This window comes from Anthonomus grandis, chromosome 17, assembly GCF_022605725.1.
Source record: "Anthonomus grandis grandis chromosome 17, icAntGran1.3, whole genome shotgun sequence".
NCBI classification, from domain to species: domain Eukaryota; kingdom Metazoa; phylum Arthropoda; class Insecta; order Coleoptera; family Curculionidae; genus Anthonomus; species Anthonomus grandis.
This window is the reverse complement of record NC_065562.1, coordinates 10624582-10912939: the sequence shown is the minus strand read 5'-3', so window position 1 is coordinate 10912939 and position 288358 is coordinate 10624582. Positions and strand designations below refer to the sequence as shown.

At 32.5% G+C, this 288358-nt stretch overlaps 12 protein-coding genes across 17 annotated transcripts in view; 6 read left to right on the top strand and 6 right to left on the bottom strand.

Moving 5' to 3' along the window:
* The window catches only part of LOC126746648 (metabotropic glutamate receptor 2-like), a 593383-nt gene extending 582484 nt beyond the window's left edge, over positions 1–10899 (top strand). The window contains exons 14-17 of the mRNA XM_050454987.1: positions 3516–3729; positions 5495–5646; positions 9390–9576; positions 9627–10899. Of these exons, the coding sequence (XP_050310944.1) occupies positions 3516–3729; positions 5495–5646; positions 9390–9576; positions 9627–9808 (735 nt within the window). The 3' untranslated portion in view covers positions 9809–10899. The remainder of the gene's footprint in view (positions 1–3515; positions 3730–5494; positions 5647–9389; positions 9577–9626) is intronic.
* A 9846-nt stretch (positions 10900–20745) lies between these two features.
* On the bottom strand, positions 20746–28211 carry LOC126746649 (COP9 signalosome complex subunit 7b). 2 transcript variants are annotated; one of them, XM_050454989.1, is made up of 6 exons: positions 27933–28209; positions 27091–27252; positions 21524–21611; positions 21244–21464; positions 21053–21188; positions 20746–20877 (listed from the first exon to the last, which is right to left on the bottom strand). In XM_050454989.1, exons 1-6 carry the CDS (start codon positions 28092–28094, stop codon positions 20858–20860), a joined length of 789 nt encoding a protein of 262 aa, XP_050310946.1. In that variant the 5' UTR covers positions 28095–28209; the 3' UTR covers positions 20746–20857. The 2 variants fall into 2 exon arrangements, with proteins under 2 accessions (XP_050310946.1, XP_050310945.1); XM_050454988.1 differs by lacking the exon at positions 20746–20877 and having other exon boundaries at positions 20937–21188; positions 27933–28211.
* LOC126746653 (uncharacterized) lies at positions 25019–25885 on the top strand. The gene has a single exon (XM_050454992.1). It carries the CDS (start codon positions 25173–25175, stop codon positions 25842–25844), a length of 672 nt encoding a protein of 223 aa, XP_050310949.1. The 5' UTR covers positions 25019–25172; the 3' UTR covers positions 25845–25885.
* A 6551-nt stretch (positions 28212–34762) lies between the features above and the next one.
* LOC126746655 (palmitoyltransferase ZDHHC23) lies at positions 34763–39555 on the top strand. Its single transcript, XM_050454995.1, is given in 5 exon segments — positions 34763–34919; positions 34921–35000; positions 35053–35592; positions 38820–38996; positions 39059–39555. Coding segments are annotated over 5 exon segments (1089 nt in total). The 5' UTR covers positions 34763–34883; the 3' UTR covers positions 39315–39555.
* Positions 39556–41787: 2232 nt separating this feature from the next.
* On the top strand, positions 41788–42918 carry LOC126746585 (52 kDa repressor of the inhibitor of the protein kinase-like). The gene has a single exon (XM_050454893.1). The coding sequence runs from the start codon at positions 41788–41790 to the stop codon at positions 42916–42918; it is 1131 nt and encodes a 376-aa protein (XP_050310850.1).
* A 1710-nt stretch (positions 42919–44628) lies between these two features.
* Positions 44629–59947, bottom strand: LOC126746650 (NECAP-like protein CG9132). Its single transcript, XM_050454990.1, has 4 exons — positions 59776–59947; positions 59309–59517; positions 55926–56310; positions 44629–45328 (listed from the first exon to the last, which is right to left on the bottom strand). Exons 1-4 carry the CDS (start codon positions 59859–59861, stop codon positions 45280–45282), a joined length of 729 nt encoding a protein of 242 aa, XP_050310947.1. The 5' UTR covers positions 59862–59947; the 3' UTR covers positions 44629–45279.
* Positions 59948–69060: 9113 nt separating this feature from the next.
* On the top strand, positions 69061–86404 carry LOC126746236 (serine/threonine-protein kinase pelle-like). Its single transcript, XM_050454391.1, has 4 exons — positions 69061–69878; positions 82176–83573; positions 85804–86016; positions 86070–86404. The coding sequence occupies exons 1-4, from the start codon at positions 69288–69290 to the stop codon at positions 86274–86276; spliced, it is 2409 nt and encodes an 802-aa protein (XP_050310348.1). The 5' UTR covers positions 69061–69287; the 3' UTR covers positions 86277–86404.
* Positions 76174–76958, bottom strand: LOC126746237 (tigger transposable element-derived protein 6-like). Its single transcript, XM_050454392.1, has one exon. It carries the CDS (start codon positions 76956–76958, stop codon positions 76401–76403), a length of 558 nt encoding a protein of 185 aa, XP_050310349.1. The 3' UTR covers positions 76174–76400.
* A 7363-nt stretch (positions 86405–93767) lies between the features above and the next one.
* On the bottom strand, positions 93768–110970 carry LOC126746278 (solute carrier family 2, facilitated glucose transporter member 1-like). 2 transcript variants are annotated; one of them, XM_050454444.1, is made up of 8 exons: positions 110569–110970; positions 100178–100297; positions 99833–100118; positions 99495–99773; positions 99246–99442; positions 98978–99190; positions 94243–94511; positions 93768–94187 (listed from the first exon to the last, which is right to left on the bottom strand). In XM_050454444.1, the coding sequence occupies exons 1-8, from the start codon at positions 110647–110649 to the stop codon at positions 94040–94042; spliced, it is 1593 nt and encodes a 530-aa protein (XP_050310401.1). In that variant the 5' UTR covers positions 110650–110970; the 3' UTR covers positions 93768–94039. The 2 variants fall into 2 exon arrangements, with proteins under 2 accessions (XP_050310401.1, XP_050310402.1); XM_050454445.1 differs by having other exon boundaries at positions 99633–99773.
* A 4971-nt stretch (positions 110971–115941) lies between these two features.
* LOC126746081 (sodium- and chloride-dependent GABA transporter ine-like) lies at positions 115942–191528 on the bottom strand. 2 transcript variants are annotated; one of them, XM_050454183.1, is made up of 15 exons: positions 191194–191528; positions 182660–183046; positions 176675–177007; positions 176416–176611; positions 126972–127162; positions 120788–120922; positions 120508–120730; positions 120183–120450; positions 119902–120130; positions 117406–117518; positions 117203–117343; positions 116966–117142; positions 116707–116907; positions 116504–116653; positions 115942–116447 (listed from the first exon to the last, which is right to left on the bottom strand). In XM_050454183.1, the coding sequence occupies exons 2-15, from the start codon at positions 182865–182867 to the stop codon at positions 116247–116249; spliced, it is 2766 nt and encodes a 921-aa protein (XP_050310140.1). In that variant the 5' UTR covers positions 182868–183046; positions 191194–191528; the 3' UTR covers positions 115942–116246. The 2 variants fall into 2 exon arrangements, with proteins under 2 accessions (XP_050310140.1, XP_050310141.1); XM_050454184.1 differs by lacking the exons at positions 176416–176611; positions 176675–177007; positions 182660–183046; positions 191194–191528 and adding an exon at positions 137599–137750.
* Positions 191529–191572: 44 nt separating this feature from the next.
* LOC126746079 (uncharacterized) lies at positions 191573–251725 on the top strand. 3 transcript variants are annotated; one of them, XM_050454181.1, is made up of 14 exons: positions 191573–191786; positions 202544–202873; positions 241685–241879; positions 241938–242030; positions 242088–242259; positions 242315–242400; positions 248649–248840; positions 248926–249720; positions 249779–250058; positions 250111–250256; positions 250306–250413; positions 250464–250655; positions 250707–250868; positions 250918–251725. In XM_050454181.1, exons 2-14 carry the CDS (start codon positions 202792–202794, stop codon positions 251385–251387), a joined length of 2973 nt encoding a protein of 990 aa, XP_050310138.1. In that variant the 5' UTR covers positions 191573–191786; positions 202544–202791; the 3' UTR covers positions 251388–251725. The 3 variants fall into 3 exon arrangements, with proteins under 3 accessions (XP_050310138.1, XP_050310137.1, XP_050310139.1); XM_050454180.1 differs by having other exon boundaries at positions 191575–191786; positions 248914–249720; positions 250918–251722; XM_050454182.1 differs by lacking the exon at positions 202544–202873 and having other exon boundaries at positions 191587–191786; positions 248914–249720; positions 250918–251722.
* Positions 251726–260637: 8912 nt separating this feature from the next.
* LOC126746380 (uncharacterized) lies at positions 260638–272843 on the bottom strand. The gene is made up of 3 exons (XM_050454613.1): positions 272690–272843; positions 272170–272316; positions 260638–261004 (listed from the first exon to the last, which is right to left on the bottom strand). Exons 2-3 carry the CDS (start codon positions 272308–272310, stop codon positions 260861–260863), a joined length of 285 nt encoding a protein of 94 aa, XP_050310570.1. The 5' UTR covers positions 272311–272316; positions 272690–272843; the 3' UTR covers positions 260638–260860.
* Between the last annotated feature and the right edge of the window lie 15515 nt (positions 272844–288358).

The window sequence follows — 288358 nt, the reverse complement described above, 5'->3', positions numbered from 1 at the left end:
TTTTTTTTATCTGGTTAACGCTAAAACTCGTCTAATATCATTACATTATGAAATGTATGCTTTGTGGATTCTCTTTATGATATGAGACTTCAAATTTAGTTGAAAGGCGTTAATAACTGATAGTTTAGTGCCGGTGGAGATGTTAGTTTTCTCTTTTTAGTGAATAGCAGCAGCTGAGTCTTTTTGGGATAAATGAATAAAGAGCATACCATTTTTCTATTAAATAAAAAGCTGCTTGAATAAATTAATACAAACGCCTTCATTTCAAACTCGGAGAAGGTCATCTATGCTCATCCGTTCATCTAGAAAGACAAAAATTATAAATGCACAAACTTATACTTCACAGAAGTAGTTCTTTTATTTTACGTTTAAACATTTTAAGACACTTTGATTCTTCAGAAGTTATTTAAAGTATAGGAAAATGATTTTTCAATCATGGCTTTAGTTATTTTAGGTATTTCATCAAAGAGTAAATTGAATCGTATTCCACGAGAGTGAACCAGATTTCTCCGAGATATTAGGCCACCTACTCATGCAAGAAAAAGTACAATTTACTACAACTAATAATTGAGGTTAAGATGGAAGGAAAAAGTGGGCTTGGGAAAAAGGCGACTGTCCTGGATGCAGACATGAACTACCAGAAACTGGATCGGCCTGAACTTCGAGCAAGTCCTTGTGAGCGTCGAGCCAATGTGATCGACAACCTTTATTGAGAAAGAGAAGAATTTATTAAGACAGAAAGCAAAGTGTAGCTTTTCTCGATTGGAAATATTTAAACATTCCAGTTCGGAAAGTTTATCACTGGCAATACTGACATGATCTTAGTGTCCAAGCTGGAAAATCTAACGTATGCAAGAATTTAGCACTTTTTGAAGTTTATTCTTAGTAAATACATTTATGCCTGGAAAATATACCAAATTGCAATAGTTAGGGTGACACAAATCCAGTGTTTCACAGAGAACTTTTTTTAGCTTGACGTTAAGAACATCTTTACTCTTGTAAATGTTTTAAAGGTTATAATAGGCTTTTTGAAGAGGCCTGTTCAAATTACTTCGGAATCAAAGCTTGTTATCAAAGGTCATATCCAAATTTTTAGATTCCTCAACAACCGGTATTGCCACACCGTCCATTACTATGACCAAGTTTTGAGACGCCCAATCTTTAAATGGTCCAGAATAGATTATGGCTGATTTTTTTGGTATTTAATTCCAAACCCATGAATACAAGGGTATTTAAAAACTCCAAAGATTCATTAGATCTTCTATCCCCCTCAAATGCAACCGTAAAAGAAAGCTGATACTGCGTATCATCAGCTTATATATAACTGTTTATATTATAAAAGCACTTTAACATATCAGCGATAAAAATTATAAAAAAGACCCAAAAGTGATCCTTGAGAAACTCCTTTATCCATATTCAATGGCTTGAATTTAAGTCCTTAACTATTATATTTAATATACTATAATAACTAATTAAATGTAATTATATGATAATTAACTGTAACCGACTGAAATCTGATGACACATTTTGGATGACCAAATAACTGCGAAGGAGTTGAATAGTTTCAAGTTTAAAACCATAGTAAAAAAATTTTGCGTACAGCAGTGCATGATTTAAGGTATCGAAGGCCTTGCTAAAGTGCAACAACACTAATCCCAAAGTTTCACCCCTGATCCAAACCCTCATCTAAAACTTCATTCACAATCCTGTTAATTTGTAGTACTTTTATTATCAGAGAAAAGATAGTCAGGGTGATTTCTCATCATGCGCAACATATCTGGTAACCACCAGAAACGTGTCCTGGTGACTTTATTTTCACATATTGGCACATGAGAATCAAACAGACCCAATATCTCATTTGAGAGCATTTCAGTTTTTTGGTCTATATTATCTCGGTCAACAACCTGCCACCAAGGAAAGTTTATAAGATCTTGGTTAATGTTATGAATGTCAAAGTGCTTAAAGATACCATATTTAAAAACTCTAAGTCTAATGGCGGAGATTTCGAATAATTATCGTACGGTGTATGAGCTGATGATCGTAATGCTAATGCAAATCTTGGTGATGGATATTGCCACTCAAGAGATGATAATCGGAAAGAATGACGATATCAATTAAACTGGTCTCGAGAGTACCTAGTTGGATTAATTACAACTTGCTGGAAGTTAAAAGTCTCAAGCAAGTTATTAAATTGATTGGTTATGTTAGTATGTCGTAATAGATTAATATTAATATCCTCAATTAGAATCACTTCATCAGTCAATGGAATCAAATTAGCTATGGATTCTTCTAGTTGGAGCAAAGGGTAATTATTGATGCCCAATCCCTATTTTGTTTTAGTTTTGAGAATTATCCGTTGCTGCTCAAAAATTGCAAGTTAGTTTTCAATTACTGTTGTCAGTGTAGTATACTTTTATCACTGTAATATCAGACTAAATGTAAACCCCCATTTCCGTCTCCCCGAGATCCCCAATCAACATGATAAAACTTAGAATTTTTTATTTTAATTTCATATTCACTAACGCTTTCAATTAACCATGTTTCAGTTATCCCTAATAGGTCCAATTTTAATTGGCACCAATTAATCGTACATTAAAGCCATCCTATTTTTAACATAATTTAAAGATTCGTAATAAAATTCACCTCTTACTCTTTTTCAACCCTTATGACAGACAAAGAGGATTTAATTGAATACCAATTCAATAAATTTCTCTTTGTCTGTTCATTAGAAAGCCATATATCTTACAACTTGATTTTGAATAATCATTACTGGATAGTTAAAAAGGCAACATGAATCAATGGAAGTCGTTAAGCTTATTAAATTTATTATTCTCCTAGAAGAAGATTACCTGTTTAACCTTTTAACCTTACAACAAAGTATTGTAACGATCTTAGCAGCAGAATAATCTCGTCCATCTCATAAATCCGAAAGTGCGACAAAATGGAGCGGCGGGCATAACTCGCGACAACTCGGGACAAACGTAGAAAGTTGGGAAATTTCCGAAACAGTAGTTTATCTAATATATAAGTAACCCTTGCTGCTCTTAGAAGGCCAATCTAAGTCTGAATATTGGCTTTAAAATCAAATAAATAGTAGGAAATAAACACAGTGTAAATAAATGGTTCTAGTAGTCTTTGCGTTTAATGGGTACAAGTGTAATAATTATGTCATAAGTGTGTAATAAATCAGTTAACTATTTTTGTGTATTGACTGTTTTAATTCACACCTAAATGAAAAAGCTGCAGTATCAAAAAAGTGTCATAGAGTCAATCTGGATCATATCTGGAAGGAAGTAAAACATTTATTCCAGGCCTTCCTTAGAGAGATGTTTGACGCAATTCGGCAAATTGGTTAAGATGGAAGAAGTGCGAATTTGTACATATAAAAGTATAATATAAAATGTAGTGATAGTAGTAATAAAACAGCTGATGATCAACCAAGAGACACCGTTAACATTTCTTATGTATAGATTTGGTTTTAACCAACTTTAGTAAAATATTTGTACATCTTACAGGTCTTGATAAATGGTGTATGGATGATCATCTCACCTCCAAGAGCCATTTACCATTATCCAACAAGGGAGGACAACCTTCTAGTATGTTCGTCCTACATAGACGCGTCTTACATGATCGCGTTCACATATCCAATCTTCTTAATTGTAATATGTACCGTTTACGCCGTGCTTACCAGGAAAATTCCTGAGGCGTTCAACGAATCTAAACATATAGGTAAGATAATCAGTTTATTCAACATTTAGGTAAGTTACTATGTTTGAAAACCTGTTTTGTATTAACACAAATTGCTCTAACCCAAATGACAAAGTGGTCTCAGATAAACCGCATGGATGACAAGTTTTCTGCCTTGAACTGGTTAAAGCTGCTGACTGCAAACAAATCATAGAATGTTGGGTTTTGTTTTTATTTAAATTCAACAAACATAACCTACATTAAGTAAACTCGTGTAATAATACAAAAGCGTTTAATTAACTTTATAATAAACCGAAACATGCGCGCGATCGTAAACATAAAAGGAATAATGGGATGCTCTGATACCTAATTATAGTACAGACGCAAGGAAGAAATAAAATACATATTAAGTTGCAAGTTTCCTCTTTGGGTTGGAATATTTACGCTGTTGATGAATCATGGTGTACAATACAGTAATAAAAATTACTCTATTATACAAAAACTACAATCCCCTTTTTAAATAGAGTTTGCCTTCGGGTACTTTATTGCACTAAAATATGAAGAAATAAAGGTTTTCCTAACTTTAATTAATCCTACGATAAGTAAAGGCTTTAACTAGGGCAACACACAATGCCGAGTTCATTTTCTAATTAAACAATACATCAAGTAAATCGAGATATCCTCATTAATTTCTATAGACAATAAGGGGCGACTAATTAAGCAGCATAGCAAAACAACTCAGTTGAATAACGTATTGTATTAACAATCTTATTAATTATGTAAGGTATCCGGTAACTTTATTTAAAATTATAAGCTAAGTGGTAGCTGCATAGACAAATATCCATAACCTAACCTGTTGGTTACGCATTAAAGTTCTATAAAAGATAATTCTCGTCGCTTCAGTTATCGTTAGTCGTCTACTTTAGTGCCGTATTTATTTTAAAATTCGTGCTCATTTAAGTTATGCATTAATGCATAATTTAAATGGATACGACTCCTACTTCAGCTTTATCGTTCAAAAAGTGCTCATTTAAATAAAACGAAAAAGAAAAAACGATTTCGTTCGCTTTGGACGTTTTTCGTATGAATATTCGCCAATTTGTTTTGACTGTGGATCTTGCATTAAGTTTTCTTTTTTTTTATTAAATTTATAATTTATAACAGAAAATTACTTGGAACTTAAAAGCAACCATAAGTAATTATCTGAATTTTATTGTCAAGGTACGTTAAGTAAGTATGAATGTCGGTATTACAGAGGTCGTTTAGTTTCAAGGTTAAAATATGGAAATTGTGAAAAGAAGAAAAGTCTGAAACTAGATTTTTGATCAAGTGGTGAAAACCAAATGACTTAAGAATATAAGTTCCTAACAAATTAAAGAAATAAAAGAAATTAAAGAAATAAACATGATGCATGGCTAAAAACATGGCAGAAATGAGAGGTGTAATATTAAGGAACTTAAAATTCAATGATAAGTGATAATCCCATTTAGAAACTGGGCTGTAAAAGTTGGCATATTTTCCAGACGAAAAAAGATCTATAGAAATTGAAAAATCTGTAACTTCTTTGAAAATCAATTAATATATACCTGATTTACTGGCATTAGACTTTTTGTAAGGAAAAAGCCTTTTGATCCCAGCCTTCATGACCATTTGATCTTTTATCTTCCCTCACCTAGCAGGTTAAATTAGATTTTCCTAAAACTAATATCTACCTCGAAAGACTTGCCTCTAGAACCCTTACTTTTGCTATAGCTTATAATTTTGTAAGTCACCCGTAAAATTTATTAAAAATTGTGTTTTTTTTTAGGTTTTACTATGTATACCACCTGCGTTATATGGTTAGCATTCGTACCTTTATATTTTGGTACAGCCAATCACGTAGCTTTAAGGATAACTAGTATGTCCGTTACCATAAGCTTATCAGCTACGGTAACCTTAGTTTGCTTATTTTCGCCAAAGGTAAGTAATTTATATTTCCTTTACGTGTTTTCTTCTCTCCTGGGTCAAAATCCTTCAAATTGGATCCAACTAAGCAATCTGTCATCAGATAGAGAATTCACAGCAGCAATTTTCTAAGACTATACGCTTATTATTCTTTTTTCAAATTAGAATATAATACTCTTGCCTTTTAATGTTCGGTTCAGTAGACTCTATCTGTTACAGTGGCCAAAGTATGGCTTTAAAAACATCCCTTTACCAGCTTTTGCAATAGAATAACTTTCCTAGGAATCTCCGGGTGTATTCCTGAAGCCTAAATAGAAGCTTTCTAATAAACCCTATTCTATAGCAACCTTTCCAACTCTAAATCTGATAAACTATAGCCAAAACCTTATCTGCTCTAATGGTTTTAAGAGTCGGTACTGCAATGTTCTATTCTCCTTTACAAATTCATCTATTTTAGACATTCCTCATCCAATATCCTTACCATTAAAACCATTCTCAAAGTAAGTAAATGTATAACCTTATATTATAACCTTTGGTCCTAATGATCTTTCAGTCCTGTATCCTGTAAAAGGGAAGCATCTACAATTATATTTTTTGCAAATTTTCTGTATGCATAGAATATATTGTATCATTGGGGGTATTTTTAAGCGACAACAAAAAAAGTTGTAAAACTTTTCCGTCTTTTTTTCATTATGGAAAAAAGAGAGTAGATAAGTATGATTGGCATATGATTATGTTGTTTCCTAATAAACTATAATGTTAAGAACATACATAATATTGAACATTTTGATATTTATATGCGTACAAGGTGTAATCACTATACTACCTACGGCTCAAAAAATTACGCCTAAAAGAGTCAAAATTTATTTAAAATAAATGGGATTAATCTAGAATGAAAATTTTTAAGAAACAATAAGAAAAACTTTCTTAAAAAGTCCCTATATCTTTCTGGATTGGATGAGATTAGGCCATACTAGGCTAGTTCAAGATTGCTTCTATAATAGCCAATTTTGCTCTTAAATCAGCGATAAAAGTGATGACAGCATCACTTCCTTCCCAAATTTAATTTCCTGTATTAACAAAGTGCAGAAGCCAACTTATTTTAAACATGCACATTTTTCTAATATTTTTAATTTAGTTTCTAATGAAATAAAAGATATTATATTGCAGATTTTAATAAATTTCAACCGTAACGATGTAATTTTTAAATTGAAATTTATTTCTTCAAATATCAAACATTATTTTTATTTAAATTTGTAAAAAAAATCAAATAAATAAAAAACATAACAAAAAAACATTTGTTTATGATTCCGTTATTACCTAATTAACATTCTCTTTAAGCCATACATAATTGATAAGTTAGATATTCAAAGATGTACGATAAAGGTGTCGTGTTAAAAGATCCGATCACTATACTATGGGTTAGAAATAATCCTTAAACAGAAATAGGAAGAAAGTATGAAATATCAAAAAGTTATTTCATATAATGATATTGTTCTTAACTTTTCTCTATTAAGAAGAGTTTTGCAATTTGTGTCTTTTTATAAAATCATAAAAAAAACGAATAAATACATGTGATTCCGTGGTTACCTGATAAACTTTATTGCTAAGAAGGTATATTATTAAATATTTAAAGATCTACAGGGTATGATCACTATACTATGGGTCGGAAAATAATACTTAAATATAAATGCGAAGAAGTATTATATTTAAAAGGATGCATCTAAAATGATATATATTCGTAAATTTTCTGTAGGGGCATTTTTAAATCACAAGAAAAACTAATTTATAAAATTTTTCCTAATTAATTTTTTTTTGTCAATTCTAGAAAAAACAGTAAATTAATAAAAACATAGTACTTCATTATTACCTGATAATCTTTATTGTTAAATATTTAGAGATGTACAGGGTCTGATCACTATGCTATGGGTCAGAAAATTACGCCTAAATAGAAAATCAAAGATTTATTAAATCTAAAAGGGACGTATTTAAAATGCTTTCTATGTACAGAAAATATGTGAGAATAGAACTTCAACTCACTTTTCAATAAATTCTACTCTTCAACCAACAATAAAATCGATAACATTCTTAAATGCCTATTCCCAATACTCTTTCCGGTTATATCCGGAGGTAGATTACTAAATTATCTATTTTAAATAGAACACCAGTATATTTTTTAATTTTTTAAATTAACATAAATAAATAAAATAAAATTGCAGATTTTTAATATATTTCAAATATGACTAACCGACATTTTAATAAAATTGTAGAAAAAAAGGAGTAAATACATGGGATTTCGTTTTTACCAGATAAACTTTACTGTATGGAACGTATATTATTAAATATTTAAATATTTAGTTAGTCTTCATATCCTTAACTATGGATCAGAAAATGACATCTAGACAAAAAAGTAGATAGATAGATATTTGTGTTATTAAGGACATTTCTGAACCACATCAAGAAAAACTATCTCAGAAAGTCTCTTATTAATCCGTTGATTGAAGCAGTACGTCTAAAACTTATTAGTACTGTAATAAGTTTCGTCTCTTTAAATTCATTTATTTGTAAAACGTTAGGTTTTGTTAAACAACCGCAGTTCAAATTTAAGTTTGATACACGTAAGGAATTTATCTTCAATTTTACCCAGGAATCTATACCACGTTCATATAGGTCTATAGATCCCAAGTTTTAGCAGTGGTTTACCAATTAACAACAAAGACCAATCCTGTAATCAATCATTAAGGACTTATAATATGCAAGAATGAATCAAACCTTAGATGAAAAAATCTAACCAAGGCGAATTGTTTCTTTACAACTCTGAGCGAATGTGGTTATACTAGTGATTTTAAAGAAAAACAATGAAAAATCCATAATTCAGTTTCTCCTTAAATATATGGCTTAGAAAAAACATCACAACAATTACTTTAGTCCAATACCGGTTGTAAGTTTTGTAGGTTCACCTTGTTATAATTTAACGAAACTCTGAAAAATTAAAATTAAAATTTGAAATTTGGCACCTGCGGCAACAACTTTTAATTATTATGTTTGGAATTGCTATGAATTTGTGAAGTCTCTTGAAGGTATAAAGTGCCACAAAATCATGTCTTATAGAATCCCTCATTGTAGACATAGTAAATATGTAATGGCGGTACATTTCTTTATTTATTGATGAGGAAGGAGGTTACTGAACAAAATACCTTCTATTAAATATTATGTTGAATATTAGCTCTTGTGATGTTTTTCCATGTATTGTTTGATTACCACTGATCCTTAAGTACCTAAATTCATTAATTTGTTTTTAATCATTTATTTTTTAATTTGCAATTTTTTTTTTTTAAACTCGGTATTTTTCATTATTAAGTTTCTAGTTCTTTCAACTTTTCCTATATCTACGTATATTTGAACAAAGACTGTAATTTTTGTATATTTTTTAAGAAAGCGACTTCTCCTCTTCTCTATTGTGTAAGTCGTCTTTATTTTAGTGCTTGAGAAGCTGGAATTAAACTGGCGAAACATCGCACTAAACTAATATTGTTCTACTTGTCCTAAATTGTTCCTACTCCGAAGTTCCGCCGAATCCTAATGTTTTACAAAGAAAACTTTTTAGTACTCTTTAATCAATGATCACACCCTTAATTCCTCTCCCAAATAATCTCACATTTTAACTAGTTCTAACATCAATGCTTTTCTTTAAAAAAAAAATCCCTAACTGTGATCTCTTGAGCTTATTCTGTAAATAATAAATAAATTGTTTACAGCTCTACATAATATTGATAAGACCAGAACGTAACGTAAGACAAAGCATGATGCCAATGCGATATAGCGCAATTAACAAAAACTCTGTCAACACCGGCCCCGGAAGCATGATGGCCGCTGTTGTAGTCACTGCGGCAACATGCGACCAGAACCAAAAAATCCAAAAAGCTGTCACTCCTGTTGAAAACCGTAAGTAAGCGCTTCTTTTTCATAAATTTATAAAAACAGAATTATTGTAGGAGAGTTGATAATGGAAAAAATCCAAGCGAAAGACAACAGCACCCAAACTAGTCCGGCGAGCAGCATCAACAATTTAAACGGCTGCTCCGTAGATCCGATAGCAAAAATCAACAATAATTGCAACATAAATGGACCAGTGCCCCAAGTGGTACCGCACCAGATAAAAGAGCTGAATTTATAGCATCAGCCTGTTAGTAGGTCTTCCAGTTTAAGGGCGAAAAGTAGGAACCCTATACAGGTTTAAAGGGATGGGTCCAGGAATGATGAGGATTTATTTGTTCTAACAAATTTTTGCTAGAAATATTTTAAGATTAGGTATATAGGTACTGAATTAATTTTATAAAGTCACTACAGTTCATTGTATTCAACGATTTTGTTTTGCCATGTTAATACTAAGTTTGAAATTTAAGAAATTAGTGCTTACTTGAAAATGTGATTTCCTTATTTTGAATCGAACATTTTGTACTTATATTTTTCCAAGATTCAATTACCAACTATATTTTTTAACTTTGCAGAAAAAGCAAATAAATACATGATTCCATTGTCACCTGATAAACTTTAATGATAAGAACATAAATTATTGAAAATTTGAATATTTAAAGATGTACAGGGTCGGCTCATTATACTGTGGGTCAAAAAATGGCACCTAAATAGAAAAGTAAAGAAAGACAGGCATCTAAAATTATATTCTCTCAAATTTTACCTATTATACTTATTCAGAGTGTCTTAATTATGGATTTGTTAGTTTATATTATTTTAATTTAGTTGTGAGGATATTTTGAGGCATTGGATGTAGGAAGTGCTAAATGAATTAATCACAAGTGCCACTTTTTTGCTATTAAAGCAATAAAAATGTTAAGTTAGCAAAATTGTTCATTTTTTAACGATCTAGCGCCGTTAATTACATCCTAGACAGAGCGGTCCAAAATCCAACGTTTTAATTACTTTTCCAACCGATTTTAACCTTAAATTCTCAATCAATTTTTCCAAATTTAAAACTATTTTTTTTTAACTTGCAGAACAAAGGGAACAAATAAATACATACGACCCCTCGATAAACTTTAGTACTAAGAACAATAAAGTTTATTAAAGGTAAAAGGCAGACATCTTACATAATATTTTGAATATTATTTATGTATATACAGAGTATCTCAAATTTTATTTTTTTTAAGAAAAAATTTAAAAAAGATTTTTCTATGGAAATAAATATAAGTAAGATGCTAATACGCCCATCTCTGTTAAGCATATGATGTCCGTCATAAATTTACGTCTATCCGGTTCACAGTGATATGAATTCCAAGTTTATTGAATTAATGCCTTCTAAATGCTGAATACGATATATATGTTGAGATTGGTGATTACGTGCATAAGCTTATATGGCAAAGTGCTCTCCATAATCGATTTTTACTCTTATTTTTTCTTCAATTTCTTTCTTTTGACCGTCTTGTACATACCTGTGAGTATTTCAGCACTTTTTGCTCGTTGCTTTCTTCTAAATTTATATAAACCATATTTAACATAATAACCACAATACATAATTAATAGCACATACATATGAGTGTAAAAGACGGGGAGGGCCCCCAAGCCCCCCCCCCAAAAGGATTACAGCTGAATATCTGAAGGTGGATACAGGACCATTCCTGGTGATGATTGAAAGCAAAGAGAAAGAGAGGAACATACAGAATATTCACCCAATGAGATTGGGTAGAGAATTAAAAAAAGCCAATATTCAAGGTATCTTCAGAATTTCAAGGAAAGGAAAATATAGACTTGGTATCGAATTCAACACCGCTCAGTCAGCAAACAACTTCATGGCCCAAGATGAATTCTGTAGCAAGCATAAGATAATAGCATTTATACCATTAAGCTTAGTTACATGCAAAGGAGTTATAAGAGGAATATCCACGGAGGTCACAGAAGAGGAACTTATAGAATCAGCATCTACAAACCTGCTCAAAAGATTCTCACTATAAATTCTAGGTGCGAGAAGGCTCAATAGAAGAACAGAAAAAAAGGCCAAATGGAATATGTACCAAGCCAAACAATGGTTCTCACCTTTACAGGCAAAAAACTCCCAATAGAGGTGGATATTGACTACTACAGAGCGAAGGTTAACGTATATGTTGCTCCAGTACTTATATGCAGAAATTGCTTAAGATATGGGCAAGTTAAAAACACATGTCGCAGTAAGAAAAGATGCGGAAAATACTTGTTAGACCATAACGAGAAAGATTGTACCGAAGTAAAGGACTACTTATACTGCCACAAGGACCATCTACCAACTGATAGAGTATGCCCCGAGTACCAGAGGCAGAAGGAAATTCAGCAGCTGATGGCATTTGAAAACCTTTCCTATTATGAAGCAAGAATAAGGGTCCCGAAAAAATATGAAACGACTGCCCCAACCAAGAAGACAACAAATAAAGTGGCGAAAGTAACCTACACATGTAATAGCGAAAACTACCCAAACTCTCGAGAAAAGCAGAGACGGTGCAGGCAACAGAAACGATGATAGAGGTTCACCAAAGAAGAAATGTAGAACAAAACAGATTCACACAAAGATCATACTCTAATGTGACCCAAACCCAATCTACAAAAAGGAGACCAACCACTGATTTGTCCCCCCTATAAAGAAAAAAGCCTACAAGGAAGCGACTTACCCAGAAGGTGGCCGTGCTCCATCAACATCTGAAAACATGTTAAGTTTTATGAAGAATCGTTCAAAAGAACTCAGGGGAATCATCAAGACCCAGGCATCCTTGCCTCAACTAATAAAAAATATTTTAAGCCAATCTAAAGTCATTAAGGAAACTATAGGGCTCGAAACACTGTTTAAAGAAATTGACAGCATAACCAGAGGATATAAGGTGGAAAGCGAGGAAGAGCTAATCTCAGTCCCAAGTCCTCCAACAAATGAGGAGAACTACTACACACCAGCAGAAGATGACAACCTCTACTCCCAATGGAACTCAGAATTCTAGTTAAAAAGTAAACAACAGGACATAAAACATATAATAAATGAACAAAAAATAGATTTAGCATTAATAAATGAAACTCACCTAAAAAATGAAGACAAAATCATAATCAACAACTACACAATTGAAAGACTAGATAGAGATGATGGCTATGGAGGAGTTGCCTTCCTGAACAACAAACAAACCATGTATAGTAAAGTAGATATCCCACTAACACTACCGGAGAACTTCCAAATACAAGCAATAAAGGTTGGAGACCTAACCATACTAAATGCATACTGCCCACCAAATGTAATACCAACAAAGGAAAATTACAAAGAAATTTTAAATCTAATGGAAAACCACACAATATTGTCAGGTTACTTAAACACACAAAACCAGCTATGGGGATCAACCAGAACAGACCAGAGAGGAAGAAATTCAGTACACCACCACAAGAATAGCCTTAGGCTTTATGAAGTCTACACCAATAAGAACTTTACTATCGGAAGCAGGGTAAATGCCCTTGGACCTAAGAAGAGCATGGTTGTCCTTAAAATTTATTGCCAAACACATAAACATGTTAGATGACACCATTTTTAACAACTTACTTAACGTATATGCAAGTGTTAACATGGATTCCCAATATTGGCGTAAACACCAAACTACAGCCTTAATTGAAGTCTTGGACTTTATGCTGTATGACATTGAAAAAATCCACAAATCCGAACTACTGCCATGCTATGAGTCATCATATCAACATCAAATGAGTTCAGTTCAGCTAATAAAGTCAGAATTAGGTAAAAAAGAATCAAACAACAAAAAATTCTTAGGTATTGTACCAAGTTTCCCAGAGTATACCCCAGTCTAGTACCAAAACATGTGGGATAGGAATTTTTTGTGAAAATCCACACATAGAAATCCATAGGAGGTTAAACGACTATACACCAATTTCTACAGCAGAAACGCTAGCAATAAGGGAAGCTGTTAAATGCCTGGCTGAAATAAACAAAAAACTACTTTTTTGCTCGGATTCACTCAGTGGACTGCAAGCAATTTCCAAACCTGGAATTAATAAGGAAAGGGACTATATAACTCTAATAAGACAAGAAATAATTAATAGAGAGGTTAATAACATAAAATTAATGTGGATACCAAGTCATACAGGTATAAGGAGCAATGACAGGGATGATGAACTCGCCCAAGCAGAAAGACAACTGAAACGAGTAAGCGAACCAAATCTTATCAACGCAAAACGTTTCATTAATGATAGCAAAACAGCAATATGGAAAAAGTGGGAAAGCCTGTACACCAACTGGCCAATGGGAAAAGGAGCAGAATATGCAAAAATGGAACCAAAACCACTAAAAAAACCCTGGTTCTCTGATATTCCCTATATTAAAAGAAAATCAATTATACTCCTTAATAGAATGAGATCTAGTCACTGTTTAACACCAATGCATCTACACAAAATGGGAATTAACGAAAACCCAAACTGTGTATGTGGACAGCCAGGAACACTAAACCATATCCTGTTCGACTATGTAATGGACGAAATGAACAGCCAAAGAAGATACCAATCGGCTTTGAAAGAACAAATGGGACCAGTTAATGAAAAGTCTGTATGTACAAAACCAAAATCTAAGCAGAAGATTTAGAAGAAGCCTTCTAAATCCTTCGAATATACACGCTTAACAATTTGTCCTTGTGCCAAAATCAGGATGTTTTGTTGGTTTTCTTTATTATAATTTGTGCAAACATTCAACAAATATTAGTGTAATATTCTTTTTTTAAGAAAATGTCTTAAAGATTTGGTAAAAAACCGTAATAGAACTAACTGCATTATTTGTATAAAGGGCTGCAAATAGTTTAAAATTTTATGTTATTTAGTTCACATACAGTAGTATAAATTGGGAATAAATTAAAAGGGGAAAATTTTGGGTAAATTTTTTTTTGTAACCTACCGTATAACCTATAAAGCTTTTTTTCCTAAACATAAATAAAAGCCGATGTTAAAAATTGTAAACTTACGATAACCAGATAGGATAAATGTAGCTGAAATACCTGTCATAAATACTTACCTGTTTTTGAGTTGTGTTCAAATGATTTTAAAAATTTTAAAAAATAAAAATAGCAAAATAAAACAAATTTAAGTACTTAATCAATTGTGCACTGACCTTACCCATCTTCAATTACCTCACCTAAATATTGAGCATCACTTTCAACCCGGTTTTTCCAAAAGGATAATTTGTCATGAGGGCCATAATATCGGCCAAATGTTGTTAAATTTTGATTTTATCAATTCCATGATTTTGTGAGTAATTTTCAGGATTTTTTAAGTTTTTTTTTGGGAGTATTTTAAATTTTTAATAATCAGTATCTTAAGATTATTTTTCCTAGTACAGGCATTTGGAACGTCTTTTCATTCCAAAACGAAGATATCTGTTAAAAATGCTCGATTTTTATTCGGCCCTTGTAGTTGGTAGCTTGTTGTCAAATTGGGCCACTGTTTAAAACAAGAAGATTATATTTCTTGAGCATAACTGTTTTGAGTACTGATTTGCACAGCAATTAGAAAAGCTTGAATATCATTGATTTCAGGATTCCATGCTTTTTCAATCCAGTGGTAAAACTTGTAAAAGTATTGTATGTAATCAGAAATAATCAAATAATTTAAATAGCTCAAGAAACACCAGTTTTTATATTGTGCGCAAATAAACATATTTTTCATCCCCAGCGTAACCCGCCAAAATCTATTGTGAGCGTTACTATATATCTTATTTTCTACGTCTAGATATGCATTCATGCTTATATTTTTTTTTTCGTAAATGAGGTCAAGGAAAGAAACGACTGATTAAAAACGATAACTCTCGGAGTAAAGAAACATTCATTGTTGGATTTGAATTATTTCTCAATTTGGTTTTGCGTCCAGAAGATCCACGCCTGTACTTACATAGACTGCTAAGATTTCTTAGAATGGAATCAATTATTTCCAACGTACCCAAGTGATATTAGAAAGAAAACCTTGCAAACTTTAATGCGGTCACTATTCTAATTTTTGAGGAAATATGTTTTTTATTTCTGTTTTGTAGAGCCACCTAAGTCATTTTATGTACTAATATATAAAATGACTTAGGAAAGCTTTTTAAAATGTAAAGTTCTTTTTCTATTTCCAGTTAATTTCTGAGCGCAGTGCTACTCCAATTTGGTCTGAGCAATATTTTCTAAACATCAAGGAAACTTCATGTTGCTTACCTAAGAGAAAGTTAGAAAAAAAAACAAAAAGTTTCTTTCTTTTTTCGGAACAAGAAATTTCTTTGCTTTTCTAGTTTCTTAAGTGATTAATCTATATCCAAACGTTTCAAAAATATACATACAAGCTTAGTATAGGGGAAAGGCGGGCAAAATGGGGTAGTTTGTCTCCAAATAAAGATAACTTTAGTATTAATGGACACAGAAACTTTAATTAATATAATTTCATTTCGAAAAAATAATTTCTACATATCATGCCTAAGTTATAGTAATTTTAGCAAAACAATGCTAATTGCCATGCATGTTTTGCCCGCACGGTCGGGCAAAATGGGAACACATCTCGTGAGAGTGCATAACTCACAAACTAAAACGGCTTCGTCATCTTCGTCTTCAAATCCTGCGCATAACTATGGGCCCAGTAGTGACACATTTAGCATGCTATCCATCCTTCCGTTGACGACGAAGAGTAAAAATCTCCACAGTAGAGGCACTCCGCATCACTAACTTCACTGTCACAGAATAGTGGAGGCTTTAGTAATTTTTTTCTTTTTTGGTGATGGTGCAAGGTTTTTCTTCACAAGAGTTTTCCCTTTAGAATTTTTATTCTTTTTTTGCTCAGCTTCCTCTAGCTCGTTTTTGTAAGGCGAAGACGATAAAATAGCAGTCTTTCCTCTTTTACGAGAAACTCTTGTTTGAGAAGACAGTTTGAACAGCTTCAAATAGTTTGTTTTATTTTAGGGATTGGAATTATACCCTCAGGACTAACAATCTTAAAGCTTACCTCTGAATCTTTTGATGTACCTGGTTTGGAAATATCAATTGGTTTTGGAGTTTTTTTTTTTAACTAAATTAATTTCCGATAGTTGTGTTTCATTCATAGTTTCACTATTATTGTTTTTAGGTGGTAAGTTTTCATTTTGTTCAATATTTGTTGTTTCGGAAGGCAAAAAGTCTGCATCAGTGAAAACATCCTTATTAACTGACCAAACTCCAGTTTTCAAAAATCCATTCATGGCAGTAAGCGGTGTAGCTGCTCTGAGGTAAGCTACACAAAATAATGAAATGAAAATAGCTACAAAATAAACATTTATTTTTATTAAAAAAACATGTAATTGTCTGTAACAAAAGAAAACAAAAATAAAATTCTAACAAAATTTCAATAATATAATCTTCTTATATCAATAGCTTTTTAACGTAATAAGAAAAAACATAACTCAAATAAAGATAAAGTTCAAAATATGCATTTGTAGAACCAACAAACATTTTATTCGTCGTCTGAGTCACAGTGATGACATATATAGAATCCGAGATCACCGGGAGTGCACTCATCGTGTGCCCACTGCTTACATGTTTTGCATTGAATCCATCCTTCTCCTGGTTTGCTATTAGAAAATTTCTCGTAGCAAACAATGCAAATTGTATCGTCTTCATCAGATTCATCGTCAGAAGACTGAAGAACCTTTCTTTTGGCTGCTTTAACCTTTGGCGCTTTCCCTTTTTTTACAAGCTTTGCTTTAGTTTCCGACTTTAAAGCCTCCAGTTCGGGCGTATCAGTTAAAACAGACTTTCGTTTTTTCCGACCTCTAGTTGTTTGTTTTTTTTTAGCGCAGATTTTGGAAATGGTCTCACTGCTGCTGGAGAAAAACTCAGCATCGAAGTAATTTCACAGGAAACGTGATTAGATGGTACAGCATGAGAGGTAGAAAGCAAGTCTTCAATTGCAGGTGTTAAACCAGCCAGATGAAGAGCTTCATTCGGAGGATTAGTGGGTAAAGAACTTTGATTTCCTAAGGCACGATGATGTTGGTTATCAGGTACGGGCGGGACATTAGGTGTTACTTCTTCATGTTGACGGTCATCTTGTACGTACGGTCGATCAGTTACACTGGATGGCAAAAAATCATCTTCCCCAAAAATGTTCCTGTTAAATGGTTCAATTCCAGTACATTGAAAGCCTTTGGTAATGTTATTTTGTGAAAGTGCTAAAGGAAGTGCCTCACGAGCAAGTCCTGGAATATCATATATTGTCATAGATTTTCCAGGATGATTACGCATCCAGGAGTCTTGTTGGGACGTCATATATATTTTTTAAGGGACCATAAACTGACCGGTCAAGAGGGTGGAGGCGATGGGAACAATGAGGTGGAAATGATAATAACACAACTCCATTTTCTCTGGCAAATTTAACAGTTTTATATGCGACGTGAGATTCATGGTTATCCAGTAGTAGTAGGATGGGTTTTTCGATAGAAGGCCGAACATGTGAAATAAAGTGTTGAATAAATATAAAAAAGTCATCCAACCTGATCCATTGCTAGCTCTAATGCACCCTGGCGGACCATCTCGAATAAAGTGATCCTGAAAGCGCTTTCGAGGAAATAGAAACATCGGCGGGATGTGATTACCAATAGCGCTTACTGCTTAATGCATAGAGTTACTAGAACCCCTCTTTCACTGGATGTTATACCCCCAACTTGTTTTGTGCCTTTTTCGGCTATAACTTTTCCCTAGCCTTTGAACTGTAGTCAGCCCAGTTTCATCCAGATTCCATATGTCAGATGGAGTAAATTGAAATCTGTCCCGGACATTAGCAAGTTTGTCATCAAACAAATCAACATTTGTCTTATTAAAGTTTGTCACACGTCCAATACTGGTTGCCTCGGGAACTCGAATGGATAAATTAGGATGTTTTTTAAGAAAATTCGTTAGCCAATCTTCGCCCGCTGTCTTATTTTTAGACCATGACTCAGGCACTTTAACTTTAAATGCCGTAGCACAATCATAAGTTAATTTTCTTACCTCTTTTGGAGAGAGACCAACTAATTTTTTGCCCACCGCTTAATATAAAGCTCAAGTTCATTCATTAATCTGTAAATATTTGTTAATATCTGGGCATCTGTAAATATTTGTTAATGTTTACTATATGTCGTTATATGTGTTTAACAACATATAGTGACCATATATGTTATTTATGTGTTGTATATCATGTTAATATATGTTTACTATACCCAAAATTTTCTAATGAGACATGTGTAATATTATTATTATCGTTTTTCTCTTTAATTTTCTTAACATATCTGCTAAGTGTTACATGACAACTTTTAAGATCTCTTGCTACTGATCGAATGGATTCATTATTTAAAACTCTGGTTATAGCTTCCTCCATATGTTCTTTGGATGTTTCGCCCCTACTTGTTTTCTTCTTATAGTTTCTCATGCTAAAATTAAACAATAAAAAACTATTATCTTAACCGATGCAATTTTTGGGGTAAGTTGTAACACGTTACAATTTGCCCCGAGCTAAGTGTTTCAACTTACCCCAGCAGACATGTGTCCACTATTTTATTTCAAAAAACTAAAAGCTGTAAAAATGCAACTATATACCCTAACAAACAGCACCCCAACTTAAGTTGAACAAATGGGAATACATGCAAGAAGATATTCAAATTATATTCCTACCTTCAAATTTTACTTAGACGTCACAATTTTCCTAAACTGCACTTAAATTTCAAACGGAACGTACGCACTCTTCGAAAGTTGGTGGTTGACTGAGAGGCCCCAAGGCCTGCTTGTATACGCAATACGAAATTTGCCGAGTAGCGCCGACTTAAAATTCCGCTACTGTTTCAACTTACCCCGTGTTGCAACGTACCCCGGTCTCCCCTAAAATGAAAATCCTGCAGTCTCCCTCCACTTATTTATTAAACATTATTCAGCTTATTAAAATCCCCGACATGTTTCGGACACAGGTGTCCATCATCAGGGGATAAAAGGTTTAAAAGTATGAGTTATACGTCTCTGATTCCATATAAAATAACCCTGTATTTATTTTTCTTTAATTTTATTTGTTTACATTGTATAATATATCGGTACAATGTACAGTAAGTCATACATTCTTACTTTAAATATAAAATATATTATAAAATTGATATATCTAAGTTCCTGTGCATTTTTTAATGATTAATAATTTATATGGACTGTTACTGAAGAAATACTTTTACAAAAGACATTTTTTTATTTTGGCTGTAGTGACTTAATAACATTAACTTTTTTTTTAATTAATGTTTGAAAACTTTGCCATAAAATTGTTAAGAACTGAAAGGAAAACGAGAATACATTTCAATTAGGCATATAAGTTTATTATAAGCATATTAAACGAAAAATATATAGTATAAAACATAATGTACAGTGTAAATAAATTGTAAATAATTATATGTAAAATATTTATACCCCATTAATATTTTTCTTATGCTACCATCGAATTGGTATATGAGCAGGTTTAGGTGCTAAAATATATAAAACAAACATACGTTATAAATGTATACAACGTAATTCGTAACCATCCGATGTGTTACGGACATATTAACCATAATATATAGGAGACAAATTCTACAGGGTGTAAAGTTTTGTAACTTTTTTCAAAAACTGTTAGCTCAAAAATAGTTATAACTTTAAAAACCCATGTATAACATTTCAAATAAAATACATCAGGTTGTATGTACTGTGTTGTGAATACTATTAGACCATATAGAATATTTATAAGATAACAAACATGCCATTTTATCCATCTGTTATTGAGCCCCAAGATGTGAAATGGCATGTTAAAAACTAAACAAAGTTGCCAAAAACTCAATTATTTTATACCGTGATAACTTTGTTTAGATAAGTAAGTGTTAATAGGAAATGTTGTATATAAAGTACTTCCAGTAAATGAAAGGTGTACCTGTTTTGTTAAATGTTAAAAAATACTCAATTACTTACTCAATGAATAAACAATGAGGCAGTTTAAAAAAAAGTGGTTTTATTTCTGCATTAACTAAAAATAAATTATAATAAAACCGAAACTAAAACTAAGAAGCCAAACAGTGGTCAAACGAAAGGAAACAAGTGGAATTAAGAATGAAAATCGCTATTCTACAATGCGTGATTTATTTAGTGAAAACTAATTTATAAAAAGTACAGCATACTAAAATTAAAAACAAAAACATAGCGTGGGTGATCTCATGAATGATAGTCGTCTAATTTTAACGAAGAATCTTTAAACCTAAAAAAGAATAAATAATTTTTAACAATTTATGGTAAAATATAAAAGAAACACCACAATAAAGAACTGTATTTTATTCAAACAAGATTGCTACTTACAACTCTCAGTAAATAACACAATAAAATGTTTTAATTTTTTTTTTAAGATTTCGACCAAAATTTGCTAGTATGTTTACCTTTGGCAACTTTCTGTCCCTTTTTCCCTTTATCACCACTAGAAGCCGCTTCTCTACTATCAACCACCATAAGTTCATCTGTCCCGTCTGACCTTTCCTGAAGTTGTGTTTTTAATGTTTTCTTTATATTGACTATCTAAAATAACCACAAATTATTAAAAAAAGGTTTCTATTATAATGTAAAATAATACTTCTTGCTCAATCTCCAACTGCCTTAACATAGCGGAACTCTTCTCAGAATTGGCCCTACAGATCTGACTTTCCACACAGTGTAAAACCTTGTCACAAGCAGAAGACCAATCTTGCAAACAATTAACAATAGTATTTATATCTTCTGGCCTTATATCTCGGCCAATGGCATAGTCCACTTCTAGTTGACTGTTTTTTTGGTCTAGCTTTCCATGGATTATATCTGGAGAACACTCTAATATGTAAGAATTTTGTAAATATTTTGTAAAAAAAAACACTAACCTGCATAAATTGCCTCTATTATTAAGTCTTCTAAATCTCTTACATTTTTTATTTCTAATTCCTTAAGCAGAACGTCATAGGGAATGCACTAAAACATAACAGAACAAAAATTATTTAAAGAACAAAGATTTTAGGTGGAACAGTTGTTAAGATCATCTAGTGGTGGTTGCCTCCAAAAAATCCTTAAAATATTCAGAATGACTTTTCCCTTATCGACTTACCAATTTACAGTTATTTGATTAGAATAGTATGGTAACCTTATAAATTTCTTAGGGTACTGTAGCAATTTGTCCATAATAAGGAGTAGCTAATTTAATTAACCGCAGTGATTCAAGAAACCAGATAACCAAAAAGCAGAGGCTAAGAAAACTATTTTTGTCTCAAGAAATTGTTAATCACCGCATAACAGTCCTTAATACATATAAGTGTTTCAATCAAAAACAAGTGAATACTCCTCTCTTTGGAAAATTGTCAATGAGTACAGGATGTTTACAAACATGTTCAGAGCAAAGCCTTTTAGCTTCAGTCGAACTAGTTCGACGAAATGTTCCCAGCTTTAGGTCATAATTATGAGAACACCTATTTATACTAGCCCAGATAAATATAAAATACAATAATTTTAAAGGTTTATAATTAAAATGTGTGCCACATTTATGAAAATAAAATGTGGTGATGAAAACAAAGAAAAAGCCAAGTCATAGTCAAAATGACCCCATCAACAATATTAAAATAAATTAAATTAGAAGGAAATAGAAGTAAATTATTACCTTCACAGACAGACAAATAGAGCATTTGGTAGTACTCATCAGAAGAAGATAATCAGCTTGCAATTTGGCTGATCATCTTCTCCAAAGTCTAGTAGAGAGGACTCTATTTCTGATGTCACAATGTCAGAGTCCATCTAGCCCAAAGAGTCAAGCTACTCACATGAGAAAGTTGAATAATCAATAATATGACTAGCGAATTTCTTTCTTGGGTACAAAATCACCCATTTATTATTGAACAGAAATTCAGAGGTCATGTCTTAAGTTAAAGAGAGAATGACAAAGTTTGATCGATTCAGTACTTGCGCTGAGAGGGGAAATGCTAGACGCTGCATATCTGGACCATGCTATCGCTCTCTTTTTAACTTATGACCTACATTTGTTATTGTAAGCTAATACATTTATTTCCACACTCAAGACCTGAGTTGGCCTAAGTGTGTATATTATAACTTTATAATTTTGTATAATGTCTCCTGATTTAAAACTTGATTTATTGTTCCATATAAAACAAAGAAAAAAGTTAAATACATCAGGTCCAGACTATATTGTACCACTGAACCACTTCCCATGTCGACATCTAAATAGTTAATATGTGTGCATCTCATTCTGATTCTAGTATTCTCTTTAGTACTAAATTTTTATTAGTACAAGCTTAAATAAAAAAACAATCAAAAACATATTTATTATTGGCAATAGTAATAAAATAAATTTGTAATAAAGCAATGGCACAATGAAAAAATAGAGGGTACTCTCATAAGTCAAAGAATTTAAAAAAAAATTAAGTTAAAATTTATTATATAGAAAATGTATAAGTTTTCAATTTAATTTCAATTTATGTTCCTAACTTTATCATAAAGGTATTTAAATTAATATTTATTAGAATAGTTAAAAACATTTTAAAATTTGTATATGTTTATGGATAATTTTTGAGATAGTTTTTTATATTATTTGTTTTTAAATATATCATTTTAAAAGGTAAAGAATAAATAAAATAAAGCATACCAAATAATCAAAACTAGTGATGTAAAGGGCAATATTACCGAGGTAACATTACCGGTAATTTTGGTAATATTACGTAATATTACTGCAAGACCGGTAACATTGGTAATATTGGGTTTTTTTTCACTCTGTATACTCTCATTTATTCGCTATTCGCCCAGCTCTACTTGGCTTTACTGGCGCGAGGCGCAAGGACGAAAGACGATCGTGCCGTACTGAGTGGGCTAACGCTGCGCCGCGCCGCCGCTTTCTTGATGTATAGATCGGGGTCGGGGAATAACCAAAATATGAGTAATAAAAATTCTGTGATTCCCCGGCGTCCGTGGCAAGCGATATTTTGTAAACAGTCTCTCTGTATTGATCATAATTAGTGGCATTATTGGTACAAAAGGGTTGTTTATAGCCATTATAACTATCAGTGCAATTTTTATTAAATAACTGTAATTATTGTAGGTGATATTTAAACTGGTGAGTAAATATTTTTTAAGTTGACCTCTTCTCGAAATGCATGATGTTTATTTTGTAGTTGTGATAATATGGTTAAGCCAAAGAGTGATGTTTGGAGATACTACGATCTTAAAGATAAAGACAACTATTCCTTTAAAATAAATGCTACCAGACAGTTCCAACATTTGCTTAAATGTGTCAAAATACCTGAAAATATAGTACACATTCTTAAAAAAAGGGAAATTGCCTGTTAAAAATGTTTTCGGTAGTAACAATAATACCAATACCTCGCGAGGGTCACCCATAGTATTAGAAGATAGTGATACTGAAATTGCTGATTACGAAACCTCTCAGCAGGGACACGCATTTGAGTCTTTAGACTCAGAAATAGCTTCACTAGTTCAGCCTGTGCCTTCCTCAGCTAGTTCTTCTTTTTCAAGTACATCTAAAGCATCACAGGGTACAATTGCTTTGTATATTGATAACATGTCCTCTCAAGAACACAACAAGATGGATGAAATACTGGCAAGGGCTATTTATGTCTCAGGAGCCCCATTAGATATGACAACAAAAAAAGTATGGTTAGATGTATTCAAAACAATGAGATGCGCATATAAACCGCCTTCTCGTTACCAGTTGTCAAATCCACTACTCGAATCCGAGTAGACTAGAGTACAAGCTGCAGTTTCTTCAAAAATTAGTGAAGCACCTATCTTAAGCTTACAAATGACTCTATATTCAATTTTGGTATTAATACACCTCTTCCGGTATTTTATAAATCAATCCATACCGAAGATAACAGACATTTAGCAACATTTCTGGCCTCAGAAATTGAAAAAGTATTGGAAGAATTGGGAGCTTCAAATTTTTTGGCTATTGTCACTGATAACGGAGCTAACATAAAAAAGGCTCGTGAAATAGTTAGCAGCAAGTACAATTACATAACTATTTATGGTTGTATTTGTCACGGTCTAAACCTTCTGGTTGAAGACTTCTTGAAATTAGACCATTTTTCCAATTTTAAAAAGAACATAATTTCAATTGTATCAGAGTTGAAAAATTCGCAGATTTTACATGCAAGGTTTGAAAAAATCCAGTTAAACAAAACAGGGCGATACATCTCTTTAAAATTGCCAGTAAAAACAAGATGGGGTTTCTTTGTTTCTTGTTTGAAAAGCTTTTTGGACACTAAACATTCATTGAAAAGTTTAGCAGTTGATGATAACCCAGATATTTCTGATGTTCTTTCATCAAATATAGTAAGACTTCTTCAAAACGAATTTTGGTTACAAATAGAAGCAACTTATGACTTGTTCCAGCCAATCTCTGAGTGGATAACGTTTTTTGAAGCTAACGGGCCAACAATCTCAAAAGTGTTTATCTGCTTTTTTGAAATAAGATCTATATTACGTGACAAAGTATCAAATTTATCCGCTACTATGATGGAATCCCAGAAAATATGTTCAATTCTTGAAAAACGAGAAAATAAATGTTTAAAACCCGTTCATCTGGCTGCTTACCTATTAGAACCAAACCAACGTGGCAACAATTTAACTGAAGCTGAAAATTTAGTTGCGACGGAGTTCATCTATGAAACTGCAAGGCGTCATCCAAAATATTCTTCAGAAGTAGGTCTTATTATGGAAGCACTTGCACAGTACAAAATTAGAGATGGTAATCTTTTTGCTAAGGAATTTGTTATTTCCAGCGAAAAATCTATGTCTGAGCATATTTGGTGGGCAGGAATTTGCGCCAGTTCTAAAATAAGTAGATTGGCTATAGACATTCTAAATTTACCATCGTCAACAGCCGCATCCGAAAGAACGTTTAGTACTTATGGATTTATTCATCGGCAAAGAAGAAACAGGCTTACCGTGGAAAGAGCCAAAAAACTAACCTATGTTGCCCATAATTATAATTCACTAAATGAAGATCATTCAAGAAGAGAAAAAGCTACTGAGGATTCTGAGGAAGAAATTGAAAAAGAAGATCTCGGTTTCGAAATTATAGACTTGACTGAATTAACCAAGGAGAAAGAAGAATCAGATGATAAGGTTGGGGATGATGAGGATGATTTACCATTATCCACTCTATTATGTAGTTCATTCTGACTCGTTTTTTTTGTGTTTCCTAATGTTTTTACAGTTTTGAATTAAAAAAACTAGTATTAGTTAAAAAGCTGTTTTTTTTAATAAATTACCAATATTACCGATTTTTAAATTACCGGTAATTGTACATCTATAATCAAAACATTAAAATCAAATAGACTTAAAATAGACCATAGGAATCCAAGGAATGTCATTTTATGAAAGGAGCAGTAACCAAAATATGATTGAAATATATATATTTCTTATAGAGGGTAAATCTTGAAATAAAATGCTTCACCTATGATTTTGAATTAAAGTTTTTTAAATCTATATTTTATCTATTATATACTGAATTCATGAATATTAAAATTTGTCTTCAATTTTCACTATTAATGTGTTTACTCTTGGATAACACAATTAGCGCTGCAACCACTACATGATGATAAGTATGTGAATAAATGTATGAATTATAATATATGATTAATAATATTATTAAATAGGTAAAATGAAAATCCTGCAGTCTCTCTCCACTTATTTATTAAATATTTAGTTATTTAAAATTCCCGAGATGTTTCGGACACAGTGGTGTCCATCATCAGGGTATAAAGGGTTTAAAATTGGTGTTAGATATATGCACCAGGATTTGATTCCATGTTGAGGGAGACTGCAGGATTTTCATTTTACCTTAACCTATGACTTCACTGCAAATATGGACTATTTCTTCACCAATATTATTATACTTATTATTGCAAGTTATAAAAAGTACAGTTCCAGTAAACAAAATAGATTTGTCCCATTTGTCATCATATTTTTTACCATAATAGCAAATTCTTCTCAATTAAATTTATTTGTCATTTGTTTAAACTGCTCCTCTCTAAAAACACTGCTGTTGCATAAAGATTTTTATCATTTTAATTTTTCTAGGGTAAGGCAATAGTCTAAAATTTGCATAGTCTAAAACATTATCTATTCTGGATAGGTATTGCAACAAATTTTAGATATCCTGTTGTTTTTGAAATTTCACTATTATGAAGTTAAAGAAAGCAGGGAAAATTTACCTGCAGATTTATTGCATGACAATGTAGTAGGAAGATGACATAACAGTTTTAACAAGAAGAATAAATACACTGCATATTAACATCATTAAAATCCAATGAGCAGAACCTTATTGAATATCTTAACTCATTTAACATTTCTTGTTTCCTTTAGACACTTTACACACTTAAGTTAAGTCTTAGTGGAGATATAATATTAATTTAGTAAGACTTACCTTAGACTTGGTGGCAAGGGTAACAATGGTAAGATGTTGCAACTTCTTTTTCTGAGCAGGGGATAGCTGCATAAAATCCTGGGGATTTGCCAAATAGTCTTTGTATGTACCATAGGCAAACAAATTCAAAGTACTTAAATAAATTTTGTGTGTGTTTAACAGCTGGAAAAGGATAAAAATTGCTGAATCATCAGGTCAAATACATGAAATTAAACAGGTCCAGTGGAATCATTACATTAATAATTAACATCATCAATTCATTCAAAAGTCTTTTGTGCAATATAGTCTTAGATTAAACAAATACCTCTTAGTACCTGTTGTAAAGCCTTTAGTGTGCAGCCACATATAAAGCTGGTAGCAGAGAAGGCGTACTTTCAGAGTACTTTCGATGCTGGCTACACTTGTCATTGGAAAGCTTATTATTTGTTATTTATTATTATTTGCGTCTTTCTGCCATGAGCTCCATGGTATGTGTGGCCATGCATATTTAATTTAAGGCAATGAAACGCTCCGCCATCCTCTCCTATCCGCTTTCCGCCTTATGTGTGGCCGCACACTTAGTTAGTATTTGTAATCTGGGTTTGTAGAGAATTAAGTGCCTAATAAGGTGATTTTTGGTACTTAAAGTTTATGTGTGTGTTTGTGGTACAACTATGTTCGATTTTTTAAGTCAAAAAAATGTTTTTTCAAGAAGAGAAACCTTAAACATTCTTAAATGAATACTGCATATTTACTCTCATAGTGTTTGACTATGCAGTGAATACAGAGTATTATAGAATCGAGGCCATTTTACCAAAATTATAGGTGATATTGTTATATTATTTATGAAATAAGCAACTTACATCTGCAACATTGGGACTGTCCAAAAGCTCTCCAAAAACATAAACTCCTGGGGCTTCTAGGGCTTGTTTGACTAATTCGACACAGGCAGCCCCTTTTGCCGATTTAGCTAAAACGACAAACTGCTCTAAGGCATTAGTGGTGGTAGATTTGTCTACTACCATGTTTCTAAATGATTTTCAAATCTTCAACAATCAATAACTGATTACTTATATATTCTTAACAGGATTGAGTATCAAAACAAAACTGCTTCGAATTTTTCATATAAATAAATAAAGATTTCATAAATGTCAACTGTCAAAATGGATTTTTTTGAGGTTAGTAGAGTTAGGCCTCGTCTAAATGTTGCGGCGACTGTTGCTATTGTGTGTGTTGCAAGAGTTCGCGGTCACTTTTTAAATCTATATTATACCTGTATATCCCACCCATCGGCACGAGAACCGGAGCACTTTAAATATTATATGATTTCTGTTAATTTTTTTAAAAATATATTGTAATACTATATTATTCTAAGAACCTATACAAATAAATCAACATGTTTCAAGTAATTTCTAACAATCATCCTGTTAAATGCCTGCTATTAGCCCTGACAAAGCAGACGCTATGCCTGCATTGATTCAAGACGGAAGTAAGCATTACTATGCAATGCTATAATCCACATATAATATAATTTATACACTATTTTTGGAAACCGAAGTCCATAAATCAGGAAAGACAAAATAAAATCGAACTCGTAATCAGCATAAAAAATAATGAACTATATACATATGTCTGCCTACTGCTTTTGGCTGTAGGCCATTATCAAGTCTATGACTCTACAAAAAAATGGAAACCAGTTAAAACCATCATAGAAATAATAAAAGAAAAAACAAAATTGCAAATGGGTAACTTTAAAATTAAGGACTATGATGAAAAGGGGAACAAAGAAAAATAGTACACCATCGTTACGTAAATGCGTTTTGTTTGAAAATATGTGTACCATTCAACATTTTCTTTGCCTACTAAGTTGAGTAGATGAAGATGCAAATAGGAAAGGACAAAGAACATCGTGTTGACTGGGTGAAGGATGATGCAGAAGTGCTTTTTCTTCTTCTTTTTAGGCCTTCTTTCGTTCACTGCTGGACATACGCCTCCTCTAGGTTATGACAAATCGTTTTATCCTCTGCAACCTGTAGCCAATTTTTAACGGCTGTTTCCCTTATATCATCTAACTATATCTTTTGTGGACGACCTATACTTCTTTTTAATGATCTCGGTTGCCATCGCTTGTGGAAACCTAAGACTATCGAACCTAGGTGAGAGTCTCCTTACCTACTGTTCTGGAGGTTTTCTCGCGGTGTGCCGAGCTTCTCTTTAATTTTGTTTTTTAATTCTGTCTTTGCTTTGCAATCCTTTCTATTATGTCTATGACTCTTCTGTGATGTTTAATTTCTGTATTTGGTATTCGATCCCTAAGACTTATGTCAAGCATTGACCGTTCCATAGCTCTCTGCGTTGTTTTGAGCTTGGTTGCGTTTTTTTGAATTAGTGCTATCGTCTCTGTTCCATACGTCAATGCCGGCAAAATACTTCAGAACAGAAACTCTCCCATAATAGTTCTAATTAAACAAAACGGTGTTTCTTGATTTTTAAGTACGTGATTTGACATTCTGTAAGCGGTCCATCTAAGCTTAGTCCGCCTTGTTATCTCGGTAGTTTGATTGGACTTCTCTAGTTTGGTGAGCTGGCTGAGGTAAATGAGTTCTTGTAGGTTTTCTATACATTGTCTGTTTATTTGAATTAGTATTTGCCTGCCTGACATAATTTTTGTTTTTCTGTAATTCATGTGTAGCCCTATGGCCTTTGAGGCTTGGACAAGATCAGTCAGCATCTGTTCAAGTTCAATTTTCCTTCTACTTATTATGACTATGTCATTTGCAACGCGCAGATGGTTGAGGTTAATGCCCTCTATATTTAGTACCTTTTCTTTCCGATTCAATGCTTTAAATAAGTTTGGAAGAGACGGCGTCACCCTATGTCACATCTCTTTCTACTGGTATTTTTCTAGTCGATGTTGTTTTATCTATTTTAACATGCACGGTGGCATTTTTATATATATATTTTAATAGAGTGGTGTATGTAACGGTATGTTATATTATTTAGGATGTTGTATGTTATATTGTATAGGATCTGGATAATTTAATTGTGTTATATAGAGTGCTGTTAAGCTGAGAAGGGGACAATAAATGGCGAGAGCTAAATCTGTGCAGTGCTCATAATGCCTATTCATAGTTATTATTTTACTGCACACCTTTGGCCCTCGTCATTTATTATCCCTTTCTTAGCTTGGAGCACTCTATCACACGGTTTGAGATGGCACAAATTTTCGTGACTGGGTGTTTTCTTTTTTCATTAATACATATCCAGATTGTAATGTGTGACAGTTTTCACCTGGTAGTCTTGTTGCACACATCCGGACGAAGGACTAGTGATGGTCACGGGTAAATTCATGAACACAATCTGTGAGCGGATGCAACATTCACTTAGAACAAGGCCATATGATGATTGCTCTCAGGATGTGTAAGAAAATACCAATTCTGACATCCACATGCACTACAGAAAGTAAGGCAAACTAAGGTTAAAGAAGGGGTTTCAAGTCGAAATCCCGACAAGGGAAGAATAGTCGGTGAACCAAATTAAAGAGCCAAGTGGTTTCCAGTCCTAATACACAGATGGATCATGGATGAAAAGCACCAATTCAGCCGGAGCAGGAGTGTACAGCAACGAAACTAACACAGGGGTATCCTTCCTGCTAGGAAAACACACCACAGTTTTCCAAGCGGAGGTGTATGCTATACTCGAAGTAGCAAACAAACGCGAGGCATTGGAAGGTAACGGGGGGATTTGCATCTACTCCGATAGTCAAGCTGCCCTCAAGGCGATTCAGAGACCCAGGGCCAGCTCAGCGCTACTCCAGGAATGCAGAGACGCATTGGAAGGGCTTGCAGCACACAGGGAAGTGAGACTGAGGTGGGTCCCAGGACACCAAGGTGCCGAAGGCAAGGAGGTGGCCGACGAACTAGCAAGACAAGGTTCCGTTAACCCCTTCGTAGGCCCCAAACCTTGTCTCGGTCTTAGCAAAAAACAAATCTCCCATGCACTTAATAATTGGGCCTGGGAAAAAACAAGAAAGAATTGGAGAAAGAGAGAAGGATGTAGACAGGCCAAGGAAATGATACCAGACCATGATGGCTGCTAACAAAGACCCGACAAAGTATCAAAGACTTGGTGGGAATCCTGACCGGGCACAACAGTCTAAACAGGCGTCTACACCTTCGTGGTATAAGAGAAAGCCCACTCTGTCCGAATTGCGGTACAGGGGAGGAAACTTCATACCACATACTAGGTATCTGTGATAGGTGAAGTCGCCTGAAAAGGAAAATTTTCAGAGCAACGACACTCCATCGGGAAGATCTTTAAGATCTGGACTGGGACAACGTGCAAGCCTTTATTAAAAGAACGGGTCGACTCAGTGAAGACCGCGCATTGGGAGTGGAGGCGTAGGGTTGGGTGATTCTGGGGCTGGCGAAAAGGGACTGTTCAGGCCTACTTACCGAGCTCTAGCTCCCCCACCCTTACTACTACTGCACACATTCCTAGTATGTACCCTTAATTTTAGCTAGTTCCTATTCCTTCTCTTAAGTCTACTTGTGTTCTCATTGCTCTTATGTTATACATATACTGCAATTTGTAGTTTTTCTTTTGGTGGTGTAGGCGAATATTGGCCTCCGCCAGAATCCGTGGATGAGATTTGGCGTCGAGCGCACCACCCACCTGGGTTATATTTCAGTTCTGTTTTTAATTTACCATAATAGAGGGTGTTTTGCCGTAATCTTTCATGCTGGCAGGGTGAATTGGAAGATGGTTTTAGGAAGGGATGGCTTACAGAAAGCGAAGGATAGTTCATCTTGATTTGGGATGATAGAGGAAAGTCCTTGAAGTATGTCAAACCCTTTATTGGAAACGCTAAATAGTACCTACCCACTACTCACCTTCATAATACAATTGAATAGCCTAGACGAAAAAGGGCCCATCTGTGCAGTTTGTCGAAAACCCGTTTTTTATGAATTCTGATTCCTTGTCAAAGTTGGCATATACCGAGTAGAAGAAAGGCCCACTAAACGTACTCTAAAACGGATTGAATCAGCTGTTTTTCTCTGCTGAGAAGAATAAGGGCCCATCTGCTACATTTGGGCCTTTCTTTCGCCAAGTTAAATACCCATAATTTGTGTTGATATTTGTAAACATAACCTTCAAATCATAATAATAACAATAAAATATCAGTGTGGTTTTTGGATTTTTGTTTCTTGATTCATATAATCATGGATGTCTTAGAAAATGAGGAAGCAAGTGTTATAAAATTGAAAAGAAAGAGGAAAATTGAAAAGTGGAAAAGTGTCAAAAATAAAAAGTTAAAGGCAAAAGGGGAGGAGTACATTGGTAAATCAGGAAGAAAAGCTGCTAGACAAACAGGTTAAAAATGCAGGTAAGTTAGGATTGTAAAGAATGTTGTATATAGTTTAAAATATATCTTATTTTTGTGTAGATGTAAACGAAAATGTCTTACATCATTATCAAAAGAAGAGATGGCTCGTATATTGAAAAATTTTAATGAGATTGGAGATCATGGGGCCCAGAATGTTCACTTACAACCTCTTATCACAGTATCGTCAGTAAACCGAAAAAGAAAGGGAGTGTTCAAGAAGAAGTTTAATTTTTCGTATAAAGTGCATGTCGGTGAAAGGGTGTTATCTGTATGTCGTGAAGGCTTTGCCAGTTTGCATGGAATTGGAGTCAAGAGGGTGCAAAATATTGGAGCATGCAAGACTTTAGCCGCTGTGCCAACCGATAATCGTGGCAAGCACACTAACCGAAAAAACAAATTATCTGGTATTGTTGTTCAAAATATTGATGCACATATACAAAGTTTTCCATATTATATTGTGCACTATGGACCAAGCGGTGAGCGAAGAAGGTATCTGTCACCACAGCTGAGTGTTTTGAAAATGTATGAAATGTTTCTGGAAAAACATTACCCAGAAGTCCTACTCGACGCCAAACAAAATGATCTGAATTTGCAAAAATTGAAATGTGAAGTGAAATATTCTTTTTATCTACAGTATTTTCGTGACAACTACAACTACACGTTTGGTCGCCCTCGTTCAGATGTTTGTACTACGTGTTCAGAAATAGAGGCCAAAATTTCCCGCGAAAAAAATGGCGCATTAAGAAGAGGTTATGAAATAGATCTTAAGTTACATAAGAAAAAAGCAAAGCTATTTTACACAAAGATGCAAGAATGTTTGATGAAAGCTAAAGAAAATGAAGATACAGAAGTTCTCTGCTTCGACTTTAAACAAAATATTCCCTGTCCACATATGTGTACTAGTGATGTCTTTTATAAAAGACAACTTTGGTTGTACTGTATGTCCATTTACTCTGGCAAAAAAGCAAAGAGCATTATGTATACTTGGCCTGAAAATATTGCAAAGCGGGGCTGTAACGAAGTTCTCTCTGTACTTAACCATTACATAGAAGCATTCCTACCTAGCACTGTTAAAAAGTTATATATATTTACTGACGGTTGCAGGGACCAGAATCATAACCAAAACATGCTAAAATTTTGGCAGTCATTGGTACTTAATGGAAAGTTTAAAAATGTTTAGCATTTTTTTCCACAACGGGGTCACAGTTTCCTGCCTTGTGACAGGCATTTTGCTGTTATAGAAAAAATGCAAAGAAAAAGGGAAGTAGTTGAATCGCCTTCAAATTGGAACAACATCATAAGTACCAAATTTACCGTTGTTGAGCTTAAAAGCAATATGGTAAAGGACTTTGTAGCCGGATTGTCTGAACCGTTTTTTAAAAAAACCTTCACCACAAATAAGTTAAAGTTTCAAATAACCAAATACAAGTTCTTTGACTTTAAAGCTGAATCAAAGTACTTCATGTTTGGCAGCTTTTCTTTGAATGGTGTGTGTCCCGATGTATTTCGTCTTCTGAAACCTGGCGTTGAACGTGTCCCTATACCCGAAAAGCTTGCTTATTCTGGTGATATACCAATAAATGCCCTAAAACTACAAAACATCAAGGAGCTTTGCAAGTTTTTGAAAGATGAAAATGCTATCGCATTTTATATACCTTGTCAGGTGCTACATGTACACACGAGGATGATCAGGAAGACCCTTAGCTCATGGAAAACATATTTCTGTATAAAAAAACGTAATTAGATTTTCAAATAAATATTTTTCATTTCCTGTTTTTCATTTTATTTTCTAGTAGTACTTTTGTAATCTTCAATAGATTATCACTTGGAAGAAAAAGGGCCCATTTTTAGAATTTTTGTAACCCTGTATATTCTGTAGACATATATTTTCAGAAAAAAATTTGGTGTAAAAACATTTTGAAATATGTCACAAATACATAGGTCAATTTCATATATTACATTTTTACTTTCTTTATCCGAAATACAATTTTTTGCATTTCCTGAAAAATCCACTTTTTCAAAGATGGGCCCTTTTTCATCTAGGTCATTCAATTAATAAAACCACATTATTTATGAAAGGAATATAATATAAATAAAAAAATATGGTAAAAATATATTTTCTGCCAAAAGATAAACTCGTAAACTCGCGATAGACGAAAGGCAAAACAATTAAGTTTTCCGGCGCCCAGATTTTGCGATTCGCAAACATAATGTCGCCAACAATCGCAAATCCGCTTAAGGTGTGTCGCTCGCAAAAATCTATGCGCTGACACTGACTGACAGGTGACAGTGACATTTCCGAAATTCTTATTTGTTTTGATAAGTTGAAAGTCCAATTCGAATTGGAATGAAAACTAAAAATACCCAATCGAAACATTAAAATGTATCTTTCATGTTTTCCCAATGAAATCAATTTTATGTGAAAATTATGTATAACGATGACAAGGATTTGTGTTGCTGCGAATGATTATGATTTATCCAATGAAAGAAACCATATACTTGCCTGCTGTTGTAATTGCGTTGATTTAGACGAAGTTGTCGACAAGGTAAGCGATAATCAGCTTAAAATGTTCTGTCTATAAAATTGTACGTTTCAGTTTTATTAAAGGAAAACGAGTACCGGAACATAATAGGGCTGGATTTATGAACACCATGAGAGATCGACTGAGAGTCCCTTGGATCGGAGGGGCAAAGCAAGTGACTTTTGATTCCTTACTTCCTATTTTTGTTTTACCCACCATGTTTACAATAGCCTCATTCTCCTTATGGTGGACAGTATTCTCCTTTTCGACTGTTGCCATGTTCCACCTACTTATATTCAATTTTTTTATCAGGACTCTACCTCAAACCAAGTTCTTCTTTGTGTGGACAGCTACCTCAATTGTTCTGCTTTATTTCATATTTGAATTTGTTGTCATTCCATTTCTAGAAATTCTAGTCGAAGAAAACATTGCCTTGAGTATCCTTATATTTGGGTTTATAATGTGCCTTTATCTGACAAAGTTGAGAGCCAATCAACTTACAGGAATGTGTGAAAATGAGACTGAGTATAACCTGAACGGGAAGGATATTGCAGGATTTTATAATTGTAGCATTTGTGATAGTAGGATACCTGATAAGGATCATCATTGTGTTTGGTAAGGATTGTGTTTTTTAAGATAGGTTATCTGAAAATTGCCATTAGGGAAAGATAATGTGCTTCCTCATAAAATTCTAACAGGACAATGGATAAAGGTCTAGTTTAGCAATTTTTCTGAAAATCACATCTAAAATTATGGGAAAAGACTTGAAATGTGTAAGGCTTAATACTTCACCCATTCAACCCTACTATAAAATCAAATATACAAATTTTCAAGAATTTCTATTACTTTAAAAAATTTACTCATTTTCATGAAATGACATTATAGGAACATTTCCTTACACCTTAATGTCAAAACTTGACCTGATTTTTCCATAATTTTAAATGCAGTTTTCAGAAAAGTAGGTTTGGGTGTATAATTCCATATATGACTAAAATGTATAAATGTCAAAATTAAGTTTGTTCCTTTTTTAAAAAAAAAATCTACTTAAAAATATTGTTTCCGGTAAAATTACACACATTTAAGCCTTTGCCCATAATTTTAGTTGTGAATTTCAGAAAAGTTGCTAAACTAGACCTTTACTAGAAAATGTATAAAGTTTTTTAAATTACATGACATAGAAAAAAAAAACTATATCATGACATAACATAATTAAAAAATAATCATAGAAATGAGTTAAGGTAAACTCGCAATTTGCAGAAGGCAAAACAACTCAATTTTCTTTAAATATTGTGCAAGCATATTGTTGTTATAGGTTGTTTTACTAATTGAAAATCTATCTAAATCAAAATGTGTGAGTATATAGTATATATCAACTTTTTTGTTTTACAACCTTTCTTTAAATAATTATTGTTTAGACTTATTTCAAGTTCTACAAAAAGAAATAACCATAGAAAACCTTATTTAATATAAATAGAATCAATCATATAATAAAAGGAATAACTTGACTCTTAAACTTATCTATTTACTACATAAAAGTTGATTCAAAAGTATATGTGAATCATCATAAAAATAAAATAAAATTTCTTGTTAACATAGGTACAGAAATGCTTCCTAATGGAGCTATGCCCCTTTAAATGGGTCACATACTAATTTTATTTAATTTGCAATATTTTTGTAACCAAACATAATTAAACACAGAAATCTGGTGTATTTTACAAATATTCAATGTTGAATCAGATTCTGAATCCTAAAATGTGAGTCAGTGGAGAGTCTTACCTAATATTGAATAAATATATTAAATAGGAAGCTTACTAACAACAACAATTGCAAAAATATCTAAACTAGTCAATACAACCTAAAATAACACATAGTTACAAGCATTAAAAATCGCAGGATAACACAATTATTTTAAATCTAATTTAACAACATTTCTATACTAATACAAATTAAAATAGACTTATGTGTGTAATATATGTTTTTTCATTTTTACTGTTAGCTCTCTTGGTTAAAATTCAATAAACAATATATATTCAGAGCAAATTGTTTAATATTATCTTTTAAGCTTTGCTAAGCTAATATTAAACAATTTTGCTCTGAATATATCTTGTTTGATTATGATGCCTTACAATTCTGCAAGCAACACAGCCGCTCTTTTAAAATCAATTAGCCTGTATAAAAAATCCTTGACATGAAACTTGTTTATTCATCATTGAGTACCCATGAATTTCCCCCTCAAAATATTTTGGAAGCTTTCCCTTACCTTATTTAAAAATAAAAATCCTCTGCTTATACATATATATGTATATGATAATATAATCTTTGCTTCACAGAAAACTTACTAGCTATGGATTAAGCTACAGGGTTAAATGGCTGTATTTGTTTTAAAGAGGCATAGCTTCTGTAGGAAAGGAACTCTTTGTCTTATTTTTATGCATGGATTTAAGGTTTACGTTTACTTTTGTATCAACTTGTATATTGATAATATAATCGAATTTTCATGGCTATTTATGAAAAAAGCTACACATAACATAGTATGTGTAGATTTTTTCTAAATTTTATTTTTTAAATGCATTTTTTTAATTCTCAAGAATTATTTCCATATTGTGAATTTGGTACCCATAAGCTTCATAGTCTTCAAAAACAACATACTTACTGAATTAGTCCTAGTCTTACAGTACAGTATATTTGTAACATTATTAAAGAATTACAAAATAATACATATGGTACATATTGCTTGCTTAAGTTGTATCTGGGGAAGAAAAAATCATAGATAAATCTGACAAAAATTACAGGGCTGTTACCAGGATCGACAGGGTATTTTGGAAAATAAATTTCATATGAGTTGGTAGAAAACGTTTATTGTACATAGAATATACATAAATTTGCCAGGCGTGTGTATGTAAGCAATGAAGGGTATTTTGCACTAAGGAACCTTTAGAACAGTTGACTTCTTCGAATCTTCTAGTATCCATAAACGAATTTTTGTCTGGTTATTTTTTAATAAGCCTGTGTGTTCTGGTTCGCCTCTTTTCCTTTTTAGCATAAGATAGCCATGGTAAACTCGATGGTAAAACGTATCTCGATCAACGTTATTATTGTATTAATACCTGTTAAAGCCAACAGTGATAAATAACTTTCACTATTCTTTCATTCAAAAAGATTCTGTCAACTAAAATCCGAATCTAAATTCAGCGTTTTCCATGAAGGCCAAAAAGAAAAAAACAATAGTTTCCGAGCCTACAAATTTTATGTACTAAAGCCGTACTTAAACGCAGTATAATAAAGCAAAATTACGAAAACTTACAATTTCAATAAGAATCTGCTATAATAATGAAAGCTTATTTTTAAATAATATTCACATCTGCACAATAGAATAACCTTCATAATGCTCATGATTTTCACATTCATTTAAAATTTAACCCTCATTTAGTTCAAGCATATCCTGTTAAAAATTAAAAAACTAAAATAAAAGCTGCTATAAAATAGAGACCTGGTATAATAGGAGAGCCCATTGCAATACAAAATAATAACTAATTCGAGATTGTAAATGAACCAAATTAGCAACTTGTCTTCTCAGTTGTGAACCTATGCAAATCTTTAAAAAATGCAGAAATTGTATTTTTTGAATTAATTCTTGATAAATGAATAAAAAACTCTGTCTTGCTCGATTCTTTCTAACAAACCTATTGTAGTCTGCAATTTGAAATTAAATCATACACATTATGTATTTTAAAAACTTTTATACCACATTGTTTCTTATAATATTATGACAAAAACTGAGTTGTATATTATCTAATGTAAAGGCATACAAGCAGCAATATACAGCAAATTTTTTTTTTTAGGTTTGATTGTTGTATAAGCAAACATAACCAGTGTTTATTTTTGTTGTCGCTATTTTTTGCCATTGCGGCATTATTGTACAGCTCAAATCTAACCCTGACCTCTGTCTGCCATCCATTTGAGTTCTTTAAAACCATTCTGTTACCTGATGACTGTTCTGATGTGTATTATCAGTTTGAGTAAGTAGTATTGAACAAAATTACATGTCTAGTAATTAACAATGAAATATTGTTATTTTCAGATTGGGATTGTCATTTGTATCAGCAATCTACAGTATTCTAATAGCAGTTTGTCTGTCTTTTATATTATTTCAGCAAATAATGTTAATTTCTTTAGGTATACCGTTAAAAGATTGGAATAAGTTATCTATTATGTCAAAATTGTGTCTTGGTTTAAACACTAACAGGCCCCATAATAGAGGCATTATTAAAAACTGGTCCAGAATAATGTGTCAAAATACTCCCAAATATATGTCAGTAATGAATAGAGACGTTTAGTAGTATGCTTTGAATGTAATTCTTGCTTTTATGATTTGATCACAAATATTTAGCTTGGAATTTGCAATTTCTTAATTTATATAAGTATTACACCTTTTAGAATAGTACTTGAGCCTAAAAATTTTATATATTTTCAGAAAAATATAGATTGAAACCTCTAGGATATTAAAATGTTATAAGGTTTCAAAAAGTCTACAGTTTGTATATGTTGTTTATATTAAGGCAATAAATTATTTTTTTTAATCGAGTGGTATTAATTCTCACATAGGACCCTTCAGTGACCAAAAAGTATAGACAATTCTTAGGACAAGAGTATTTGTTTCTGTCACTTATTGCGGGATATCTATAGATTTAAAAAACTTTGTAAGAGGCAGTTTAAGCTAGATGTACAGCATATAGATTATGAATCTATTTTGCAGCAACCATTTTTGAATGATGAAGTGACTCTTCAGTAATAATTTTAATGAAATCTTCAATAAGCATGCTTCCCTAAAACATTCAGTAAAGAAAAAGTACAAGCCTTATATTACCGAGACAATAAAGCAAATAATTAAATTTGCTTTTTTGTAAGAAGCTGCTTTTAATAAGGAAAAAAACTGGTCAAACAAAGAATTCTACTTAGACATAAAGAACTATCTGTTTTTTGCTATTCTTAGTGAAGAAAAGGCATACATGTCATTTCAACTTTACAAACATAAAAGGGATACAAGATTTGGCATAAATTAAAAGATTTAAATATGAAGGATAATAAAAACTGTGAAATACCTACTCATCTGAAAGATGTCAACGAAATAAGTAACGCTTTTGCAAATGTATACCTGTTGATATAATTTGCTACTGAATTTCTGTCGGGGTGCAAGGCTGGAAAAGCTTAATAATGATGAGCTTGTTCTTAAAGACATCTCAGAATATGATATAGGTATATGTACATGTTAGTTAAAAGAATAAAATCAAAAAATATGGGTATTGACAAATAAATTATAATTTTATTCTCTTTAGCATTGAGCTTATTGCTCCATTTCTGAAAAAGCTGTTAAATTTATCTCTACATAAAGGAGAATTTTCACAAACCCTCAATGTGCAGTCTGGTTTTTAACCAATATGGGCTCCTCTTGTGTTTCTTGCCTGGTACTGTTAGATTTCAGTAAAGCTTTTAACCTCATAAATCATGAGATGCTAAAATGAACTTCTTCAGTTTTTCAGCGAGTGTTTGCAAATGGTTCCGAAGTTATCGTCAACTGAGAACACAGATTGTGGAACTGGATGGAGCAAGACTGAACTTGTTACTGGTTATGGAGTTCCCCAGGGTAGTATCCTCGTACCCTTATTATTTAGTATGTACACTAGCGAGCTTCATAGGGATACTCATAGGTTCTAATACAACAAAAAAGCAATTTCTTAAATTTAATTTTACTATTTTGCACATAAGTAACAGTGTTTTTCCTTATTCAGCATCAGCAAAAAATCTTGGTGTCAGTTTTGATGAGGTCCTCCTAAACTTTCAGGTACATGTCAATAAAAAATTATCCTGCATGTATGCTTTACTTAAAAGTTTGTATTAATTTAAATATAACTTGCCACAACTAAATTAGTGCAATATTATTTTTTATTCCTCACTTTTGAAATAAAGAACTAAATTCAGTTAGCTCAAAATGCTGTATGAAGTTTGTTTGTACACATACAAAAATTTGACCACATAACATATGTTAACAATAAAACACTAAAATATGAACGGACAGCAGCTTTACAGTTTGGTGAGTTTGTTTATAGAATTTACAAGTCGAGGTGCCCTAATGTCTTTCAGATTAGACGATTTCAAATACCACTGCATAGTACTGAAGGTTCTAAAAACTCTTTTGCCTATCAGGGTGTATTTTTGTTAAACTCTGAAGTATACAACTTAATAAAGTCATACTCACTTTTAGCTTTCAAGAAGTAATACAAGGCTTCTCTGTTAAATTCACATGGAACTTTATTGTAATGTTAAGTAAATTTAAGAAACGAGTTTAGCATAAGTAGTATTGTATTGAAACTGCCCACTAATACTTCAGGTAGTATGGCAGAACACGTATGAAAGTTACCTTTTATGTAATATTTTGTTGCATAATAAACGTTTATTTAATTATTTATTTTATCAAGGGCGTCGCCAGAGAGGGGCAGGAGGTTAACGCTAAACCAGTCATCCGGCTAATTGAAACTTTACTTTTGAAAACGTATATTTCGTAACTTATCACTTATTAATATCTAATTTAACTTAATAATTAGGCTATTAGGTAACTTCAATCTAAGATAAGGCTTTACTATACCTACGCATATTTACATTTCGGGGGCTCGAAGCGCTCGCAAGTGAAAAGCGAATTGAAACAATTACGCTCACTTTGAGCCAAGAACTACGGAAAACGTACGACTTTGCCAAAGACGCCCAGTATCTGAAAAGAAAATTCAATCGTTCCTGGTTGGAAATGTACTCACCATGGTTAGCATACTCCCGCCAACAAAAAGGACCTTCTGTAAATTCTGTACATTATTTCCACCCAATCTGAGCTCCGTTAGAGGTGTTTTAGGTTCGTTCATTATAAGGCCGTTTTGTAAGTTCAAAGATGTTCATGAATACTGCAGAAAACACGCAAATACTCACTTTCATAAGACGGCATTGGAAGCAGCTAAATCTTTTCTTGATAATGTGCCAGTAGATGTGCAAATTAACAAATACTCTCAGGAAAGTCTTGAAAAAATCGATTATTTCCTGCATTGCGTTTTGCGGATCCCACGACCTAGCATTAAGGGGGGGCAAGCTATGGTGATGGAATTCTGGACGCTGGATAAGATGCGAATTGACGAAGGAGACACTATTTTAAAAAACCATCTTGAGCATGGAAAGAAAAATGCAAGTTATCGATCGGTTGACATCCAGAATGAGATTATCAGTATTTCTGGAGATGTTATTAAGGCCTATTGCATCAAAAATGTGAAGATATCGCAAGCATATAGCATTTTAGCAGATGAAATAGCGGATATCTCTGGAAAGGAACAGCTCTCAGTTGGCATAAGATATTTTGATGAGGAAACCAGCAACATTGAAGAAGTATTCCTCGGATTTGCTGAGCTTACAGCCTTGGAAGCTAAATCGATTGCCACGGCAATAAACGAATTTCTGACGAAAGAGGATCTCGATCCAGATAAATGTGTTGGTTTGGGATTCGATGGTTGTTCCACGATGTCTGGAAAAGAAGGTGGCGTTCAGGCTATTTTGCGTAAGAAATACAAGAAAGCACTATTTTTTCATTGCTCGTCACATAAACTCAACCTGGTAATCAATGATCTGAATGCTCTGCCGGAGATCCGAAATACTGTTGGGGCCATCAAAGATATAATTACATTTTTTCGTGAATCGGTTCTAAGAAGAAAATTAATACCCAATATTCCCAAGCTGTGCGAAACAAGGTGGAGCGAGAAATACAAGAGCATCAGAGTTTTTAAAGAGAACTTTTGTTATATAATGGAGGCACTAGAAACCCTGTCTCGAGATGGCAATATTGCGACAAGGAAACATGCATATCAGCTCCAGCTTCCAAAGTTTCGTTTATTTTTAGCCTTGGATTGATAGCCAAATATTCCGCTCTTTTAGAACCAACAGTAAACGTGCTCCAATCAGTATCCTTGGATGCAGTTCAGGCATCACAGCATATTGTATCGTATTTTAAAACTGATCAAAAACCACCGTGAGAATCCCGAAAAAATAACAGAAGAAATTTTCAAAGATTCTTCTGTTATTGCGGAAAAAATTGGATTGGATATGAAATCAATACCGCGTACTGCTAAAGACAACAACACCGTAGCAACCACCCATCAAAAAGCCCCTCAGAATTTTGGCGCAGGTCCATAACAATTCCTTATTTGGACTCAATTATAAATTTCCTAGAAATAAGGTTTTCTGAAGAAAATAGACCATCATTTACTTTGTCAAAACTACATCCTGCGCAAATGAAAAACATTTCTTTGAAAGAACTTGAAGAGGCTTGCGAGGAATTTAAAAATTTTTACGGTGTTACAAATATCCAAAATGAGATAGAGCTTTGGAAAAAAATATGGGAGGAAAAACCAGAATCGGTCAAAATGAGTGTTGTGGACATCCTCAAGGAAACTGATGATTCCTTTCCTGAAATTAAGAAGGCTTTACAGATCCTTGTTGCATTACCTTGTACGACTTGTACAGTTGAAAGGTCATTTAGTAGCCTTTGGAGAATCAAAACCTGGTTGAGGAGCACCATGTCTGAAACTCGACTCAATGGCCTCGCTATGATGAGTGTACACAGGCAACACATTTTTAAAAACTTGAACGATTTTGTTAACAAAGTGACTAACGAATTCGCAAAGAACCCTAGAAGATTATGTTTCAATTGATTTTCATGTAAATATTTAGTTCGATTTTTATTTTTTTTTTATTAAAATTTTTGTTTTTTGTCTTTAGTTCTTTCATGCTGCCCCTCGCTAGCTTACCGGCTGGCGACGCCCTTGTATTTTATATATTTAATTTTCAAAGAAATTATTTTTATAGATGTTTTATAGATATTTTGAGATGACAAGTCATTTTTAAATTATAGCCAGAAATAAGCAAAGATTCTTTCCTTATTTTAAATTATAGTTGACGTCAGCGATGTTTTATTTTGCGGTTTTTTTATATAATATGCACTTGACAGATCTATCATAGAAGAATCCTATTATTAATTACAAACATCTCTGAATATAAACTTAAACCTAACCGAAAGGGAAGACAGTATTTTTAAATTTCACTAAGCTCTTTATAGGTGACAAGAATTTATAATCATTACTAAATATATGAACATTATTTTAACTTTGATTATCTAATCTCCAAATATTATAAAGGGATGACCCTAGTTGACGGGTTGCTAGCCACTCCAGAAATATATAAAAAGTAACTGAGTTTTTTAGTATTAAAATGCACAGTTATTTGAATGCTGATTTATAGTATACAACCTTTTTTTCTCCATTGCAGCGAAAGTGTAATTAAAGTGTTGAAATTGGACAGTCGATTTGTCATAGAGAACAAATACTGAATATTTTAGAATCAAGATTGTAAATAGTTTCCGTTCTTATTTAATCATAAATTCATCAAACCCAAAAAAATCTTAAATCTTGTTAATAAATTTTAGGCACGATATTATCTTTATCAGTGGCCATTTATTGTACCAATACTTAAGTGGCTCCTGATAAAATTATCATTAAATAATACGCACGCTATTAAAAGTTTCCATAAATGTTTCCACTGCTGTCAGGTAAACAAACAAAAATCATGAATTTATGTATTTATTTGGTAAAAAAGGAATGTCTTTTAAGAGTAAAAATAACAAATATAGACGAACAACCTATAATATAAAAATAAAACGGATGATCGAGAAACGAGATATTAAAAAATATGTATATGCACCAGATAAATAAAGTAATATTTAAAAATAAAAACCAGTATGTAAAGCCTAAGTACATATGCCCTTAAATTTTTTAAATAGTTTTCGAATATGTGATTCCTTGATATACATTCTAAGAATTTATAGCTAGTACTCCTTTAACGAACCAACCCTAAATTTAGTTAACAAATAATAAATGTTATTTCTAGTGAAAAATCTATGTTATTGATTCTAGAGGTATATTTTACTGGTAAATCTCCTTTTACACTTGTATATATATTACAATTTATAATAATGAACCTACCAATAAAAGCTAGGATAAAGCTTACCTGAATTATATGTTTTGTAACTTTGGGCCTATTTTTCTTCACTAGGCTCTAAAAATACAGTAACTAAACCTACTTAACTCTAGGCTACCAATACATAAAATATTTTAAAAACTCAAAACTCAACAATAAACTCTTCTCTCTAGGTCTGTCCTACTTACATACATACATACAGAAAAGTTACATATTTATAATAATATTACATGGTGAGCTCTAAAATTGCACCCAATTGGAGTTGGGGCTGGGCTGAGCCGGTGCAGCACTGTAAAAGAAAAATGTGTAAGTATATTCCAATCAACTACCAGAGTTGCAAGGGTCTAGAAAACTTAAATCGTTTTTTTGATTTAAATCATTTTAATGACTTTAAGTCATTTTAATTTAATTCATTTCAAAAATGCTGACTTAAGACTTAAAATTTAAGTCATTTTTTAAATTATTTGTGACTTAAATACTTTTGTCTAAAATAGAAAAAACTTAAGTCAGTAATAAAAGACTTAAATCAGAAGTTATGATTTAAGTCACCGAGAAACGATTTAAGTCATCTAAAAATGATTTAAGTTAAAAAAAAATATTAAGTTTTTATAAAAGACAACAAGGTAAACCATTTAATTTATTTGGAAAAGATTTAAGTTTTTAAAGAAAAGATTTAAGTCAGTAGTAGTATTCATCGCGTAGCGGAAGATCAATCATACTTCAGTGCCGAGTGTGCCGACGACCGACGCTCTCATGCCCGTCAACTGAAATCGAAAATCGACTTCCGAAGTTGCGACTAGTTAACTCCAATTTTGTTTGCAAACAGTCGTATAATCTTGCGTGTGCGTACTACTGGGCATTTTTGTTGGGGGAATCACAGACCTCGTATTGTATCGTGACAGACAGTATTGTGTTGTGCTATTGTTTTCTGGCAGATTAATATATTAGACGTGTTCCTGCGCAAAAAAACACTTTTTGTGATTTGTGAAGTGAACTTTTTGGATTGTGTTTGTTTATTAATCCAAACAGGTAAGGAATAATATAATTATAATATTTCCGTTTGTTTTTTATAATTTGAGGGAGGGATACTCAACAGACAATAGGGTTAGGGTAAGTATTATGAACCCACACAATTTACAGTATTTTTGTATTATTTGGCATAATTATTAAAGATTAGATGGTTCTAAACTTATTTAACTATGAAAGGGTAGTTTTATTTTATAATAATGAAGTAAAAACTTGGTTAAAAACTCCTATAAATTCCATTACTGTGAAGGTAGATATTATCAGAAAACTTACGTTTTTTTAATATTTCCTGGGTGGATATTGATAACTGAACACTTTGAAGTTGAACTAAAACCAAAAAATACGTTTTTCTGCAAAAAAAACTCCCCAAAAACATGTAAAAAACAGTTTTAAATGCCGCGAACCGCAGTGAAATGTCACTTTTAATGTATTCTATAAAACACAGACTATCGATTAAAATTTGAAAATCCCGAAATTTGTGGGTTCATAATCCTGACCAGACCCGACAATAGATATCACTGACACTGACTGAACTAGAACAATACACTTTGGTTGGGTTGGGGGCGAATGAACAAATGAACACATGACATGGGTAAATCAAGTAATCACCGAAAAATAGTTTTAATCGTATTTAATTTCCTAAATGTTTTACACGGCACACGCCTGTTTAAAATCTCGAAATCTGTATTTTTAAGTTTATCAATAACTCAATTTTATTAAATAGAACGGTATCGGGAACAAATACTTTTTAAATGCACTTTCTACTTCCAATATTTTGATACAATCATTTTTTTAATCGGTTGATAAATAAGCCCATAAGAAGAAAAAACTTAGTAATAAACTAAGTAAATACGTTATAATAAAATTGATTCAATAAAAATAGCATAGAAGGGTCACTGTCACTGTAGAATAGGTTATACTGATTTTCGTGTTTATTTACAGAATGTCCCAGGAAGACTTAGAGTTGGATGACGAAATGCTCTTAGACACTGAGAGTGATGATCTAGAAACTCTAGAAGATCATTTCGCTCCAAGCGAAGATGAGAGAGATCCTACGACCCAGCTACTGAGGCCAGGAACAATTTGAAAACCAAAGTAGAGGATTACTTTAACGTAGTCATTGGTAAAGCCACAAAATAAAATAAAAAACTATATCAAACCAAGTGACCCAAGATCTGTACTGGAAATTGATGAAGCTTCCGTATTTCCGTAACTTTTAGTTCATGCTGTCCCCAAGAAGATGAAGATAATGAAGAAACATCAAATGAATCAGCATTATTTGATGGCAATTTTTTTAAAATTGTTAACCGAAGTAATAATTTTAATATTGCTGCAATATGTCAAATTTGTAAAGGCACGAAATCCATTAAAGGAAAAACAACACTAACAACAAATTTTATAAGGCATTTAAAGGTTAAGCACGCCACAGCGTTTAATGACTATACTAAATACAAAAGAGTGAAAAAATAAATATTGCGGAGGGTTGTTGGGTGGGGTCAGAAATAAAATAGAAACCTGTTTACCTAAATGTCGACGTTTCGACGTTTCGATCGACATTTAGGTAAACAGGTTTCTGTTTTATTTCTGATCCCACCCAACAACCCTCTTATAAAATTAGATAAAAGTAATCTTCTCGTTGCATTTCTGCCACATATTAGCCAGTAATAGTAAGTACCAGTGTACCAGTCAGTAATAAAATAATATTAAAATGTACGAAATATAAATTTTTGAATGTAATTTTTGTTATATTCGCTTGAGAATTTTGATTTATATCATACTTTTTTTTGACATTATATATCAATGACTTAACTCGTACCGCATAATGATTTAAATCAAAATTTAGACTTAAGTCAAAAAATTGACTTAAATCATATCATATTGATCTTTTATGACTTAACTGACCGCATAATGATTTAAATCAAAATTAAAGACTTAAGTCATAAATTTCACTTAAATCATGCTATTTTGACTTAAGTCTTTAGTAAAATGACTTGACTTAAAAGAAAACGATTTAAGTCAAGACTTAGGATTTAAATCATTTGAATGTTGAACTCGATTTGACTTAAAACTTAAATCATTTTGATTTTGGATGTGACTTAAAACTTAAGACTTAAGTCTATTTAAATTTGACTTGTTGCACCTCTGTCAACTACTCAATTTTCTGACAGTGTTATTACATCTATACTTTGTTCAAATGAGCCGCCGTCCTACGTCACGAATCACGTGATTATACGGGTAGAGGCACTGCTGTCGGATTGTAATAAATGAATTAAAGTTTTGCTATATTTTATAATTTTGAAATGAAAGTGTTTATATCAAAATTTTACATCTCATCAGATAGAGAGAAATTTTTAAAAATCAATTGATTAGGATTCTAGTGCTACAGTCGAGAAACAAAAGAATGCCTATTATATTAATATTTTCCTACTATGTTACATTACTCATTATGGGATATGGCAACACGTACAATACAAGGCAGTTCAAGGCCATCTTAATAAGTCACCACTTGACCTGGAATTTTTAATTGAATTTATTTATGAAGTACAGTGTCTAAAGCCTTGGCAAGATCAATAAGGACTGCGAGGTAGTGTAAGAACATGTCTTAATAATTCAGTATTTGGACCGGAATGTTTAGTTGCATTTACAGTGAAACCTCTCTTGAGCGGACACTCATGGGACCTTCAAAAAGTGTCCGCTCAACGCAGGTGTCCGCCCAAGGGAAAAAGGCCACACAGAAGCAAAATTAAACAGCATGTTATTTTTTTAAACAAGTTTAATATTAATTATTTAATGACAATAAGTATATAATTAGGGTTACAAAATAATTTGCAATTTAATATTAATTTAATATAAAATAATTATGCAAAAAAAAAAAACTTAAAAAACAAACCAAAACAAAAACTTATGAAATAACAAACCGAAAATAAACTAAACTAGAACATACATACATATAAAGATTTTTGTAAGAAATAATATGTAAATATTTTGGAACATATGTACAAATTAAGATCATTGTTTATGTTTAAAATATTCTAATAAAAACGTTTGTCGATTTTTTTTGTTGAGCAAAGTATCTTGGAAATGAAGATCAAGCTTAGATAGTAAATCTAGAGCAGATATGTCACCCCTAGCCTGAGTGAAGCGTTTTAACTGTTGCGTCATATTAAAAGCCTGTTGATAGGTAGTCAATTCCTCTTCTTCCTCAACGTGTTCCTCTTCTGATTCATCGGATGATACCACTACTTCCTCTTGATTCGAAACCTCCAGAGGAAGGTCATGAATTTGCCCCAATATTAAATCATTGTCTACATTAAAAAATTCGTTGATATCACTATTGTTTATCATTCCAAAATTATCCTTATTCCTCAACATTTGAACTAAAAGTGACAATGGAATGTCGTCTTCATTTAGCCAGATTTCCAGGTTTTCTGCTCTATTTTCTGAACTATTAGAGTATGTAATGCCAGACTTAATAAAGCAATTTTCAACCGTTTTCTTTGTCACTTGGTCCCATGCAATGTTTATAAAGTAAATTGCATCTAGGACCTGTATTTTTCTGGCTAATTCTTGGACTGATTCAGCAGTATTTATGGCTAATAAAAGTTTTTTAATAATGATTGTCCTATAAAATGTTTTAAAACTCTTAATAATGCCCTGATCTAAAGGCTGTACAATAGAAGTGCAGTTTGGAGGCAAAAAAATCAATTTAATATTGTTCAATCTTATATCCTTTGGGTGACAACATGCATTATCGAGAAATATTAAAATTTCTCGTTTTTCACGCATAATTTTTTTATCAAATTGATTTAACCATTCGGCCATCGGTTCACCGGTCATCCAAGCTTTTTTATTCCACCTATAAATATTTTTAAATGCTCTTGGTTTGGCCGTTTTTCCGATCACTAGAGGTTTTTCTCTTTGTCTTAGTCAGTCTCTCTTTTGAAAATTTACCTCCAATACATCTTTCTCGCTTCAAATGTAGATCCCTGTTTGGCACTGCTCGGAAAAATAGCCCAGTCTTATCAGCATTATAGATATTTTTGGGAGCATAGTTCTTAATTATAGATGGTACTTTCTCCCAAAATGTCGTGACATCGGCAGAGTTCACACTTGCGGCCTCCGCACTGATAGTTCTAAAAGCAATGTTGTGCCGGGTACGAAACTTTTGCACCCAACCTTCTGATGCACTGAAAGTTCTATACCCCAAACCATCAGCGATTTCTTTGGCTTTCGTTTTAACAATTGTACCCAAAATGATAATAGGCACATGTAAAATATACAGTAATATGTGTAATAATTGAAGTATGTTACCTGATGATGGAATATTTTTGCTTCGAGCTCTAATGAACCACTCATAGCACTGTCTGTCAATATTTCTCCCTCTTCTCTTAGGAAGCTTCTTTTTTCATTCACATTTATATTTGAGTGGAGCTTACTTAATAAAACATCCTTATTTTTAATAATCTCAGCTGCCTGTGTGTTTCCTCCTGTGTCCTATTCTAAACCGTTTTGCTAAGTCGCGTACACTTATACGTCTTTATTAAAAAACTCAATAACGGCAACTTTTTCTTTAAGAGTTAGAACTTTACGTTTCGACGACATATCGGTTGTTCCGCTAATAACGCTAGAAAATACGACAATAAACTAAAGCCAAATACATTAACAAAACAGTCAAAACACAAAAACATCCCGACAAACCGGCGCCATGCGAGGAGTACCGTCGTATCGGGGAAACCCAGGCTCTGGCGCCAATGCAACCCCCGATTGCGTGTTTAAATTTTTTCTGTGTCCGCTCAAGAGAAAGTTTAGCGGTTCTTCGGACCACTTTTAGGTGTCCGCGTCCGCCCGAGAGAGTGTCCGTTAAAGCATATGGGAATTTAGTGTATTTTCAATGGGACCAAAAAATATGTCCGTTTAAGGGAGTTGTCCGTCTATTGGAGGTGTCCGTATCGGGAGGTTTCACTGTATTTATGAAAACTGACTACCAAGCAGTGCAAAGCCATGGTATCTTAATAATTCACTATTTGGCCCGGAATTTTTAGTTGCATTTATTTATGAAGTACAGTGTCGAAAGTCTTGGCAAGATCAATAAGGACTGCGAGGTAGTATAAAAACAAATAGTTTTAATAATTCAGTATTTGGACCGGAATTTTCAGTTGCATTTATGTATGAATTACTGTGTCTAAAGCCTTGGCAAGATCAAAAAGCACTACGAGGCAGTACAACATCATATTGTCTTAATAATTCACTATTTGGGCCGGAATTTTTAGTTGCATTTATTTATGAAGTTCCGTGTCGAAAGCCTTGGCAAGATCAATAAGCACTACAAGGCACGCAATACAAGATAATATCTGAATAATTCACTATTTGGCCCAGTAGTTTAAACAAGAACCAGTTTATTGTAGCTTTATTATTGCTACTGCTTATTATATTGTAATTATATTGCTTATTATAGTGACGTAATACCCAATATAATAAGTAACTCATTATGAATTCGTCACAACAATACAGATTTTATTTATTATTGCTAGTTGTACAAACTAATTTAAGTGGTGTACAACAATATTCTGGTCATGGAGTCTGGTTCTTCATATGTAGCATCAGACTATGTCTAGTGCTAAAGAAAATGCAAAAACAAGTATCAATATATACCATGCATGATGATAATTAAATATTTTTAGATTGATCCAAGATTGAATCCAATCGTGGGTGAAACAAAATAATAGACCATTCAACGTTCATGAGATAAAATATACTGACCTTTTTGACTTAAAAGCACTAACCTGTATCCTTGTGCTTAAAGATAGATTTATGGAGGAAAATAGTAATTGCATAAATTGGCTTAAAACAAATATGCCTTACTATATTCTATTGCAGTACAATTATATATACCGTTTATTTCTTGCAACATAATCAATACAATAATTCAAGCAAGTAAATATTTAAATTGCAAAAAAAAAGAGTTGAAAGCAATTTAAAAAATTGTTCAAAGTTCAATTATAAACAAAAATAAATAAAATCTAAAATTAAAAAAAAAAACGAAAATACTTAAATAACATGTAAATCAGCTGCACCTACTCATAAGTACATCCGCCGTCTTAACATATTTTTAAATATTGAAGGTTTTAGTAGTTTTAATGAATGAGGAATAGTGTTATACAGCTTATAAACGTTATACGAAAAACTTCTTGGAAAAGATAAAACCTCTTTATTTTTTAAAGTTGTGCAAAAGGTCTGGTTCAGATTCGGGGTGGTTCTGATAAATAATATTGTTTTTTTAAATTATTGTCTAACAACAATAATTAAAAGTATATTCTTATAAGTAAAAATAACGTTTTATAATTTTTATATTTTTAAATTTTATGTTTGAATAAGTTCAAATCAAAGAATTTTTTGGTACTTTATTGTAAACTGTAATTAGCTTTTGACCATTACATCAACATGGGTAAAGTTCATCTTATTTTAAGGGTAACAACAATATTAGGTTATCTGTATAGGTCTATTGGATCAAGATACTTAGTAAAAGATATGTAGGTTCAGTAAAAATATGTTATCATTTTTATATAATAAAAAAAAATTCTATATAAAAACACTTATGAATTGCCAGAACTCTTTTAGTGACTTCAATATTGTAGGTAGTGTCTTTATATAAAAAAACAATATTCGAAGGAACTGCTCTAATCATTTTAATTTCTTAAATTTAATTTTTCTGGTAGATAATATTTCATTTTGGCTTTAACTAAGAGTCTTTAGTATATAGTCATAAAATTTAAGTAAAATTAACTGTTATTACTAATAACTCATACATCTGTAAAACATAACTTGTACAAATCGACATAAAAAAAAAAAATTTTAGATATTTTTAGACTCCACGAAGATGATTCAAATGTAATACATACATACATGAAATTGCTAAATACGTTATAAAATATATTTGCTAAAACCGCTAAAAACTAAAACCAATCATACCTTTGGACTTAATCAAAATTACAGTACGAAAGCGAAAAAATAGGCGGGAGCCCTAAATCTAATGTAATCGGTCCGTTGCAGTTACTTTTTTGGATTGGCATTACCGGATGTGTTTTTTTACGCGATATGTGATGTAAGACGTTTATTCAATTGTACAGACTATAGACAACTAAATGTCTATATGCGTAAAAAAATTTAATGTCAATTTTCTGCATTTATATGCAGAATTCATGTGTACCAGAAACACTACCAAATTATAAAGGATGTTTCATTGGGAAAGGTAAAGGGTTTTCCAATAAGGGCGGGTCGATGTTGAAATGGAATAAAACAAGCTGTATCTGAGAATCTGAGATATTAACAAAATTATTTTTTTATTTGAAAGGCCAACTTATGCCATTATGTATGGAATATGACATCATTCAAATGTCCGCCGCGGCTTCTCACGGTGGCTTGGATTCGAGTGGTCCAATTTTCAATTACTCTGCTGCATAGATCCGGCTGAATTTGAGCGATGGCCTGGGTTATGTTGACTTTCAGGGCATCGGTGGATTGCGGCTTATTGGCATAGACCTGGGACTTTAGAAAACCCCACAAGAAAAAGTCTAGCGGGGTCAAATCGCAAGACCTTGGTGGCCAATTTACATCACCTCTCCGAGAGATAACCCTGCCCTCAAATCGTTGACGCAAAATGTCCATCGTGTCGTTCGCTGTGTGGCACGTAGCGCCGTCCTGCTGGAACCACATGTCGTCTATGTCCATAATGTTCAATTCGGGCCAAAAGAAATTGGTTATCATTGATCGGTACCGCTCCCCGTTGACAGTGATGGCCTCACCGACATTGTTTTGAAAGAAGTACGGACCAATGACGCCGCCGGCCCAAAATCCGCACCAAACCGTAACTTTTTGTGGATGCATTGCCACCTGGTGAATCTCGCATGGGTTGGTGTCGTCCCATATACGGCAATTTTGTTTGTTAACGAAGCCATTCATCCAAAAATGTGCCTCGTCACTAAAGATGATTTTTTGGCCAAAATTAGGGTCAACTTCCAAACATTCTGAAGCCCAGTCAGCGAACAAACGGCGTTCTCTATGGTCATTAACTTTAAGCTCCTGGGTCAGTTGGATCTTGTATGGGTGCAGGCCCAAGTCCCGACGCAAAATTCGCCAAGTTGAAGTCTGCGAAAGGCCAAGTTTTTGTGCACGGCGAGGAATCGACTGCCTCGGGTTCTCCTGAACACTTTCACGGACAGCGGCGATGTTCTGGACTGATCTGGCGTTCCTTTGACGTATGGGAGTTGGTTGATTGTTTAGCGAACCAGTCATCTCAAATTTGGCCACCAAACGTTGAAGAGTTGACTTTGAAGGGCCACCGCGCCTACCGTATACTGGACGCAAGGCACGCAATGTTTGCACTAATGAACACTCGTTTTGATAATAAACTTTTATCATTTGGACGTGCTGCTCAATCCTGTAACGTGTCATGATGATTTGGCATCAGTAACTGAATAATAAACAACAGATTTGACAGATGCCACCAAAACAACATGGCCGCCACAAATAGTCAACATCGGCCCGCCTTATTTGAAAAACCCTTTATATAATTTAAACGCAAATAAAAGGGGTTCAGGAGATTTTAAAACCCCATGATCTATGGGTCTATCGCCCCTCATAACTGAAATACAGAGTGGTTAAGCAAAAATGTCTGTCATCTTCTGAATCTGAACAATACATCAACCTCTTAATATGTTTGCCATCATTCTGCTTTCTTTTCTCTTCCTTGTTGTAGTTGTTATCGTTATGTTCTTTTTTCCTATAGATGTCTTTGCCCTATTACTATTTCTTAGCTCTTCTTTAGATAGCCAAATAAATCATTTAATAAACATTGTCTTTTTTTTCTTTTATTAACATCGCTTTTCTTGTCTTAATTTAATTTCATTTTTTCTGGTGTCTTTTTGCTGTTTTCTTCTTTCTTAGACCATCTTGAGATTAAAAGACCATTTAAATATTTTTTTCTGTTTCCATCTATTTTTTTAACACTCATCTTGTCATTGCTGTTTTTGTCTCTGGATTTCTTCATCATTTCTGTTTGGTTTATTCTTTAGGCGTTATTTTATTTTTAGAAAAGTCTCCATTTCTTAATTTGAAGAATCTTATCAATTCTTTATTCTTGAATACTTTTTTGTTTTTTCTTTTCATTGATATTCATGTTCAAACTTGTCATATATTATCTTTTGGAGACGTCACTCTCTATATACATTTTGCTTTCCTTTACTTCTATATATTTCGATTTTAATCAATATTTCATTGCATTAAAATATTGTGTTAAAGCATCTGCTATTAGTAGTCCTGTATATCGCAAGGATAAAATTTTAAAAATGAAGATTTAGTACATCGGTATTTTATTAAGCATTTAAAACATAAGATAAATATAAACATTATTATAGAAAATTAACTAAATTGTTACTTTTATATCCTCTATATATACACCACAATATATTTTACATAATTTTTCCTGCATTTTCTATAGACCAAATTTCAAATAAAACTGGATTGATCTATGTTGAAAACAAATATTTTAATGTCTTAAAACTGGAAGAAACCTTTCCACCCTCAGTATACTCCTCCCAATAACCCCACAAAAAAAAAAAAGTTTTTTAAATTAGGGCTTTTAGCTGGCCATTGAATCATCAGCCTATATTTTAAATGAATGAAATAATTAATTTCTCAGAAACATAAGAGAAAGATGTCCAGTAAAAGGTGGAAATCACAGTTGTTTAAAAAATAAAAAAAGGAGAAATATTATGACCCTTAAGTCAAGTTTTAGGTACTCTATTAAATTTAAATAATATAAGACTAATAAGTCAACATCTAATTTTCAAAAAAAAATTTACCTTGGCGCTGAAGCAAACTCTCCCCAACTCTCTCCTCCAGAATTATTTCCCTGTTTCGGGGCGTGCGCTGGTGAACTAGCAGGACTGCTGCCTGGAGGAGCAGGCAATTTACCACCAGGAGGTGGTGGTAAAAGTCCCAACCCGACTCCACCCGTTTTTGTTTTGGACTTCGAGTTTGCTTCACTTCCATCTTTCTTAGTTATTTTCATATTAATTTTAATTGTTTCGCCCTCTTTGAAACCCAAATCCAATGATGGGCCGCCGCTGGGTTCTTCACTGATTTGCTTCTCTTTCTTTAGCCATTTAAAATGGTCCTGTAGGGCCACATTTAAATCGAATGAGTCGGATCTGTCTCCGAATCCTAGGCCTATGTAAGCAGATCTTCCTAAATGAAGAAAGAAAATTGAATTGATATTTTTCCGATTTATTTCAAATCAAAATGTTTTATTGAGTTCAGTAATGCACTGAGATTTAAAACAATGAGAAATTGTATTGTACAAAAAACATTATTCTTTTGATATCTTCGTTTTACAGATTTTCCTTATTTAATTTCAAGTTATTGAAAATGAGGTTATGACCTGTTATTTTATTTATTTAATATGTTACCTTTTTTTAACATCTAATCATAGTAGTGAAGGTTAAAAGGATTTAAGTAAGTTTCCCAGTGATGAAGTGAAACAAGTTTAATGAGTTTTATGGTTTCATGGGTGTTGGGTTAAACATAGAGTTTAAAGATATGCTTCAGTCCATTAATTACAACTTTTTAATTTACAAAAATGTAGGCATCAAGTTAATCTTCAATCAAAATATAATTTTAGAAACTCATTCATTTTTCCATTCCAAGAACTAAGCATCTTTCTTGTGTGTGGGGTGACAAAACCAAGAAAATGTGCACACTCAGTGCAGTCTGATCATATTTCAACAAAAATGTTGAACTTCATAAATGTTTTCTTATTTTATATATTTCTACTATTTTACTGTTTTATTTGTTTTTATTTAAACATACAATTACCATTTTTACATTGACTTTGTTTGTGGGCTCTTAGGATCTAATATCTTCTAAGTTAGGGTTGGTATAGAATTTGAGTTAGTAAGTTACTTTTCAATTAATATTGCTATTCAATTTATGTATAATTTAGATGCCACTAAAGCATCTTCAAATCATTTTGGATAGTATGTTTTCACTTTTTTTTTTCTGAGGTTTGCAAGAAGCTATGAAAATGTTAGTATTTATGAGGTGCAACATAAAAGATTTTACTAATACTTCAATTATTAAAATGCTTTATGCATCATTGCATTAGGATTACATTTGGAGAACTTCTCTACAGTGTGGTTTCCCTACTTTGCTTTTTATCAAAATCTACTTGATAGTACTCAATTGAAAATTCTTGAGTATAAGTAACTAGAGAATATTAGTTACACATTGCAATTGAAAATGTTAGCTTTATTAACTTGGAAAACATAAAAATTGTGATGTCAATGTGGTTTGTATTGTGTATGACCTTTCTTAAATTCAGAAACTCACTGTATAACTATTGTATATGATGGAGAAAAGTCTTTCGCTATGGAATCTAGCTCGTCTTTAATTGGAAATAAAGTTATTTTGTATCTGCAATATTTTATGCTACATTAAGACCATTGAACATATAAAGCACCTTGAGAATATCTACTTTTTTTGGGCTAAAATTCATAGTGATACTAATGAGACTGTTGAATTGAATAAATAAATAGATTAACTACCATTTCTTCCTTTAAGTATTTGTACATGTTTTGCCTCATATTATTTAAAAAGAATTTCTGTAAAAGAGGTTTTATCAAAGGAAGCCAACAAACCTAAGAATTTTTGAAATCTCATTTAGAGTGTGTTGCACAATTTTATGAAGAATAAATAATAAGACTGAAGACAGATAAAATAATTATTTAAAGAATAAGATATATAATTTACCCTACCAATATTGCATAAGTTTGTAAGCCTAAGAACAATATTCATTACTAAGATTCAATTTCCAGTTTATTTAATAGAAATTTCACTTTAAAAGAAAAATATATACTTTAAAAATCAATAAATAAAAAATTTCCTTAAGACTTGAAGCAAATATACAGTAGTTTCATTGGCAACCACCTTTTAATAGATTTAAAATTTTGTGATAATAGGTATATCACAATTAATTTGCTAAAGATTAAAAAAAGGCAGTTTGCAAAATGGTCAAGCCTAAATGGGTTTCTTTTAAATACCTCTAAGTGTTTTGTAGTGACCTTGAGGTAATAATATGCTTCAATTTCCATGTAATATTGATAATGCAACTCTGACTATATCAAATGAAGCTAGAGAGTTAGGTATCATATTTGATCAAAAACTAAATTTTCAAAACCATATAAATGCAATTTGTAACAAGGCTCAACATTTAAAGGCTCAATTTGTAAAAACAGCTGTGTTTTATACAGTGTAATATAAGTGCCTTGTTTAGAGGTTTAGAGTGTGGTTTCCCACATATTAACATTCAAAATATTGAGAAGGTCCAAAATACATTGTTTAAATATTACTCTTGCATGTTGTATTTGGATATTTCTCTGTCCATTAATTTTTTAAATGCTCCTAAATACAGTCATGACTTAAGAGCCCATCATCTGTTTAGGTGCGGTTTTCATAAAACTAGTTATGGGTACCATACTCAAATTACCTGGATGCAAATATGTTTTAACTTCCTATGTAACAATTGTGATTATTCTGTAATAAATATAAGTATTTTTGACTTATACTCTTGTTATGAATTAGCAATTTTTGGTGTTCTATTCTGCCCAAATAAAATTACAAAATACAAGATATGTAAGATGTATTCTCATAAAATCTTAAAAATTGATTTATTTTACTGTAAATCATATGATTAACTGTTGTTTAAATTAAAAGTATGCATTGTATTTAAATACATTAGAATATTGTTGACCTTTAAGAATTAGATATGGAAAAATTCAATTTAAAACCATAAAAAATATTGCACTATGCATTTTTAATTAAACAGGTTGTCACTGTGCAATTTTTATAATTGCATAATTTGTTTATTATTTCTTATAACTTGATAGCAGCTAGGTTATAACTAATCTTTATTACTGTAAAACTCCCATTAAAATAAATATGCATTTTCCTATAAAATCAGTTCTATATGAACCTTGAAATGTCTTGCATGAAAACAAACAGTATTTGAACAATAAAATTAGTATATATTAGTACCAATTAGCATAACCAGTGTGAAACAAATCTTTGCACTATATTATAACCATACAATACCCTCATTACAGTAATATGTGAACCTAAATGTTACTTTAAATAGAGGAAACTTGAGCCTTTGACTATTCTTAATAAAAGTCAGAGTAAATATCCTTACCATTACTATCATCTTGAATCCTTAAAACAAAATATCTGGAAGAATCAGTGACAGGTTCTATGGCAGTTCCTGGATATGTTTCGATGGGGCACTTGGCAAATAATTCACCTGAATTCTTGTCCTCTAATTTAATTGCTAACTCGTTGCCTTTTGAAATAAGACGCATGCGACCTGTCCACTGAGGCTCTGCTAAATTCCAATCTGCTGCCCTAAAATGGATGAAAAAATTGATTAAATAAAAACATAAAGAAATGTGGTAACACTCCTATGAAGTGAAAGTAGGCAAATTAATTTGGGAAGATTTGTCAAATCAATTAAATAAATGAAATAAAATAAGGCTAAATTATACGATAGATAAACTGCTTATTTTATTATTTTAGCCAGTCAGCAACAATTTTTATTAACAGATATAGCAAGAATACTTCTACAGGAAGTGGGCGGAATTCTGTATCAAATTTCTTACTTACCGATAACCCCTGTTGGTGTATCTAGGTGGAATGTTAAAGACATACACTTCAGGTTTCACTAACAAAACACTTTCGTAGGTTTCCATGTTGGAAAACGTGTCTTTTTACAAGAAAATGTTAAATCGAATGCCAGAAAAATTTGTTGATGTTGACTAAAAACTGAAAAGAAATGAAACGTCAAAAGTGACAAATAAGCGGAAAATATCAAAATCAGCTGATACCTTTAAGGTGTTTACATGTGCAGCGATTTGGAAGGCTAGACCGAGGAATATAAAAAACGTTAAGTTCGGATTTCACTAACAAGACGCTTCTTTTATAGGTTTTCTTGTTCAGAAATGTAGTAGCTATAATACAAAGTAAATTCTAAGAATTTTATAATTCTAAATTATCTTCTATAATTAAACGGTAATAAATCAGCTGTTAAGTCTATGTCATTTATTGTAGAGATGTAAAGCGTAGCAGGAATCCTGTAATCTATAGCAGCATGGCTGAGCTAAATATACGGTTTCAAAATTGTCACAAATTTAAATTTTTATTACAACTGGACAATTTGCCTCATCCATTGCGATCAACGCCTTTCCAAAGGTATTGATTTATTTTGTTGTCGCTCCGATTTTATATAAGACTACAAAAATCGCGCATAGCAAGTTGTGACGATCAGAATTTTATGCTAATTGGCTATTTGGACATTATAATCATAGCAAATTTATTTTAATTTAAAATTATTAATTTCTACTTAGGTATTTTGTCTTTAATTCTGTTTTGTTTTCCGCTTTTTCCAATTTTTATAACTTAATTAGTATAAGAGAGTTTGTTTTACAAAAGCCATAACCCCGGCAGTTAATGTCTCTCTTCTGGATAGGTTCTTGCCGTGTAGGTATGTTTAATGAGTGAATTTTCGTGTGTTTCCGCCTTCAAGAGGTATTGCCTTTTCACTTTTACGTTGTTTTGCAATAGATTCCTTCCTCAGAGTAGCACGTGTTCTATCTAGAAAGAGCAGACATAAGTAAAGATTGGTCCCACATACATCTTGTAAATCCTGAGCCTAGTCTCTAGTGAGGGTGAACGGTTTTGTCGGCGCAGACACGGAAGGTGTGAACCAGTCTTATCTGGTATCCGAAAAAAGACTTATAAGAATGTTCATAGTAATTGTTCATTCAAAGCATCTTGCTTTTGCTTTACACCTTATAAATCCATTGAGTCATATCTTGATGCTGAGCTACTTTAATTACATTTAAATAATATTGGTAATTTGGTGTAATAGTAATAGTCTGGAGGTGAATGTAAAGAAGTATGTATGTATTTCGTTTGGTCGTTCTAATAAAATAAATAATTATCAGTACACAATCAACAATAATGAATTTAGGTTAGTCAATACAGGTTAAGATTTAGGTGTTCTTTTCAAAGCCAAGGTTACCTTTTCACCGTATATTTTAGATTTATTTACAGGAGTGTACGTAGTCTAAGACTTATCTCTAGAAACATTGTACACATCTTTCACCTTACTGTTTTCAATTACTGTATTGCGCTTTGGCTCGTTTCTTGCTTGAGTAATTTGGTCCCCTTAATAATAAATACTTAATAAATTTTGCGATTTATCCAAGGCATTTGATTGTGTAGATCATGGAATACTGCTGTCTAAGCTCAATAATTATGGCTTTAGAGGTGTGGCATTGCAATGGCTGGAATCCTATCTGTCTAATCGTACCCAAAGAGTTACAGTATCTTGATGTTTATCCGATTCCAGATCCCTTAAAACTGGAGTACCTCAGGGTTCAGTGTTAGGACCACTATTATTTTTGCTCTATGTAAATGATTTGGGTTCATTAAAACTGCAGGGCAAAGTGGTTCAGTTTGCTGATGATACCACTATTTTATGGAATCATAGAGATTCTGATAATGTTAGAGCCCAGGTTTTTAAGGATCTTAAGATTTTATCGGAGTGGTGTGCTGCAAACAGGCTTGTATTTAATGTGGGCATAACCTTTATTATGGGATTTAAGTGTGACGTTCAGGGCCTTATGTTTAGTGAAAACTCCCCCTTGCAAAACAAAGAAAGCTGTAAGTTCCTTGGTATTACCATTGATGGTCGCCTTCGCTTCGAAGATCATATCCTAAATCTTGCATCAAAATTATCCTCTAGATGCTTTGCAGTAAGAATGGCGGCGCATGAGCTGGGAGGGGTAGTTGCACGTTCAGTGTACTTTTCTCTTATTGAGTCCCACCTTCGTTATGGCTTGCCTTTTTGGGGTTTAAGCAACAAGTGATTATTAAACATAATTTTTGTGATTCAAAAAAAGGCAGTTAGATACCTATGTTCCGCTGGGTTAAGAGATTCTTGTAAACCTCTCTTTATATCTCAAAAAATCCTAACTCTTTTTTCTCTTTTTATCTTAGAAACAGCTAGTCTTATTCATAAATGTCCTAAACCTCCCTCTAACACTGGTCATATGACTCGCCAGGTTAACGATTTTCCCTTACCAATCCCTACATCCTCCCTCACCAAGAACTCACTTATATACCTTAGCAAAAAAATTTACAACCATGTTCCTCTATGTATCAGACAAATTTTAGAAGTTAAGAGATTCAAAAAGGAATTAAAATTACTTTTATTATCCAGGGCATATTATAGCCTTGACGATTTTTTTAATGATACCTTTTAACCTGTGCTCTGACATCATTTTAGTGTTTTAGTTTTGTTCCTGTTAAATAATTTAATTTACTTCTTCTAAATTCTGTTTTATTGACAGCTTTACTTATTTTTTATTGAAATTTATCAAAAAGATGCTTTTTTTCTCAATCTGTTTTGTTATGATTAATTTTGGTAATGTGTGTAAATTTTATGGTAAAGTGTTTTAGATGTTATGTTTGTTTGAAATTTGAAATTTAAAGTGAATTTGGAATTTTTTAGTTTTTAGGATGCTTGTACACAAGATTTTGTTGTCTTACGTAATATAGCACATTTTCTTTCTTTCTTTCTTTCTAATATAATCGTCATATCGAACACATTAAGAGAATATCCTTAGATCCTTTGCTCACAGAGCCGAAGTTAATATTTTTCGTATTTATTAAATTGACTATGATGATATTATTTGATATAAAATGTTAAAGCATTATTCTGATGTTTTAACATTTTATAGGATCTGGAATGGTTTATATCGTTGTTCTACAATCTTGCAAGTCAGTCCTTTTATCACCTGTCAAAGATGGGTTAACTCCCTTAATCATTTAATTTTTCATTCAGCCAACTACACATAATAAAGCCAACAAACTTTTAAAACTTTATTTTTTCTAAAAAGTTTAGATAAAGCTGATTCAGGACTGGAAACGGAAACGCAAGTTAAGAAAACCTTGTCATTTTCAATCGTCTCTTGGTTCAGTCCACTCCCTTCTCTTAAAATACAGCTCCGTATGGCAAAAGTATAAAATATCTGGCATTAACAATAAGTAAATAAAATATTTCCGAGCACTGGTTCTGTTCCAACATACAGGAAAGTCATTTCTTATAAATTCGTGGCTTGTTCCCTTAATTCGTATTGGATCTTATCAGTTGCTTTCAGATTGTCAAGTTTTAGGTCAGTAGAGGGGGGATTGAACACGGGTTGCTGTCGAGCTACTTCGGTTAATTTTGGGTTGGAAGCTGAACTTCTTCGTAGACTAGGTTCTTGATTTCGTATGACTCGAATACCATTAATTTGATTCGGAGCATGCATTCTGGAGAAATTTCCATGAAATAGAACCCATTGAGCAGCTGGCTGGATTCGGAGCTGCCACATTTTACTTTAGTAAGTGTAATTCAAAATAATCATCCATTATTCTCAAAGAGACTTAGATATATGACTAGGAAGAGAAAGTATACTCAAAGTCAAAGTCTCACAAATCAAGCGTCTATTAAAAGGTTGCACGTTCCGCCGCATTAGGGCATCATCAGACCTCATCTAAATACAAAAACTACACACTGACTCTCACTAAAATAAATAAAAATATAAAATATAATATGTCTATAATATCGTGTACCGTTATTGACTCAGCAATTGTAGTTGAAGGGGATATTGTCCATTTACTATGAAAAACTTGGATGATATTTATGTATTGTAGATGAACAAAAAAAGACTAGTAATGATAATTGATAATTAAGTCTTCTATTATTCGGCTATTATAAATGTTATGGCATAAGAACTGGTTTAACTGAATTTCCAGATAGTTCCATCCTGGTAAAAGTAATTTGTATCGCTTAGAGCTAGATATTGCTATAAGGCAAATTGACGATGAAGGATCGATTATTATGACCTGGCAGGACAATAAGCTTAATTAGTAATATTGAAATATATCTTTATCATCGAGTGGAAGCTCACATATAAATGTTACTTAGGAACTAGTTGTATGTATAAGTGTTTGCATAGCGCTTCGATTTTAGGAAGCAATTCTTCAGGGTTAATTATTGAGTTATGAAAGGTATTTAGTTTTGAAAATATTAAGACTACTTCTATTTTATCTAGAATATTATAGATTGAATGGTAAATAAGATAATTTGTTGAGATAAGAGAATTATTAAGTAGTCTTTATGATAATCGTTATCAATACTTAATCAATAATCCATAATCTATAGTTTGAATATAGATGTTATGGAGTGTTTAAACTGATAGGGATCTAGATGAAAGAGAATGAAATTGTTTAAAGGAAAAATGACGATGAAAACACTTGCTAAAAACGTTTGCACCCAAATAAAGAAAAAATGCACAATGAAATTGTAGTTTTTGTGTATGTCACAGAAATACTCTATCCTTAATTATTAAAACACAGTGTTACCACAAATCAAAACTCTTTATTTTATTCTCGACACGTTTTGCTAATGATATACTTACATGTGACCAGGGCCGTAGCCAGGTTTCTGTTTGTATTGCTGGTTATCATCAGGGCGAAATTTTTCGGCTCTACTTTTTTTTGCAAGCGAAAAATGCATTTTTTTGTTTTGCAACCTTTTTCTACTATTAAGGCATATTAAACAAATGTTTTTAATAAGACGACCTTTATTGAAAATTATTTTTTGAGTTTCCATAACTACCGAACACATCATATAAATAACGTAAAAAACATAATACCAAACACAAACTAACCAATATAATTCTAATAAATTTCTGTAAAATAAATGGGATTTTGTAAAAGAGTTATTAAGTAAACTTACAGTAACACGCACTAACAGTAACAAAAAAATATAAATAACAAAAACATATAATTTAAAATCACTACCCATGTATTTAATCCTTAATTCTTTATATTGTTTGTATAAAATAAAAGGTCGACCCGAAAAAAATAGGAATCCATAAAAAAAAATCTAAATTTATTTTAATTTAATTTACTAAAATAGGGATTCTTTCTATTAGCAGAACTATGAAATTTTCGCAGAAATAATTCCATGTCTATTTCTCTAGCTCTTCTTCTCTCAAACGCTAAAAAAAAAGGTCTGCCATTCGTTGGTGTTGTATTGAATACCTTTGAGGTCTATTGATTGCTGTCAATGAAGAAAAAGATGACTCGCAAAGTGCCGTGCTGCAACCGAAAGTAGCGACTGATGCAAATAGTTGATAAGTTGCTTTAAAAGCTTCTCTATGTTTATAAAGTTTAGGAAATACATTATCCTTTGGTTCCATGCCGACCAACTCTTTGACCACCGACAATTCTTCCGCAGATGGTAGGGCGATACCTAAAATAATAACAATTATAAGTTTGGTTAAAACAAATTGAGGTAAAATAATTATTTTTACACAGTGGTTTTAGGGGTTGAAGTCTAACCAAATTGAATTCTTCGATGCTACTAATAGCCATTAATATATCGTTATTGTCGGAGAATCTTTCGTCCAACTGAAGAAGTTCCATAGCCTCGAAATATAAAATTTTATATTGCAAGCTACAATCTTCGGTGTCGTCCTTGTTACTGGGTAGGGTATCCATAACAAGAAAATCATTCAAGCTACGATTACATCGTTTTTTTCGTTTTTCGTCAGAATTTGTAACATTAGGTTCATCATAGGCTACCAGATTTTGTGGTTCATTGAAAATATCTAGAAAACATTCCGAGATTCGCAGCAATTGAATCTTATTTTTGACGCAGGTTATTATTTCCATGGCATCTTTAAGACTTGTCGATCTTACTTGCAATGCAGCATCTGCAAGTTCTAATAATCCCAGAATTTTTTTGATTAATCTTAAAGTGAATCTAAAGTCTGCCTTTAACATGACCGACTTTATTCCAATACTTTTAGTGATGCCTTTTCCAGAAAATGATTTACTTTGAATAATTTCGTCTAACGTTCTAATTATTTCTTTATAGTTAGCTAATATTACATTAATAATCGCCAAGTGGCCGGACCATCTTTATTCTAGAAGTCGGACAATAGCCTTTCCTTTATAAATACTTGAAAGTTTGCCATGCTGAAAGAATTCGTGCAGCATTACATACTGATCAAAAAAAGATTTATTACATTGACTTCAGAAACAACCTTCACTACAAGTAAATGAAGCCGGTGGTTATAACAGTGAATGTAAGGAATACTTCTTTGAATCTCTTTTTGCATAAGAGCAGAAACTCCACCTTTTTTACCACTCATGACGCTGGCTCCGTCATAGCACTGACTCAACAAACGCGAACGTTCAATTTCATATTTATCAAAAATTTTAAGTGTCATATCTGTAAACGTTTTAGCATCCATTTTGTCAGTTACGTAAATACCTAGTAAGGATTCATTAACGACCCCATCTTTTACGTAACGAATTCCTATAGACACATTTTACCTGTTATTTTTATCTCTAGTACCATCTTCTACCAATGTAAACCATGGTACATCAAAATTTTTTACATCATTTACTATGCTTTCACGTACTATTTCAGCTAATATTCCTATAATTTCATTTTGTATCTCAGGAGACGTGTACTTTGCGTTTTTGGGGATATGTTTATTAGCCTCTCCAAGAAGTTAGGCAGTGCCTGTTAAGTCCCGAGAAGATCGTTCTTTCCACATAATCATAGCTTTTAAATGAATTTCTGTTTTTTCATGTCGTGGAAATCCATTTTTGGAATCCATTGCATTTTTCCAATTCGTAAATCCTACATGAATGTATGTTAGATCTTTATTGCTAAACGTTTGAAACTGGCGGCAAGCATAACAAAAAGCGGCATATTTTTCTATAGAATATTCAAGCAACTTAAATCATTTAAACCAAAACGCACGAAAAACACGACCATTATTTTGTTTTGGATATTCTTTTAGGATAATTTGCTTTATAGGCTCACCTATTTTTGGCAGATCAGTAACTTGCATGTTAAGACCCTATCCCTGTGCTTTTGAAAAGTTTGTCAAGCTTTTTCCATCGGTAGAGCAGCCAGGCTCAGTACCAATCGGGGAAGTATCATCGCCATCAAGAGTATCAGTGTTTTGTTGAAGTGAGTAATAACAATAGTAGCACGAAGTAGTTGTTTAATCTATTCCTGGTAATATTCATAGTAATGGTTTATATGCTGCAAGAAAGTATTGTGTTGGTGGGTCTTTATTATCAACAAAATAAGTCTGCTAGAGCAGCAGCAGGTGCTTTTAATGGTGATTATCTGGATAAAAGAGTAAATCATCCTTATGTCATGGATCTGATAAGGATGTTTCAAGAAAAAGGGTCACTACGAAACAGAAAAAAGTATAGCATGCAGTAAGATTGAAGTGGTAAAAATTGCAATTAATTAATTAAAAATTACAACTAATAAACCAAAAAAAAAACCATTGAAGCTTGGCTAACAAAGTTTAAACACTAAGTTAATTATAAAATTGACTATATGAGATTGTGCCTTTTAGGGGTAAAAATAATGTTTTGATTTTTCAATATTATAATATAAAACTTTCATATGCATCTATTTTTCTTTTTTTTTTGGTTTTAATTCAAGACAAAAGCACTTGAACAAGTCGCCGTTGCTAGAGAAACTTAGTCCATAGCGAACGATAATTCTCAACTAAACTTATTTGTAAAAAATTTATCGCTAGTTTCTTGAAGTTGCTCCATATTGTTTAATATTATTGTTGTAGAACATTTTTGCAAATTGCAGCTTGTTGCCCTTGCCGTGAATTGCTTTTTATTTTACTATCAGACTATTCTATTAAGACTTGTATCCTTGAAGACCTTCAGATTTTATCAGGGTGGTGTGCTTCCAACAGGCTCGTGTTTAATGTAAGAAAGACGTCTATAATGGGGTTTAAGTGCAATGTTCAGGCTCTGATGTTTGACGAAAATTCCCTCTTGCAGAATAAAGAGTGCTGCAAGTTCCTAGGAATTACCATTGATGGTCGCCTTCGGTTTGAAGATCATATTTTACATTTAGCTGGGAAATTATCTTCTGGATGTTTTGCGGTAAGAATGGCAAAACAAGAGCTGGGAGGGGTGGTTGCACCTTCAGTGTACTTTTCACTTATTGAATCTCATATTCGGTATGGCTTGCTTTTTTGGGGTTTAACCAATAAGGGGCTACTTAACATTGTCTTTGTTGTTCAAAAAAAAGCAGTTAGATACCTGTGTTCTGCTAAGTTAAGAGATTCTTGCAAACCCTTCTTAATTTCTGAAAATATCCTAACTCTTTATCTTAGAAACAGCTGCTCTTATTTACAAAATTCCCAAACTACCCTCTGACACTGGCCATTTGACTCGTCGTGTAAATGATGTTCCCCTACCTATTCCTACGTCTTCCCTTACGAAAAACTCATTAATTTACATAAGTAAAAAAATTTACAATCATGTTCCTCTATGTGTTAGATATATATCGGATGTCAAGAAATTTAAAAGAGAGCATATTATAACCTGGATGACTTTTTTAATGATAGGTTTTAACCTTGGACATGTTGGAAAGTTTTTTTTTTCCTTTTTTCTTCTCTGGTTTTGTCGACAAGTTTACCTTTATTTAGTAATTGATTGTTTTATTTAGTTATCTTTAATTCAAGTATGTTCAAAAAGTTTTGTCTCTTGTGTTTAATTTTGTTCATTGTTTTGTCAATTTTTGAAATTGTATTTTTGTTTTGTTTTTTTTTAGCTTGTAGGATGTTTGTACACAAGATTATTCTTACGTAATATAGCACATTTTCTTTCAAGTACAATTGACTAGTATTGCTCATAAGTGAGCAACTTTTGTGGACGTGTAGGCGCACCTTTACGCATGCGGCTGAACATTTTTCGGGCGTCTATGCGCAACGGCCGTTAAAAATCGCTTTACCTAAGACCACCTTTAGATCATATGATCAGAAGTTTATTTTTGTTTTTATTTGAACTAATGTTTATTTTAAATTTTTTGATGTTTAAGTTATTTGAATCATTTTAATTTTTTTATAATAGAATTTATTTTTTGGTTATTAAGCTTGTTGAGTTGAACGTGTTAAAATAAGTTTAAGAGTTCTTTATAGATCGGATATAATTATTTTAATTACCTCCTAATTACACTATAATATAATCATTGGCTAACCATAAAGAGTCCCTACTACATAATGGAACTTGACAGTGAGAATCTAAATCCAAACACAGAACTTCGTAAACTACATTTGAGCCACCTAAACGAACTAGTGACCATTTTAGAGTCGGGAGAGTCGTGGAAAAAACTTATGGCAATAATACCAAAGAAACTGAGCGAGGATGGGTATGAAAGTAATATTACTTTGCATAATAAGGCAAAGTTTACCACATCAGATTTTACCACAATCCTTGAAACCTCTGAAAGGTACCACAAAAAGCCTACAGAAATTCTTTTTCAAGAATGGGGTACAATGGGTCCAAGACCTAGGGTTAACTTGGGACACCTTAAGTACCTGCTGGTTAAAGCTGAGCTGCTTGCAGCTGCCAATTATTTAGCAATGCTACTGAGGGAAGCCCCACCTGAAAGGCCGGCAGTTGGACCGGGAGCGGCAATCACTATACCTATAGAATTTGAGACTGAAAATGTAATTACCAATATGGTAGATAATCCAGATCATAATGAAGATGTAGAAGTGGAGAGACAGTTGGATGAAATTGGGTATGTGCAACAGGCAGTGGAGCAAATCAGGAGGAGAAGTCAAGAAATTCATCAACATCAAATTGAAGTAAGTAATGAAATGACCATTAATTTGGATTTATTTTCAAGCCTACAGTATCTTAAAATGAAGTGTGATATTTAGTATATATTTAGGTATATGTATATTGTGTGAAGAAAGCTAATGAACAAGTTGTTTATGGGTATCTCACAGATATACTATATATCATCATCACTATATACATCTAGTATTAATGTTGGTATTGAATCGAGCCAGACTATTAACAACTCTCTAAATTGCTCTTATAATTTTTCGGAAGATGAAATTGTCACCGCCTCTAATAAACTAAAAAGTAAGTTGACCTCCGGTACCGATGGAATACCAAGTCTTGTCGTTAAAGATTGTATTCGCGCTTTATCAGGGCCTATTGCCCACATATTTGAAAGAAAGAAAGAAAGAAAATGTGCTATATTATGTAAGACAACAAAATCTTGTGTACAAGCATCCTGAAAACTAAAAAATTCCAAATTCACTTTAAATTTCAAATTTCAAACAAACATAACATCTAAAACACTTTACCATAAAATTTACACACATTACCAAAATTAATCATAACAAAACAGATTGAGAAAAAAAAAGCATATTTTTGATAAATTTCATTAAAAAATAAGTAAAGCTGTCAATAAAACAGAATTTAGAAGAAGTAAATTAAATTATTTAACAGGAAACAAAACTAAAACACTAAAATGATGTCAGAGCACAGGTTAAAAGGTATCATTAAAAAAATCGTCAAGGCTATAATATGCCCTTGATAATAAAAGTGATTTCAATTCCTTTTTGAATCTCTTAACTTCTAAAATTTGTCTGATACATAGAGGAACATGGTTGTAAATTTTTTTGATAAGGTATATAAGTGAGTTCTTGGTGAGGGAGGATGTAGGGATTGGTAAGGGAAAATCGTTAACCCGGCGAGTCATATGACCAGTGTTAGAGGGAGGTTTAGGACATTTATGAATAAGAGTAGCTGTTTCTAAGATAAAAAGAGAAAAAAGAGTTAGGATTTTTTGAGATATAAAGAGAGGTTTACAAGAATCTCTTAACCCAGCGGAACATAGGTATCTAACTGCCTTTTTATGAATCACAAAAATTATTTTTAATAATCCCTTGTTGCTTAAACCCCAAAAAGGCAAGCCATAACGAAGGTGGGACTCAATAAGAGAAAAGTACACTGAACATGCAACTACCCCTCCCAGCTCATGCTCCGCCATTCTTACTGCAAAGCATCCAGAGGATAATTTTGATGCAAGATTTAGGATATGATCTTCGAAGCGAAGGCGACCATCAATGGTAATACCAAGGAACTTACAGCTTTCTTTGTTTTGCAAGGGGGAGTTTTCACTAAACATAAGGCCGTGAACGTCACACTTAAATCCCATAATAAAGGTTTTGCCCACATTAAATACAAGCCTGTTTGCAGCACACCACTCCGATAAAATCTTAAGATCTTTAAAAACCTGGGCTCTAACATTATCAGAATCTCTATGATTCCATAAAATAGTGGTATCATCAGCAAACTGAACCACTTTGCCCTGCAGTTTTAAACCAAATCATTTACATAGAGCAAAAATAATAGTGGTCCTAACACTGAACCTTGAGGTACTCCAGTTTTAAGGGATCTGGAATCGGATAAACATCCAGATACTGTAACTTTTTGGGTACGATTAGACAGATAGAATTCCAGCCATTGCAATGCCACACCTCTAAAGCCATAATTATTGAGCTTAGACAGCAGTATTCTATGATCTACACAATCAAATGCCTTGGATAAATCGCAAAACACTGCCGCCGCGGACTCTCCAGAATTCAAGGACACATAGACACTCTCCAAAAAGCCGAAAACAGCGTCATGAGTCCCTTTTCCCGTTTGAAATCCAAACTGATTTGCAGATAAAATGCAATTATGTTGCAAAAAAGATAAAATTCTGATTTTTGCAAGTTTTTCAACTATCTTGGAGAGGGTAGATAATATAGAAATTGGACGGACATTACAAGGCTCACTCACATCTCCACCCTTATAAAGAGGGATAACCACTGCCTCCTTCAAACATGCTGGAAAGATGCCATTATGAAAGGAATTGTTTATGGCAGAAGCTAAGGCATTCAATGCTGAGTCAGGCAAAAGGAGTAGTAATTTTGATGATATTCCATCAGCTCCAGCTGATTTATGGTTTTTTAAGCATTTAATCTTATCTTGTCTTCAACAGTATTTCCCGATAAATGGAAGACTGCAAGAATATCCCCGATACTCAAAAAGGGACCGAAGAACGACAGTCAAAATTACAGAGCTATATCGATCTTATGTAATTGCTCCAAACTTTTTGAAATAGTTCCTTATAATAGAATATATGCCCACGTCAAATTAGACATAGCACCTAATCAATTTGGTTTCATCAAAAATCGCTCCTGTACAGTAAACCTGGCTTGCCTAATTGAGTATCTGTGTCAGCATTTGGATAATAGAGGTCAGGTTGATGTAATATACCTTGTTTTCTGCAAAGCTTTTGACCAAATTGACCACTTTGTACTTCTTCATAAGCTAAAATTTTTTGGTTTTTCTACGGATTTAGTTGCTTTGATAAAATCTTACTTACGAGGTCGTATACAGTTTGTTGAATATGAAGGCTTTAAGTCTCCTATATATGAAGTGTGCTCGGGAGTTCCGCAAGGATCTAACTTGGGCCCGCTTCTCTTTTTATTATTTATAAACGATCTTGCCAATTTACTGTCTTGTCAGAGTTTACTGTTTGCGGATGATATAAAATTGTTCACAAAAATAGATACTGAAGACGATTGCGAATTCCTTCAGGTAAATCTTAACAAAGTAGAGAATTGGTGCAATGTCAATAGACTATATTTAAATGTTAATAAATGCTCTATTCCCTCATTTTCTAGAAAACTGTTGCCAATCAATTTTGACTATAGAGCAAATAATGTTCTGTTGGCCAGAGTGGATGAGGCGTTTGATCTGGGAATTACTTATGATGCAAAATTAAGTTTCGCTAAGCATATGGCAAAAATAGTTTCTAACTTTGCCAAATTGTTGGGTTTTGTTTATCGAAACTGTCGGCACTTTGAAAATATTAATACTTTAAAACTACTTTTTTTCACTTACATACGCTCAAAAATAGAATACGGATCTCTAAGTTGGTACCCAATTTATAGCTACCTGATAGATGATATTGAGCGCATTCAGCTCAAGTTTATCTCTGGTTTAGAGAGGAAGGTGTCTTTCCAGCCAGAGGTTTGGATAATCAATTATACTTAAATAAATTTAATATTATATTCATAGCAAAAAGAAGAGAAATTCTTTCCATAAAATTCTTATATAACCTTATTCATAACAAGATTGACTGTCCCACCCTTTTGGCTGGATTAAATTTTCGGGTACCAAGAATAAACTCTAGGCATTTTAGATTATTTTATGTAAATCCCGCTAGGACTAATATTTTGTTTAAATCCCCTATTAATATAATGTGTCAGAATTATATTAATAATAATTTACATGAACGGTTCGATATTTTTGTCGACAGTTTAATGTCCATTATAGAAGGTATTAAGTAAATAGGTGATGCAGAGTCTTTCTAGTATGCATATAGATAGTCTGTTTAAGTGCATAGAATGTTAAGCATTTTGATTTCATTTTTCATTTTTATACTCATTTTGGTAAATTTTTCTTTTTTTTTTCCTTATATTCTTTCCTGTAATTGGGTAACAAACCTGTTGGAAATAAATGTCTCTTTTTTTTTATCATTCTATGATTATGAGAAATAGAAGGACTTGCATACTAAATACAAAATTAATCCAATTAAAAATGCTGCTATATTCATATATAAATCCTGAAATACAATCAGTATTATTAAAATTTCTTGCATCTCATACAATTTCAAGATACTAAGCGTAAAATATATATGTAAAACATGTACTACATAATGCATTACGATAAAATAAGATACATTCAAACAACCAGTGCCGCACCCTTATTATAATTAATACTATAAAGCCACTAGCATTTGAGTATTTATCGAAATTATTAAAAGCTTTTTTTAGTACATCCTTTTTTAAACAATTGTAAAATGGTTTTTCATTCATCTTATCACTTGATTAGGCAAATTAATAAAGAATTTTGGTCCAAAATGGTTTACATTTATACATGACCTATTTAGTCTTAGGTGGTTTGGATTTTTTATGTCATTTTTAAGCCAAGTATTATGGTCATGACTTTACATTTGACACCATATTAGTTTTTTTTAGAATGTATCTAAAACTATTGGATACCTTGAATATATTGTATTTGTATTAACAAAGTGAAATATTTAAGCAACAACACTATATACCTGATAGCCAAGTCGACATCTCATCCACGAGACTCTTTACATTTTATGGTATATATAATTTATTTAACTTCTATGCAAATCAGTGGTAGATATAAAGATTCTTTAATATTCATATTCGATAGGTATTTCCTGTAATCATCAGCCCTATTTAAAACCTCATTAGAAAGCTGCTAGTGAGAAACAAAATTTATTTAATTTATTGCTTGACATTTTAGACTCAGGGTTTACCAAGAATTTGCTTATGTTTGTTTTCTGGCCAGAATTATTGAGTAAATAATTCTTATTCTCTATATTTCTTTCTCCTTGTTGTGATTAAACAATATTACATATATTTTTTAGTAGACTTAAAAATATGGGTCAAAAAAGAAAGTTTCTACATTTGCCTGTACTACATGGGGCAAATTAGTGGTACCTAAACAGTAGGTAATTTTTTTATCTTGAAAATTAAAAAAAAAAACTTATTCTATTGAAACAAAATAATAAATGTGATTTAAAGTTTAATTAAAATAAAAAAAAATTAACTGTGTTCTGACTGGTCTAACACCTACAACAGATTTGTATAAGCAGCATCCCACATTATAATGCAATAGTTTAGAGCTGATTCTATTAGTGCCTATTAAACATTTGGTGAAAGCACACACAAAATTGAAGATATTATTTTTGGATTTACACCTGGTATTTTTGTTGCAATAACAATCATTATGCTTGGATAACACATTTTTGGGATGAAAAAATTCAGTGAAATGTGGTTTGCAACATTTATTGCTTATACTTTATATCAGAACTTTTTCTATTAATTTTCCAATAATTCTTGACTTGTTAAAAAGTGACAATAATTGTTAAAATACATAATACTCTTTTCCTATTGTATATCACTTATACAGTGAAAGCTCCCATAAGCGGACACTCACGGTTCCGTAACTTTTGTCCGCTTATGGGAGGTGTCCGTTTAAAAGAGAGTATGTGAGTATAAAGTATAAATAACGGGGTATATAATCATGAGGAAATGAGGTAATACATAATCATGAGGAAAATGAAACAGAAACTCGGCACATTTTTAAAGTATGTATTTATGCTATATATATTTATATGTATGTACACGCATGCAAAAAAATAAATGCTTCAATACATGGTACGAGAATTAAAAAAAAGACATTATTCTTTAGCTTTTTGAAAAAAGTTTAAAATGTTTGTCTGACGAAATTTCACCATCTTTTGCTGAAGGAGACAATTTTCGTAATAACTTTCTAAATTTTTTAAATGTTGAAATGCAGTGAAATCATCTTTAGCAAATTTTTTCAATATAGAAATATGATTTAGAGCTTCCCCATATGAATTTATAGTTTTTGAACTTAGTGAGTGAGTCCACCAGTTCCACTTCTTCTTCTGAGTCGTTTGGACTACCATATTCAAGTTGGCCTGGGCTTTCTACATTCAAATTAGAAAAGTTGTCAATGGCATTTTCTTCTGTTATTTTATTTTCTTTTGTTTTTCTTTCTGTTATGTTATTGTCTAAGGCCAGGAAATCATCTACTTTCTGGGGGTCTGCTACTAAATGTTTGGCATGTCGCAGTAACTGAGCAAGTGTCGCCAAGTGCAGATCATCTTCAGCATCGCAATAATTTTGCTCGACAAATTCTGAGCTACATCCACTTTTTCTGAATCCAGCTTTGCCAAAACAGTTCTTAATTGTAGAATTTACTTTATCCCATGCTGTTTTTATAAAATACAAAGCCTCTAACACATTAATAGACTTTGTAAGCTCAGATAAGCTTTGGACATCGTCAATTTTTGTTAAAATATGTTTTAAAATCAAATGCCGATAATCAAATTTAGTTCTGTATAATACTTTGATCCAAGTGCTGACAAACTGAAGTTGTGTTTGGCGGTAAAAATATAATTTTCACATTTTTCAATTTCAGATCACGAGGATGAGAGCATGCATTGTCTAAAAATAAAAGAACTTGCCTTTTTTGGATTCCCATTTTCCGGTCGACTTCCAGTAACCACTCAGACATGATTTCTCGGGTCATCCATGCCTTTTTGTTGGATTTCCAAGTCGCTGGTAGATCCTTAATAGCAACGTTTTTTAAAGCACGGGGACGAGCCGCTTTCCCGATCACAATCAAATCGCATTTTTCACCGGCCATATTTGCACAGAATAAAATGGTTAGTCTATCTTTAGACAACTTTCCACCTACACATGTTTCTCCTTTAAGGGATAGAGTTTTGTCGGGGAATGCGCGAAAAAAAGTCCACTTTCATCTGCGTTGTACAAGTCTTCTGATTTGTAGCCAAGCAACATGGACGGAAGTTTCTCCAAAAATTGTGACACATTAACTTGATTTACTGCAGCAGCTTCGCCAGATATGCATTTGAAACTCATACTATGTCTCTTGCGCCACTTTTGCAGCCACCCGTCGGACGCACTGAAATTATTATAGCCCAAAGTAATGGCGATTTCTTTAGCTTTCATTTTCACTAACAGCCCTGAGATTGGAATATTCTGACTTCTAGCTTTCACAAACCACTCAAAACATGTTTTGTCTATAGCAAAACCTTCCTTTTTTAAAAAATCCTTCTTTTGATTTATATTAGTTCCTGATTGCCATTTACTCCTGATATCTTCCTTATTTTTGCCAATTTCAGCTGCTTGCGTTTTCCCAATATTAAACCTCTTTGCCAAATGACGAACTGAAACACTTTCTCTGTCTAATACGTCAACAACTTCCATCTTTTCCTTTAACGAGAGCATCCTTTTTTTTGGTGCCATTTTACAGTTACAATAATAAAATATCTCAATCAACTACGAATTTGCTGGAACTGAAGATAAACCACAAGATTACATACTGGCTAGCCAACGAAATATGTGCACTGCAATAAGCGGAACTAAAAATCGTCCGGGTATTAGAGTTTCATGTCCGCTTATGGGAGATTTTTTGATCACATACAGAAAAATCTAGTGTCCGCGTCCGCTTATCGGAATGCATTTAACATTAAAAATGATATGCTGAAATTCGAATCCAGGAACTTTGTCCGGTTGAAAGAGATGTCCGCTTATAGGAGCTGCCCGCAAGGAGAGCTTTCACTGTATTTTAAAATAAGGGTTGAACCAAATAGATCAGTTTTTTTTTTTAATCAAGGACAAAATTTATTTTTTTCGTTGTACAGACATTGTATTTCGAATTTGTAATTAAAAACAATGAATATTATTTTGTTCATTTCATTGAGTCAATTATTTTTTTTAATACATACACAACCCCATATTTTTCATTCACATATATATTATATACTTACTTGTAAGTCTTTATAAAATGCAGATATTACCCAAGAAATTATCTGGCCACTTATTTTGATTCCTATATACCAGACTACATTTTTTGCCAATAATCGTGTTTATTTTTCTTTATGTATAAAATGAATATTTAAATAAATTGCACATATATTTAAAGTTCAACAATTCATTTGTTAGGCAACATCATATGCACACATAATTTACTTACTTCATTAATACAGTTTTAACTACTCGCTTCCATTACCTTTTTAATGATGTAACTGCATTAAATTTACAATAAGTACTTCTGTTTACTTCTTATAAAATCATTATGAGAAAAGACTTAAACATATTAGCAAAATGACAAATAAGCTGGTTTGAGCAGGATAAAAAGTTGGTTTTTCAGTCTCAGTTTGTTACCAATGTTTTATTATGGAAAATTATATACCTAAGGATTTGTAAAATAAGCAGTCACAGTTTTGCAATAAACACCAGAAACATTTTATTAAATTCCTCGAACTATTTATTTACTCTTTGCTGTCTCTTTGCCATTGATCCAAGATTTTACTTATTTTTATATCTTTCTATATTGCTAAGTGTTCAAGTTTCTCGAAAAATTATTATTTTTTATATTTAAATTTTTTATTTTTTTTTATTTTATTTTATTTATTTATACACGGGATCAACCCCATTACAAAAAAATATATATATTTCTGAAAAAGAAATAAAAGCTATACTACCTAACCACTAATTACTAATTAACAATAATTATCAGACTTAATCTTAATACCAAGGATAATTAAACCGTTTTACAAGTAGTAACAATATTCTCTCAAAATCAGAACAATTAACAATGCAAAATTAGGTAAGAAAAACAAAATATATTATTATCAATGACAATGATCAAATGTATTTCAAATCATTAATCATGGAGCAAAATTAATTCAAAAAACAAAATTTTACAAACTCTTAATAAGACTCCTAAAATGCAATAAGGAAATTCCTAAAACTTCAATTCCAGTAGAGTTTACCAGCCTCAAGGTCCTTTCGACAGGCGAGTGCATAGCATAGTTGGTACGATGATAAGGCAAAGCAAACAATCGATTTGCCCTCAGATTACGGTATGGAATATTAAATGAAATCCTATTAAGTAGTTCGGGACAAATCACAAGGCAATTCAAAAGTTTATAAATAAACACCAAATCATTCTCAGTGCGTCTCTTAAGTAAACTCCGCATATTCAGCAAGTTCATTGCTTCATCATAACAATGGTCATTAGGAACTGGAATGCGAAGTTTATAAAGGCAGAATCGTAGAAATTTATTTTGAACCCTCTCCAGTGCCATACAATTATTCATGTACAGAGGAGACCAAATTATTGATCCATACTCCAACAAAGAGACAACAAGTGATATGTACAACCTTTTGCAAGTTTCAACCGACAGATCCTTACAATTGCGCAGGACAAAACCAAGGACCTTAGATGCTTTAGTTATAATAGTATTTACATGGGTATTAAAATTCAATTGTTCATCAAAAAAGATACCAAGGTCCTTTACTACTTCAGTGTACCTAAGATTAACATTATCAATAGTATAGGAGGAAGTTACCCGTTTGTTTCTTTTGTAGAAACTAATGTAACTGCATTTACCCACATTCAGAGCCAAACTGTTACCAACACACCATTCACACAATCTATTCAGATCATCTTGCAAGAGAACCATGTCTTGTTCTGAACTGATCACCTTATAAAACTTTAAATCATCGGCAAATAACAAAAAATTACTATTTTTAAAGCAAACCAAAATATCATTAATGAAAATATTGAACAACAGGGGAGAACAATGACCACCCTGTGGAACCCCAGAGGTCACACTGATAAGATGCGACCTAGCATCCCCAATTTGTACCTGCTGAAATCTGTCAGAAAGAAAACTCGCAAACCAGGCCACCAAACAATCTGAAAAACCAAAAAGTCTCAATTTTTCTAATAATAAGCTATGGTTGACACTGTCAAATGCCTTGGAAAAGTCTGTATATATTACATCCACCTGTTCACCCCTCTCCAAAGCACTTAACAGAGCACCCTGATACAGCAACAAGTTTGTAATAGCAGACTTGCCACGACTGAAGCCATGCTGTTCATTTAACAGAAGTTCTTTGCAATAAAAATTAATTTGGTCATAAATAAGACTGTCTAGAAGTTTTGGGATGGCAGACTGTATACACACACTCCTGTAATTGATCATTTCATTAGCAGCACCACATTTAAATATAGGCGTAATAAAACTGAGTTTCCACTCGGATGGAAAAACTGTCAAGTCTAAAGACCTACTGAATAAAATAAAGAGGGGATAAGAGAGGGCACATACACATTTTCTCAAAAAATAATTGGGTATACCATCAGGGCCAGCACTAAGTTTAAGGGGTAATCGAAAGATCTTATCAAAAATTAATCCAATAGATAATTTAGGATTTGGAATAGTCATGTTTACACCAGCCTGCCGAGAAGGTAAGACATTATTATCTCCATTATAGACAGTAGAAAAAAACCTGGCAAACCCCTCTGCAATTTGTTCACAACCTGCAAACTCCCCATCATTATAGGTCATCAAATCAGGAAGCCTATTCGTTGCTCTCCTGTTATTAAACTTATACCAAAAACTTTTGGGGTTTGTATAAAGTAACTGGTCCAAATTTGAAATAAAGTTCTGGTAACAAGTCTCCGTTAGAGTTTTGCACCTAGCTCTAAGATCTGAAAAGACTTCGTAGTCTGCAACAGTATGACTAGACTGATATTTTTTATGTGAAATTTTCTTTTGCTGGATCAAGTACTTTAACTCCCCTGAAAACCAACTGGGAAAAGACGAGGTTTTGAATCTCTTAAGAGGCACAAACAAAGCTATAGCCATATTCAATATATGATAGAACTCTGAAACCGCATCATCAATATTAATTACATTCAAAACATGGTCCCAATCAACTCCACACAAATAACTATTAACACCCAAATAATTTGCATTTCTAAAGTCATAGAAGAACTGTACAAAATTTAAAGTTTTTTCTTTACCATTGTTAAAAGTTAATTCAAAATGAAGGCCCATGATAGACAGATTTATCAAAAACACAGTCAACAGCTTCACTCACCACTAGATCATTCCTATTTGTAAAAGTGAGATCAAGAAAGGCATTTCTATCATTTGGCACAAAATTCCTTTGAAAAAAGTTAAGGTAAGAATAAAACTCCCCAAGTATTAATCCACATGAGTTAGGTGGGCATCTAACAACAGTTCCAAACTCATCATTTTCCCAAAGAGCATCCGGAACATTAAAATCACCAAAAATAATAAAGTCAGAGTTTGAAAATTGTTGCCTGATAATATCAACTGACTGACAATGTCCTTCATAAGAATCCGTATTGGACCCAGGTGGGATATACACCCCTCCAATTACAAAACTACTCCCGCCCACATTACAAGCTAAAAACAACTGCTCAACTGAATTGTACTGTAATCTAAGTTTTTTGGCATTTATAAAGTCTCTAATGTAAATTAATACACCTCCACCTCTGCGCTTATTGCTTGTAAGAGACGATCTATCACAGCGAAACAGATTGAAAGATTTCACAGACAATTCAGCATCCGAAAAATCATCAGAGAGCCAACTCTCAACAAATATTAAGATATCATAGTTAGAACATATAATATTATTATGTAATTCCTGAAGTTTAGTACGTAAGCCACCTACATTAAAACAAAAAACTTGTAATGGGGCTACTTCAAGTTTTTTCGATGATTCTGAGCATGTCTGTTAGTTGTGATATAAGGCATATTGTTTCTGTATCTGATTGTTAAGTTTTCTTCGCCATCGCTTTTGCGCTTGTTAAGCTCATCAAAAATCTTAGCCGAGCACTTTCGTTGTAGGGGGGTAAGGTCACTTTTAACTTTGAATGCATGCCCAGAAGATATGTTCGCAGCCTTCAAGACATCCTTAGCGATCTTGTTATTGGAGAATATTACCTTTAGTGGACGGGTCCTGTTATCCACTTGTTTCCCCAGTCGAACAACTTTAATAATGTCCCCAGCTGCTCCCTCTTCTTTGATCGATACCAACATCTCCGCCACTTTCCTTTTGTCTTCCTCAATCCTGTCACGAATCATGTTTGAATTTGATTCACACACAATTTTAATGTTAATATATTTTTTTATTGTTGTAAAATGTTGTCTTTTTGTGTATGTAATGTTAATTAAACTGCAACTTGTTCATTGCTATATTATGACTTCTTAGAAATATCGCAATTAATTTCTGAAAAATTACTTAATAAGTACCTAATTCTTTGTAATATTTCGATTATTATGCATAAAGATACCCAATTTATAAACGCTTTAAAATCTAGTACCTACTAAATTCTGTAATGTTCCAACTTAGAGCACTTAACCAGGAATTAATTTTCCAGCATTTGGTTATTTCTAGCATATAGGATTACAGACTAACTATACATAAACCAAAGAAAACTATATATTTACAGTTCTATTAAATATTGATTTTAAATGTTATATTATTATTATGTCCATGTTATTATGCAAGTAAAGAGCAGAATTATTTTTTATATACAATAAGTTTAATTTTTGCATAAAATTACACTTTTCTTTAAAGAGGGCTGCTACTGATGAAACACTTTTTTCCCCAATTTTTTAGCCTGTTGTTCCAGACATTGTAATAACAGAGGACCAACCTGCTCCACAGCCAATACAGATCCCAATGGTAATTCAAAGACCAAGAGCATCCACCCCACCCTCTAACAGATCTAAAAGGTCACCAAATCCTGTTGATATAATTGACACCAATCCTCAAGAGGACTACGACGACTTTTCTACCACCAGCGGCAATATACCTAATTTAGATTATCTAATTCAACAGCATGTCCACCCCATTTCCCCACCCACTTCAGGAGAACCTTCTCGGGAAGAAAGTAGTTCTAGTAACACTGAAGTTGGAAGTAATTCAGATAGTGCAAACTTCTCTATGCCCTCCGGAGACAACATACCTGCCTTGCATATTATTGATAATGTCCTGCAAAGGGCTGCTCAAGAACGGAAAGAAAACCAAACTGTATCAAATAACAGAAATTTGCCTTCAGGCGAAATGATGTTTAATTCAATGTATAATTCAGAATCGTATGTGCAAGACGTAAGTGAACCGGTAATTCCGTTGTTTTTGCAGGAACAGAAAGAATCAACAGAATTAAATGATAGTGAAAAAATGGTAAATAATTCTATGTACAACTCAATGTTAGGCACTGCAAATTACTCAGTCACAGTACAAAGTGATATGGTCCCTTTAGTAGTACAGCAATATCACAATAATCTTGGATCAAAACAGGTTAACAACACCCAATCAAAAATTTCTTCAGAAGAAGTCAAAAGTAATTCCTTGTATATTTCAACAACAGATATGCAAGCAAGTGAGAACTTAAAACCTCAAGAAGAATATTCTTCAAATATAAGTGAATACTCGGTACCTTTAGTGGTGCAAAACTATTTTGAATCAGACGTTAAGAGTGATTCCCACGTGGCAATAGATTGTACAGATTTGGCAAATATTTCAATTAACTCTTCTCTACCCCACTACAACTATGAAGTTCTTAAAAATGCCACAAACGGTTTTTCCAGGCAACCCGAAGTGTATCTGGGTAGCGGGGGCTTTGGATCAGTTTACCTCGCAAAGGGTCTGTCAAATCAACCTTTGGCAGTAAAAAAATTGAATATAATGTTATCGACAAACCTTAACCTTCGGCGGGAATTTAAAAGGGAAGTTGAAAATATGCATAGGTATGACCATCCAAACTTGGTGTCGTTGCTGGGATATTCATGTGATACCGAAAATTACTGTTTAGTGTTCGAATTCGTAAGTGGTGGGTCACTTTTTGATGTATTAAGAAATAAACCGGAGAGTTTGCTATGGGTGGAAAGAGTGAAGATTGCACTGGGAACCGCAAGAGGTGTTGCGCATCTTCATACAGCTTTTGATCCGCCTATGGTACACAGAGATGTGAAGTCTACTAACATATTGTTCAGTGCAAATGGGAATGTTAAGGTAAGTTTCAATTATCTAGATTGTAAGCACATTTTTTCTTTGCCAAATCTAGAGGTCACAGTTCTTAATCTTTGTTTTTCTAATATTATCTTCTGGATTGGCGGATATGATCAAAACATACGAGATCTTGTTTTAGTACCAAAGTCTCCGAAGTGCAGTGTAAAAAAAGTCGATTTTGAATTGTTCAATCATTCTTTTGCCTCTATTGGCTGGTCTTGTATCAGTAGCTTTTATGATATATACATGTATTATATTTCTATAACCAAGTTTTATGATTTTTTTATATGAGGGAATTAGCTTTTGTTCCTATTAAGTCATACAAAAATAACAAGTTTTTTAGGCTAACTAAGGAACTTTTTTCATAAAAAAAAATATTGAAAATGGTAGACACTTGTAAATTAGTAAAGTTATTAGAAGTAAACTAACAACAACTATTCAGTTACATACTATACAACAGTCTTATATATTAGAGGTGTGTGGCGTCTGGTCATGCGTAAATGTTGGGAGTCTCAACGTTATGCTGCCTGAATATTCCCCAGCTGCTGTGGCTCTTTCCTTGTTGCCTCTTTGTTGCTTTCCTAATAGTTGTCTTTATTAGCTTGACTGGACCCCCTCTGTTGTAAGACTTTGGTGATGTTTTCTATTCCCCTGTTGAGGTCACATTGTTGCATATTGTCGCTGCCCTCCTGTACAGACTGATGTCCTTTGGAGTCCATTGTTATTCTTTATAAGAACTTTTAAGGAGGGCAATGTCGATTCAATTTCCAACTTGATCATAACCTTTTAATTTATGTACTATCTTTCTAGTGTATTTTCTGATGGGCAATTTCACATTTCTAAATATTATTTATTAAAACTTGTGTAACTGTCTTTGGTTGAAGTGTTTATTGGGATTCTTGAAATACAGTAAGACTACCGCGAGACCTCAAAGCATACCCAGATCTCTGCTTCGTAAATGCGTCTGTACTACTTCTAAGCCATGGGTATCTTATTTCATTTTTCTTTAAAGTCAAGAGGAGTCTGGAGACCATAGCGATAAAGTAATTCCCGACATTTTTTGTATATAATCAATCAAAGCTTGTAGATGTGTTAACAATAATCGCTTATACGTTCAACTGTAACTAACTAAACATGCCATCAGGATTTTCTGCTCTTTGCGGCAAGTTGATGCTGCGTATTTAGACTTCTCGAAAGCATTTGACAGAGTCAACTATTCCCTACTACTGGTCGACTTCAACCTTTGATTTTCGAAGGATTGTTATTTGTTGATTAAGAGATTACTTGCTTGGTCTATTACAATGGATTCGAATTAATAATTTTTTATTTAGTAGGTTTTTTTTGCGTCATCTGGTGTCTGCAAGGTCTCATTTGGGTCATTATTTTTTAATGATTGTAAGTAAATGAGAGTTTTTTGACCACCTCAAATTGTTTTTGTCTATTGAATTCGAATATCAGTGTCAATTATTTCAGGATGAATAATTGCGGAAGTGACAACTTTGACAAGTGTGAATCAGATGGCAAGGTTTTCATAATGCTTATAGAAATCTAAGCTTCATATTAATAACAATAAGGAGACCCAAAATTCCTTTAATTAATAGGCTCACTAACTACAAGCAAGTAATGACCAGTGTTTCTTCTCAAGCTAAGACATAATAAATTAGATCTGTAATTAATTTCTAGAATAATTGATTGTAGTGATCTTCTAAATACGCCGAATTTTCATTTTCAAAATTTGACTAGTCTTAAAAAACTGTTTTATGTAGATTTTTATTGTAGCTCATATGAGCAGCATAATGGTATAAGATTAGAATGCTCTAGAACTTTTTTTGACGAATTTAATTTTTGAATGTTTTAAGAATTCTCTTAATTGTATTATTGATTATAATTGAGTTATAGTAGATTTGATAGTTATCTGTTCCTCAGGAAATTTTTCCTCTTAAAATATTTTGTTTATCATGTTTAGTATAGAACTTTATAGAAATTTTATCTAATCTATCTTATTTTTGCAAGATCATACCAAAAATTATCACTCTTAGGACTTAAGTGACCTTTAAGAGACACGATAGTTAGTTTTTCAGTTTTTTTAGACATAAACTAAAAGGTAGTTTTTTGAGATTAATAGAGTTGGAGTAAATGCTTGTGGTTTTAAATACTATATGCTCTGGGAACTAAAAAGTTACAACCTGAAAAGTCTTAGTTACCATATCTTACATTTCATTTTCTATTTCAGGTTTGCGATTATGGTATATCAAAATTACTTCCCAACGGCGTTACTTTAATCGACGATTCTCCTTGCGGTACCATTGCATACATGCCTACGGAATATACGACAGGAAAAAAAGTGTCTCTCAAAATGGACTCTTTTAGCTTTGGAGTTGTCTTATTAGAACTCCTTACCTCTTTACCTCCGTTAGATTCTGACCGAGATGACGGTGTAGATTTGGTAAGTTAAAATATTCTGCATCTATATATTAATAAAATTTATGAATGGTTTAGGTGAGTTACGCGGAATATAAATGTAAAGAGAGTAATTCAGTAGAGCCCATATTAGACCGAAGTGTGGGAAAATGGGAACATAATGGAATTGATTTCTCAACCGAATTATATAATTTGGTCGTAAAATGTTTAGACGAAAAGGAAAACAGGCCTTTAATGACTGAGATTGTGATCAGTTTGGAAAAACTTGTCGAGTGTTTAAAATAATTGTCGAAATAACGCATGTGTGCCTTATAATGCTTAATAAGTATGATTGGTCTAAGCTTGCTGTTCTAAGTGATATTTTATATTAGGTCCAATTTTTAAAGCATTTTAATAAATATTTTATACATTTATGAATATAATTATTTTTATATGTTCTAGTCTTGTATGTGTTGTAATTTGACGGATATAAATATATCATATTTTTGTTGCATAGTGTTTTATTATTCTATTGTTGATGATTTCTGAAATCTCCGCGTTTCGACCCTTTGTATGAAATGAACAGTATTAGTTAGCTTTAACTGTTTAAACTTTGGTTAAAGTTCGAATTTTTATTTAATAATCACTTAGTCTACTCTCTCTTCTCTGTGGTGGTGGTGACCATCAGTTTTTGATGATCCACACTTAGGTGGATCATCAAAAACCAAAATTTGCAAAGGAGTGTGATTTAACAGGTTAGTAAAACAATTTTATCTTAAAACAACTGTTTATTTAGTTTTGTTGCATAAAATAAGTTTTAAAATTTTCATGTACAAATTTTGCCTCGTCATTTAATCTTCCAACAGCGTTTTATTATGCATTGTTTTGATTGTGGTTTTCAAATGTAACATCTCGTAAATTAAGGTCCATATCAATTATTATGTAAAATACGAATGGCTTTAACCATTTTTTCTAAAAGTGTTACATCTGTAAGAATGAGTTTATATAAAATTTGCCATTTTGCTCGTAGAATACTAAACGCACATTCTACCGTATGCATTTCATGACATAAACGTGTACTAAAAATTGTCTGTTTCCGCGTTTAAATTGTTTTTACTATAGGATTTGAGTATATTTTTTATTAATGAATAAGCTTCATCACCTATCATAACATATATGGAATGACTAAATTTGAACCAGGAAGTGGACCACTGTTTGGTAAATTAAGCGTTCCCTGTGAGAACTTTTTGTATAACCGAGAAGCTTTAAATGTACCACGCCTGCTTTGCTGACCATATCCTCCGTCATATGATTTATATATTATAATAAATCTATAGTTTGCGTCTACTAAGGTTGGATGCAATCTGTCTTGGCATGATCCTGTAGCGGATAACTAAAGCAGCTACTCAAAAACTTGGGGCTCTCTTTAAAACGAAAAGGTTGCATCCCCGCAACAGCTTTTAACGCTTTACCAGGCTCAGATTCGTCCATCTCTTGAGTATTGCTTTCAGGTATATCAGGATCTTCGATCTATAAGTCTTATAAGAGATTCAGAGACAACTAAAACCTTGAACAGTTTGGCGCATTTGGAAGGTGGCGGACTCTACTCCGTTTCTAATAAATAGACACTGATGTGCACCTCTCCTTTTCAATTCATTTGTTAATGACGTAGAGCATTGGATTACATTTTGCACGTATCTGAAGTTTGCAGACGACATGAAAATATATAAGGTTATTACCTCTGATTCTAGTGAAGCCGTTTTGCAGCAAAGCTTGGATAATTTCTTTCATTGATGTCGTATAAACCTCCTTTTTCTTAATGTCAGTAAATGTTCTTAAATTATTTTTTTAGAAATCAACGCATGATTGACACAGTCTATTCTATAAATGATAAGAACTTGAAAATGTTAACTCTGATAAAGGATCTGGGAATCTTGTTTGACTTTTCGGGATCAATATAAAGCAATAATATCAAATGCAATGAAAACTTTGATTTTTATTCTAAGCAGGTTGATGCGTTTTTTTTTTACTTTTATCTTTAATAATGTTGTAGTGCTCTTTGGTAAGATCCCAATTAGAATACACATCTGTGGTTTGGTCTCCATTCTATGCTTCACTAATTGATAGTTAGAACAAGTTCAGAGGAAATTCATAAGCTTTTGCAATTTTAAATTTGGTAATCAATATCTTAATATGTGACAGTCTTGATCTCAGAGAATAAAAATTAATGATGTTTTTTGTCAATAACATTAGTAATGGTTTAATTTACTGCCCAGCGTTATTGTACTAGGGGGCTCTTAGTTTGCCAGTTGGTCTATTGAGAAAAAATGAAACTGAAAATGTAATATTTTTCAAAACCTCACTCTGCTGAAGATACCTAAGAGTCTGTTGATACTAATATATTGCATGTTTACCTTGGGCATATTGAAATGCACGTTTTGTTGTTTTTTTATGAACTTATGGATGTGAACATATTTTTAGGCCTTAGAGAAGAGCGATTCCTCGGCAGGCTAGTCTGAGATACTAAGAGGACAACTTGGTACCGTTACCATTGCATCTGGTTTACAGCCCTATTGATGCTGCTTTATGTTTTGTAGCTCATTAGGATTTACGTCCCTATAAACACCTAAAAAAACCTTTGGGACTACTGGTCAACATACAACGGTATGTGTAAGAGAATAAGCCTAGACGTTGACTCAAATATGCATGGATATCAATCAACCGATGTATGTTTGTTTTCTTGACTACAACAAAGTATTTGATAAAGTTCGCCAGAACCACCTTATTCAATTACTTAAAAGTAAAAATATAGACTTGAAAGATATTAGATTAATAAATAATGTATACGATAATCAGACGGCCAATATCAAAGTGGATCACAAACTCTCAGAAAAAGTAAAAATAAAAAGTGGTGTAAGACAAGGATGTGTTCAATCGCCGCTATTATTTAATTTTTATTCGGAAAGCAGTGGACGAAACAACAATAGGAATAAAGGTTAATGGAATACCCATTAACAATATCTGGTATGCCGACGACACCATACTTATTGCCGAAACAATAGAAGATTTACAGAACTTGGTTAATCAAGTAGTGGCGAGCAGCGAGGAGGGCGGACTTACCTTAAATATCAAAAAGACCAAATTTATGACGCTTACAAAATAAGTTCAGCAACAGGAAAAGCTCGCTATGGATCAGCAGAGAACTAGTAGAGAAGATCAGTAAATACAAATACTTAGGAATAATGGTCAACGAAAGCAATGAGTACACTTAGGAAATTAAATCAAGAATTGATCTATTTATCTAGTAGAGATCTTAACTTACAATATGAATACTGAGATGGAATCATAGTAAAAGGATCAATCCATATAAAAGGCTCTTAAGAATAAGTTGGAAGAACATGGTAACAAATGAGGAGATACTGGGGAGGATCAGAAAGGGAATATTAAACACAATTAAGATAAAAAAAGCTGCAATATCTAGGCTACGTGATGAGGGTTGCGTATTGTTGCAGAATATTATGTTCGCTGCATAATATGGGGAAAAAGCATTTCCTGGTTAAATAACTTGAGCAAATTGTACAACAGTAGTTTCGTTGAGTTTTATAGAGCTGCAGCTTCAAAAGTGAGTATAGCTGTGATGATTTAATCTTCTAAGAGGAGATGGTGCTTATAGAAGAACCGCTTTCGTTTTTCTTTACATTTAAGAAAGTATTTTTTCTATACATTTAAAAAAGCATCTTAAAGACATGAAATAAATGTCGAAACGTCGGCCAATTTTAAACTCGTTAAGGTTTGATTTGATTGCAGAACCTTTTAATCGGTTTAAAAATATTAAGGAAATCCTAATTAAGCAATTCAATTACTTTTTACTTAGCTGTAATAAATAAATTGTTTGTATATTTGGTAATTAAGTGAAAAATCAATTACTATAAATGTGATGGGTAATTGAATAACTTTTTAAAAATAATTGCGATTTAACTCAGGTCAAATTAGTTTTCTTCCATGGGAACATCTAAGGTGCAGGTTGGGTTAACAGAACAGTATAAATACCACTTATTATAATTGCTTCTTAAATTTTTTTGAGTGAGTTAGTTTTCATTTTGTTACAACACAAACAAATGTTAGTGAATATATTAACAGGTGTACCAAATTATAGGTCCCAGTTAAATAAGTTTAGTAACTTAATGCTTAAGTATTGAAAAAGTCTTGATACTATCAAAAACCTTACAAAAATCTAAATAATTATTTAAAAGCTCTGGACAATCTTATTGATTTAAGTTAATTATAAAAGCTTATTACTATAAAGTTCCAAGAATTATTTCGGGTACTTCCGTAAGAAAGAGACCTTCAAGATGTTTTTAATATGAAAATGAGAAAATATCGTTGAAACGAAAAACATATCTTAAAATAAATATATATTTGAAGCGGTGTAATTGTGTACCGTCAGTCTTCCATAAAGCCTAAAAACAAGGGGTTAATATTTTTTAACCTCTTAAAATTTTTTTGGGACGCGCATATCTGGAAAATATTTTGAAATACACAGGGTGCTTCAAAAAAGTGTGGCGATATAAGCGGCATTTTTTAAAATCGGAGTACCACTCTTTTTATTTCATTTTTTGGGACCATCTTAGGCTACTTACAATACGCGCTAAATATAGCTACTTTGTAATGTGCAGTTTTGTGCTTTGTGTTTGTCTGCAACATATTTTTTTTGATAAAAAAAAATTAAAAATCACTTAATTTCATGCAGAAAAAATATACAGGGTGTTTAAAAAAAAACAGAAATGAAGCTTTAAAATTCGTGAAATTTGAATGATAACTACAAACAACCTGTATATGACAAAAAGAAACCATTTAAGTCAAAGTTGGGGTTTTATGGAAGACCGACGCACTGTTCCAGGACCTTGTACAGGGTGAGTTTTTCAAAGCGCGGAGTAGTATTATGCATTGATGATATTATTTATCGATGACGTGCTCCTAGACTATTATTTGGTTAAGCATTCTTCACATTTTAAAAATATTTTGGACTATACAGAGTGCTCCGAAAAAGCAGGGCACTAAAAAATTTAATTTTTTTAAATGGAACACCCTGTATTGCAAATCATTTTTGAATTCTTTGCGTAATTACCAATCTTTTTTGATAATGGTTTAATATGCCAAAAACTAATAGTTTAGGAGATAAATCAAATTTTGTTAAAAATTTAGAATTTGCACGCATCTCTTTAATATTAAAATTTAGCACCTAAATTTTGAATACAGACTTAATTTTTATCATCAGAAGTAAAATAAAGTTACTTTGATATGCGTGCTATGTAAAATTATTCATTTTGTTATACAGGGTGTTTTTTTTGAAAGGCCAAACTTGCCCAACTTTAAATATAAAAATCTCTCTTATTTTAAATGAAATACCCTGTATATTTTCATGTCATCTAATAGCTTACTAAAGAGCCTATAAATTTTATTAATAATATTCTATCCCTATCTCTAATAGTTTTTGAAATATACTTATATTTCTTCATTTCGTGTTATTTTTTTCTTATAAAATGAAACAAATTTATGGACGTTTCTTTTTATTAAATTCACTTATTTTTATATAAAAAAAAAGTTAATTTCTGTTCAACAAATGTTCAAAGATATGTCCTCCTTGTTCGATACAAATATTAATTCTTTTAATTATATTTTGTCGAACATGGTATAACATTCCTGGTGTTACGGTTTGACAGGCATCCCTAATTCTAATAATCATATCCTCCCTTGTAGTTGGTTTTGTTGCATAGACTTTATCTTTGAGCTAACCCCACAGAAAGAAATCTAGCGGCTTAAGATCGCAAGACCTTGGCGGCCATGCAACAAATCCTCCGCGACCAATCCATCTTTGAGGATATTCTTGATCCAAATATTCCCTTACTGCACGATGAAAATGGGGAGGCGCACCATCTTGTTGAAACCACATACTTTGCCGTTCCTGGAGATTGACTTCTTCTAATAATTCAGGCAATTGCTGCTGTAAAAATACTCGATATGAATGCCCATTCAAAGGTTCATTAAAAAAATATGGTCCAATTATACGGTTATTATGGATGCCGCACCATACATTAAGGGACCAATGATTCTGGTGCTGAACCTCACGTACCCAATGAGGGTTCTCTGTTGCATAATAGTGCATATTATGCCTATTGACAGCACCATTGCTTTTAAATGTCGCCTCGTCGGAATACATAATATAGTTAACAAAATTTGGATTAATTTCAATTTTGCGTTAGTAAGTAACCATTCACAAAAAGTTACACGTAGCTGAAAATCTTGATTGTGAAGTTCTTGATGCAACTTAATGTGATATGGGTGGTATTTATATTTCCGTGTTGTCCGGTTTACCGTTGTCTGCGAAACATCAGAAAGTAAGGCTAACCTACAGCTACCAATGTGGGGATCCTCCTCAATTTGCAAAAGAATTTCAAGTTCTTTACCTCCATTTGCCACCCTATTAGCAACATTACGTTTTGGCAGATCCACGCTACCAGTCGTCATAAATCGGTCCATAACAACGCGAAAACTGCGGGAATCGGGTGTGCGCCGTTGAGGATATTTTTCTCTATATAGCCTTTGAGCTAGCAGACAATTTTTATTTGCTTCACCCAAAACAAAAATCATATCAAAAAATTCATTTCTTGAATAATTCGTTTTTAATATTGAAAACAAATATCTAAAAAACACCTTAAAAAAAATCTAACTATTAATCTCTAATTAACTAATGTAACTTCTCTTTTCGTCTTTTTGTTATTGAGATTTTTTTCATTTGTTACCACGGCGCCTTGATGGATACATAAAAAATACGAGGTGCTTCAAAACTTTAAGTCGGCATTGTCAGTTTTTACAGGAGAAAAACAGAAAAATCCATGATATCTCAAAAACTGTTAGATATAGAGATAGGACATTATTAATAAAATTTATAGGCTCTTAAGTAAGCTATTAGATGACATGAAAATATACAGGGTGTTTCATTTAAAATAAGAGAGATTTTTATATTTAAAGTTGGGCAAGTTTGGCCTTTCAAAAAAAACACCCTGTATAATAAAATGAATAATTTTACATAGCACGCATATCAAAGTAACTTTATTTTACTTCTGATGATAAAAATTAAGTCTGTATTCAAAATTTAGGTGCTAAATTTTAATATTAAAGAGATGCGTGCAAATTCTAAATTTTTAACAAAATTTGATTTATCTCCTAAACTATTAATTTTTGGCATATTAAACCATTATCAAAAAAGATTGGTAATTACGCAAAGAATTCAAAAATGTTTTGCAATACAGGGTGTTCCATTTAAAAAAATTTACTTTTGTAGTGCCCTGCTTTTTCGGAACACCCTGTATAGTCCAAAATATTTTTAAGATGTGAAGAATGCTTAACCAAATAATAGTCCAGGAGCACGTCATCGATAAATAATATCATCAATGCATAATACTACTCCGCGCTTTGAAAAACTCACCCTGTATAGTCGAAATGCATGGTGTATTATGAGTATTATGTCTGAAGAATTTTTGCATTTTATTGTGGAGAGAAAGACATCCTTGCGTGACTTATTGCGCGTCCTTCATCCATCATCCTTGCCCGTTGAAATATAGTTCCACTCCTGTGTTATTTATGGACATCCACACTACTGCAATTTTCCTGTTAATTAGTTTAACTCGAATTGAGTGTCTTATAAAGTTCATATGTTGTTTGTATCCTTCTGATTTCAATTTATTTTAAATGTATTTTTTTTTCTCAGTTTGTTGTAGATTAAAATGCTAAACCAATTTTATACTTCTTTATTATTAAGTAAATAATATCTAATAATAACAAAACTAAAACCATACTAATAAAATTAAGTACCAAAGAAACGTATTTTGCTTCATCAAAATGTTAAAATCTTTACAACAAAACAAACCAACTAATAAAAATTATCTTATGTTCTAAATAAAAGTTGTGCCTTCACCCCTAAAGTATCAGTCGAGTAAAAATCAGATCACCAACAACTCCAGCAAAAAAGCCCTGAACAAAACTTGCACCAATTGAACAAAAAGTCTTTAAAACCCAGTTTTATCAGATGTCAGTCCGTTCATTTCGGCATTACCACTTGATTGTCTTGTAACGAGTGGACGAGACTTAAACCCGTGTTCTACCAAATGATAGATTTCGCACGGATCCCTACCTTTTGTTTCTGGCAAATATATTCTAAAAAAAAAAACCATAAATAAAATCAATTACATAAAAAAATAATTAATCTTACCTGATGAATATGAACAAGGCAACAACAACGGCAGCGAAAATAAAGTAAGACGGAGCACCGATGTTGTCGGCCATTTGAGGGAACAAAATTGCTATGATAAAGTTGCCCGCCCAGTTTGCCAAACTGCCTAGAGCCATAGCACTTGATCTTGGACCCACCTCGAAGAGCTCTGATCCTACGAAGTAGGGAATAGGACCCAAAGCTAAGCCATAGCATAAAACGTAACCTAGCACTGCTATAATGCAGATGTAAGGCATTAGGTCGACGTCCTGCAAATGCAGAAATCACTTGTTAAATACCATAACCTGTTATACTATAACAGTTTACTTATACAGTGCATGCGTAAAGTAGCGGATAAATTCAATAAAAATTAAATGTCCGACCGTTTCTGAAAAAAATGCCCGCATCCGTCGATTTTAATGTTAGAGTTTAGGGTTTTTCTACGTGGAAATTAAATATGCAGGGTGACTTATAAAAAAGATATGACGTCATCAATATGTTTTTTAAATGGAAACCACCATTTTAGGCCAAGCTTAGGTTTAAATAAGTCTTAAACAATTAAAAAATATATACGATTACCCTGCAGGATGTGGTTACTAACGGTAACCACTAGGATATAAGTAAATAATAAATTAAAATATTTTTTCTAATTTATAACTTAAAATGAAGTTATTTTGTGTGAAACAATGCGAAACAATTCCTTTCTTTATTTAGGCATAACCTACTAACTTCGCAAGTTGAGCATTTCCAAATGGTTCTATGAACATCTGTTAAGGTACTACATTTAGCGCACCGAAGTGAGGCAGACCTTTGAGGCATATGAACAGAATTTTCATAACGCACTTCGTATGGTACAACCTTTTTAAAATTTCTTGGATCCGATCAGTACCGACACCTATCAGTCCTTGCGCCACAGCCATTCGAAATTGTTTTAGTGATAGGCTTTTACAGTCACATCTTTGTTGGAAGAGAACAAAGGCATTCTTTACGGTGGCATCGATGAAGTAAAAAAAAATCCGATGCCACTATTTATCAGACTTTCTGTCAACTTCTTGAAAGACTTTTCATTATGTCAAAACGGTCAACATATCCCATATCAGTATTGTAATCAAGGATCATCTTTGGACATGGTACATCTTCAAAAGAACCGTTCTTATTTTTTCTGGAAGTAGTTTCCATAATTGAGGGATCATGGTATTCTCTAGAACTAGAACATTTCGGCGGTCGATCCATTTGAGTGCAGCTATTCCATCTTTTGAAACACGCCAATCGGCATCTCTGCATTTCATGCCTTTGTCTTCTTTGAGTTCGGGAAAATGTTGTCGCCCCTTTTCGAACAGTTCCGCAAGAGTAGATTTTATCCGCTAGTAAATTTCGACAGAATTAAAATAATTGTCAAAATAAAACTTTGTGGGTTTTGTTTACCAACGTCCGAGTGAGATTCGTGACAACTCTATGACCTAATTTTGTTTCTGTGACTTTATCAACTTTAGCAGTATAAATTTCAAATTCGCACATGTATCCTGTTGAATCCGCTCGGACCCAAACTTTGTAGCCTCGTTTGATAGGCTTCATCGGCATATACTGGCGGAAGCTACTACGCCCTTTAAACTTTATCTCGTCCACGGCTTGAAACTCGTTAGGATTCATAAATGACATAACTGTTTCTTGAAGCTTAAAAAGTAAGGGTCTTACTTTATATAGCTTATCGTAATTTTGTTCACCTTTTTTTGGTTAAAGTAAATTATTATTGAGGTGAATATTACTTAGCAACCAAGCAAATCTATCTCGACTAATAGCGGAACTAATAAAATAATCCCTCATTTCCTTATCAGAGGATCAGTAATCTTTGAAACTTGGCAGTTTTTTCAAACCCATTGGGATATTAACTCGCAAAAGAATTTTAATCTCCTTTTCAGTAGTTGGTTTAAAATTTCTTCCTTCACCATATTTCTGAAATGCATATACACTACCGCTCAAAAGTTTTTGCCCCCATATGACTGTTTTAAAGTTATAACTAAAAATAATAAACCCATCAGTTTTTCTTATGAAACGGTTTATTTATAACAAAATGAATATAAACAATATATTTTTCAATTAATTAAATTTAAGAAAATCAAATGTCCGCCTCGATTTTTAATAACAGCTTCACAGAGTTTCGGTAGTCTTCTAATAAATTTGTCCAAAGTTTCCTGAGGTATCTTGTGCCACTCCTCTTGGATGATCTTCCACAAGTCTTCCTTTGACGTGGGGCATGATTTTCGCACTTGTCTATCCAGTTCATCCCCCAGTAATTCGATAGGATTGAGGTCCGGTGATTGCGGGGGCCATACCATAACTTTCAGATGTTGCCTTTGCAATAGACCTAAATATTACTTGCACAATTTCGACGTGCGCTTGGAGTTATTGTCATGTTGAAAGAAGTTTTCCCCAATTATTCGAGTACCAGAAGGAAGTACATTGTCACTTAAAATTGTTTTATAACCCTCTTTTCGAAGAATTCCCTCTATTCTAATTAGATCGCCCACTGCAGATCCTCCGAAACAACCCCACACCATCACCGAACCACCACCGTATTTAACTGAGGCCACCGTACAGTTTTCAGCGATCCTTTAATTGGCATAACGGCGAACAAAAACTCGCCTCTTCGTTCCAAAAACCTCGAATTTCGACTCGTCGCTCCAGAGAACTTTCTTCCAGTCATGAATGGTCCATTCTTTGTATGATTGGACCCACTCAAGTCTTTTCTTCTTATTAACATCCTTCAGTAGCGGTTTTGATACAGCTAAACGTCCTTTAAGACAAGCATTATAAAGTCGCCGTTTAACTGTCGAAACACTGACCACTTTTTTACGCTCCTTGTTGATTTTTGCTGTGATTTCAGGGGCGCTAAGGCGTCTATTGCGTTTGCTTGTAATTATAATATTTAAATCCTCCTTTGAACTTGTTGCCTTTGGTCTTCCCGATCGAGGTTTGTTGCTAATAGTCCCTTCTCTGGTGAATTATAATCGACAGTCCGCCTTGGCATTCCCAAATCCATCGAAATTTGACGGTTAGTCTTTCCAGCCCCCATCAAGTCCAATGATAATACCTTTTGTTTCCACCGATAACTCTTTTGTTTTAGCCATTTTAAAGAATGTTGAAAAACCAGCAAAGAAACGGTGACAATCGTCAATAAGCAAGCGAAATTATTTACCAATGTTACACAAAATCTATTCTTGAAGACTAAACACATAAGATTTTTGTATCTAATTTAAAATATTAAAACGAATACAGGGTGGGCAAATACTTTTGAGCGGTAGTGTAGGTTCATCTGAAACACTACATGGGTGATGAAATCTTCGGGAAACAAATGTAAAAATACATCAGTCGGACTCTCGATATTATCAGGCAATACTGGACCAGTTGATTCTGTGAAAGTACCTGCTTTGTTACTGTTAGAAATATCGTTAGTCCAATAATCTGGAAGGAAGACATCGGGTAGTCTGGCGATCGGAATGTCATCACCGCTGTCCCAGTGTAAATCGTTAGCAGTAACGTCGTTATTTTCGATGTCAAAAACTTCGTCGCTATTGCTCGGAGCATCAGGCTGTAGCGATTCATCATTCGTAACCTCGTCTAAGTCTTCTGCAAGAGATTCATCATCGCTTGGTATTTCTTCCAAAAGGTCAAAAAAACGGTTCGGGTCCATATTTTTAAGTTCAGAAAACTTCCAGGCAGCCATATTATCTAAAAAGTATATAATATATATTAGAAAATATGATTTACCACGTCTTTTGTAGTTTTCACACACATGACCAAGATTGGGAATCGAATGGCAGACGAGAAAACCATATTTAAAAAAAAAGTCAACTCTTCCTAGTGGTTACTAGGGGGAACCACACAAAAGCCGATCAGAAAGTCCTTAAAAAAATACAGACCATTTTTTACAATAGATAGAATATATACATCTGTTGAAACACTTACCAGCTATTTTTGAAGCAATGATATCACAAAAACTATCAAATGCACACAAACTATTTTATAACCTTAAAACAATCCACACCGTCGTCATCATGAGTGAGCGGCACGAAACTACTAGTGTGGTTTTCACTGATAACCAGTTGTCCTCAAAGGGTTAATAAAAGTATGGCATGTGATCAAATTGTTTATAATTTTGTGTAGAATCCAAAAATGTAATCACATACAGGGGGTTCCATTTAAAATAAGAAAGTTGGTTTGATCATGACTACATGAGATATAGCCTGTATACAAAATTTTTGTTGAAAAAAATGCCTAACCAAAAATATTAATCGACGTGTGCGACCGTTTTTTCGAACACGCCCTCATTTATTTTTTATTGAATTTGTTCTATATTTTTGCTGTTCACTGTTTAATGTTTATATTGAATTTTCAAACGCGACTTGTATATTATAGTGTAGTCTAACTGAACTATAAATATTTGATTAAATGGGTTTAAACGGATAAAAAAAAGTAGTTTTATTACTTCATTAGAAGCAATAATTTTGAATCCCTATTGAGCATGGCAGCGTAACTTTTTTAACTATTTTTTGACATTTTACCTCTGGGAGACCTCACTGCCTTTACGAGAATCGGCATTACCTACAGACATTTTTAAGTCCGGCACTGAGTACAAGTAAACTCAAATAATTTGAACACTATTCTTTGGAAACTAGCCCCGAGTAGTTTCAAGTCAAAATATTTATACTATCAATTTTTTTCTTAGGATACTTACAATTAAAAGTAAAGAAATTCCCAATAATATGAGGCAAACGGTGGAAGACAATAGACTCAGCTGCAAAATTGTACGCCTCTGAAACCACGACATCGTCAATACCGACATGGCGGCCATAAATAAATTACAACAACCGGTTCCGATTGTGGCATAACTGCCCTGAATAGGCGTAAATCCAGCTTTATTAAATATCACAGATGAATAGTAAAAGATCTGAAAACGATCGGCAATTAGCATGGGGGCAAGAACTAAAACAAAATATACTTACAGAATTAACACCGCTCAGTTGTTGTCCGGCTTGTAAAGCACAAACGAGCAACAGTGGCAACCTTAAGGCCGGACTTTTAAGTACTTTTTTTACATCCCAACCTTCTCCTTGTCGCAAGTTCTCTTGTTCTTCTATACGAAGCGTTTCTATTTCCTCGGTCAATGAGTCTTCCATACAGTTTCTTAAACGCTTCAGCTCTAAAAAAATTTAATGTAGCAAGAATATGTAGTAGTACATGGTCCAACTAACGCTTCAAAGCTAAATGGGGCGTTTTTCTGATAACAAACAAGTATTTGGGACTCTCTGGAAGAATTGGAATTGCTAAGGCACATATTGCTTGTAAGAGAGCAGGGAAGGCAAGACAGTGAGGCCAGTAGTCTTCGTTACCTAAAACAGTTTCCATTGACAATATTTGTCCCAATAAGACCCCTGTAGTGACTCCTAGAGGGCAAAAAGCCCCAATAGGTCCTTTAAGTACGGATGGAGCCAATTCCATTAAGTACATTGGCATTATAGTTGTAATGAGGCCTATAATTCATTAACGTCAGTTTTTAAGAAGTACCTATATATATTGCATAAAAACTTACCAGCGGATAAACCTGCAAATACCCTTCCAATAAACAGCAGCTCAACCGAATTAGATCTCTTAGCAGCCAAGAAACAAATACCCGAAAATACTCCCACAAAAGAAGATGTTGCAAGGCCTCCCTTTCTCCCTATTTTATTGGCTAATAAAGAACCAGTTAAAGATCCGATACATCCACCCACAAGAAAAATTGAAACAATGGAAGACCATAGAAAGTTTAGGCCCGAGCTGGACAGAGTTGTACCATATCGACTTGAAACTGATTCATTACAGAACTGTGATATGACCTAGAAAATGTATATAGCAGATAAGCTTCTATGTTCTAGCAACTGCGATCACAGATTACCTTGCCAGCAGTATTGATGACTCCCAAGTTGTAACCTACAGGAGTTGAAGAACCCAGAACAGTCACAACCCCAGCTAGAACTAAAAGCCTCGTCCATCTCGGTTGTTTAAACGTAATATCCTATAAGAAATATAATCATTATCAATGGAAATAGTTGCAGTGCATCTCAAACTAGTCACAGTATGTATGTATCTCCAGATTGAGGCTTTTATGTTTATTAGGCATTTCTTAAACACTGGCCTGGGTAGGTTTTTTTTTAAAGATTTTGAACCTGAGTAGCTTATGTTGCTGGAGTTTCCCTTTACAGGTTAGCCCATATTCGAGGATGACGACCATTGGGGTCTTAATAATATAAAAATTAAGAATTTTGTAAAGCCTATCAAGATTATTTCGATTAACTAAAAATCTGCAAATATTTCCAAAGAAAAGACGGAGTTATAAATATATTAAGATGTTTGATACTTTCATCCATAAGACCTCATCTGAGAAAGAGGGAGAAGGGTAGATGATTGAAAGCCGTTTAGTTCTCGTTGGAACAATATTTAAACGGCCTTTTAAATCTGGTAAATATAAATATTCATAGAAAAAGTTGATGATGGTTGCCAATAGACAAAACGCCGTCTGATCATTTATTTATAACTATCATCATTATTTTGTTTTATGCCTTAAAATTTTAATTTTTTGTTGTATTTCTCCGATAATATTTGTTTTTTTTATGACCTTTTTATAACAACTAAATTAGGCAAATTTGCCACAACTTTGATTCCACGAATTTGGCACACCCTGGACATTAATCACCAATCAAACACACTGTATATATCATTAGATAAATAAGAAATAAATAATTCCAAGCAATTTTTATTGAGGAAACCTTACTAAACTACACATTTACAAATCTATTTAGCCTATAAATGTTGAATATTCATTTGTGTTTCTTTTAGTGCCTTAAGGTGCTTTTAAACCTCCGGTGCGCTTCACGCGATAATCTTTTAACTTTTTCACCATTTTTTCCGATACAATACACTTATAACATATGGAATGTCATAAAGAATAGGGCAAACGGATCCAAACGAAAATATCCACCAAAACCACCCACACTGCCATCTATCCAGGATGAAAAGGGTTGTAGTAAGAGAGGCCATACCATGACACAAAATTGCTGAAAGGTTACTTAAGGAAAAATATTCTAGTTTTCTTATTAATAGGTTTAGTATTGGCAAATGGGTTAATTTCTCTGGCATATTAATAATATTAAATACTTTTTATTAATTTCGATACAGTGAGATAGATAGAGCTAGTCAGGGCAAAATACAGTTTGTTTTCTATAATTTTTGAAACTATATATTAAAGCCAAACTGGCTCTATCTTTCTCTATTGTTAATATGAAATTATAAACAGGGTACTCATATGTATGAACAAACAATTAAATATAAAAAGGATACATAGTAAAGCCGAGGAGGTGTTAAACATGGTAAAACCAAAAATGAAAACTATCAGTTCTAGGCATATGAATGCTAGGGCAATAGCAAGTCCTGTTTGTATCCTAAAATGGTAATTTAAAAAATTATTTTATTTGGCTTTTTTAAATTATTATTTTTTTAATTATATTTAAGCAAATTAATTAGAATCTATATCCATGCATTAACAAGTTCTAAGTCGTAAACAAAGACCGGTATCAAAAGTCTGCAGGCTAAAATATTTATGAGATTTCTCTTAGCAATTGTAGTGGATTCAAGTACAACATTTTAGTATCAAAGCAACATAAATAACTTATATCAATAGGTCTATATTGGCCTAGTTTTCTTTACTGAACAGCAAAATTTGGTTGAGAACATTGATGTACAGATAATAATACTAACTAACAATTTTAAAATAAAATAGATGTGAAACCTGCATTTTATTTTATTGAGATCTGGCCAATTTAAATTAACTATTATAGTTAAAAAAGATTTTTTATTATAACAATAAATTAATGTTTTGGTGCATATTAAAACCAGAGTTACTTTTCGATTTCTAAAAATTTTTCTTCTCAAGTTCCTTTCTTTCCCCAAGAGTTTTAAGCTTAATTTCTTTACTTTTATGTTAAATATATTTTGTTTATTTGAATATTAATTACCTACAGTTGCTCCTTTGAAATTTACATTAAAATGAAACTAAGGATTTGAATTTATGTTATTCGAATACAATATTTTTATTGTAATTGAACACAGAATATTCAAATACTTTATAAAATAGTGAATTCAGTGTTCTACTCAAGTATGCTCATAACTTTAATACAACAATACATAACACAACACAATATAAGGAAAAGGAATGCGAATTGGACACAAGTGATACTGAAATCATTAAATGCGAGATAAGACAGTTCAATTGAACATGTATGTAATGTAAGTAATTTTATTAAAATATGGAAGAGTTGAAAAGTCAAGAGTGGCTGAACATGTTTTAAATATTGGTCACTTTGTAGGGATAGACAACTTAAAATTACTTAAACCAGTTAATACCAATAGAAAATTAGATGCATACGAAAGTATAGCAATATTTAAAAATCAAAAAAACATTCTTAACAGAGATAAAGGTCCAATAAAGTAAAAGCAGAGTCTTCGAAATTTGGAGTATGTGGCATCAAAATAAAAAAAAAGGTCAAGGCATTGTTGCCACCATGTTGATTAAAATGCAGATTAACATGCCAATAATGCATTTTATCTTTGACAATGGAGATACAAAAATAAGAGTTTGCAAATTGTTTTTTAAAGCCACCTTACGCATTACTGATAGACTAATTTGCACTGTTTTCGATAAAAAATAAACGGAATTCCAGTAGAGGAGAAACAAGGAAACAGAATCATCACAAAAAAGTGGGTGATATTATTAAGAAGTCAGTGCGTGAGCATATAAAGTTAATTCCTCTATTGAAGAGCCTCTATATAGACGCAAAGAATCTACTCGACTATACATTTCAGGGAATAAATACCTGGCAGACTCATTTAGGAACTACACTAAGATTCAGAATGACCAAAAGGAATCTGCTGCTAATTTGGAATTTTTAAAAATTAATTTATTATTTCTTTTTTTTTCCTGTAAGAAATATTTGTGAACATACATTACATTCAGATCTCATTTTTATATTCAGGTTGTTAAATGGTAATATAAATTGCCCTGAACTTCTGAAGATGATTTTCTTTAATGTGCCAAATAGAAACCTAAGACATAATCGTTTGTTTTCCCTGCCTTTTCGTGGCACTAATTTTGCATCTCACTCTCCAATTGAGAGGACTTTAAGATTGTTAAACTCAGGTGAAGTGGATATTTTCGGCATTACCTTGTCTCAGTTTAGGCATCAAATTAGAGAAATTATTTGAATCTTTTTGTTATCTTTTTTTTTCATTTTGATTATGGAAGGTATTTTAGTTTTTAATATTTGTTATATTAACTTTTAGTTATTGTTCTTTTTTATATTCATTTATGGGTTGTAGTTAAATTATCAGAGCCAAATCAGTGTTAATGACAATTAAATGGTTAATATGGTTAGTAATTGTTAGAATAGTTTATTATTGTGGTTAGGTTAAATGAATTATTATGTTGTATTATTCTTTTTTGTAATGGGTTTGATCCCATATAATCATAATTAAACAAATAAACTAAAAATGCGCCTAATGATGAAGAGCTAAAAAGTAAAGTAGAAGTGCATGATAGAGAAGATTTTAAGCTGGCAATCAAAGGAATGATAGAAGCCTTATTTCTTAAAAGCTTTATAACATTTGATCTACAATCTGTTTTGCCAAGTCCTACTGGAGATGTTTCTCTACTCTATTATAAATCAAAAAATAAACTCGTATAATTTTACAATATCCCAGCTTGAAACTGACAATGTAGAGGCATATGAACATGAATGCTGATGTAACATTTTATTCTGATAATTGCTGCGACCAAAGTAAAAATTGGTATACAATTGCTTTATATTTATATGCAGTATGGAAACTAAACATGAACAGTATTACACAAGTTCCTAATTGTTGGTCATACAAAAAATGAAGGGGACACTGTCATTCTGTAATCGAAAAAGAAATTTAAAAAGTGGGCCAATATACATTCCCTAATAATATGCAATGTTAGTAAGGACAGCTAAAAAACATGGATGTCCATATAATGTTAATGAACTGACACATTAAAGCTTTTTTGATTTAACAAAATTGAGTAAACTATAGTAATTTTACAAAAGACACCTAGGCTAATGTTATTTAGCTAAATCAGATGAGAATAATTAAATACGAAAAAGAAAATCCATTTTCTTTTAAACATAAATACTCCTATATTCAAGAGAATTTCAATAAAGCTGTTATTAAAGAAATTGAAATACACATCATGCGAAAAATAAGATCACATTAAACTGAGCTTATAAAAAAAAAGTTTCAAGTTAATTAAAGAAAAAAATTCGATTACATATTACAGTTGAGGCAAAACTTATTCCACTGCAGTATCAATATTTTTTTAATCGGTGTAAAATTATAAGCAATTAGTACAATTTTAAGTTTTTTATTTACCTTTTGCAATCTTATGATGCTTTAAAATAATGATAAGAAAAAAAATCTTAGTTAATCTGCTCACAAAAACTATCACAACTCGAAACAAAAGTTGTTTTGAACAGTTCAAAAATAGGAAGATTATAATAGATACTTATTCTCCAAAGTAAATTTTCTTTTTAATGCAAACTAGGTTTTTTGTATGTTTTCAAGAATTGATAATTAATTTTGCTTTTCCTGGCTAATGTATCAATTTTAAGTTACAAAACTATTCTTTCCAAAAGGTGATATATGGAAAATAGAAGTTCTCTGTGACACCTATGGTTTTATAATTTTGATTAAAGTTGTTTATTATATTATCTCTGTTAAGATCTGACTTGCATCTTCTGTACACATTTTACTGTGAAACCCAAATTGATCAGTTGACAGCACCTTATTACTTTCCAGATGTATTTCTTAATTTTACAGTTCTCTAACAGTTTATTTAGTAATTGGTCAATAATTTTTAGATTGAATTAAAATAATATTCCAAAATGCTTAACTAAAGCAAATATAATAGTCAATTAATAGAAAGCTTCTTCTTCTTCTTATTCAAATACAATGGACTCGCGTCGTATTTCGACGGCCGCCCAATATTGTTGTTTATGGACCTACAGTTTAACGTGGGTTCCGAATCACAATGTTTTGTTTTTATAAGACAAACGCAAACAACCATGCCCATGCCAGGATTCGAACCCGAGACCACACGATTGCATCGTGAACGCTTTGCCCACGGTGCTACCGGGGTCGGCAAACAATAGAAAGCTAGGATAGTTTCATCTCATTGTATATGGTATCGCTGAACAATCCACTAAAATACTATATGGATTCTTAAAAATAATAAAAAAATCAAGCTAGACAGTCACTTTGCAGACCTACAAAGATTTGGAAAACAGCAAGAAGATAGCATAAGGCCTTATTAAATTCATTAGTTATATTCTCAAACAGAAGATTGTGTCCTTGGATAACAATCGTAAACAAAAAAACCAATAGCCTTGTCCAACGGGGATATCTCTGCAATTTACCAGAATGTTCGGGGACTTAATAGCAAAACACACGAATTCTACAAGTCAGTGTCCGGTGGCGATTATCAACTTATATGTGTATCTGAGACTTGGATTCAGGATGGTGTACGGGATCGGGAACTTTTTGAAAATAACTATTTAGTGTATCGTAAGGACCGAAATCTCGAGGTTTATACAGGATAATGTTTATGATTGTAACACTAAACTTGCTGGCCTAAGGGATTTTATGGCGTTTTTGAATCCCTCTCAATTTAACAATGCCCTTAATTGCAACAATAATTTGCTTGATCTAGTTCTCTCCAACTTCCAGTGTTCTGTGGATAGGGACGACCAACCCCTTGTCACTGAGGATGCATATCACCCTGCTATTAATATCTCGTTGAATCTTGTCAAATTCGAGAGTGTTACAGATTTCCCCTCCAACAATGAGAGTCCTAAGTATAATTTTCGGAGGGCTAACTTTCCCTATCTTTACCAGCTTATCTCTGATGTGGATTGGACTTTTATACGCACCCAGTCAGATGTTAATGAGGCAGTTAAAACCTTTTATGACAAAATCCATGAAATTTTTTGTCTAGCTGTTCCTCGTTTTTGACCCTCTAATAGTAAATACTCATATCCTGTGTGGTACACTCATGAAATTAGGAAATTATTAAAATTAAAGTCTAGACTACATAGGAGATGGCTTCATACACGGTGCTCTGCTGCTTATGAGGATTTTAGAGCTGCTAGGAGGGTAGTAAAAACAAAAATGGATCTTGCTTATCACGAGTATATATCCAGGACTGAGTCAGCTATTCGGAGTGATCCAAAGCAATTCTGGAGGTTCATTCACCTTAAACGAAACAACTCTCGCATTCCAGGTTCTATGAGTTATAAAGATACCACTGTTGTGGGTCCTAAAAGTATTGTAAATGCTTTTTCTGATTTTTTCAGGAGTGTTTATGTTGAGTCCTCTATTGCTCAGCCCAAAGAATCTGATACATATGGTTCAGACAACATTTTGGTCCAATCTTTTGTTGAGGCAGAAGTAAGAAAAGCTTTACAGAAGTTAAAAAACAAAGAAACTGCGGGTCCTGACCAAATACCTTTATTTCTTTTGCGTGACTGTGCATCGGCCCTGGCTGTACCACTCTTACAAATCTACAACTCAACAAATCACTCAAGACCAATACATTTCCGGAAGAGTGGAAAAAGGCTAAAATATGTCCAGTGTTTAAGAGTGGCGACCATGGCAGAATAGAGAACTACAGACCGGTGTCAATTCTCTTTAATTTTTCGAAGGCCTTTAAGATATGTGTACACGATAAATTGTCTCCTCAAATTAAGCACATAATTACAGAAAAGCAGCGTGGTTTCTTTCAGAAAAGATCTACTGTCACTAATACGGCTTGTTTCTTGGAAACAGCATATCTAGCTATAAATCAGAAAAGCCAGTTGGATGTGCTGTACACAGACTTCTCGAAGGCTTTTGATCGGCTGGATCACGGTTTGCTGGCACAGAAGCTGGCTTTGGCTGGATTTCATCCTTGTCTGGTGGAGTCCTTCATCTCGTATCTGTCTGGCAGGCTTCAGTATGTTGAATTTAATGGTTTTGGGTCTGAGTATTACGCGGCTTCGAGTGGTGCGCCCCAAGGCAGTAACCTCGCCCCAATGCTGTTCGATCTATTTATTAATGATTTAGTTGATTGTGTGGAGTGTTTCTGTCTTTTATTCGCTGATGATCTGAAGTTGTTTCATATCATTCGTACTATGCTGGACTGCCTGAAGCTGCAAGAGGACATGAATAGGGTCTTTGAATGGTGTGAAAGAAATAAACTACCCCTAAACTGTGACAAATGTAAAAAAATGACAATTTCCATTCTTCATGAAGAGATTTTATACCCATATACAGTAGTGGCCAAAATTATAGCAACAAATCTGAATTTTACTAATATTTAATAATAACTATTATATGTATGTTTTAATCGTAAAAGTACGCCACTGGTTTAGATGGCCTCTTAATATTTAAACAAAATTTCTCATTCAAATAAAAAAAAGCCTACCTGTTTTTTTGTTGACAATAAATATTTGTAATTGCAAATATTTCACCTGGTCATAATTATAGCAACATTTGAAATTTAGTGCTCTTTCAATCTGTTGAAGTGCAATATTGAAACAATTTATATTGTGATTTCTTGGTAGTTATTAACTTATTTAAATAACAGTATGAGTCGTGGTAAAACCGTGTCTGTTGAAGTGAGGCAACTTATAATTAATCAGTATAAGTCAGGCATCAAACAGTCATCCATTGCAAAAAATTTTGCTCTTCACAGATCAGTTGTATCACGTATAGTGAAAAGATACAATAACACAGGGCTGTTAGTACCCAAAAAAAATTCGGGACGTCCCCGGAAAACTTCAAAAAAAAGTGACAAAATGATTGTTCGGATTTCCAGGCAAAACCCATTTTTGTCCTCTTCAAAAATTAAAGGGCTTTTGGATGGCAGTGGGTGTTCCGATCTTAGTGAACGATCCATAAGGCGGCGTCTATTTGAAAATAAGTTGTTTGGACGCAGACCAGCAAAAAAGCTTCTTCTTTCCAAGAAGAACGTGAAGGCCCGACTTGAATTTGCTCGAGAACACCAGGGCTGGACTATTGATCAGTGGCGCAGAGTTATTTTTAGCGATGAATCAAAATTCAATTTATTTAAAAGTGATGGTGCTGCATACGTTCGACGTCCTGTAGGCAAAAGATTTAATCCTCGGTACACTTCTCCTACAGTTAAGCATGGTGGTGGTTCAGTTTTAGTGTGGGGCTGTTTTTCGGGGCATGGTATGGGACCTAGGCACAAGGACAAGGATATATTAAAGAATGTTATGTTACCCTATTCTGAAGAAAATATGCCGCTGTTATATCAATTTCAACATGACAATGATCCAAAACATTCTTCAAAGCTAATAAAAGAGTTTCTCCATGATGAAAAAATTAATGTTATAAAGTGGCCCTCCCAATCTCCGGATTTAAATCCAATAGAAAATCTTTGGGAAATTGTGGATAACAGGTGTAGAACCAGGAATTTCAAAAATGCTGGAGAACTTTTCGAAGCTCTTCAGGATACTTGGTTGTCAATCGATCATGATGTTATAAACAAACTTATTTTATCCATGCCAAAAAGATGCATTGCTGTTATAAGGGCTAAAGGGTACTATACTAAATACTGAAGAATATTATTGTATTGTAATCTTATTTTGACTTTGGAGAATAAATAAATTGATTTTTCTAAAATGTGTTGCTATAATTTTGTCCAACCCGTTTCCTAAAACTAATTCCCATTTTTTATTTCTTTTATAAAGTAACAAAAAAATAAACATAAATAAAAAGCTTTGTAAAAAATACATCATAATATATACCAGTTTTTTTTCTAATCTACCACATCATATAATTTGAAGGAAAAATGTACTTGTTGCTATAATTATGGCCACTACTGTATATTGAGTGGTTCTCAGTTGCTAGACTGTTCTTCAGTGAAGGATTTGGGCATTGAAGTAGATAAGAGGCTCACATTCAACCAGCATGTAGCACAGGTCACTGGTTCAGCCTTAAAACCCCTCGGGTTTATAGTAAGGTCCACTTCTCAATTTAAGAATATATCCAGCTTGACTGTATTGTACAATTCATTAGTAAAGTCTAAATTAATGTATGGCTCTATGTTGTGGTTCCCCATCTATGATGTTCATGTTAACAGACTGGAGTATGTACAGCCCAGATTCTTAAAGTTACTTTCTGTTAAGTTGGATGGAGTATATCCAGTAAGAGGTGTGGAACAGGAGTACCTGCTGAATAGATTCAACTATTTGTCACTAAAGCAAAATACTATTCTCTCTAGTCAGATATTTTTATATAAACTTTGCAATAATAAAATTGATTGTTCTGAGCTCTTAGAGAGGCTACCTCTATTTGTTCCTCCTGCCAATACAAGGAGGCACCATATATTTTATCCCTCTCTTAACTTAACAAATCTGTCCAGCAAAGCTCCACTGTGCCATGCTTGTACATGGTATAATCAGATGAATGCTATAGATGTCGACATCTTTAGCAGCTCTGAATATGTTTTTAAAAAAAGGATGTGTTCCTCTCTTAATTTGAATGATACCTGATTATTTTTCTGTGATTGTTATCATTTGGTTAGTGTGTCTTATATTCTTACAATTATGCTATTGTTTTAAATTTTGTTATCACCCTATATTGGATCTTATATTATTTTTTTATATTATTTTTTTTGTACTACTTATTTAAGGTGCTTATAACTTGTACTATTTTAATTTTAATTATTTCGATTGTCTTGTAATTGGGAATTTTCCTGTTGGACAATAAACTATTTGAATTTGAATTAACATCTTAAAAAATGCCAAGGCATTATTATTTCTCTGACATCTGATCTTACATGAGCAGAGTAAGAAAGGCAAAAATGTATATTTAGGTATAGTATTATTTTAAGTTTTAATCCTTTTTTAAATTTTATCCTTTTATACAAGTAACTGTGTGAATCATTGAAATTCCACAACAAGATTCTATGTTTTGGTATAATAGTTTTTAACTCATTGTATGCCTATAAACTTGTTTTATTTTTTTAAAATCTTATTACTATTATTATATTAAATATTTGCACTGTAGCCTGCCTACATTTGATGGGAAATTGAAACATTATCTGAAGTTGGACATTGCTTTTCTTTTCAACTAACTGGGACTCATTTACGGTCCTTTACATTATCTTTAGGATGTAGTTTTTTATCAGAACTCATTTTTACATTTTAAACTTACTCTGTAGGGCGATGGTGACTGAACTGGTCTAATATTGTGGGATTGCCCATTGAACATAACTTCAGACTCTGCGGGCTCCATAATAAATCAACGCAAATAATAAAATGGGCAATCAAAACTAAAAATCGTGAGGGAATCAGGCCAAAACCTTTGTACATATTAACATTCAATTCAGAAACAAAAAATGTGCAGGTTCCCGTTACCGCATGTTATCTACTATAATTTACGGCTTAAAGCCATATCATTAAGTCACCCGAGATAAAGGGATATAATTTCTATTAATAACTTATTTCCTGTTAGTTATTATACGGTTTTAAAAGTAGAGTTTAAATAACTTAAAATAATGATTCCGCAAAAAATAAACAAACAAACAAACTTTAGCAAGCCAACTGACAGGCGTGACAGCTGACAACAGTGCTGCCAATGGCAATGATTTTTTTACCCGAAGAACTACCCACATAAAGGCGTGTACAGACATAGAACAAAACCTCGTTTCGTAACATCGTCGCGCAACATTTTTCTGCTACGAAACGAAGTTCCGTGATTATTGTGTAACAAGTTATTCGTGTTCTTACATTCTGCCATTCCATCTTTTTTCATTACCATTTTAATTTATTTAAACTAGTTGAGTAGTATCGAAGCAGCAATAATGGAAATTGCTGTAGCAGCATATACAGTGTGTCCAAAAAGTCGGGAAAATACCTTTTACAGGTAAACGAATTACCTGGTTGAAAAACGCTCGGACACGTCATTTCTTTTTCTTGATTTCTGAAAAATATACAGGGTGCATTAAGAAGACTGGGCAGCTGTCAACTTTATTATTTTAAATAGGATACCCTATGTATTAATGCATTTTTGGATTTTATGATAAATTCTAAACACATTTCATGCATAACACCATATACCAATCTTGTTTGTTTTCGAAATATCAACAATTGAAATTAAACATTTTTAAAAACTTTACCATGCTGTTAAGTCTCAATGATTTAACTTAGAGAAATACGGGTTGCACTTTCTTATCTTAGTTTTTCAAAAGCTATCGTTTAACAATAAGTTTAGATTTAGGTAAAGCTTAAGTAATAAATTTCTAGTTTTAAAATGTCAAGCAAATAACGCCTTTTCTTAATAAATGTATTATTATAGAAACTTTGGGACAAAGCAAAACTATTTGATTAAATGTTTAAATGCTCAATACACAAGGTTGAAATTAAATTTGTCAATAACGTATCGAGTCATTTCTTATGTAATTTGGCCAGCTTCATTTGTTATGCATTGTTTTAAGTCCCCTATATTTTCAGGTTTAGTGACAACTACCCTATTTTTCAAATGGCTCCAAAAAAAGTAATCTAAATGTGAGAGGTCTGTGGATCTAGCTGGCCATTCTATGTTATCCCCTGCCTATCCATCTATTTGGAAAAGTAAAATTTAAATAATCAAGCACTTCTCGACTATAGTATGGAGAAGCTCCATCCTGTTGAAACCATACTTGTCTATAGTTTGGACCAGCCAAACGTCTAATTTCAGGAATAATGCGGTTTTGAAGCATTTCTAAATACTTTAGGGGAGTCAGTCAAGTACGGGTCAATTATGTGGATTCAAAATATCGCAGCCCATACATTAACTTTTTGGGGATATTGGATACGCACCTTCTGCATCCAATGTGGATTTTCATCGGTCCAATAACTCATCTGAAAACACAATGTTACTTAATAAGTTCAGACCTTGTCAAGTTTTGCCATGATTATTTCATAAAATTCGACTCTCCTATCGAAATTATCTTCCAAAAGTTCTTGCACCAAGTGAATTTTATAAGGACGGAATTTATTTTGTTTTAAAATTACTTTAGCCGATGATTTAGGCATGGCAATTTTTTGAGTGGTTTTTTCCAACAAATTGTGAGGATCTTAAACAAAACATTGTAAAACATTTAAACTTCTTTAATCACTTGTTGAGGATTTTGGCCGACCAGATCTAGTCCTTTCTTTAATTCTGCCAGTTTCGTCAAACCTCTTTACTATTTTCTGACGAGTTGATAAAGTAATTGGACCTTTTCGTATGGTCTAACACGATCTCCGTATCTCCTTAACCTTATTAATGTAATTTTTTCTCTTTCATTTAATTGAGCCATTTCGGACAATATTGAACTTAGCGAAGACATCAAATCATGTCAACTGTGACACAAAAACGTACCGAAAAATAAATAGTTTAGATTTTAAAGTCTGGTAAAGTTTTTAAAAATGTTGATTTTCAATTGTTGATATTTCGAAAACGATTCAAAATTGATATAGGGTGCTATGCATGAAATGTCTTTAGAATTAATCATAGAATCCAAAAATGCATTAATAAATGGGGTGTCCTACTTAAACAAATAAATTTGACAGCTGCCCAGTCTTCTTGACGCACCCTGTAAATTTTTCTGAAGATGTGAAAACATGCAAAAAATAAAAGAGTTATATGAATTGTAGCGCACTTAATGTAATACACTTAATAGTGCAACAGTGTTGAACCAAACGCGTTATGTATGCACGACTCGGAAATTTGATGCACGTATATATCTCGTCTTTATCTAGAGAATACAGGTTCATGTGTTGCATTATATAGGTAAACCGACATGGTTTTTCACTACTGCACCAAATATCTATATGAAAGCAGACTAAGTGCAAAATTTACATCGGGAAATATAAGAGACAAGAATATGGAAGACAGCTGAAATATAATTAAGGGATGCATATAAGAGGTAGCTAACGAATCAATAGGGAAAAGAAACAAACTTAAACTCGCATAAAACTAAGCCTTGGTTTACACAGGGGGTAAAAAGGCTGGCCAAAGAAAAAAATTAAAGCTACTTACAATGTAAAAGTACACCAACAGAGGAAAACTGCAATAGCTATAAAGTAATAAGAAATAGAGTCAACGCGGCAATCAAAAGAGAATATTGGGAGAAGTTTCTCACAGAGAAACTTTATTAGATCTATATGAAGCCCAGAGGACAGTTTGAAAGATGCTTAAAAACAAAAAGAAACCCGTAAACGAATACTTCCAGACCAAAAGGGTTCCTCAAAACAAGTGAGAAACATATTTTAGAAACCTATATGACAACACTGACAATACGGTAGAATCTTAATCACAGAAAACAGAGGAACAGATCACGAATAGATTAATGACGAACCTTTTCATAATTACCAAGTTTTCTTTTTAATTACCCTTCAGGTTCATCCATAATCGTAAATAAGCCTCAGCCTCTTTTAACCGGTCACTGGCACTTAAGAAGCCATCTCCATACTATCGGTATTGCGGACAACCCGGAGGTGAGGAGCATGAAACCGTTGACCATGTAGTCGGGGAGTGTCCAGCACTCACGCGTGCCAGGTTCAAATACTTGGGTAACACTTTCAGTGTACCGAGTGACTTTAAGTCCTTCAGACCAGAGAGCCTTATCGGTTTCTCTAAGGCCGTTGGGCTCTGGTAAACCCCGGTGGGGCATGACGGGTCCGTCAGGAGACCTATATGCACAACTGCCTTGGCAGCCCACTGTTCGACAATTCAATTCAAGCCTCAGCCTCGAAATACCTCTCCAATATGAGGGTCAGTCTACTCAAGTTAGCATTTGGCTGCCTTGCTATTAGTGTGATGTACAGGTCATTTGCTTCTGTGGTACTTCTGGGTCTGGTTTATTTGTTTATAAATATTTGCAATTAACACATAAAAATTACATGTGGGTCATCTTCAAATTCCTTCTTTGCAGCTTACATCTCCAACACTTTAATTCTATTAATCTGTCCTCTTCCCACTGTGTGTAGCTATTGCTTTCTTTTTTCCTTTTCTTTGGTAGGTATTGTCTTGAGACCTACAGTGGTTTTTAGCAATGCCAGCACAGCAAGTTCGTCATCTTTGCCCTTTTTCATAATAGTTCTTAATTCTAGCTTTGATGTCAGATAATTAGAATCTGCTTGTTTAAGTAAATCCTCTTTTTGCTTTTCTTACCAACAATATACCCCGGGGTAAGATTGTCCAACGCGTGAGAAGTTTCCTATCTTCAGTTTTCCCCCCATATACCAGATCCTCAGGCGACCTCATCAGGAGGCCATGTGGTCCACTGTTGCTGTAAGAAAAGATTGCCTCTTTCTTATCTGAAAAATGAGTTTCAAAGGACTTTCGATAGTAATCTGATGATCAAACAACAAAGAAACTCTTCCATGTATCATATGGAATATTTGGTTTTGCAAGTCTCTATAATAGTTGATTAATCATCTCGATCTGCTCATGTAACTTTGATTTTGCTACTAATTAATGACCTTATTAAAGAAGGTTCTTACAAACTTTTATTTAAAGAAAAATAACAGTAAAATGCACATACGTTTTTAAACCTTTCTAGGTCTGATTCTAATTCTGCTGAGCAGCTCTGTTACAAGAGCGAAAAATACTATTAAGGATGGCAGTGAGTTTTTTTAGGAGTTGATGATCACTTAGTTGATTTCTATAGGTGATGATCTAACAATGGTGCGTCCATAATCCCCTTATAGCAAACTCTGAAAACTCCTCTAAGGCTGAGACTGGAATCAAATAAGTTAAATATCTTCACGTGTGTTAGTGTCACACTTTGGTGACATTTAGTTTCCAATTACTCTAACGAAAAACGAAAACTCCGACTTGAAATGTATTTCGATGCACCGTGGCGTGGCGTCCGCACTGCAATTAAGTACCAGAGTATCCCATATTTTAACATGCGATTTAACGCTAACTTTCGCATACTGCGCGTTTATGTTTTAATTAATTCGTATGCTATTTACTATTTTCTCTTTACTTAGTTTAAGTTGATTACATTTAAGTGCACAGTTAATAAAAAAGTTTCGTATCTATTTATAAGCGAATTTATCGATTTATCTTCGTATTTCTTTTCTTTGCTGACGATCTGACCTTGTCTCTTAAGATTATTTATAGTCTACTGCATCTTCGCCAATCATTATTTGTGATATTGATGATTTTAATTCCTAGTTAAAATACACTATACGACAATCGAGAACTAAAGCATATAAACCAGTTTGGTTTATTGTTGAGTGTTGCAATCTTATTGCACTAAATATTTTTAGAAATCGACCGATATAAAGTTATGAGGTGACCAGTTTATGTATCACTGATCAGTCTTGTAGGTGCATTCTATCAATTTCCTTGTGACTCCTTCTTTTTGCCTGATATAATTATTGAAAAGGACATAATGGAGATATCGCTTCGCTAGCCTCTTTGCTTATCTCTTCAAGTATTTACTAGGTAATGTTGTACTATCTATTATTTTTGTTCGCATTTCTTTAATATCCTAAACATGCCAGATGTGACAGACATTCCAACTGAAACTAGGTACAAATATCGAAATAATTGTTACTGTTTAAAGCTCTTTAATTTTACAAGCTATATTTAATTACCTTAATATTAAAAATTTAGATCTTATAAAATATTGAAATTTATCACCCAACTTTCATTGCCATTATGTAAATTATATGACGCAGTACTTTATTACTTAAAAACTACGAGGAAAATTTACAGGAAGGCTTACGTGCCCATCATAATATTTATACAGTAATCTATCTAAAATATCAAGGGATTACCGCGATAACACTGGAATGTGGACAAATCATCACGCCAAAGTCAAACAAGTTTAATTGGCAGTAAACTAACTACGCCTATTTATTTCCATTATTTGATCCCACATGATTTCCTGACCTCTCGTTCACATTATCGTACTGACTCAGATTATCCGTATTATTATCTGATCTATTTGTTATCTGATCTTGTGGTCTTTGACTTAATCCAATAGGTGCGTCGCCTATGATGTATTTGCTGGCAGTTATTGTTGTCGGAGAGTAAGCTGGCATTGGTCCAGTCTAAAACAGTGATACGTGCAAATAGTTTGTAATATTTATATTATAATTTCGTTTACCTGCATATTCAAATCTTTTCTAATGTCGGGATGGGCCTGCATCACCAGCATAGGGCCAGTTTCTTCCTCCATTATCAAACAATCACAGTCAGTCTCACTGCATTTTGGGCACTTGTCAATTAAGTCAGATTTTATAGAATTTTTTAATTTCTAAAAAGGATTATTGTTATACCTTGATAATTTGTTAGTTATAAAATAAATACCTCAACAAATGTCGATCCTGGCGCTCTAACGAATACCACTATCATGTAAGCAGGAATACAGATGATAGACAATGAGCAAATGAGCCAACCAATTGCAATTGCCCATCGAGGATAATGATAGGCCCCATTATTATATGTAGGAGGTTCGTAGTCGATGATTAAAAATACCCAAAGGGCAAATATCATTAACGGTGTAATTACCTGAAATATAAAATTTTATTTAGAGATTGAATAAACTTCACTATCTATTGGTACTTACCATCCAACAAATTTTAATAAACCAACCAGGGTGTCTTCCGGTCATGGTTTTGACGTTTTTGCACAGCCTAAATGCTCCATAGAACCACGTTATTGCTATGACTTCAAAAAATGCGAGATACATGATCGATATTGAGGCTGCGTAATGGTCTATTAGTTGGAAGAAGTATATACCACCCTATATTATAAGCAACCCTTATTGATTTAGTCTACTATAGTATAAAAAATCATGATTTACCTGCGTAACATTTGGAATCCCGCATAAAAATGATATAACGCAAATTATCAGCACCAAGACTTCATGACACATCAAATGCTTCTTGATCCATCCGGGGAAACCATCTTGTATGGATGTTACAACCACTTCAACGATGGCAAACTAAAATAAATCTAAATGAGATTATTTAAATCTGATATGAAGGATTTCTTGTTTGTTATTACTTGGCTGTTCAGTGCCAGGCAGATGAGCATGAAGAAGAACAAGACGGCCCAGAGTTGGGAAGTTGGCATTTTGGCCATTGTTTGGGGATATACGACGAAAATTAAACCGGGGCCTGAAAAAGGTATAAAGTATATTGAATGTAAGCAAAAATCGAAAACTGAATCAGAGTTTAACTTGAAAGAACGAATCTGAAATTACAATTATTACCGGCCTTAAGTCAAAGAAGTAAAACCGTTAATAATTTTTTTTTGATTTGCGATACATAACTATAAATTTACAAGAATATTACTCGGAAATAAATGATAATACCGAACATCTTGACAAATTGTATTGCAAATTTCCAGATCCGGTATACAGGATTAGTCAAATTTGTTTTTGGGTGCGAAAATCATTGTATTAACTTGCGAATATAAAGCTTACAAATTAAAAATAGAAGGACATTTATTTTTTGTCTACTAGTCCTTTCACTAACTAGAATCCGATCCAAATTGAATATAGAGAAGGCATATAGGCAAGATAGCTGTGCTGGGTGTAGCACGTTAATTCCTTTACTACGTAAAGATACATTTCAGCTGTGATCAGTCAGCGCACATGGAAAATCGAAAAATTAATGAAAGATTTTTTCTCTTTAACTTAAGCTATTTCCTATGATCTTTTAGTGCATGTTAAGGTATGAGTATTTCGGTATCACAGAATTAATTTATGACCCAAAAATCAATGGCGTATTTCAGGCACCGACTGAACAAAACGTTCAGTAGCCTCCAATTAGTACTCGAGCTCTATATTATGAGATTGCTTACTAAATACATCTTCATGCTTAATTGAGGATATCATCAGAGCCTCTGAACACCTTGATTTTTTAATCTCATGTCTATATGTTGTACGTTTAGTTTAGGAACTACGTCGAACTAGATTCAAATGCATAGTACCGACGTATTGACCTGTATTGTCTTCCAGTACCCGTATGCTAAAGTTCCAATCACGGTCGTAATAAGCTTCCATTTTTCACTCTTAAACAACAAGCAGCAGTCAGCGCAAGTAGGAAATGGAAACTATAAAGGTTTTGTTAATGCATACAAATGCCGATAATAATTACTTTCCATTTTTTTTCTTCAACACCTCAACTTTCAATACTTAAATGTTTAATCATTAAATGCACAATTTATATAAAATCACCAATTATTATTACAGCTGACATCGGTGAGGCATGCCGTGTCTATCATGTCTGGGCAGCCCATGTCCTCAGAGTCAATTCAAATTGAATACTAGAAGTGCTTCATAAGTTTACACTCTTGTAATGGCTTAAAGACCCAAATGCACCGAAGCTACATAAGTATTGCAAGGACACAGAATAAACGATCTCAAGAGAGATCTCAACTGAGATCGTTTATTCTGTGGCAAGGATTAGTAGTTTAAGTGGAGCCTTAAGGTTAATCCACAATAAACGCACCGCATTGTGCGATGCTTATCTTATACTCCAGCAGGACCTATTCGCTGCTAAAGTATTCGCTGTATTCAAATGCAGACAGGAAATTTAAATTTTGAACACTGTAATACACTGCGTCATTCAGCTTGTCTGGGTGCTGACCACTCAGAAAAAAGCTGGTAATGAAGAAACGAACTCTCTTGCTAGATGCATCTGTCCACCCAATGAATTTATTCATGTTATTTAGTGTAGCACAGCACTTCATGCGTAAACAAACGTGATGCGCAGAAGTGTCGGCACTTCAAAGGAAAACAGCAAACATTTTTTCTGTGATCATTAGATCTGCAAGCAGTATAGCTAACTCGATAGGGTTTAATTAATTCAGGTGCGAGCCTCATTCGTCGTCCGTAAACCCCTCAGAAGGGGGTGTGGTGGCATCATGTAGTAAGTCCATCGAACGCTTACCTCCAGGATTCTCTATATTGAGCGTAATGTATTTGCATCTTGCTATTCTCCTATAAGATTTTTCATTTACTCTACCCATCGCCATGGTGAACGTTCTCTTGGTCTTCGTCCATTTAGTTTTCCTTCAATGATCAGCTTCTCCATTGCCTCTCATTTCCTGGAAACGTTTCCAAGGTATACAAATACTGCTGATGGTTGCCATAAGTGGATAGTTTGGTTTTGATTCGCAGTTGTCTCAGAATTGATTCGTTGGCACTATCCATGGAATTCGCTCATAAAGCGATAACGGCGACATTTGTAATATCAGAGCCCGTGTTATTAGCACGATTAGTAATCATTAATCATCCGTATACCGTAGATTGTTAATTTTTCTGCCGCCAATAGCGATGTTACTCCTCCACTCTTATATTCAACTCTTATATCCAAGAATATTCCTAACATTTCCAACTTATTGACCCAGATTCCAACTCTCCAACATAACGTTACGAAAATGAAACGTCCAATTTCTTTGCATATCCTAGGTTATCTACATTCTTAATGATATTGAAATAAAGAATTTTTAGAAGCTTTTATCTTCTAAAAACTAATACTGATTTAAACCTACCGTCATCAATAACATCCTCAATTGAAGTTCCTTGCTCGGTAGCAATATTTCCGATAGTAGCAAAAGCAAAGATGCCCACCATCAAGCTGGTAACCCCATTAACCACCCATACCGCTATGGTATCGTGCAAAATATTGTTGTTGTACTTGTTGTAACTTGCGAATGAGATCATTGAACCAAAGGCGCAGCCCATGGAGTTAAAGGTTTGACTCGCTGCGTTCACCCAGACCTAAAATCAGTTAATGTTAGTAAGAGTTTATTGTAAACATCTCTAGTCATGCCTTGGCATCCAAAAGTAATTCAAACTTAGGCTTGAAGAAGTATCTCATGCCTTTATCTGCACCCTCTAAAGTTAGAGATTTGATCAGCAAGATGATGATTATAAGGAAGGGGAAAGTGGCTGTGAAATATCGGACTTTCGCTGAAGACTTTATGCTTTTCCAGATTCCGAAGTATATGAGTACCCAGGCACATATTAGGCAGGCAACCAGTTCCCATCTTAATACCGTGAATTCCTCGATGCCTTTACTGATTTGTAGAACTTTTCGGCTACAAAGGAAAGTAATTATGCAAATTTATAAATACAATAAACATTAACGGTCTTACTCATAAAATTCTTCCGCTGGGCTAATGGTAAATAGCGGCTTCGTTAAATTTTGGGCATATTTAGAGGGCTCCCAACAATACTGACTGTTCCATCTATGCGAGCAATCATTCCACGGCTGCTTTGTTCGAAACGAAGTGAAAAAGTAATATACACCATATGCTATTATCACACTGTAATACGTTGACATTAAAAACGATATCACTACGCTACTTAAGCCAGTACCTAGAATAACAATTCATTAAACTGACAATCTATTACGTGTCAGAGCAGTTATTATACCTTTAAATAACGGACATAAATGCCCTAAGGCTCCTATGGGACCCCTACCAGTGAATTGACCTACAGCCAGTTCCATGTATAACATGGGACCTCCTATAAACACCATTATTATGGCGTATGGTATTAAAAATACAGCTGAAAATAATTTATTTAATTAATATCTCATATTTTATCTCAATTTATATTAATTTCTTTAGAAGTAGCCTATTTATTATTTATAATGGCCTAATTCAAATATTGTTCAAACTTCACTGTAGCATTCTGGGTCAAAGTTTTGCTTCAAAGGCTGTAATTTCAGAATCTTTACAACATTTGTCGTTACTATCATTGAAAACTAGGTGAACCGGACTCGAAATTAGACTATGAGAGTCTATTTAATTATGCAGATGTTATGTTATGCACCCAGATCTACAGATTTCCATTTAAGAATTACGACCACTAAGACCAATGAAAAACCAATATCAAGAACCAAAACTACTACTATCAAATTAGGATTTATTAGATCCAAATAATTAATCCCTGATTTAATTCTGTGTGCTCATGTTTTAATAAAAATTAATGATATTTATACAGATTAGTAGTAATCTAGTTTGAAAATTCACGATAAGACTATTAAAGTCTTAATATTACTAAAAATAATGAAAATATAATATTAACAGATTAGCAGTAATGCATATCACATGTTGTAAATAAGTATTAGATAAAAAATTAAATTAAATGGATTATGACAGGAGTGGCGGGTTGCACATGAGTTTCGACGTAGTGTCGGGAGTATAAACTTATCAAAATCCGAGAAGAGTTAGGACAAGTGGGTAAAAAGATAAATGAATGAATAAAATATTAATTCGTCCAGAAGAATAAGGTTGTGAAATAAAAACTTTAATAATATGAAGAAGACTTCATGCCGTGTACAGAATAGATGTAACCGATTATAAGAAATTGTTATGAAGAGCAAATCTATTCTAATATTGAATAAATTTTGGACAGAAGTCGGAGGATAATTTTCACAAACCTATGACTATCTTCAAACAATTATACAACCAAACCACCCTGTCGACTTGAACATAATTTTTTTTTGCGTTTCAAGTAGTACACTTTAAGTTCCATAAAATCGCTTGTATTTGTTTCTTGAAACTTAAGCAGATTTAGCCATTATTTTAACTGTGATATGCTCAGTTTAATCTGGCTAGCAACCTTGAAGGCCTACTTGTACAGAATGTTCGTTTATTCCCTATCGGATAACTCGAACACTGCATCTGGTCTATTGAATGTGAACATCGTATTTAATCGCGTTACTAACTTACAGTCAAAGTTTCTGTTGTTGAACTTCTGGAGGCAAATAACGGTTTTAACTATCTTACAATCAACATCATTTGACGATGAGGGCATCCCTATTAAATTAACTCGAACTTATCTAGTTTATTGAATGTGAAAATCGTACTCAACTCATTATAGAGTCACTCAGTTACAGTTAGAGAATCTGCTGGACCTAGTGAAATTATGTGTGTAATAAGCGGAGCAAAAAATTCCAACGATTCTAAATAATACGTAGTTATAAAAAAGGAATTAACAGATTTTATTCAGCAGTTACAATGAGTAAAGACATTCAAATGATGAACAACTTTTTTTAAGATTTGTCTGAATATATCTGCCAAAAACCTATCAGTGTACTTATTGAAATATTTATACCAGGATTAACCTGCTGATCACAGGTGAGTATTACGCGCAGTTTATTGACTGTGATCATATCATCGTATCCTCAGATGTTGTCTTCGACTACTTTGAACTACCTGAGATTAAGTTGCTCAACATCTGGAGCCAAACAATGGTTCCAGACACCAGCAAGTAACAAGAAGTTTTTATTCTTGCATCGCGTTCTAACAAATACGATTCATGCAGACAACGATAATCACATATCTTGATCAAACTGATCAAACACTCAGGACTCTAGTTAAGGTTTAATAGTTTTAAGTCGAGAGAATCTCTATCAGAATTAGAACCAGAGATATGAATAGGTCGTTTCTAATTATCAATAAGGTTCTATGGAGCTAAACGATCTGCAAGATCATGGATTTGGAAGGCTTTTATGAATTTTTAGAAATGCAGCTTCAGGCAATATATAGGGAATCCGATCAAACTGCTAAAAGAAGATCTGCTAAATCCTATGAAGAAGACCTGAATCCTCACAGTCAATGCGTTATTCTTCTTTTTCCTGCTCAAGTTATAGCTTCTGCTCCAATGAACAATTTTCCAGCACGATTTGTATGTACGCAGTTCCCCGAATCGATAACTTTCACAAAATTAAATTCTTAAATCCTCTCCACGATCCGGCATCATCCGACCTGGCTATCGGCGTGAATAGGTTCAGCTGCCAACGGCAAGGGGTAAATAAAGGTTAAAGAACCACCACATGTTGACTGGATGGAGGATGACGCGGAAGTCGTTGTTGTTTTTTATCCTTTTCTCTCCTCTAAAATCCATTCCTACACTTCTTTCCACTCCTAACCAGTAGTTAGCTGAACCTATTCACGCCGGTAACCAGACTGGATAATTCCAGATGCATCGTGGGAGAAGCAGACTGCAGTGTACAGTAGGAGGTGCGCAAAGAGTATTAGAAAACCCTCCAGTCAATATACATATCTTAACGAGGAAGCAAAAAATAATTTGAACATATAACTGTTTTTTTGAGGAACCTCAGGATACCAAGTAACAAGAGAGAGAGACGATATACAAATAACCATAAAGAATGTAGAAGCTTAAGAATACCACTGAAACACCACGGCAGTATTGCTCTTTAGCTGTAGTAGAAAATTATTTTAAAATACTAATCGCTAAGAAAAGCAAAGTATACAAACCTAAAATTTAACGGTATAAGTTTAATGCAATGTTGCTAACATACCTACATTTTATATAATGTTCCATTTACTTTTACTATCATATTTTATACGTACGGTGATGCGGTATAATAGATATCTCTTTGTTGTTGGGCAACGTTGCCTATTATACGTTTGATAATTACGATATTTTGTTTTTTTTTTGTTTGACAGGATAGTAGAGTTTTGATCGTACTAAAAATTAGTTTTTTAGTTTAAATTGAAAAAAGTAAGAAGCATTTGTATATTATTAAATTTAATGACACTAGTCATATCCCGTCACTGAATTATTAGGATGATGTGAGGTAAATTTGGTGCTGCATTATGAAGTGCATACCATAACCTTATATTTGTTTAATACCGCGTTATGCTTAGAATGTTGCCACATTTATCTGTTTTTTTGAAGATTTAAATTTTTATATTTTAAGAACACTGTAGTATAAAAAGTTCTTATAAATATATTTTATATCTTGACTTTTATAACAGAGGAAAAATGGTGCATAATGACGTGCGCAAAACCCAAAAAGGATCATTCTCAGAAGATGCCATTCGTGGTGCCTTAGAAGCGATTCAAAATAAAGAGATGTCAATTAAAAAAACTAGTGTGGTTTTTAGTATACCGAGAACCACCTTACAATCACGATTAAAGCGTCGATAGCTCACTCCACTTGTAAACCACGGCAGGTTCAAACCCGTATTCACTGAAAAAATGAAAAAGGAATTATGTGAACACATAATTTTGTTGGAAAAACTGTTTTATGGACTTCCGACCACAGTACATCGTACGTCTTCGAAAGATTGCATTTCAATTTGCTGAAGCCAATCAAATAAGACATCCTTTTAATAAAGATCGAAAACTTGCAGAAAAAGACTGGGTGAGCTCATTTTTAAATCGTCAGAAAATCCTTTCCATTCGACGACCTGAAGCAACCAGCATTGCAAGAGTAACAGGATTTTCCCAATCTAGGGTTAATGATTTTTTGTAAAACTTAAAAAAGACCTTGGACAAGTTTAATTTTCCGCCGCATCGGATTTTTAACTGTGATGAGACGGGGATTAACTGCATTCAAAAACCGGGAAAAATTTTAGCTGAAAAGGGAAGAAAGCAAGTGGGAATATTAACTTCTTTAGAGAGAGGAAAAAACACAACTTTATTAGCTTGTATCAGCGCTACAGGTACGTTTATTCCACCATTTCTTCCCTCGTGTTCGAATGAATCCTGGTTTTTTGAGCGGTTCATTTCCTGGAGCAGTAGGATTTCCTACTCCTTTAGGCTGGATGGATGCTGACCTATTTATCAAATTTTTTAATTATTTTATAGGCTGCACCAAAACAACAACAGATTGTCCAAGTCTACTGATACTAGATGGACATTCAAGTCATAAGTCCATTAATTTAGTAAACCTGGCTAGAAAATCAGCAGTTTCTATTATAACCTTACCTCCTCACACATCAAATAAGTTGCAACCGCTGCGCTGGACGTAAGTGTCTTTGGACCATTTAAAACCTATCTGGCAGGAGAAATGGATTACTGGCTTACAAATCATCCAGGCTCTAGGATCACAGAATATGATATGACTCCTATTATTAAAAATGCGCTTATTAAGGCTTTTACATCAATAAATATTATTAAGGGTTTTGAAAAAACAGGAATCTACCCATATAATCCAGATGTGTTTCAAGACAGTGACTTTGCGCCAGCCGAGAACATTACCCCTATAACATGGGGCAAGAGAGTCATTTTACTTTTTTTGTTTTAAGTTTGATATTTTCCCAAAGAGTTAATGTTTAGTTTATTTTTAAGATTATATTAGTTTTTGTATTTCTAAAACTTAGTAAGTTATATGCCGCAGAACCATAAGGTGTCTCACTTGCCCCATCCTCCCCTACACTCTTAACGATTTTTCCGATACCTTTTCTCATTCAAATGCTAAAAATTCCTAAAAACGTCACTGAACCATACATTTATTTTAGCAACATTGCTATTAAGAGAAATTATTTTATAGACAAATAACGGATGTGACGCATATAAAGGTAAAATTTAGTGACATCCGTAAAGTTCCAATTACATTTAGATATTTTAATATTTTTAATATAACAGATATCTATTTGCTGTTTGGCAACGTCGTATTTGATTTACACCGGCGTTCAGTTATAATCGTTACTGAAAATAAGTATTTTAATTCTAAATGGGAAAACTAAGAAAAATTCGATTATTGGTTTAAATAAACCACAATGCATATTTTTATCCATTCATTATGTTGGCAACATTGCTAAAAGTATGAATGAATAAATTAAGAAATTCATTCATACTGATGACTGAGTGGAAACATGGGGTGCTTTCTTTACCCACAGTTTCCAGGACACTCCAATTAAGAGAAATTATTTTATAGACAAATAACGGACGTGACGCATATAAAGGTAAAATTTAGTGACATCCGTAAAGTTCCAATTACTTTTAGATATTTTAATATTTCAGGGAACAGATATCTATTTGCTGTTTGGCAACGTCATATTTGATTTACACCGGCGTTCAGTTATAATCGTTACTGAAAATAAGTATTTTAATTCTAAATGGGAAAACTAAGAAAAATTCGATTATTGGTTTAAATAAACCACAATGCATATTTTTATCATTATGTTGGCAACATTGCTAAAAGTATGAATGAATAAATTAAGAAATTCATTCATACTGATGACTGAGTGGAAATATGGGGTGCTTTCTTTACCCACAATTTCTAGGACACTCCAATTATTTTTACTTATAGTTTATATATTCTGTGTTATAATTGCATTTTAAAAACGTAATTTTGTAAAAAATTATAAATTCAAATACTGTTTTCTTTCTATTTTAATAGTTTTAAGAAGGTATTATAGTCCTGTTTATTAAAACCTGGTCTAAAAGTACATTTCTTTCTAGAACAGATAAGCGCGTGTCCCTAGATGAAAAAAGATTAACGAATATTTAACACATGATGTAGAAATTGAAGATTTAGGAGTGGTAAAAAAAATAAATAGAAAAGCGTGTGTCATGATTCATGAAGATTTTCAAACTTTTGAATGAAATATGAAAAAAGAAAAGAAATATTTTAGTCTTTTACACTAACCAATTAATTGTTTACAAAAAAAAAAACGGAAATGAGTGACGCAATAATCCCCAATGGATAATTTATGGCTACAGGTGAAAAAACCCATGTTTTCTTACATATACATATATAGCATTTTATCTCGAATGATTAACCTTGCGTAAGTGGTGTAATGACATAAATCACGGTCATTTTTTAAATTTTCATTCAAAAATAAAATCTCACCTCCTCCACTTTTATAGCATAAATACGGAAACCTCCATATTGATCCTAATCCAACACTGTATCCAATGCAAGCAAGGACAAATTGGAGTTTATTGGACCAGTGTTGCCTTCTTGGTTTAATGTATATGCTGTCCTCTTCATCACCAGTTCCATCATCAGATTCGTCATCATACACATATTCTTCTGGAGGCCTAGAAAGATATTTTGCATTGAATCAAAAAAATATATTGCTTATAACATGTGTCTTCGAACATATAAATTTTTAAGTAATCATATATACGTATAATTTTTTTATCAAGTACGACGACACGGGGAATTATACCTGATTGCCGCATTTTTTCCTGTGGTAATTACCACAATTATCCGGTAATTATATAATTTGTTTAACAGATTCTTTAATTACTTACGAACAGGACACAGGAACAATAAAAATTGCGACCAGGCATGACAGGAAGTAATTTTTTTATATTCGGTTTTGACGTTTCGTGGGGTTCGAGTTTGGAGGTTGTTTTATCTCTCTCTAATTTTTTTTATCTCTCTCATGTTGAAAAAACAGGCGTTTATTAAAGGGTAATGTTGTATAAGAGTACGCACTTAGTGAAAACTCTAAAATAATTTCTCAGTTTTACGCGAAGTGTAAATTTTAAAAATTTTATAATGTAAAGTAATCATAGTCACACATGTTTTAAACATGTTATGCTATACATTGTAAGACAAAAAGGAGATATTCAAATTTTTTGAAAAGTCTTCAGATGCGGGCTATTATGCACAAACATTTATAAGAGTGCGCATACTAATGTATAAGAGTACGCACTATATCTTTCTCTAAAATATGGTTGCACGTCATGTTATATTTGATTGTTTAGTAATAAAATGAAAAGATTTCATATAGAAAAGGCAAGTTTATTGAAAGTAATACAAAATTAAAAAATATTCCTTAGAGGAAAATAAAAAACGTAGTCGTATCTGCTTAAAGTCGTCACTCTGAACACTTAAAACAAACAAAGTCTCCCATTACATATGTGGTGCAAGATTCATGCCACCAACTGTTACACCAAGAACACATAATCCAGTCATCATCTTCAAAAGATTCTGAGTACAATTCTCCACATCCTGGGCAACGTTTTTCCTTTTCGACACCTTTATTAATTTTCTTTTTTACCATTTTTGTTTTCTGAGATTTTGAGCCAGTAACAACTAGTTTTCTCTTTGCTGCTTCAATTTTTTTTCTTCTTTTCCTTTCTTAATTCCGGCAAGTTCTTGAAGTTCATCCTTGAATAGTACTAGAGAGCATTTCGGATTTCTGTGATTTCTTGATCTAGAGCGATTTAGTTTTTCTTTTATTTGCGGCAAAGGTAAAATTTCTGAAGCTGGGATCGACCGATTTAGAGCCTCTTCCTCAAAAGTAGACGAATTCTTTAATATAAGTACCCCGTCTTCACAGACTGTATCAAGGCTGGCAATATATAACGGTGGAGGTGTTGCATGTATCGAAATACTCGCAGAAGGTTCGAGATCATCTATTTCCACCACAACTTCATCATTGAGCTGGCCATTCTCTGTATAATTGGGTGTGTCTGTCGTATTAATGGGTGCGTCTGTTGTATTAGTGGGTGCGTCTGTCACACAGGAAGGGGCAAAATCATCATCGTTAAACTGATCCGGATTATAGGGATATATTCCGGAAGCTCTGAATGAGTTTTCTGATTTTCCAATATTGGCGACGCTGGTGTAAGCTTGGTTAAATAGTCCGGCAACCTGCATCTGCGTTATTACCTTTCCAGGGTTACTTACCATCCACTTATCACACTATCTACTGTAAGCACACTTTAATGGGCCAAAGAAACCAACATCCAATGGTTGCATCCTGTGGCTTGCATAAGGTGGTAGGGAGAGTAACTCAATATAGTTATCTCTGCAGAAGTTTATTGCATCTAGATCACGGTGAGAGGAATGGTTGTCGATAATCAACAGTACTTGATTTTCGGCACTAGGTTTGCTGTAGCTCTTGAAATGCCGCAACCGCTGACAAAATAATTCTTTGTTTATAAACCAAGAGTCCGATATCATTTTGCAGGTACCAGTAGGTGCATTTAACAAGAGCTCATCTTTCATCCTTTTTCTGGGTAATAACATAGCCGGAGGAATATATGTCCCCGTAACACTAAGACAACATACCGCTGTAACGAGCTGTCCTCGATCTGCACTAGCTACTTTTCTGACCAGTTTTTTGCCTTTGCTGGATAAAACCTTGGGTAATTTATTAGATACTGTGGATACCCCCGTTTCGTCTATGTTGTATATTGAATTTGGTAGGTAGTTTCTTTTTTCATAAAGAGTCTTAAGATTTTTAAACAACCGATCTACCTGGCTTTTATTGAAACCCATTATTCGACCCCTTGAATATTTTTCTGGCTGCCGAAGTACTATTTTGTGTCTTTGACAAAACCCTTTTACCCACGATTCACCTGCCATTTTTTTAATATTGCTGAACCTGTGCTGAAGTTTGTTAGCTTCAGTAAACTTATAAGCCGCTATTTTCAAATTTTTCTTGGTAATCCCATAAAATCTAAAATCCAGGTCCCTGACTTGTTGGGCTAAATCAGCTTCCATATTTAGGAGCTGGGGCTCGTTCTTGCTTTTAACCGTTTTCTTAGTGTTGCTTCATTTATTCCCATTTCCCTGGCTATACTTCTTTTACTAAAACCATCTGCAATTTTTTGCCTAATCTCTTTCATATTGCCTTCGGTGAACACTAGCTTCCGCTCACTTTTTCTTTTGTAACGGCTCATATTACAAATTTGTTAATCTGAAAAAAAAACGTTGTTCTATGCTATATTCACTAGAGCTTTACTACTTATAAGAGTCCGCACTGCAAAGTCTAAGAGGACGCACTGCGTACTCTTATGAATTGCTTACAGCGTAATCTTGTGCATATGTTGATAATTTTAGATTTTTCTTAATATCTTCATTATTAACCTACTTCTTGCTAAATTTTAGCTACACAAACAATAACAATATTCTAAAAAAACATACAATAATGTGTACTAACCTGTAACGTTCGCAGGTACCTCACAAAATACTAATTATCAAGCACCAATAATTAGATCGCCAACCCATACAAACACTTCTCGGCCATTTTTAAAACAGGTGTGTCGATAATGTATATTTCTATTTTGGTATCCAGTGTCGTATGCTATTTGGAACATGACTGACTGCATAGATAATTTTATAGATGGCGATATGTATTAAAAATAAGCCTGCGTACTCTTATACTCATGCGTATTCTTATACAACATTACCCTAACTGTTTAGTTTATATTTAATAAGATCCTCTAGTTATCTCTCCCAATGCTTAAATTTTTAATACCGTTATGTCAGCACATAACATATACTTGTAGTAGTTTGTTGTCTTGAATGTCCTTTATTTTCATTGAAATCTATTAAATAAACAACTGACCAATGTCATTAATTGATGCACTAGTCAATGATGACGCGGGCTCTTATTGGCTACGTCAATCGGTTATACTATGCCGTTCGTTTTTATATTTATCTTTATCACCCTCGTTATCATTTTTATATCGATATCTTTTAACGTTTGATGAATATAAACAAACTTCATAAATAAATGTGACGCTTAATATTTGTATTGTTTCTGTATTTATTCGGCAACAGTACAAAGTTAGCTGACCATGGACGGTGTCTGTGTCAAAACCAACGAGAGATGGCACCATTTCCGCACCACAAATAGTTTTTGGTGCCTAACGGTCTATTTTTTCGTATTCACGCAATAATATTTACTTTGGTTGGATTTAAGTATTTCATTTACATAAAAACTTCAATAATGACGCTAAAAATCCCGAATGTGAAGAAGCTCAAACTAAATTAAATGTAATGATTGTTTTGTGATAAACCATGTGATTTGTTTAAGAAACCAAGGCGACAATTTAGGAGATTCAGACCATAGTGAAAAGTTAATAATGATACTGACTTCACTTAATTACAATACAATTTATTTTGGCATCGCTGGTAACTTGTATGGCCAGTTACATTAGTGAAGAGAAAATAAGGCGTCGACAATCACAATTAGGAAAATGTCTTTACTTCCACCTCCTCTGCAGAGGCAGCGGTATCTGGATTCATTCATTAAGAGCAGTTATTAAATTTAATAAGGATCATCGGTGCTCAATTTGTGGTATGCTCACACGAAATAAATGCAGAAAACTGTTTTGTACTCCGAATATTTGGAGGCAGGACCATTTTAAATAATGCTCGAAAAAAATCAAGATGTTGTTTACTACAGAAAATTTAGCATTTCACATTATCCAGCTGATTTATTTGGAAGTGAGATATCATAAACGCTGTTATCGTAATTATCTACAAGTACCAAAAAGTTAAAAAAACTCCAGCAGATAGACCTTCCAATAATATACCACGTAATTAATAAATACATGTAAAATATTAATTTAAACCTCATTCTTTTGAGTAAATAAATATATTGCAGTTGTAAAACATCGACAAATATTATAAAAACATATTCAAACGATAGATCAAACTCATCATTGCTGTATATGATCAACATACGTCGAACTGCGATAGAGACTGTTTAAGTAGCAAACTAATTTTACATTTGCAAGAATTATTAATATGCACTGAAGTAATTTCCAGTGGATGTGTATGTGATGAAATTTTAATTAAAAACTCTTAAAAAAAGGTCAATTACCGGTTACTTTTTATATAAGCAAATGAGTGGGAATTTCAATAAATGAGAGTAATCGTTTAACCAATAGCTTAGAATATTGAAAGACTAGAATTAGAAAACAACTTTGTTTAAGTTCGACATGTGCACAGGGGCAAGAGGAGGTGTTTACTTTACAAACATATTCATCGATTATCTGTCGTCAAGTCTACACACATTTTCAAAATAAGAAATTTTCAACTATTGTATAATAATGTTCTTTTAATATATTGGTGTTAGATTTGGAATTAAAAATAAAAAGTAGAATTAGATATATCTTTTTCTAAGCGCAAAATAACCTCTTCTAAAAATGTGGATAATTTAAAGCATAATCTATTATTAATAAATATTTATCGAGTAAATATTGTTTCACGACGTCACTGGTAAAGATTTCTTCTGTCGGTGGAATCAACAAAGCGATCAAGCGGCGTTGCGATGTTGTTGCCTTTTTCTCTAATATAAGGACGTTACCTGCATTCATTTAACTTTGAATATTGAGTTCTTTATAGAGTACCTTATCATATTTTATTAAAGAGGAACAGTAGTATTGTTTTGTGCTGTCAAAATAAGTGTCTTAATTTTTATGATATTATGAAGTGTTTTCTGCCCTTTCTACATAAGCATTTGGCATCGTTGCATCAGAGATGTTGCAAGCAAACAAAGTGCCCATACTTCCACGGCAATACTAACTCTAGCCTTTCAATGTTCTAAGACCAATAGTAACATTTAGGTTTCTGGTTTGATTGGAAAGTCTGGGTACATATTAGAAGAAACGTAAACATAAAAATATTTTGTATTTTGGCAGAATTATACTCTTTAAGTTTGTGATTCGAGTAGCAGATTGGTATTTGATACAAAACGTTCTTTCAAGACACAAAAGAAAATGTATAGTTAATTATTGAATATAATTAAAAATATTTACACCTCACCCATTAATTTTTCTCAAAAAATAAATTGGTGGTAAATCTTGAACATAATAAATTTGCACATGACATACTCTACATTTATATTTGTTAAAAACTGTAACACAACCATATTGCAACGATCGAAACAAGCCGCGAATATACCAGCTGTTTTCTGACATTCGTCCATCGTCTAGACCTAAAGGTGCGACAAGGGTGGAGTGAGCGACGAGCAAACCTTGCGACATCTCGGGACATACATAGAAAGTTAGCGAATGGTCTACTTAATATATAAGGAGCCCTTGCCTCTATGAGACTTATGTAGTAAATTAGTTCATACATCTAAACGAACAGTAAAAACACTGCAATATAATTGAAGAAATATTGACCAAACACTACTAATTTCATCTAGATAATAAAACAAAAAAGGTAAATTCTAATCACAAATAAATGGACGTTGCATTTGTTCAGTCCATTTCCTTGATATAAAAGGTTGTAAGGTAAAAAAATATATGGAACAATTATAAGCTGCAAACGTTTCTTGAGTTTAAGACGACCTACAGAATGTGGTCCTCACCTTTTGTATACTCTAGTTTCCGGTGTAAATTAACTTATTAAGCTTCTAGAAAACCGTAAAACCTCTTTAAAATGGTTTAAGACCAAATCGGCAAAAAGAAATAGCAAGAAAACAAAAGGCGTCATTTTATGTCTCAGTTTAAAAAAGTTTAAAGCACGTCAGTAAACAATGCATTTCCATATTTATAGATTGCAAAAGGCTTTTGCAAGGTTTTTTGCTTGTCTTAACCTTTAATTAACCCTTAACTACTGACGTGGAGTCTAGCAGACTCCGCGACATAGATTTCTTACTATTACTCCCATCACAAATTTTCTAGCGTCTGCCGCGCCAAGTACCTTCCGCATTTTTAGTTGCCTGCAGCGTGTTAAAGTGGCTGTATCTTGGAATTTTTTTTGCTCAAGTTATACGCACCTGGGAGTCTGGTAGACTCCGTGTCAGTGTTTACGTTAGTAATATTTTTATTATTATTCTATTATCATGGCTAGTTCAAAGCCTGGCACATCCAAACAAGTCAGTGTTCTTGACTCAAACTTTGAAGAAATCGCTAGAAAGTGGTATGAAAATCTAGACAGTGATAATAGTGACATTGAACCCGAAGAAAATGAGTACATTGAGAGCGAGCATGAATCATCAAGCGAACAAGAGCTTAGTGATGATGACTCTAATTATGAACACCATAATGCTCGCCAAATGTTTGTACAATTCCAATAGGAATATAACTGCTGACAACTGGTTTTCGTCTGTAGAACTTGCCGAACACCTATTTGCAAATAAATTGACATTTGTGGGGACCCTTAGAAAAAATAAAAAGGAGATTCCTCCTGAACTTCTTCCTAGAAAAGATCGCAAGCCAGGTGATACGCTTTACGGATTTACAAAAAATATGACTATCGTTTCACATACTCCTAAAAAAAATAAAGCAGTTATAATTTTATCAACTATGCACTATTGTGAAGCAATAGGAAAGACTGAAATAAATGCCTTTTATAACTGTACGAAAGGAGGAGTTGATGCCATGGATGAGAAATGTGCTAAATATACGTGTAGTCGCCGAACTCGACGATGGCCATTGGCATTTTTTTTTAAATTGTCGATATTTGCAGTGTAAACTCTTTTATAATGTATGCTTGCTTTTCTAATAATGATATGTCTCGTTTCACTTTCATTGAAACCTTAGCATCTCAGTTGATTCAGAATCATATGAGAGATCGATTAGAAAATTCATGTTAACAGAGATATAAAAGGTCTAATTCGTCGAATTTTGAGTATGCCGGAGCCTCCAGTTCAGGAAGAACGTCTACAAACCAGGAAATACTGCTATATTTGTCCTTCCCGATTGAGGAGAAAGACTGCATACACCTGTATAACATGCAAAAGGCCCATATGCCTTCAGTGTTCACGTAAATGTTGCATAAACTGTTGTCATGGCCCAGAAGACGTCTAAAACATTAGCGTTACTGTTTCATTTGCAGATTTTTTGTCCTTCAACTTTAGATTTTTTTAAAATTATTTTTAGCTTTACTTTAGTTTCATGTTATCAATGTTTTCGATACAATTAGGTTTAATCAACATATTCTATGAATAAGGACCCTTAAGTTGTATTATGTTTTAGAAATTATAAATATCTTAACTTTTTTAGTTTTTCGAAAATAATATACAAATAATATGTATTTTCAATAAACGTGTGGTAAACGTATTCGATGTAATATTGTATAAATATGACATTCAGGCTTTTGTTATAGTTTTTATTTATATATATACATTGACAGGAGTCTACGAGACTCCCTGTCAGTATTAGGCCGTCGTCCCACCAAAGATACGCGACGGCGACGCGAAGGCGATACGATTTCGCCTGGACACATTCAGACGACATGCAGTTGCCCCACCAAAGATACGCGTTTTGTGTTTCCTACGTTTAGTTGTTCAGTTTAGTTCAAAATGTCATCGAGTGAAGACGAGGATCTGGTTGCAATGTATTGGTATTTGCGGAATAGAAAAAAAATAAAAACGCAAAAAAAAGAAAATGGTGGGTGCATCCTTTTATTGAGAAAAATAAAAAAAAAATGTTTGTTGCTGCTAAGGAGCTGCACAGACATCCATTAAAATCCAGTTCAGCATTTTGTTGTGCCATAATAAACAAAAAAACAAAACTTCGATAAATAAAAAAAAAACGCCAACACACACAGCTTGAATGTTGCTTCACAACTGACACGTCCAGTCTCCCGGCAACACGAAGGCGACACGCTTTTGGATGTGTCTTCGGCGCAGCGTTGGTGGGGACAAAATGATTTTAAAACATGGGTTCGACACGAAAGATACACGCTGGCGACATCGCGGAGATGTGGCGTCACTGTCGTGTATCTTTGGTGGGACGACGGCCTTACTGTTCGAAAAACAAGTGTCCGTACTTAAGGGCTAAAAAACTCGAATAAACAGGTTTGCGATGAAGTTTTAATCTTATTAAGTGTTGTTTCAATTATTTAAGGACTAAAAAGTCGCATTAGACCTGCTACCTGTAGGGTACAACAGCTCAAGCAGTTGAATAACATCCTCAAATATTTTCTTCTTTAAGATTATTTATTTTCTTCTATAAGAACCGTCGTCTAAGAAGTTCATTTTTTAAGAATTTAATTTTTAAGACGTCCATTCTAGTTTAATAAGCCCAATTCGGTGATATCCTGATGAACTTAAAGAAACGCACAAATATCATATTTAATATAAAGTCTTAAGCAGGCTTTACATAATCGTATCAAATATACGTCATAAAAAAGTAAAAACAAATTAAAAAAGCTAAGTTTTAAAGCTTAAAAAAATTGCAGTCAAAAAGCGACAGCAACAAACATTTAGAGAAAATGATGTACCTATTTTGTATTACAAGAAGTTCATCTTGATTAAAGAGAGCAACCCATTAAAAAATAGATTTATTAAATTTGATTGGTTCGATGAATATTGAAATGTATAATTGAGTAGATATTCTCAATTTTTACCTTGTTTCAATTATAGAGATCAAATTATGACACAAATTAAGAGTATTTTTTCATAAACCTTTTAAAAATTATTGTAAGCAAGGTTCAAATCAATGGTAACGAGTTTGAAATGATTCAGCCGCTTAGGTATCAGAAATTACTTAATAGTAAAGTATCAGAATTGTAAAAATAGAAATATAATAACAACTTCCTGAAATAAACAAGCAATGACTATAAATGTTTTAAAAAAATAGAGATATGACTGTTTGTAAGAAATATAAATAACTTAACCGTATAACTTAACTAACAGATAAATTAACCGTTTAAAGTTATCGGAGAAGACTTACTAACTATGCTAAACAAACAACTTCAAATGCCTAGAAGAAATCAGAAATTACTTGAACTGTTTTTAAGAAATAGATACTAATACTTGAATTAGTCATAAGAAATAGTAAATGATTGAACTACCTGGAAAATGTCAGAAATCACACACTTTAACTATATGAAATACAAATAACTTCAAAGGCCTCAAAGGTTCAGAAAAGACTCCAAATGCTCGTAAACAATAGCAAACAATTCCAATTGTTTGTTAGAAATAGAAATATGACTTCAACTGCCTGCAAAGAACTCTACTTCAATTGTTCATAAGAAATAGCAAATGATTTAACTGTTTAAAAGTTATCAGAAATCACTTCGTATGAGATTAAATATGTGAAATATAAATAACTTTACCTGCCTGCAAGAAACAAACAATAAACTGCTGGTAAGGAATAGTCGGTGATTGTCTCGAAAAAAATGACAAGCGGTTCAATTACTGCAAATAAATCTTGGATGATGTAAAAACAATTTTAGAAGATGTAAGAATGGTAAATAAATAACAGCGCTAGCCAAACTCTATCGAATAAATGGGAAAAACCTTACAACTTTCCGAAGTTAGCTGACACCGAAGCAATGGAAGAGCTACTCAGAATAATTAATCCTAAGCTTGGTACATATGAGTAGTTACTGTTTCTAAAAAAAGAAATATTATAATAGTCTGCTTTAAAGAAGTCGCAAAATAACTTGAAATAACTGGAAAGGATCAAAAATAACTTCTGTGTCGTCAATAGTCTAAAAAAATCACGACTCACTAAAACTATTTCCAAGAATTAGAAAATGGACTCATTCTAAAAGCGGTTCCACAGTTGAAAAAAAAACGACTAATCATTAATACAAAATATTTCAAGGAGATCAGAATTTAGTGCTTGCAAAAAGTGCTCTTAAGACACTTTAACTAAAAAATAAAGAAACAGTTTAACTACAATTTGGCAAAAGACCAAAGAAGAAGAAAACGCTTTTACACTCAACGTAAACTGCTAAATGAGAATAACGATAAGAAATAATGGCAAACTCAGTTCCCTATGCATAGAAGTTGAGAATAATACCTGACAATTAAAATATATACCTGAAAAATTGTACTGTTGATACAGAGAGCCTTTGTACTGCCGTTATAGATGTTGCCACTAGACATTTTGCGGTAGTTGGAATAATATAATGTTTTAGCTTTCTATCCATTTTAACACGTTCAACTTAACAACTACACTCACAAAATACAACTGACAAATTATATACTATTACTGAATAGTTGCTAACTTTAGCATAGATAGGCGAATTGTAACAAACCCCATTTAGTTTTTGATAAATTAGTTATGAGGTTGGTTAAAATTAGTTGGGCAAACAAAACAATTTGTTTGTTACATGTCATTCTCATCTAGCTGATAATTTGCTTAACAATATTTGAAGGTAAAAGGTTATTTTTCGGTTTATTTTATGGTATGCCGGATTCTTGTCGTGTGAGGTACGAATAATACAAAAAATTTAAGCAAACCTGTCATTTATGTAGACTTAATCAAATCCTGCAAGATGTCTCGTGACGTACGAATTTATCCAAACAATGTGGTGTTAAAAATATATTAATTCACATATGTTCTCTGGTAAACACTTTTGTAAATAAACCATCGGCTAATAAAGCTTCTGTAAACTCGAATTATATTTACAGATGAATAAAATTATTTTAAAATTTTATTATATATATATATATATATATATATATAGTGCTAGTGCTTGTAGTAATATGGTTGAGGGTATGAACCAAAATGAAATAACGACAGTAGAATTAGAAGATGATGATGATTTTCCTGTTGTACCTGAAAGTAGTGGTACAGTAAGTTTACTAATAAATAATCATACACAGGGTGGAATTCTTACGTGGAAAAAATTTAAAGAATATGACTATGGTAATAAACAATGACTATTATACAAAATTAAATTCACAAAAACATTAAAATCAAGAACAGTGATCAATGAATTATTATTTATTTAAAATGGGACAGTTCTTATATTAATATATTTTGATAAATTAATTACACACAAAATTCAAAAGTTTTATATATTGCATAAATAATATAATATCGCATTTTTGATATCGAATTGATTCTATTTAAGAATTCCTTCATGCACACTTACATAAATTTACTATTTTTTATTTTATTTAGATCGCACATTCGAAAAATGGTCAATGTATTCAAGTTGAGGCTTACTTAGTGTCGGAAGATGGATCGCTTGTTCCAGCTGGTTCAACGGATTCACATAGTACCAATAATACAGAAGAAGTCGCGGCTCCTGATGTAACCGAAGAAAGTTTCCCTAACTGTAAAAATAATACAAATTTTGCAAAAAAAACAAATGAAGATGACTTGGGGATAATTCGAAAGCCCCCAAAAAGAAATTTGTTAACGACACTGGTAATGTCTAATAAAAAAAGCAAACTAGCTGATTCTGATGTAGAATCTTCATCAACTTTATCTGTTAACGATGCAATAAATTTAGATCCTACTAATACTCCATCTGGAAAAAAAAAGACAGCTCAAACAATCAAGAAAAATAACGGAATATATAGATGTTTTAAGAGAAAACGAAGATGAAAAAATAGATCTAGCATTGGCTAAATTTATTTTTGGATTCGGTCATTTTGTGCGATGGTTGGAAAAATTCATCTAGCAACACCAAGACCGTTGTAACAATGTTACACGCGACCGATGGAGAGAGTGGTTTTATTGATGCCTGCGATTTAACGACTGAATCAGAGACTGCAGAGAAACTTGCTGAGATAATTATACAATCTAGAGAAATTGCTAAAGAAAAATATAATGTTGATGTGTACGCTGTAGTTTCTGATAACGCTAGTGCAATGGTTAAAATGGGATCTCTCTTAAAACATTGTTTGTGGCACAGTACTTGTAACAGTCACACAGGCAATCTTTTAGCAAAGGATATATTGGACAAGAAATTGCTGGAAAATGTTGTTCTTGTGCTTAAAGAGTTCAAGCAACCTGACTTTGAAAAAATGATTTTAGATGAAGGAGGTCGAAGAATTAAACTTCCTGTAGAGACGCGTTGGTGTTCATATCGTAATGCGTTTAAGAGTTTTTTGGAAAATTTAGATTACATGAAAAAAATTATAGCAGCTACAAGAAAAAAAATTAAGCCGAAAGTTACTGAATTAATATTCAATGACGACTTTGCTGATGACGTCCAAAGAAATTTAGATATACAAAATCCAATTTGTAATCTTATTAATAGCTGTCAGAGCGGGGATACTTCATTGGCAGATGCTGTGAATCTTTGGCTCGCATTGGAGGTACCAGAACCTTTTGCAGAAAAACTAAAAAGCAGACAAGAAATGGCATTAAACGTTTATGCATTGACAGCATACTTTTTTCATCCAACATATGACAATTCAAAATTATCCTCGTCTCACACTGGAAAAATAAATTCTTTTCTTTTTAAACATCTGAACAACAAGGGAATAGAGGAATGGGATTCTTTTAATATCAGATCAGGTAAATGAATATCCATAACTTTTATAAAATAAATACCTATAAACTTTTTTGTAGGTATATTCGGTTAAGAAGGACGTAACGAAGCCGTTAGTATTTTGGAGAATGGCTATGATGGAGTGCCCAGTCTTGGGCTCCTTGGCTCTTAATTTGCTTAAAATTCCGGCATCTTCTGCTCAAATTGAGCGCTTATTTTCAAATTGGGGACACGTACATACACCTCTTAGAAACAGATTATCTTTTAACCATTCGAAAATGTTAGTGCATCTTTATTATACCCTTACCCTTAATACTAAAAACACAATACAAAATATTGAGTTACTTAACCCTGAGGAAGATGACTAAAATTCTAAATTAAATTTATATTAATTTTTAATAGGTATAATATATGATATATTATAAATTTTTGTATTTTTTTATTTTAATGATACCTAATTGTTGACATTGACGACATTGTTAACATTCATGATGTCATCTATAAAGTTGACATCATGACATAGTCGACGCGTCGACAATTGAATTGTTGACATGACATTGTCGACGCCGCCCAACCCTGGTACCCAGCCTGACCTAGAGATGTCGGTAGTAGTTTGAAAAATATCAGTGTATTAGAAAGTATACAATCTATAAAGCATATGTTTCAAGTTTGAAGACGCCACGTTGTTTAGTATTTATTTAGCAGCCATCAATAGTGAACGTTTTCAGTGAATTTGTGAAAATGGAGAAAATTGGTCATCGTTATGTGATACAATACTTTTATTTGAAAGGCCTCAGCCCAACCAATATAAAAGCTGAACTGGATTCTACTCTCGGTGAGTCTGCTCCTTCGTTAACAACAGTAAAATATTGGGTAGTAGAGTTTAAACGAGACCGTACGAGCTGCCAAGACGAGCATCGCAGTGGTCGACTAAATGACCTGACAACTCCAGAAATTTTAAACAAAATTCACAAAGTGGTACTGGATGATCGTCGACTGAAAGTGCGCGAGCTAGCGGACATAGTAGGCATTTCAAAAAGTGCGGTACATCGCATATTAACTGAAAATTTTGATATGAGAAAGCTGTGTGCAAGATGGGTGCCACGTTTGCTTATACTCGAGCAAAAACAGTGTCGTGAAGATGTTTCAATTGAGTGTTTAGCGAAATTTAATAGCAATAAAGCGAAATTTTTGCGTCGTTTCATAACCATGGATGAAACATGGGTCCATCACTTCACACCTGAGACCAAAGAACAATCAAAACAATGGACTCAAAAGGGAGAACGCTCCAAAGAAGGCGAAAACCGTTTCATCTGCAGGCAAGGTCATGGCGTCGGTTTTTTGGGATGCGCGAGGGATAATTTTCATTGACTATCTTGAAAAAGGTAAAACTATCAACGGCGAGTATTATGCCAACTTATTGCAACGTTTGAGCGAAGAAATCAAGCAAAAACGGCCGCATTTGGTTAAGAAGAAAGTGTTGTTTCATCAAGACAATGCACCAACTCACAAATCCGTTATTGGAATGACCAAAATTAACGAATTAAAGTTTGAATTGCTACCTCATGCACCCACCCCATTCGCCAGATTTAGCCCCCTCAGATTATTTTCTGTTTCCAAACTTGAAAAACTGGTTCAGTGGTCAAAGATTTTCCTACGATAAAGAAGTGATGTCTGCAGTTAATGGCTATTTCGAGGCGCAAAACAGTTCTTATGATAAAAAGGGTATCGAACTTATAAAACATCGTTCGCTGGGAAAAGTGTATAGAGCTGAAAGGAGATTTTCGTGTTTTCTTTCTTGGTTTAAAATTGAGTTGACGCTTTTAGACCATCAGTACGTCACTCTATGAGTCTTTGCACGATCACTTTTGAACTACTTGAGTTACAATCATGAAATAACTTTCATTTAACAGATATTTTATTGCTTTACCAGAATGGTTACAAAAGTCGAGGAGTACAGTTAGGGAGGACAAAACCAAAAATATCCATTTATCTCGGTTAGGCATACCTCTACAGTGATCAACATCATAACAAAAGTTGAAGAAAAGGTTATTATCTATCAAAATATATACAGTTCTTCTTTGTGAGAACAAAGAATTATGAAATATCCAGGTTTAAAGTTGAGCTGAGGCCTGTAGACCCTCAGTACGTCACTCGATTTTTTGCACGATAACTTCTGATATATTTAAGAGATAATCATGAAATAACTGTCATTTAATACGTACTTGAATGCTTTATAAGAATGATTAGATAAGTCAAAGTTGTGGGCACAATAGGAAATGAAAAAACTGCCATTATAGACGTACTTCTTGGCTTATGAGATATGCGGCCTTAAAATTGTACTGACCTTGATTTTGACTCTTGATATTTACTTAAAGGATTATTAAATAGAAATAATTTTTTATTGTATAAAATAATTAAAGAAAAGTTAATTTTAATTTAATATTTAATATATAAATAAATATTAAAAAAAAAAACCACTTCCCAATTGAGGCGCCTCTTACACTATTTAATCTAATCTAAAACACAATACCAAGTTTAAAACGATAAGCATAACAATAAAAAAGCGAGTAATGCAATATAAAAAAGGAATTTTTTTCAAGTGTAGGTATTATTGTATTATATATTATCGGACTTTCTAGTATAAGGGTAACATGATCAATAATTCTAATAACAAAATCATAATCCCAAGAAATAATTCATTTTCCGCAAACAAATTTGGACAAATATAAACCACTCAAAATGTATGGTATTTTCACCTATAATTTCAATTAGTAATATGTTTTGGGTCTATAAGAGCATTATCATACACATTGTTATTGAAGCATTATTATATGTATACATTTCAAAGAATATTCATATTTCCCGCCATATAAATAAACAGAAAATATAGCTTCTTGTGTAGCTTCGTCTACACAAGAAGATGGGGCTAATTTCATGTGATGCTACAGCTTTAGACTTTGTCTAGCTAAGGAAAGGTACAGCACGTGTTGTTCGGCTCGGTTGCGCAGTAAATTTGTTTACGCCGCTGCCAAAGCAACGGTATCGATCGCCCCGATTTGCATATAAACAGTGCCGTTGCGTTAATTCTTATATTTGTGTTCTGTGCCTTTAAATTAAATTAAATTAAATATTAAAAAAAGGGGCACTACTGTCGCTAATCGCGCGTTATTAGGGGACAAAACTTGGCGCAGCTTTGAAACAGATGGTGTACCTTTCCTTAGCTAGACAAACTCTACGTTCGTCGCATAAAATAAACGAATAAATAAAGGGTTTTTTGATATGGAATCAAACCCTGGAGCATATGTCTAATACCAATTTTAAACCTTTTACCCCCTGATGCTGGACACCACTGTGTCCGAAACATGTAAGGAATTTTAAATCACTAAATGTTTAATAAATAAGTGGAGGGTGACTGCAAGATTCTTATTTTACCTTAATATTTCTTTGGTTATTAAGTTAATTTTTCTTCTTTCTCTTAATGATTTTCTACTATTGTTTGATCTCTCTTTGTATGGTCTGAAATGTTATGTTTACTTCTTCTCAATCTGTGATACCTTCTTGTAAGTTTTTGGGTTTCCTTTGCTTTAAAGCAAAAGGAAATAAAAAAAAACAAAATATCGGTAAATATAATTTTTAATTTCTGCTGCTTTTCTTTCAAATCCCTTTTCTATTATCATTCAAAAAATGTTGGAGAAAGGACCAATTTCTACATACATAATATGATCCCTATCATCCCCTCGGCATGCCAATGATATTTTCCTCCTCTTATTTCTTCTCCTCGATTTAACTAATGCAGTGTCCTCTTCTATTTTTTGTTTTACAGAAGCAGAATGCGTAATAAAATAGCTGGATAATTTTTGGCACATGGCAGGTTTTATAACTATAGTCCCTTTGTAATGTAAAGAAGTAAGAGCATATACTCACTTCAGTAGTTCACCCAATTATCGCATTTAGAAGAGCGCACCAAAGAAATGTTAATAGAAAAAGGACGAAACAAAAAACTGAACCAGAAAAAATGGTATTAAGCATTACTTTGAATCAAAAAGAGAATAAGTTATTAAAGAAAATAATGACATGCCTGCAGAAAAAAAGCGTAACATTTTTTATTTGTAATTCAATAAATGTTACGATAATTGTTTCATTTCTCTGGCTGATTTTCTACTCGCATTTGATTGCTCTCTCTGTAAGCTCTAATACTTAACAATCTCAAATATTGAGGTTACTCTTCGAGAATCTAAGGTAACCCCTTATAAATATTTTGGTTTCCTGATTTTCTTCTCCTGAAGCAATATCCACAAGCAGAAACACAGTCCCATTCTTACTTTTTCTTACTTTTCTTCTAAAAAACCGATTCATTTTATGATAAATAAATCATTTTAGCTGTCCTTTATATCATTTTAAAAAATCTCCAGAATACAATAAATATTTACAATAAAAAAATATACCATAGAATCCCCATACATGCCAATGATATGTGACATATTATTCTCATATTACTATGTACTTGTATCAGTACCTAACAAATTATTTGTTGGAACAATCTTATATTTGATTCCCACTTCCCAGGTATACATTTCTAATGCAAACAATTGAATACAGAAAAATGTAAATACGAAAAATGTGAAAGAAAAAACTGAACCAGAAAAATAGTGTTTGATATTATTTTGAAATCAGGAGGACAATTAACAAAGCTGACAACGACAAACCAGAAGAAAATTATGATGAGAATAATAGTTTTTTTTTTAAATTTTAAATCTAATTATTAGTTAAGTCTTTTGCTGATTAATCTTCTACTAGTGATTGATCTCTCTCTGCATGGTCTAACCATTTACTTATATCACTATCCCACATTTTGTGGTCACTATCCCTAAATATATAGAAAAGTTTCCTTGGCTTAAAGTAGTAAATCATAACTAGAAACACGTATCAACAAGTGCCATGCTTACTTTTTCTTGTTTTTCTTTTGAAAAATTCATAAAATGATATGCTGATTATGCAGCAATGTCAACGGGAGTCTATGTTTCTTAAATACAAATAGTTTTTATTCCTAATCTAGGCATAGATTAAGTTATTTTTCTTTCTTTTGCCCACTGATCTCTACTAGTCGTTGATCTCTCTTTATAATACCTTACGACTTAAATATAATGATTGTTCTAAAACTCTGAATCTGCAGTAACTCCTAAATACCTTAATTTTCTGCTTCCTTAATCTTAATGCAATATACAGAATCTGCTTCTTGCACATGTCTGTAAGCACCATGCTCACATTTTCCTACTTTTCACTCGAAAAACTTTTACAGAGAAACATTTTCTTTCGAGTAATTTAATAAACAGCCTTGGGAAGTAAATCATCAACGTGTTAAAAAGATACACATGCCACAAACATTTATCAAAATAATAATGAGCATTTAAGCGTTCGCATCCTGTAAAATGACTATCCTTGAAGGAGGTCGAAATGCGACCTTCCTGTTCTATACTAATTTGGAAGCAACTTTTTGTGTTTGATCCGTTTTAATTGGAAAATTGGTCTTAATACGACCAAAAGTAACATTTAATACTGCTCGGTAATAAAATGATTGATATCCCATCATTTCGGTAAGCCAATAGGTTTCTATCACATGATTTTTATGACGAAAAGACAATAAATATTATCTCTTGTTAGTAAATCTGATTAATTGTAATAAAACGGTAAATCCCAAGTACATTTTGGTGACAGCCATAAAAATTGATTTATTTTTAAATGGATTTTAGTTAGATATACCTTTTTGGATCTGGTTCTATGGGTACTCCCTTATATTCACTAAGTCGTTCGGAAAAGTAGCTTAAAGTTAAGTTTTGGCCCACCATCTTAGCACTGATTTTGTGTAAAGTAGGAAAAGCACTAACCGAAGGTTTTCTCGCTATTTTTTAATCAAATTAGCTTCCGTTGACGTTAAATTTTATCTAAATTGAGGAAGATTGATAATTAAAAACATAAATCTTTTTTTTATTGCCGAACGTTATATAACGTAAGATATTTGTATAAAAATAGAGATATTTTTTTCCAAAACATTCAAGCCGGTTATATTTAAATAAGGATGCACAGATATTTCTATAAACGCAAATAAAATGGTTTATTTATATTATAATATGGCTTAGGACCTTGACTGACATATTGCAAGATAAATTTATGTAAATTTGATTTTCATTCGCCAAGGGCGACGTGGTGACATGTAATTTATAATACTATTTTTATTCCAAAGAAATATTTAAATAACTAACGGATTTTTATTGCTTTTGAGTCTTTGATAAAATGGATTAAATTTAAGATTTTTTAAATATTCAAGGAAAATTATTAAATCATGTTTTAAAATTATTATAATAACTTTAACATTAATTATTTTTGTGTTCTTAAGAAAGTAATGTTTTCTTACACTCAATTCTCTGTAAAAATTATAGATAGTAGAACCTGCAATTTCATTACAAATGAATAAGGTCTAAAAAAAGCATCTTGAAGCCGGTAAAATAAAAAGAACTATTTTCTGTGTATCAAGCATGCTATCCTAATTAACTAATTTCATAATACGGTCAAATTATCTAAAATGTATGTTATAATCCATGATCTCCCGATCACTCATATTCTATTATTATAAAGTACTAATTAAGACGTTTAAAATAAAATATTGCAATATCCCTTATTATATTTGAAATTTTTTCCAAGCGGCATTTTGATACTTACAACTATCATTTTTATATCAAGATTTTTAGAAAATTTGTGATTGCCATATTTAATTTATTGCGTACCCCATGCTTTTTATTTTATTATGATACTTACCACTGTAGTAAAAACTCTTTGTAATTCAAAACTGTTTTCTAGGTCTTAGTTCGATTTGCAATAAAAGCGTGTTTTTTCAATTTTTTAAACTATTATTTATTATCTTGTTAAAATCTCACATTACCTTAATACTTTCATACTCTTATTATTAAAATCGATAAAATTAATGTTAACTGCAAAAGTATACTAATTTGATAAATAGAAAATATATATATATAAATTTGATTTTCATTCGCCAAGGGCGACGTGGTGACATGTAATTTATAATACTATTTTTATTCCAAAGAAATATTTAAATAACTAACGGATTTTTATTGCTTTTGAGTCTTTGATAAAATGGATTAAATTTAAGATTTTTTAAATATTCAAGGAAAATTATTAAATCATGTTTTAAAATTATTATAATAACTTTAACATTAATTATTTTTGTGTTCTTAAGAAAGTAATGTTTTCTTACACTCAATTCTCTGTAAAAATTATAGATAGTAGAACCTGCAATTTCATTACAAATGAATAAGGTCTAAAAAAAGCATCTTGAAGCCGGTAAAATAAAAAGAACTATTTTCTGTGTATCAAGCATGCTATCCTAATTAACTAATTTCATAATACGGTCAAATTATCTAAAATGTATGTTATAATCCATGATCTCCCGATCACTCATATTCTATTATTATAAAGTACTAATTAAGACGTTTAAAATAAAATATTGCAATATCCCTTATTATATTTGAAATTTTTTCCAAGCGGCATTTTGATACTTACAACTATCATTTTTATATCAAGATTTTTAGAAAATTTGTGATTGCCATATTTAATTTATTGCGTACCCCATGCTTTTTATTTTATTATGATACTTACCACTGTAGTAAAAACTCTTTGTAATTCAAAACTGTTTTCTAGGTCTTAGTTCGATTTGCAATAAAAGCGTGTTTTTTCAATTTTTTAAACTATTATTTATTATCTTGTTAAAATCTCACATTACCTTAATACTTTCATACTCTTATTATTAAAATCGATAAAATTAATGTTAACTGCAAAAGTATACTAATTTGATAAATAGAAAATATATATATATATATATATATATATATATATATATATATATATATATATATATATATATATTATACAATATATATATATATATATATATTGCCGAGCTCGATTACCGAGTAAAAATACAAAAAATAATTACATTATAAAAGATAAATCTAAACTAAAAATAAAGCTACAGTCTTTGGTGAGTTTTACTATGGCTAAACAATCCTATGCGAGATTTGCAAATCCGGCCACAAACATCACACGGAAATTCCTGCAGAGCCGGTCTTTAGGTTCTTCTAGTCAGTTGAGGAGCAACGGACGTCGCTCTTCTCCATTGGGCACGATTGTTGACTATCTCTTCCCAGTTGTTTTCAATTCCCAATAGCTTTAAATCATCGTGGACGACATCTTTGAAGCGTTTGTATTGGCCTCCCGGCCTCCTTGCACCTTCTGTTAGTTCTCCATACAAAAGAGATTTTGGTAAGCGCCGTTCGTCCATTCTGTATACATGACCCAGCCATCTCATTCTTGCCCTTCGTACCATAGTGTCAATATTTATACAGTTTGATCTTTGCAGAACCTCATTATTAGAAACTTTATGAAACCATCTGATTCTCATCAATTGTCGCAACTGCCGTTGCTGAAATTATTCAAGAGCCTTTATACGTCGTCTGTATGGGATCCATTATTCACAGCCATATAGTAGCGTTGGTATAATTATTGCTCTATATACTGCCGTTTTCGTTTTAAGACTCAAATTATGATTGTAAAACACTCGATCCTTAAGACTCCAATACGCTTTTGATGCAGAGCCAATTCTGTTTGCTATTTCGTCGTCTATGTTTAGTTTTGTACTAAATACGCTACCTAGGTAGTTAAAGCATTCAACTTGCTCAAAAGTCTCGCCATTGACCTGTATGAGCTGAAGATTATCTGATGCAGGAGTTATAAGAAGCTTGGTTTTTGACGTGTTTAGTTTTAGACCTAAGGCTTGGTATGCCCAGGCATAAGAAGCAAGAATTTCCTGAAGAGTTTCTGCTGTGTACGCAATCAGCACACAGTCATCTGCATATTGCACTCTTGTTCTAGCTCTAAGACGTTTTAAATTGAAAAGCCCTCCATCATATCTATATCTGATTCCAATCCCTCTAGCAGTTAGATTTCTGTCAACAATGATCGATAGCGCCGCAAGGAAAACATTGAACAAAATAGGAGCCAGGACGCAGCCCTGCCTAACTCCCGTCTCAGTGGAGAACGGTTCGGAGAGCTCACCGTTTACTAGCACTTGTGCTTGATTATTTGCATGTAAATTTTCGACCACTGAGACGAATTTATTTGGAATTCCGAAACGTTTTAAAATGCACCAGAGGGCCTTTCTGTTAACCGAATCAAAGGCCTTTGCCAGATCTATGAATGCGACTTGTAATTAAGTCTGATGTTCTCTCGCCTTTTCTTGAAGTTGGCGAAGTGCAAAGATCAGATCGTTGGTTCCTCTGTTTGGCCGAAAGCCGCTCTGGGTTTTTGAAATAAGTTTTTCCACTACTGGTTGTAGTCTATCCGCTAAGATCTTTGACAGAATCTTTCCCGCTATCGACAGTAATGAAATGCCGCGATAGTTGTTACAGTCATACGCGGAGCCTTTATTCTTGTAAATGTTTATGATATTGGCGCTTTTAAAGTCTTGTGGGGTTTTTTCGCTGAGCCAGATTTTGTCTAAGATAGATTTCAACGGTACAATAATATCGTCACCTTGTAGATCTCAGCTGGTAAGCAAATAAATAGAAAATACAATAAATTTAACGTACAATTAAGCAAAATTCTACTAGCCGACCGTGCAACTATAGACAGACCCATTCAAATGTCATTGAACACATTGTTTTTGAACGTTAACCAAACTTGTGTGTCAGTGGAAATAAAAAATAATTTATTAATCCTTACAGTACTTATAAGAATAATGGCAAAGTGTTATCAAATTATTGCATTGTCATCGGTCCTTGATACGTGTGCAAAGTTTCAAGTTAATCAGACTTTTGGAAACCAGTGAAAATTAAGCTTAAAGATTTCGTTACATACTTACATAGATAGATACAACCTAAGCTAATAAAAGCATGTTAAAAATTTGTGCGTTCATGTCATGCCAAAGTAAAGTCAGCAAAAGAGTTACGCATTCCATCCTGTATTAATGACAGCAGAGCATTAATATAAGAAGAAGAGAAACGAACCAAGGACAGAACTCTGCCGATAAACTCACTTTGTCAGAGAAAGAGCAGTCAAAGATCACTCCTTGCATCCTCTCTGTAAGATTTATGTTACTACTCTAAAGTGAAAATTATATTAAAGAAGAAAACAATATTTAAAGAGGACTATTTCGGTATATCCAGCATACCTAGTAATCCTAAAATTCTATTAAATTAGAGGATTACGCACACAATATATAGGATTTCATAGCGTAGTGAAATTGTCTATAAATTTTATTATAAATGTTGTTCACGGTCAAAAGTGCAAATTGTGAAAGTCTGAAAAACTCTCGAATCACAAAGATGTAATCACATTTTTCAATGGGTCGCCATATTTACGCTACTTATAATGATATAAACTTTATAAAATGATGCCAGATCATTAACATAAAAAGAACAGAAGTTAACCAAGGACAGAACCATGCTAATAATTGCCAATTGACAGTTGCGCAAGATCACTTCCTGGATACTGTCTGTGAGATCAGAAGTTACCACTATATATACCTCTCGAAGACTTTTGTGAAAGCAAACTGATGTTATTAGTAGAAGAGCTAACAGTCTATCCTTTAAAAATGGTTGAAAGAAAAAAATTAGGAGTGAACTAAGAACAGAACCCTACTCCTGAAGACAAACTCATTTTATCTGAGAGAAAGTTTATCTGAAGAAAGAAAGAAACAAGAGAAAGCTACAGATCAGTTTTTAGTCTCAAATAAGTAAGATCTAAGTCACCGCTATATACTACTTTGAAGAATTTTAAATTCCGTAGCATCACAGTATTCTAGGTAGTATTTAGTTCAAGCCTTTTGATAAATAACAAAATCCTACAGAAGATGGTAGAAAGAAAGAAAAATAGAAGCGGACCAAAGATCCTAACCCTACTCCTGTTGACAAACTCACTTTATCCGAAAGGAAGTTTCCACAGTTCACTTTTTGTATCAAAGAGACTTTTTGCTTTCGCAGCATCAGTATTCCAGATGGTACATATCCAAAGGCTCTTGCTAAATCTCAAAAGACTACCCCAATAGCATCTCAATAATTCAGCATCGACTAAAGACATCATTGTGATCAATATGATCAGCCAAAGTCCATCCGTCATTAATGATGATAGATCAATAACATAAAAAAGAAGAGAAGCAAACCAAGGACAGAACACTGCCGATAACCTCACTTCATCAGAGAGAAAGCTGCCAAATATTACTCCTTAGATCCGGTCAATGAGATCATATCTAAGTTACTATTGTAGATACCTCTCGAAGCCATAGACCTTTAGATTCCTGGTGAGTTAAAGGCTTTTGTAGGAGCAAACTGGTGTCGTTAGTAAAAGAGCTAACAGTTTATCCTTTATTAACGAGGAGAAAAAGAAAAAAAATAGAAGTGGATCAAGGATAGAACCGTACTCCTGCTGATGAACTCACTTTATCCGAGAGGAAGTTGTTTGAATAATATCTATAGTGCTTTTGGAAGGCTGAAAGCCAATCTCAGGTGCGGTTAAGACTTTGTTAACCAAGAAGCATACTATTCTTTATTTTCTATAATTTTAATCAATGAAGCAATAATATAAGTAGATGGACTGTTCTCACTTTTTTTAAATATGGGAACTACTAGCGCCTTTTTCAAAACAAAAGGAAAACTTCAAAATCACAAATGCCGTCATTAAAGAATATTTATTTGTTACTTTCTTTTCAAGTTAGCATTATTTTCTTTTGCAATAACAAGAGTATAGTGAAATGTATGTTGTAAGTCATTACGACAGATAGTACTAGCACAAGATAATGAAAAGTGGAAATCAGGTTAGCAAGTTCAGCGATAGAAGGAGTTTTTAGCTTTAGCTTCAAATTAGATTGCTCTTTTTTTATTTGTGTCTGCATTATACACTTCACGTTTTTAGCATCTTTGTCTAACGATTTCCTTAGTTTGACATACAAAAAAAAACCTCGAAAGAAGAAAAAAAGGGTCTTATGGTCAGACAATCTACGATTCAAGACAAAGCAAGAAACATCATTTCCAATATTTGATTTATTTGAATAAAGATAATCCAAAATGAAACCTGAATTCTGAGAGATTTTGACAAAGGTGTCAACATGTATTTTCAATCAAATTGTCAGTAAAGTACAAAAAGACTTTTCTGTAGGGCACTCTTAAAATTACTAATGCAAGGCCTAATGGGACGCATAAGGGAGCAAGGCGTTAAAGATTAATTAAAACCTTAAATGAATGGATCAATAGAAATTTTGACACATGGTGTCACTTATTCATATTAGCGTCTAAGATCCGGCAATTCCAATTGGTCTGAGAGCATCCTCAAGGCGTAAATGATAGAAGATGCCTGAAGAGTGAAGCAATATGCCGTTCAAAACTGCTCCAATACTCCTTAAGTATTATCATTTAGCAAAGAATCTTTCTTTAACTTTACATATAGAAAATACAGGAACTTACATCAGTCGATCTATCTAGACTCGTTAATCACCAAAGTTCTAACAACAGACTCTTTGGAACTAGTATTGAATAATCTTCTAAAGGAGTAGTATTAACCATAAATGCTAATAGGATGATCTTTACGTAATGGCAATTTCTACAAGTAGACCAATGCGGCAACAATAGATGAGCAATATTTTGATATATACGAAAAAAACGTCTTTGTAGAGGAAGAACAAGGAGTCAAAAAAGCACTTGCCGAAACGTATTCATAGAATTTGAAGATCAAAGATAAGAATGAAGAAACAAGTCATGTGTTAAAGCCTGGAAATCGAATCGATGTAAAATATCTATGATTGATAAAGCTTCAAGGCTTTTTCAGAAAGTGGAACTCAGGTAAGTAAACAACGGTTGAAATCGACTTGTAGATTAAATGAGAAACATATCATTGTAACTAATTTTTACTCGATAAATAATATTCTTTGAGATCAGTGAAACGATCACATAGGAATCCGGTCTGAGCTTATGACTTTATATGATAAGCTATAAAGAAGAATCAGAAACAGACACTAGAGAGTATCAAAAACCAGCTTTCAAGAAATTAAGACAAACTGGTAAATTTCTCTTTTACAGAGTTAGGTTTTACAACTGATACCATATGCCTGCTATTGAATATTAGAGTTGATATAAATCTATTGGCGAATAAGTATAGTTGTTAAGAAAAATATATATTAACAGTCGAACCATGAATCATGTCTTATGAATCATACATATATTTTCTGATCATTTCCGAATTCAGCTTCTTAGTCATTTTCTTAAGAGCGAAATGCCAAATTAGAAATCGTTCTTTTTTTACATTCCAATAAATAAGAATGGATTAATAGAGATGAGAATTTTTTAAACAGCATAATATTCGATGAAGTAAAAATATCAGAATTGCAATATGGAACTTCTCTGCCAGTCATTAAATACATAAAACCTTTTAACAAACAAAAATCAAAATCCCAAATCTCTTAATCCAGTATTTAATTGCCTAATCAAAAAGTTTATTGCGCTTAGTGTAATAATCACCTTTTTTCAAATTTAAAGAACATAAAAATTAAGGATTATTTAAATTGCATCCGCTAAGTAGTATTAAAACCCAGTAAATTTTACGGTTTGAGAAGCTTTATTATGCAGATGCGTGATTTATACTACCTGGCAATTTCTACAATATTTTAATGTTTATTGTTTCAACAGTTAATTGCAATCGTGTCTAGGCTTCATGAGTAAAATTACGCTGTGCATCACATGATTAAGACGGGATAATGATAAAAATACAATTTCGTGTTATGTGACTTGACAAAAATATTAAATATGATAAAACTGTTTGTAGAAATTATGCAAATAAAGCTATAGCACGGGTTAAAATAGTGAGTATTACATTTGGAAAATACAGAAAAACAACATTGGCAAGAACTGATCTAAGGAGATTAAGATTTTAGTGGATTATTAATGCCCCATTTTACAATATTTAGCATACCTTTAACTATCTTAGTTTCATTCCTTTGATTCCTAGGAGATTAATACATTTAAGTTTATAATGATCTTATGTCTTAGTGATCGCGTTAGAATTGACAATTTTCACTAGGTTTATAAGTTTTATTGGAATTGCCTTATAAAGGTAACAATTCATCTTAAGACTTAAAAACGGTCTGAGCAGCACATGTGCGCTAGCTCGTGTATGTGTTATCGGTTGTTTTTATAATCGCAGTTCAGTCCGCATTACTCTTAGCATTATGTAAATTCTTGTAATAAAAAAGTTTAAGTGGTAATAAAAGTTTTGAATTTGAATTTGAATTAGAATAGTGAAACCCAAAATGGCTTGCGTTGGCAATGCTTGAAAGTTGCCAAGCTAAACTACCGTTGTTCTTTCATTTAGAACTTTTAATAATAATTATTCATAATATGGCTTGTTAATCTTTTTCGGTTTTAAACCTTATTATAGGTTTAAATGATCTACTAAAATGATAATTTACATTTAATAAATTATCTTAATATAACTTAGACCAATCAAAATCATCAATCTGCATATTTGTTGATCTGTCGAAAGCTTTCGATATTGTGAACTATGACATTTTATTGAATAGACCTTATTCTTATGGCAGGGGAGTGGCTTATAAACTAATTGCAATCTATTTATGCAATAGAAAACATGTTATGGCGTTAAATGAACGCATCCAAAACAGTATATTTGACATACACATCGATTGCCAAGAATGGAAACCACTTAAGATATAATTAGAAATTTTAAAACTAGAAGCTTATTGTATAAATTTAAAGGATTTTTTAGCACTATATTTTAAGAACTGGTGTATAGGTACTTTCTGATCTTGTAGGGCCGTGATAAAACCTTCGTTCTCGACTCTCAGTTCATCATTCTTGAGATATCGGACCTACAGTTGGATATTGGTTTTTAGACCATAAAGATTGGCACTACCCTATCGACCGTGTTGTTATTCATTCTTCTATAACCTCATTATAAGTTTTTCTTTTTACCAGTTGATGTTGTGCTGCCAATGATTGATGGATGGGATAGTTCGTGTTGGTCTGAATGAATTTGGTCTTCGTACGATGATACGAAACTGGTAAGATCTCCTTTGTCTTGTAATAAATAAAGTCGTAAATCTGATGCATGGGGTGGTGCATCACATGTTTATGGCAGTGATTTTTTTTGCAAATAGTTCTACTTTGAGCCTGGCTTTAGGACTTGAACCATTATTCTTATGTTTGAATCATAAGTTCCTAAAACTTGTTGTATACCTAAGTATTTGTAGGTTACCTCAACACTAGAGAAACGGATAGGTGATCTAGGAGAGTAGTTTTTTCCTCTTCTTGTATTTGTTCTTTCATATAGTAAATAAATGCGCATTTATCCAGTCTAATTCTACATGAATTACTCTGCTAAATACTCTTACAAATTCCAGTTGGCTCTGGAATTATTGTGGACTTGAAGCATATGTCATTAGATTGTCCATTTAAAGAAGATGCCATATTTTAACGCTAGGTGGTCTAGTTGCTCAAGTTATTGCTCTAAAAAATTCATTTTAAAATTTTAAGGGGTTTTTGGTTGCATAAGTTTAGTTGGATGAATGAACAGAAAGTGAAGTTTGTAAAGGTCCTATCAGATGTTTAAATGCTGGGATAGATCTTCTAGATTTCCATTATTCTTAACATCCAAGAGTAAGAACTACGGAATCGAAGACTTTTTTATAATCAATTCAGGAATAAAATGTGCCTTTTGCTTTTACAAGCTCACCTACCATTTATAGAGTATATTATAGGCCACTCCTCTGTACTACCTCTTGATTCATTTCCACTGCCATTTTATTCCCATGCTAAAACTATATATATTCTTAAATGTTTACTAATTGATTTTCCAATATCTAACGTGAGAATTGTATACATTACCAACAGACAAGTGATTGGGAAGGCCTGTTGGTCAAAAAAGACAATTAGATCAAATGGAAGTAATGAAAACAGTTATTTTATACTAAGAAGGTTTTTTAAATACTCCTTTAGGCAATATCAGTGAAGTAAATTTTGAAGATTTTTTTCTGTTTCTAGGAATAATGAACATATATTTGTTTTAGTTGGAGACGATTTAAAAAATAAAAAAATGCAAAAGCAAGACGAAGAGACTGATGGCCTCTTGGTCTTGCTTTTGCAACTACATCAGTGGAAACTGTTAGTTCCTAAACATCAATCTCTTCCTTCAGGAGCAAAATATTGAGGTTTAAGATTGGCCAAAAAATTTACTAGATCTTCATCCTATTAAACAGTTCTGAAATCACCTTAAATACGGCGCAACTATTATACGAAGCTTGTGCCCAAGTGATGTCCAACACATGTAGTTGTTACCATTTTTTAACATCACAGCCTTTTGAATCTTGTTCTGACACAGATTGTTCAACTAAAATTAAGCCAGCAGACCACGTTTTTTGGTTACTCCAATAGTCTGTCTACATCTTTGTATCAATTCCAGTGCTGCTCCACGTGATACCAACCACCGTATCGGATATAATGGATTCTACAGGAATTTCAGATCAGCAGACTATCGTAAAATCAATCAATTTTTGCATCAGTTTAAGTAGGACTTATTACTGTTTGGTTTGTCTCTTGAAAATATATTGAGTGTCTTCTATGAATTTATTTTTGTGTCAATTGATATGTTTATTTCTTTAAAAAAGTTCTCAGCCAGAAAGTTTCCGATATGGCTCTGTATTGAACTAAAGGAATGTATTATTCAAAACAAAGAAAGCTTATAAAAAATATATACTGAGGCAATTAGATGAGGACTATAGGGAGTTTCTAGGCTTTGACGTTTGTCCACTGGCCATACTTGGGAATGTAAAAATGAATATATTCAATAAATTCTTTAAGTGAAGAAATCGCTAATATCTTTCCTGATCAATTATTGTCAACTATGTATGCGCATACTATTGATGTTCCTACTAATTGAATATCCATTTCCAATAGTCATAATTATCCATTCTCACTAGATTATGCTTTTAGACATATTCTCTTGACACCAACAAAGGAGCAGGACCAGACATCTTCACTTTTTCTAAAAAAATGTAGTTTTAACCTATCTAGACGTTACATCACATCTTCAATGTCTTCCTTCTAACAAGAGTATTTCTGGACTTTTGGAAGGCCAGCTTTATTAAACCTATAATTAGGTCAAATGATAGAGCCTCTATTGGTATTTATCATTACCATTTGCATACTTTAAAAGTTTTTGAAAGTTTGGTTCAACTTTCTGTCCTTACTGTTGTGTCCATTAATATTGCACTAACAATTTGGATTTACACCTTGTAGATCTACAGAATTAAATCTGCTTACTCACACGGACTTCACGTTAGATGCCTTGGAGAAGGGCTTTCAGATAGGTATAATACACATGGACTTCTCCATGGCATTTGACACCACAACACAACATGCTGCATCATAAGCTTAAGTTATTGGGGATTGATGGATTTTTGTTGTCTTGGTTCGGGTGCAACTTATCCAGTAGAAGGCTTATTGTTCGAATTAATAATTTTCTGTCTAGGATAATTTGGGTTCCATCTGGTGTTACTCAGGGCTCACAACTTGGACCACTCCTTTTCAATGTCTTCATAAATGATATTAAAGAATGTTTTACTTGTTGCAATTGCCTGCTTTTTCTAGATGATCTGAAACTAAGCTGTATTGTCAAATCGTTCCCGGACTGTGAAGAATTACCATATAATCTGGATAATGGTTGTCACTGAATTCCTCTAAATGTGAAACTATGAGCCCGTTTTATCCGGACTAGACGTTGCATAGTATTAAATTACAAGATTAACCAATACAGTCTTAAAAGAGTCTGTATCTCTAATTTAATGTTCATTTAATTAATGCAGCTGTTAGGGCCTTTGATATTCTTGGATTTATTAGAAGAAATACCCAAGAATTCATGGATATAAGTTCCTTAAAAATCCTCTAGTGTGCTCTTGTGCATCCTCACCATGAGTCCGGATCTTATATCTGGTCCCCATACTATGGTATTCTTATTAACAGCCCCGAATTGGTGGAGCACAAGTTCTTAAAACTTGTAGCATATAAACTGAATATTTTAGTTCATTATGAAGATTCCCAAATACTTGAATTGCTAAATATAGCTTCTTATACTTCATCATCAAAGAGCCCAGTCAGTATTAATCGTTCCTTTGGATGTCCCAGTGTCGCAATAATGGGACATCCAAAGGAATAAATCCCAGGGACGTCTAGTTATATCTCAAGTTCATCTCATAGGCGTCCTTTGGATAGTACTATAAACGTACAGGGGACTTATTGGCTGTCTAATGGGACAACAATATTTACGTTTTTCGAATATTTGTAGGATATTACAGGGATGGTAGAAAAACTATACAAAGGGGTATATTTTAGAAAAAATCACTTTCATTTTAATATTATACAGTGACGATTTTTATTTCCTTTCCGGGGTGTGGCGCAACCACGACATAATGTCAATCTCAATATCTATTCGTGTTGTGTAATTTTTGGGTTAAGCATTAATCCTTCTAAAACAAAAAAAATATTACTGACAAAGGCGTCAGTTTGTACTTTTGAATGATCTTTTACAAAAAGATTTTGCACTTTTAGGCCTTTTAAATATAATTCAGGTACTAACCTGTTTGCATCACTATATAATACAAAGATGCCACATTTTAGAATGAAGCTAAAATTAAGGGAGTCCAAAGCCTCCAATTTTAAATCACTTGCTTACCGTCGCGATCACAAAACACCAATATAGTGACGAAATCAAAACTCGCAAAACAAAAGTCAGTTATTTATAACCAAAAATTAGTTGCCGCTTGGAGTCAAACCATGAACTTAATAATTATACCTGAAGTGCCAATTCAATGAAAAGTAAATGACCACTACTAGGGGGCCGCCATTTTGCGTGATTGCGTCCTTCCGATGTTGGTCACTCTGGCCAAGTTCAGTAGTGTCAATTGTAGGAAAACAAAATAATTAAAGTTTTTGAGAGGTTATGTTTACAAATACAAAATAAAAATTTACATTTACTTAAGAATTTAAGAGAGTTGCCTTAGATCTGTGGTTTTGCTTGTACTTCTTTAAGAATTTTGTTAAAATTTTTGAAAGAAAGTAATCCTCAACTAAAATGATGTGGTTGTGTTAAAAGGATACAACCACTATAAAAGCTACTATACTATAAATGGCGGACACCAGGCAATGATCATTTTTGGGTATCGTGGCCATATGCATTAGTAGTATAGGAATATTTATTAAGTTCGTGAATCAAACTTTCCTAGTCTAACAAGAAAATGGAAGGTGCAGAACATACCTATCACAACATCTAACAATCCCATCCAGGATGTCCAAGAGACGTCCCACGGTATTTTTAATTTGACCATCCCACGCAGGACATTTGCGGCCAATATAGTACGTCCTTAGGACAATAAATGTTTACTAGGAAGAGAACTCTTAACCCTTTACAAATTCTTCATAGTAGGGTGCCAGCACCTGAATTACTCGAAAAATTGATTTGCATGTTCCATCAATAAGTTTATCTCTAGAGACACCAAACTTAAAAGATTTGATTGTTAAATTTATGTATTTTATACTTGACGCTGGAGTAACTTGAAAACCTGCTGAAGATGGACTAAGGCAACATCGAAAGCAAGATAACCTCATGGTTTTTATTTAATTTTGACTGTTTATAATTTTATTTCGGATACAAAGGATCTTTCGTATGTAAGTGAACAACCTTTACAAAATTTAAATTAACTATGAATTGAAGTAAGTATAAAGGTTTGCTTAGGTTTCCGAAATGTAAGTTATAAAACTACATAATCAGAATACCAACCACCAACTAAAATGTCCAATTAAATATAAATATGTCAGGTGGACTTTAAACCCAAACCTGTGTGAGGTAGGTACTTTTGTAATGTAAAACACTATTATTATTAAACAGCTCATGAATAAATGATGAGTTCTTTAGTAAAATCAATGACTGGTATTGTTCTAGCGAGAAGCGGCAAAAAATTAAACCCCGGGCTGTTCTCGGAAAAATATATGAGACCATTGGTTTGCCATAGAAATTCGTTGCCCCTGATGGGGATATGCTTATTAAAATAATATGCAGACAATTTTATTGCAGGTTTACGGTATCTACTGACATCACATTTCTTTGTCTAGACAAAACAACAATCACAAAGTTGCAAAAAATTATTATAAATTATATTTTATATAGTTATTTCTTCATAATTGTCGTTTTAGCGAGTTTTTTTTTTAAACTTTTAATTAAACATATGCACATGTACTATTTCTTTTTAATATTGATTTTTATTTTTTTTTGAGTTCACTGTAATCTTGTTTTTGACTAGAACAGTCTTACTCAAACAAAATTTAAAAAAAAATAGAACGCCAACAATTTTTACAGAAAAAAAAAAAAATTGTGTTTTTAAATATAAACTTATTGGTTTGGTTAAGGCCGATATATATAAAATAAAAATCTTCAAAACGAAATAAATTGACTACCAAGATTTTGAAGTTTGTCATTTTTGAATTAATATGGTTCTTTTTTATTATTTTTATTTTATTGAGTTTTCTCTAGTTAATGACAATTCTATTACTGTTTTATAAATATTATATGATTGATTCAACACGTTTACAGAATCTTGAGGATGATCTCTTAAAGATCAAAACATCGATAAAATATAAGTTTTGATTACCTAAGAGAATATTATTTGACCAAAATTCAACAACACAGAAGAAACTAAATTGTCACGAAAAATCACCTAATAAAAGATTTAAAATCCAGACCTGTACAGCTGAACACCTGCAGTGCCGAAAGTCTTAATATTAGTCCGGTAAGGATTTTTAAAAGTGGAATGTCATATTTATTACATTATTTTAAAAAGTCTTATTAATTTTATTGAAGGATGATTTTTGTGGGTTAAAATTGGTTTTATAGATACCTTCGATTGTATTCTATAAACACTCTTCCTGTTTGTAGAAAAATGTTAAACGCTTGGACTATTTAGCTCATATCAAAGAAAATTGGCTATCGTTGACGGCTATTATACTACAAATTTCAACGTTATCGTTGTCAATAAAAAGAGATGAGAGAGGGTAGAGAGGAATAGATGTCTTTCCCAAAAATCTATTTTTGGAGTGACATACTATAATGTGATCTACTTCTTGATAGAAAGGTTTATTCATCTAAAGAATTGCAAAAGTTCTTCTTTTCCATCTTGATTTTCTTTAGAGCTTCGCACTTTGGTCATAAGAAAAAAACAAACTCCCAAAAATTTTAAAATTCGTGGTCAACAATAGGATTATGATGAATTTGTATTTTTGAAAAATCAATGCGAGCACTTATGAGAGTTGTGCTATCAATAGTATATTAATAAGGTAGAAATTATTCTCGCTGGCAATCGGAGGTACTTCTGTCATATATTCAAAATAAAAGAACTGCTCTAGCTTCCCTTCAGAGTGACATACAATGATAAGATTAACATGAATATCTTGGATACTGCGGATATGTTTGCGGAATAGTTTTCATCCACTGTCAACGCAGGATGCTTATGAGCTTATGACTTCTTCAAAACTTATTCTTATAAGAATAAGCTGTTGTGTTCTTACGAAACCAATACTGCTCATTTTTAATAAATCTCTGGGTACTGGTTCTTTTTCCACGTTCTAAAAGAAAAGTTTTCTAAGACTAATTTTTCAATCCAGTAGTAGAAATGAAATTTGTAATTATCGGGCTGTATGTAATCAATCTGAGTTGCCAAAGTTGCTTGACTACCTGGTCTGTCGTATGATTGCCTAGAGTTTTAAATCTTTATTTAATCCTAAGCAATTTGGATTTGCAAAAGGTAGATCTACTGATGCTAATTGGGTGCTGTATGTTAACTATCTTTACAGCTTTTGATCGTGTTAATCTTAGCTTAGGCCTTTGGGTACTGTGAGGCCTCTTCTTCAATGAACCTGTAGAACCCAGATTGTAAATCTTAGAGCACATGTTCCAATGAAATTTTGGTGCCATCACTCCTAATGCAGCAAAATTTCAGGACTCCCACTCGGGTCCTTTTTTGGCTTGGTTTTGATTTGGATTGTGTTAATGTTCGCTGATGATGTAAAGCTATTCGGGCTTATCACATCCCTATATAATGCTGTGCTTCAATTTGTGTTTTGATTGGTGCCACCTAAATAGAATGTCTCTTAATATCAATAAGTGCCGTAAGATTACTTTTTCTAAGCAAAGAAATCCTATTATTTTTCTTTATAAAATAAACAATGTAGCAATTGGTGTCAAAACAGAGGTTTCTAACTTGGGAATTTTTATTGAATCCAGGTTGTCTTTAAAAAGTCATATCAATCTGGTGACCGGTAGAGCAATGAAACTGCTGATTTTTATTCAGCGTTCTATTGCTGATTTGTCTTTGTTTACTTTTAGACTACTACTACTCATTTTGGAGTATGGCGCAATTGTGTGGTACCCTTCATATAACTGGTACATTGAGCAGATTGAAAAGACTCAAAATACATTTTTAAGGGTGGCTGCTTTTACATGTGGTTACAGAGTACAAATATCTTTGATATGACCATTTTGTGATGTGTTGTGTTTTTTTAATTGTGGTGATACTGTAATTATTTAGTGCTTGGTATATATATATTTTTACTTTTATATCTGAATATATATATGTACATTTTTTGTGTTTGTATAGGTATACTATAAAACTCTTTTGTAAACGGATTCCGTAAATAAATAAATAAAAAAAATACTACTTAATATTGGACCATTTAATGCACATTTACCCATAAAATTAAAATCAGTCAAGCCTCTCTGTATATGCTAATTTATGATCTTTTTTAATCCTATATTCATGAACTTGATTAATCTTTATCTTCTTCGCGGCCATTAGTCTGAATGCTCCTTTTGATAACACGCTAAATTATTTAAATATTATTGGATAAAAACTTAAACTTTGTGAGAGATGGATCACCAAACACTTAATCTCCTTGTCTAATCCCACAAATTTATAACATTTGGCGAGACTAAAGGGTAATGAATTGCTAATATGCTAAAATGTGCGTCATGTGGGTAATAAAGAATTAAATGAATAGAAATTTTAGTTGGGATATATTGTTTTTCAAATGCTAATGGTTCCTCATATTGTGCCCATTGGCTTTCATTCTTATGATAGTTAGACGGAAATACCTATTATATAAAATCATTAAGCTTGCCCAATATGAAAACCCTATTTTTTTCACTGGTTCGAAAAATCAAAAATGTGCTGAACCGATGATTTAATACTGCCAATAATTCCTTTTAAATTATTCTTTGATTTTAAAGCAAATATGAAATTTAATGCTTTATTAAGAGCATCAAGTTCAGTTTTGTGAAATGATCATTGGCAAATGTAGGATAAAAAGTTGTTAATGATCTTGCTCATATTGACTCGAGAGCCTAAAGTAAGAACTGAATACATGAGGCAAGAACACAGTGTTAGAGCTACATATTGAACATTATAACTATACTGCATTTAGAGTGCATCACGTAGAATGTTGTAAGTATAAAAGATGGTTGGTATTTGGTACTTGGTAAAAATAGGACTTCTTAAGATTGATATTCATTTCATCTATACATAATTATCACTGCTCCTTTCTGACGGACCAAGAGGGTTTGAAAAAAATGAGAAAAACAAATATTGAAGATTCGTTTGAACTAACAAATTGACAGTTTGACCTAGAACTCCAATATGGTAACAGCCAAGTGTCATTATTTTAGCTCTCTCATAACTGTAGGTAGAAAAAATTCATATTATCAATTAAAATTCCAATTTATGACCTTAATAACCTCCAAAGAATTTAATATTTAAAGAGCAATCAAATGTTCTTAGGCACAGCAGCTCTATTTTAGTGTTACCAGGTAAAACGTGAATTTATTGAATAATATCCTGACACTTGACAGAGCAGTATTGATCCTAATTTGCACTATTAACCCCTAGATACAAAAACAACATTAACAATCTCAAGTGAATCCAGAATACCATATTATAAGACACGTTTCCAAATTGTGGACCACGACTACGCATTAGCCCGATCTAACTTTAATATTGTTGACTTTGAAAAAGACTTCCTATGTTTAATATTTTAGCATTTTCCAAAATTATAAAGGAATTGTCAAACTTTCCAATTATTCTTTCTGAAATTAATTTATCTGCACATAGACTTGGAAATCGTAATCTCTTTTGTATCCCATACTGTAGAACAAATTATTACCAGAACCTTTTTTTAAAAAGAATGATAAAAGCTGTAGATTTCTTTGCGATACATTTGTTACAGTTTAAGGATAGATTGAAACTTAAGTTCCTAAAACTAGATCAGTCATACGTAATTGTTTTGTGATACTGTAACCCAAATGCTGTATAAATTAAATTTGATTAAGTATTTAGATAGATATTACTTAAAGATTGTTATTGCTTGTTGGCTAATTGTTAGTAAACTTAAATTATTATTGTAATATCAGGATACAATTTTTGGAGTTTATATGTTTGTATCCTAAAGACTTAATAAATAAATAATAAATAGATTTTATCAGCAATGGGGTACACTAGTATTAATTGACCAATTAGATAGACTCTATTTCTCAAAAGCACTCACTGAACTCTATGTGATCTATATGTATAATAAACACCACCACAAAACTTCAACTCACGATTACTGCAGGATGAACAGTAGGATGTCTTCCCAAGATCACAATAAACTACCATAACATCACCATCATTAGGACTAAAATAATTTATCCAGAAATAAAAAACCACATCATTAGTTTCTGGAGGGGTAGGGTTTTCCTGAATCCCCAACATCTAAGGGGAGTGCAACATTTAATATTATACCACCTAGATCCGCGTAACTGATTTTACTATTGACTTCGAAGGACCACAACCATAGGTTGAATTTTATCCCAGGAAAGGCAAAAGTTACATTAAAACACACATAAGAGTTACTTCTTTACATCCCTTTAACATTGTAAAAGAGAATCCGTTTTTTACACATCACCACAAATGCATAATACTTTACAGTTATTCACCCAACACTTACATTTAAGGGTACAGCAAACTTCTAATACTAAAATTACTTCCACTTTTAACAACACTTGGAGTACAGATAAAAACTGCTAGTAAAAAAGCCAATATTTAACTTTTACTCTCTTTAGAAATTTCGGGAAATATTTTTTATACAGAGATCGAGCGCATCGACATTGTGAGAGATGAACAGCTACTAAAGACTTCCTTCGCGTCTAGAGCTGCTTACGTAATCGTTAAGCACGATTCGTACTTATTAGTGAATAGCGTATTTGGTGCAAATATTTAATTGTGACTTTGACAGTGTTGTGGTTTTCACAACAGTTTCCTAAATAAGATATTTAGGAATAACCACATATTGTTTTATGAAGAAATGAGGTAAATCAGTACAATTCACTAGAGAGAGAGAGACAGAAAAATTAAGTTTTGTAAAGGCGCATCAGCATCTGGGGCCACTTAAGGCCTCCTACGTTTTTTTTTTCTATGCTTATAATATTTTTATATTGTATTATATAGATTTGCTTCCATTAAAAATTTTATTATATTTTTTATATTTTCTTCGTTTGGTTCTAGTATATGTTTTAGGTTAGTGGTGATTGGTAAAATAGTGTTTTATTTTAAATGTATGAAGTCTATTGCAACGCGCAAAAATATGTTTTGTGGTGAGATTATAGTCGTTGCAAACGGGGCAAGTTGGTTGATTTTCTTTTTTTAAGATATATTCATGTGCGTTCAGGTGGCCTATCAGATTTTAAAAAATTATTGATTGGTCTTTTCTGTTTAAATTTACATCTAAGTATGGCAGAGGTTGTATTTTGATTATCTCAGTTAGTTTATTGCCAGTTTCGTCTGAATCTAGTTTGAGTTGAGTTAAATTCTGCATTTTGTTATTTATTTGTAGGAATAGATTTCTGTAGTAAAAGATATTTAATAGTTTAGATCACACACTGGTTGCATTTTTGCCATGTTATCAGCTGTTTCATTCCCATACATATTTTTACCATTTCTATTGCATTTGATTATGTCATTTTGAATATTTATGAATGCTGGGTGTTCACAACTATACTTTATAAGAGTATGCAATGAGCTGGGAGAGTCTGAAGCAATAAAGAATGTATGAAGGTAATTGCTTCTTCAATAGCATGTAGTTCTGCTGTAAGTATACTGCTATTTAAATTTATTTTACAACTTTGTGAAAAATGTTTTGAGAAAAACACTGAGCTGGTATGTGCATTTGTCATTGATCCGCCTGTGAAAATTATAATGTGGTCGGAGTAATTATGCCTAAAAATGGTGTAAAAATCATTTCTTATAATTTTATGATTTAAGGTAGATCCAGGGTCGAAAGTTATAGTTGGTATAATGGCTTACTTCAGGGATTATATCATACATTGAGTGATTTCGATAGTATTATGTTAGGTGGAATAGTTTGATTGCTTCGAGTGTATAAATCTTCTGGTATTTGTGTTTGAAAATATTTTTTATATAATGGATGATTTGGTTGACACCATAGTTTAGTTGAATATTTTAGAAGTAGTTATGTGCGTCTGATGTCGAGAGAGATGATTCCTGTTATACAATTTAAGCTGGTAATTGGACTAGTTGGGAAAGTTCCAGTATACACTCTAAGGCAAAGATTTTGTATTGGATTTATTGTATTTACATATGATTTCCTTGCATACGTTTAAACTATACTTCGATAGTCTATTTTTGGTCTAATAATGGTAGTGTATATTTTTAGGAGGGTCTTGTAGTCACTCCCCCGTTTTAACTTTGCTAACATCTTTAGTTTATATCAGCAGTGCACTTGATTTTTAAGTGTTTAAAATGGTCTTTCTAGGTCATTTTATTATCTAAAATAATTAATCCTAAGAATTTGTTTGATATTACAGTAGGAATTTTGTATTTCAATAATGTTTGTTTGAATTCACTAGATATTCTGGCATTAGAATGATCATTAGGATGATATTAGCATTAATAAGGGCCTCAAATGTTTAAAATCAATAGAGGTTTATATAGTTAATAGAGGTAGATGGTGCTAGTCATAGATATATTTCTATTTACCAAAAGGACTGACTGAGTCCTGCTAGCCGTCTAGTAAAGTCACATTGTTTTGAGCATTTCGACTCTCGAACTCCAAGAACATTATTGCCACCTTTGACTAGAAAGGATATGGCCTTAGAGGCGTTCAGGTATATAACAAAGGTTGAAAGTTTTGCACCATAGCACGCTAAGACGTAAACCAAATATCTCTTGTACTGCACCGGATCACGAGTTATCAGTAGGATAAAGCTAACATTTCTCACAACGGTCTAAATCCAGCACACGTTCTTCATTATCGGGTGAACAATCCATCACTTGGCGCATTCTGCCTCACAATGTTAGAAAAAGTCGATAGCAAAAGATAAACAAGCAATGTCACTATAAACCTTCCAGTTATACCTGTAGACACTTTGGGTTGAGAACTTTTTAGGCCAACAGTCCCTATTTGTATTAAACATCGTTTCCAAGCGAGCTTTTGCCCTTTATATTCTACGCGAAGTTTCTGTCTTGGCTAAGCTGTCTTTAGGACTATAGGAACCTTTTTGGTTGGGGCACATATTCGGCGGTAGCTTCATAAGAAAACTGGGCTGTATGTTTTAAGGATGCGCTGCAGTAGGCAGAAAAGACCCTAGATGGTTCCGAAAACTTTCTATTATACACGAGTTACACCTATGTACATTTTATGTACAATTAGTAAAATTTTTGCTTTAAAATTAAAAATTGAGGAAACATGAAGTACATGACCCGTAAACTGTCAAAGATGCACTAACTGGAAAGTTCTTGTCGCTCACGATTATTAGTCAAAATGTCATTGTCACACTTCACACTGTCAAAACACTGGCGTGGCGTTTTATTATAGACGTGCATATTACACTAAGTTAAATATATTATTATAATAGAAATGTTACATACAACATATACAAATGAAAGGTTGTTAGATCTTTTGCCTGCATTATTTTTTTACTGGTGAAATCAAACCTCTCTCACTCGCAATCAACTCGCCTGGTAGTGTTTTTTTTTTAATTTAGGCGTACACCAAAACTTCTAATTTTCCAGGGTTGAACTTCATGTGAGATATGTGTTGTTTTTGGTCATGTGGAGGGTGCTTGGAACTATGGACTAGTATTGAGTTATTGGTTATTTGGCAATATGAATTTAGATCATTTGAAGAGTACAGGGGAAAAACGAGCTAAGTTAATTTTTAACGAAATTGAGATATTTACATCATCCGATAGAAAATTCGCCAAATTTTGTTCTCAAAAAGCCTCCCACGGCAAGAACACGATAAGTCAGGAGTTATTAAATAAGAAAATTATCCCGTACAGGGGAATAACGTGATAAGTCCGTGCGGCACCGAGCAAAAACGGGCTTAAAGTCGCGTTTACACTTGTCTATTTAGTAGCGTTGCGGTCGCCATTTTAATCGTTTTCGTGTCGATTTATCAATGTTATTTATGTTTTTTTATTAATAAATATAGTTGGTCTAGCATGAAAAGTGACTTAATTAATTGTGAGGGTGCGCAGATGGTGTCTTCTATGAAAAAGAGGCACAAACATGAAACATTAACAGATGTGAATAAGAAAATTAGGTTGCAAAGCCATGAAGTTGGTAAAGAATGCGATTGCAAACGTTCACAGTACTCCAAAAAGATTCCTGCAGAGGGTAAGCAATATATTATAAGGAGTTTCAATCTTTTAGAGTCCACTGATATACGAAATTCCTATTTATGTGGCCTTATTAGTATTGTTCCAGTCAAAAATAGATAACCTCGGCTAGATGAAGACAATGCTTGTTTAAAAGATGTTGTTGCTCTTTATAAGATTAGATATTTATATAAAAATAATCTTACTGAATTAGAGGTTTGTCGAGATGAGTTTATAGCTTTACATGGTATTACCGTTGATTGAATATTTGGGAAGATACGCAACCTTATGGGCTAAAGCGTGACCGAAAAAATGCGTGAAAAATAGATGGCGATTCTCTCCAGTATGCGCGAAAATAATTTCGTCCGTCGCTTCTCATTATTAATCGTCCGATCATCCCTGAGTCGTGTGGGAGAGTTTTTGCACAGGTTCGTGTTTGCCGTATTGAAATTTGGTAGTTGTTAAAAAATTTTCTTGGATATCATAATCACAAATAGATAGATATATGTAAATGTGTTTAGTTTGTGAGACAATGGCTCCTTTAGGCAAAATTAATCAGTGTGCGAATCGTGGGTGCAATAATGTAAGAAAATGTAAAAACAATGTTCTCAGTTTTTTAAGATAGAAATATTTTTAATTAATAAAAGCTTTGCTAAATCAAATAATGTATCTTCTCTAATAAACCCATCAGAGAATTTTTCAAATTTGTGTCAAAATACAATAAAATCCTTTAATGAACTTTATCATACTCTAAAAGTAAATAATAATATATGCAAGTCAATTAATAAAATATTACTAGATAAAATAAATATAAATAAACCAAAACTAAGTCCACAGCATATTGATAAATTTTTGCATTTATTAATTAAGACTTTGATTTATAACAACCTAAAATGGGAATCTCAAAATCTTATTAGAAAATCTTTAAAAAAATCTAATTATAAACCTCACAGAAAATTATCTATTTTATCTACAAAAATCAATCCGAACTCTTAAAGATATTGTCTCTTCATGTCTATGAGAGCCATCTTCTCTTTTTCTTTTTTTTACTTTAAGAAAATTTTAAATCAATATATTATGTTTATGGTCTTTAGTGTTTTAAGTATTTTCAATAATTGTTTTCATGATGAAATTCATTCATGAAAAAGATAAAAATAAAGCCTAAAAAGCCTTTAAAGTTATTGAGAAACTGGTTATAGTACGAATGGTAGCTTTCCTAATTAAAAAAAATAACATATTAAATGAATGTCGAGTAATGTTTTCATTCATGGAGAGATTATATTTGACCTTGAAGAAGGTCACTTTGCTGCAGCGGTATTCTGCGACTTCTCTAAAGACTTTGACTGTGTCAACCATGGAATACTGCTCGGTAAGCTTTCTAGATATGGGTTTAGGGGAGTTGCTCTAGAATGGTTAAAATTTTGTTTTGTTAGACAGAAAAAAGTTTGTTTGGCCAAATGGCAGTTTGTCTGAACTTTGTGTAGTAAGCAGGGTTCGTTTCTCGGTCCTATTTTATTTCTATTGTATATAAATGACCTGGCGTCTCTCCAGATAAGAGGATTCTTCACTATTTTTGCAGATGACACCACTATCTTATGGGCAGACAATAATAAAAGCACATTAACGAGAACAATTTCTAAAGATTTATTAATGATTAAACAGTGATTTGATGCTAATTTGTTGTCTTTAAACATAGATAAGACTAAATTGTTATCGATCATAAACGTAAGTTTTATGGAGATATGTCAGGAGGCAAAAACTGGCTAGACGATGTTATGCTGTTAGAGTGGTTTTAAATGAACTGAGATTGATATCTGCAAAAACGGTCTATTTTTTTTTGTTGAAAGTTGGAACTTACTTTCATACAAAAATACTTACAGTATGGAATAACATTTTGGAGTTGCATTAGTAAACGGCTTTTTGACTCGATGTTTGTTTTTAAAAAACGAGCCATTAAATATATGTGTCATAAATCTCCACAGGACATGCAGACCCCTATTTAAATATACTTTCCTTGTGTTGCTTGTTTATTGTTGAGTCTGCTTGCCTAATATATAAAAAATATAAATTGTATCTTCAAAATAATGGCTCCTTAAAACATTATAATATCAGAAACGAATACAATATTCCAATGCCCATCCCGAAAAGTGAACTAAGAATTCTTTTATTTACTTGAGCATAAAAATTTTTAATCATTTTCCAAATGTCATAAAAGTCTCTAGAAGTTCTCCTCGCTTTAAAAAGTTCTTAACGAAACTTCTTAAAAGCAAGTATTTTATAACATTAGAATTTTTTGAAGATAGTTAGGAATAGGCCAATAGTATATAATTAGTTTTTAGTAAAGATGTAAAGGTTAGAATTTGTTATGTTACTCTAAAAAATTTTTAAGTCGTCTTGCTTTGAAATTGAAAATACATTTTGTGTTTATACTAGTATGTTAAACCCACTATTGTGTATTGTTTTTAAATTATGTGTTAGTAATATGTCGATTAATGTGCCTATTTTATATCATAGAAGTACCATGTCAACAAATAGGTACCATGTATTTATGAATAAAGTATGTTTTGAATTTTTTGAAAGTCGAAATTGTATTTAAAAGAGAGAGAGGTATATAATATTTAATAAGGATGATTCCAAATACTCACTAGAAATTACCTCATTAAAAAAGTAATTAAAAGGGTTATTCAAAACTGCAAGTGGCCAACATGGCGTCGACAAGAAGAAAAAAAGTTGATTATGACTCTCTAAAGAAGGAACGTCGTATTTAAAAGTTAAAGATGTTAACTTGTAAATGAGAGAAAGTGTTTACAACAATGTATAAATGATTTTATTTTATATTTTCAAATAACGCCAGAAAAAAATAAAAAACCATTTTGCCAAATTTCACCTTTTTCCTGAATATTAGGAAGCATTTGGCATTTTTCCAATTTTTAGATTGTATTTATTCAATCATTGCATTTATATTGCGCAACTTTCGCCTAATTAAACCATTTACTGCTCATACTTACTTTGGACATCCTGTATAATCGCGATGAGACCCTTCATACTGTTAAACAAAATATTTGTTTTTTTTCTTATTAACTTTTTCTAGTTTTAAGAATTAGTAATTAAGTGTTTTCCTGTATTGCAAATTAAAATGTGGCCTATTTTCTATATTTTATAATGTTGTTACACCCTTATTCAAAACCTTTTAAATTTTGCGATTTTATTTTTATATTAATTTCAGTTAAAGGTATCTATTTTTCAATATTTTTGTCCAAAAAAAGTGTACTTCACAGATCTCACTACCCTACACAGTTTTTGAGATATTGGCTGGCTTCACAAACCCGTATTGACAAAAATCACATTACGGGCTACTTTTTGCAAAAAATTATTGACTCTAAAAAACTATAGTACCGTATATAGATATTAAATCTTTAAAAATTGAATTTACTCTTTATATTTACGTGAAACCTACCTATATCATCACCTTTATTTAATATTTTTGTTAATTTTCTAATTAATAAATAAAAGCTTATTGAATTTTTGTTTTGTTTTTATTTATTTATTTTTGTCTCAAAAAAGGATTTTGGTAAGTAATTTATTATTTGTTAATAAAATTTAAGTTGTAAGAGATAGCACCTTCCAATACATTACCTGACCACCACATTTATCTAGTTATTTATGCGAGATCACAGCGCATTTAAATATCGGCAATAACAAAATAAATAAAAGCGCTGTTATCATCATCGCCTTTGTCTTAAAAAAATAACAAAACGGCCGGACGCCCAAAGATTCCCGCGTCGTTAAACTGCAAATGGTCAATATAGCGCCGACAAAGAAAAACAAAACAAGTTGATGATGGCTCTTTAAAGACAGAACGTCATATTTTAAATTTAAAGGTGTCATCGTATAGGCGAGAAAAAGTGGTCACAATAATTTATTCATTTAATAAATACTTTTGTCATATATTTTAAAATAACGCCAGAAAAAAAAATAAAATGATTTTGCCAAATTTCAGTTTTTTGCAAAATTTAGGAAGTATTTAGGTTTTATTATAAAAGGACACTATATTGCTTAACTTTCCTCTAATTATACCACCTCTATTGACGTCCTGTATAACCGTGATGCGGGGTCTTTAAACAAAATTTTTTTTTTGTTACTAGGTATCTTTTTATAGTTTTAAGTATAGTTGTAACAACTGGTAATTGAGAATTTTCCTGTGTCGCTTAAAACTTAAAATGTGGCCTATTTTCTATTTCTATTAACATCCTCACTCACAACCCCTTACTTTACAGATCTCACTACGCTGCACAATTTTTCAGATATTGAATCACATGACAAAATGGGTTACTTTTTACAAAAAATTATTAGTTAGTTAAGTTATATTACCATCGGTATTAAGTCTTATGAATTATTCCAATTATTCTTTATAATATTTACGTGAAACCTACTTATATCTTAAAATTTGTTCCACATATTTTTTGTATATTAGTTTTTAGTTAATTAAGTGCAACGGGCATTTTATTTAAAAACTTGACTCTCTTGAACACAAAATGGAGGAAATATAATGTTTGTTGGAATTATAACTTGTATTAAACTTTGTTGGTAATTTTGTAAAAATAGCTTTTTATATATATTTTTGTATTAATTTTTGTCTCAAAAACTTATTTTGGTAAGTAATTATTTGTTTTTAAAATTTTACTTTTAAGAAATTTCAATATGCCTCCACCCTTAAGTATATCACTTATCACTTGACCACCACATAAATGACACCGTGCTGTATGTTCAAAAAAAATAATAAAAACCTGGTTGGCAGCATCATCCCATATCTTAAAAAAATATCCAACACAGCCGCGTAACCGGAGATTCCAGCGTCGTTGAAAACCTGACTCAAAGAAGCCAAAAGCCAGGTCCACGCAGCTAAGATAAATCGTTCCTAGATTTGACGCTTCGCGGCAGCACCACACGGTGCACGAAACTGAACGGCAATCCGATAGTCGACTGGGTACACTTTTTAACACAGGATTGCGTATCTTCCCAAATATTCAATCAACGGTATTACAAAACGTAGAACTGACAAAAGACCATTAAAACTGTCTGATGATACCCGTAATATAATTAAAGAGCATATATCATCATTTAAAGGCAAAGGCAGTCATTATAGTACCAACGACTCTCAGAAAAAATATTTGCCTGAAAAGCTCAATATAAAAAAAACGTGGGAGATGTTCAAAAAGATGCATCCCAGCAACAAAGTATCATACGAAACCTATGGGACCATTTTCACCACAGATTTTAATATAGCTTTTGGTTACCCACGAACAGACACATGCAGCACATGTGACGAGTAGCTAGCTAAAATGAAATGTCTCGAGTATTAGAAAGAAAAAAGCAATGAAATACATGTACACTCGTCTGTAAATACAAAACAAAAAAAAATCGATCTAAGGAAGACATAATAGCTGAAATAAAAGAACTCGCCACATTGCATGACCTGCATTTATGTAAAGCGAAATCATTTTATTCAATTAAAAAACAATCAAAGCTTTCAAGACTTTGGTTAATATTTTCCAATTCCCAAGATTCCTACCAATTATGTATACTATAAACGGCAGTTTTCCATTTATATGTTCAACGTACATGTTCTCTCTGACTCAAGAAGTGTTTTTAATGTATACCCAGAAAGCGTTGCCAAAAAAGGTAGTGATGATGTTTCTTCTCTACTGAATCATTTTATGTATAATCACCTTGATTCAAACATAAGAAAGTTGGATTTGTTTTGTGAGTCTTGCGGTGGCCAAAGCAAGAATTACACTTTTTTCGCTACTTGCATAATCTTCTTCACCAACAAAAAGATTTGATTCTGTTCGAAATACTTTCCCTATTAGAGGCCATTCTTATAAGGAAAAAAATAAGAATACGGGAAACATCAATCAGAAAGCCAAGGAATTATGTGACCTCATTCAAGAAGGAAACCTTCACTCTGTAGTGGGACGTCTTACAGAAGACAATCAACACATTTTTCAAAAGTAGACCCCACACTTAAATAAATTCTACAAAAGAAAAGCTAGCTTTCCAATTCAGCCTATAAAGCAGTTCGAAGTTTCAAAAGATCACCCTAGGTTAATTAAGTATAGAAACACAGTGCAGTCGTGATCGATAGAAAACCTCTTGTTCTCAAAAATTTGGAGACAAACAGCCAATTTCTTCTTCCCAAAATATCTTATGCAGATAAATTTATACTCATTATACTGTTACCTTGACTTTTGAATTTTTCGTATTTGCTTCAGGTCCAATACCAATTTCGTCCGAAAAATTTGCCAATTTGCAGAGTTTAAAAAAGTTCTGTGAAAAAGAAGCTTAGGATTATTTCACCTCACTGGTGCATAATTAACTGGGAATATGGGGGACGTCTTTGCTATAAAGCAACTTTTAGGCTAAATATAAAACATCTTGTTTATTTTTTTCTAGACTTATTCATTTTCCATTTTAGGTGATCAAATTCATGTCAAAATACCGAAGAATATTTTTCAGTTCAATTTTGTTTCAATATATTATTTATGTGGGCATACAGCTGGTTGTTAAGTGAAATAAACATACTTCCAAAAATAAAATTGTTATACATTCAGGGCAAAAACAGACTAAGTCACCCCCAATTACCAATAAATTGTTAATTTTGCTATTAATTCTGTTTTTAAATGCTTTCAGTTTATGAAATAAAGATCTTAGATAGTTAGGAAACATACTGGTAAAGAGAGAATTTTGTGAATACAAACATTTTAGTTTATGTAGCGTTTTAAAATTTAAAATTGCTTTATCTCAAAATCATAAAATTTGACTTAGCCCATTTTTTCCTGTACCCTTCATTTGTTATAGCAATCTCTAAAAAATTACTTGGAAATGTTTACGGAGATAGTTATGGGCTATTGAAGAATTATGAAACTAATAGAACTTTTATTGACTTCGTGAATATTTGCCATGTACTCTGCGTGTACTGTTTTCTCATTAATTTGCTAATAAAATTGAATGAGCTCACATAGTAACGTCAAAAAGCATACCAATCAATGCAAAACAAAAGAATCAAAATCATAGCATAAAATAAGTGTAATGAGTTGATTTCACTAAAATTGCATATACAGTTATAGGTATTACGCCATATTCTATATTGTTCTCTAACAGGTTTCCTGTACTAAAACCGCTAATTTAAAATTTATCTTTATGGCTTTTCTTCGCAAAAAACAGGTCATATCAGCAAAGTATTTATTTAAGGTTATAAAATTTGTACTCGTACATACATATAATCGTTAATATCTGTTAAAACAAAAACCATATAATAAAATATGAGTCACCGAAAACATCACGGTTATAAACATTTCAATTAATTTTTTTCAATGTATCATACTAAATTATTATCTGATGAGATGAGGTATCTATACCACTTCTTAGGCTTCAGAGTTTAATAAACTGAAATATGCGAGTTTAATTTTTTCAAGACCGTTATAATATAGTCTATATAACGGAAGTGATTCATTATACTCTTTAATGTTAAAATAGAGACTTTGAATACAATCTTTTTGTAAAAATAAAATACTATACTTACGTAGGAGGATTAACTATATTAAATAGCTCCACAGGGGATGTAGGCACCCTTCTAACGATCATTTTCTTGCCATCAGTAGATCCCATACCAACCGACGCCCATGACCTGACAGATCCACCATCAGAGAACGGTTTTGCACTGGTACTTAATCCATAACCGGAATCTACGCTACTAGGAGGCTTAATATTCTGAACACCTATAAGCAAATACAGAAAAGTTGCAACACTTTTCACTTAAAAAAAAACACTTCTTGACTCACCATGCAAATCACTCAAGCCATGATGGTAATTTTTTAAAGACCTTATGCTAGGATCTCTCCTAAAATTAGGGCTACTTATACTAGAAACCATTCCGGCATTGGGGCTAGTGCTGGTGCTAGGAACGGCTTGGCTATAATCAACTAGAAACTGTCTATTTTTGTGTATTTTTTTGGTTGAGCCAGTTGGACTAGAGTCCCTAGATTTTTCCACGTGATTGTTGCCAGATTCTGTTCGATCCAAGAGTTTTTGTTTTAGTGGTAATACTGAATTTTGTACTGAGGTCGGATCTGAGCTGCGCAAAGGCTTCATTTCTAGACGTTCATCGTCATCATCTAAAAGAGAAGTGAGAAATTGGTCCCGTAAAAATTGCTAGATACGTGCTTTTTAAAATAGATTTATGTATTACATTAGAGAAATTTTAAGAACATAAGCAATTCTTGCAAAGTCTTCAGTAGGTTAGGTTTCAAGCAAAGTATTTGAAGTTATAGTGTCTATTATATTATTTAAAACCCATTGAGAATCTCATAGCTAGATCTGTGGACTTCTGTATGTTTATTTAATGGACTGGATTCCATCGTTAATCTGATATTATAGAGTGGCCATTAAATAGTCTCTATCGCAATCCTTTATTTGAGAAAAATTAGGAATAGAGCTTAAGTAGACCAATGGAATCTTAAAAATTAAAACCTAAGATTTAAATCTAATTTGATAAATGTTTCCAGTTCTCCAAGATTGAATTTTTTTTAGAGTCAGGTTAATAGTCCTTTACGGTATAATTGAGATGCGGTAAAATTAACGAATCACTAATTTTCGTAACTACACAGTAGGTTAATCTAAATAAGTTGATCCAAAAATGCAGTAAGCAGTATAATTCTACTATCCAGATAATAAAACGCAGGAGAAGATTACAACTCCGTTAATTTTTTTTGAAATGTCACCGTTTTTCATTTCGAATTTTTAATCAAATATTAAGAGTACCTTCCTCCTTAAGCTTATATGAGACAAATTAGGAAAAGACTCTATAAAGAATTTCAAACTATCGTTGAACTTTACCAAAATATTTATCAATCAAATCCTCAGGAGAAGAATAGAACACTTTTGAGATTTAAACTTGTGTTTAATCGAAGTTCTTAGCTCTTTAGTTCAGAGTTTGGTTGGGAATATTTTTGAGTTAATCATTAAGATTTGTCTAGACATGAATAATATTATCTGTCTTTGCAATTGCTATTTGAGAACAAGCGGAATATTCTTGACCATTTGGTATAATATAATATAAAAATATAAGATAAAAAATTTTCTGAAGCAGCTTTTGGAAAAATATATAGAGAAAGTTTAGAACATTGTTGTGGACTATTGATGAAATGCAGTGTAGGGATCCTGGACTATTCTTTAAAGAGAACCTTGTTAGGATTTGTTAATTATTTGCTATATTTCACTACGTGCGAGGCTAAGGCTATATTTATATGTATGTTATGTGCTCCGATATTAGGTTTGTTTGCTAGCATCAATTTCAAACGGTTGGGAACTATCAGAAGCATGCGCATTTTCCTGATGGCGTTCAAGCACACAAATTACTCGTTTGAAACTACTAGTCGAGCGTTCTAGGAAATGTAGATTTTTTGATTGGGATTGTTTTTTTGATTTGGAAACTGGCTGGAAACTGTCAAAAGAGTTTGCGGATTTTGCTCGGATTTTTAGTTTGTGAGTTGCGCAGTAGATTTGTTATTTGAGGTTATCATAAATTTAGGCTGAGTTTGCTATAAAAGGAAAGCTTATAAAAGGCTAGCAAATCAGTGGATATACAATATAGGTACGTTATGTTCGTTCAAGTGCAATTAATAAAAGAATAGAGAATTTTTTATCATTAATGGTTAATAGAGTAATTTTTAATTATTAAAATCAAATTTCTATTTGTTAGTTAGCTAATATCTAATGTATGATGTCAGCCTCATCAAATTCTGATTCGGATACGAACAACATTCTTTTTGATTCCAACTTGGTAGATTATGAGTTTTTCCTCCATTATGCAAAGCGGTCCAAAAATCAAGGTTATGTTGATGTTACTGACCCCTCTACAATAATACAGAATTTATTGAGCATTTTAGATTTACTCGAGAATTAACTCATGTTGTTGATCAAAAATTTTAACAGAGTATTTCTTTAACCTTAAAATTATAAAAACAAACAACAAGGCAGAAAAGCTTATTTGACAATTGACATGAAATTTGCCGTTGATTTTCCCGACGTAAAAGCGTTCTAGCAAAAAACCGTTTACCAGTTTGCGGATTGAACATGCGCAATAAAGCAGTACAATAAACTGGTGTTAAGCCATCCAAAAATATATTGCTAGAACAAACCTATTATGATAAGATTCAATGTTTCTGTTTTCCTATTGAAATGTCCATCTGCATGTACTGAAATTTGTTTTTTTGCTCCGCTATTACTGATTTGTACAAATCTGCAGAACCTGTCGAAATTCTTGATCCTAGAGCCTCCATGGATTTCTTTGTGTTTATTATATAAACTTAAACTTCTGAACATGATAAGCGATGAATTTCGGCAGCTGACGGTGGATTTCCGTTATTTTTGACTGATCGCAGGGCATTTCAGAAAGCATATACAGGGTGTTTCAGAACTATGGGATCAAACTTCTAGGGGTTGTTCAGTGCAACAGTAAAATCCATTTGAGTATAGCAACCCATGTCCGGAAATGTGTCACTACGCCACTACGGCCTTAAGACGCGTTTAAATTTAGAAAAAATATTAATTACCTAAATAGGATCCGATGCATTTATTTTTACCTTTTGTATATAATACCATCACAACAATTGTTCAAAATGTCTTCCTCCAACCTCAATACACCGATTTAAACGCCGCACATGATTTCGGCGGCCTACACTAAAAATTTGATCCTTGTTTTGAATGATTTCAAATGCTGCTGTTATTCGTCCAATTAAGTCTAGCTCTGATTCTACTGGAGTTTCGTAGACTAAAGACTTTACATGTCCCCACAAGAAAAAATCGAGCGACGTTAAATCGGGTGACCTAGGAGGCCAAGAAACTGCTCCACCTTTGGCAATCCAACGGTGCCCAAACCACTGAGCCAAATACTCGCGTACTTGTACAGCAAAGTGACCCAGCGCTCCATCATGCTGAAACCACATTTGCTGTCTAACGTTTAGTGGAACATTTTCAAGGGGTTTTGGGAGAACTTCCTCCAAGAAACGCAGATAAACAGGTCCTGTTAACCGTTCCGGTAGAAGGTATGGCCCAATTAAATAATCATCAACAATGCCTGCCCATACATTGGCAGACCAATGATTCTGATGTTTTCTTGGAAAAATTGCATAAGGATTTTCTTCGTGCAAACATGGCTATTCCTACTATTAAAAATACCTCTTGTGAAAAAGGCTTCATCGGTCCACAAAACATATCGTAAAAAATTTGGTTGTGCAATGATGTGATCCAGAAGCCATCGACAAAATTGAACTCTAGCATGATAATCGGCTGCAGTCATACCTTGTTCATGATACAACCGCGATGCTGCTCGAGCATTGCAGTTTGTTGCTCCGTATGCCAAATGCATATCCGCCAATTCTTGATTGGTAAAGTTATCCATTAGCAATAAATGTTTAAAAATTGTAAACTATAAAATTTTTAAACATGACATTGAGAATTGACATTGATAAGCATTGATTTTAAACAATTGTTGTTATGGTATCATGTACAAAAAGTAAAAATAAATTCAGCAGATCCTATCCTATTAATGTTTTTTAGAAATTTTAACGCGTCTTAGGGCCGTAGTGGCGTAGTGACGCATTTCCGGACATGGGCTCCTATACTCAAATGGATTCTTCAGTTGCACTGAACAACCCCCAGAAGTTTGATCCCATAGTTCTGAAACACCCGGTATCTGAGACACTAAAAGGTCTTTTTGAAATGTTGGATTTTTTCGTTCAGGTGTTGGAAAGTACAAATACTTCAAAAAAAATTGTTCAAGCTTATTTTTTCAATGATTCCAAACGTACTTTTTATGTAACGCTACTATACTAAAGATTTATAAGGGATAATAGGATGATCAGATGATTATCTTTTTCTTGAAACTTTCTATAATGAGGTCGGCTCTTACCGGACTAATCTGTTCAGAGAAATTTCCATTTCATAAAAATTAACTTTCCCTTTTAGCAGTCTGTATAAAACAGATCGGCAATATTCTATGCAAAACTCAAAAACTAGATCCAAGGACTCTACAATAGAACAATTTTGGTAAATAATGATACCACGTGGAAGTTTTATGTTCTCACACTCTTTATATACATATGAGTCAGTCACATGTAAAATTCTATGTTTCCTATATATGGCTGTAGCAGTAAAACTACAGTTAGGTGTTTTACTAGGCTATAAGTTGGACAACCAGGAGCAGTAACGAAGGTTCTTAAAGCTACCTTAGCATTGTATATTTTCGGATGTCTGAGAGACTTGTGGAGTTGAGCTTCTTATTTAATAATGATCTTTGGCTTAATAGGCCTAATGTTTTCATTATGCCTAGATTGTGTTGGATTAGCTTTTAATATTCAATAACTGGTAAGTTAGAAGGTTAAGATCCTTTAACCTTCTGATTGTAGTCAATCCTTTTCATTACGACAATAGCATTATCAAATTATAGGTTCTAAGTGCTCAAGGTTTTACATTTTTAACACTTATTATTAACATAACTTATGTTTGCTGTCCGGATTTCTTCAGCCTCGTCTCTTGATATACGAGTATAGGTGCTGCTCTTCATCAAAGTTTACACATTTTTTCTTTTTGACTGAACAATTGACCACAGTTTGACTAGTAGAGTATTTGTAGAGTATTTAACTTTAGTAGAAATTGTTATGGTATGAATATTAACAATATGAACTATGATGAAATAGACCACATACAAGTCTGATATAGGGAACCTGAAGCGCAAACTGTTATTACGTTGTCTGGTGAGCTATTTATCTTATAATTATATTTATATCCGGTGAAAAGGGATATTCTAACATTCACGATTTTTAAATGTAACATAGATTAACATACAGACATATATATACAGTTTACTCCAACGAAAATTAGTTCTAATAATAAATCTACTAGTCGCATTCCTAAAGAGTTTGTTAATTTATTTTGCCTACACATCTTTGTCGTATCATTTTCAGTGTTTATCCGATAAATAATAATAGAAAAAATTCACAAACCTACCCCAAAACCAGACAAACCTGGGTGGTACTACTTGCATTCTGCAAAAAGAATTAATTTCGCAATACTAACTATGAAAATGGCATACATTATTGGAGGGCCACCTTGTACCCCTTTTGCATACTTAATAAAGTTTTATTACTCTCTACCTATTTGAAATAGACTATAACATGATTTCAGTTCTTACAGTGCGTGCAGTTATTGAAGAATGAAGTATCTCAGTTTCTGTGAAATATCTCACTGTGAACTAAGTGAAGTGTGTGTTGAATTGGGACGTCCAGGTCAAAGTTAGTACCTTGTCCGGTGAGAGATTTAATCAAGGAATAATTGCACAATTCTATATATTGCCCAATCGTCAATAAGTGGGGTCTTTAGAAGGTGAAGGGATATTCTAACATTCGCCAGACGTCTAGGTTAAGGCCGTCCAATGGTAATTACAGCGGCACAGGATCGATTTTTGTACTTGCAAACTTTGAGAAATCGTCCAACAACGACTAAAAACAGCTAATATGAGCTCGTCAGATAAGGATTAGTGACTAGATAGAATATTAACAAGACCTTAATATTTTGCCAGGATTAAGTATTAAGAATTTTCTATAAGGGTTAATGTTCCAAGACCAGTTAAAAAATTCTGAGTAAAAAAATTTGGCAATGAAAACTGGGAATCACTATCAGACCATGAAAATACATTAACAGAATTTCATTTTCAATCAAACATGCAAGACCAGACTACTAGAAAGAGATAATATTCTCAATCTTACCTTGAGTTTCACAGCTTCCCTCCCCGCAAGAATCCTCCTCCTCCGGCACCGTTTCCACCTCACTTTTCAAATTTAAAGTCCGTTTGGGTACCCGACCGTTCCCTGATGACGTCCTATCATCCGACATCTTGGCCGACTTACTATTCGCGTTAAACTGCAGATTGACTGACGCGGGGGGCTGCTGCTGTTGGGCATGTACCGAAGACATTTTTTTTTTAAAAGCTTAATTGAAAGATTGGTCGACTAGTGCAATTTGTTTATTAAATTAGAACGTTGATGGTGTTTTTGTTTGAGTAATTTTATTGTGCCATTGTGGGCTCGAGACTTGTGACGATAACTACTTGGAGAGTATTTGATCTGGTCGAGTTGCTTGACACCATTTTTAAACTGCAAAAAGGAAAAGATAATATGAGTATATAATTTATTGGTAAAGGTGTGTAAAGTTTATCTTATTTGCAGGTACTTATACTGTGTTATATGCTACAACATTCCTTAAGATGATCTGGAAAATTTTACTTAATGTACAAAGGTATAGGGGGGATTACTTGCAATCAGCATATTTCAATCATTTATATGATTTGATCAGCTGATTTTTTTAATTTAAAGAAAATACATAAAAAAGGGGTTTTGTTTAGTTTTTCTGAAATAAGAATTTATTTTGAATATTATAAAACTGGATTGTTGCTAATTTATGATAAAATTTTTCATGTCAGACTATGCGTTCATTATTTTCACAATTGGTGTCATCTGCATAAATAACTCTTTCAGCCCGATGTATTGAATAAGGATCAAGAAAGTTATCAAAAAACAAAAATATTTTAATAATTGTATACATGATTGTTACCAAGTTTGAATGTATCCTTTTTTATTAAAAGGGTATAGAACCGATAAAGAATGTCGAAAACAAGGTTTATTATTAAAAAATAATTCAAATAATTTAAATGAAAAATACCGACTTCACTATTGAATTCATTGAATAACAAAAATGTATAAGACCCTAAAGGAACAAAGTGATTTATGGATACAATATCAAAAAAAAATCTTATTTTAATTTTACAGTTACGTGCTCTATTAAATATATTAAATAATAAAAATGTATGAGACTGTTAAGAAACCAAGTGAATTAAAGAATAAAATATTGAAGAGAAAATAAATTAAAAAAATAATTCATCTTACTTTAATTTTACACTTATGTCCCCTATTAAAAATACCCAAAACTAGATACAAATTATTTGAAATTTAAGTTTAAATAAAAGTTGCAAAGTTAAATAATTCACAAAGTATGAAATGATGCAGAAATGAGGTTAACACAACTTTACAAAAAAATAATTGTTATGTAAGTTTGTAGCTTTTAACTGGAATTAATAATTACTTTAATAAATAAATAAAGCTTCATTTAATATTCCCTTAAAAAGTGCGTTATTTTGTCTTTCTTATTCTTTCGTTATTATCTGTATTAAACGCAATTAAAAACATTAAAGTCTATTTAAAATTTAAATTAAATTTTTAAATTAAAGGAACTAAAATTACTTTTATTTTTTCCATCTATGTTTTCCATTTAAGTTTGTTTGATAACCGCAACAAACTTACTCCATTTTGAAAAAAGCGCGAAGAAATTTGAAAAAAATAATTAAAAGACGAGAAAGAAATATTTTAAAATATATAATTTTAAAGATATATTAAATATATATTTTAAAGAAACATAAGAAAATATTTTTTTATTTGATTTTTACCCAATAATTATTATATTTTATTTAATTAAATATATTTTCCTATATTTCTTTATTTTACAATAGTTGAAAGCATAATATTATTAAAATTAAACAATATATGTTATATGTTATTATATAGTGTTAACTAAAGTGTACAGGGCTAGAAGCAATATGAAATAGATATAACAACCAATTATTTTCAAAATTTTGCTCCCAGGAAATTAATTGAAATATTGATGCAAGAAAACTAAAATATTAAATATTAATTATTAAGAAATAAAGAAAAAGAAAACAATGTGTGGAAAAATTTAAATAAAACTTCTATTGGTATTTAAACTTTTGACATACATTTAAAAATTAATGAAACAAGCCCCTCTATTAAGGCACTTTTGTTTCTCAATTATGAGAAGCAAAATATAATCTCTGTTTAACAGAACTAAAATTAGATTAATTAGTGCAAATGTTTAGTTTTTGAAATCTTACAAATGCCTTTCAGTTTTTCCAAAGTTTATTAATGTGTGATGTATTAAAAGTAAATCTCATTTTGCCAAGAAGACTTAAGTTTTTGCTGAGCAAAAATAATTAAAAAGTGGCACCTAGATGCACCTAGATGTGATACAAGTAAGTAATTATATGAATTCCTATAAAATATATAATTCCATATAACGTGCATTAAGTTTAAATTAAAAAAAATAAGAGTTTATTCACTTACAGAAGTTAACAATTGTGGTTAATAAATTATGCTTATATATATAAAAAAAAATACGGGTATTTTTAAAAAGGTGCAGGGGTAATATTTTGATCGACATACAATAAACGAAACAAAGGTAAGAACACAAAGTCACGGTCTCATCCAATCCATATAATTTTTTTTTTAAAGCTACATGTGTTCCGCTCCTATAGGAGCATCATCAGGCCTAAAAAATACATTAAGATATTTTTCACAAAAAGAACGCTTATAAAACTCATTACTTAGACCTGAACAGATCACATTACAACTAACAACAAAAGAAAAGCTAGGTTAAGTTAACAATTCCCACCATAGATAAAAATGTATGCTTAAAAAAATAAAAAAGTAAAAATGTAAAATGTCACCAGTGGGGAACGATCCAGCAACCTTTAGATTCACAGGTGCGCGTCTAACCCATAGGCCACCAAGTAACATGATCAAACATGGGGAATAGGGTGGAGCGAAAAAAAAATTTTTTTAAACTTAAAATGCCTATATGCGGAAAAGTTGCGTTTTGTTATTACAAATTGGTGTGCAAAATTTCAGATTTCTACGACGTCACCCTTGGCTGCCCAAATGACCTTGAAAATTGGCTTTTTATATTACGCGGGTCTTTTATCTAAAGATTTTATATAAAGATTTTAAAAAATGTGCCTGCAAGACCAAAGTGCCTGTAGCTGAACGGGATTTTCTGTTAGATCAGCGAACCACTCAAAAAATGGCAATTGGCAATGTTGACGCCAAGGTTAGTAAAATAATCCAAAAAAAATTAGAGCGTAAAACTAAGGAGGAAGAAAGAAAACAACGACATCTCTTGAAAGAAACTGAAACAGCTACCAGTCGGAAGTACCTTCTTCTTCCAATAAAATTATAGAAAAAGAATATTTCCAGGCAAATAGCGAAAGTTCTATAGAAGAAAGCTGCCCCTCAACTTCTCAAATGAGACTAAAACTTCCAAGCTTAGCGCAAGCTTGCGATAGAACAGGCGTATCCGATAGATCTGCCGCAATTATTGTAAATACAGCTCTAACAGATATGGAAATTTTAACCAAAGAAGACCCCTCCAAGATCGTCGATCGAAGCAAAATAAGAAGAGAGAGAACAAAAGCGCGTAGTGACCTAAAAAGAAAAGATAAGGAAATATCATTTCCATTATATGGTTTATATTTTGATGGACGGAAAGACCAAACAATAATTCAAGTCAAAGGCGAAAATACATGTTTAAGAAAAACCATAATAGAAGAGCATATTGTACTAGTAACGGAACCAGGATCCACGTATTTAGGTCATGTAACTCCAACTTCTGGTCATTCGACCAATATCAAAAAAAGCATTTTAGAATTCCTAGAGAAAAATATGGATCTTTCTAAACTTTTCTATTGGATGTGATGGTACAGTAGTCAATACTGGTGTAAAAAATAGAATATTGAGACAAATTGAAGTTTCTCTTAGACGACCTTTACAATGGTTCGTTTGTTTATTACATGCAAACGAACTTCCTTTGCGCGTCATTTACTGCAAAATTTGGACGGCGGTACTATTGGGCCTAAAGGATATAGCGGCGAAATAGGAAAACATTTGGAAAACTGTGAAAAAATGCCTGTTAAAAAGTTTGAAAAAATCGAAACTACTTTGCCTGCAATTACTCCAAGTGAACTAAGTACCGACCAGCAATACTGAATCATTCCAGGTGGTTAACTACAGCCAATGGAATTTTGAGATTATATGTTGGTACCGAAAATCCATCAACAAATCTTAAAATTTTAACGCAATATATTATGAAAGTGTATGCTGTTTCATGGTTTGAAATAAAATCTAAACCTTCCTGTAGGCATGGCAGCAAACATGTTTTTGGAATTATTCAAAAATCCTGATTCTTACCAGAAGAAATTAGAAATATTATTGATCCTGTCATTCAAAGAAACGGGTACTTCGCTCACCCAGAAAACATGTTGTTAGCTATGCTCTCTGATAGTAGAAAGGCGGTAAGAGAATTAGGTTTAAGAAGACTGCTAAAATGTAAACACAAGCCATTAGGACTAAAAGTACGTGAGTTTAAGGTACCCTTATTAAATTTCAAGGCCACAGACTACATTGATCTAATTGATTGGCAGTCGGTAACAATTACCGAGCCTCCCCTTACAGTGTCGATTTCCGATAGCAGCCTTATGGAAATGATCTTAGAAGTTCCAAGTGAAATTGACATTTTAAAGTTTCCATGCCATTCACAAGCAGTGGAACGCTGCGTCAAATTGGTAACTGAAGCATCAACTGCAGTCTGTGGCTTTGATGCACGTAATGGTTATATAAGGTCCAAAATAGCTTCTAGAGCCGCATTGCCAATATTTGAAACAAAAAGTCAATATTATAAAGATTTAGAGAACTAAAAAAATTATGAGCATATAATATAGTGGTGAGTTCTGGGTTATTTTCTTTTAAAAAAGTAGTTTCAATAAAATTTTAAAAGGAAATAAGCGAAGAGCTGCATAGAAATTTGATTTTGATTTTTTTTTAAATATTCATGCCTCGTTGGGCAGCCAAAGATAAGGTCACACCAATCCCAGATTTTGCGAAGTAATCAGCGGTTTGAAAAGGCAACTTTTTCAAATATAGGCATCGCCATATCTCACAAATAAAAAAAATCGGCCATTTTCACTTCACCCTAATGGGGAACAATCCGAACTATACTAATAAGTGTGAATATAAGTAAACAATCTTAACAATAAAAACTAAAAATAGCTAAAATCGAAAAGGAAAAGACTTTCCAGTTTTTTGCCTTTTGAGCACTCATGCAAAATATCCGCTCCCTGAGTTAAAGAAAAACCACGTGAGGAGGCCAATAAATGATTTGCAAACGCCGATTTAGTTTCGATCATGTCAGTATCCCTATACATGTCCACCAAACTTGTATGTTCCTTTATTCTGGTGGAAATTTTTCTCCCCGATTGCCCTATGTAAATAGCATTACAGTCATTACATCTTAATGAATATACCCCTGATTTTGAAAAGAAATCTGCCTTATCTATTGTACTAACTAGCTGACTTTTTAAACTGTTTGTAGTTTTAAAAGCAATTGTAAGATTTGTAGACTTGAAAAACTTTGCAAGCTGAAAAGAAATATTACCAAAAAATGACATTGATCTAAAAAGGTGACTATTTTCATTATTAAGATGGATTAAGTTGTAAGTAAATTTAGAATAAAGGCAATTAATTATATCAAGTGGAAAACCATTATTAAAAGCAATATGTTTAATTATATTTAGTTCATCAAGGAAAGCTTCTCTAGAAAGGAGGATGTTAAATAGGCGAAAGAAAAGGGAATTAAAAGAGGCAAATTTGTAGGAATAAGGGGAGTTTGAGGAGTATTGGATGACATTGTCCGTAGTGGTGGGTTTCCGGTAGATCTCAAATTCAAGTTTGTTGGTATTTTTTAAAATAAGCACATCAAGAAAAGGTAACTTTCCATCTCTTTCTTCTTCAATGGTAAACGAGATATTTGCGTGAAGAGAGTTTATAGAAATGAGGAAATCCGCCAATTCTAGATCATTTCCATTCCATACCACAAAAATATCATCCACGTATCTTCTATATACAGTGAGAAAAGCACCAAACTTCCTATTGACAATCCTTTTCTCCAAATGGTGCATACAAATCTCACTGAGAAGAGGAGAAAGGCCCCATTGCTAGTCCAGTAACTTGTCTAAAAAACCTGTTGTTGAAAACGAAAAAATTCTGATCAAGTACTAGCTTGAGGAGTGTTAAAAGATCATCAACAATAAATCTGTCAAGCGGTGATTTAAGCAAAAGGGACCTGACTAGATCAAGGCAATCACCAGGTGGAATGCTTGGAAATAAGTTCTTAACGTCCAGAGAAATTAGTTTTGAACCCTCTGGTATGCAGATATTTTTTAAAAAATTTGGCAACTCTACTGAATTTTTTGTGGAATAAGTAATTCTGAAACCAGTTACATCTCTGAGTGTGGTATTTAACCAGGCTGACAAGTTGTAACAAGGTGAGTTTACAAACGATACTACTGGCCTAATAGGGAGATTGGGTTTATAAATTTTAGGAAGGCAATAGAGGAAACGAGTTCTGGGATTCATAGGGTATAATTTTTCTTTCCTAGTATGAAAAAATTCTAAAGTCAGATTACACCTATCAAGGGTTTGTTTAACCTTGGAGAAAAAGAGCTAGTGGGATCTTTGTTTACATTAACAAAGTCACCCGAACCCAAAAAATCCAAAACCTTCTCTATGTAATCATCCCTCTTAAGTATAACCAGGCAATTACCCTTGTGGTTTAATCATAATATATTATATTATTAATTATTTTATTTGTTATAAATAATAAGAATACAATTATAAATATTTTATTTTTTTTATATAATACTTGTAGGTGATAGAAAGACAGCAGAATGGTGGCCTCGATTTAACTTTGGCAGTGGTTAAAGTTTGTTAATATTATTCCTAATTTCATTTGTGATTGTTTTTACCAATTTATTTATATGTTTATATTTTATAATTTTTATGAATGTCTGAATAGCAGGCAGTAATTTATATATTAGAGTCTGTAGGTCAATGACTTCATGCACCTGTATAGTCTTCAAATTTGTAGAAAATAATTTGAGTTATCACTCATAATGATAAGAGTCTTATTTTTTTTATGACGTTTATTACAATATTTTGTTATATTTTCTTAAATATTATATACAACTATATAGTAATAATGAGACAATCTTGTTTAATTGGTTCACTGATATTGAAAAGGCTTTATATTTTTATTTTTTTGGCATCTAAAGAAAGTTTCAGAGTATGAAGAAAGTTTTTTATTTTAATTAGGTCTTGTTGATGTTTGTATTTTGTGGTTGACCATGTTGGTCCACAAGATATCAACATGGTATCTTTAGCATACGACATAATTTTACCCTAAACCTTAAGATAAATTATTGAATTTATTTATAAATAGGGTACACACTATAGAACCTAGAACAGTGACCCTCAGGACTCCTATCCTGCCAAGTGCAGGTTTACTTAAAATGTTATTTATTTGGTGTATTGTATTCTTTGAGAGAGATATTTCATAAAAAAAAATATTTTAATACAGCACCTCTTATACCCTAATACTCAAGTATCTTTAACAATATTCCAAGTGAAACCGTGTAAAATTCCTTTGACAAGTCTAGGAATATCGCAATGCTTAATCTATCAAGATGCTTACATAAATACCTTAAATAAATACATACAATTTTATTTATTTATTTGTTTTGGAAATACGATTGTTTTCTGAAAAAGAACGAAAAGAAATTCTGCAAAAAGAAAATTCTTACTGATTACCAGCACAGATATAACGAGACAAATTTTGAAAAATTTATTTATTAAAAAATGTTCATTTTAACATTTAACCAGTTTAACATTTTAAGTAAAAAATACAAACCTATTTATGGAATTTACTAAAAGAAATTTAAGATATGAATGCTTAATACATAATAAAATACTCAATAAATATTAATAAAAAATCCAATTTTTAAATTGTTACATTTTACAAGTTTATATTCTTTTCAATTTCGGGGCAGGGGTAGGAACTAGGTTTGGTTAAATGGAATATAAAGATTTTTTAAAAAACTTAATTTTGTAATTTAGTAACCCATTCTTGGCTGCAAAGTCTATGTGACTAGAAATTACGTGAAAATAGCAAAATATGATTAATTTTGACGCCCAGGAATATAAGTCATATTACCTTAAAAATGTTAAGAAGATATGAAAATTTGGCGAAAATATTGAAAAGAAATAAGTGAAAAAAAAACATAAATAAACTATTTTGTTAAAATTGTATCGTTTTTGTAAATATTATTTTCAGATAATAATTTAGAAGATAGAGACGAAATAACAACGACGCTATACGCAAAATGTGATTTTTTCCAACAATACGAGGTCTATCATCTCAATCCCAATTCAAATTACTCACAAGCATATGTAGAATTTAATAAAAAAAAAACTGCAAATTAACAACTCAATGCTCGTGTGTATACAATTCGTTACATCTCTAATATTACATGAACTTGAAATTAAACATCGAGGTACGTGATAATTACCTTGTTGAGAATATTAAGGCGTTAGAATGATAAATCTTCAAGCATTTTTCTGTTGCAATAACCAAATTAAAACTGCATCAAAACTGTATTTGTGATAAATAAGAACCACTACAATACAAAACACCTTTAACGGCCAAATGTAAATAATAATCACGACGGTACCACGAGCAGTCCGATTTTGTATTGTATGTAATAAGTAACGCGAAACTTTCACAATTGTCGCGTACCGTACGTGATCGTTGTTTGATCGAATGCCGGCACCGCACTAATCAACAAAAAGTTTTATGAATTGCTTGATTATTATTTAACGCAATCTAAATGTACGGGTACTACCACCACTCTTTATAACATTTCGCGATATCTGCATTTTATCATTTTTCAGCTGGACTTTTATCTTGTTCCTTGCCTAAATTTTATTTGACGTTTATATGTGTAAAGCTTGTGTAAGATTTACTTTAAATTTAGATATATAATGCCTTCTATTTATCTATATTTTATCGTTTTTTTTTCGCATATATGTAGGTACCCACATATAAAAGTAGATCAAATAAAACGTGCCTTACATCCACTGATCCGCTGATAAAACGTTATCTGTAAGTAATATTTGGATTTTCATAAAATTTTTAGACCCAGAAACAGTTTTTCCGCAATATTTTCAAAATATAATGTAGGAATTCGGAAATCAGCGTATATACATCTTGTGGTTAATTTAAACAGTTAATGTTACAGATTAATGCTAACGTTCCTGATGATACTTCTTCTTCTTCGTCCGTTGCAACCATTAATAGATGTCACTTCTTACCAATTTTCTTTATCTCTGATGGCGTGAATTAATTTTCCTGTTGAATGTTTGATATTTTGGAATCACGACGTCCTTTTTCTGCCTAAACCTATTCTTTCCTCTATTTTTTCTTCTAATAATAGTCGGAGCAATAGATCCATTAATAAATAGCTGGTACTTTTTGTACATCTCCTGGATAAGCTGCTTTTCTGCATTTTATCATTCCCAGTAATTCGCGTTCTTTTCCTGTCATGCTCAAAATTTCTTCGTTGCTTTTTATGATAATACGTCAATACACAACAATACGCACCAGAAATAACATTAAAGTAAATGTCAGATTTCGTCAAGACGTTTTTAAACCTAATGAATTAGTTCTCTCGTTTTTTCTATCCGGCATTTGATTTCTACGTCTGAAGACCATCTATAGCTACACCTTTTTACCCGATTTTTGTCTTCACTATCGTATGAGAGTTTTTCGCATTCTTATCTACTTTGAAAATAATTACTAGAAATTTTGTCTTTTTTTATGTTGATATGAATTTCCATAAGTGAGTCGTGCACTCCAACTATGTCCAGGAGCCTTTTAGCCGGGAGGTCATTTATATGATCTGCTATCAGGACTGTGTCATCTGCATACTGTATATTGTTGATCTATGTGCCATTTACATCGATTCTTCAAAAATTTTGTCTTCCAAGAAGCTCTCAAAAGATATTTTTAGAAAAAATCTTAAACAGAAGTGGGAAGAGAAAACATTAAATCGTACAAAAGTAATACACAAATTTGTCCCGATCTTAAGGTACTAGTAAAAAAAGAATAAGAGTTTACACAGTTGTTGTGTATAAGTTGTTGTCACACTTATGAAAGAATTTAATAGAGGACATCCATATGAGGTTTGGTCTGGAAAAATGCACCAAAGTAATAATTAATAAGGAAAACTAATTAAAAGAAAATTAACAGAATATGAAACTGAATAATGCAACATCAATTAATTAATGGAACAAAAAAAATAAATAAAACGAAATTAACCAGTCAATTTTATGTATTATGGAATTTTTATCTAAAACCGAACTGAAAGGAAAAAGCAAAATATCAGTATTACCATCATTAGCAGTTCTTATTTTGAAGTAAGTTATCAAATGAGACAATACTAACAAAAATCACCTTGGTACGACGATAAACATTGCAATAAAAAGAACATCAGTGAATTATTAATTATTATTGCAATTTTAATTTAATATCTATAGCAAATACACCTTTCCAAATTTCCTTAGAAAAACAGTCGCTTTGTTCTTAAATAGTATTTCAATGAATTGAAAAAAAATGCTGATACTGTCAAAAGCCTTACAAAAATCTAAATATTTTAACAGCTCAGTAATTCAGTTTTCTATGAAATCTAATCAATTTCCTTATGAAAACCTTATAAGTTTCCCTGTGAATAGAACAGTTTTGGAGTAATTAAGTAGCTTTTCAGTGGATTAAAGAAAATAATATTCATAACTTTTATTAATTTTAGTTTTGTTATGGAAGCTTATTAATTTTTTTATAAAGAAGGTTCTTACAAGTTTGCCTGTAGTTAGAACCGTTTTAGAATTTTAGTTTACAGAATAGGTTTTTAATGGATAGAAAAAATATTGGTACTGTCAAATGATTAACAAAGATCTAAGTATTTTAAAAATATATGTAATTATTCTATTGATCTCAGTTTCATATGAAGGTGATGAGTATTTACTGACATATAATCCCTAAGTTTCCCTAAGATCTACATCAGAAAAAGAGCTAATAATTCAATATGGCACTCGTAAGAAAAAATATAATTAAACTTGCATATGACAGCCTCCGTTTTCAACACAATTAATTTAATGATCTGTCCTTCTCAGTCACTTATCGCACATATATTTTGCTATATATTTATCCTTATTTTTACCTTTGAATTTCGGAACCCTTTTCTCCTCGTTTTTGGCAAAATTTTTGTTGGTAGTAAAAAGGGCAGAAAATCCTTATTCGTCAAAGTTGCCCTTTATATCACAGATTTATATTAATCAACAATATTTTAGGTGGGCTCCATAAATGTCATTATTGCAAAAAAGGAAAATCGGACTTGGTGAAATGCACCAGTTGCAATAAGAATTTCCATCCCTCTTGTGTTTTGTGAGGTATCAAGAGAAGGGACGTTTCTATTTTAACATAAAAGCCAACCTAAGATAAGAGGGATTGCATATTGATAAATATAGTAAGGCAGATGTTCCAAAAGTGACAATCTATAGGGCTGAATAAATCTTCCATATTAAGTAACAGTATATTTTGTAGATCGACGACTATTGGCACAAGGACTACAAAACTGTAGCCATTGCAAAAAATACGCCATTAAATTGATAAATTTTACCGGAATGTATTTCATCATCATTGCTACTTTTATAACAATTTAATTAGAAAGACGCATTGTGACCGGTTGATGCCTTAAGATTTTCGCGGCGAGTTTTCTTTGTAGACGACCCCTATTTTTTTAGTTAGTACTGTGATTTGTTTTGTAATTTTACCTTTATGGTCTAAAACCATCAAAAGCGTCTAAAAATACTTTTTCATTATTTTTTAAGCATTCCTCGGCATTTGTTAACGTGTATTGTGCGTCTTGTTTTTTTCTTTTTTTCTTGTTATGTTTTATGCTTTTGTCTTTTACTTTTTTCAGACCCTAAAAGCATTCCAAACGTTTACTGAAGTTACTATTGATGATACATGTATGACCTCTGCTGAGATTATTGTAAACATTTCAGATAGAAATTTTGAATAAGGACATGTTTCATGTTTTCTCCGCCACGGGAGTCATTTCTGATGTTTTCTTAGCAATGGAAATTGTTTTTCAGTTTAAAATATTCAAAGTAATTTTCCGTTTCATATCAGGCACTTTTTCATCACTTCCTGAGTTTTGGAATTAATTGTTTTGAAATTAGTTCCTGGTCTAGCATCCCTATTCATAAAACATTTTAGGCATTTACAATATGGTAATTTTTAATTATAAGAAATACTTAATATTAGAAAAAAATATAAAAAACTTAGCTTCTACAGTAACATCTAAGTTTTTTGAAATTATAAACGATGCAAAATTGTATTGTGATTCACGCCAGATAAAATTCGTGTTTTATCAAGAAGAGAGTGATATTTCAATTTCTCTTATACTAAAAAAATATAGTCTTTACTTATCGGGTATTACAAATAAATGCATTATCAGCAAGATACTTTGGATATGAACAGAAGCAGCTGGCATGAGACAGGCTAAGGCACATATATTTGGGCCTTCTGTCTATGTTATAAAATCCCGCTAGTAGTGCGTTTTAGCACGTACTGGTTACTAGCAACCTAGGTATTGCAGACAACCAGGAGTGCCGTTGGTGTTGGACAGAAGAAACAAATTTAGAAGACATCATTGGGGAGTATTAGCAGCAATTACGTGTGCTTATTTGCTTTTCCAAGGCTATTATTAGTCTTTGATATGTAAATCTCAGTGTGGCACAAGTACTTCAGAAGATATACATTACAGCCTGCTTGGCTATCCACGGTACCCTAAATTTAAAGTCAATGCAATATGTCTGTAACTCTTTAGGGTCTGAGGGTTAATCTCAATATCCTTATGGTCTTGCACTGCATGGTTAGATTTTATCATAAGCTACGGGAGTTAAAATCGAATTTCCTCTTATATCTGAGCATTGTTCTTTATTGATCTAAATCAATGCGCCTATCCGTATCTATATATCCTACATCTTTAATCCCTTTTTTAGATTTTTCTTTTTCTTGACTAGACTATTATCTCATGTTCTAAGCTTTAATTATTATGTTGGATAATTGTAATTCAGAAAAATTACTGATGGTTACTGATCAGTCATCCATCCGCATTCCGCTAATTTATAATTTTTTTCCTCTCCAGCTTTTGCTCATTTTATCGATAAACGGTTTTGAAATATTTTCCTGTAAATATGTATTAATAATGGAAACAATAAATTTTCTACAACATTACAGAGAAATAAAAACCGAATATCCGATAAGTTATATTTATTTAATGTTATTTTTCAATAGTAGTCACACGCTTTCAGTTGTACTTACTTATGGTCAGATGATTATATAGCATTCATGCAAAAATTTTGCACTTATCAGTAATTTATAGTATCAAGCTAAAGAGAATCCTGATGGGAAATAAAAATAGTGGGGAATAAAATAGTTGATACTTGATTGAATTGGATGATATTATTAAGGCTTAAGATAAAGGTCAGATTACAGCTTTGGTACTATTAGACTTAGTACTAGGAGAGCTTATAATACTTTAACCTTTACTATAACCCACTTTTAGCAAAACTCATGAAATTTACCTAGATCCTCCTGCAAATTATCGTAATCATGCGCTTGACAATTTTAATAAATATTTTAAAATCATCTGCAAAAGGAAGTATTTTAGAATTTTTAATTACCTTGCATAAGCTATTTCTTGCTACTATAAATAAAAGTGGTTCAGGATATGAGCCGTGTAGAACTCCAGAGGTACTTATCTAAGTTCTGGATTTGGTAACCCTATTTTATTTAAAGCTTTTATAATCACATTGAGCTTTATGTTGTCAAGAGTTTCTTTTATATCAATGTAAGTTACATTGAATAAGAAAGTATATAAGAATGTATCAATGAATAAATCGTGTAAATATAATTAAATTTCAAATATTTAATTTTTGCGGGAAAAACCGATATTGATTAATTATAATTAATAAACGAATAAATAAAAAATGTCAAAACAGCATTATGTATTAAAATAGGATGATAGCTTTTCATATCGTGCCTCAAGCCTTCCTTATATAAATGAATTACTTCTCTTTTTTTCCATCACTTAGGATAAGTGTATGATTTTAAGACTTAGTTAAAAATAGATAAAACCGACTACCCTAGAAGCGAACTTAGGTTGCTAATCATTCTGGCAATGCGAATTTTGCCGAATTTTCTAGGAATTTTTAAATAACTTGTGATAATAAATCAAACCGATTAAAATGATCAATATAACTAAAGTGTCTAAATAATATTTCATAGATAGATTAGAATATTTTGTAAAAACCTATTAAATTTCTAGAATTTTTTAGGAAAACTTTTTTAGGAAAACTCTCATCCAAATAAAAAACGGTTTTCATACCTAAATATTGCGAGAATATCTCTGAATATAATTATTTGCCTAGTCAGTATAATATGTCAACTGGTAAACATTTACACCTATTTTTCTCGGAAAGGCTCAGAAATAGTGTAAAAGTAAAACTATTTCAATATTTACCGCAAAACTACAGAATATTAAATTAATCTGGTTCCCTTTGGTACTACAATATTACGTCATATGTATACCATGGTATTACTACTAATTTTATTTTATAGTATTTTAATGATAAAATGGTGAAAGATATATTCATGGTAGTACCGTTCCACCCACAACAGTAAAGATTATAGTATTTTACCTTACCAACATGTTGACATTTGTTTGTAGATGTCTTTAATTTTGTCTGAATTACAGAGGTCGCTAGAGGAAAACATTGCATAAGGTCAGTGCATGATGAACAAGTTTATAATTTTTTTTTCAAATTCTTTATTGTAAATATTTGACCACATGTATCTTGAGATAAATTGTGCAATGATCTATGTGGCTCAGTTATTGTTTGTTGACAACTAATATGGATTGGACGTCATTCTTATGTTATTTATATTTCTCTATCTTCGCCAAAAAATATGTACTGAGACATATAGTACAAGCCTGGTACCCGGGACTTCGTCCGCGGAAACACCCTTATCGGTGGAATTTCAAAAAGTTCGTTCGTATCCGGGGCCTACATTATAAAAAAACATTGTTGCAGTTAATTTTTTTTTTCTTAAGTTGATGCCTGCGACTCGTTGGTGCGGGCAGTCTACGTTCAAACTCCGAAGCCACGCCCCTTAGTTCTCCAGGTCACGGGTAACAATTTTCCCATTTTTTACCCCTTATCAATGGAATTTCGAAAAATCCGTTCTTATCCGGTGCCTACATTATAATGCTTTAATAATGTAATCACGTTTCTAGCTATTGTAGTTTGGGCTCTGCGATGATGAGTCAGGATAAACTCTTTTATATATATAGATTAGAAATATTTAAGATGCAAAGTCGACACCGAGAGATCCACGAAAAATAAAGAACGCAATAAGTAAAGAAAAAACTAAAAGTACGAGGCAGATGGTCACCACTACATTCTTTATGAAAAATACCACGAGAAAATCTAAGGGTAATCTATAAAATATAGAGGTAATCTATCTAAAAGCTTTCAATAATAGTGAAAAAAAAAAGAATAAAGAGATATTCCATCTCTGAAATATTTAAGGAAATTTTATAGGTATATGGGACTAATAGAAAACCAATTTCAAAAGGCAAAATCACGGTAATTGAATTTACTAAGGCAGTCAAAAAATCATTCAGGAAACCATAGTTCAGGGATTCTTCCCATATTAGAAAGGAAATCGCAACTATAAACTAAATTAGATCTGTTAACTGGTTGACACTTACACACCGAATAAACTGGAGTCAAAATAGAAACCATATGCTTATTGTAGAAGGCGTTATAACACAGAAAAAGCTTCTTAAATCTTTTACACAGTCAATTCAGCAATTCCTGCATAAAAATGTAAACTTCTGCACTACGTAAAAATATTATTTTACAATAAATTGTTATACGCTCCAATAGGCCAAAGGAAGGACAATTTGCTAAAACAGATTTACTATAATAGAAAGCATTGCTTAAAGCATTTTACCAAATTTTAACAATAAATGACCACTGAATCTCTATTGATCCTGAACGTAGAATATACTCATGAATGTTGATCTAGTTAAAGGAATATAACATCTTGTATTATTTTCATCATCTTGTATCATTTTTATACCACAGTATTACTACTAATTTCATTTCATAGTATTTTAATGATAAAATGGTGAAAGATATTTATGGTAGTACCGTTCCACCAACAACAGTAAAGATTATAGTATTCTACCTAACCAACATGTTGACATTTGTTTGGGTGCTTTACTGCATTAATATTGTCACTGAATTACAGAGGTCGCTAAAGACAGTTATTAAGGGCGTTTATTGACAACTAATATGGATTGGAGGTCATTCCCATTTTATTTATATTTCCCTATTTTCAACCTCTTGAAAATAAAAAAATAGAAAGGGATAACAAAATCAGAGCATTTCTTAGACTTCTTTTTTCAGTGAAAAAATGATCATAATATGCAAGAGAAAAAAAGATGCTCCAACTCTCTCAAGATTTAAACATTGAACTGAGACATATGGTCAGAAATATTTGATATTCAAAATAGAGAACGCAATGAGTAAGAAAAGTTAAAAAAAACTCCCAATTTCATGATTTTATGTATTCAGTAAAACTCTAGTTCTTTTAAAGTTACGTCCATATTTAATATATCAATTATGGATTCTTTGTGGACCATTTTTCGAATTCTGTTGAATCTAATGCCGGCTAAAAGTGATACAGATCAAACCTCCAGTTATACTACAGTAAACCCATCCAAGAACTATTGATATCTATCTATTGCGTATTTCAATATTACACAGTTTTCTTGATTGAAACAAATTTACTGATAAATAAACGTACAATTTTGATGTTCGTTGCGAGTCAAAATACAAAAAAGATGCTTTTGTGATAGCTGATATAGCACAAAATCATTAGCTTGAGCAATTCCTGCATACAAATTTACAGGTCTAAGTTAAGTTTATAAGTCATAAGTTATTAAGTCATAAGTAATTATACGCTCCAATAGACCAAAAGAAAAACAATATACCAGAACAGACAGAATTAGTTAAAGCATTTTATCAAGTTTTAACAATAAATGACAGCTGATTTTCTAATCCTGAATGCATACTTTACTCATGAAGATAGTTGATCAAGTTAGAGCAAAATTACTTCTTTCGCATTTAATCAACAAAGTCCAGAACTTAAAAACCGATAAAGTTTCGCCCGTATTTAATATATCAATTATGGATTATTCGTGAACGATTTCAATAAATTCTGCTGAAGATTATACAATAAAAATTTTACCAGCTGAAAGTGCTTTAGATCAAGCCTCCAGTCACACTAGAGTAGGCTCAACCACAAACTACAGACGTATTTGAGTCAAAGCGCACAGTATTATGATAAAGTTACAAGTATGATTAAATTTGTGATTAAATTAGTACATTTAATTTTATAAAATCAATTTTGTTTCCGTAGCAATAGCAATGAAATCGACCTGGCAGTGGCAGATCATAAGTCAGCGATATGATTCTTGAAACTTTTTCCAAAGCTACTAAAAAAATGTCGAACATAGGGTGAAAGCTTACATCAGCTGAAGTAATTACAAGCTCGTCATGTTTAGCATATTTAGAAAAAAATTGTTTTCAATGAAATAACTTAAATAAAAATTGCTAAATTGTTTGAGTTGGGTAAGTCTGGTTATAATAAAACAATTTCCAATCCAGATAAAATTGTATTTATTTTCTTGTTGTGGAAAGTGTAACTAAATGTAAAGCTTTTGCCAATTAAAATGTTTTTTTGAAAGTATTTTGCGTCATGTGAACAAAAAATTAAAATTTGCCTGTTTCTTTTGTCTTATATTACCACACAATCAGGTTCTATGACATCATAATTAGAATAATTGAAAATATACCAAAAAAAGTCTGTTCACCAAAAAGTTTATTCCCAAGTATCTTTGGACATTGCTATTGAGTTCCCACAAAAAAAACGTATTGTTAATCTAATAAAAAAGGAAGTGCGGTCTAACAAATAATTTTAGAGAACAAATCTTTTTGATTTATTTAGTGAGTGTTATAATTAAGAAACCCTGTGGTAATATAAATTTAATAAGTCTATTTTTTACAATATAATTTAACTAATTGCTTTATTAGGCGATTTTATTTTTCAGCAATGTGTTATTTTATTTTATTAAAAGCACTGACGTAATCAAAAGGACCAGTCCCAACTAAAGAGCTATACGTACTACCTACATTTAATTTCACTTCGAAGTCAAATTAACAAATGTAGTTTTGCCAACAAACAGGAGTATTTACATTAAGAGTTAAGCATGAATTCATTGTAAAGTCAAGGTAAACGCCTCTTTAAAATTATATCAACTTTTATGATGTGTGAGCAGGAAAAGACTGAAGAGAAGTTAAGATAGATGAAATACAGAGTGAAAAGCTAGGTTAAAAATACAGTGCATCTCAAAAGTTATGTCTAAATTCATTTAAAATTCAGGGGTGAGTTCGAAAAAAAAACCCTCTGACCCATGGATTTTTATTTCAAGTTGTGCATTTTTGTACATGAAGTTTGTATATACAGGGTTGCTCAAGAATAAATTACGACCATCAACTTCATTTTTTCAGATGAAAGTTTTTTTTATTTCATCTTTGAATTTTGCGTGGAATTCTACGTTTGTTTCATGCATCATGTCCTATACCTAAAGTCAACAGTTATCGAAAAAAAGACGACCAAACATTATTATTAAAGTGCACCTTACGAGTCACCTTATCTCTGAGAATTTTTATACAGAGCAAAATTCCATTCATTCGTGTTTTTTTATTGTTGGCTGGTGACCATGTATTAAACCAACCATTTAACCAAGAAGAAAGCAAGTAAGTACGTCTATTTGCAAATTAAGATAAAATGGAGGATAAGATGTTATAAACTGTGAAAACTCTTATTAATGTATCAAGTGTTCAAACTGATCCCCATTTACTTCTTGGCAGAAAGCAACACAGCTTACAAACTTATGTAAAACACTATCAATTATTTCGGATGATATATATATCTAATTCTATTTGTAAAATCTTCTACGTTGTTTGGCTTTTCAATATAAACTTTACTTTTCAGGTACCCCCATAGAAAATAGTCGCAGGGATTTAGATCTGGTGACCTGGCCGACCACTCTATTGGCCTATCCACCTTCCTGGGAGCACTGTATCCACGTAATTACGGCCATCTCGAAAGAAATGTGGCGGTGCGATGTCTTACTGAAACCACAAATTATCTGTCGGGACAGCAGGATCTTGTTCATCTGGGTATAGGGCAGTCAAAGCAGGGATAAGATCTTTTTGAAGAAAATTCAAATAGCGTTGTCCTGTTAAGTTTTCTTCGAAAAAGTATGGCTCTTATACTTTATTTTCCACGATACCAGCCCAAACATTAACAGATTTACGGTACTGTGTATGAAATACGTCAACATGTTGATTCATTTTAATTGCGTTTAAGTACTGTACATTACTGGCAACCTTAAAGCAATAAAGAAAACGCTCTCTAGTGATAAAAGAAATTTTATTTAATTTCCCTTTGGTCCAATAAAAATAATATAAACTCTAATATGCTGAAAAAAATTCTTATAACACTGCTTAAATGTATTTGCTATTTGGACATGATATTTTACAGATGATGAAAAACCCATCCAAATATAATTTTAAAACAGTAACATTATCACCTAACCAACTTACATCCGTAAATTACAAACATATGTAATATCTTACATCGTCTTATCTCTCTAGCTTATCTCGTTGTATGCATATACCGCGTCGATGGTATCACCCACGCCCTGGGACACACACACGCACACATCCGGAGGTCACCATAATCTTATTCTTCTCGGGATGGTACGGAACCACCAGCCACTTTGGTCAAAGAGCATGGTGCATGGGTATTATGATGCCTCTTTCAGTTCTTCGCCGGTACCCATCCGCGTTTGACTTCTTTCTAACTGGTAGTGGTGTACATTTGCCGATAGTAATATAATGCGATGGGAGGTAGTTCGCGCGTTAGTGGTGCTTTGCTTTGGGGGTTGGTCATTTTGCAGGCGGGGGTAGTCGTGGTCCTAGGTGGTAAGTTTGGATATTTTTAGTTTCGGATAAAATTTGGGAAATGTTTTATACTTTAAGAAGATTTTTTAAAAATAATATAGGATCAGGAATCGTAGAAATAAGAATAAACAAACAAAATGCTTAACACATTTTAAAATTAATTTTAAGAAACATTCGTTAACTGATAAAACCGATTATTCTTTGAAAAATTAAAAAGTATAGAAACTGTGCGTGATATATGAACTTTTTTTAACTTTAAAATTAAAAAAAAACACACTATGTTATTAATACAAAATAGAAAAAAAAAGAAATATGAGAATATATTTAGTTTTTTCATATAAAATATTTTATTATTTTATACAGCTTAATTTTTTTTATAACCTTATAGGTTATAAATCGTCTCCAAGTATAATCTCAAAATATAGACAAAACTTAGTAGCAAACCCCGAAAAAATAAATAAAAATAAAATATAGTACTTAAACAAAAAAATACAGATAAGCACAAAAGCAACATATTTTCAAATATTACTACGGTGTCCGGTAAGTACAGGGCATTAATTGGGAGTATATAGAGGAACTTAATAAAGAGCAGAGGGTTCCGGTTAAAATCAGAAATAAAAACTTAAAATACAGAGTATCAGTCAATTAACTGTATATTTAGAGTATTTACTTCTTATTTTAACCTGGATTAAAAGTCAGTAGGTTAGAGAACCATGCCTAAGTCATCAATTTTGAATTGAGCAACGGAGCCTGGACAGCAAAGGGGTATTCGGAAGTATACTTTTTTAGCTTTAATTTTCGAACATGTTTTATAATTTAGTAGAATTTTGGTCATTTCTATAAGATACAATAGTACATCCGTACATATTACATTTGTTTATATATATTGCCATCGAGGTTTTACAGGAAATAGCGGAAAAGTTAAACTAAAATAAATAAAGTTGTTATATGAGTATATAAAATATTCAGAATTTTGTAGAGCCTTTGAGAAAATCAAGTTTTGTTAAATTCACTAAAATGGTATTAAATAACGCTAGAAAGACCATTCTTACAAGGCAAATGACAAGAGAGAGATGGGTAGAAAATTTTTACATATAAAATAATGTTTGCCTGCAAAATATTGTTGAAACGGTAATTAAGACATTGTATTATCAATTTTAACTCACCAACATGTAGAAGGCCAAAAGTGCGTCATTTATTTTGTTCTACGACTTAAACCTCAAAAACATATTTTTTTGTAATTTTTAATTTTTTTTGATGTGCTCTTGAAATATTCGGGTTATTAGATTGCAACTTTTGATTAGTTTAATAACTTTTCAAATTGGTAATATCTTAAATTCTATCAAATCAAAGTTACTTAAAATTTTATACTCCTATTTTAAATAAATCCTTTACCCTCCGCTTTAACTTAAGTTTATCCCTAATGTTTGGTAAAGACGGGAAGTAACACCTGCTTTTAAAATATCGAACAAATCAGATACTACTAACTATACACCTTTTACAATAATAAACAAATTTTAAAATGCTTAGATATCATATCATTCAGAACGAAACTTTTTATTTTTTTAAATATAAAATCCCTCCCTGTTTACCATTGACAAACGTATTGGTATATAAGGCCTACATTACTCTTTCCAATTGGATGTATTATACACTAATCTATTAAAAGCCTGTGACAAACGATAAAATATTCAGACAAAATTATTAAAAAAAAAACAATACAATATAATATGGATGAACTTACTGAAAAGTTGCTTAATATTTAATTTTCGATTGTAAATTGTTTAAAAATAACCGATTAACAGTGACCATTAATTATTCGGTTTTTAGAGGTATGGGCAAAATTACCGAATAATTATCCATTGCTGTCTGCAATTTGAATTATTCGAAATAATCTAATCAAGTGATAGAGTGGCCAATAATCCAATAGCAAGTCGAACTGAGCGAAATATCCTCTAACAAAATAATCAATTATAGTTTTTACAATTAGTATAGAATTAAAAGCCTTATGAGCGAACTACTTAAGAATTTTCTAAAAATTATCCAAAAGAGAGTATATAAAAATACGAAAAACCAATAACACGTACACAATTTGGGTTTTGTGGTGAGGGTTGTTTCAGAGGTGTAGATACGTCAGCTGTGATATATGTATGCGTATGTGAATTACCAAAAACCGTTTAATAGAGTTAGGCATGATGTATTTATATTACTGCTTCAAGAGATGATACAGATTTGAGAACCATTAAACATTTTTTCTACATATAAAGGTTTGTTGGGAGTGAGGCATCTTGTGTTCCTCCACTGCGACCCTAGGTCTATTGCTGCTCACTACTAAGTGTTTATACTTTCCCAATCAATACCGTCCTGTTTAGGTTGAGTTCGATAATTTAATGATGTCTTCCGCCTTAGGTAAGACATTGCCGAATTTTCTCTTGAAAAATTTTGTTGAGTGTTTTCCTAGGTAAATAAATATTTCTGTGCAGAAAAAGATATTTCCGTTATAGTGCAGCATATTCCAGCTCCTACTCCAAAATTAGTTTCGAAGCCGTCTGTATATACTCGAATGTCCGCTTTCTCTAGTTCCATCCGTTTCTGATCCCAGTCCACTTGGTCTGGTATGTTGACCGAGTATGAACTGTTTATTGATAAAGTGTTTAATACTTTTATTGGCATAAGGTCTGATGGCATACCAAGTGTACTATAATTATACACCTTCTCAACCAGTTCAGTTGATTCCATTCAGACTTTGTTTGCCGAGATGCTATTTATGACATGCTGCAGCCTGTAAGTAGTTCTTATGGCTTCCCCCTGTAGATATATGTGCAGAGGGGTCAGTCCAAGTAGTACTTCCATGGCTGCTGTCAGGGCGGTTCTGATCCTCTCCGTAATGAGCAAGCAGGTTTGCCTTTGAAGGCTGTTAAGTTTTGTTTTGGGTAGTTGTTGTGTTGCTGTGCTCACCACAGCCATCCTACGGCTCTGTGGTGTATCGTAAGTCTGATGACCTGTGTGTTTAACCACTGCATCTGTTTTGGGTTCATACCCCAAGTTTTCCACATATCCTGCGACAGTCCCATAGTGGACAGTTTTGCTTTCTTAATTGTTTTGTCAAGATGCGAGTTCCAGTTAAGCATCCTATCTAAGGTTACCTCAAGATATTTCGCCTCCGTTGCAAATTGGATAGTTTTACCTCTCAAGATTGGTGGTTTGAGTTTGTCCATACTCCCTTTTCTTGTGAATGGCACTATTAACATTTTATGCGGATTTAAGTACTTCTTAATAAATTTAATCTCGTTTTTATTAAAAAAAAATATTTTAAAACTTTTCTGTATTTTTTTCATAATTGACTTTAACAGTTTCTTTCAAACAAGTGCGTAAAGTAATAAAAATTTACTATTTTTATATTTTTTAAGGTAGTAAAAAAACTTTGATTGTTACTCATGTGTAAACTTCCCTTTTTAATTAAAATTCCCATTGACAAAAAAATATTTTAGAATAACTTGTCGCACAGTATAGTTAAACAAATTTTGAATTATTTAACCTTATTAATACAAAAAAACCAAGGACATCAACCATTTGGCTAAAACAAAAGGTTGAATTATTAAAAACCATTTAATCATTTCATAACGTAAGGTTACAACAAGGAAAACATATTTATGCAAGAAATTACACAAAATGGTAAAACGGTACCACCAGTTAGTTCGCAAGGGCTTTAACCTCCTAGACAAGTAACCGAAGAAAAAAAAACACAAAAGACCTGAAAAAACAATGGACAACCGACACATGTCATCTGTTGGTCGCGGTCGATCTGCATCCGCGATATTTTACAGGCTCTAACTTTGAAACCGCACATTTGTCGGCTTCAAATTTTATTTTTCTTCAACGGATTCGCGGTTCCGCTCTTTGGGTTTTATAGATTTCTTCCGCTCGGTCGTCTGTTTTTTGTTCGTATTAAAAAAAGTTGTGGAAGAGGAAGCTCAATTTAAATCGTTACTACAGTTGAAGAGGATATTTACAGCTGCACGCAAAAGTGTCCGGCTAAAGATAATTTTATGAATGAGTGTCTATTTCAATACATGCTCCAGTAATTTAAGTTATGTATATTTATCATACCATTTAGATAAAATATTGATCCATTAAGAGGATACTCCTATTTTATATAAAATTTCCATAAAAGCAGGCAGTTCTTGGTTTTGCCAAATATCAAGCACATACACCAGTGATGAACTATCTAAAGTATTACCAGAAGTGGATGTACTTGAAGTTTAATCAACATTTTGTAACACTTATGTTTCTGGGCTGTTTTACCTATGTGATTCATTGGTTGCAAATACTAAGAAATTATTAATCGTCGTCCTTTTCTAACTAACTTAACTAAAGAACTTACAATAATTACTTAAAATGATTTCTTCCGCCCAATCGTATTTAAGTCTTTACTAAACTTGAAGAAGCTGTTTACAACTGATCGCAAAACAATCTTGCCAAAGATAATTTTATGAACGAGTTTCATTTTTTCAATTCATGCTCCAGTAATTTCACTTATGTATATTTATCGTACCATTTATATAAAATGTGGATGTATTATTGATCTATTAAGAGAAACTTCCTATTTTATATTAAATTTCCATAAAAGCAGACAGTTCTTGGTTTTGCCAAATATCAAGCACACACACCATTGATGAAATATCTAATGCATTACCAAAAGTGGATTTACTTAATATTTAGTCAACTTTTTGTGATGCTTATGTTTCTGAAGTTTTTAAACTTAAAGACTTAAATATATTGAAATAAGAGATTGCTTCTAGAAAGCGATCCGTCAGATTAGAAATATCTTTTTATAGATAATGGACGTTTTTGGCCGTCAATTTTTCCAAAAGTATAGTCCTATCTGACCTTTGACATCTTTAACATATAACGCGACATCTCTGAACACTATTTTACGTGGTCTTCTATGAGCTACTCGGAGATGCATTCTTGAGGCGAAACAAGAAACGTTTCTTTAGACATTTCTTATTAGACGTTTCTCGTTATCTCTTTAGATACGATGATTTTTTCCTTTCTATAACGAAATTTTTCTAAGGAGGTAAGTTCTGGATTTGCGTACAACACTTAAATTATATTGGAATAAATAAACTAATTTATTATCATTTATTACAAATTTATCATCAATTTTCTTTAAAGACACCAAAAAAATCGGTACTAATGAAAATTAAACACAGTGTCAATTTGAAACATATACAGTGCATCCCAAAAGTTATGTCTACATTCATTTAAAATTCAGGGGTGTGTTCGAAAAAAAAACGCTCGGACCCGTTTTTTTATTTCAAGTTGCGCATTTTTGTACGTGAAGTTTGTATATATACAGGGTTGCTCAAAAATAAATTACGACCATCAACTTCATTTTTTTAATGAAAGCACCTTTTTTTATTTCATTTTTGAATTTCGCGTTTTGAATTCTACGTATGTTTCATGCATGATGTCCTATACCTAAAGTCAACAGTTATCAAAAAAAAGACGATTCATGTAATAAATAAAAAAAGAACAAAAATTAAATTAAATGTTCAAAATGGTTGCCATTCACGGCTTGACAATATCCAAGCCGATCAATAAAGTCTCGTTACACATTTTTAATCATTTCCGGAGTTATAGCGCGCACTCCTCTGCGAATTCTCTCTTTTAAGTCGTCTAGATTATTTGGCCTATTAACAAATACCTTCGACTTGAGGTATCCCCACAAAAAAAGTCCATTGGTGTTAGGTCAGGCGACCTAGCAGGCCATTCGATGGGTCCTCTCCTTCCTATCCACCGATTGGGAAAGGTTTCATCCAAAAATGTACGCACAGTGGCAGTATAGTGCGGAGGAGCGCCATCTTGTTGAAAAATTAGTTCTTCGTCAGGATAGTCTGGGTCCAATGGATTTCGAAATAAAGCTAGTAGAACTAATTCAAATTGGAGAAAATCGAGATACACTTATCCCGTTAAAGTCTGTTCAAAGAAAAAGGGACCAATTACTCTTCCGGGCACTATTCCATACCACACATTTAGTTTTTGAGGGTAATGGGTGTTTAACTCCATCATCCAATGCAGATTTTCTGTTGTCGATAATTTTGTCTATTCATTCAAATCAATTCTGTAATAATTTATTCTGTACCATTCAAACAGAAAGTGGTTTCATCGGAAAAAATAATATTTCTTACTAAATTATTATTTAGATTGCACATGTTTTGTAAGCGTTCACAAAACACTTCACACTTGACAATATCTGTTTGGCGTACAACTGTCATACAGTTTCTATGAAAATACACGGTCACCAGCCAACAATAAAAAAACACGAATGAATGGAATTTTGCTCTGTATAAAAATTCTCAGAGATAAGGTGACTCGTAAGGTGAACTTCAATAATAATGTTTGGTCGTCTTTTTTTCGATAACTGTTGACTCTAGGTATAGGACATGATGCATGAAACATACGTAGAATTCCACGCGAAATTCAAAAATGAAATAAAAAAAGGTGCTTCCATTTGAAAAAATTAAGTTGATGGTCGTAATTTATTTTTGAGCCACCCTGTATATACAAACTTTACGTACAAAAATGCGCAACTTAAAATAAAAATCGACGGGTCCGAGGTTTTTTTTTCGAAAACACCCCTGAATTTTAAATGAATTTATACATAACTTTTGGGATGCACTGTACAATCAAATAGAAACAGCTACACGTGTTTAGTTCCTCACGGAACTTCATCAGGCCTAAAATATAACCGTAGACATAAAAAGCTTTAAAGTAGGAATTAAACGCAAAACAAATCTTTGACCTAGGCGCAAAATATTTACCTTACATGTAAAAACAAAACAAAAAAGCTAGGTTAGGTAGACAAATAAATGTAAAAAAATTAACAAAAACAAATAAAAATAATAAATACTTTAAATAAGGACTTTAGTTTGAACGCAACACTTTGTAGCAACTTTTCATTACACTTTTTTTAAGCAATAAACACCGACAGTTTATATCTTTAAAAAATTACCATTGTCATACAATGTGATAAATATGCAGCGAATTAATATTCAATATACCCGCCTGATCAATTTCACAGTTAGGTGCGAAAATATCGATGCTCATATATCAAATACCCAACTTCTAACTAAGACTTATTATTGCAAATTAATAGAATAATTTCCGCATCCAAGACATTCATTGACTTGGCTTGTATATATATATTTTAAAGATAAAAAGAGAACTCATGCCATATATTAAGCAGATGTACGCTTGAAACATTACCAGAGGATAATATACTTAAAATTTAGATAAACTGCAATTGTCTTTCAAAGAATGAAAGCTAGCACGGACAGTAAACTGACAAAACAGTAGGTTAATCAAGATACTCTGTAGCACGAAGCAGAACAAGTAAAGATGGTACCCGCCGATACATGTTTCTGCTTTTTGGCTTCTTCAGGGTAGAACAACCAGAAAACCAAAGCAAAAAGTGAAAAAAAAAACGTAAGGGAACACAAACAGGAGCAAACAACCAATTTGTGAATCAGCTCTATAAACTCCACACTAAGGAAGCATAAGCTACCTCTATTAGTTATTCGCTCCTGTTTGTAATCAGGTTTTGTTTAAGCTATATAAACTATAAATAAAGGAACTAAAAGACGAGTATTGACAAATATTTGTCGAAAGAACTATATAAAACTATATAAAAACTAAAAAAAATATAACTATATAAACTATATAAAGAACTATATATAACTCTACTACTCTATATCTTCTTTTTAACACACTTTCAAGAAGGGAGGACGCTTTTAAGAACACGGGGTGCTCGATATACTAAATATGATAATTATTTTATTGACAACTATCTATGAGAGAAGAGTTATGAAAATGAAGTAAAATGCACCCCACGCTTTTTACTTTGATTTGAAATATTCCGTTAATAACTTAAATTTAATTATGATTTTTTATCGCGTAATTAATTATGATTGATTGTCCGACCTTCTACTACTGTAATAAAAACTCTTTGTAAATAAAAATTATTTTCTACTTTTTAGTTCGATTAGCAATAAAAGCGTGTTTTTTTTTTAGTTTTTTTAAACTATTATTTGTTTAAATGTTTAAAAAAACTTTTAATACAACTGTAATTAACACACAAATAACAAGTTTCCAAAAAAAAATATTCCCACTAGTAGAGCAAATTCTAAACATTAAGCACATATACCAGTGAGTGATAAAATATGAAAAACATTACCAGAGGATAAAATTTACTTAAAATTTAGTAATTTAGTTCATAATTTTTAAACCGTCCAAGAAATGCAATGGAAGTTTTTAGTTTAAAATACTTTTATTGAAAAACCCAAAATTCTATTTAAATTATAATATCCTGCATATCAATATGATAAGAACTGCAATTGGAAAACTAATTGTATCATATTTAAATTTTAATTTTTTAGTTAAACATAGAAAAAGAATTAAGTAAAATGTAGTTAATTAATATAAAATTAAATTATAATATATAAAATAAAACCTCTTTCTCTAAAAAATAAACATATAGAATAGCAAATAACAAATTTAGATATTTGTTATACTAATGCAGAAAAATAAAGTATATTTCAATATATCTTAACAATCACTATAAAAATAAATCTATATAAAAACTATAGTATTTGTGGAACTAACATAACGTCTATATAAAATAATAATAAAAATATTGTTTATTTCCTCAGTACACAGCACATATTATACATACATAAAGTTCTCTAACTAAAAAAGTCATATTAACAGGGCAAAAAGAAAAAATACAAATATTATTAAAATATCTAACATCAAAATACATATATGTATATATATTATTTAAAGTTCCAATTTTTAAAAACAACTTTAAATTATCCAGTTCCAGAAAATTTCCTACCAATATGAACATTTGCTGCTGGAAATTTTAGTAAAAAATTCATCGAGAGAGTAGCAGCTTTTCGTCGACCAGGACAATTTTGAGCATTTTCTTAAAAGGCTTTTCTTAAATATATTTGGGGCATTTCTTATACTATGGTGCAAGTAATTATAAATTTGACAAGCAATATATACTCTAAAAATCAACAATAAATAATATAAAATTCCTATAGCTAGGCCATGTACAGCAATTAAAAAATTGCTGGTATAAATTCGTAAATTGCTCAATACACTGAATATGACAATTATTCTATTAGCAACTATCTATGAGAGAGTTATGAAAATGAAGTAAAATACACCCCACGCTTTTTACTTTGATTTGAATTATTTTGTTGATAACTTACATTTTATTATGATTTTTATTTGATGTAATTAATTATGATTGATTATCCGACCTTCTACTACTGTAATAAAAACTCTGGAAGATTTTAGTTTAAAAAAATTTAAGGAGACAAACCATGACAGCTTATCAAAGCCACTGTCATTGGCTCGCCTACTTAAATCTTTAAAAACATACTCTTGCCACAACATGAGTACCTATATAATTTTAATTAGAAAAATTAAAACCACTCTTACAATTGTAGATCACATGACAAGTATTAAGTAGATGTACCAGTGGTAAAATAACTAAAACATTACCAGAGGTGGCTCTACTTAATATTTAGTCATTCGGCCATATTAAGTCAGCTCGGCTAAGTTGAGTTCCAGGACATAATGCAGTGAAGCGAAACGAGCTGGCAGATGAGTTCGAGCATCATCACTTCTGTCTTACCTTTTATCGGACTGAGCAAATTCATGTATTTTCTGAAAAAGTGGGTAATAATGAGGAATGAAATCTTAAGGTTTCCATATTATTATCTGAATAATCTACTTCTACTTGAGTGCTTTTTGATAGAGAACTTGCGTTTGAGATAAACCTAAAGTTCCTAAAAGTTAAACCAAGTGTTTTTGTGAACCTGAAGAATGTGGGGTTAAACTCTGAGGATTTAATCTTAAAAAGACGATGGAGACGACTGTTATTGTCTGCGTGTAGTATTTTATAATTTCTGTTTTAAAGAAATATCGCAGATTGCCTTATGTATATACAATTTTATTGATGTTTCTTGTTTTGCGTTAATGGTATTAATGTTCCTGGTCGTTGTTATCTGTATATGTGCAACTGGAGGCTGTTAGGCATAAGTTTTACGAAAACCTCTAATTTTTTTATATTAGCCTTGATAAAGATGAAAAATATATATCGTCGAAAGGTCGGCCAATTAAAAACTTGAGGTTTGATTTGTTGTCCCTAATCCCGCTACATACATTTTCCTCATAATACCTAATTGAGGGACACTATACTCTGTCAACATGCATTAGATAAGTACCTTTACTCTAATGAAGTACGTTAAAAAAACGCATAAAGAGTTCATAAGCAGTAATATTTTTTATAATTTAAGGCGTAATCTATTAATAATACATATTTTATTTATCATGTACATATTTTTTGACGACGTCACTGGTAAAGATTATTTGCGTCGGTGGAATCAATAAGGCGATCAAGCGGCGTTGCGATGTTGTTGCCTTTTTCTCTAATATACGTAATCTATAATCATTTAACTTTGAATGTTGACTTCTTTATAGAGTATCTCATCATATTTGATTAAAGAGCAATAGAACTGTTTTGCGCCTGTCAAAATAAGTGACAAATTTTAATTATATTATAAAGAGTGTTCCTTTGTCATTTCATGGCATCATTGCATCAGATATATTGCAAGAAAACAAACTGCACAGAGTTACAAACCAATGCTAATTCTAGCCATTCAGTGTGTTCTAAGACTGTAATACAATTTACATTTACAACCAAAGGTCTTTCTATAGAGGTGGAGCTAGATCGATGGAGAAGTTGGAGAAGAAGCTGGTAGATGGATGAAAGGCACTAGTAAAGTTGTTTCTGCATCGTGGGTCTCGGTATTGGCGGAAGGTCTACTACAGGATCGAATCTTACACACAAATAACCAACTACTTAACTTAGATACACTGAATCTCTCGTTTTTGGTCTTCCTTCTCCTGGGGATAGAAGGAAGGGATAGTTTTTCAAATGTCCTTAAGAGTACTAAGATTTAAAAACTACTTTTGTATAATGAAAAATCCATAACGAGCAGAATCATATATTGTTTGTTACCTCAAATAAGACCATAGCATGGCAAATTTCCTAATAAACTTCGACTAAAATCCACTTGAACAAATAATATGAACAGCAATGAGCTTTGACACGATATTAATGTTACGGAGTATATAGTTAATAGCCATATACATATATTATATTTATAACTAAGTCAGCATAAAAGGTTAGTTGTTGGACATTACTCACTGTGCCCTGGTTGCAACGTAGTCAAGGAAACTGGTTGGCAATTCATAGGGGAATGCGATAAGTGAACTATGCTGCGGAGTGAAATTATGACATCTTCACATGTGCCACGTAAGGAAAACAATAACGTAGACTAGGAAGTCATGCGTTTCTTCATTTCTTTCAGAAAGTGACTTTGATGCTTACCGGCCGGCTGATTTCCCTAAGTTACTACTACTATTACATCAGATTTTAATGTTGATGTTTCAGACATTTAAATAAAAATGTTTGTAAAGAAAATATTTATGTTTGTAGAGCAAATGCCAAATATTAAGCAGATATACCAGTGATAAAATATCTAAACCACTACCAGAGGTAAATCTACTTAAAGCTTAGTCATTTAAGGAATATATAATTTTATAATTCTCCAAGAATTTCAGTGTGATATACACTGAAAGTTTTAGCTTCTCACAATACATTTGTAGAGTATATGCCAAATATTAAGCAGATATTCCAGTGATAAAATATCTTAAACATTACCAGAGGATGATCTACTTAATGTTTAGTCATTTAGGTAATTCGTAACTGTTGTGCTATTCAATAAATGTATCACACTGGAAGTTTTTATTTTTTCCTTAAAACCTAAGCAGAAAAACCATGACAATTCATTAAAATCACTGTCATTGGCTTGCCTACTTAAATCTCTAAAAAAATTACTGTTGCCATTAAACCTCTTGTAGAAACTCGTATATCACAATCCGGTATATCACAATTTCTTACTTGATTAAGTAGAAAAATGTAATTTCCAGACAACAATTTTATTTTTAAATCTTTGTTTGAAATGTTATAATAGAGAATAATAAAATTATATTTTGTATCCTATTTTCTATAGAAGATAATTCTTACATACGTGGCGTTACCGCCAAATGTTAAGCGAATATGCCAATGATTTGCGTACTTTTAGTTTTGTTAATTTTTGAGACATTCTGAAAAAAATGTAATAAAGAATGTGTAATTAATTATTCACAAGATGAATTCTTTTTTTTAATAATATTACTTTTTGAGTGAAAAACTATTATTTTATATCAATAAATCCAACGCCACAGTGTTTCACCTTGTACAAGCTAAATATCCAATTATTCAATATTTAGCTACCGCTAATCTCTTTGTCGTTTTCTTCCACGTTGGCAAAATAGGTGAAAAGATGATACGGAATGGGATTTGGATAGGTATGGATAATGTTATACAGCAGCTTTTAAAAAAAAACCAGGACATCGATTTGTTTTGATACTTTTAATATTTAAACATTGTACTTATCTAAATACTTAAATACGTCGTACGTAAAAACAATTGAAATAATTTATTTTCTCAAAAAATTCGACAGCTGTCAAATATTTCTAAATTTTGGTGATTACTAATTACTAGTAATAATGGTCTGATTTCCACAACGCCCGAAGCCTAATGTCAAAATTTGGTCAACATTTATGATCGACTATGTAAAACAGAAGTTTCAAGAGATGCAAACATGTTGTAGGACGATCCGCAAGTGTAAAAACCATTCAAAATGAAGAAGCTTAATACAATCATACAGTACTTACAACATGTATTATTAGGGCAATTTTTTAAAGATCAGCTACTTTATCCTGATCACATACATACTTTTGCCTTGAGTTTTTTTTATAAGAGTTGAATTTTGCAACTGGTTACGTGAAAAAGTAGTATCAAAAATCAACATTTTTTAAGTCTTTTCGCGAACAGTAATAATAAATTTCCATAATAAGTATGGAAGAAAATCCCGACGCCGTAATTGAAAATAATAAGCAATTCGACTTTTCAATAAATATTTGGATTGGCATTATTAGTGACCACTTAATTGGAATTTGAGCTACCTGAATTAAGGGGACGTAGTCCTGCTCATTTGCCGCTTTTCCGACGTCTAATCCGCTCTCGTGATGGGTCACTTTTAGCATCTTAGAAAAGTACTTAAGAAAAAAAAGCCTCACATCAGAATGAGTTGAAAATTGGTCAAAGTGTTTCTTATTCGATTCCGCTCAGATTCACTATTTTTTTTGGCAATCCGTTATAATTTACATTTTGTGATTTGCTATTATTGGCTTTCCTCGTCAGCTGTTCAAGCTGGCTTGCATCTTGGTCGGGCGTTTTCACGTCATTGCAAGTTTTACCGATGGTATTTTATTTACAGTTTATTAAATTTTAAGATAACCAGATCGAATATCACAAAACAAAGTAGTAAATCTGTGCGGAATCGAATAAGAAACACTTTGACCAATTTTCAACTCATTCTGATGTGAGGTTTTTTTTTAAGTACTTTTCTAAGATGCTAAAAGTGACCAGTCACGAGAGCGGATTAGACGTCGGAAAAGCAGCAAATGAGCAGGACTACGTCCCCTTAATGGTGGAAATTTTGCTTAGAGAGCAACGTTGCATATGTAATGACGGTGCTCCGACACACTTCAATGTCCATGCGCAAGTAAATCCTAGATGATAATTACCAACTCGATGGATTGAAAGAGGAGAACTATAGCCGTGAAGAGCTAAATCGCTTGATATTAATTCTCTTGATTTCTTTTTATGAGAATATTTGAAATTATTAGCATCATGACTCCTCTTCAAACCGTGGAGGACTTAAAAATCAGAATTATCAAGTAACGTCTGACTATATGAAATACGCCGGGTATTTTCAGGATAGTTTGTCAGCCAATGTTTAAGAGATTAGACGGCTGTATTGAAGTTGAAGGTGGCCATTTTCAATATTTAGGGTAAAAAAACTTTTTTTTATTTTCTATTGTTAGGAATTGTTGTTCGTTTCTTCAAATTGATCAATTATTCGATGGTCAAAGTTTGTCTACATATTATCTTCTTCACACAGTGTATATTTAAACAGTGCGTTTATAAATTTGGTTAATTTAAGTAAAATATAATTAATTTAAAAGGTGGAAGTTAAAAGGATGAATTTTACTATCATTGAATGAAAAAAATGTATTAAACCACTTTTAGGAAATTCTTCTATGGTGTTTACATTACTGCATTGTCACCCAGTATGTGTTTTTCCCTCTTTTAATCTATGACGCATTGGTTATTTTATAAAAATAGTTTAATTTGATAGGATTCAAAAATTATTATTCTTTTAATAAAATATCAAAATCAACACCACTGGAAAATGTCATTTAAGGATTTTAATCATTTCTAAAAAAGGTACTAGTATATACAGGGTGGCCATTTGAAAACGAAACAGAGCCTATTTTGGGTCCCTCAGAACATTTGCGAAAAAAATCCTCGGACCCGTCAATTTTTGATTCAAGGGGGAACCATTTTTTTGCTAGTTTCGCCTCCCTGAGGGCAAAGCCCTGGTGGAGGTGACAAGTGCCGCCAAAATTTTAAATGGAACGGGGGGTTGAGTGATACCTTATTTTGAAGGTATTTTTATGTGGATTATAACCCTAAAGTTTTAAATTGTTACTATTTGCCTAGTCGATACAGGGGCTAATAAAAGTTGCAAAAACATGTCAATATTTTTTATAAAAAAAATGCTTGTAAATTTATCAGTTAAAAAAATACAAAAAATTTTGTTCTCCTACATTGTGAACCGTACTTTCTGTTGTTTTTTTTTAATACCCGTAGGTATTATGCTATCCAATTCTGCAAGGGAACTCTTGGTTATTGATGAGACTGTTATTATAGCAACATTTTGAAGTTTAATAGTGGCTGTCATTTACTGCTGTCAGATCATAGTATGTCAAACAAATAGCTCTTTAAAGTTAGTTAGTTACAACATTGAGTGTGATAATGGTTTATTCACTTGCTGAAATAATTTCTCTTTTTTTTGCGAACAATGAAAATGCTAATAGAACTGCCCAGCTCTTTAACACACTACAACACCCTAATCGACAGGTCCATCGCAAGTACATTTTGGAATTGGTTCAAAAATTTAGGGAAACTGGGTCTGTGGCTAATAAAAAGCGCGAAATGGATAATCCAGTGATGAATGAAGCTTCAGAAGTAGCTATTTTAGGCCATATTGTGCAAGATCCTACTCTGAGCACAAGGAAGTTATCAACCGTGTCTGGTATTAAGAGAAGCAGCATTCAGAAGATATTAAAAAAAAACAAGTTTTATCCGTACAAAATGCATCTCGTACAAGAACTAAACGAAAACGATTTTGATAGGCGAATACAATTTTGTGAAACTATATCTGAACAAGCCGCCAATGATCCACACTTTCTATTTAATGTATGTTTTTCTGACGAATGCTCCTTTTTCCTAAACGGTACTGTGAATCATCACAACTGTCGCTATTGGGCTGATTCAAATCCCAGAATATTTCGTGACGTGCATACACAACATCCTGAAAAATTATTTGTTTGGGCTGACATTTTTGGTAAACATATCGTAGGCCCCTTTTTTTACCTGGCAATTTAACAGGAGAGATGTACCTGGAGTTATTAGAAAATACAATTCATCCAGCATTAGTAGAGATACTAGAAAATAACAACGAGTACTTGGAAAATCGTCTAGTATTTCAACAAGGTGGGGCGCCACCCCACTATGCTGCAAGGCTTCGTCAATATTTGGACCAAACGTTTCCAACAATGGATTGGAAGAAGAGGAGCTATTGAATGGCCTCCTCGTTCCCCGGACTTAAGCCCGTTAGATTTTTTTTTATGGGGCCATTTAAAAACTAAAATTTATGCTAGTCAGCCAACATCGCTAGACCATTTGCGACAAAGAATAATTGATGAATGTCGTCAAATCACCCCAGAAATTTTGCAAAATGTACGGGAAAGGTTTGAACAAAACCTGTATTATTGTATGGAAGTCGAAGGCCAACATTCTAAACATTTACTTGATTGATTTTATCTTTAAGCCCTTAATTTAAAATTATACTTTTTAAAATTTTTTTGTAACTTTTATTAGCCCCTGTATCGACTAGGCAAATAGTAACGATTTAAAACTTTAGGGTTATAATCCACATAAAAATACCTTCAAAATAAGGTATTACTCGACTCCCCGTTCCATTTAAAATTTTGGGGACCCTTGTTACTTCCGCTAGGGCTTTGCCCTCAGGGGGGCGAAACTAGCAAAAAAATGTTTCCCCCTTGAATCAAAAATTGACGGGTCTGAGGATTTTTTCGCAAATGTTCTGAGGGACCCAAAATAGGCTCTGCTTACTTTTCAAATGGCCACCCTGTATATATTAGCATGTTAAATTTAATGGAAATTGATTCGGTCATTTAGAAGTTAATGTGCGCAAGTTTGATTTCAACTAGCCGTGGCTCGCCTACTTATGTCTTATGGATATACAGGTTGGGGAATTAAAGATTACATATTTTCCAAAATAATGGCAAAACCGTTTCTTCTCTTTACAAACACGAATTTAGTAGGCCAACAAATTCAGAGGTGTTTCGAGAGATTTTACCAGAAACCATTGTGGAAGTACTTATACACTGATGTATGAAAACCCTGCACCAAAAATATGTTATAAATGCCTAAACTTTGCCATAAAACATATTTTGCGAAATCTGATTGCAATTAATACAGTTACCCATATCAAAGTCAGACACTTACTAACGTTGTACTAGAAAACATTGACATAGGAGGCGAACGTACGGAATGCATGCGTGCGCATTGAATTATTTTTGCTTTAACCACCTCTATATGCCTAATGATTGATTTTCTAACCTGTATACAATTCTTACATATGTAAATCAAATGGCAAATATTAAGTAGATATTCCAGTGACAAAATATTTTAAGCATCTACTCATCATTTGATCATCTATGTAATTTGTTAATTTATTACTGCCAAAAATTTGAAAGTCACTTAATTTAAAGCACAGAAAACATGAAAGAACAAACAAGCATTAAATACAGTAGCTGCCTGGTTTTATCTTTTTTGGGTTTCAAGATTTCCAGAGTCCATAAATGCAATAGGTAGAGAACTGTTTACCTTATATTAGTTAAATTTACAATAAGAAAGACATTATCAACAATAGATTCGCCCTTTTTTTTATCATTGACATACATTTCTAAGCCAAGTTCTCAAAAATGAAAGCACAAAAAGCAAGAAAATGATTTTTTTATCGGAAACTTTCAAAGGAATTTTGGTTTTCTTATTTCCCTATTAAACTAAATTTAAAAAAAAGTAAACCGTATTAGAAATGTATTAATTTTGATGGATAACAGAGCAGCAATAAAGAATGATTAAAATAAATTAAGGAGATTTTTCATTGGTGGTTGAAATTTCTTTTCTCCCTCCTAATCAAGACTTTTCTTAAAAGTTTTAGCTTAAAAAATCATAAAATATCACTAAATGAAAATTCTATGAATAATTTGTTATTTTGAAATAAACAGAAGGAAATTGAATTTATTTTATAAATTTATAAATTTTTCAAATATTAATAAAACTTCTTAAAAAAAATTATGGAGTCTATAAATGGAATTATAATATTTGTACAAATTTTTCACACCCATGTTAATTAAACTCAAAATAAAAAAAAAATCAACAAAAGCTGAATTATAAATTTCTAGGTTAAGTGTTGATTAAAATTTAAAATCTAATTTCCTTATCATATTATATTTTAAAATATGTTTTGTCAAAACGGTATTATATCCATAACAACAAAAAGAATTTAAGGAAATGCTGCAGTGGCGTGGATATTGGTATTTGTCACCATTTTCTCTCTCTCTTAATCTTCGGTTCTACTGATTTAAAAGTTTAATTTTAATTTTAAGTTTAAGATTTACTGATATAACTTTGAAAACAGTTTTGACCTTTCATAAAAAAATTAAAATCTGCAATCTGACTAATAAGCCGGAAATCAAAAAATTTACTAATTTTTTATAAAAAATATTTAGTATTTGACCTACTGGAGAATTTTCTATACAGAAAATAAGATATATTGCATAAGAATACTGTATTAGTATAAGAAAATTAATAGAAATTAATAAAGTATAATAGAAGTTTTCTTTCTTTTGAAGCTTTTTTCCTCTGAACCACCCTATATAGTACACATACGATAGACAATTTCCACAAATCATAGAGGATATGCCAAATGTTAAGTAGATTTACCAGTGATAAAATATTTAAAACATTACCAGAGGTCGATCTACTTAAAATTTAGTCATATAATTCATATAATAAAATTAAGTCTTTAAAATCCTTAAGAAAACTTTACATAAGCCTTTGTAAGATATATATGTTCCCGTAATTAATTATCCAATAAATATCACACTGGGAGTTTTCTGTTATATAAAAACTTAAGCAGAAAAACCATGACAATTTATCAAAATCACTGTCATTGGCTCGCCTACTTATGTTTTTGAAAACATTTAGCAATACACTATGCAGCAATATCAAATTAAATATAAAAATATACCTTACCGAAAATGTATCAGGTTGAGGATAGATTGTAGATTAATTCCTATAAAACCAATAATGTATACAAATGTAGAGCACATGCCAAATATTAAGAAGATACACCTGCGATAAAATATCTAAAATATTACCAGAGGTTGATCTACTTAAAATTTAGTCATATAAATCATAAAAAAGTCACTTGACTACTTTGATTTCTATTAAAACACCAAAACTCATATTTCAAAAAAGTCACCAAAAACCACCCTTACAAGACTGAAGTAATTTTTGGTGAATCTTCTATTTATAGGTCTTCTAAAGGATCTGTTTGTTCAAATTTACATAATGGTCAATTTTTGGTTGCAGATAATCAAAAACATTATAATCAGTAGGCAATAAGATTAGGCCCTTATTAAGAATTGGAAAAATACACAAATATTTATTTCCTAGTTAACTTTAATGATATTTGTCTATTAACCTCAATTTCAAAGTAAAATAATAAATGAGTCACATTATCAGAAAAATATAGTGAACGCAGGTAGAAGTTGGATTATAGGAACAAAAGGCTTGATAAACCAAAAGTCATATTGTTAAATTTTTTTTCTTTAGCATACTAATTAATGATGGGAAAAATGTATAAATATGTATAATTTATATATATAGATAATAAATACTAATAACGAAGAATAAGTGTGCGTGAGTTGTGTTAATTAATTAATAACAACAATTAGTATATGGATGCCTTAAGCGCTGACATTGTTAAATAGGATAAGGTCCTGGGAAAAAGACTTTATCTGTATCATTATAAAAAATATATATTAAAATATTCCGCACACCCAAGTTCATTTTCATGTACATTAAACCGTTCATTCATTAAAGAATCACCGCAGGTATTACATAACTCGATATTGATTCTTGAATTTATAATTAGGTTAAATAGTTGATGTACAGTTAAACAGTCTAGTCTGCAGAAATAATTTTTTTTTTGAACTGAAGAATTAGCAATTAAAACTGAAAGGCTTTATGATAGTTTTAGTGAAATCAATTTTCTAATAAAACAAGAATCACGTTATTCATCATGCAATGTAATAGAGTGATCCTTTTTATTGCGTTTTTTAAATTACCTTATTAGCAAAGCTGATAGTGATTTGTTACGGTTTTTACTAAAAAAGGGACAACTAGAAAACATTAATAAACAATTCGTCTTACTTGAAATGACTATATAGTCTAAGTGATATTATATTACATAGTATGAGTTTTCAGTTTTTTTATTATTTAACCCTGAAAATTTTACCAGAGCTACACCTGGATTGGGCCATTTAAGAATGGATTAAGATGGTGTTCACAAATTAAACTTTGACTCATCACTAAAAAGTACTTTTTTCCATTGCTCTGGTGTCCAGTGAGCATGTTGTTCTGCAAACAGAAGACGTGCTTTAATATTCTTCTTACTAAAAAGCGGTTTTTTGGCAGGTTTGCATGCTTTTAAGCCTGCTTCAACTAGTCTGCGCTGTATCGTTCGAGAGGAAACATTAGAGCCCCCAGCTTCAGCCAGAATTTGGTTTGCTGACAGAAAAGGATTTGCCTGGAATATCCTTTTAATTTTTCTATCCAGTTTCTTTGAAGTTTTTCTCGGTCTACCCGTCTGTTTTCGGTTAACTACTTTTCCTCTATAATTCGATAGTTCTGAATAGTCCTCGACACCACAGATTTTGAAACCATTAGTTGTAGTTTTATTACGTATTGTGGTGTTCCCATCTTATACGATGCAATAATTCTTTCTTTAAGATCAATAAAAAAACTTTTACCACGAGGCATTTTTAAACAAAATATATATTTGATACCGACCAAAACCGATGTTTATCTACTAATGGTATGAACAATATCGATCAAGTTGGATTATTTTTATCTATGAAAAAATGCATAAAAACATACAACGATTCACTAATTTCTTGTTATTCATTAAATATGATTAATAAAGGTATGTACTGATACTACAAAATTGTTCCTAATTATACGAGGTACAGTCACAATCAAGTTTTTTAGGAATATTATAGCGTCGCTTAATTTTTGTCCGATACTGTATGTATTTCTTAGTAGGGCAGTCTTTTGCTACACTAAAGACATTTTGGATCATTGTCGTGTTCAAATGTCTATCGCAATTGTAAATCTTCTTCTGCCATTAATAAAATTGTATTTCTTAATAACTTTTGCATTAAAAGCCGTATACAGTGCGGCTGTTAATTGTACCCCCCTCCCTCTCTAATCTTTTGAGTGCGTTTACATAAAAATTGAAAATTGGCACACATCATTAGCAAGTCATTACTTCTACCCATAGCAAGATGGCAGCTTTTCAAAATCTTATTTTTTGCATTTTTATTTATTTTTAATTTCTTTACTACACCTGTTCAGCTGTAATTTGAAGGAGAGAATATTTTTGCTATTTCGTTCCGTGCAATTTTATTTGTATAAATCAAGATATCGAGATAATCGAGAATGCCTGTCCCTTGTTGGAAAAATTGAATGACATTATTTTCATTTACGGTGGAAATAGTATACATGAGACAGAAAGAATTTTTAATATTCGCTCTCCTGACCGTCCAGTATGTCGAAAGTATCTTCGAGAGCTAATTCAGAAATTTACCGAGACAGGTAGTGTTGCCAGTACGAAGAATCTAGAGCGTCCCAGCTATCCAGAAGAAAAACAGGTGGATATTCCGACATATATTATTTTACAGTCTACTTTTATAATTGGTGACACGTGTGATATATCTTCTGCTACTGTGAAAAGGGTACTTAAAAAATATACATTTCATCCGTATAAAGTTTAAATGGTTCATCAATTGACAGAAGATGATGCTGATGGACGTATGGAATTCTGCTTCAGTAGTACGCCAGCCTGCTTCTGTGAAAAACATTTGTTTCAGTAATGAATGTACTTTTTTTTGAATGTTCATAGACAAAATGTCTGTTATTGCAGCGACGTAAGTCCCCACATATTTCGTGAAATGCACACACATTACCCAGAAAAAATAAATATATGGGCTGGCATATAAGAGAATCACATTGCTGGGCCACTCTTTTTAGACCAAAATTTGACAGAGGACCTTTACTTACATATTGGAAAATGCAGTACAACCACTGATCCTTGAGATTATTGAAGAAAATCTTCATGAATTTGAGTTGGAAACAGTTTTTTAACAAGATAGAGCACCGCCTTACTGATACTTACCCTAATTGACTAATACTCACCCTAATTGATGGATTGGTCGTCGAGGGCCTACCGATTGGCCAGCCAGGTAGCCCGATCTTACACATTTGGACTTTTTTTATGAGGCTAACTGAAACAAAAAGTCTACGTTACCCAGCCAGAATTTATCTTCGATCTACGTCAAAGAATAATTGATGCATGTCGCAATATTGATGTTGTCACTTTCCAAACTGTTCGTGAAGAGTTTTCCAATACATTATTTTACTGTCTTGCAACTAATGGTGCACATTTTCAACACCTTTTATAGTGCAAGAGTTACATTTCGGTGTTACCTAAAGTTTAATTATTTTAAATAAAAATAATAATGCGAAAAATAACATTTGGAAAGCCTTGTCGTCATTGTGTTGCGTCATTTTGCTATGGGTAGAAGTAATGACTTAATATTCTACGAACATGAAGCATTCAGTGGGAGACTCCCCTGTCTATTTAATTTTATTTTTAGTTTAGTAAGTTTTACAAAATGAGTTAGGGACGAAAACATAGTATATTATACTAATGATGTGTGCCAAATTTTTAATTTTTATATAAACGCATTAAAAAGAAAGAGGGGGGAGGACAATTGAATGACTAACTGCAGAAAGGGGATATGTCACAATTTTAAAATTATACAGGAAGAGGAAAAAACTACCTAAGCTTTGCTTAAAGCTTATTTGACTATTGTTTTTTGCGGAAATGTACCTGGAGGTATATTTTATATATCACCTTCGTCTCTTTTGGTGTTTTTAAATTTCCCATGAAGTTATTGTCAATTTTGACATATGGACATGTCTCCTTTTTGCAGTAAAATAAAGAAAACTTCTATAGTTTTGACATTTGCTTTAATCAAATAGTACATACTCATTCTACATCGCATTCTTTCTCACTTGTCGGCCAAGCCGAAATGATCCTCTAAAATTCCATATAATTCTCAGGAATAAATTTTATTGTATTTAATATATCAGTCATTTTTTTATGTTAATTGGTATCTTTTCAAGGTATGTTTTTTTAGAACATTGAGTTGATTTCTTTTCAGCATTTCTAAGCTGGTAAGTATTACTTACAGGGCAGTTTATAAACTCACGGCCAACTATCTGAGTGGTTATTAAAATAAATTTTGGAAGTAAAATGTTAGAAGGATGCGATAGAAAACGATTTCTTTTGAGATCGTAGTACACTCTTTCCATAAGCTTCATTACTCAGACAGGTTCTTTTATAAAATTGTGGCCACCGACGTTTAAAATCGTACACAAAGTCGCTAGACATCTGAACAGTTGAAAATTTTGCTGGAAGCCTTGGAAATTATTTCAACATAATCCTGGATGGTGTAAAATCATTCTATTTTATTAAGCTGTCTTTTAATTAGGTCGAAGTCACGGTTGCAAGGCATAAATAAATGGCCTTTCATTGGGAAGTACATTTCAATCTCATTAAATCTCTTAAATTCAACTAAACTCATTAGAAAGCGAATCACGGTATTATTTTTATTCTGCCCACTACAGTTGTCACAGAAAATGTGAAGTGTTTTATAGTTTTGCAAGCTTTGCTGATTTAAGTAATGCTTGAGAAAAAAACATACGTCATTTGCACCTTTGCCCGCCTCCCCTTCATGGTAGACATAACAAGCAATATTATTAGATCCTAAATTATGTATCCCAAAAGTACAAACAGTGAGCTGTCGAAAGCAGTACAGATCTTGAACCGGAAGTTGTGGTAGCGATACATTCGCCATGAAATCAATGCAAATACCTAAGGTCTGCTCATCTTCAGTACAGCGCTTTTTTACCAAATCTAGAGCAGTATAAAACTTCTTGCTTCGTCTCTTGTGGACCATAAGCTCAGCAACTGCTACTCTTTTTGCATTATCGTTAAGACAGTCACTCTTTATTTTAGCATTAAGTTTCTCGCAGGTACTGCAAGCGTCTTTTGCTAGTCTACCAAATTTTAAGTTATAATTTTCTTTAAAATAGGACCAAAAAACATTCTAAGAAATTTTATCAGTCGGGTGTTTTTCTCTAAATATCTCAAACATTGTCTTTACTGATAATTTGCAATCTAGATAACGAATTTCTTGGCTCGTATAATGCGATATTTTTTCCGGATAGGATTCAGTGTGTTTCAGGATATTTGCAATAACAGATCCTTTTATTGCATTTCCACTTACATTTTTACCGCGCATATCCTGAGGGGTTTGTGATTTTTAGGAGAAAAACAATACGTTCGCATCGCTTCTTAGAGATTCCATAAATTTATAGGAATGCTCTTTTACAAGTCTGTATTCTACTTGAACCAATAAGAATAAAATATTTGACACTTAAAAATTTTTGGTTTACTATTAGAAGCGTCTATGCTACCCCTTTTTCGTGAAATGGAATGTATTTCTAAGAGTCCTTGTAAATGCATATCTTGTAAGTCTTTTGTTTTCAAATTTCAAAACAAATTAAGCATACTTTGTTTTTCTTCTTCAGTCAGTCTACTTAAACATTTCTTGTAACAACTAAAAGGATAAACTAGTTTGCCTAACGATGATTTAAAAAAACCCCAGACTTACCATAAATCACCCACAACCTCTTTGGCAGGAATTGCATTTTCCAGAATAATTTACATGTTGGACGCCTTGCAGTTTTGCCCTTTTAATATAATTTCTTTTATGTTTCTCAGTGTTCACAACACCTTTTTTTTCGTTTTTTTGGGATATCTTCAGATTCTGAACTCGAACCCATTTTTTCTATTCAACTTAAATAAAATGAAATTGTAAATGAAATAAGCACGTGTTGTTTCCTTGTTTCTATGAAATTCTAAACAGAACTAACCGACTGCGTTTTTTATTACTCAGCCAGCAAAAACCAAAATAAATCAGAGCGAAACATTAAAATAGGTCCCCGAATCTCTATTGCATTTTAGTGATTATATTATCTGGTCTTTTGTATTGGTGTACGAAACTGTACGAAAAGAACCGAAGTCAATATTTTATTGCAGAAAGGTTACTTCTCCAGGACATATCCCCTTTCTGCGGTTAGCGAGAATTATAATGCTATCGAGTAAATAGTGTGAGAATGTCGTATGCCCCGTTTATGCAGTAAACGATGTATTTAAGGTAATGAAATCTAAATATATGAAAATATGAATTTCCTAAGAAATTGGAGATGTCTCCTTTCTGCAGTTAGCGATTCAATTAAGAGCTGCACTGTTTACAAAAACATGCTATTACATGGGAGAAGACCACTTAATTTAACCAACTTTCTTTAAAAAAAAGGAAAAGATTTATGGGACAACGCTAAAAAATGAAATATATCATACAATAAGACAGTTGAAATTCCCAATGAATTATGTGATCCAGAACAGATTTGCAACTTTTTTTTCATCTACTTTTCAAGCTCCTAACTTTGCGTCAGATGACAAAATCTTTTTCTATCGTTCAAATGTCCATCCCAATGTTAATATCAAAGTAAATTTTACGCTTATAGACGAAAAATTCCCCGTTAAAGATTCTGAACAGTATATCCACTGGGGCAATTGGCGATGATGGTATATCAGTAAGGGATATTAAACTTTGCTTGCCATACTGCATTCCGCCCTTATTAAATATAATAAATTTCTGTATTTTTGAAAGTTATTTTCCATTTCCATGGAGAAAAAGCAATCGTGAAACCGCTAGCTAAAAATACGAATCCTAAAGAACTAAAGCATCTAAGACCGATCAGTATTCTTTCGGTAGTTTCTAAACTTCTTGAAAAACATATTAATAAACAATTGTACGACTTCCTAAACACGTCAAATTTTTTTTCCATCATGTCAGTCAGGATTCTGATCTGGTTACAGCACCTCTACTTGTTTAGTTAATCTTTTAAATGATGTTCGTCACAGTAAAGTGAACTTGCCTAGCATTTCTCGATTTCTGCAAAGCATTCGATACGATTCGCCACAATGTGCTATTAGCCAAGCTTCATTACTATGGATTTTCTGATAATTCCGTAAAATTTTTCGAACAATATTTAATAGATAGATCCTTTTGTGTGGAAATTGTGAGAGATTTTCAAAGCGTTCGATCTGAATTTGTACCGATTGCCACAGGTGTGCCTCAATGCTCAATTTTGGGCCCTCTGTTGTTTTCCATATATGTTGCAGATATGAGCAATTCTATTGGGGCTCGAACATTCAACAATATGCTGATGATTCTCAAATATACACTTCATTTTCTTTAGATTGTGTAAATGAAAATATTGACAAATTTAACACGGACTTGAATAATTTGCAAAAATTCTGCGATGATCATAATTTAAAACTAAACTCGTCTAAATCCTGTACGCTATTTTTTAATGCTAAATATCAGATTGAAAGAATTAGGCAATTATTTGTTCCACAAAAAGATAAAATGCCTTTGGCCTCAGTTTCAGAGGTGAAAAATTTAGGTATACTTTTTGATGATTCGCGAACATTTCAACCACATATTCATAATAAATTGAAAATTGCTTATATAAGATTGGAAAAACTTAATTATTTCAAAAAATGGCTACCATGAAAAATAAAGTATCAATTATGTGACAGTTTAATAATATCGCTATTCGACTACGGTGATGTGGTTTATGGTTCACCTTTGACGATGCAATTAGCACACCATATACAAAGAATACAAAACAGCTACGTATGCAGTTTTCTTACAATATTCCATTTAGAGAACATATTACACTTCATTTAAATAATAAAAATTTCCTTAATATGAGTTACCGTAGAAAACATCTTTTTTACACCAGCATCATAGAAAATTTGTTAATAAATACAGGGTACCTCAATATCGCACTGCAGCTTTTCAGAAATCTTTTACATACACAGGGATTAAATTGTGGAATGATTTACCAGATGAAGTAAAGTAAGTAAGGAATTTATTTATAAAAGATTCCTAAAATACGCTAAGCAATTTTTTATTAATGAGCAAAAATAACCTACATTTCTTTCAAATCATGCGGGCTGTGCTGTTCTCAGATTTTCCCCGCTAAAATAAGATAGGATAACCTGTAAAATTAATATATTAACTGTTAGCTTCCCTTGTTTTGTCTCGCGCATGCCTTTCGCCCTTTTTTTCTGCCATTTGCTATTCCATTAGAAATCTTATTGACTTATTTATATATAGTTTAGGTTATATAGGAGTACCGCGCACACATGCACATGATTTGTGGTGTATTTTGTGTTATCAGCCACTATAGTCTCCCTGTAGTCTTTTTTGTCCTCTGGTTATATATTATATAGTTGAAAAATTGATTGTGTATAATTTGTATATGTATATATTGGGCGAATAAAGAAATTTGATTTGATTTGATTAATATTGGTTAGTATTTCGCTAATCTGTCTTTGCCTTACTATCAGTATATTTAAATGACATTTGAATTTGGTGCTTTCCTGAACCGGTTTTTTAGAGCTCTTTTTTGTGCTTTTAAAATATTATACAGGTAATTTAGAAAAACTACCGTCTTTCTGAATAAGCTTTAACTTTTTTTAAGAAACAAAAATATATATAATAAAAATATATAAGATGAGTTATAAAAAATATACAGTCGTATTGGGCATCAAAAGCCAAAGTCTACCATACAATTTTGGTAAAATTAGTATCATATTTGCGTAGGCCAAGGCGCGATGCCAAGTAGCCAATTTTTGCTATGATTTTTATGCAAAATTTACTGATTACACCCACATATAGTCTGAGGTGCTACCTGAAGGGCAGATGCACTAAAATCTAAGATATTCAATTAATTAATTAATTAACCCACCTTTAAGTGTCGAACACTAACAATTCAAATTAGAGGCGGTAGCAAACTATAATTTGTTACATATATAAAACCCTCACGTAAAGTAAGCCACATGTGTTTTTCGCCCTTGAAATCACCCACAAGTGCAAGTACCATCTTTACCGTAGATCTTCGCACGACCAAGCCACTTTCCCAGGCTCCGTATGTGTATAATTTCAGAGTGCCGATACTATCTTCTTCGATTTATCGGGGACCTGCTGTTAATCTTTATTTCTTCTCCATTCCGTTTCTCGGAGAACCATTTGGCCTTTTTTCTCATTGCGTTCGTTTTATTCATTCAAACCGTTCGTTCGTTTGGCTCTCATTCAACAAATTCCTCTGGTTCATGTTGTTATTACCCCGGTATTTTAATAAGCCAATAATTGCGGATAATCGGCCGATTTGAAGAGTTTGTCTGGTTTGATTTTCACATGAAAAAAATGGGAATTTACCAGGTGTCTTTTTAATGATGCGCGAATCAAATGTACAGGTCGTCCTCGGTACCATCGAGCATAAGCAGTTAAATGGCTTTACAATTCCTACAAATCCTCGTGAGAAATCACAATTAATCGACTCTATTTGTACTTTATAGGTTCGTGAACCTAACGGTTTTTCGTATTCTGCATATTCATTGTTATTTCTTCTTCTACTGGCAATAATTCTCTTTATAAATATAGTTCTTATCAGCGAATAACATCACAAATAAGGGTAAATAATTAACCAGTACGCTGGGAGTATTTACAGGTAGTTAACGAAAAGATTAACTCATCAAAGGTACGGCGAGAGAGGCACAGCCATAGCGGATACCGATAATTAGACTTTTTAATTTCCGTGTTTTTAATAAATGTTTTAGCAGAAAATAAATGTAAAATTTTATTGTTTTTTACTAACTCATGTTTGCTAATCCTTTCTATTATCTCCATTGGTCAATATAGTGTTTTTTTATTTTCTTTTTTTTAATTTCTGATCGAACTAATATTGTAAAAAAATATGTAACATTAAGTGGATTTGAGCCCGGGACCTTTTGCCTATAGGTTGAATAGGATAACAACTACGCCAATAAAGTTATAAATTCTTCTAAATTTTTGTTTGTGCTGTAATGAGTTGATTTGATAACTAAGTGTGGTGAATTTGAAATTTAAACTTAATGATATTGGTGTTTCCTATAAGTAGTTAGTATGGATCACACAATTTGACCTCAGCAGTGTAAAATTCCTGAAATTGAAATATTACCTAGATTAAATTTATGTAAGCTATTTTCCATATCTCTGTAGTAAAAGACTCTGTAAAATTAGACATTAGGTTGGATAAGAGTCCCTAGTCTTATAAAATGACACTTTGACAGTATTTCTAAAGATATTTTTGTCACTTTCCTTACTGCTGTTCTCTAAACCTAAAAACCCTATAAGCAGCAGTTGCTTGCACCTATTTAAATACTTTTCACTAAGAGAGTTTAGGTTTAATAAGGGGGAAATGTAGAGCTGCAGAAGACAAGGTGGTACAATTAGCAAATCCTGTGTCGCCTAAGTAATCACCAAGTCTAGTTTCAGTACACTAGTCAGTGTCTACTGAAAGAACTTTGACTTTATTGGAAAACAATATTTTTGTAAAAGACAAGTTACTCAGCAAAAACTGCAAAGCTAATTATCCCCAGATCTGGTGCCAGTAGACTTTTTCCTTAAATTGCTTTGATGTTTGCCGCTCCTGGCCGATTAAGGACACGAATTCGTAAACGACTTCTTTATTTGTAAACTATTTATTTAAGAGTAGCCATTTTATAAATTAAATTTTCCTAAACGGTTCCTAATTCTTATCATCATCTAGATGTAATTATTCAAATAAAATAATAAAATTGATTAGAGCAGCTCTAAGATAAAGTGTCTAAATATATCTACTTTTTTAATTTATGAAGCAAGATTGAGCGTCAGATTTACTTAAGTAATCACAATCAGGATTGTGCGTATAACTATTAAAACAAAATAGGTGGTTTTAAAAAATACTATATTCTATAATCTCTGAGAAAATGACACTCCTTAGCACTCCTTTATTAAATGGAAATAGAGTTAATGATTTAATCGATTTTAACAGCGAATCCGTTAATCCATCTACATCAGACTTTTTTCTTTATTTCTTAATTTCAATATTTTAGATGTCTTCGGTTACATTGAGGTACGAAATATAACCCTACGATGTCCTTGACAGCCTTCATGAAAAATTGAATCCTACCAGGTTATGAGCCCCTTTCTTAATATTAATAATTTGTTTAACACTTACTTGAGACTTATTTGTTAGCTTTAGTGAAAGTATTTTTCTTAAATTACTCAGAAATCACAACTATCATGTACGATGTTGGATGGATATTGTGAAGAAATCAGCATAAGTAATTCTGATACTCCAAGATATTCTTAACATGCCCTGATAATACCATCTCCAAAGCCTTAAGTCGAGTCATTCTGAGTCAAGATATAGTTCATTTTCGCATTCTTGCTGTATGATTTAAATGAACGTTTTTATTACAGATTTATTAACCTGATTTCTTACGAATGCTGATATCTGAAACTTCTATGGTCTATTGTCTCAGTGATCCAGCTACCCAGATACGTCTTTCACTCTCTATATATAGGTATATTGCAAAGTTTCCTTGAAGATTGAACATGATTTTTATAAGTATTTATTTACAGCCACTTGCAAGTATTGTTTACAACTGTTGATGCTAACTGCTACTTCTTGCTGAGATATACTAAAATAACTATTATGAGTAATATTTAAATTTACTCGATGGCCGTTATGGATATGCATTGAACATATTCTGGAAACCACGTAAGCCACTCGTGTTATATGGTGGTTTCTTTCTTAGACAATACGTTCCCCTCTTAAATCATTACATCTTACAATAAAGCAGAGAGATAATAGAGAGAAGCAATTAATGTATTTACTATAATAACTAATTCTAATCAATTACCCATATAATTTTCAACAAAATACATAAATAAATATTGGAACGTTGGCATACAAATAAAGCCAAGCGTCAAGTGAAATAATATACGAGCGTCTATAAGGAAGTAAATCGAACTCCTGCCATGCATGTGCCAAATAAAGCGCTATTCAGATACGTTTCTGACATGTTCCCATGTATAGGGTACGGCGAGTAGTGCGTACTACCTGCTGTTTCAGTACCGTTCACTTTTATTGACCGAAAGACGTATAAAAGTAAAATGCCGCTAACTGAATATCACGTAAAAGAGATTTCAGGATACTAGGCAAGGTATATTTTTAAATCTTCTACTGTAATGAAAATCAATCGTTAAGTTAATCAAGAAGACGTAATTCTAATTCATTCAATAAATACGACTAGTTAGGACCAGTACTGGTGGAGCCACCAACGTCGACGTGTCATCTACATACAAATACTCGTAAAGATGTCTTTTTTTTTGAAAAAGTACTGCCCGCGGTACTGATTGAAAAAGGCCCGAGCCGATGGGAAAAACGAGTCGAGACCGGGCGTTTTTTATCCTCCCGAGCAAAAAAAGAGAAAAAATGGTCGCTTTGATTTGAATTGTGCCGGCAAAAGGCGCACTGTTTGCTTTTTCTGTGGGTGGTCAATAAATGTGATGTAATGATCTTTGCAGATCATTTTATTCAGTTTATTAGGTTGAGAATCTTTGCCTGTATATTAATATATCACTAATTGACCATTTATGTGTATGATTTTTTTTCCCTTACGGAATAAACTTAAATCAATAAATTACAGCAAAGGTAAAAGTGAGATGGTTCTTAAAGTAGTTGGATTAATATTGACTTAATTCTAAAGAGTAAGCTATTTTTTATACTTTTATAACAAGCGAAAGACTCTGTAAAATAAAGTCATTAGGTTGGATAGGAATCCCTAGTCTCTTAAAATTACACGTAATCACCAGGCCTGGTTACAGTACACAAGTAAGTGTCTACTGGAGAATTTTGACTTTACCGAAAAACAACATTGTTGTAAAAGACAAGTTACTATCATCAGCAGAATCTGGTGCCAGTAGACTTTTTTCTTAAATCGCTTTGATGTTTGCCGCTCCTGACCGATTAAGGACGCGAATTCGTAGCTTTTTTATTTATTATATTTCCTTTACGGAATACACTGGCACAAAAGGGCAAACTGTTTGTGTTTGTTTTGTTTATATGGACTTGTTTAAGAGAACATTTGCCGTAATGGTACCGATAAAACAGAGTCAGGTCCTCCAAACTGTCCAAGGTTCTATTTATCTCTAAATTTCGTATGAATCTCTTTTGGATGGTATCAAACAGTCTCAAAGCATTGAAACATACGGGTGCAGAGCTCCATATGTAAGAGAAATATTGATAATATCTATATGAAAGTTGAAAACATGTGAAAAATGCATGTAACCATTTTATTGATTTCAATTTCATATGAAAGCCTATCATGTTCTTCCCCAAAACGGTTCTTATAAGTTCCATTGTAAATATAACTGCTTATGAGTTATTAAGTGTATTTTAGTGGATTTAAAAAATCGTGATACTGTCAAAGGACTTGAAAAAATCTAAATATTTTAGAATGTAAAAACTTCATTGATTTTAATTTCATATAAATTTCATGAATTTTCAACTATCCTACAGATAGTTCAAAAAATGTTATTACAAAATCATGAGATCAACTTCAAGCCCAGTGATGAATTTACTGCTGACCCATAGTTTCTTAGAAGGACACATCTTCATCTGGAAAAAGATTGAAACCTGGAAAATAGAGGAAGATTGGAAACTCAAGTTTAGGAGACAAAACTACAGACAGAAAAGACTACAAATGCCATCATCTTAAAGTCAATAAAAAATACATAGAGAAAATGCTATAAATCTCGAAAAACAAGCCTTAGTATTTAAGGTAGTAGCTACTGTCGATATAATGCTATATCAAACATATACATAAAGCTGATGCTACCCTTATCAGATACTATTTATATATGCTCAGACTATTGCTTTGTTAAATAAGCTGAGGCTAGACTTAGTATCATACCAAGACAGGAAAACAAGGCAAGTTGACAAGAAAAGAGGCAAGTTAAGATGTTTTTGACAATAATCAAATGGAAAATGGTGCCTACAGGACAAAATAATCTTTCAACACTCCTTAAGTATCTTGATGAGTAGACGAGTAGTGTAATGGTCAAAACTAGTAAAAATATAATTGTATAAATATATTAAAATATAATATAAAAATAGATTTGATAACCTTAGAACTTTTTTTTTATGCCCAAAACTAAAAAGGATAACAACTAATCATAATGTCAGATATCTACGATATCAACATTTTCCTACTCATGTTATCGGTCCCTAAATGACTTTGGTTTCTGGTTCTCTCATGAACTTTAAGTTATATGTATTACAAGTCTTGCATGTTCCTATATGTTTTCTTTGATACCCAGTTTTTTAATGTTTCCAAGTTTAAAATAATGATAGAAATGGTCTCAGTACCTCTAATTCCCCATTGCTCCTAAATTTCTATTTTAAGATCCCTGTTATTAATTTCGGAATTATTTTTGATAATTCGTTCTTATGTTTTGCCTGAATAGTATAATTATTATGGAACTCAGCAGAATCAATCATGATACTTAGATCTATTCTGGTTGAGATCCTTTCAGACGATTCCATGCTAAAATAAAGGCCAATCTTGTCATGCGAGTTATGCTTTTCGATGAGATATCTCATCATCATTGGACTCCACACTTAGTTTTAATGATTAAATCCTGTTTGTGCAAGAAAGACTTTCTTCCTTTTTCCTTCCTTTAATCTTTCTTATTAACCATTCACTTCTAAAATAAATTTCTTTAATAAAAAAGAAATATCAAACTACCATAAAATATTAATTTTAATTATTTATCTTGACTGAACATAATTATGTTATACATGGTTAAAGAGCATTTCTAAAGGAAAATTTAAAAATGCAAAAATTCAATATGGCACGTATAAGAAAAACAAAAGTTAACTTCGGCCTCTTTCAACATAGTGAGTCTAGACTTTTTTCAAACTTACACTCATTTCTTACCTTCACCCTGAAAAGTTCGTTTCGTTTCGTTGCTGTATCTAAAATAAACAAGATATGAAAGATTTTATAAATTGCACTTTTCTCTTTATTTTCCTGTATATATGTTTCTATTTCGAGTTTAAAGAAGTAAATGACAGACTTATTAGGTCCGCCCTGTATCTTTAACAATTTCCAATTTCCCCATCAACATTATTTTAAACTGAACATCCTGTACGTGTTTTTAACTGACTGCAATAGAGGTACTAGAATGGGTGCGAATAGTCTTATAATATAGCACTTTTGTGTTTTAAAAAATAGTACTTCGACAGTCTTGCTCATAAACTGCAGTTGCATGATAGTGGTAGTTGTTCTCTAAACTTAGAAACTCTACAAACAATAGTTGCATCTATTTAAAAGCTCCCTACTAAGAGTGTTATTAAGTGCTACTAAGAGTGTTATTAGTAATTTTAATTATGAAGAGAATGTAGATTTGCAAAAGACAAGGAGACAAGACCATCAGAAAACCGTGTGACTCTAGTGATTGCCTGGTGTCAGTATATTAGTAAGGTCTACTGAGGAAATTTTGGTATTATTGAAAAACAGTTTTACTATAAAAGGAAAAATACTATCATAAGCAAAAACAGCCTTTTTTCTTAAATCGCTTTGATCTTTGCCGCTTTTGACCGATTAAGAACGTGAATTCGAAAACGAACTTTTTAATTGTTAAAATACATCCCCGTAAGGTTAAACCACTTGATAAATGTCATTTTTCCAAAGGGTCTATCTTTATTATATGTAAAATCTTACAGCTGGTGGTTTCAGACACCAGAACAAAGGCAGGCTAAGAGTTTTATAAATAAACACGCCCAATTTTACCACAGATCTTATGAACCACAACCGGAAGGTAGTAGTAATTGATTTAATTACAGGCCAGTGAAAACTAAATAACCACTATCTAAGGAATTAATGACTATACCATATTTTAGGTAGCTTATTGTTGAAATAATTCCTAAATGGTTACCATGCATCCCTCTATCTCTGGAAAAAGTTGTCCAGGTATCAAGCAGTAGTTAGACGCATTTCTGTCTATATATTTCTAGCTGTCTTTATTGATATGCCACTCATGCAGTGTCGTATACTGGATCAACTATGTAATGTCTTATGCTGTAAAAAGTTATCCTTCTAATATTCTAGCTCTCTGAACTTAATTAAAGTGTAGTGAACAGTTTCACATTTAGTTAGACAAAACTAAATTCAAATAAATATTATTTATTTATTATTAGAGTTAATGCAGCTAAACTTATAATAGAATTCGTTAAATTACGATAACTTTAAACGGTATCTTACAATTATAGTGATTTATTTGATGGATGGAATATTTGAAAAACTATAAAGTGTATTATAATGAAAAACTGTATAGGTATGTATATCTTAAAAAACTTAAGCCAAACCTAATCATAAGCCTAAAAAATATATATACACAAGTCGCATCGTATCGTATCTATGCGAATATAGCTCGGTTATTCCTGCCTTTCTGCGTCAAGATAATAAATCTTCCGCAGCTGCCGCTAAAAGATATGGTAGGTAACCCATGCCCGCGGTATTCCAAAGAGGTGGTGTGGTCGACCACACCATACCATTGCCGGTATTCCATCTTCGTGCCGATGGGTGTCGGTGTAAGCAACAATGAAAACAATCGCGATCCGATCGATCATATCACTTATCTTATTTTGTTGATCGTTTTTGCTTTGCCGGGATGACCAATTGACGGTTATGAGCTCTTTGTAGTCACCGTTAACTAGATGTATATTTTTTTCCGTGTGCTAATATAAATAGTTTTATAACTTACACGATAGTTTACAATGTAATTTGCTTATTATGGAAGAATGATTGTTAAAAAGAATAACTAAATATTCTAGATATGACAGGCTTTAATAAATAATTGTATTTAAAAAAGCAAAATTAAAATTAGATAAAATAGTTGATCAAATACTTTTTTTAATTTATATACTAAATTAAGTTTTGAATTAGAGAGAGCAGTGAGCAGCCAAAGAGGGTATTGTGCATATAGATCTCCAGGAGCCTTTAGCCTTGTAAAAGCAAATATAATACATAAAATTGCAGGACACTCTCCAACTACATGGTCTGTAGTTTCTTTCTCCTCCCAAGACCGATGGCACTGCGGGTTATCTGCAATATCTGGGTTGGTGGTATCTTAAGTTTCAATGTCCAGTTACCAGACCCGTAACAAGTCGTATATTGGGTCTCTTCAGGCGCATTAATTACTATGTCTGACTTAGCCTATCTTATGACAGTTGTTTCTGAGCACCTGGATTCCAGTCTTGCAAGGAAGTCTGCTTCCTCGTTACCAGTATTACTTTAGTGGTCAGGTACTCAGACACCCTCCTTCACCTTTTTCACCAGTTCCTCTAGGACCTTTATATACTCCACTATCTTGCAACTCATCAACCGTAATGATCTTAATGGCGGCTCTGCGATCCGACAAATAGAGGCGACTATATTAATTAAATATTAAAATTTCCTGTCCTCACTTTAATACAGTATTATCAGTCAACTATATAGGGTGTTCCATTTTCTTACGTTTAATGGGGTACCTCGCATATGCGTGGAGATAGAGACTTGCGGTTTTCGCGACAGTTTGTTACATTTTTGTGAAACCTAATGTGCTATTGTCAGCTGTCAAAGTTTTTAATCTACAGGGTCTTTTAAAAAATTTTAGATTTTCGAACACTCCTCATATGTATTTGTTACTCTATAACATATTAAAAAAGTAAAAAATGGTTTTGATAGGATTTTTTCCGTAAAATTTGATTCCGGCATCCATTTTATTGTACGTTTTTTTTTTATTTTTGAGAAAAAAAATAAAATATAATTTTCTTAAATGGAACACTCTATATATTTATAGACCCTTAAATTGGTCGTATTTTACCCTATTCAAAATTATATAACACTATGCACTTTTTTTTTTAATAAGCAAATAAATAACGATCTTAGAAATTTAAATACAAATTTTGATATACGAGTAGTAGGCAATTAATTAATAAAAAAATTTATAAAAATTAGGTGCTTATAATCGTAATTACACCGATTCAAATATATCTAATTCTACATAAAAAAAGAAGGAAACTTGTAACTAAGAATAAAACATTAAATAAATTAGCAATAATTATTAAGCCACTACATATATAAAATTATAAACATTGCTCAAATTCCAACCCATTTTCTCTAATACACAGCCGGCATAGCTTCTGGATTCTTTTCAAGGCTATCAGAATAATCATGGGATTCATAGGGCGACTTCTCAATTCTCTAAAGGCATCTTCTATAGCGCAACGCATATTTTGAATTGAATCATATCGCCTTTTGTAAACCTTATTTTGAAGATAACCCCTTAAAAAAATCCAAAATCGAAAGGTCAGGCCACCAAAAAGGTCCATTTGTCTCGATTTAATGATTGGGGAAATGTTCATCCAGCCAGTTTATCACAGCTCGCGCATTGTGCGCTGGAGCTCCATCTTGCTGGAAATATATATTTTCAACTTGAGCTAGACGAACATTCAGATTAATTTAATTCTCATATTATTCAGATTAATTTAACTGAAATTTCTTGAAAATTCCCTATTAACTCTATTTCCCCTATGTTATATGAATAAGGTCTAATATTATTCTTACACATTAGGTGAACCTTCAATCGTTCGTTACAAATAAAATGCAGTAAATAAAACTTACTTAGAGTATTTTTTAGGGGAAATATACTGTGATAGTGAATCAGCTTAAGCTGAACATAAAAATACAAATTTAAGCTTTTAAGGCGACGAATATTTTTAATCCACCATTTAATTACAAAAATTGTTTGTAAATCAAATCATTGATATGTATAGGTGTATAAAGCAGAAAAAGTAACTTAGTTGTCGATACCTGTTTCTATGTATTGACTTCTGCAGGACAAAACAACAAGTTATAACCTTTACCAGAGTTAACATAATTTTAAAAACAAAAGGTTCTTTAGGATAATTTAGAAGTAAAGCGGTATAAATTAGGGTTGTACTTGACAAGTAAAATATAAAAGGATAGAATACTACGCATTTCAAGGTACCCCACAAGGAAGTGGAAGGAAGTAGGGTGGTACTTTGCCAGTAAAAGCATTCATTCTAACGTTTTTATGCTTTCTCACAACTGATAATTTTCCAACTGATATTTTTAGATGCAATTTAAGAAGGAATTCTATTTTGAATAATTAGAATTCACTATTCACAAGAAACTCCTAATTCGTACAGTTACATGGCAAACTATTGCAATTCTATTTTTCCAATACACTGCTTAATAAATTGGGTACCAGTACATTAGAATTCTTTTTCTCACTATTTTGAAACCTAACATCTATTCCAACTCCATAAGATATATTGAATTTATCGACAGTTATGACCCTGACTTAATTAAATGCTTTGACTTGTGTCTATGTGCTCTTCTCTCAACTTCAACCTTAAGAAACTTTTTCGCAGAGACACCTACAAAACCTCTATCATTTCTCTTTGCTGAGAATTCTATGTCAGATAATTAGGACTTTAACCTCCAGTTCAATAAACGAGTAAATCATGGTATATCTGCTAAAAATTTTTAGAAAAACATTTTCTAGCCTACAAAACTTTTTTCAAATTGATCAATGTAATGTAAATCACTATGTCTATGAATCACGATGAGAAAATATTATCTGGTCGAACCATCAAACATAAAAGTTAATACTAATATTGAATTAAATTATCATTTGCTCTTCCAACGATTAAACTATTCATTATTCTTATTGCTGGCCTTTTTCTCAAGATAAAACCTTATCTCAGGATGATGAAGCTAAAGCTTTCTTAGTTAATTGCCTTTAAATTACATCTAGATGATTCTCATATACATTACTGCATAGATAAGGTTATTCTCAATAACAAGATAATAGAATCTATTACCTCTGAGAATAATTGAAACACAATTATCTTTAAAAAAATAAATACAATACAGGGTGAGGTCTTTTCTATAGTCTATTGTTCTATTACGTCCTAACTGATTTTGACCTAAGGTAGCAATTATGGACTCTTGCAAAACTCAATTAAATTAACGTTTATTTTTATTTCAGAATGCTGGTATGACAATAAGAAACATGAAGAAAATGCAGAAGTGCCGACAGGGGAACCGTGTTTAAATTGCACGTGCAGCAAAAGCGTTTTACTTTGCTATCTAAGAGTTTGCCCCAAATTGCCCAACCCGCCGCCACTGGGATGCATTTTGCTGCACAGATATAAAACCTGCTGTCCTGAATTGATTTGTTCAGGTAAGCTTAAGAGGTTATTTATGTCGCTAAGATTTCCTTCAATTTGTTCTTTTTTCAGATTTTATTGATGGTGGAAACAGCATAGAATCAAGAGAGGGCTCAGATATGAATTTAGATATGACATCTGACCACCAACCCTTATATAAAAATGGTTCGCTTTTAATATCTAACTAACTCACTATTTGTCTATTAAACTGTTATTTTTCAGCATGTATTTCAAATGGCAGCATATACAGCCCTGGCTCAGCTATGCACAGTTCATCACTGTGTGAATATTGCTACTGTTTGGCTGGGAAACAAGTCTGTGTGAAGCCTAAATGTCTTTTGCCTATTGATGGTTGCAATCCAGTTTTTGAAGAGAATAGCTGCTGTCCAGTGAGGTAAAATTATTTAATTTTGAAATTGATCAATGAAAATTATTTGAATTAATTTTAGGTACAATTGTACCAGCTTGGTCACTGAGGCAGCTCCTAAAGAGTTAACTACTACAACAGCTCCACTTGATATAAATGTAAAGCAAGGTAACTTCAAGAATAATAAAAGCTTGCTAATGTATAGTTTGCTATTTATATGCAATGAGCATAGTATCTATAATTTTATTAGTGGATAGTGGACAGTGCATAAAATCAGATATGTATATCTGAAAAATGATACGCTTGATCGCATTTCTCAAAAGTTTTATTTTATTTAGTAGATGTTAATTTTTGCAGTGATGTAAGACGAAGTAAATAGAAATCGTTGAATCTCCCTACATACCTGGAGAACTGCAATATTGCAAACGAATTAATTTGACACGTCAGCTGAAATGGGAGCTTTATTAATAAAATGGGAGCGAGATTTATTAGACTGAAGTATTTTGGAACAAAAAAAATTGGTTTTCTTTTTTTTTTCTTTTTCTTTTTCTTTTCTTTTCTTTTTCTTTTTTTTTTCTTTTTCTTTTTCTTTTTCTTTTTCTTTTTCTTTTTTTTTCTTTTTCTTTTTCTTTTTCTTTTTCTTTTTCTTTTTTCTTTTCTTTCCCTTGTAGATTATTTGGAAGACTCTATTGTATATATAAAGTATACAGCTTAGCCAAGTAGCATACCGCACGATGTCTAGAAAGTTGGCGAGAATCGTCCGAAAAAGCATTAAGCCGAGTATATAAGGAGCCGCATCGCCGATAGTTGTCAGTTCAGCGAAGTAAAGTTCGGAATATTGGCGCGAAATTTAAATATTTGTAAATAAACACAGTAAAAGTAAATATATTTAGAAGTCGTGAGGGAAAGTGTTTTCGTAGTGAAGTGTGTAAATAAATTAGTTGACTATTTTTGATTGTTTTAATTGATCTAAAAAACGCTTCGTTACTATCAGATGGACGTCAGCCAACTGGAGATTGATAAAAAGTAAATAATAGTGAATTGAAATAAATCGGACTAAAGTGTGTAAAAATACCAAAGCTGGTGGACTTAAAATTTGCTGGCCTAAAAAGGGAGTTGGAGGAAAGGGACTACGATACGGCGGGAAATAAAGCAGCTTTACAGGAATGCCTTCGTAACGCATTACTTAGAAAGGCGATGATCCAGACAACTTTGTTTTTGCTGGTACAAGCAAAATTGGCTAAATATTGCAAGATTTGAACAATGATGATTTGAAATTTTGACAACCTGGAAGCTAAACTAAAAGCAGCACCAATTTAAAAATTAAGCTTGGGAAAAAGAGAAAATTATGTAAGAAGGAATAAAAAGAAGAAATTCTGAAGAAACCTTTTTACAGAGAAAGAAGATTCTTTTATTAGTAGATGATAGAATCCAGGAAGTGCAAAACAAAATTCCAATATTGCCATCAACACTTTCGATGAGTTTCCCTGTAAACCTTCGGCAGTGGACTACAAGGACTAAGTTTGTACCAATACGGATATCTGTTGGGCTAATGCGCTTCAAACCGCCTCAATTTCATGCTACTGCATCCTGAAATATTTATTTGCGTTTGTTTGGAGCGGCTGCAGAAGCAAATGGTTGGTCATCTATGGAGAAAGCCACTGCCCTTACATTGGTCTCAAGAGGAGATGCTGCTGCCGTCCTATAAAGAATGTCCCTCGAAGAACAAGTCTACGATCACCTAGTGAAATATTTGGAAATGCGTTATGGCCAATCATACCTGAAGCATGTCTACCACACGCAGTTGACTAATCGATGTCAAAAGTCAGGGAGTCTTTGCAAGAATTTAAAGAAGATATAGTACGTTTGGTTCGACTGGCATATCCAAATGCTTAGGAAAGGATCAGAAAACGTTTTGCAGTCCAAGCATTCCTGGATGGACACCGTGTTGGTGAAATATGGGCAAGTCACATAAGAGGCAAGTCACATAAGAGGACACAGTCCAGAAGCAGTTACTTCCACTCCCGCCTATCCGGAAAAAATAAAAAAGGTCTACGCGAAGGGGCGATCATCGACCTATATTCAGCAAGCCCCAGTAAAAGTAAATACCGCCCAGGTCTCCTCGATGCAGCACCATATCAACAGTGTTTTCATCGATGCGTGTGTGGTTTGAATCCTCCGCATTGTGCTGTTGGATACACGTGCGACAAAGAAAATTATAAGACGCGATATATCTGCAGTTAAGGCTTGGTAATGAAAATGGTGTCTATGAACAGCGACGGGGATCGAGAAAATGTAGTTACATTTTAACTTTTTGAGATAGTGGCTGAAATTGAGGATTAGGTGATCATCGGAACGGGCATAATGGACACCAAGGGCTTTGAGTTAAACTTTAAACAGAAAAGGTAATAAATATCAATTATTATCGTGATGGACTACTTCAGAAAGTAGGTTGAGGCATTCCCTCTATCAAACCAGGAACTGCTATCGCCCACGTCTTAGTAAAAGAATGGATCTGTCGATTTGGTGTACCTTTGAAGCTACATTTAATCCAAGGACGAATTTTGAATCCAGCTTGTTCCAGAACATCTGTAAGACGCTTGGAATCAAGAAAACGGGAACTACCTACTACATTACACCCGCCGTCAGATGACACGGTGGAACGAATGAATAAGATTATTAACTAACGGTATTGGGCCAAAGTAGTCTTTAGCCACCCAAGAGACTGGAATAGGTTACTTCATTTATTTCTGCTGCCTTATCGATCAGCCATTCATGAGAGCACAAGCGAGTCTCGAATAGTGATAGGAAGAGAATTCTGCCTTCGTAAGGGAATGGACCTCATTCATAATTAAATGCACATTTCTATTCAAGACGCCAGCGATTGAATGAAGGACGCATATGATATCAATGCCAAAGACCAAGAGTTATAACAACAGTGACTTGGTTTGGCTTTACAACCCTAAGAGGCGGAAGGGTTTGTCAACGAAACTTTAAATATTTTGAGATGGGCCATACAAAGCTCCGGACGCCATCAGCGAAGTTTTTTATAGAATATAAAAGCCGCCGAGAAGTTAAGCTCGAGTCATTCACTTTAACCGATTAGCTCCTTATTATAGAAACTGCGAAGATGCTGAGCTGTGGAATATCCAATCAGAATCGGATTTGAAATTCGATGAATTCAAGGCTCATGATTCGAATGCTAAATATTTACAAATGTCTCGAGGAATAACTTTTCCGTGAAAAGTTCGAAAAAATTAACAAGCCCCAGAATCAAGCAACTACTCAAGATAATCGATAAAGAGGCTGTTAAAAAGATCCTCTACCTGTCACCTCAGAAGTCAACCTATAAGGACATTTGGGAAGCTTTGTGTTCTCTAAAGGAGGAGTTGCTTGCTGACGATCTGAGGAGCCTAGCCATTATGAAATTTGCATGCAGGCTCGATAACCTGGACTGGAGGATAATTCGCAGCATATTAGAAGTGGTTTCCAGGTCTACATACGTGCAAGTTCTGGTGTGCTGTGATACTCCCCCACGTCGTTCTCTGGAGAAAAACGTTGATTGGTATTTCTACAAAAGGTCCAGTTGCAACAGAGGAATCTTTTGCCGATATCGACATCCACCATCTTGGTAATCATTTCGCGATGAAATGAGCTTAGGGAGGGAACAATATAACAATATTGTAACGAAACCAACTGATTCTCCGTCATTCAGGAATAACACAAGTGGTACACCGCACCAAGTCTTCTAGCGGGATATTCCAGAACAGTGTTTTACCAAGTATATAAGGAGCCGCATCGCCGATAGGTATTAGTTCAGTGAAGTAAAGTTCGGAATATTGTTGCGAAATTTGAATAGTTGTAAATAGGTACAGTAAAATTAAATATCTCTAGTAGTCGTTAGTGATTGCGTTTTCGTAGTGAAGTGTGTAAATAAATTAGTTGACTAGTCTTAATTGTTTTAATACACACCTAACGAGCAGGAAAAACGCTACAGTAGGTTCATATATAGTCTAATGTTTGCCGTGATATGGTATCGTATACAAGTGGCTCGGTACTCCTTGCCCTTCTACAGGTCGACCGTCAACCAGTCTTGATGTTTTGTGTATTACCTTTTTCTATGTCACTCAGAATTCATTTTTCCTACCTATGTCCAAATGTATTTATCCAATAAGCCCCTTTTTGCATTTGGCCCACGTTCTTAATTCTTCCATTAGATGTCCTTTAGTAATGCCACAGAATAGTTCAGTTCCACAGGAAAAGCTCTGTGTTTAATCCCTTCGTTGTCTTCCCCGCCTTCGTGTCCTATTTTATGGTGAGTCTTTTACCATTTGGCAGTTGTTCTGCTGCCATCCGAAAATCTTGGCACCTTGTAGGCATTTCTTGGCACATGACTATTTTGATAGCGTTTAGTTCTATTTGAAAAATAGGGGCAGTATTACCTAGAGATGCTGATATTTTACATCCAGGTCCGTAGATTCCGAATCCGACTCCCTTTTTGATCTTTGATCGATCTGTATACCAGACCAAGAACCCTGCTTCTAGGGTTTGTAGTTCTTGTCCTTTTTTGTGGCGTTTTCAATTTCTATACTCAACAAGCGTTTCTTTTGTTTTCCATATTAAATAGGCGCAGGCCTTACAGGGCTTACCAAAAACAATGCACGATTAGAAAGTCAAGTTCTTACCAAAGAGATATCGGCAGGCCCATAGTACTGTCATTGATTTCTACAACTACTAGTTCTTACTATATGTGAGTTTTAAGTTAGTTTCTGGCCAAGAACAATACTAGGATACTTGACTTCTTTTGAAAGATCTACAGTTTCTCCTTAAAGAATTGGTGCTTTTATGATTGGCTTTTTTCTATTTGTAAACGGGATAATTATATTGCCTACAAAGGCTACTTCAGTCACTTTTATTACTTAATAAAAATAACCAGGGACTAGAGCAGGGATGAAAGGACTCTAGATTGAGGACATCTTTTTATAACTCTGATTGAGGTGGTTGGATCACTAATAGCTGCACCGACTTGGTGACTTGTTAACATGGGTTTAATCCATTATGTAGTAGTTTGTTTCACTCGTCTACGAGCTGTGGCTTTCACTTCTCTCTATAAAAGTACAGTGTCGTTTATTTTACCTTTAGTGCCCTTTCTATATCGTGTGCGAGACAATGGGAATGGGTAGTGGATTTTGATCGTTGGTACGCAAATGGTCCTACGTGCCGTGGAGTCTAACATTTTTCATAAATTTTTTCCTGACGTACCCGTCGATTATCTTTTCAATCGTTTTAAGAAGAGGATAGGAATTTGGCCAGTCATTTTTCTTGAAACATATTTTGACATGTTTAATAATACAAATATTTATAACGTAATAATACAAATATTTTTAAAGGGGTTTTATTTAAAGAAAAAGCATAATAATTTCAAATAAGAATAAGATCATGTAGACTCTTAAGTTTTTAAAAATGCATGCTGCATCCTAAGTCATTATCTTATCTTTAAAGATTATCCAGTTTGGACAAAGATCCGCTCGGTACTGAAGATAAAATAAATGAACATTTTTCACACAGTCAACTATTTCAAAATATATACATACCGGTACAGCTTAATTAATTTATTTTGTAATACAATTATTTCGGAACCTGCGGCGCCATCTAAATATTAGGCTTCAAAACATGAATTAAGATCACTTAATATAAAAACGTTAATCATATAAACGATTATTGTATCCCCGTTTACTTTTAACATTAGTAGCGTGGCGCCATCTAACAATAACGCTTTAAAATATGAAGTAAGGTAACTTGGACCAAAAAGGTAAACTACTGAAACAAAAATTAATATTAAAAAATTGGTACTAAGCTATGTAGTATTTCGCCTGTATTAGTATATGTACAGAGTATATACATATACAGAGCGTCTTGACCGTATCCTAAAAATTAAAAATTTTAATGAAGGTGATCACGGTGATCATTCTTAAGGCTCACGTACAATACAAAGATACAAAACATCGATTATTTTGAACTATTAGATCAAATGAACCTGAGGCATCTACTACATTTGGTTTCTAATTTTTTTTTTAAAAAGATCGTCAACAAGCAACAAAGGCAATAACAGCTATGTGCCAAATTCTCTGAGTAAGGAGAACGATTCGATTCGAGGTAGTTATCCATAATTTCTGTCCAGACTTTGACCAAAAATTAGTACTGGAAGAGTCACTAAAATAGCATAAGGGTTGTCATTAGCCATTAAATGTTTTCATCATGTTCTAAGTTCAAGTCTCCTTGAAAAATATACTCCTTTGCCACTGCTAAAACTAATAATTCTATTTTTATAACATTTGCACCTTTGATAAGTACCTCTAAACAAGACATTTATTTTATGTCTTAACACTTCTCTTAACTATTTTTTTACATTTCAGATGGTTGCTCTATAGATGGTATACATCATCTAGAAGGCTCAAAAGTAATCGGAATGGGACACTCTGTATGTGATAACTGCTACTGTCTCAGAGGCCTACTAAGATGCGAACCTCTCTCCTGTGCCCCACCTTTATTAGGCTGCGCTCCAGTAATCAAACCAGGAGACTGTTGCGCCGCAAGCTATAATTGTAGTAAGTAAGTTTCTTTCATTTTTTTTCAATAATCGATGCCTCAGTTCCGATAAAACAAAAAAAACAATTATAGATGGCACCTTAGAAGTCAACCCAGAACCCAACTATGGCCTATTTCCGACAATCAGCAAACAGTACTCGAAGTTGCGTAAAGAAGTTCACCGAAAGCCGTCACGAAAAAATGGCGTCGTCACTGTGGCACCGTTTTATGTTCTGGCAGAAAGTTTACTGGAGCCGACTACCAAGGTTCTCCATCAGAGGAGTCCTGGAACTACGTATGGAACCACGCGACACTTCTCTGGAGTCAATTTACCAGTTAGCAGTACTCAAAAATCCACGGAAGATAATGATGATAATTACTTTTTAATAAGCAGCTCCAAGCTAAAATCCACATCTAAGAAACCAACTAGTGTCCCTGGAATCTATTATGCTACAACCAACTATGAATCTCACAACACCAATTATAGACGGTTCTACAGTACTACATTAAGGTCTAAGCCTAGTACTCCTGCGGCTGCAGAAGCAAAAGCTGAGCCTGTTGATTACCTAGGATTTTCTGGATTAAACTTGTTTAGCATTGTTGATTCTTTGTTGGATGGAACGATTTATAAGAGAGCCCAGGAGGATTCTATGTCTGATTCTAGTAACGTTTCTTCTGAGGAAACTCAGGTTGTTTTAAATAATGAGCAAGTAAATTCTACGGAAGCTGACGTTACCACTGAGGTAACAACAGAATTTTCTGCTGAAAGTACTGATAATGATTATTCAACCACCGTCACTGAATCCGATTCTACTATTATGTCTACAGAAAGTTTTGAGGATTTTGTTACTGTTACAACTGTGCTGAATTCGACAGATTGTATCAAGAATATTAAAAATGGTATGAAATTTGTGTAACGAATTATTTCAGGTGTATATATGATTTTGAATTATTTTAGGATCTGAGTTTGAGGAATCAACTCCTGCAGATCCTCAAGAGATTAATGCTTTAGCTGAAACTAGAGCAGATATAACAACAACTATTACAGAGTCATCATCAGAACCTTCATCATCTACTAAGGATATGGATTTAGCAGATACCATTTCAAGAAACAGTGTGAATACCAAACTTACCCCTAATATTGAAGCGATTCTTAATATTTCAAAGCAAAATATTAATGGAGAGTTTGACTATGATTATAATGAGCCTACTTTACCACCCAGCCTACCCAACTTAAAGTATGTCAATTGAGTTAGTTATTTAAATTATTTTAAAGGTTTTTGTTTGTAGAATAATACCGTTTGTGGCTGCAGATGCCTTAGATGCTCAAAAAGAATCATCCAAAGTAATCAGCCCAATTTTTATTGATAAAAAAGTTGACACTGAGCCAGTGGAATATTCAAATAGCATGTTTAAGCCACCTGTTCAGACTGAAGGTAAGATATGATAATGCTGATTTTTAGGTCAATTAATTTGTGATTCTAGGTGGTTTTATACCTAAAGAACCACCTGTGATAGAGGACTTCTATGAGCATATGCCACTAAATAATGTTCCTTCAATCACAACTAATGAACCACCAGGAAAAAGCCAAGGTATGTTAAATAGCTTTGAACTTAAAAAATATACGAAATTATTCTTTTAGCACTCAACTGCATTTCAAATGGCAAAGAAATCTCCCATGGCACACCGGTTGCCTCAGATTCACCATGTATGACATGCACCTGTTTCTATGGTAACGTAGTATGTCAAAAATCAAATTGTCCTGCACCTAAGCCTGGATGTATTGTAGCATTGGAGCAAGGGTCTACTCTGTGTTGCCCAAATTATATTTGCAGTAAGTCCTACATATCAAAAACCATAGATTTTACAAAAAAAACTCTTTTAGATGATCAACTTGTTCCTAAACTTCCGCCTCAGGAGATAATAACAGTTGCAGAGGGAATAATTCCAGATGACCCTTTTAGAGATGTAATTAGAACAGAATCAGCTCCAAACTTGCAAAGCCTTATTGGGGATCTAATATCCCATACAAGCAGTACCACTGAAGGTATTTTTTAAGAAAAATAATTACAGCTGAATAATAAAAATATTTTCAGCTTTCACCCAAAAAACAACAATAAAGCCTGAAACAACTACTTCATCCGAATATGACGACTCATATGGTTTTGATAAGGTGTTGCAGTTCATTTTCTCAGGAAATCCGGATATAATTGAGAAGCCTCTAAGCAAAAATCCAGTGAAAAATACTTCAGACCATTCTAGTTCTCCAACATCAACATCTTCAACCACCACTTTTGTTAAAGTACCTTTAATTGAAGCTACTACTAAAGAAGCTACAACATTAAAACCTGTAACGACCACAACAACAACTAATCGACCAATACCAGAAGAGAAAAGCAATAAAAAATCTAACTCTATTGGTGGTATTTTAAAATTGGCTGGATGTAATATTTATGGAAGAATGTATAGGGTGGGTCGAATAATCTCTGAATTATCAGGACCGTGTTTGGAATGCAAATGTACGGAAGTGGGAGTGCAGTGTAAAGAGTTAAAATGTAAACATTAGTAAGTTGAATGTGATGTAGTGTTAATACTTTAGTTCGTTAAAATTAATTTAAAGTTTTGTTTGAATTGACGTACATTTTGTGAAAAAGTAGAGGAAAAAAATTAAAAATTCTTCTTTTCTGAACAATAGTGCCATTTTTATACAGTTACTAGCAGATCAGCCGATAACCTCATATTTACCTACCATATTTATTTATTTATAGTTTGTTCCATATTAACTTACAGTATATTTTAAAGTTATTATGCATATCTTTGTATAGTAGCTTTTAAAGATATTGATAATGTTAATAATACCTACAAAATTAACATGTATGCACAAAATAAATTATTAACTATTTTTTGAAAATTAAATTTTTTTTCTTTCGTACTCTTACTCTTTATCTTCTTATTATTTGTCTATTTTTTTTAAATAATTTGGGACAAAGTCCTTCTTAATAATTTAATTTATTTTGTGCAGATACCGTGATATACACAAATCTCACACAGCATTACTAAGTTTTCCTTAAAAAATAATTATTTTATAAGAGTTATTTAGTATATTTTGTAAGGTAGTTCATAAATGCGTAAATTATTGGCTCCTTATGTCTTATTTAAGAGAATAAATTTTAACGTTTAAGGCAATAAATTTAACAGTTTTACATAGTAATAACTAAGTAAGTAATTACCCACTGTTGATCTAAAATTAATAATAATACAAATATATTTACTGTTAAAAGTATTATCATTTGGCTTTTAAAAAGATGTGTATTAGCTAAAGTTAATGATAAATAATAATAAATATATTTTGCTGCAATAATGTTTTTTAACTTGCGTTCCGAATTATTTGATAATAATATAGTTATTCTCTTTCTGTTTTCTTTTAATCTGTCATGCGATTTAAAAATGAGGGATTTTATATAGGCAGATAACAGATCTTATACAAAGAGTGATGGTTGATACAAAAGAGACAAAGATAAAAAAATACAAAAGAGAGAAAAATTTTAATCACAAAAAAAGAAAAATATCTAAGAGTATACCTAGATAAAACTGCAAAAAAATGAGCATCTTGAGATGCCAAGTACTAAAATATGTTTATGCAGTATAAAGCAGCTGGGAGCTTGAAACTCAAAAGGATTTATTATATTTGTGAAGCTATCCTAAAACCAAAGCTTGATATAGTGAAAATTAGCTTATATATAATAACAAAACTTGATAAAATTCCTGGATCATTATTAGGTTTAAGTTATACTAAGTTTTTAAAATTTGTAGTGCAGTGGAAAGCCGGAGGCTGTTATGCCCACATATCTACTAACCCATCATACCCCATAGTGGGTTATCAGACGTAAATAGCCTTGGAAAAAACCAATGAGGTTATCTGGTTTAAAGTTGCTTGGTACACTATAGGTGTTACCAAAAAAATTAAAATTAGTGCTGGATAATCACTGATAACGTGGTCTGTAGTTTCGTCCAACTTTCAACACCACCGGCACTCCGCGTTGTCCCCAATGTGGATGGTGTGGAAATGGCGCCTTAAATACCATCAGTGTCCGGTTAAAGACCCGTCACTAGCCTACACATTTTCTGCTACCTCATTTCTAGCACAGCCTGAGTGGCCAGGTACTCAGATAAGCTGAATTCTGCAGCCCACCTTTACCAGTTCCTCCAGGACCTTAATGCACTCCGGTAAGATCTTAGACCTCACTTTTTAGGCCGTAATAGCCTGCTGTCCGGGTATTGATACGACTGTGTTGCGGTGTCCGCAGCTTCGGAATTTCTAATCGCATTTGAATAACTTCATCCTGAAAAATAGTAGTGTGATCTTCCAGCAAATATGGCGTGCTTGTATGTGGGACTCAACCACAGAGCCTAGTGCAGCTCTATTGCTAATTCTGGAGCCATTTGTAAACCACATGGTTCCCTTATTCAGCAATGTAGGCTTAGTGCTGCCACTCCTCTTTGCATGCTATGTGCTAACCAAACCCTTGCAATCCACAGTGACTGCCCATCAGAAGACCTGGGAAGAAATATGTACATGATCAGTCCCACCACTCCGTACTTCACTAAGAACATAAATAGCTTATGCGTAATCCTCATTGCCTCGAATTGCACCACTAGGTCCAATGGCGGCAGGCTCAACAGAGTCTCTAGAGCTTTAGTTGGCGCCTGTTTCATGGAACCTATTATGAGAGATATGCAAGGCGCCGCTGAACTCGATCCAGCCGAGCCCTGATTTCTGCTTCCTCTGTACACAGCCACCAAACCATAGCCCCGTATGTAAGTAATATATTTAGTAAAAAATCTTAGGGGACAGATCCCAGGTGTTGCCCAAAGCCCTTCTGCATGTATATAGCATCATCGTATTGCAGCTGCACTTCACCCAGAGACACAACAGGTGGTATGCCAAAGATACGTCTTCTCGTAAATAATAGGAGATTTACTTTTTTGCACCATTTATACCCTATATGCAGAGACCTCGTGATCGGGCCATGCATTGAGGCGGCGCGGCGTTCTTCCCCAGGCAAATGATTAGCAGGTCATCAGCGTAGGCCTGTGTATATAGGCAAGCCCTGTTTTAGGCTTGCCGCCCATTGAGGGCAGCGTAGCCTAGCACAGCACAGCAGAGGCACTACAGAGGAAAACTATTCCTGTGCTCTGTCTGAGCGGTGTCCGCATATTGAACGTAGATTATTTTTGCGTGTGCCTGTGTGTTTCCGTCAATTTTATAAGAAAATATGGATCCAGCCGCTCAGTTAAGCTTACTTTTGGATTTGGAATCAGATTCGGAAATAGAAAATATTGTGTTGTTATACAGTTTGTCCAAACAACATAAAAAATCAACATGGAACGATGGAACAAGAACGATTATTTAAGAAGAAGAAGCACTCACAGGGAATTTAATTTATTAAAAGAACTAAGTGATAATCAAATGAGAATGTATTTCCGAGTATCTAAAAAACAGTTTCAAGTACTACATAATATGATTAAAATTAAAATACAAGGCATAGGTTGTAACGCACAATAGCCTATAGAAACTGAAACTAAACTTGCTGTATATTTAAGGTATGAATACTTTTATGCCAAAATTTTCCATTTTGATCATATCTAAAATTTTCGAAGTAGTTTGGAAGAGATACTTCTACGGAAATTGCCGGTATGTTATAGGATTCCTTTGAAGCTAGACGAAGTGTTTCGTAGTTCAGATGTGGTGGTGACTGCATTGTTGATGACTGTTCGTGTATGGAAGTACCATGTGATGAAGGGCTAGGTAACGGTAATCCTGTAATATGTTGTTGTGGTTGCATAGATGCATTACTTGCTTGAGGAGAATCCAACATTAAATTTGTTTCTTCTTCAAGCTGGACAGCTCCAAAAATTTTTCTTCTAATTCGCAGTTGACATATTTTTGACATTTTCTTGGTATCATTGTACATTGCAAATAATGATGATATACTTTTTCGTTCTTCGTCCCTTTCTTTTCTTTGTATGGCATGATTTTCCAAGGTAACATAACATCAATTTTTCGTTTTTTGGCACCTATATTTGGTGTCTCGGGAGTATCGACTGTATTGCCTTTGGAACGTTTAATGTATTGTGTTTCTTTCACCTGGTCTACTTTATCATCTTGATTGTTTTTGCTTGCTCCTTCAGTAATATCCTGCGATGCAGGCAAAACGAAGTTATCTTCAATAGTATTGCTTCTTTCATCTTGCGAAATATCAACGTTCCCCGTTGTATTTCTATTAGCCATATATGGAAGGCATTCCATCTGCTTTTCAAAAGTCCAAAACTTTGTTGCCTTTGCAGCATCTCCGCTCTTTCTCTTTTCTTATCGTCGCAATGCATCGCGATGACAATCTCTCAATTTTTTTTCTAAATTTCTTTTACTTCTTGACCTAAAAATAATATTTCTTTACTTACATAATTTTTTAGGTATATGGCTACAGGAGATACATTTATAACTATTGCCTTTTTTATAGGCTAGAAGAAAGGACTGTATCAAAAATAGTTAATGAAGTTTGTAAAATACTGTGGGAAGGCTTGCAGCCTCAATGTAGGCCGCATCCCACAACGAATACTTAGGTGACAATTGCAGCGGAATTTGAAAGAAAATGGCAGTTTTATAACTGCATAGGTACAATAGACCGTAAATATGTAACAATAAAAAAAACAGGTCAAAGCGGATCTTCATTTTTTAATTACAAGCAGTACTGCTCAATCGTCCTAATGGCCACTGTAGATGCAAATTATCGATTCACTACTATTGATCTAGGTTCAATGGGTCGATTTAATGTTGGAAATATATATAGCAACAGTAATTTAGGAATAAAACTAAACATTTGTACTTTGGAATTACCAGTCCCCAGACCTTTACCTGGCCAAGAAGACAATACGCCATATGTATTTTTAGGGGATGAAGGATTGAAGACCTTTCGAATGCAAAGTGGAAACCGTGGATGGTATTGTCAAAGTAACATGCGTTCTTCACAATTTTCTCTGCGGGTATACAAACTATATTTGTGAAGAAGAAAATGATACGCAGCTCTCTAATTCGCAGTTACTTCCCATATGGCCAAATAGAATACGAAGTGCAAACGAGGCATATATAGTCAGAGAGAAATATAGAGACTGCTTCAATTCTCTATCTGGATCTTTGCCATGGCAGCAACATTAAGTTCAACGTGGGCATTAATAATTAATTATAAACGATTTTTTGCAATTACAAATTACATATTTGAATAAAGAAAATATTAAAGGAGCACTTTGATCCAGATGATGATTTCATGAATGATAATTTCATCATCTGGGACAAAGAGGAAAAAGCACTTCAGGAGTTTCTGTTTCACCTCAACAACTTCAGACCAACAATCAAGTTCACGATGGAGACAGAGAAGGACTCAGCTCCACCTTTCCTAGATGTCCTCGTTAAAAAGGTCGGTGGAAATATACGAACTTCAGTTTATAGAAAACCAACGCACACGGGCCAGTATCTTCACTATGAGTCCAACCATCCTGCAACCACCAAAGTAGGCATCATAAGATCCCTCTACAATAGAGCTCGAACCATCTGTAGAAGCGACGAGGATCTCAAGACTGAAGTGGATACCATCTACAAAGACCTACAACAGAATGGATATCCAAAGAAGCTAATAAGTAGGACCATCCAAAGGACGCGTCCAAATCAAATCAGAGACGAGGCCACCACGACAACCAGACTTCTACCCATACCTTACATTTGGGGTACATCGGAACAAATCCGACGCATTGCCAGCAAGTACAATATTAGAACTGCCTTTAGATCTAGCACCACTATCAGAATATCAAAGACCAAACCAGATGGCCTGTTGGATACCAAAAATTGCGTCTACCAGATCCCATGTGAGTGCGGTGACTCATACATAGGTGAAACGAAGCGCCCCCTAGAAGTCAGAGCGAAGGAACATCGCAGCTGGACCCAAAGAGGAGAGGTTTCCAAATCCGGAATAGCAGAGCACGCGTGGCATAATGGACACAATATCCATTGGTCAGAAGCCAAGATTCTGCACAAGGAACAGCGCTGGCGGAAGAGGAAGTTCGTAGAGGCAGTTTTCATTTCACAGAATCAGAGGATCTTCAGCCAGCCAAGCGTCGATGTACCCAACATCTGGAAGCCTCTCAGGACACTACGTAAAGTACTCTCAGGACAGTGTAGGATCTAGAGAGAGGCGTGTCCTCTTCCCAACTCTTTTCACGGATGACTTTCCTTTCCACATCGCTGCACACATCTAGTATATAAGCCTATAGAATAGTAGCTTGCTGTCAGTTTACACTTGATAACGGTTGGAGATACTTACCAACCGAAACGTCGTGATACATTAAATAAATAAGACAATGCAAGTTCGACAACATGTTTTCACTTTACCATTGTCTACCACCTTCAAAAACAAAAAATATAATTAACTTCTCTTGCAATTCGGTTCCAAATTTCATCCTTTTATTTCGTTTTCATATAATTTTGGTCGCTGGTGTCGTACAATACTTTTCCCTCACAGTTTCAATTAACAACTCCATTTTGATTTTATAATTCCTAAATATAAAAATATCTATTATTTTTGAATATACTATCTTCACGCCCAGTCTCGAAAAACTGTGTTCGTTTGACAGAGAATCCAGCACAGGCAGAGGCAAAATTCTTCTCTGTCGTGTTCTTACAAGTTACTACGTACAATATGCGGCATCGTGTTTGTTCATGTACGTTACAAACAGGCTTCCTATACTCCGCTGTGCTAGGCTAGGCTACGCTGCCCTCAATGTGCGACAAGCCTTAATATTTGATATATAACGAAAGCATAGCCTCTATCTTACTTAGTAAACAGAGGCATGGCATTTGAGTGCTTGGCAGACTATTGTAATAGAGGTATTATCAGACGCATCTTCATAGTCTAGAAACGAACCCAGACAGGCCTTACCATTATCTAGAGCACCCTCCACCACCTAAGAGGTGGTGTAGAGTCAGGTCTGTGGATATGCCTGCCTGATAGGCATATTGTTGCATATGCAGTGGTCTCTTGACCAAGAGGCTTTTCTTTAGATAACTGTCAATCCGCCTCTTCATTTCCTTTAGCAGAAAACTGGTAAGGCTGATTGGTCGTAAGAATTTTGGGCCAGTGTTGTCGCTTTTTCCTGGTTTCGGGATAAAGGAAATGTTCACATGTTGCCATACCTTTGCGACGTAGTTCTGAGCAAGGGAAGTCCTAAATATAACCGATCTATGTCCGGAGATTTGAAGGGGAAGAATAGTTTTACTGCCCACTATACCCTCTCGTAGATGTATTCTTCTGGCAGTTTCGTATTCGATACGAATCGGGGCTCTAGATATGCGAGGAGGATCGTGAAACGAGTTGGAGCCTAACAAGTGAGTAACAGCAGCTCTATTTTAGTTCCAGGGTCCTTGGATAGTACCTTGCACAGACGTACCGTGGAGGGTGTCTTTTCAATGCCGAACATGCTCCTCCTGCTCAAAGAGCATACGCCTGTGGTTCGACATTGTGACGTCAAGGTTCACAGCGTTGGGTGAACAGATCGTAAGATCGCTATCTGATTGGGCCTTATTGCAGAGAAAAGTGGAGACACCAGACCAGACCACCTACCTAACCAGTAGTTTTAGGCCACTTGCGAACAAGAAGTCAATTAGAAAGCGGCCCTTTGGGGTTTCATCTCTACATCCCCAAAGGCCATGATGCAAACTGGAATCAAAGTTTTGAAAAGCGGGAGACCCGAGTCTTTATAATAAATGATTTTTTTTATTTATCCACTGCAGCGACGACCGTCGAAGTGGCGATGTATTTGTAAGATATGTTAGGAAAATACTAACATGGCAACTTGTAGACTTATAGACTATGTAAAATATACCGATAACAGTCTAAAGACGATAAGGTGAGTACTTGTTGAAATGCAAGTGGCATCTTTCAATGGTACTTCTGGCAAAATAGATCTATTACCAGGGGAATTGACGTTACATACGTACACTAATCATGCTAATAAAGACCTAATGTAGTCGAAATATTAAATAATTTGGTCAACATGAGTCAAATTTCTAGCCTATTGAATAAATTTGGCAGCATACATTCGGAAAGCAGTTAATGGAACGTCAGTCAGTCTAATGCATCAGTTTAAGTCTACAACATCAAGAAAATGCTGGTAAAAGAATGTAACAGCTACTAAGGTTTTTGTCGATGGTTTAGAACCTAGACAATTTTTGTATAATTCTAATTTAAGTGTGCAATAAGAATAATTCTACACAAGGGGTTTTCTTGTCCGAGTACGAATATAGAATGTCCAGTCCACATAAATTTAAGACTATCATTTTTCTATAACAATCAATTTTTTATTTTGTTCCTTCTTTTTTAATTTATGTTTGCTCCCATGGTATACCTTCTCGGCTCCAGATACCTTGACTTGTATTTCAGAGTATGATGTTAGATGGTGCCACGGTATGATCGGCTGTACTTATTTAGAACAAAATAAAACAAATAGTACAAAATCATATTTGTGTTTTTATTTATTTTTTATTTGTATTTTATCTACCAAGTCACTAAGAGAACATAGACTATTTATTTGCATGGTTTACCTGTTTAGATCCACTGACATTAATTCAAGTTTTAAAGCATGAGTCTTAGATGGTGCCACTGCTACTCATGTTGAAATAAGTAAATGAATGAAGAATATTCGCGTACTGATTATGAAACTAAATTCATTCACTATTATTTCTGAATGCCTATATACCTATATTGCATAATAGTAAAATAATAAATATTTTGTAGGTCGTACAGGCAAGAGTTTAAGAGGAAATAGGTGTAGGGACTATAGAGAAGAAAAATATGGTTTTGAGGATATACAAAGCAATTATAAAGGAAACGCAGGTTTTAGAGGGTCGATGTTATGATTATTTTAAGTACAAGGTTTATTCTAGAACTTTTTAAAATTATATTATTTTCTTTTTTAATAAACTTAAAAAAAGTTTCTGGCATTTACCTTTATTTATAATGCGCACCTTGAGATTTGCAAAAAGTGATACCAAAACTATGTAAAGATTTTTTCTTAACCATAAATTGGAAGAACCATATAACATTAAAAATAAATATTTAGATATTTTTGCGATTCCTGACAAATGCTTTACTTATATTAATTTTGAATTTAGTGTACTCAAATAATGTACTTTAGGAAAATAGAAGGTACTCTAGGGATAGAACGAATAGCGATATAAATAAAGAAAATGTAACTTGATATGTTCAAAGGTTTTTTAATAGCTACTTTTTTAAGATACCTTCAGTAATATTCTTTAACTCGTCCAACCCATAGATATTAAAATTTCAGTAAATATCTCCTCTAAAAAATGTAACTATCAGCAGAAAAAATATTTAGTATAACAACAAAAATATATTTAAATTCTTATTATAAATCGACGGAAATAAAAATCTTTTAACAGCCAAACTTTCTACATGCAAATATTTTAAATTAAATCTAACAGTTTCAGCAAACTCGACTTGTCCTAATCTGCGTTGATCTCAAACGAGTTTTGTAAGATCAGCCAATTATTACCAAAGGTGAAAGTTTATGACACCTACTATATAAAGATCAATAAATTACTATAAATAATTCAAGACAAGCCTGTGAAAAAAACAGTAACTTTCTCCCCGAGTAACCTTTTAAGGCACGATGATGACCAAAATGTCTGATTCGTGACAATATTTTTTACGCTACTTTCGCTTTACGAAATAAATAAAACAAGTTAAAATATTTTATTGTGTATTTACAAAAAAATATAACATTAAAGATACAATGTTGGCAAGGAAGAAGTTAAGGAAAGTTGGCACATTTTTGAGAAGAATAACAGCGAGGGGTGCAATAAAAGTAATGGTGCAAATTAAGGGAGTTGGTGCAAAGAGTGCGGATAGGACTATATACAGAAGGGAGGGTGCAAAAGATCACAATAGATAACTTATATCTAAAAATCGTTTAGTTTTTGCCAACTTGGTCGATTTGGCCTTGCAAGTTGTTGACTACCTCTGGTGGGAATTGGTCTCCTAAGATTTCGAAGAGGTTAATTTTTTGGTCACCGGGTATACTTTCGTAGGCACCAATTTCTATTCCTTCTTGCACCTAAAAAAATAATAAGTTATAGGTATAAATAGTGTACATATTATATCACGAATAAAAAACTGTTTATTAAAAAAAAAAACACATTTTTTCAAATTTCTTTTCTATTTTTCGAAATGTACTATAATAGATTTTTAAAACACTATTAAATTGTACAATTTTAATTTTGATGTTGGAAAAGTTAATAAGTAATTTTCACTTATTAGCATTAATTCCAAAAAAAATATATTTCTACTACCATGTGTAAAATATGCTCTTACGCACACAAAAATGACGGCAAAAATGATATACATTTGGTCGTATAACTGTATTAAAAAAATAGGAGAATAGCCATATCAGAAAAATAGCAATATAAATTCAAAAAGTAGCAATAGCTCACAGAGAAAGTACATTCAAAAATCCAGCAAAGGCAGCCCCAACCAACTCGGGAAATTAGTCAAAATATGTAAACACATGAAAAAAATGTGTTTGCATATTTCATGGAAGATATCAAATGCCTGGAATAAAATAACACATTTATTTGAAATCCTGGAACAAAACTTATTTTTTTCAGATGTAAAAAAATAGCTAACAATTACGTAAAATCACTCTAAAATCCTGGAAAATGTAAAGAAGAACATTTCTAATTGGAAGACATACAAAATTTTGTCATATGCCTGGAATTAAAGGAAAAATGCCTTCAAATGGATTAAATGTATGAAGAAATATTTCCAGTTTATGAGTGATATGAAAAATTGCATTAGGTGCCTGAAAGGCATAAGAAGCTACTCTAAAAGCCTGGAAAACAATTAGCCCTTTTCTAAAAATTATCTTGCCGGTATCCTTAGGGTAGTTGTTACGATAACTGATTTGCATTCAAAAGGTCTGAAATCAGCTCAATAATATATAAATTTTTTTTTTCACAATTTTAAGTTGGGTCAGTTAGTATTATATTATTAATGTATTATTATGTTAACAATTTTAAGACCTAATCTATTTATTACAATTACAATCATTATAGATGTGGGCGTACTGTTTAGAATATTTGAATTACTTGGATACATAATACTAATTAAATTAACAGTAGTAAATATTTATATTTAATTAAAATAATGATTTATATTAATATTAAATGTAATATTTATTCTAAAAACCTCTCTTTTAACTGATACATTATACGTATTTAAATGATTTTTTTTTACACTCTAGAACATAAGTAAAACTATTTTATGTGTGGTTTAGTATTTCTGATTTTTTTTTATGTTTTCTTTAGTAGCAGAAGTAATGTTACTGCCATGTAAAACTACCTTGGTTCTTTTTTATTAATAAGAATGGACAAAACTCGCCAAATTACCATTTATTTTAAAAAAGATTATTTTACAAACTTGTTACATAAATATATATTTTAGGTACCATTTATGTTTTAATTTTTTTATAATAAATTGTACGTGGATGCCATATTCGAAAAAAACGTATATTAAAAAAAATTCTTGTAACAAACGAAAAAGTCAAATCAATTTTTTAAGAGTTATTAATGAGATGAAGTATTTACTTTTTAATTTATAAGTAAAGGACGCCGATACTTTACAAGTACATAATATATCCAGAATGTTTTGAATGTTTTTCCAGAAGTTTTATTAAAGTTAAGTTATACTAGACCTAAGGAAGGAAGATCCAAAAAAGCTTTTAAAATCGATACTTTGATTATATATAGTAAGACTAATAAACCAAAATGTTTCGTACTATTCAATGTTAATCAGAGAATATCGGGCCCGTTCATAGGTAGAAAACTGGTGAATGACAGCCTTTATTATTGTATTGGTTTTATTCCGAAGTCTATGGAACATTCTATGGAATACGTTCTATCACTTAAGTATATGAAAGCGAGATAGGCACTCTACGGAGCAAATTAAAAATATTTGTCAGATCAATATTAGACTGTATTTTGTTAAATACATTACAATCCCTTCATAATGTCGAAAAGAATCCAAGGTTCGATAATATACTAAAGGCTGTTTCAATAAGAGCAAGAGATTTCAGTGTTCAATAAATCATGGTTTTTTGTAGCAAAGTATTGAAATCTTTATTAATTTAGAAAATTACATTTGGGAATTATGTATGAAACAAAATATCTAAAAAATTGACTTTGGTATGCATACCCTTTTGACAAATTTTTCAATAATGAAATGTGGTGGTATTTTATTTAAACAGCGCCTAATTTCGGCTCTCAATGCTTTGATGGTTGCTGCCTTATGGCATAAGCCTGGGACTTCAGATAACTCGACAGCCAAAAGTCTAAAGACGTTAAATCTTATGAGCGTGGAGGCCAATTCTGGACGACGAGGAGCAAATTTCTGCAAAAGAGCCAATGGTTCGCATATTTCAAAATCAATAGTTTCTAAATGAAGTACAAGAAACTATAATATCATAGGATGATAACGTTCGCCATTTGCGGTTACTGAATTACCTTCTTCATTTTCGAAGAAAAATATTCATCCAGACCATAATGCATGAATCATTCGTGAATTTTCTAAGCCCCAAATGCGACACATTGGCTAATTGACGACACTAACTGAGGTGAAAATGAACCTTGTGACTGAAAATGATGTTTGCAAAATCAGCAGGTTACTCAAGAATCCAGTTAGTGAATTATCTGTGCTGTTCATAGTCTGGTGGCAGAAGTTATTAAATCAGTTGGATTTTGTAGGTATTCAGCTGTAAATCTTGAGTGAGAATTCACTGAAGAGTGCCTGTTAAAATGTCCAGTTCTTGTGGCCGATGACGAATTGCCGTATTTGGCCTTTCTGTTACACTCTGGTGATATTTTGTTTAAAACATCCTCTGCAAACAAGCTCGTATCAAGTACTTTTACCTTCAAATTTTTTGATTATTCTTTGTCACAGTGGATAAATTAGGAACATTATTTTAACCAAACATTGGACCCACTTTACGAATAGTGGTAATTAAATTTTCACCATTTTGATAATATTTTTTAACAATCAGGACGTGTTGTTCTGCCGTGTAATGATCCATATTTACTTACCGTTTTTAGAATCAATAAGCGACCACCTACTATGTTACTTTTAAGATAATGACACTGCACATCTTAGGATCGATGATACATTATCAACATAAACTATTTAAGCTGATGATTTAATGATAATGTCACTGCAAATGATAGAATTTGTTAAGTAGGTTGATTGAAGTGGTTCCTCGGCATATTGCAGAAAATTTATTGAAAAATATACAAGAGGACTGGCATATAAGGATATGAACCATATTTAGCATATATTCTGTGGTAGATACCACCTGGGAAAAAAAGTATCCTAAAGAGCAAATTAGAGCTATTCTAATAGGTTTTCATAAAACTAAAAAAAATATTGGGATTTACTGATATACTGATTACATAGAATTTACTACTTAATAATAATTGACACTTCAAGTCTATACGTGTTTAAAGTTGAACAACATAAGTTTGCTGAGTATGAGGGATATTCCCTCTTTCTTCATATTTTTTAACATAAAGAGCAGGGATATCTTGAAGCGACCCCAGATGTATTCTTAATTATTAAAAATATAACAAAAATATCACACACTAAAATTTAAAAGAATTAGTTCTTGTTACTATATCTACTAGAACCAATAGGCGTTACAAACTACACCATATTTATACTTGTAGTCAAGTAAACAATTTATAGTCAATGAAGACTAGCTTTGATGTAACAAAAACTTACTTTCTAATTTCTAAAGCTAATTTATTCTAAAAAACAGAACACAGAAAACTGTAGTGGCCAGATATGAGAAACTTGATGAGTTTCGAAAAATAACTAATGTCCTTAGTAAATTAGTACTAATTATGGCATTAAAAAAAACATAAAAAGGTCAGATTATTTCAATATATCCTTAAACATTGGTATGTTTTAAGAATACCAATAGAAAAAATTATGCTATAACATTTGTTAAAACGAAATTTGAAAAAGGTTAACAGAAAAGTTTGCAAAAGGATATTTGGAAATTTATGGTCAACATATACTTAGTGTTCAATCTAATTTACAGATTATCAAATTTCTAAATTAAGATAATTCTTGCAAATATTTAAATATTTAGTAAACATTATTTACATTCTGCTATTATACCAGAATTTCCAAAAATAAATTATGAGTTGAGACTATAATGTATAAACTTGTGATTATAATATAATTGAGCTTGATAATTTCGTATAATAAATAATGTATTAACGATAAAAATTGAAAGTAAGAAAATGTATGTCAGAAATTAAAAAAAACTGGGAACTATATGTTAGCTTTCGACTATTTTCTTTTAGCTTTTTATGTGTAAAAATATATGCAACACAATATCATTTATGTTGCAACTTAATATGGAAAAATTAATTACAAAAAATAGTTTTTGAAAAATTTTCTTTTTTATTATAGGATAAATGAATAGTCTAAATTTTATGTTGTTCATATTAATTTACTTCTCAGATCAAACGGTGACACTTAGAAAAAAACTTAGAAAATAAATTTCACTCCATTGTGTCAATTAGGAACATATTTTAGATTCCTTTTTTGTCTAAATACTATCTCTGGAGCAAAAAATTACTACTCATCAAATAAATATACCAAATCCTTCCATAATGTAAAATAAGGGAACCTTTGGCATTTATTCTGGAATATATTGGAATTAATTGACATCATATGAGGATCGAATGTTAATCTCACTTCACACGTTAGGGTTGATTAAAATAAGTTTATTATGCATCAATGATGCTAAGGTCTCATGAGTATGTAAGAAGCATGTATTATTTCCTTCTTCGTTATTAACTTAAACACCATAGAAGACAGAAAGATCAAAAAATTAACTAATTAAAAAACAAGAATTTTTCGGTTATTGTCAAATAATTGAACTCAATTGGCATCTCAGATCATTTTATATTACGATTTAATTTTTAACATTTTTGCAAAGGTTAAAGTTGGTAAAGACACGTTTGGTGAGATGTTATTCAACTTTAATTTCTATAGTAAACTCATTTAAAAAAATATATAAATTAGGTGACTGGCATGAATTATATCTTTGAACCATAGTTACAATACACTCCTTGTTATGTGCTCACAATTTCTTAAGTTGGATATATAAAGATCAAGTCTCATGAAGTATCATACAAAAATATCGAACTAGATTTGTATATAAATGTAGGTAGAAATATTCATCTTAATGAATTAGTGCTTATTATGACAGAAATATATACCATAATTGAGTCAATAATCAGTTTTTTAGCACTCAAATAAAATGACTGCTTAAAAAAATTAGCTGCAATAAGTTTAACTGAATCAAAAAATTTTCAATTTTTTTTTTATAATTAAATAATCATCATTTATAGCCAGCATTAATAATTTTAAAACAATATTCAATTAAGCCGAACAACTAGAAAGTTTACAAGAAAATGCGTGTCAAGAATTAGGAAAACTCAGACATCTATTAGGTGTACATGATAACTTTCTACTATTTACAAGCTGAAAACAAACAATGAATTTCTTTCGCAATAACGTATATCAGTTGTTAAGAAATAAAGAGAATAATTTGTTTGTATTATCACTGTTAAAAGTTTTAACGAAACCATTAAGATAGCCTCCTATTTTGTAATGTGCTTTAATATTAACGGTTTATTGGTATTTTCCATTTGAAACTAATTAATTAATTCTTTGAAGTATATTTTCTATGCGCATTCAATTCCGGTTTATTAAATTAAATTTATTTTAAAAAATCATGCCAAAGACAGCAGAAATTTAATAAAAAATTGGAAATAACGTTTTAATCTTAGATAAGACTTAAATTTGTTACTTTTCAATTTTAATATTGTTATTTATTATAACTATATTTTAAAAAATATAGAATTGTGTATTAATTTTATTGCAAAATCAGGATCTCTTGGTTCAATTTCTTGTATAAAAACATTATTTTTTGCATATTTATAAAATTTCTTTATTTTGTTGATTTTCCAAAAAATCTTCTCCTTTTTCTTAATATAAATTTCCCATAATAATTGAAATTAGAAAGTATAGCTTCTAAATAAATTAGCCAGTATTACATTTTGTTTTTGAGAAAATTTTGATATATTTAAAAAAATTAGTTAAAATTTTTGAAAAATATTAGGTATACGTTTGAAAATACTATGAGACACACTTTTAATAATTTATTTAATTATTATTTAAAAAATATGTTACATTAAAAACTTAGTATATTAACCTATCAGAAATCCCCTGAAAAGTTTTATCACACATATTCACTAATATATACGTAGTGTTTGTTAGGCCAACATTAAACGAAACTTACTCTATTTCAAATTTAGTAAAAACCAAAATAGTAAGTTTTACTTTCTAATATAATTAAATTTTTAAAAAAATAGTTTCTTAGTTAAATGTCACAACATAGAAAGTATATTTGAAATAATAAACTCAATTTTTTTCATAGGGTTTCTACTGGAAGGTATTAGCTCTGTCAATTCATTATTAAGCATAATAAATCGAATAAAATATTTTTGATTTATTAAAACAAATTATAAAATCAGTAAATGGTTTATATTAGTCATGAGAGGAAGATATAAAATGAGGAGCAACTTTTCAAATCGCATTTTGTCCAAAAAATACTTTTTTGGGTATTGACGAAAAACGATTTTCTTTTAAAATCATTAAGTTATCTCAGTTAAATCAATATTTATTAGAAAATCTGGAAAAATCTAAAAAATGTTTGGACTTAATGCGTGTTGATTCGTAACAATGTATAAAATTCGTTTTGCTTCGTTCAAAATTGGACATAATGCTGTTTGTTCCAATTTATTCGTTTTACAAAAAACTTGTGTTGGTAGTGAAATTATTCGACTTTAAGGATAAAATATCAACTAAGTACTAGGAATATCTTTTTTTTTTTGTTTTTGTTTAATTTCTTCGAAAAATGCAAACTTACAAAATAATACTAATGTTAATAACATACAAAGTCCACTTGAAAAAAAAAATCAAATTTGTTCCTGCTTAGGGTCTTCTTCGAGGCAGTCGCACATGGGATTTTCTTCACCTACATCATCTGCAGGATCTGGAATTTCAGCTTCTGGTTCCGTCGTGGTGTTTAAGGCATGATCAAAAAACAAGAGCGAAGAAAGCGGGACTTTAAATTCCCAGTCTTGTCAAAATCTTGCACAAAGCAGCTTTCGCACATCAGTTTTCTTTTCTTCTTTGATGTTATTTACCAGTGGTATGTTACAGCGATCCTGCATATCCCTTATCAAAGTTTGGCCTCGTTTTGTTATTGCCATTGGGTGCTTCGAAGCGTCGTCAAACATATAGGTGGGCTCAAGTTTTATCCTAATACCAACGTAGCTGTTTTTTATAAAAATATTCTTTTCATGTCACTAATTCCATCAATTTTTTTCAGTATTTCTCTGAGATCTTTGTAGTTTTTAAGGAACCAGTCTTCGCCTAAAACCCTGACAATTCCGTATTGTTGGTAAATTTTGATATAAGCAATAGGGCTCAACACCTCTTTAGTTTTTCGTAGATGTTTCTCAACTCGACCGAATACCCTGTCAGCAGATAAACAGGAGTGGCCGCGAACTGGGAAATACGAAGGCGGGTCAATAAATCCGTAACTTTTTGAATTTTTCGCCCTTTAATAGAAATTGCAACTCTGCTCCTGTCAACAGAGAACTGTCAGTTGACGCCTGTCAAAATTTGAACAAGCTGCGTCATTTAGTTTGTGTTTGACAGCTGTTGATAGCAGACTACCACTCGTTTTGAGAAGAAAATGGAAAAAAGTAAATTTCGTGTGCTCATTAAGCATTATTTTGTACGGAAAAAACCATCACTCAAACCAAGGCTAAGCTTGATAAATATTATGGGGACTCTGCACCATTCATTTCCATGGTAAAGAAGTGGTTTACTAAATTTCGATGTGGCCGAAGAGCACGAAGGATGTCGAACGTTCTGGACGCCCAGTCGAGGCCTCTACATCCAAAACAATCGACAAAATTCACGATCCACGCTTCGTCACCGTGGACGAAGCGTGGATCCACCACAACACGCCGGAGACCAAACAGCAGTCAAAACAGTGGATTTCTCGGGGTGAATCGGCGCCCAAGAAGGCAAAGGTGGGTTTGTCAGCCAATAAAGTCATGGCGACCGTTTTTTGGGATGCACGCGGTATAATCCATATTGACTACCTTCAAAACGGGAAAACAATCAATGGAGAATATTATACCAACTTATTGGATAGATTCAATGAGGAACTGAAAGAAAAAAGATCACATTTGGCCAAAAAAAAGTTCTTTTCCACCAGGAAAATGCAAGGGTCCACACATGTGCAGTTTCCATGGCAAAAATCCATGAATTAGATTACGAATTACTTCCTCATCCGCCCTATTCTCCAGATTTAGCCCCCAGAAACTATTTCCTATTCCCAAACTTAAAGAAATGGCTCGGCGGAAAGATATTTGACTGCAACGATGAAATCATCTCTCAAACAAATACCTATTTTGATGACCTCGACAAATCATATTTTTCCGAAGGGATAAAAAAATTGGAGAAACGTTGGACTAAGTGTATAGAACTCAAAGAAGACTATGTTGAAAAATAAAATAACTTTTTATATAAAAACCAATCTTTTATCCAAAAAGTCACGCACTTATTGACCCGCCCTCGTATATTACTATCTGATTTATGTTTCTTGGGGACTTTTTATGTAGCCAGTATGTTAAAGCATGGATGACGTGTTGGCTTTTGTTTTGGCCTGCGCAGCCGTCCGCAAAAAGCCTAATTTGCGTTACCGAATCTTCAATATGTACTTTTTCTAAAAAGTCTATCAAAGCTGAAGAAATTTCTTGAGCACCTCTTGCAGCTTGTGTCTCGTTCCAGACATAAAAATGTGGGTTTTTAGCTGCAAGATCAGTCACACAAAAAGAGTAAAATAAATTTTGTCTGGAATAGAAAGCCTCACCAATACTGACTTTGGGAATTGCTTGCACTTGTTGCAAGTCAAACACGTACGTTATGCTCGCTTCTGGGATTTGCTTCATCAAAGTATGGAAAGCTTTAGCTCTCTTTTTGTGAATTACGATGTCTGAAATTAAACCTTCTTTGATAACACCATTTTCACAAGACTGAATTTCACTTTTAAGTCTAGCGCAATAGCTACAGGTATCGGAAGCGAGAGAGCCAAACCCTAGATTAAACTTTGTCTCAAAAATTTTTACGAAAAACGTTTTTTTAACTTTCAACTCGTCTTCAACGGTAATATTATAAAGGTGAAAAAGTCGATTTATGTTCAAAGATAAAGTCGACGGCTTTTATTTCGTGCATAATGACTTTCGCAACCTCGCAAAATTGAAATAAACTCGTACACTTGCTTTCTTTTTGCAGAAAATTTCCGTAGTTTATGATCCCCTCCTCGTTTCTCTACGATCCTGATTCCAGATAAAATTCCGTCAGCAATTGTGTTAAGTCTTCGCTGACCGACCGGATGATATCTGTAGATATCAAGAAATATTTAACTGCAACGCGATGTGGCTTGTTTTTTCTCACCTCACCACGAACTCGGCTGCCTTTTCGTTGAGCAACATCCATTAAAAAGGACAGTCTTTTATCTTGCTCCTTTCTGTCTGGTTTATAAAAAAACTTTTCTCTTTGCTTTTGCTAGGATGCTTCTTGAAATACTGAGACAGTTAAATTTTCCTTCTCTGTGGAGGCAGGGTGGTTGAAAATTAAGCAACAAAGGGTCAGGGTCTTGATATCTATAAAAAATAAGTATAGGTGTGAATATTTTTTATTGTAACAAACGAGCAATACTTACCTCTTCTCATAATCCATTTCCCTTTATGTCTTTTGTCGTTGCCTTTTCCTTGACCCTTCATTATAGTTGCCCACAATAACACTGTTATCGAGGTTTTCCATTATAACGCACTTTAGCACTTACACTTTCTAGTTCCTAAATATTTTATTTAAAGAATGTAACTGGACAATATACACCTGTTCCACTGCAGAAACTTACTGAATTGCAAGTTATAACAAACAAAACTAACACAACACTAGCTTTATATATCAGCTGTTTTGTTCGAGACTGCGCCTTCTATTGGCGAAATAACATAATGCGCTTTGATTCGACTACATCTGTGGACAAAATGCATTTTGATGTGAACCCTATACTTTGCACGTCGATTACACAGTGACCTAATGCCGTTTGAACTGTTTTATTTTCACAGGATTGTAGAACACAATAATTAATTTGCAAATCCGCTTCAAGCTCAATTTTGTCCAATTTCGACAAAATGCGTTTTGAAAAGTTGCTGCTCAAATAACAAGTAACGTAAGCAAATTTTTTTCATAATTTTACCAAAATGGTAAATTTGTTAAAATGGAAGAAAATGCCTAACTATAATTATATAAGTATTAAATTTTAGTTATTAAAGTTAGAAATTTTAATTAAATTTTTCTAAAATTCCTAAGTTTTGTATGATTTACAAGGTGTTATTCAATAATTAGTATTAAGTTCATAGTATATTTATTAATGAATTTACCTGTAAGTAAAATGTTAAGGTTTATTTAAAATGATAAATTCGAATTTATTCGACTCTGACTAATTTTTTTATACTAAGATCCATAACATTTAATAATTTAAAAAGCCTAATGAGGTTGTTAAATTGAACTAAAAACCAGATTTCTTATAATATTAAAAAATGAGTTACGGTTGATCGATGTACTAAACTATGAGCTATAACAGAGGTATAATTCCAATCTAAATTATGAAAATGAAAATTATTATTTTCTTCTAAAACATTGATGCAAGGCTTTAATTGGATTTTTTACAAAATCAAGTATTTAAGAAAAAAATGTCAATATATTTACCCTCAAAAAGCTGGTCAATTAGTTGTAATAATAAAATATTTCCATAAAGCAAAAAACCATAAACATACATTTACATGAATAAACTAAAACAACAAACCGTCACATACTTCCTACCGAACAATTAAATCAAAGATTCTCACGTTGTCTAATGTTGCGAATGAAAGTAACCGTATAATTAGAATGTTCACGGTTGTGCAATTTCAAGATGAGATTGCACATGTAAACAACCCAATAACTATTACGTAAGTTTCTTTAAATCTGATTAGTTCTAGAGATTTTATAGTCGTTTTTATTACGTACCTTTTGAATTTGCGCATCCTTGGGAATCAGAAAGGTTTGCTGTGCTTGCCTGATGGCTTCGTTTGTGTAGGCACCACCTTCTTTTTGAGGAAAAGCTGTAGCTACAGCTAGGATGGCCAAAGAGATTATAGCTAGCTTCATTTTGGTCTAGGAAAAAAATTATAGATTAATATTTTTGAATTTAATTAACCAATATATAAAATTCTTAATGTTGATTTTACAAATTTTAAAACAAAATAAGATATAAAAATAAACAACTCTCTTGCAGTTAAAGGCAATACAATCCTCTTAAAACTTCAAATTTATTAGTAACCCTAAATCTCTGCACCTATAATTTCATGCAATATTAATTTAAAATTGATAATTTTTGATACTGATCATACAAATTTATGTTTTTTTACAGTTATAAACATATACAGATATAAACTAAAAGTAATTTTTTTTCTATGGTCTTTATTATTCACTCACAAAAAAATCACTTTCACTCAAAACACAAATCACAGATAAACACAACACTTACCTTAAAAATAAAAAAAAATATATCAGAAGAGGTTCAGACCACCGTTGGAAGCACCAAAATTCGTGGTCGATGGGTACGCAAGGATCTTATATAAGTGTGGTACCATCTCCTCTATATACGCGCCACTTTCCCCCGTTTGTTAAATCCCTGTGTGTGTAGCATCGTAGAATATATATTAAGAATAACGCTTTTGTATTGATGTGACCTGGATGAGCTTCAGTTTTTAATCTTGATTTGCAGTTGAAATTATTTCTGGTTTTCTTTTGTATTAAGTGGAATTTCTGTCTAGCTTTTATAAAATTAAATATTCGTTAAAAGAGATACAATATTCTAGATTTTAGTACCATTTGTTGTATAATGTTTCAGACCTAATGGATACGTTCCAGTATATTTTTTTCATTCTATTGCATCCCAGAAAATGAAATTTTATTAAATATTTATTTTTTTATTAAAGAAGTATATAGAATTGGGACAGTGTTTTACAATTTCAGTAATTACAATACTTCCATAAGTTGCGGATGTGAAAAGTAAACAAAAACCAATTCTGAAAAAATTAGAAGAATTGCATCACAATCATTCAGAAGATATTACAGATGCTATTATTAAAACTCAAATAACTCAAAGTGGCGGAAACACTATTACAAGACAATCGTGGATAAATCCAAACCCCCTTTATATGATATGAGAACAAAATAACTAAATGAATGACTGTACATGAAAAATTTAAAGGTTGTGCGAAAGAGACAAAAGCATTTTCAGAGACTTGTTTCAGAAAATCTAACTTTGAAAGAACTGGATAGTTAAAGACAGTGAAGGAAACTGGGCTGCTGATCTGGATCAGGTTATTGTAATTATGATTTATATGCTTATAATGAATATCTTAAGAATCGTGTAAAGAACATCACCTAATTTGAACTAAACCGGATACCTAAAATTTATTACTACGATTTCGCGATTCTTACTACGAAAACCGAGACAACACGTCACGATTCCAACTGTCATTTCAGTCGTGACCGATGTAGATGCCGAAATGGTACCTTAACCTCACATATTTATTGTTTTCTTGATCGGTCTGGCGATTAAGGAAAGTTTCAATAAATCTCTTTGCCTGTAGCACTATTAAAATGTCCTTTAAAATTAGAGAGGACCATTTGATTGCGTTTGCAAACTTTTTCGAAGAATATCCGGATTTTGCCAGGGGGCGATTGCCTTCCTCCAATTCCCGCCAGGAACTTAAAAAAACTATGGCAAGAACTGGGAAATATCTTAAATTCATTAGGGTATAGAAAAAGGACAACTGAAAAGTGGCAAAGGGTAACAAAAGTTATTTTTTTTTAGAATTATTTATAACAACATAAGAATAAAGTTAAATTAAAATATATTATGGAGCATAGATGTCTGGAATTCTGAAAAACTATTCAGCATTATTCAGTTAACAGGAGGAGGGTTTCTTTTAACAAATAAAGGTATATCTGACACTGATAACTGATTATTAAATATTCTTGGAAAGACATTTCTTGAAGGCTGTGGAACACAGGAAAAAGTATAATATTGCCTTGTAGCAATAAGTTACTAATAGCAAAGCCTATAATAGAAGTTTTAAACAAATGTTTGTACTTCCTCTTATATTATCCCCAAACAATAAAAAAATATTAAGATTGAAAAAATGTCATAAATACCTACCTTTCATTTTAGTTTGAATCATATCAGGAAAAATTGGTTATTCCAAAGAAAAAAACATGTTTTGCTACATCTACAATTACTTCTGGAATATTATCAGTTAGCCCTGTACAGCAAATAGTGTCTCGAATTGATTTAGAAAATATGCCAGATTCAAGTTTATTAGTTTCCTCACCCTCAATACAAAGAAATGAAAGTCTTCGACAAGAGAAAAGAAAAGGACCAGATGATGACCATGATTATTTTGCCCATATAAAGCTACAAGAGAAAAACGCAAATAAAAAGAAAAAACGTGATAATAATACAATCAATTAATATTAAGATACAATCAATATTCTAGAGAATATTGATAACAGTTTAAATACAAAATTAACAAAACTCTGTGAAATTTTAAGAAACAAGAACCCTAAGAAAATGTAAAACTACATTCAGACTGAATTTTAAGGGTTTGGTTGTTCCTCTAGGAAATTGTGATATTTAATACTAGACATACTTAAAAAAGGTTTTTGAAAAAAAGTTTATATTTATAACCCTGGATATGTTCAGATATGTTCTCTTTCACTAGTATAAATTTTTAAGTAATTTTTTTTGTTTAATTAGAATGAGTTTTTGATTTGTAATCCTTACAAAAAGTATTTAAATATTTCATGTTCCTTATTATATATATTAATTTTGTGTTTATCTGTTTTCTTAATGTAAGATTATCAGTTGGTTTTTTAAATTTTTTTTGTGTTGGTGATTTTTTGTGTATTATAAATAAAAAAGTTTATTGTTACTTCAACATGTTGACTATTAAACGATAATCAAGTTATACAGTGTGGCCCAAATTGGGTGTACATGTATGGGTATCTTGGAAACTATAAGAGATAGAAAATTGGTTAAATGGGGAAAGTTGTAGGGCATTTAGTTACCAATTTAGTGCCGCTTTCAGAACGATTTTATCTTTTTCCGATTTTGAAATATTTGGAAAAAATCAAAAAGTTTCATTATGGAAAAAGGGCTGTATTTTTTTTATTTCAACGTATTTTTAAAATCTGTAAAAACATTATTAGGACAACTTTTTAAGGACAATGCATACCTGCATTTAGTTTTTGTTTGCGACGTTTCGGTTCTGACATTCCATCTTCAACTTCTTTTTTTCTTATGGCGGTTATTTTGTTTTTTTGCTAAATTAAAAAGATCTTTTTTTCCCTTTAAAATGATGTATAACACTTTATGAAAATATTTCATTCTTTTGTCAAAAAGTTATAAAGTTCATTTTTCGCGGAGTTGGCCATGAATGCGGAGGCCATTACTACGGAGGCCATTTGTCGTATAAACAATTAGTATTGCTTAATGATTTAGCGTCATTTACTGACAGTTTTGCAAAATATTATTTATTTGATTTAACTTTTTATCTTGTTTAGTAGTTCTTATCTTCTTAATTTTTTGTTCTTGTTCTTGTTAGTGTTAAATAGTTTTTTCGTATCTAGTTGTTTTCGCTTGTCTTTAGTGAGTTTTGTTTAAATTTTTAATTTCCGAAAATAGCCATGCAATATACCAGTGAAGAAAAATTTGACATATTAGAATGTTATATTACATGTAATAGGAATGAAAATCTTGCAATCGCTAGATATTTGGAACTGTATCCTGAGAGACAACAGCCAGGTCCAAGACTATTCGCTAGGCTTGTCATGAACCATAGAACTCATGGAAGTTTTGAAATACCGACGCCAGAAAATTATCAAAGGGACAATGAAGCTCGCGATGAAAACATTTTACACCATTTTAATGCCAACCCGAAAACATCGACCCGAAAAGCTGCAACTGATATGAATATACCAAGGACTACCATTCAAAGAGTCCTTAAAAAAAATAAATATCATCCATATAAACCTACTATTGTTCAAGGTTTAAGGGATACAGACTACCCAAGACGATTAGAATTTTTAAACTGGTTTGTAAGGCAATGTCAAGAAATACCTAATTTCAGCAGGAAAATTATTTGGACCGACGAAACGTTTTTTAGCAACTGCGGAGTATTTAACAGGCATAATCGTCACATTTGGGCTACTGAGAATCCTCATGAAGTAGCTGAACGTAGACTACACGTATAAGATTTGGATTTAATGTATGGTGTGGTATGTACGGTAAGTTAATTACCCACTCCACAAAATAATTTTCAAGCAAAATGCTATAATTGTTTTTAGATAATCACCTTATTGGGCCCTTTATTTATAACTAAACACTGACGGGTCAAAGATATTTAAATCTTTTGGAAGAGCAGATATTACCTGCCGTGAGAGCTATAATACCTGAAGAACAAATACGGAGTGATGTGTGGTTTCAACAGGACGGGTGTCCCGCATATAATACTCGGGACGTTCAAAACTTGTTAACGCAAGAATTTAACAATAAACTTATCGCGAACCGCGGTGCTGTAAATTGGCCAGCTAGGTCTCCAGATATTACACCCCTGGATTTTTATCTTTGGGGATATGTTAAAAATGAAGTTTACGAATTTGAACCTCCTGCGACACTCGAACAACTAGAGGATAGGGTTCGAAATGTCTTTAATAATATAAATAGAAACACCCTGCGCAAGGTAACTAGAAGTGTTTTAAAGAAATGTGAAAAATGTTTTAACAAAAATGGCCGTCATTTAGAATAATTTAATTTAATATTATTGTTACAAGTAGTTAATTGTTTTAGTTAGAAATTACGTAAAAGTATAAGTTAGCGAGTTAGTAAGTTAATAAAAATTGTGTGTATGACAAAATGCCAATAAAAGTCATGGCCAACTCAGCGAAAAATAAACTATCTAATTTTTTGACTTAAACACAAAATATTTTCATAAAGTGTTATAAATCATTTTAAAGGGAAGAAAAAGATCTTTTTAATTCAGCAAAAAAACAAAATGGCCGCCATAAGAAAAAAAGAAGTTGAGGATGGAAACCCAGAACCGAAACGTCGAAAACAAAAACTGAATTCAGGTATGCGTTGTCCTTAAAAAGTTGTCTTAATAATGTTTTTACAGATTTTAAAAATACGTTGGAATAAAAAAAAACACAGCCCTTTTTCAAAAATACAACTTTTTGATTTTTTCCAAATATTTCAAAATCGAAAAAAGATAAGATCGTTCTGAAAGCGGCACTAAATTGGTAACCAAATGCCCTACAACTTTCCTCATTTAACCAATTTTCTATCTCTTATAGTTTCCAAGATACCCATACATGTACACCCAATTTGGGCCAAACTGTATACCAATTAAACTATATTTTGACCAAATAGACACTTGTTTTATTCAGAAAGACAAACTTAATGGTAATAATACTGTAATATTAGTTTTGTATTTAAGACATAGAAAAGGATTTTAATAAAATATGTTTTAACAATACTTCTTATTGCCTCTCCCTCTCGAGCACCTAAGTTACCTAAGATATTTTGATTCACTATATTTTGTAAGTTGTCATTTTCCTCTTCATTATCATCTTCTTCATGTTCAATACCAAAAGTAGTAGACAAGTTGTGTAATACATAGCATGTGTTAACTAACTTCCCTACAAATTCTGGAGCATATCTTGCACTTGTTCTTTTAACAAGCATTGGAATCTTGCTTTCAAAACCCCATTTGTTCTTTAAATACAGTTTCCCGCCATTTGGTTTTGATTGTAATGGGATTCTGAAGAGCCTTCCGAAAGGTTTTGGTATGGGGTCATTAATACTGGTTCAAGAGGGTATCCTGAGTCACCCAAGAGCCATGTTCTTCTCAGACCCTGACGACATTGGGTCAAAGAGAAATTTTTTACCTCAGAATTTCTCCAAATAAATGAGTCATGAGTTGATCTTGGGTAATTGGCATTTATAGAAAAAAAAATTAAGTCTGAATCACAAATAAGTTGCACATTTAGGGAGTGATAACCTTTGCGATTGATATAATTGTGTTCCTCATTATTTGGTTTTAGAATGGCAATTTGTACAACTCCAGAAAACTGGAATTTTTGCGTAAAATTCTCTTTCACAATGTTCATCTCTCTTCTTGTTGTAGGAAATGTAATGGTCCTAGCTGTAAGGTTGTCATTAATGGCATTGATGACCTCATGAACATATCTATAAGAATTATGTGATTTAATGTTGACATAAACTTATAGCAAATTAAGTTACCGATGGACCGATGTTTGACTAACTCCTAAATTAAAATCTCCTCCTACGCTTCGTTGATAAGCACCAGTAGCATAAAATCTTAGGGCAACCAAGACTTCTTATTGCACTTTAGCTCCACTAAGGTATTTTGGTTGCCTTAAGTATAGGGTTCACTGTTCACATAAAAATCTCAAAAGAGCTTTATTTATAGCTCTTTAAATCTGGTTTCTGAGAGTTCCTTCAGGTTCAATTCTATCCTTATTTGTCTTCTTTTCTTCCTTAAGGTCTGGTTGAGTCTTCTAATTTCTTCTTGATTGTGAATTGGGTCTTCAACGAGATATGTCGATTCGAGACGTAACGTAACGACCAATGAGAATTGCACCACAGTTATGTCAGGGAATATGGAGGAGTTGGTTATGGCTAAATGCTTGGAAAACATTAGTCTTTACTCGACTTCATAAAAAATGTGATTCCAATAACTGTTATAGCTATAGATTACTTATTTTGCTATCTTATATATATCTGTATATTCTTCGATCTTGTTTAGAGTACTATCTTCTATATAGCAGATATCCCCTGACTAAAATGGATTTACAGAGGCACTAGGAAGCAAGGAAGGAAATATTGAATAGTAGACAAATTATTAAAAAGTCAAGAGAGTTCTATACTCCCACGAATTTACGTTTTGCCGATTGTAGCAAAGCCTTTGTTAACGTAAAATGGGAAAAGTTCTGGTCTATTCTGTTGTATGAATGAATATCCCAGATAATCTAGTGTATTTTATACAAAAATTATACTGCACGGGTTAGGGTTGATAAATTCTTGTCTGATCAAGATGCCACATGCAAGTGTGTGAGACGACGAGCTTCTCTCTCTCCTTTTTATAGCAATAGCTTTTAATAGCTATAGTAAATTTATTATGAAATAGGTTCTTGAGTACCGGCATGGTAAAATAAATATTTGTAATTCCAAATTGTCTTACAAACTTAAAGATTACCGATGATAGCTTCCGCCCAGTGAGAAATTCTGAAGAAACTCCAAAGCAGACTGATAATAAATCAAAGATTATGATTATCGATAGAGAACATAACAATCACGCTGAAACTCGACTATTTCATGATGTGACACTCTCAACAATTTCGTCTATCTAGGAGTTCTAACAGAAAATACCGGCGGATATAAATATGGCATATTCAGCTTTCTACGTCAGCAATGATATAGTTAAGTAAGATATGTAGGGATCGCAGTACCACAAAACAAACTAAAATTAATTTCGTGAGTACCTTAGTTTTTTTGGTTTTTCTCTATGCTTCAGAAACATGGGCTGTAAAGTAAGTAAATACTCATCGGATTGATACGTTTGAGATATAGGCGTAACGATGCATATTCAGTGTCCTGGACCATACATAGAACAAATGCGTCAGTTCTACAAGAAATACGTCCATCAAACCGCTTGTCCAGTATCTTGTATTATCAAATTCTTACATTTCTCGGCCACATTAGTCAAAGTAAGCTGATGGAGGGACTTGGAAGGGAGTTGTACAGAGAGGGATTAATTGTACCCAAAGTAATGAAAAGCGTGGTCGATCGCTAAATCGATGGGTAGATGGTACCAAAAAATTATTAGAAGTTATTTCCCCACTAGCGATTAATGCACTCAAGAGAGTCACCCAATTTCATTAATATGTATCTCAATACAATTGAACAAAAGGTATAATTAGAAAAAAGAATGACCAGATCTTGTACAAACGAGTAATCAGGAGTAAAAGAGTAAGATGAGCATAATAAAATAATTAAAATATTTAAAATTATAAATAATTAGACACCTAAAATAAAATCTACGTTTTATGGTAGAGTGGGACGTAATCTTCACCAAGAAATACAAAAGTCGGGTTGAAAACTTAAAAACTTGATAAATTCAAGAAAAGCTTCTTCAAAAAAAAATTTAGCATAAAAAAAAATCATTCACTTAAGATATAAAAGAAGGTACTGGTTCAGGCCTACGGTTGAAGATACTCAAAGAGATGATTAATGAAGTTTCTCCTATTTTTGCTTATTTATTTAATTTAAGTAGCAAAGAAAACCTTCCAGATATATTAAAGATAGGGTTAGTTAACGTTATTTAAAGGTCATTTAAAATATGGAATAAAAAATTTCATTCTATTTCCGTAATTGCAAATATTTAGAAAATTGTTAAAAAAATATTTGTTTTTTGAAAAAAGACCAAAACGCTCGCATATTTGTGTATTTGTAGATTTTTTACAAAAGCCTTCGACACAGTACGACGGATTCACAAAATCAACCGAAGTGGCATTGGAGCTAAATTTATTAAAAATATATCTGAGAAATAAAAAGCAATAAAAGATACGGCCTTTGCTTCCTTATAAATTATTTGCATATACAGGGTGTCCAGAAATTACATCGCAATATTTTACCAGCCGCATCTTTGTCTAAAAATAAGACAAAAACTTCATATCCTAAAAAGTGAATCGTTTTCACGTTACAGGGTGTTTTATAATTCCTATTGAAGATGGTTTTTTGTTAATCTTCAAATCTGTAAAGCTTTGCAGACCATACATTTATTTTCCATGGCAAAAGTTAGTAAAAGTTAACCAAAAAGAGAGTTCTTTATTAAAGTCGTTCATGGTAATTATCTGATTATAAATAGTATAATAATTGTTCTATAAATATTATTTTATAATATGCATACCATTTTTTAGATTTATGTTTTTTAAATATTGTTATTTCAAGAACTAACTATAAACCATATCTAAAAATTTTAATTGATGATAATTTGAAGTGCGCCAGGCAAGTATGTAGTTTTCTGAGTTTTTCTGAGCTAAAGTATTTTTTTAAAAACGGAAGGTATCGTATTTATTAAAGTTCAGCTTAGCAATTGAATCACTGTTTAAGGTGGAGCCAAAGATTCCAGAAAAAGAATATTACAACAGTTACCAATGAAAATATTTAAAAAGTCACCACTTTTAAGCGTCTATACTCTTATTAAATATCCTTAGGTCAAACATTTAACAACGCAATATCAAAAACAACCCTGTGCCATTTTAATGCCAGTGCAATTACTTTTGATTAAACTAAATGAGAATATTACCAAAAAACTTCATACTAAGATATCACACCATAAGATCTCACAACTATTTTTTTTTTAACAATATGGGTACTTAATAAAATAAATTAAATTCATTTATATCTGCTTGAAGTTAAATATTTATTTAAAGCACTTAATTTTTTTGATAATTTTTTAAAACGTTATGTGCTAAAAAAATTTTCATATTTATTAATTCTACTTAATTAAAAAGAAACCTAGATGTATTACATAATTAACTTAGCACCTCATGATGTCATGCCGTGTCGAAGGCTTTTGTTAATTCTTCAAAATAAACTGAATTTAAATAAAGCACTAAATATTTTTTTATTATTAATTTTTTTTTTAATTCACTTGATTTAATCACTTTTTGGGTTGAAGTGTAAGTATATCCATTGAGAGATATGGTAAAACTCTGTTCAAATTCTGTCATTTAAAATGAAAAATAAATGAGTCAATTATTTTTACTGTATTTAGAAATAATTTTATAAACTTCTCTTGTTTATACTTTATATTTAAGTATATAATATGAAAAATATAAAATACCAAAATCCAAAATAATATTAATAATCCATCAAATATCGAGTTATAAAAGTAACCCTTACAGATGTTTAAGGATTAAAATATTTGTGTATATATTTTTTGTTTTTAAATGTTTTCCGTCTAAATCCATAATTTTTATTGACCTTTAACTACCTAAAAAACCTGGTATAAATATATTTTCGCTATCATATATTATTGTTAAATTGTGCTTTTGGACAGGATAGAAAAAAAATAGTTAGGATTAGTAAGGGGAATGTTATTATCTACAGTTGATAACTGTCAATCTTTCGCGTCAGTTTCGAAATCCTAGATTACATTGATTAGCACTAATTTCTTTTACAAAAAAAAATCTATAGTGAAAATAAATTAATATCCTTCCAAAAATTTACCTGCTTTTGCAGGAATACTAAAATATAAACCTGTTTTTAAAAAAGAAAGCATCCGTAAGTTTACAATAATAATTCATAGTATTATCTGCTAATAAATGTGATAGATAAAAAGAAAGTTCTACTATAACACACCTAGAACTATTATATGTCGTTTTAAATTGACTTAACTATTTTTAACGTGCCTAGTTTTTAATCCTATATGCAAATTCTAGCATAATCCAGGCATGGCAGCAACCATGTTTACACGAACGCAATAATACGATCTAAATAAACGAGTGTATCGATCATCTCAATTAATTTCATATTAATTTTTCGTGTAACTGTAAGAATTCGGATTAACTCTTCAATAAAGGAAAAATCTTAATCGGCTAATTAAAGAAAATGATTGAAATGAGAAGGTTGATTAGCAACAAAGCCAATTTATGTTGCTGAGCTATGTAAACCTGGTAGATCAAAGTATTGAAATTTTAATTATTAAGTGCATGGATTTTAATGCATGTAAAAATATAATAACGATGACGAGTAAAAATTTCAATACCTTTAGAATAACGTCATATTTTTCTCTTACTGAAGAAATTTGGAAAATCAAATATCGTAATTTCTTTAACAATATAATATTTAACGTGATATTAAGTAAATATTATAGTATTAGCTATTCCTCTATTTTTAGCCCAAGGCTAACATTTTGACAGAAACCAAAAGCAAACACATTAATGGGATGTTCAATAAATGTAAAATACTTATTTAATTTGTATATTTAAATAAATGGTGTTGGCAGAGATATTCATTGTAAATAATACATATAGTTTTAGTTTTAAAGAGGTTACATTAATATATTATTGTTTAAAATATTTAATTTTCTATTATTCCATCAAGGAACCCTTTAGGTAAATGTGTTTTTTTTGCCTAGTAAATATAATCTTTAAAATGCTCATACATAACATAAATTAAAACAAACCCTTCAAATATAATTAATTTGCGAGTAACTAAAAAAAATGGTTTCTCAGCTAAGAATACCAGGCACCATAAATTACCAAAGTTTAGAAAATGAAAAAGATTTATCGCAGATAAGGTCACAGTTGCATGGAAAATATAACTCGTACAGAAAGAAATTGATTGCAAAAATATTAACTTTTAAGCTTATTTGCTTAAGAACAAAAGCAACTAGATTTCTGCTAGTTGTACTAGTTAACTCACCTGATAACCTTAAAATATAAATATATCTCAATGGAGTTTGGAGAGCAGATTTCCATGGTTTTATTCATTCAAAGACAGCAATCTAAGTGATAACAATATAATCGTTCACTATAAAAATATTTTAGAAGCATTGGCTAATGGAGAGGATAGAACAATTATAGGATATGCCCGATTTAGATTTTTAAACAAACAGGGAAAGATTCAAGCGACGAAGAGCTCTAGGACATAAATGTTAAGGAGGTAAAAAACAGAATGCAAGACAACGAGTTAATGGCACTAGAAGAAGAGAGAAAAATTATACTCTACAAAAGCAGACGATCAGACGAAAAATGACGATCTAATAACTGACAAAGCGGAAATATTGCAAACATGAAAAAACTACTTACATCGACTGCATGGAGGAACTGGTGAAGAGGAGAAAGCACTGGATCTGCTGGTTATGGAACAACGCAATGAGACCCCTTCTAAAGAGAAAATTATAAAAGCAGTGAAGAAGCTGAAGAATAATAACGCCTCTGAAGGAGATACAGCTGAACTTTTTAAATATGATGCCATAACACAGCTGACAAACCTCATTATAACCATAGGGTCCGGAAGGAGCGTAATATGATAAAGATCTACAAAAAAGGCGATAGGACGGTGTGTAAAATCTGCAAAGAAATAGCTCTAATCAATGTAGCCTATAAAATTCTATCGAACGTTCTATAACTAACCCCCTTCACCGAAAAAATGTTGGGAAACTACCGGTGCGGTTTCACAGCAAGCAGATCAACAACGGACCAACTGTTTACCATTAGGCAATTGCTAGAGAAGAGTTCATAATTCAATCAAGACATCCATCAGATATTTACAGATTTCCAGCAGATATACGACAGTATAAAAAGGGTCCAATTATGTCATACAATGTCTGAGTTTAGTGTTCCACCTAAGCTAATCAGAGTAACAAGAGCTTGTGTAGAAGAATCTAGATACAGAGTTAAGATTAGTGATGGCCTCTTAGATGTGTTTCAGGTAAACACAAGTCTAAAACAGGGAGATGATAGGGCGTATCACCCACGCTTTTTAATATAAAATTGGAGAAAGTACTAAAAGAAGTCAAAATTAAATCTCAGATATTCGAGGCAAGTGGATTAACGTTAGGATAGGACAAATGAACACATACAATTTTAAAATATAAAACAATTTAAATACTTAGGGTCTACAATCAAATACGACAATCATATGAATGAAGAAATCAGAGAACATTTAAAGTCAGCCAACACGTATTTGTACGCCCTAAATCATATGCTAGAGTCCAAATACGTGACAAAAACAAAAATCAAAACGTGCCAGACCATAACACGACCCGTGGTAATGTACAGCAGCGAAACCTGGACACTTACGGTACAAAATGAGAAGCTGAGTCGAAAATTCGAGAGAAAGTGTCGAGGAAAATTTTCTAATTCATCAAAAACCAGGATACGCAATACAGGAAATAAAAGAAATATACTATCAGACAGAACTGATAAACCTCATAAAGGCACAGAGGTTGAGAGAGTCAGAACACGTACGAAAGATAGAATGGTTCGCTTAATATGGGACAGAGTATCAAATGGAAGACGACCACTTGGAAGACCGAGAATAAGATGGCGTTATAATATAACATTGGAGTTGGAATGAAAAATAGGCATCAAAGTTATGGAAGATCCAGACAAATGGAGACAGAGATGTTGCCTAAGCTAAGAAACTAAGAGAAATGGAAAACGTGAACGGAGAAGAAGAGGTTATTTTAAAAAAGAAGGAAGAAAGAGAGTAGAAGAAAACTTTCATTAGAAAAACCATTAGAAAATTTCATTACAAAAACCATATACGCCAAGATCGGTTGGCCCGTGGGGGTGGGGTTGCAGTATATTGTAAAAGTGCTTTTGATTATCGTGTTTTTCTTCAGGAGTCCATTGCATTTCTTGAGCATGTTTGGAGTGAAATTAAAGTCAGTGGCAAAAAAATCCTTATTGGCAACTTATATCGCCCACCCAAAGGCGATTTAAACTTATTTTACTCTCATTTAGACACCATTTTAGTCGATTTTTATGCAGTGTATGATTCTGTCTTTTTACTTGGCAAATTTAACATTAATATTTTGGGTTTAAATAAAAGTTGTTCGTTATTAGAACGAACAGAGGTTTATGGCTTAAAGCAAATTACAACTGATCCGACAAGAGTGTCAAATTTTACTATGTCTTTAATTGATCTTATTTTTTCGAACGTAGATTTAAATTGAGGATTGTGGGGTAAGAGATGTTGAGATATCAGACCACCTGCTTGTTTACTGTAATATAAAAATTGAAACTTTAAAACCCCCTAACATAAATTTTGCATATCGCAATTTACATAATGTGGACCGGGCTAAATTTATATCTGACATAAAGCTCTGAGCATAATTTGATTACTTAGGACGTGGTTGCTAAAGTTTTACAAAATATAAAAAGCAAAGCATTTGGTGTGGATAATTTGAATATACCTATTGTCTTGCTCTGTTGTCCCACGATAATTAATCCGCTTATCCACATTATAAATGTCTGCCTGGATAAAAAATATTTCCCTAAACTATGGAAGCAGGCTACCGTCATTCCTTTGCCAAAAATAAAAAACCCCACTGAATTTAATAATCTTTGTTCTGTAAATATTCTTTCTGTTCTTTCAAAAGCTATGGAACAACAAATTCTGAATTACTTAAATTTTAATAATTTGATACCAGGATATCAGTCTGGTTTTCGTAAAGGTTACAGCTGTACTACTGCACTAACTCAAGTAACTGACGATATTTTGTATGCTCTGGATAATAACCTAGCCACTGTGTTGGTTACAGTGGCTAGGTTATTATCCAGAGCATACAAAATATCGTCAGTTACTTGAGTTAGTATAAATTAGTTAGTATTAAATATCGTCAGTTACTTTTAGATTTTTCCAAGGCTTTAGATTTGGTACATCACAAAATTTTTTTAGCATTACTACATTAGGCTTTTGCGAGTCGGCCGTTTCTTTAATATGTTCTTATCTGTCTGACTGGAAACAAAGGGTAACATTAAATGGTAAAATTTCGAAAGCCCTGGATGTGATTATTGGCGTTCCCCAAGGTAGTATTCTTAGCCCACTTCTCTATACATTTTATACATCACAGATTACAAAAATAATAAAATATTGTAAACACTATATCTACGCTGATGACACTCAAATTTATTTTTCGTTTAAACACACTGATGTTGCTCAAGCCAATCAGAAAATTAATACTGGAGAAAAATCAAAAGCTACATTTAAAAATGAACTCTGCTAAATCAAGAGCGTATCGCCACAGAGCTGCCCTTTTGAGTAATTTAAAAATTCAACTTAATAACGGTGAAATTATTTTTAAAAACAGTGCCAAGAATCTTGGTCTGGTAATCGATCATAAATTAACATTTAAATAGCATATTACGCTCAAATTAAAAACTGGATATTCGGCTTTTTAAGATCTATTTTTTCCCAGAGACATTTTTTAAGTGCCAACATTAAAAAAATGCTCTGCGATTCCCTTGTATTATAACCAACAAACTTCTGCGATACCATCTATGGGCTCTTTCTTCATTATTATGACACATATAGAATACAGAATCTCCAAAATTCTCATTTCTTATAAGCTGAAGGACGCAGCATGGCTAAATATGGAAAATCGACGATTGCTGCATTCTGTTGATGACCTATCGAACAGATGTACACAATTTAAATATAAGAAGAAAAAAATATTAACTGTTCCCTCTCACAACAAAGAAATTTTTAAAAAGTAATTTCATATGTAATAGTGCACCTTATAAATAAATTTAAAATATTAGACTTTTCGATGTCCGAGAACGCATTTAAAGCAAAATTTAAGCGGCATTTGTTCAACGCATAAATTTTCTCTTTCTAAGCAAATTAAAAATAACTATGAATATTAATGTGCAAATTAATATTTTATAATAAAATAAAAAAAGTTTTTTTTTTATATTATATACAAAAATGGAATTTAAAATTGATATTATAGTTTAACCTTCCTCTCTTCTCTTTCTATTCAATTCCTTTTTTAGGTATATGTTCCTGTTTATTTTTTTTTGCATACGATTTTTAAATTTTAAGGCCTTATCAGAATTTTGAAAGCCACCCCTAAAAGTCTGAATATAATGGCCTGTTGGTCACTCACTTCCATTATTACTATGTATGTAGGTATAAATTATTACTGTTTGTGTAAAAAATTATATTGTTAAGGGTAACGAATAATATTCTTATATATTCTTATTTTTACCTCTTTTTGTACATTTTTTTTACTTTTTGACTAATAAACGTTTTTATTATTATTATTATTATTATTATTATTATTATTTTTATTATTGTTGAACTATTACATTGTATTATAACATTTTTATAAGAACAAAAAAGGCCATTATTGCCAATTTATTGACAAAATCAGTAAACCAGAAACATTTTTTAATTAAATTGAGCATGCAAGAAATTGTTCCTAGAGGGTGAAATGGTGGTTATATCATTATATGATATGAATTTTTGAATGAGTTGATGAATGATTGAAAATGATTTTGGTGACTCAGGAAATAATCCAGATTATCAGTCATAACCTTATGCCAA

Excerpts from the sequence above, each read along its gene's own strand:
- LOC126746278 (XM_050454444.1), bottom strand. The coding sequence starts at position 110,649 with ATGGAGCCCGCAGAGTCTGAAGTTATGTTCAATGGGCAATCCCACAAT. Across the intron at positions 99,443-99,494 it reads GCCCCATTTAGCTTTGAAGC|AGCTGAAGCGTTTAAGAAAC; the intron begins GTTAGTTGGACC and ends AAATTTTTTTAG. Across the intron at positions 94,188-94,242 it reads GCCTTGTTCATATTCATCAG|AATATATTTGCCAGAAACAA; the intron begins GTAAGATTAATT and ends TTTTTTTTTTAG.
- LOC126746081 (XM_050454183.1), bottom strand. The coding sequence starts at position 182,867 with ATGTCTTCGGTACATGCCCAACAGCAGCAGCCCCCCGCGTCAGTCAAT. Across the intron at positions 120,731-120,787 it reads TTTATGTCCGTTATTTAAAG|GTACTGGCTTAAGTAGCGTA; the intron begins GTATAATAACTG and ends TTGTTATTCTAG. Across the intron at positions 120,451-120,507 it reads CCAGCGGAAGAATTTTATGA|CCGAAAAGTTCTACAAATCA; the intron begins GTAAGACCGTTA and ends TTTCCTTTGTAG.
- LOC126746079 (XM_050454180.1), top strand. The coding sequence starts at position 202,792 with ATGGGAGGTAGTTCGCGCGTTAGTGGTGCTTTGCTTTGGGGGTTGGTC. Across the intron at positions 250,059-250,110 it reads CCCAGCCTACCCAACTTAAA|AATAATACCGTTTGTGGCTG; the intron begins GTATGTCAATTG and ends TTTTGTTTGTAG. Across the intron at positions 250,656-250,706 it reads TTGCCCAAATTATATTTGCA|ATGATCAACTTGTTCCTAAA; the intron begins GTAAGTCCTACA and ends AAACTCTTTTAG.
- LOC126746236 (XM_050454391.1), top strand. The coding sequence starts at position 69,288 with ATGGAACTTGACAGTGAGAATCTAAATCCAAACACAGAACTTCGTAAA. Across the intron at positions 69,879-82,175 it reads TTCATCAACATCAAATTGAA|CCTGTTGTTCCAGACATTGT; the intron begins GTAAGTAATGAA and ends CCAATTTTTTAG. Across the intron at positions 86,017-86,069 it reads GAGATGACGGTGTAGATTTG|GTGAGTTACGCGGAATATAA; the intron begins GTAAGTTAAAAT and ends TGAATGGTTTAG.
- LOC126746585 (XM_050454893.1), top strand. The coding sequence starts at position 41,788 with ATGGTTAGCATACTCCCGCCAACAAAAAGGACCTTCTGTAAATTCTGT.
- LOC126746653 (XM_050454992.1), top strand. The coding sequence starts at position 25,173 with ATGATGGAATCCCAGAAAATATGTTCAATTCTTGAAAAACGAGAAAAT.
- LOC126746649 (XM_050454988.1), bottom strand. The coding sequence starts at position 28,094 with ATGGTAGTAGACAAATCTACCACCACTAATGCCTTAGAGCAGTTTGTC. Across the intron at positions 27,253-27,932 it reads ACAGTCCCAATGTTGCAGAT|CTGTTAAACACACACAAAAT; the intron begins GTAAGTTGCTTA and ends ATCCTTTTCCAG. Across the intron at positions 21,465-21,523 it reads AATAGAGGCAATTTATGCAG|ATATAATCCATGGAAAGCTA; the intron begins GTTAGTGTTTTT and ends AGTGTTCTCCAG.
- LOC126746380 (XM_050454613.1), bottom strand. The coding sequence starts at position 272,310 with ATGAAGCTAGCTATAATCTCTTTGGCCATCCTAGCTGTAGCTACAGCT. Across the intron at positions 261,005-272,169 it reads AGGATGCGCAAATTCAAAAG|GTGCAAGAAGGAATAGAAAT; the intron begins GTACGTAATAAA and ends TTATTTTTTTAG.
- LOC126746237 (XM_050454392.1), bottom strand. The coding sequence starts at position 76,958 with ATGCTCTCGTTAAAGGAAAAGATGGAAGTTGTTGACGTATTAGACAGA.
- LOC126746650 (XM_050454990.1), bottom strand. The coding sequence starts at position 59,861 with ATGGAAACCTACGAAAGTGTTTTGTTAGTGAAACCTGAAGTGTATGTC. Across the intron at positions 59,518-59,775 it reads TACACCAACAGGGGTTATCG|GGCAGCAGATTGGAATTTAG; the intron begins GTAAGTAAGAAA and ends CATCCATTTTAG. Across the intron at positions 56,311-59,308 it reads GATTCAAGATGATAGTAATG|GAAGATCTGCTTACATAGGC; the intron begins GTAAGGATATTT and ends TTCTTCATTTAG.